General features: G+C 29.5%; 6 protein-coding genes, 1 long non-coding RNA gene and 1 pseudogene across 9 annotated transcripts; 6 read left to right on the forward strand and 2 right to left on the reverse strand.

Annotated features, from left to right (window-relative positions):
* The first annotated feature begins 10,121 nt into the window (after nucleotides 1-10,121).
* LOC122859579 lies at nucleotides 10,122-12,408 on the forward strand. 2 transcript variants are annotated; one of them, XR_006374366.1, is made up of 6 exons: nucleotides 10,141-10,542; nucleotides 10,832-11,136; nucleotides 11,210-11,350; nucleotides 11,427-11,534; nucleotides 11,616-11,720; nucleotides 11,808-12,396. It is a non-coding gene; the product is annotated as an uncharacterized LOC122859579 (long non-coding RNA). The 2 variants fall into 2 exon arrangements; XR_006374367.1 differs by having other exon boundaries at nucleotides 10,122-11,113; nucleotides 11,808-12,408.
* A 1,706-nt stretch (nucleotides 12,409-14,114) lies between these two features.
* LOC122859580 lies at nucleotides 14,115-20,373 on the forward strand. Its single transcript, XM_044163252.1, has one exon. The coding sequence runs from the start codon at nucleotides 18,061-18,063 to the stop codon at nucleotides 19,039-19,041; it is 981 nt and encodes a 326-aa protein (XP_044019187.1). The 5' UTR covers nucleotides 14,115-18,060; the 3' UTR covers nucleotides 19,042-20,373.
* A 39,285-nt stretch (nucleotides 20,374-59,658) lies between these two features.
* On the forward strand, nucleotides 59,659-64,589 carry LOC122859581. The gene is made up of 5 exons (XM_044163253.1): nucleotides 59,659-59,891; nucleotides 59,951-60,061; nucleotides 60,367-62,528; nucleotides 62,603-62,717; nucleotides 62,801-64,589. Exons 1-5 carry the CDS (start codon nucleotides 59,805-59,807, stop codon nucleotides 63,050-63,052), a joined length of 2,727 nt encoding a protein of 908 aa, XP_044019188.1. The 5' UTR covers nucleotides 59,659-59,804; the 3' UTR covers nucleotides 63,053-64,589.
* A 21,377-nt stretch (nucleotides 64,590-85,966) lies between these two features.
* On the reverse strand, nucleotides 85,967-87,945 carry LOC122859892. The gene is made up of 6 exons (XM_044163574.1): nucleotides 87,758-87,945; nucleotides 87,480-87,711; nucleotides 87,014-87,296; nucleotides 86,424-86,638; nucleotides 86,231-86,393; nucleotides 85,967-86,136 (listed from the first exon to the last, which is right to left on the reverse strand). The coding sequence occupies exons 1-6, from the start codon at nucleotides 87,943-87,945 to the stop codon at nucleotides 85,985-85,987; spliced, it is 1,233 nt and encodes a 410-aa protein (XP_044019509.1). The 3' UTR covers nucleotides 85,967-85,984.
* A 9,558-nt stretch (nucleotides 87,946-97,503) lies between these two features.
* Nucleotides 97,504-176,044, reverse strand: LOC122859582 (ubiquitin-like protein 3). 2 transcript variants are annotated; one of them, XM_044163255.1, is made up of 5 exons: nucleotides 175,566-176,044; nucleotides 175,068-175,255; nucleotides 165,575-165,683; nucleotides 128,775-128,939; nucleotides 97,504-98,807 (listed from the first exon to the last, which is right to left on the reverse strand). In XM_044163255.1, the coding sequence occupies exons 2-5, from the start codon at nucleotides 175,095-175,097 to the stop codon at nucleotides 98,743-98,745; spliced, it is 369 nt and encodes a 122-aa protein (XP_044019190.1). In that variant the 5' UTR covers nucleotides 175,098-175,255; nucleotides 175,566-176,044; the 3' UTR covers nucleotides 97,504-98,742. The 2 variants fall into 2 exon arrangements, with proteins under 2 accessions (XP_044019190.1, XP_044019189.1); XM_044163254.1 differs by having other exon boundaries at nucleotides 175,068-176,044.
* A 14,575-nt stretch (nucleotides 176,045-190,619) lies between these two features.
* On the forward strand, nucleotides 190,620-193,195 carry LOC122859583 (annotated as a pseudogene).
* A 3,661-nt stretch (nucleotides 193,196-196,856) lies between these two features.
* Nucleotides 196,857-197,147, forward strand: LOC122859893 (secreted acidic protein 1A-like). Its single transcript, XM_044163575.1, has one exon. It carries the CDS (start codon nucleotides 196,857-196,859, stop codon nucleotides 197,145-197,147), a length of 291 nt encoding a protein of 96 aa, XP_044019510.1.
* A 16,192-nt stretch (nucleotides 197,148-213,339) lies between these two features.
* Nucleotides 213,340-214,916, forward strand: LOC122859584. Its single transcript, XM_044163256.1, has 4 exons — nucleotides 213,340-213,537; nucleotides 213,999-214,080; nucleotides 214,152-214,323; nucleotides 214,674-214,916. Exons 1-4 carry the CDS (start codon nucleotides 213,514-213,516, stop codon nucleotides 214,864-214,866), a joined length of 471 nt encoding a protein of 156 aa, XP_044019191.1. The 5' UTR covers nucleotides 213,340-213,513; the 3' UTR covers nucleotides 214,867-214,916.
* Nucleotides 214,917-246,635: the final 31,719 nt, after the last annotated feature.

Genomic DNA, 246,635 nt, shown 5'->3' on the forward strand with positions numbered 1-246,635 from the left:
GTATGTAACTCACAGCATGTTTTTGGAGCATTACAAATTTTGAAGAAAATAGATTAAATTTCTTTGACGGTGAAAATGCTTTATATTTCTTCCGAGAAAATTATAACAGGAAATTTTTTTTTTTTTTTGGATTTGAAAAGAAAATCAAGAAAAAATTATTTATTTATCAATTTATTTATTTATGTAATTTATTTTATATTTATATTATATTTTACATATTACAATTTTCATTCGAACTTGATTCTTTACATTTTACACAATCTTTTACTGGTACTTGTAAAAAAAGACCAATTTCATCTTCATAATCATTTTGTAAAGTATGCTGCTTACATTTTCTTAGTTCTAAAATTGTTTTATTCATTTGTTGTTTCTCTGATAATTTATCCCAGATTTGATCTATTTGATTTGCCCCAAATTTTATTATTGCCATGATTGGAAGCGAACCAATTTCTGTTTTAGCCAAATCATTTATATTTTCAACAGCACAATAATGGATAATCGATTTATTTAAACTTGGCCTGGTTGAAAAGGTTTTAATATACCATGATCGAAAACGTTAAACATTTTCAACTGAACATTTGTAAGTTGAACAATTGATGTGAATCTTTGAGTGTCTTATAGCTGAATGTTGTTCTTCCAGAGTTTTTATGTCTGGACAATTTAAATCATCCAAATTGAAAATTGTTGTTTGAATTTCACGTAAAACAAATTTTAACCATTTCTTTTTCTTTTCTTCTTTTACAAAGAAATATTCGAATTTTCCATTTATTGATTGATTCAAAATTAGTGAAATGTCGTTATATTCCTCACAACCTTGTTCCCATGACATATCATGATGATTCATTTCACATTTTTGTACCGCTTCTTGATAAGATTCACTCAAATGCGATCTATCACAAGGTGGTTTAAATATTTTAGATATTAGAGTCAATCTTAAACTTCATGGTTAAATAGCTAGTTCTTTCAGCACAAATAACCCTTGCTCTTCTTGAAATCCTTGGAAGTCGATGAATGCAGACATTTTATTTTATTTTATTTTATTTTATTTTTCAACTCAAATTTATTGTATACCTTGTTCGCTGAAGCCTTTGGAGCTAACTGAAGATATTTTTCAAGGCTTAATTTTGAACAAATTTCTTCCCCTCTTTAACTTACTACTCCCACTTCATTTTTTCTTATTTTACAGCAAAAACTAGAAACAAAATTATATATTCTTTTTAGCAGTCTCAATGGCAGATTGTAAAACATCTAATTCCTCTTTTATTTTAACATTTTCCGCCATTAAAATTCCAATTATATCGCCCAATTTTTCATAATTCAATTCAACACTTTTTTTTATTTCATTGAATAATTTTAAAGTTACAACATCCTTCTCATCTTGAGGTGCTGCAACATTGCATATTCGCCGGTTGCCAATATCGAAATTATTATGTTCATCTGAATTAAAGCCAATACCAGGAGGCCCTGATCTAGATCTATCAGCAGCCCCAACCAAATAACGACCAAACAAATCAACGCTCATTTTATAACTGGCTTAGAACTTAAAAATCGGTTGGTTATATAATAAAAAAGAAAAAAATTTGATAAATAATTAAAAAACAATTATTATAAATGAATTTTTCCATTTACAACAAATTTTCGAATTTTCTAATATCACTCACCTAGTACTTCCAACATCCAATAAGATTGAGCCGTGGTCTTGGGGATAGCGCGCTCGATTTTAAATTCGAAGTCCGTGAGTTCAAATCTCCTTCGAAATACTTTTTTCTTTCACAAATTTAAAAAAAAAATAAAAATAAAAATGGCCGCTCCGAAATTCCAAAAGACTCCCCACTTATATTCCCCACTCATATTCCTTCTGTTATTCCCCTCTCTTATTCCCCTCTCTCATTCTCTTCTCTTTCTTTCTACCCCAAATTTATTTAAATACCACCCACTCATCCTACTCACAATCTCGCGGTTTTCCGTGGTCCAGAACTCTTATAACCCTCCTACTGGTAATGGTCATCATTATTTTCAAACTTTATTAAATATAATTAAAAATGATACTCATGGAAATGAGCAAAATGTTAAACGGGTGTCTTATTTACATAGTACAATCCCAAATGATAGTTACAGGGTTTTTTCGCCGGGCATTTATAACATGGGTGGAGATATAACTGAATTGACTAGTAAATTGTTCGAAGGTTTATTTTCAAGCGTCTTGACGTATCATTGTCCTAATTGTGACTTTTTATGCAATTTCGTTAAATCAATCCAACAGGTGATTATTTTTACAAGATTTTCATCTGATAATCTCAATAATTTACCAGAGACAATTACCAAATCTCTTCTACAAAATCATAATAATTGTTTAACTTGCAAATGACTATACACGAGAAAACTAACATATAATGATTTGATTGTATTGAATACTGCAAGAGAGGGGAGTAATATCTATCACAATCCATTTGGACATTTATCTCTTGAAAATATTTCTCATAGCTTTGAACTTGATAACAGCATATACACTTTTAAATCTTTAGTCCATTTCAGTCCACCAATGACAAGTACTGGAACAGGTCATTATACATGTTACTATGCTGATAATAAGAAATTTATTTCAATTGATGACACCAATCCATCATATAATAAGGCCCAGTTTGTTAAATCGTCAACATATGTGAATCCCTGTTTGATACTCTATGGGAAAACTAGAAACACTAATGAAAATTATTTTTCAGTACCTTAACTTTCATAACTTAATGTATTTTTATGAGTCCCTCATGGATAATATTTTTTAACATTTTTTTTAACATTTCAATAGGAATAAAAAAAAAATGCACCCACGTAGCATTTTAAAACATGCCAGCAATATTTTTTTTTGTATATTTAAAACTAGGTTATTGCTGCCAGTCCTAAGACTGGGTAAAACGTGACGGAAAATGCTAAGAGATTAGGGGATTTTATTTCAATAAAAAAGAAATTTTTAATTGCAACTATTGCTTGCTCGATATTGTATAATAGCTTTTTTTTTCAATTATTATCATATTAGTGTGTCAAAAAAAAATATATACAAGAGATGACGCTGAAGCTGGCAGCCACTCTGGCAGCCAAACGCTGGATACTCAGGGACGTATAGGGGCCCCGTGCTTACAATAATGAAAAACGCTTCGTTCTCATGTTTCACTACTTCATCTATTATCGAAATGATAAACAAAGTAAATAGAACCTAGAAATACATTATTTAACCTCAGCATAGCGTTTAAAGGGGTAAAAAAGGGGTAAAAACGCGTATACCAGTAAATTAATTTTTTAACTACTTTAAAACGAAAATTGGACTAAGCGGTTACTTTGTAAATTAGTATTAAAACAATACAAAGCTAGAAAAAAAAAATCAACCCTTAACATAGCGTTTTAGGGGGTGAGAGGGGGGTGAAAACGCGAAATTTTTTGAAAATAATTTTTTTAACTACTTTAAAACGAAAATTGGACTGAGTGGTTCTTTGTAAATTAATATTAGAACAATAGAAAGCTAGGAAAAAAATATCAACCCTTAACATAGCGTTTAAGGGGGTGGTAGGGGGGTGAAAACTTTAATTATTTTTTTTACTAACTTTAAAATGAAAATTCGAGCATGAAAATATTTTCTAAATTAAAAGTGTACTAATTAAGAGCAATAAAAAAAATTACGACCCTTAACATAGCGTTTTAGGGAGTGAAAAAGGGTGAAAACGCGGATTCTAGACAATTTAACTCTTTTGCTAATTTAAAATCGAAATTGGGGCATAAAAATATTTTGTAAATTAATAATCGACTGATTAAAAGCAATAAAAAAAATTTCAACCCGCAACATAGCGTTTTAAGGGGTGGTAGGGGAGATTAAAACATTAATTATTTTTTTTACTAACTTTAAAATGAAAATTGGGGCATGAAAATATTTTCTAAATTAAAAGTGTACTAATTAAAAGCAATAAAAAAAATTTCAACCCGCAACATAGCGTTTTAAGGGGTGGTAGGGGGGAAACGCGGATTCTAGACAATTTAATTTTTTTTTCTATCTTAAAATCAAAATTGGGGCATAAAAATATTTTGTAAATTAATAATTGACTAATTAAAAGCAATAAAAAAAATTCCAACCCCCAATTTTCATTTTAAAGTTAGTAAAAAAAATAATTAAAGTTTCCGTCCCCCCTGGCCCCCCCTAAAACGCTATGTTGGGGGTTGATATTTTTTTTATTGCTTTTAATTAGTCAATTATTAATTTACAAAATATTTTTATGCCCCAATTTCGATTTTAAAATAGAAAAAAAAATTAAATTGTCTAGAATCCGCGTTTTTACCCTTTTTCACACCCTAAAACGCTATTTTACCGCCGTAATTTTTTTTTTACGTTTTTATTAGTTGACTCTTAATTTACAAAATATTTTCATGCCCCAATTTTCATTTTAAAGTCAGTAAAAAAAATAATTAAAGTTTTAATCCCCCCTACCACCCCTTAAAACGCTATGTTGGGGGTTGAAATTTTTTTTATTGCTTTTAATTAGTCGATTATTAATTTACAAAATATTTTTATGCCCCAATTTCGATTTTAAATTAGCAAAAAAAATTAAATTGTCTAGAATCCGCGTTTTCACCCCTTTTCACCCCCTAAAACGCTATGTTAAGGGTTGATTTTTATTTTATTGCTTTTAATTAGTACACTTTTAATTTAGAAAATATTTTCATGCTCCAATTTTCATTTTAAAGTTAGTAAAAAAAATAATTAAAGTTTTATTCCCCCCTACCACCCCCTAAAACGCTATGTTGGGGGTTGAAATTTTTTTCATTGCTTTTAATTAGTACACTTTTAATTTAGAGAATATTTTCATGCCCCAATTTTCATTTTAAAGTTAGTAAAAAAAATAATTAAAGTTTTAATCCCTCCTACCACCCCTTAAAACGCTATGTTGGGGGTTGATATTTTTTTTTTAGCTTTTAATTAGTCGACTTTTAATTCAGATAATATTAAACAGGCCCAATTTCGTTAAATAACAAAAGAAAAAAAAAATAAGCCCGGGGCACCCGACACACCATATGTTTTCAGGTCCAATTTACGTTTGGCTGCCAGCTTCAGCGTCATTACAAGAGCTGAAAACAAAAAAAAAACAAAAATTCAACAAAAATTCAAAATTATTATAGAGTCAATTAGAACTTTGTTCAATTAGGAATAATTCTATTTACGACTATTATTTTCATTGCCTGATAATGCAGATATGGATAAAGGATACGCTGATCTTTGACAATTATTTTTCTTATTGGCGATAGGTGTTGGTGTTTGAGTTAAACTTTAATCCCATCTTAACAAATTCAAAGCTGTGCTACACTCAACCTCAAGGCCAGAAGTAGTTTTTTATTACGTTACTTCGGTACATGTACTATATTTCGTTTAACAAATATTTCACCAGAACAGAAACCTAACAAGCCTTCGCCGGAGTTTTGAATATTTTCAATTTTCAACAAGGAATGCGTGCGTTACTGAATTTTTTGTTATTAATTTAAATTCTTCCAAATTTTCACAATAACTACGACTTATACTTTTATCATTATCCTCTAATTTATTCGGCAGTGTACTTATTGAGCTGGCCATGAATTTATAAGAGTCTATAAATAGTATATTATATAACTAGTACGTGAAGTAGGTGATTCTTGCACGATTTTGAAGGTGTCAATACGAGTCACCAGGAGTTGAGAACGAGCCGAAGGCGAGTCGAAAACGACCTGGTGACGAGTATGACACTTTCGAAGTCGTGGAGGATCACCTTCTTCACGTACGAGTTATATACAATACTTTTTGACACGAAGTTTGTAATAGAGACGCCATTTTGCGCCAATATAGTGCGTAAGGAGATACTTTTACGCACGATTTCTTGTTAAAAAATCGGCTTCTTGATCAACGTATCACCACACTAACCAGTCAACTCCCATTATCAATGCCTCGCGTTGAAAATTTGTTTCTTGGACCTTCAGGTGGTGGATCTAATCCATCCCTGGCTAAAGGATCCACCAAAAGCACCAAAATTACAAAAGAAAAACCACCAGTAAATATTTTGCCGCGTTTAGATGATCTATTGCGAGACCATGAATGTCCAGTCCTTCGTAGTAGGGTCAACTCACTCATACTCTCGCGTGGTGATCTATCAAGTCGTCAGGTTGATCCTGATGATGATCCAGATCGTCATGAACCACCGCGTCAGCAAAAGACCAAAACACCGTTGGATAACCAACAGGTTATAGGCGCCAACTCTAATCTTCTCCCGGAGGCGACACTAAATGTTCCAAGACGTCAGGTTGATCCTAAAGACGACTTGGAATACATGAAACCTGCTCGTCATCAAAAGAACAGAATTTTGTTGGATAATCAACGAGATTCTGGAGCGTTTTCACGTGGTCTCCCAAAGGCACAATCATATGTTCCAAGATGTCAGGAATATCATGAATACGAATTGGAATATGTGGAGCCACCGCGTAATCAAAGAACCAGAAGTATTACAATAATTGTAATAATAATAATAATAATAATAATAATAATAATGATATTCTTTTGAATCTAAAAAAAATAATTGTAAAAATATATTTAAACGTGTGTTTTTTTCTTTTTCCTTTTCTTTTTAAAATTTATTTTATTTTTTCCATTTTTCTTTTTTTTTTTTTTTTTTTTCGTTTATGTCACATAATCGTTTTCTGTTTTTTATTTTGTTACGTACCAAGTTGAAAAATTAAAATTAAACTATGAAATAACAAAAAAAGAAAGAATATGTAAAACCAAAATTAAATGGGCAAATAATCATACAATAATTAAAACAAATTAACTTGGTATTTCACGTTAATATTAAAAAATCCTGTTATTTTGTTATTCCCTACAGGGTAACGGGTTAGGAGGGAATGTGTATGATTGTAGATGTACCTTGATGTAAGAATTAATCCGAAACAAATGTTGAGAGCGTGTCAATCTGGATGGTCGCCTGTTGATGTTGGTATTCTCGAATAATCCAAACGGTAAAATAAACTCGAAGCACAGAAAACAACACCCCGGAGAAATGTCACAGTCAATAGTTTTATAATATTAGGAACAGTCAATTTATAAACGGAAAAATAATAATTTAAACACAAAATTTATTTAATTTAAATTCACTTTAACAATTTTATTTATTATAAACGTAAAAGTTCAATTGATTTTATTATTTATTTAATTATATTTGATTTCATAAAATTGATCTAAATTTAATTTAGATATTGTCCAAACAAAAGTTGTCGTAAGAGTGAAGCTCCTCAAATTATAAAATAATAATTCCCATGAAAATTAAATTAAAACGTAGGGATGATTAAAAGTGGCAACATCTTGACCAATTATATTTTACCTGTCCCACGATAGTCAGCGTTTGATATTTTACTTAGAGAATTATTTATAACGTCAACGGATGTAAAATATCGAGTAGCTAAGGTGACTTTGAACTACGGTTTGCAAAAATGATTTTAAAATAAAAAATATAATATTGTGAGAAAAAAAGTAAAATGTTGATTTTGCTAAAATAATATAAAAAAAATTTTAAAAATAAAAAAGAAAAAATTTAATTGCTTACTCGGTATTTCATATGCCCTTGAAAGCAATTTTTATCACAAAAAAAGGAAAAAATTGTTTTATTCATGAATAAAAAAAAAAAAAAAAAAAATGTTAAAAACCTACAAAAAATTTTTTTACCTCACTCACTTTCTTCCAATTTTTCCAAAAATTTTATATCTTCACGTATTGAAGAATTTTTTTGATTATACTGAAAATAAATAGATAATTTAATATTCACATAAAACTATTATTATTATTATTAATTATTGATTATTAAAAAAGTTGTATAAAAATAAAAGTGCCATCGGAGTATATTATTAAATAACATTAACCAGATGCAACAATTAAATCAATGTCAAGTTTCATTGTTATTGTGTCGTCGTATTCGGTGTTAACATGTTGTTCCAACTATTAATACATCAACAACAGCATATAAAACATTAAAATGGTCAAAACTTAATTGAAAATATTATTAAATCAAACTCATTTGATAAATAATTTAGTGAACTTAAAGCAACGTTTAGTAGATCAGTAATGCCACACTGTAACAGTTGATAAAAAATTAAGATAGGTTATAATTTGTCAAAGAACTGTCACTCATTAAGAATTAATATTAATGAAATTGATATAAAATATTTGCACTGAATATCGGAATATTCCTCATATTTCTTTTTGTTTATTCATTTATATATATATAGATATATATGTACACTTAAATGAAAAAGGCCATTGTTACAATAACAAACTCAAAGTATATAAATGCATATCTAATTATTATATGTATATAAAAAAACATACGAAAAAAAGTAACTATTCCCAAACATATGACATCGACATTCAATTTACATGAAAACGACCGCGCAAGAGGGCGCTCAGTCTCGTATTTTAAAATAAAATGAAATTTTATAATATTATAAAATTAAATATTGCAATTGGGCTTTAAATTGTTTATAAAAAAAGATCTGGTAACGTTTGTTGGGGCGTGTGGCCCGCGTTACCGTTGAAAATTGAAATTTTTTAATACTCCGGCTAGGGCCGTGTTAAATTTTATCTGTTGAATGATTTTTGAAAGTAACAATACAATAATAGTACATTTTTTTTTAATTTTCTCAAAATCAATTTTTTTTTTTTTTTTTCTCTCGAATTACGTAAGGCAAGCTATAACTTTTGTTAGAATCAACGGAATGACTTCAAATTAGGCTCAAAAGACGTGGTTTTCAAAACTCTATCGCCCCTTTAGGAGTTTATCCTGATTCCAATAGTCTATTTTTTACTATTTTTGAAAAAAAAATTACGAAAATATTTCAAAAATTCTATTTTTTACAATTTTATAAAAACTATAATTTTTTTTGAAAAAAGTTTCAAGTAAAAGTTGTAGGATTTTACCACACATGCTTTTTAAGTCTTATACAAAGCGTTTTTCAGAAATTACTCGAAAACTAGGAAAGCAATAACTTTTGATAAAATTGTAGTAAAGACTTCGTATTAGGCTCAAACAACGCGTCTTCTGGAACTTCATCGCCCCTCATGAGAGAGAGCATTTAAATTGAGAGATTAAAAAAAAAAAAAAATCGATTTTTTAAAATTTTTTATGAAAAATGTGATTCATAGATCAAGATTTTCTCGGAGAGGGTATAGATTTTTCGAGTATGCATGTTTTAAGCCTAATATGAAGTCTCTATCACCATTTCATCACGAGTTATTGCTTGCCTAAAAAATGAAAACGGCACAAACTATAACTCAAAATGGAGAAGTCGCAGAGGTTCCATATTAGACTTAAAATAATCGTTTTTCAAAATTCTATAACTTTTTTAAATAAATTTTTCCCGTACGAATAGTATTTTTCGTAAGAAAAAAAAAAAAAAAAACACAATTTTTTTTTTTTTCATTTTTTGGAAAAAAAAATGGCCAAATAGGTAATGTTTTTTTTTATAAAAGGTGATAAAATTTCCAAATCCGCGTCTTTTAAGCCAAATCCGAAGTCTTTACGACAATTAGTTTGAAAGTTATACACGTTTTTTTTTTTTTTGGGGATAAATCCAATACTGCGGCTGAGCCTTTCGCTCCTAGCCTCCGTAAATTTTGTTTATAACAATATCGTTAATTCAAACAATTTTGCTAGAAAATTCAGAAAAAAAGAAAAAGTTTCATGTAAAAAAAAAAAAAATTTTTTTTTTTGTTAAATTATTAAATAAACAATTGAAATTTATAAATAAATAATTTAACAGAAAAATCAATTTTTTTTTTGTTTTACATGGAACTTATTTTTTCGAAATTTTTTATGAGAATTTTCAAAATATACGATTTTGTTATAAACAAAATTGATTATAAACAATTTGAAGACTAATTGCACTATTCAATTTATGAATATTAATATATATCGTTTCTAAAATAAATGCAAAGAAAATTGTTGAATAAAAAATTTTAAGTTTCTTATGATTTTACCAGACGAGATCTTAGAACGATTTTACCGAGCGACTTTCTCCGGCTGAGAAATTTTTTACGAAGGCTAGGGAACCACTGAACTTAGAGAGTTCGTTAATAAAACAAAAAATGAAACGCCGACTTGAAACTAACGAAGTTGACTTTAGTTGTAAAAAAAAAAAAGTAGAAGATAGCAAAGAAAAAAAATGGGTACATGCAATATATAAAAAATCTGAACTGTTAAGTGAACTAAAAAATTTGAAGTGCACTGTAATTACCCGCCGCAATTGGGTCTCGGGATTTTTCAAAGATTTTCCCGAAAAAGATAGGGAGCTGGGTGATTTTATTCGTGATAAATTACTCGGCAATCCGACAGATATACGAGACATAAAAAAATATCCGGAATTAGAAATACAGTATGAAAATATCAAACAAAGAGTTCAAGATAAATACATTCAAACAAGTGACTTCTACACAGTGTGAAGATGTCGTCAAGGATTTTGAAAAACCTGACAATGATGATATCATGTTTTGAGGTAAATAAATTTTCAATGATACTTTTTTCTTAACTAATAAATAAAATAAATTTTTAATACTTTTCTGACAAATAAATTGTCAATAAAAAAATTTTTTTAATACTTTTTTTCTTTCAACAAATAAATTTTCCATAAATAAATTTTTAATACTTTTTTTTGACAGATAAATTTTTGATTTTTTTTTTTTTTTTCTAACAAATAAATTTTCAATATTTTTCTTGACAAATAAATTTTCAATAAATAAATTTTTAGCAAATAAATAAAATAAATTTTCTCTTGTTTTTTAAAGACATTGAAATACCGGCTGACGATGTTATGATAAACAATGAAATTCCCGTTAATGAAAGGGTACAGGAAAATGATAAGAAAACACCTGTAGATGGTCCAGTGACCGAAAATGAAATACCGGCTGACGAAGTTGTGGTAAATAATCAAATTCCAGTTGATGGCCCAGTGGCCGAAAATGAAATACCCGTAGATGTTGAAAAAAATGACAGGGCTAACACAGTCCAAGAACATGAAACAGCGGCGGAAATGTTTGCAAATGCAAAATTCAGCGAAGACGTTATAGGTATTGATGAGGAGTTGGCTGAGGTGAAATATTTTTTCAATGTTTATAATAATAATAATAATAATAATAATAATAATAATAATTTTTATGTTACAGACCTAGAAAAAGAGGGTCTTGGAGAAAGAATATATTCAGAAAATGAAAAACCAAGCATCAGATCTGAAGAAATATAGCGTGATAGACGATATTCCATAATTACTGGAAAAAAGAAATTATCGAAATCGCACAATCAAAAAAGTAAATATTTTATAAAATAAATAGAAAAAAAATTTTTTATAATAATAATAATAATAAAATATTTCTTTTATTACAGAACGCAGTAAAGATGACAATACTAAAAAACAGGGGGTAGTATTGCCCACTCAAGCCATAAAACACGGGCGAAAAATAATATCATTAGATGATGACAATGGAGAAAAAGGTAAATATTTTATAAAATAAATTAATAAAAAATTTTATAAAAATAGAAATAATAATAATAAAATATTATTTTTTATTACAGAACACAGTAAAGATATCAATACTGAAAGACAGGTGCCAGTATTACCCTCTACAATGCATATATTTGGGAAATACGGTAAAAAAATAATTGCGGTAGATGAAGAAGGTAAATATTTTATAAAATAAATTAATAAAAAATTTTTAAAATATAATAATGATAATAGTATTAATCATATATTTTTTTGTATGGTAGATGACGTGGTTATATTGAGCCAATCGTCAACGTCTTCGTCATCATCGTCATCGGCTTCGTCCTCAGACCCTCCCACCATTATGAATGAGAATAATGTTGCTGAAGAATATGACGAAGAACATCAATATCGACCTGAAGCAGGGCCTTCAAAGCCCCGTGTCGAGAAACAAAAAAATGAGCCTGTAGATATTACAGATTTCTGCGTTGACTGCGCGGGATATCAATGTCCGAAAAAAGCAGCCACACCACACCACCAGTTCTGTAAAGCCTGCCATGAAAAATGGCAGATGGTTGAGCAACCGCAGTACCCACAACCCTTGCCTACAGAAATACCAAACTCAATTATCGAAAAACGTCAGCAATTAATAAATGAAAGATTAACTTGTTTACAAGACGAAATACGTGAGCTCAAAGAAACATTGAGTAACGTAAAATGCGATCTCTGCGCTGGAGAACCAATTGTGAATGAATTGGGTCATTGTGAACGCTGTGCACAATTACTAGATTAAATAATAAAGTTATTTGTAAATAAATAAAATTGTTTTTATGTCTTTTTTACAGGTATTATTGTATAGAAAAAAAAAATAAATGAATAAATAAATTGTTTTTATGTCTTTTTTTACAGGTATTATTGTATTGAAAAGAAATAAAAATAAATAAATGAATAAATAAATTGTTTTTATGTCTTTTTTTACAGGTATTATTGTATTGAAAAAATATATAAAAAAAATAAATAAATAAATAAATAAATAAATAAAAATTTTGTATACCTTTTTCCTGTTGTCTTCTTTTTATAGATATATTTGTTATTGTTAAAAATTTTTTAGGTTACACCATATTTTTTGTTTTCTTTTTACCGGTATCAAATATAATTTTGTTTAGAAGAAAAAAAAATCGTTATTTCTCTTGTTATATTTTTTCATACCAGAGGGTCAGAAAAATTTTCAATTTTGTCGGGTAAAATATTTTACGAAACAGGTGAATTTAGAAAAAAAAATCAGTTTTGCTGTGACCACTGCAGTGTGAAGATCTTTTTTTCAAGTTGTTGCTACAAAAATGGAGCGTGTTTTAGATGATGTTGAAGTTGGCATTGATGACAGTGCGGAGTGTGAATTTTTTATTGATAGTCTACTCGACGGTAGTTTAACGAACAATATTATAGATCAACGGTTACACCAAGAGCATTTGGATCAACATTCACGTGTACCTCACGAATCTGAAGTTCCACAACAACCTCTTTTAGATGATGTTGAAGTTGACGATAATTTTATCGATAGTGGTATAATAAATCGAATCATGCAATCACCATTACAACAACATCATTTAAGTGAAATTTTACAAACAGGTGGTGGTAGTGATAATAATTTTCAGCGTATAGATATTGTTGATGAAACACAGACATTTGTACCAAAATATAATTTGAATAAACATTTGATAAATTTTAAAGTGAAAGAAATACCCCAAAATACTGTAGTTAAAACATGGATTGAAGAAGCATTTGCAGAGGTATACAAGCTGATCAAAAATTACTCAAATAATGCGCTCGATCGAGTTATTCTCAGTTTCAAAACCCTTCTATGAACTCTGAGGCACATACTCACTTGACACCTGCCAATAATTTTACATTTGAACGTTTATGGGAGATTGTAAGTAGCATTTGTCAAAGTAATGATCCTGTACATGCTAACGATCTATTTACTATTGACTTGGTTGTATTGAAATCAACGATTGGTGGTAGTGTCCCACACCACATGGCAAAAAAGGCTCGCGGTGCTCTGGAACTGAACCAGATATTTATGTTTACCACGCTCTATGTAACATGTTTATCAATTCAATAAAAAAAAAGAAAAGAACTATAGTTGCTAGTAAAAAGCAGGGTCTTGAACTCTGTCAAAAAGCTAACATTTGTGTACCACCTGGCGGGTGCCGGCTTAATGAAATAATTTTATTTCAAAATTATTTAGTTACTGAATCTGCCGCATTGGTTATCTGGAATTTCGATACTATTTCGATGGTCATACATTTTTTTTTGATGGGAAAAAAACTTTATTTAATCGCAGAGTGTCGCGTGGAAATATGAAAATTTTAAATATTGTGTATTATCCTGATGACCAACATTTTGTGCCTATAAAATATATGCATGTATTTATGGCTACAAATATAAAATTCTGGTGTGATTGGTGTTGTATCGGTTTTACAAAAAACGAATATCATAAACAATGTTGTACAAAATGTGACAAATGCTTAAATTTCCCGACATGTAAAATGAATAACAGTAATGATGATGATTGTAAAAAATGTTTGATATGTAATCGAGTATTTTATAGTGAACAGTGTTATGGAAAACATTTACAATCAGACTCGTATTCAAAAAATTTTTCAGTTTGTAATCGAATTTAAAAATGTAATATTTGTCGTAAAGTCTACGTCCGTGACAGTGAACATTAGTGTGGTTATTATTATTGTGCGCCCTGTCAAGACCATAAACAACCAAACCATCTGTGTTATATGAAGCCTCGGCCGATAAAGCAAGGGGCTCGTAAAGATAAAAAAGTTAACGGATTTTTATTTCTCTATTTTGAAACACGGTCTGAGCTGAGATCATATAAAAATAATAAACAATTAAAAATGCATATCGTCAATTATTTTTGTGTGCAAATAGTGTGTGAAATTTGTTCGGAGACAGACGGTACAGAAAATTATCATTGTAGTGAGACGCGCGAATTTACACATCAGGGCGATGACGCCATGGAAAAATTTGTTGATTTAGATTTAAAGTCAAAATCAAGATACTTAAAATTAATTTGTATAGCTCATACTGGTGGCGGATATGATGCCCATTTGTTTTACGCGAAATAATCAAAAGAGTACCAATAACAAATATTCAAACAATTGTTAAAGGAACTAGGGTTACATTAATATCTTTCGATAATGTCAAATTTATAGACTCGCTGAATTATTTTTTTATGCCATTAAGTGCGTTACCAAAAGCTTTTGGAATTAAAGAATTGACTAAGGGTTTTTTTCTTTTCTTTTTCAATAAACCAGAAAATCAAAATTACATTGGTCCTTTACCGCCTAAAGAAGATTTTGGGGTACGTGCGCTGACTATTGAAAAACAACAAGAATTTGTTAAATGGTACAATGAACGATTTCAGGGTCCGCCATTTGATTTTAAACGAGAAATGGCGATTTATTGTAAATCTGATGTAGAATTACTTAAGAAGGCGTGTATTACATATAGAAAATTAATGATGCGAGTAGGTAATGTATGTCCATTCACTGAAGCTTTAACTGCTGCATCGACTAGTTTATTAATTTATCGTAGAAATTATTTAAAAGAGAATGAGATAGCACTGATCCCCAAGAATGGATATATGTTAGGAGATATGCAATCTACCATAGCTATACAATGGCTACTATGGCTTGAACATTCTCAAGGGATCAAAATAATTCATGCTGATAGAGGGCGTGAGCGTAGAGTAGGTCCCTATCTGGTCGATGGCATTTCAGAAGATGGAAAAACCATATACTCTTTTTTAGGTCGTCACTATCATTGTTGTGATTGTTTTGAATTGATTAAAGATGTGGATGCGGATTTAGGGGATAATACAACACTTAGAACGAGCCGTGAGAATACAGAGTACATAAATGCATATTTTAAAAAAGAAGGTTATGAATTGATTATTATTTGGGAATGTGATTTTAAAAGAATGTGTCAAAACAACGTAGATTTAAAGAATTTCTTGAAAACAATTGATAATAATTTTTATAAAGAAGCAATATTGCCTCGTGATGCTTAATTTGGTGGGCGAACTGAAAATTATTGTGTCGCACATACTGTTACTGGTTCTCAAAAGATATACTACGTGGACGTCACGTCACTATATCCTAGTACATTGAAAAAAAATATTTACCCTCTAGGCCACCCTAAAGTTTTTGTTCTGGATGATATACGTGAGCTTTGTCCAGATAATAACATAAGTAATGTGATAGGATTAATTAAATGTCGAGTTTTGCCCCTGACCAATTTATATATACCAGTATTGCCAATGAGGTGTCATAAAAAATTATTTTTTCCACTTTGTAACGCATGTACATTAACTTTAAATCAAGAAAATTGTACTCATAATGAATCAGAACGAGCACTTATTGGTACTTGGGTATCTGAGGAGTTGAAAGTAGCGGTTGAGAAAGGGTATAAAATTTTACAAATAAAAGAAATATGGCATTGGGATAAAACAACTCAATATGACCCGAAAATTAGAACTGGGGGTCTAGTGGTGGATGGCCTGTAGAGTGCGTTGATGACGCATCAAAACAAGCATACATAGATAACTATAATAAAGTAGAGGGAATTGCTTTAGATCCTACGAAAATTGAAGAAAATCCTGGTTCACGTCAAGTTAGTAAAAATAACTTAAATTCACTTTGGGGTAGGCTAGCTATGGATAATATTTCGGATATGTACAGTATTATTCAAAATATTCAAGATTTTAATAAAATTATTGAAAATGCCAATATTAAAGTTTCTTGCATAACTATTATCGATGATGATACACTATTTGTCAATTGGAAATATGTTGAAAGCTGTGATGGCACTGATAGCTCAACTAATCGAGTTCTAGGTGCATTTACAACTGCGCATGCGCGCTTAGAATTATACAAATATCTTGATAAAGTTCAGTTGATACTGACTCTATAGTTTTTATTTCTGAGAATGAAAATGATAAACTTCCATTAGGTAATTATTTAGGTGATCTCACTGATGAGCTTGATGGTGGTTACATAAAAACTTTTATTTCTGAAGGACCTAAATTTTAGAGTTATATTGCTGAAAAACCTGATGGTACAATAAGTAAAGTATGTAAATTAAAAGGTGTACGACTTGACGTTAATGCTAAAAAATTAGTCAATTATGATAGTATTAAGACTTTAACTGATGGTAAAAAGGACAAAATTATTGTAACTTGTGACTCAATACGTCGAACTAAAGAACATGATGTACATACAATACTAGAATCGAAAATTGTACGCGTTACCGGACCGAAACGGAAATTTACAGCTAACATGAATAATACATTACCGTATGGTTATATTACTATGTATAATAGCAGTAAAAAAAGACATGGAGGCTTAACTACTGAGTATAATACTAGCCCGTATAATACCAGTAAAGAAAGACCTAGGGACTTAACGACTGAGTATAATAATACTGTAATAATACTGTAAATAAACGTGCTAAATATGTTACACACCCTACCAAATTTTTTTCAGTTATCATCATGGCTTGGCAAATGACACATCCATTTAAAATTATTATTTCAGGTCCGTCCGGGGCTGGTAAAAGTGTTTGGACTAAACGTTTTTTAAAAGAATTATCGAGATTATGTGATACTGAATTTGACCGTATTATTCTATATTACGCCGAATAGCAACCCGTGTATACTGAATATAAAAATGTTGAATTTCAAGAAGGCTTACCAGACACGAAAGATTTGAATGATATTAAAAAAAAAAAGTTAATCATAATGGATGATTTAATGCGTGAAAGTAGTAGTGGGTCATCGGTATTAGATATATTTACCTAGGGTTCACTCCACTGCAATTTAAGTGTATTATTATTATCACAAAATTTATTTCATGGGGGAAAATTTTATAGAGAAATTTCTTTGAATACAAATTATATTGTTGTTTTTAAAAATGCTCGTGACAAAGCTCAAATTTCTCATCTTGCTAGACAAATATCACCGTTGAATACAAAATTTATTCAAGAAGCTTATTTACATGCTACATCAGCGCCACATGGTTACTTATTAAATGATTTGAATCAGTCAACACCTGAAAACATTCGGTCAACTCATGCATAGATTTTTGAGTAAAAATCACGTTACAAATAAAACCATAAACTCAAGTTTCTCTTTGGTACTATTATAATATATTTTTTAAAACATTATTTGTCAAGAATTAGAGAAAATCTCACATCTGTCAAACAACTGCACTAACGTATTTTCGATACACTGAATGACCGTAAAATCGACAATAAAAAAGTAAATTTATAACTTTTTAAAATAAACTAAATTCATGAAAACGTCTTGGACTTTCCGGTCGTAAAATCTATATTTTTTGTTTACACATGGTATTTTTTATGTCACCCTTTGGACCACACAAGGCCCAATTTTATGTCTAAAAATCCCACTACCTACACCTAGTTTTTTACGCTCTCTTGAACTAATTTTTGACTCTATTCACAATGGTTGAAACAAGTGACAAAGAATTACAAGAAAAAAGTAAAAATCTCCACAGACAACGTGGTGGTATAAAAAAGACACTAACTGATTTTACGAAAAAATTAAAAACTTACAAATCAAATCTAGTTTCATGTAATGTTGGTGAGCTAGAAGTAGTACTTGAAACGGTCAGAAATCGTTTTGCTTCCTTTGCATATATTCAAGATCAATTGGAAGAAATTGATCCAACAACTGAAAGCCCAGAAAGAGAACCAATTGAACAAAATTATTTTGCAGCTGTCTCAGAGGCACGTAAAATAATAAACAAAAATAAAACAAATACAAAAAATACAAACTCAAACGATTCGAATGATAACAATGAAAATACAAGTGGTCATTCATTTAACAATATGAATATACCAGTACCAACAATACAAATACCAAAGTTTGACGGTACACCAGAAAAATGGGCATCATTTTACAGTGTATTTAAAACAACAATTGACAACAACAATTCAATGCCAAAGGCTTTGAAACTTTATCATTTATTAAGTGTTGTTACTGACAAAGCCTGGTCACTCATCGGCCATTTAGAAATTGACGATGCTAATTACAATAGTGCATTATCTATATTAATTGATAAATACGAAAATACTCGTCGCTTAGCTCGTCGACATTGGACAATATTACGAGACTATCCTCATTTAAAAAAGGATACACCAGTTGGACTTGGTGAACTAGTTGATACATTTAGACAACATACTAAAGCATTACAAAATCTCAAGGTTCCCGTACATGCATGGGACATTCCATTGACTGATTTAATTTTATCAAAAATTAATCAAAATACAATTTGGCAATGGGAAGTAACAATTAATTCCCGTGAAATACCAAAATACACTGACTCATTAAATTTTTTAGAACAACGTGCTAATTGTGCAGATTTTAGTGTACATGAAGAAAAACAAAGTGAAGTGACAAAGAGTGAAAACGAAGTCACCTGACATCAGACACACAATTTAATTTACCTAAACCCGGGGAAATTAAAGACAAATTACAAACAAGTCATCTCACCGTAGATGAACAAGCATGTGAAGAATACTTTCTACAACATGTTACAAACAAAAAAGAAGGTCGATCTGTCGTCACCTTACCATTTAAACAAACTGTCGATCAATTTGAAGAGACACGAATTACAGCAATTACAAGGCTTAATTCGATGAAAAGAAAGTTACAAAACAATGCAGAACTAAAAATGCAATACAATACAGTACTTCAAGACTGCTCATACCTAAGTCACAGGTCTGAAGTACTGAAAGAACAACTACAAGAAGATGGTTTTTATTTACCACATCATGGGGTAATAAAAAAAGAAAGCCAAACAACAAAAGTACGAGTCGTGTACGACGGCTCAACCACAAGTTCCAAGGGGCACTCACTCAATGAATCACTACATGTTGGCCCAACAATACAAATTAATATTTTCTCATTATCACTTCGATTTAGACTACACCAGTACATACATACAGGTGACATTGAGAAATTATTCAGACAATTTTAAGTACACTTACAAGAAAGAAAATATCACCATATTTTACAGAAAAATGCGTTTGATATTATCAAGACAAATGAATTAACTCCTTCATTACAACAAGGTATGTTAAACATACACCAATGGACATCCAATGAGCCTAGACTCTTAGAAAGCCTTTCAGAGGCTAAAAAGTATGCACAATCACAATTAAATGTCTCCAGTGCAATAAAAACACTCAACATGTATTAGAAATTTATTACAAACACAATGGTTTACACAATTAGAACAATTACATTTGACGAAATGACAAAACTTGCTTCGCTTTACACACCGACAATTAAAGCAATACACACAACAATAGATGACACATATTTTTGGTCAAACTACAATTGTCATACACTGGCTAAAAAAGAAGCTAAGTGTTATGAAAACATTCAAGGCAAACAGAATTGCCAAAATACAAGAAAAAACAAATTCTACACAATGGTGTCATGTACATACACTTGACAAAACAGCTGACCTAATTTCAAGAGGTCTACTACTAGAAATACACATCAAAACAACAACATGGCAACATGGGCCGTCTTGGCTGTGTGAAGATCCAGATGGCTGGCCGAATTTCAAGATGACTGAGGGTTGCAATCTACCTGAGCTCAAGGTCAACACATGTCTCAACAAAACTACAACAATTTCATCACAAATACAAGTAACTATTAACATTAAAAACAATTACAACATTTTTACTATTTATTTATCTTGGAATAAATTACAAAATGTCATTGCATATGGTTTACAAATGAAAACAAACAACAATAATGATTATGTGAAAAACAATGAAATCAAATATACTACAAATTCAATAATTGAACTACATGAATTGAAAATTCTAAAAAATCAAAAACAATTTAAGCAAACAAGAAAATGGATTAAACTCACGCCATTTATTGACAAAATTGGACATGCTCCTACAACAACAAAGAATTCTGAATACAACAACATGACTATGAACAGGTTGTCTAGATGGCAACTGATTAAACATACAAAACAAGAACTTTGGCAACGTTGGCACAACGAACATCTCAACGAGATTATCAACCATCGCATCCTGGGACAGATGGTATTGTCCGTACGGTCACCTACAAACACAACATCAAGCAAATAGCACTCCTGGTTCCTTTTGACCCAGAATGACATTAGAATAAATTAAATTTACATTTACTAACACTTTTATTCTGTTCTAGATATTCAAGTCGATCGGCCGACCTCTCAACGGGGGGAGAATGTTCCGGGTCGAACCACATGTCTGTCAGTCCTAGACTGACCAGATTTTTATTCTTTTTATTTTTTAAACAAAATACAATAAGTTGATAAGTTTCAAACATTACTCTGTTTTTTATGGCTAGATCACGAGATCATACAATTTCAAATAACATATGACTAACAATTTTGGTTTATATTTTTTCTAAAATATTTTAAACAACGATTTATCACAGAATTAGTAAAAGACTTGAGCCGCAATTTCGGGATGGTGAGAAACCAACCACTAGTGGTGAACCTAAAGTATCATGGCAAAGACAAAGTCCCGAAAAGAAAAAGTCAAAAAAGACCTCATAAATACTAATAAGAAAAATATAAAAAATAATACACCCATTGCAAATATTTATTATAATTTATCAAATCCTATTGCTTATACTGGTGCACGTAATATTGTAGCAAAATATCCAGATTTAAGTGATAAAATAAAAGAGTATTTAAATTCACAAGACGCGTATACATTACACAAACCGGTCAAACGTAAATTTCCGCGTTTACATTATAATGTATCAGGCATCGATTCTGTTTGGGAAGCTGATTTAGCAGATTTACAAAGTATAAAATCAGAAAATAATGGTATAACTATTCTACTTGTTGTTATTGATGTATTTAGTAAATTCTTATGGATTGAACCATTAAAAAATAAAACCGGTCCAGAAGTATGTTCAGGATTTGAACGTATATTTAAAAAGAGCAATGGCCGTATGCCTGTTTTTTTACAGACCGATTCTGGAAGTGAGTTTAAAAACAAAATTATCCATAAGATGTTAAGCGATGCAAATATTTATTTTCGAGTGGCAAGAAATTCTGACATAAAAGCATCGATTATAGAACTCGTAATACGTACAATAAAAGAACGTATTTGGCGTTATTTTACACATAAAAGAACACATAAATGTATAGATATATTACAACAAATTGTCGATGGGTACAATAATTCTATTCATACATCGATTAAAATGACACCAGCTGCAGTGACGATAAATAATTTAGAAATCATTAGAAAAAATATAGAAAGTCGTTATGATGATGAAAAAATAGTTGATCGATTTAAATATAAAGTATATGACTGTGTGCGCATCAGTACTGCGAAAGGTGAATTCCAGAAAGGGTATACCGCTTCATGGTCTCAGGAAATATTTAAAATAACGAAAGCTACATCACGTCAAGGCAAACCGATTTATGAGTTAGCCGATTTAGCTGGTGAAGTTATTGATGGTATGTTTTATGAGGTTGAATTGTCTCCAGTTAACAAAAACATTAAAAAAAGTGTATTTAAAATCGAAAAAATTCTAAAAACACGTGGTAAAGGCAAGCGAAAAGAATACTTTGTACACTGGCTGGATTGGCCGTCGAAATTTGATAGCTGGATTCCTGCAAGTAATCTACAATGAATAATGACAGAAATTTTTACCTCACACTTGTTAGTAACAAAAGTACTGAATTTTATCCTAATAATAATGCATCAGAATTTAGTATACAACTACCAGGTGAAATCAATTTGGAGGGCAAGTGGGTTGTCGGTCTCTGTGATATAAATATACCTATCGGTTTTTTACATGTCTACCCTCAAGAAGGTTGTATAGGTGTTGATGTAACACAGTCTGGGGGTATTAAGATATTTTTACCTCATGGCGTTTATCAAAATATTGAGGCAATAATTAATGCCTTGAATGGAGATAAAATACTGAATCAACATTTTGAATTCAAATTTAATTCCCAAACACGCTTTACCAGTATAAAAAAAATTTGTGGTGAAACCTGTGCTTCACATTCAATAACACTAACAAAAAAATTGTCAGATATTCTAGGCTTTAATTACATAGAGTGTGGATTATTATTTTCCAAAAAAATTGTTATACGTCTTAGTGAAAAACTAGCCAGTTTGTTGAGAGCATTGCCAAACTTATTGTACGTTTATTGTGATATTTGTTCACCATATATTATAAGTGATAAAAATAAACAAGTTTTAAGAATTGTACCTTTTGATAGTAATGAATTGCGAAAAATGAAGGCTTAGTTGCCAGATGTGTTCATACAAATGCCGAAAAACAATTTGAGATGGTAATAGGGTCCATAATCCATTCTACTTCAAACACTTTAATATAAATTTTCTATGTCTCTACGTCGATGGTAAACAAATACCTGGAAAACCGTTGCAGCCTACATTTTCTAATAATATATTTGATGTGAGGCATACCACACACTTTTTTCTGGTACCGGTATTCATTTTGGAGACCATGGCATGCAAATAGATAGAGATAGCTATAGAAAAGGTTATACGTTATTTGCTTTTGACTTAACACTAGATCTTTCCGCACATAGTGCTGGTCATTGAAACTTAATTAAAATTGGTAGCCTACGTATTGAAGTACGCTTCAGTGAAGATTTGACGCAAGTCGTTAATTGTCTTGTTTATGCCGAATATGATAATATTATTGAAATAGACTCCAGCCGTCAAGTTATAATGGATTATAGTAATTAAATATAAAGAAGAGTGAAAATAAAAATATATATTAGTCTCAACAGCGCAAGATAGCGTGATTCATCTCATAGATACTCAACAGCTAGCTAGAGCTTTACCGTACACAGACATCTCTGTTGGTGAAATTTATCCTGTAGACAAAAGTAGTATATATAGGAGAGTTCTGGGACACCCCCGCTGCGCCCCTTTCCCCCCCGCGAAACCCGCGACCCCCGCTGTGATTCGCGGTTGATTTCCCGGAATCCGCGAGGCGTCACCCCAGGGGGTCAGCGAATTATTTAATTAGGTCAAATCGCCGCAGGGGGTCCTTGAATCAATTAATTAGATCGATTTATTAATTAATTAGGTCAAATCGCCACATGGGGTCCTCCAATTGATTAATTAGGTCAAATCGCCATGAGGGGCCCGATTTTTTGTAAGACGCCATATTGGTTTTTCTATAAGACGCCATATTGGTTTTTTTGAAATTTTGAAATTCCCGGGGTCCCTTTTTTCATAAGACACCATATTGGATATTTTTTTTAAATGTCATCTTTGGTTTTTAAAAGACGCCATCTTGTGTTATTATTATTAATGAAAAAAAAATATTTTCCCTAACCGGGATTTGAACTCGGACCTTTGGCATGAGAGTTTGGCACGCTATCCTATGAAACAAACAAGAGATTATGCTATTCCCTGTCGGTAAAAGAATATTCCTTCAAATATTATTTAATGAAAAACTAAATTGCCTTCGATAGCTTAGTTGGTAGAAGCGTTGGTTGAAGAATTAGTTGGAAAGTTCAATTATTTATTTGTCAAAGGTGAAGATAGAAAAAAATGGTTAACATTTATTTTACGTTTTAATCCAATGACAATTTTAATTTGGGATGTCCAGATATAAAAATATTAGAGATGGAACATCCAGCAATACGACATGTGAATTCACATCCTTTATGCAGTTCTTACAAATGTGCATATGAAAATGCACAGAGATACAAATACTGGTATATTAAAAAATTTTCAACAAGAGCCAACATGAAAAAATCCATTTTACATTTTTGTGCAGTTGAAAATATAACTGACTGACTGACTTGACACAAAAAGATATTGCTGCACTTCCAGTGATGGCTATTATAAAATTTGCATCACATCAAATTGATGAAATTTGGGAAAAATTATCAGTAGAACAACGTTCAAATCCAACAATTTCAAAATTAAAACAATGTAAAAAACATCGAATACAAAATGATTGTGAAGATGAAGTTGGAATATCTTATTATGTACTAGAAAAAGATTGTTTAAAATGTAAAGAAGGAACTGACAATGGAGAATTGAATTTTATTAATGAATAAATGATGCAAAACCAAATTTTTAAAAGTTGTTAATTTTTTTAGAATTATCCTTCCTTCCTTTAAATATAAGATATAAAAAAAAATAAAAATTTAGTTTGTATAATAAAATAATAGAAACAAGTTTCAACAAGTTTTAACATGTTTGAACAGGAAAAAAAAAATACTGTCTAGATTTCATTGTTATAAAAATTGATGAATCATCTGACAACAATGGATTAAATTTTAGAAAATATACTGAAACATGTTCAAACAGGAATTATTAGCTTTTCTCAAAAGACTATTGTTATAAATTCCAGAAAAAAGATTAAAGGATTAAAAGATTAAGAGATTAGAATAATAGAAAGTAAAAACTATTTTCTAAGAAGAAAAAAATTTTAGTCGGGATAAGCATCACCTGATTTTCCTTCCCCCACAAAATATCAACCAATCACATCGTTCCCCCACTCTTAAAAAATTTATAGTAGGGATAAGCATAACCTGTTTTTCCTTCTCCCACAAAATATTAACCAATCACAACGTTCCCCCACTCTTAGTGAAAAGAGGAAAGGGCACTTTTTCGTTGGTGGGGGACCTGAGATTTAGTATATATTCTCGTGCACAGAGACTAAGCATCACTCATCGTTCAGTTCAGCCAGTAAGGTAGAAACCAACAAGTAAGTTTTATCATATATTTATAAATTTTTATTAACTTATTAATATTATCAATGTATTTCAATTATTCTTAACTAAAAAATAACTTTTCCATTTACAGATATTAAAAATGGGTTTTGCAAAAGCAAAAAAACTTCAAAAAGCTAACGAACGCAAATCATTGAAAGATTTTGAGAGAAAAGTAGTTTATAAAATTACTAAAGTAGCGAGATTTCCAACATCAAAGTATGGTCCAGCGCTAACAGTTGAAATCAACAATGAAAATTATGCATATCTACCAAAAAGATTTGCTACACATTTCAATCAAGATGATCAAGAATTTAAGAAGCTAGAAAATGCTGTCAAGAAAGGAACACTAACCATGGTTCTTGATGTTGAAAATAACCAAGATGTAATATTAGATGATAGTACATATGATCTACGTGATTTCGATGATGATAATGAGGAAATGTGAATAAATAAATAAATAAATACACTAAATCATAAAATTATTTTCGTTTGTTTTTAATTTAATTAAAACCATTAGTTACAATTAATTTATGATAATTTATGTACTATTCCACTTATTGGTCTATATTCAATTATTTTATCATGTAAAATTAAGCAATATGCTGTCGTTCCTTGAGGAAAATTTTCTTTTGATTCAAATTCCAAGCGTACATCTACAGCACCAGTCTTCAAAAACTCATTTCGTTTACTACAATCAATAACAATTAATGGAGATTTTTTAATAAAATTATCTTTTGTTACTCAATCTATTTTTGAGCCATAGTAAGACTCTGCAAAATTAGCATACATATCGTATAATAAAGCAAATTGATTTTTTTCAATATCAAGATTTAAATTCCCATATGGAAAAATATGAGAATTAAGATAAAGTTTAACATTTGTTATTTTACAATGATCAAAATGTGTTACATCTTTTTGCCAATCATTTTTTCTATTTGATTGAAAACCAAGAATAACATAACGTGGCTTTTCCAGTTGAGTTGCAGTTTTCACTGTCCATATATGATGAGTTGTTTGTGGCAGCAATGGATACTCATATAAATCCCAAGATCTAAATCCAATAGAAATGACAGGATCTTTTTGTATATATTTCATGATGTCAATTTTATTTTTGATTGATAACATTATATACGGTACAAGCCATTCAATTTTTGTAAGTTTTAAATCAAATTCTGGCATATCAAGAACTGTCTCATTATCTCGTACGATCGCATTCAAATTTGAACGTGATCGTATCATAATGAGTTCATGTTTCGCATTGACAATTATTTTTTGATAATCTTCAGCAAAGCCAAAAATTATATTTAATGGAACGCATATATCAAAATATCCATCATCATTTATTAATTTCATACCATTTTGATTTATCCACCCTGCATTTTCATAATTCATTCTTGAACTTAATGACAAATAATTTTTCATTGTAGATGTTATACCAACGTTCTTTGATTTATCAATTAAAACTCTATTCAATTCATAACGCATTTCATCAAACAAAAAACACATAGCATTATTTACTAACGTTAAAGAAAAAATATGGGTAAGTGGATCTTCTGCATTTGCAGCAGCATGTTGTTGCGTTAATTTTCCACTCATACGTATATAGCTTTTTGATGGTAGAACCAACAAATCTTGATTCTGTATTGATATTCTTATTTCATCACTATTATCGAAACTAGTTGATCCAAATGACTGATGAGCATGTAGCTCATAGTTGGATATTTCATTGTTAAATTTAACTGGCGCGTTTATATCGAAAATATTTTCATCACTCATTTTGACGTGTAAAACGATTAAGACAAGTTATATTTATCCAATTAAAGTTCTAAAATTTTTTTTTACTGTTAGACCTAGACTCTGCAGGTAATTTATATTCTGAGGTGTCAACTTCTTGACTGCTCGATTCAGACTGACTGGAGGTGTCCATGATGTGCTGCTTTTATACGATGCCCCACGTTTTATTGCGCGTGAATTGAAGCAAATTCCCATTCCTATGATTTTACGTGTAACGTAATGGTTATTGTTTCACCACGGAAATTTACTAATTTTCCGTTTTGATCAACAATTTTTAATTGTAAATGATCAATGGTTTTAACAGTAATTGGCAAATAAATTGGATTAGCTGGTACTTCAATTATTTTATAACCAGGTGGTACAGCAGGAAAAAAGTTATATATTGTATGAACTTTTTGTTGATTCACGTAAGCTCCTGTTGTAATGTTGCACTCGATTCTCAATGTATTCACTCTTAAAATATTAATCGGGTAGTTTGATTCATATGTTGTATTAGCCTTCAATAGTCTCGGTGTAAATCCAAGTAAACGTGCTAGTGATTTTGGTTTTAAAAAATCAATATCTTTTGCACTTGTCATATATGAATGTAAAGTATTTTTATTATATGTAATTTTGATTCGATATTTTTCTAAATAAGCAGCTAGATCATCTATTTCATAACTTCCAGTTGGTATTTCAATTTTATCATAAATGTCAAAATATGAAATTATATTATTTTCATGATCGATATTTGGTAATGAATTAAATGATAAAAATGAAATAAGTGCTAACGAATAATTTTTTTTACTTGATAATTGTATAGGTGGAAAGTAATCAGTTTCTAAGACTGAAGATTTACCGGTGAGAGTTAAAGTGAACGTATCGTTCATTGTCAAGGTTGATAAATAACTGATTGGAAATTTTCTTTTCTTCTGCTTTTAAAGTTTTCCTGTGAGAAATGCGAGACATAAATGTCCACAATTATACGTATTCCAATCTTGATAACGTTTATGATTATAATTGATGCTACCAACATTAAGATAACTGACAAGATCATTCGGTGGTTGTAAGTTGCCAAAACTATCAAAGTATATTTCTGAATTTTTATTGAGTTTTTTATATGCTACCCAATGTGTTCCAGGATTCCTTTTATCATCTAAATTAATGAATCCACACTCTAGTTTCCAAGGTCCATCTTTTGGCATATCATTTCGCATAAAAACTCCACGAAAATTAGCAATTTTTGATTGTTTAGCAAATTTTAATAAATCACCGTCAGTTAAAGCTCTTAGTGGTAGCAACAGTTGAAGTATACCGCTTTTATGTGGTGTTAAATAAAGTCCTTTTCCGATGGCAATCGATTCCATCATTTTATTATGTCGCTTATTTTAATTTAACTGTTCTTTACTCGTCTTTACTGCATTGATAGCTTTGACAATACCAGATGCTCCACCAACTAACCCTCCTAATGCTGATATAGCTGAGAAAATCGGGATTAAAAGTGGTAGTGCACCGCCGATATGTTTAGCAACTGGTAAAACTCTAGGTACTGTAATAGCTTTCTTGCCACCATTTTTTTCAATAGCTGCTCTCGCACCGTTTATTGCTGATTTAATTGCAACTGATGAATTATTTGATCCTTTCATTGCTTGTTTTGCTGCTTGTACGATTTTTGAAAATGATATTTTCTTTTTGTTATTTTCTTTTTTTTTTTAACTGCACGTTTTTTTTTATTTTTTGTTAATTTTCCTCCAGTCGTTTTTTTTTTTTTCTTTATTTTTCAACGAAGATAATGGTTTTTTTTTCGTACATTTCTTTTTCTTTTTCTCAGTAACACAACCCATACCATATTTCGATTTCATTTTCATTGCTCCAGTAACGAATGTAGCTGCTGCTCTCTCACTTAAACTGGCGTTTTTAGAAAAAATACGTTTAGCAGCTTCACAAGCTAAAATATCATCAGCTGCGTTTCTTGCCTTAATGTCGTTGCGATTTTTCGAATATGCAATATCGTGATTTTTACAGGCTGCGTCCAAAGGATTAATTCCCAAATCTCCTCTTGCTGAACGTTTTTCTAACTTGGTACCTGGTCCACAATATGAATAACCAGGCAGATGGAGTTCAAATGGTAACTTGTTGATTATTTTATTGAGTATTTTTTTTCCACAACGTTTTTTGTTCTTTTTTTTTTTGATGTATGCTCAATCATAGCTTATAACAGACTGATTTGCTTTGGTGTAAAATGGTTGAATTTATATGATTTGAGCTCAGTGCTCATCACGATGGAATACCAGAAACAAGCTCTAAAATTACCAGTTATAAACTTTGATATAATTACATCGAAAAGTGGTAATGGTTTAAAAGAAAAACGACATGGTGATTTACTACCAAATACAATAAGATGTGCGATAATTGGAGGAAGTAATTGTGGTAAAACGAACGCTTTAATGAGTTTAATTGTTGATCCAAATGGTTTACGATTTGCAAATATTTATATTTATAGTAAATCATTATACCAACCAAAATATCAATATTTAGAAAAGTTACTAGAACCACTTGAAGAAATAAATTATTATAAATTTTCTGACAACGATCAAGTCGTACCAGTTGACGAAACAAAACCAAATTTTTTGTTTATATTTGACGACGTTGCAACTAAAAAGCAGGATCATATAAAGCATTTTTTTGTATGGGAAGACATAAAGCTGTTGATTCATTTTATTTATGTCAATCATATGCGCGAATACCTAAACACTTGATACGTGATTATATTAATTTTCTGATTATCTTTCCACAAGGTGATACGAATTTAAAGCATATACATCACGATCATGTTAACATTGATATGGAGTATAGTAAATTCCGTCAGATGTGTGTGGATTGTTCGAAAGAAAAATATTGCTTTCTGTGTATCGATAAAGATAGAGATATAGATAAAGGAAGATATAGAAAAAATTTTGACTGCTTCATAACTATAAATAACAAAACGATTTGTTAAATTTTATTAGTTAATTGTAAAATCGCAAAGGATCAACATGCCTCTTTGTGAGCAAGAACTAGTACAAGACGTTATTCGTAAAAAATATCAACTGATAAAATTAGGGAAAGAAAATTCATCAGAAGTTGCGAATGAATATCTTAAACCTGTTGTCACACCGCTCAACAAATTAGCTGCACAACTGCCAACAACAACAACGATCAACAAAAAATCATTAATTGATGATAAATCATTTCCGGATGAAAAAAATACGAATGATAAAAAAAATAATTCAACACATGAGGATAATTATAGTACTTCTGATATTGAAGAATCAGTTTATGAACAAGAAGGTGAATATGATACTGCTGATGAAGGTGAGGAAACATTTGTGGAAGAATCAAATAAAGATATAATAGATGATTACTTAGGAAAAATCAATAGTATACAGTGGGATAAAGATTATGGTGTAAAAAAAGTAAAATCCGACTACAAAATTGGAAATGCGAAAATTTTCTTTAACGATAATGAATTAAATATTTTTGATACACCATACAAAATAACACCTGGATTAATGGAATTATTATTTATGAAATCACCAGACAGAAGAACTATCACTGATATTGATGAAAAAAATTATAATGAAATTATTAATAATACAAATGCACATCATCAATATCATAGATCTAATATGCCAATAAAAAATACAGCATCTCGAAAATACATTGATTTTATTGCACCTCATAAGAATAATAATAATAATGAGCATTATGGTACTGGATTATTACCAACGGTTATGACTCTTAGAAAAAATAATCCAACTAGAGTCAATTATATCTACTGGGATAATCCGAATGAACTTGTTGATCGATTACGATTATTAGTAGCATCAAGAGCAGCTGGTAATCCGAATCGTGATAATGAGATCATGTCAATTATTGAAGAGTTGAGAGAAAGTGGATTAATATATTAATATAAAAAAATCAGTCTGTATACATCCGTCAGTGAACTATGACTGATTATAAAAGAGACGTTGTGCGTGAGTTACATGCTCCAGCAAGAAAAAATTTTGTACGACGTAAAGTTGACATTCGTGATAAGGATGAAACATAGCAAGCTGATCTTGTAGAAATGATTGAACATTCAAAAGTTAATTCTGGTTACAATTATATTTTAACAGTCATTGATATTTTTTTCAAAATTCAGCTGGGTACTCAAAAATAAAACTGGAAAAGAGGTATCAGCAGCAATGGAATCAATATTTAAAAAAGGTCGAATATGCAAAAATCTTCATGTGGATCAAGGAACAGAATTTTATAATTCAACATTTAAAACAATGTTAAAAAAATATAATGTTCATATGTATTCAACATTTACTCATTTAAAAGTCAATAGTTGAACGATTCAATAGAACACTAAAAAACAAAATGTTTTTTGAATTCAGCATGCAAGGAAATTATAAATAGTTAAAATTGCTGCCAGAATTAATTAAAAAATATAATAATACCAAACATCACACAATTAAAATGAAACCAGTTGAAGTTGTTGGTAAAAATTTAGAAATATTAAAACAAACTGTATTCAAAAGTTTAAGTCATTGTCATGTTAAAATCAAATTTAAATTAAATCAACATGTAAGAATAAGTAAATATAAGCATGTCTTTGATAAAGGATATAAACCAAATTGGACAAACGAAATATTCACAATTACTAAAATTAATAAAACATCACCTGTAACGTATAAGCTTGAAGACTATCAAGGAAATCCAATACAAGGAAGCTTTTATACTGAAGAGCTACAAAAAGTTCGACATTCTGGCATTTATTTGATTGAAAAAGTTTTGAAAAGACGAAGAAATAAAATGTATGTAAAATATCTTGGATTTGACAATAGTCATAATCAATGGATAGATAATCAATGAACCAATAAATAAAAAAAGAAACGTGTATTTATTTTCTAACATTAATTTTTATTATATACATTTATACAACTGTTATTTACATCATTCATATTTTCTTTTATATATACTTTTACTCAAACACATTCGTTCAACAGGTATATATCCCCAAGGCAGAGTGTCAGTTTTACCATTAGTTAACTGTCGTTTATCATCTTGCCAACTGAGAGCTATTTTTTCAACTGTTCTTGTTGTTACTTTATGTTTATGTGATCTTATAATATTTTGTTGCTTTTTTAAAATCACATGATTAATTAAACAATTTTTATAATCATCAAAAGTTATTTGCCTTACAGTTGATCTTCTGACACCCTTTGCTCTCATATGAACACGTTTTTTCATTGAATTATTTTCATCCGCTATAACATGAGAGTATAATTTACTTCGTAAACCAATGAATTCTTTCATTATTTTTCCGTTATTCTCATCTTTCATAATACTAATAACTTTTTTATTTTTTAATTGAATTCCATATTGATTATTTTCAGGATAATCAGATGTCTCAAATTTATCAGGATTATTACGTATCAAATCATATGGATTATGACTAAATATGTGGTAGACAGCAGAATCAGTATCACCATATAAATACTTAACTTCATATTTTGGTTTTATGAAATTATAATGGAAATCATACATATATGTTTTTGACATTTCCAAAATAGAAAATCCAAGATAAATTGGTTTATTGAAAAGTATACTTGTTGGTTTCATCTCAATTATTACAAGATCATCAATGATTAAATGACTGTGAAAGTTTGGCTTTGAGATATAATATCTTGCTCCACCTCTACCACCATATTTTTCTACAAGTTTTATTGATTTACGAGTTCTTACAGACTCTAGAGTTTTACCATAAATTGCATTGATGAATAATTTTCTAAGATCTTTTTCAAATGCGCTACGGGCTTTCTTTCGTAACTCTGTATTAAGATCAATATAAGATTGAAGCCATGCACTTTGTTCGAATTTTAAAACACGATGAACTTTTGTAATAATCATCCCCAAAGAACAATATTGTTTTAAATTCCGGTAATGGATAACATAATTTTTTTTATTATCTAGAGTTGCCAATAATTTCGGAGTTTTACTGGTTTCTAGAGGTGGTTTTTCACGTACTGGTGCTAACGGAAAATCTTTATGATGATGATGCAAACTTGCAGGATAATCTTAATCAACTTCAAGAATGTATCCATATTTCGAGTTATAAGCAGTTGAATTTAATATTAAAATATCAAAGTTATCAATCCATTCAAATTTACAAGTTGGAAGATATTCTCTCATTGCTGCTCCATACATATTATTTAAATCAAAGTACATTAAAAATGACTCTTCTTCCTCAGGATTATATTCACTGCCCATATATCGATTATTTGCTTTTCCATATCGATTTCAGACTTGTGATAAACCACCTCTTATACCTTGCTCAATAAACAACATCATTTCAGGATCTGTCAACAATTCTAGTTCAATCTGAGTATATCTCAACATTGCACTAAAACTAAGTCCAGGTAGTGTATAATAATGTGCTGGATCTAACTTATATGTATTTAAACAATCAGCTCATCAGTTTGTAAATATAAATCAAAATATTCCCCAAGTGTTTTTATATTGAACTTTTGCCAAACATTCAGAGCATGTGCATATGCTTCATCTGGAATATTTTCTTCATTCAATTTTGAAGAAAATTGATCTTTCGATGGAAGTGTTGTATCATCAAATTTTTTCCATTTATCAAGATAATCATATGGAAATACTCCCTTTTTTGTAATTAAATTGAATTCATCATTTTTACAGAGACTTTTCGTTATTGATTTTTTATTATCATCTAGATTATTTGATAATGAATCTATGGAACTAGCCATAAATCTATATGAGTCGATGAATCTGAATTTTATGCGGGTACCTTTGACAGATTTTGTGAATGAAATATACCTTTCTTTGTTGATTCCAAGTATATCAATTTTACCTCGGAATTGGTTTTTCAGTTTTTTGATGATGAAATGTGCATCATAGCCTGTGAGATTGTGAAATACTACAGGAATGATACATGATTCTTGATAATTTATCCTGCATATTTGATGGGCAGCGCCTCGGTATTCTAAAGTCCAATGCGAATGATCTCTTACTCTTACGTCATTTTTCGTGAAATTTTTATCACAAATATGACATTTTTTATCATTCAAAAATTGTAATTCTATTATTTTATTGACTTGATGAGCAATTTGTTCAAGCTCTGTAATAAACCATTCAATTGAATTTTTACCTCTATGAAGATTAAACTTAGAAAGTGAGTCATCATAACTACACTTTAAATAATATGCTGCACTACTTGGAACATGTTTTTGATAAATTTGATTTTTTTCAAGTTCTTCACTCTGCACTTTTTTCAATAAACATTCTAAATCACCATAAATTATAAACGGTACCGTTAATTGATGTTTATAACTTTCAAATTGTAAAATATTATTTTTTGCAGTCGGTAATCTCATTGCACTTTTACATTTTTCACTGCAAAGTTTTTCATGATCATCCCGTGATTTTTGAGATTGAAAATGACATAAGCAACGATCACAAATTATTTTCTTCCCATTATGTTTAGAAATTTGTGAGCTCACTAATCTTGATAAGATTTTAATCCATGCAAAATGATATTGTGCCAAATTTTTTCGTGAATTGAAATTATTAACAACAACAATATCATCATCATAATCGTCTTCCACTTCTACTTCTCTCTCAACCATTAAAAGATGAATCGTTTCCTTATCTGATTCATTTTTGTTTATATAATATGGTACAACCCTTTCTTTTCTATGTTTTTTATTTTTTTTCTCATCATAATTATTATCATCATCACTTTCGTCGTCATCATCATCATCATTATCATCTATACCATAAATATTAATTTTTAGCTTATTTTGTTTTTCGAAAACTTTGATTTTTTCCCATGTTATCGGGAAAGTTATTCCATCGCAATTTAGTTCATCAACATGTTTTGTATAATGACTCACACGCTCACTATGGTAAGATGCTTTGTATAAACATGCTAAAACTGACCATAGGAAACAAAAATTATCAGAATTTTTGACGTTTACAACTGAGTGAGTTTTCAGTATCCATGATGGTATTTCAATGAAAGATGAATTACCACCTTGCAGTGGTATGTAATCATTTATTTGGATTTCAAGATGGAGGATTTCTCGCAGTTTCCAACCAGATCCATTTAATTCAGCTTCCTCAACATCTTCTATAAAATGTTTAAAATTTTCTTTGAATAGTTGGCTTAGATTTGATGATTGTAAAACCTCAAAACTGCCCTCACTGAAATATTTTGTTTCAACTTCTACACTATTATTCGAAGGTTTTTCGATTTCATAGTTTAAAGCTAATACAGTATTGACTTTGAGTCCATTTTTATCTTGTAAAATAAGAGCTAACTGACTAATTAACATTTCTTTAGCATCAGAAAGAAAGTCTTTTACATCTTTATGTTTTAAATTAATTATAATGCTTGTCTTCATCCTGTTTCTGAATACATTTTCTAAGTCTTGCCATTCAATGTATTTTTCAGTAAAAGCGTTTGATACATCAACTGTTACCTCGTACTTGCAAACTTTGTAATCTTAATAAATAAGTTGTCAGTATTGCCACTGTTGCTTGAGTGCATTTTTAATGAGCACCTGACAGACTTGCACATGATTTGTTATAATTTGCAATATCTCTGCGTAAAGAAATAATTGTAGAATTGATTTGATTGTGATCTGGAACCTCGTGTAAACGTTCAACTATTATTCGATATTCTTCTCGACGTAGTCTGCATTGTGCGTTTAAATCCATTTTATTCAAATTTTTTTATTTTAATATTTGTTTGGTTAACCTAAAAATCAAAAAATATTAATGTAGAATCATTGCAAGCGAAAATCTATGGATAATTGACTTAAAATTTTCAAAAAATATTCAAAAATTGTAAAGATAATGATGGATTACCAAAAAAAAAAAAATTATTTTGAGGTTATTTTTTTTTTTTTTAAATATTAACCAGATGCAATAAATATTTATGTAGATTGATAGCTAGTGAAAATCTGAGAATACTTAACTTAAAACTTTCGAATATTAATCAAAAATTGATAAGATAATGATGGATTACCAAAAAACAAAAAATGTTTTTTTAGGTTATTTTTTCATAAAAAATATTAACCTAGTGGAAGTAATATTTATGTAGATTGATAGCTAGTGAAAATCTGAGAATGATTAACTTAAAACTTTCGAGTATTAATCAAAAATTGACAAGATAATGATGGATTACCAAAAAACAAAAAATGTTTTTTGAGGTTATTTTTTTTATAAAAAAATATTAACCTAGTGCAAAAATATTCATGTAGATTGATAGCTAGTGAAAATCTAAAGATAGTTTATTGAGAAATTTTATAAAATATCTCAGGATTATAAAAATACTTATTGGTTATTAAATTGAGTTTAAGACTCACCTGATATATTTTATATGACGTCATCATCATCATCATCATATTCCTGCTCACGAGTATCCCTGGTTACTGTTAAAGAAAAAAACAACAATGAAAAATCTTTTACTAAAAAATTATTGAAAAAAAAAATCATCAAAAAAAAAAAAAAAAAAAAATACTTACAATGTATTGGTTCATCATCATCATCATCATCATCATCATCATCATCACTAACCAAGTTGATGACAGCTAAAAAAAAATATACTCACAATACAATGGCTAATCCATTTCATTATCCATCACAGCAATCTGTAAAAATGATAAAATAAAATTACAAGATCAATTTAATTTAATCTACCGAAAAAAAACCAAGTCAAATTTACCTAAAAAAAAAAGGAAAATCTACCGAAAAAAAAAAAGGAAAATCTGCCGAAAAAAAAAAAAAAAAGAAATACAAGTCAAATTTACCTAAAAATAAAATAATAATATAATAATTATTCGAAGAACTACAATAAATTAGAATGAAATACAATAAAATTAATAATAAAAAGAAAAAAAGATTGATGAGAACACGTGCTTGCGTGATGCAATTATTCAAGCATGCATTCTGACCAACCTTTTTTTGTTTTTCTTATCAATTTTATTATATTTTCTTTTTATTTATTTTATTCTATTAATTTTATTTTGTTTATTTTTCATTTATTTAATAAATGAACAGTTTTTTTATATATATTCCTCTTTGCAAAACACATGCGTAAAAGAGATTGCACACGTGTTCTGCGTGAAGAAAAAATATAATGAAAAAACTGTTCATTTATTAAATAAATAAAAATAAACAAAATAAAATTAATAGAATAAAATAAATAAAAAGAAAATACATTAAAATTGACAAGAAAAACGAAAAGGTTAGAAAACGTGCTTGCGTGATGCAACTTTTCAAGCATGGGTTCTAACCATTCTATTTTGTTTTTTTATATTAATTTATGTTTATTGTATTTTCTTTTATTTATTTTTATTTAATAAATTAGTGGTGTAGCTTTTTTTATTATTATAAATATTATATATTTTATTCTTTGCAAAACACGTAGGTAAATCTTTTTGAAAGAAAAAAATACATAATAAAAAAGCCATACAACTAATTCATTAAATAAAAATAAATAAAATAAAAAGAATAAAAATAAAATTAATTAATTGTATAATAAAATGAATGACTTACCTTTCTATTAACTCTTCCACAGCTCATTTTGTATTGTCCTTTGAAAGTATTATCAAACAACCTCATTCCGTGACGAACTAAACTTTAAGAAAATCGTGGGAAATTTGGAAAACATAGAGCGCTGACAAAACGAAACTGCAGCGCCCTACTGATGATATCATATGATAAAAACGGGAAATACATTACCTACTTTTTGTTGGAATTTCGAAAATATTATGAAAATATTATAAACGTTATTAAATTATCATTCTTATTGTTATTGATGAAAAATAATAATATATTATAATATAATAATAATAATAAAAAAACATTATTTAAAAGTTAGTTAAATTTATTAACAATAAAATAAATGAAAAATAATAATCACCTTCACAAAATGTAATATGACGTCTTGCGAAAAAACCAATATGGTGTTGAAAAAAAAAAAATTCAATATGGCGACTTACGGAAAAAACAATATGGCGTCGTATGAAAAATGGGACCCCGGGAATTTCAAAAATTTCAAAAATTAAAAATGGCGTCTTACGAAAAAACCAATATGGCGCCTTATAGAAAAACCAATATGGCATCTTACAAAAAATCGGACCCCCCATGGCGATATGACCTAATTAATCAATTGGGGGACCCCCTGCAGCGATTTGACCTAATTAATTAATTCGCGGACCCACTGGGGTGAAGCTTTGCGGATTCCGGGAAATCACCCGCGAATCACAGCGGGGGGGGGTCCCAGAACTCTCCTATATATACTACTGACAAACTACCTTTTGTCTGGCCAAAGCCGTGTGCAATAATTGCAAATACAGACAATCATAATCAACCAGGATCTCATTGGGTCGCATTATTTATCGATCATTTTGGCTATGGAATATACTTCGATAGTTTTGGACAAAGACCTACCGATCCTCGCTTCAGCTATGTCCTTAGAAGAAACACTGTCTGTTACGAGTATAATAATAAAAGGCTTCAAGATTTTTCGTCTAATGTGTGTGGTTGCTATTGCATTGTTGCTCTACATTGGTTTTCCAATGGCGGAAATCTTTCGAGTTTCCAACGGCTGTTTGGCGACGATACTAAACTCAACGACAATACTATAATAACAATGTATAAAAAACTGATTCAAAAAAAAAAATATATTTAAAAATAAGCGTTCCCATTTTCTCCGAGGTAGTGGTGCAACTGTACAACATTCTTATTGTAAATTTCGTTGAATAAAGAAATAAATAAAATAAAATAAATAAAATTGTTTTTTGTTTGAATTATTCCCTCTCCTTAATTTTTAAAAAAATATATATATAAAGAAAATTTTAAAATAGATGTTTAATTTAAAAAAATGGCTTCATCAGCAAGCATGGTGATGGCCGAACACATCGAAAAACGTACTTGGTTTGAACGTGGTGAAAGATTGTTGTATCGTGTAGAATCCCATCGCCGTGAAAGTTTTGAAACATGGCCGTTAGCTCATCTTTTAGATATTTTTGAATTGGCTTCTGCTGGATTCTATTGTACCGGAGTTGGTAACTTTGTATGTTGTTTTGAATGTGGAGTTAAAATTAACGATTGGACTTTGGGTGATAATCCTTGGCTTGACCATCATCGAAACAAACCAAGCTGTAGATTTGTACGGCGAATACCATGTGGAAATGTCCCTGTGGGCATCCACCCCGACACCGTGGCTGTACCTACTTACTACCCTTATCGGAAAAATATTTCTCCTTTAATTTCACCGTCATTCCGTTATTTATATTATTCAGCTGCTGTATCAAGACTTGAACATCGAGAATTTTTAAGTCTTTTTGATTATGTACCACCACCGTACCCTGATCCACAGCCTGAGATTGATGTTAAAACTGCCAAGGTTCGACAATACTTGACTTATGACTTACGCCTGAAATCATATGGATATTGGCCTAGGCACATGAGCCAGACAAAAGAAAAGCTAGCTGAGGGCGGATTTTTCTACACTGGTATTGATGACTACGTTCAGTGTTATCACTGTGGTAATGGTATAAAAGATTGGCTCCCAAATGAAGATCCATGGGAAGAACATGCACGTTATTTTAAAGAATGTTATTTTGTACGTATTATCAAAGGCCAAGAATTTATTGATCATTTTAAAATACCTCAAACCTATGATCAACCATCAGACGATGAGGAAGAAGCAGAAAGTTTAACAATCGAATCGAACTCAATAGTCATTATGAGAAATATACCCATGGATTACCACACTATAGATGAAGATATTGAATTCAAATGTAAAATTTGTTTTGAAAAAAATTTAGGTATATTATTTTTACCTGTAGACATTTTGTTTCTTGTGGAAATTGTTTAACTGATTTAAAAAAATGTGTTATATGTAGAGCAGATATTGAAAAAGTTGTAAATTATTTTACCTATTCATATACCCATGTTGTAAATTAATCGACTTAGTCAATCACAAGCCGTGATTCAGTCAATACCATGGCGTTTACAGCATTTTTGATTTTTTCTGTAGTTGTGAAGATAATTGAATCGAGAATACAAACACCGGGTTTGTATTATGATGATATCGAAAACGTGCGTCCAACGAGTAATAGTCTACAACTTACAACGTATATGGATGTTGACGATCTTCTCAATTTTTTACCGAATATTTTACCTTTGCGTTACTTTGATGCTGATTTGAGTGGGGGTGGTAATTATACTAAAGAAGACCCAGAATCGGCTGGTCTACATAAAATATGTCAAAAGTATGAAGCAGATAAAATTGTAGAAAATAATTGTGACTTTGTATCACGACGACTTTCTTTTTTGGAACAACAACGAAAAAAAATCGCAATGTATACAGAACAAATTAATTCATTATTTCATGAAGACCTTATAAAAACAAAACGTAATGAACCCATCTACCGTATCGTGGGTGCAATATCAAGCTCATTATTTGGGATTCTGAATAAAGACGATGCCAAGATGATTAACGAAGAAATCAATAAATTAAAACGTGATAATAAAAAAACAATTTCTGTTTTAAATAATACAACTCATCTATTACAAACAGAGCTACATACATTGCAGACTCGATTAAAAAACAATGACGGACTTATCAATTATTTTCGTGCACAGATGGAAGAATTTAGTGTTGGATGGAAAAGCAAGGATACACTTTTATGGAAAGTTCACTTTGAAACTATGGTAAACCTCGGACGTACGTGGCTTCAGAATATAGAGCTGAGTTATGATGAATATATTAATTCCTTAGAACTCGTCATTCAAATCGACTATTTTGCTAGACTCGGATTAATCCACCCTCGAATAATGTCTAGTAAGAAAATTGAAGATTCTTTGCGTCTTTTTTTACAAAATAATAATAATCAGTATGTACTACCATTATCAATAAATGAAGCGGGTATTGATGGTCTACGGAAAATTGCAAAAATATCTATTGCCTACCATGAGAGATGAATTTTAACTGAGTATTATGATACCTCTACTATCACCAAAAATTTATTCAATATATAAAATCCATCCAGCACCGATAAAACGACATACTTTCCAATCACATATTGCGGCATACATTAAACCTAAAAGTTCTTTGATTCTTATAGCCCAAGATAAAAGTGAATACAGTACCGACGTTAATATCCTGGCATGTCAATTTTCCCCAGTCGTACTAACATCTTTTTGTACTCACTCTTTTTCTTTACAAGATACAAGAAATATAAATTCATGTGAAATTAATTTATTAATGACAAACAAACAAGATAATATGTTAGATTGTGATATTCAATTTTATGAAAATCCTCAACTAAATTTTATTCAATTATATAATAAAAAATGGTTATATAGCATGGTTGAAAATACTGAGTTACGAGTTATTTGTGGTGATGACGTGAAAACCCGCAAACTAAATTATACAGGTATAATAACTGTCAATAGTGGATGTAGAGCCCGTATCGACTATGTGACATTAGTCGGTGTTCCTGGCATATCCCAAAATATCGATAAAGTCCTCCATCCCTATATTGGTGGATATGATTTTTTAAATTTAGTTGAAGGTATAAATGAAACTAATAAAACAGCGATTGAAAAAATGATTGTCAACTCAAGTCCTCTAAGTCTTAAAGAAATTGTAAAGACATTAAATGCTGTGAAATTTACTGTAACTGAAAAAGAAAAAATTCACGCTACACACCTAAAAATTTTACTGGGTCAAATATTATTAGGACTTGTTCTTTTGTACCATATTTTAAAAAAACCAACATTGAATTGTTTTTACACAATAAGAAATAAAATTAAAAAATTCAACGACATAAAGGTTGAAAATGATGTTGGATCCCCAGACAGACCAACCAACACCGACATCTACTAAAATCTGTAAGCTCTCCCACTCTTATTTTTTAAAAAGTATAAAAGCTTTCGAAAAAAAGTTTATTTCATCAGTTATTCAACATAGCTCAGTACGACAGGGTTCTCGTTTTACCATATACAACTGCTCTTAATAAATCTAATACAAAATCATTGTGTGTGGGTCTTGAGTGAACAAGTGGCGAGTATTTCAAATCTACAATACAAATTATAGCCAGTGATACCGAAAGAAGTATTTTTTTGGATAACGAAACGCAATGGATACCGTTGACGAAAATGTGTAGATCATTTTCATATTATTATGATGCCGACGATTCGAGACCGGACTTCAAACTCAATTACACTCAACCAGTACATCTTGGAGATTTAACTATAAGTTTTCCAGCCACAGACCATAAACGTGAACGAGGTATTCTTTTTGAACAAGGGAATGTCCGTTTATTATTTATGAAAAAAACTTTGAGGACATTATCCTCTCTCGGAACATGGGTAGCAGCTTGTCAAAAAATATTGACTCATTATCCTGCAGATATTTACTCGGATGGCATTATAGAATATCTACGAAAAAACTTTGGGGGTGTACGTATTCATAAAGAAACTCTGCAGCATTATTTACAGATGACTGTTGGGAACCATTTATTTGAGGAAATACAGAAATCCACTGAAACAATACAAAACTTGAACCGGGTTTTATGGATCCATGTTTGCCTTTATTGTATAATGATATTTTAGTCAAGAATTTTGATCAGTTATACGACTTTATTTATCCTGCCACTGCACCAAACAGTTTAAATCCTGTGGAGTATCGTGGACCAACACCTTCTCATTATGTAGACCATATGGCCAACGACACTAAGTAAAAAATAATTTTAAATAATAGATGAATGATTTGTATTTAAAAAAAAATAAATAAAAATAATAATAATGATAAATGACTTGTATTCTAAAAAAAAAAAATAAATAAACATGATAATAATAATAATAAATAAATAAAAAAAATAATAATAAATAATAATAATAATGAATGATTGTATTTGAAATATAAATAAATAAATAAAAATAATAATAATTAATTCCTTGTATTTGAAAATAATTTGACTTGTATATTTTTTTCCCCTACCTCTATAATAATAATAATAATAAGAATTATGGATTTATCTGTGTTTTCGAAAAACTACTTCAGTCTTTATTTGACCGTCATGGATATCGCTATTGTTGTTCTTGGTTTTGTAGAAAAAGATTTTTTTTTTTCACCAAAAGAAATTGCTCTGTTTGGTATAAATGAAAAAATAGCTGGTCATTGGCTTTTAACGCCACCTTGCGACTTTACAACACTCTCAGTGTATGGCTGTTATGAAAACCTGAAGCGTACCCGTAGACTAAAAATAAATTGGTTCGATGGTGAGTCTGAGGAAGCACAAGTCATTAAAGTTTTAAGGACCCTCGCATCAAAAAGCAGGCTTATTTTGAGTTCTGGCAATGAATCCTGTGAATATCTCGAGAAAGTACTATGCACGGCAATTAGAGATGTTGATAAAGAGAAATTTTGGCCGGAATTTATCAAACAATTACCACCGTCAACAACCTGTATTCACCATGGGTTACAGAAAGAAACAGGATGCGCCCTCTAAGTTGCGCGTCAAATAAAAAAGTGGATGAAGAATAGATATGAATTTGTTGAGGGATTTGGACGATTTTTTTCGGAATATGAGGAAGAATTGAAATTTATACAGTAGATTTTTGAAATACTAATACATTTTATGTGATTTTTTGGCAATTGTTTGGAAGCTCGTTTTTTTTTCATTAATTTTTAAAGTTGACAACTTTTAACATTGGCTCTTATGGAGAATGCGATTTTTGTCAAAAAAAAATCCATTAAAATACCAATATCTCCAATCGACAATATGACATCATGAAAAAAAAACTATCGGGTTATAAAATGAGACAAAAGAAAACGTATAGAAAAAAAATAAAAGAGGTTTGGAGCATAGTTTTTTTACAATCAATAATTAAAGTATGAAAAAATGGATTTTTATGAGAAATTATTGAAAAATCACTAGAGACCTCTTGCGGATGACTTCTAGAAACACAATATTTCTAACAGTGCGAAAAAGACAAAAAACAGAGAAAAAATTTGTCTCTCTCTTCGTTTTAAAAAATCGTCCAAATCCCTTAAACAAAGAAATTATGAGGAGGTTGTTGCTATACCAGAACATTTACGTACACCTCGTGAGCCTGAAATAGATTATCCTGAAAGTATACACGGTGTGGAAGAAACTGATGTTTGAAATAAAAATTGTAAAAAATAAAAATTTGAGAAAATAAAAATTTAATTTATATTTAAAAAAAAAAAAAAAAGTCTTGAAATTTATTTCCATAGGTTAAGAATAATATTATATATTTTTATTTTATATTTAAGTTTTTTTTTCAGCCAAAAAAAATTAAAAAAAAGATTTTAAGAAAAGTTCTATACATCATGTCTGAAACTGACCCCAACTATGTCAAGTATAAAACCCTCTCACTCCCACGCATTGCGTTTCCTATCGTTTTTCTATCCGAGTCCTTATGTTATTCCTTACTCCACTCCCAGACGTCACCCATGCATTTTTATTTTACTACGCGCCTTACTACTATGACCCTTTTTTTAAGCCTAATACGAAGTCTCCACGTTGAAAATAACTCCAAATATGGCGGTCCGAAAAAATAAAAAAAATAGTGCTCTATTTTATCTTGTGACAAAATTAAGAATAGTTATCTCTTGATTTGGAATTGAAAGTTATCGACCAATAGCTGAAAAAAATATGTGACTGACCTGTTAATTTCTTTGGCTACATTAATTGCTCAGAAATTAACAGGTAAAACACACCGATTCCTTAGCCATTCGCCAGCAGTAATGACTTTCAATTGAGCCTATAATACACTGAAAGAAATTTGAACTAAGACTTACAAACATAAAAGAAAAAATTACAAAACAAATAGTAAAAACTGCGCTCCTCCCGCCATTTGTAAGAATTATTCGTATATTGATAGATAATTTTTACAATAAAGTTATAAAAAAAATCTGGCCATTGACTATATACACTAATAAGCCATAAAATTTACATAATTTTATTGTAATTTCTCTTTGAGAAAATAACTAAATTCACGACACTCACAAGTAAATTCTAGCAGGGTGAGAATTTACCCATTACTGGTTTTAGAATTTACTAAATTTTATTATAAATTTTATTTAAAAGTTGGACATTTTTTGTGCTAAGTTCGGCAGTTTGTGCTAGATTCACGGAGAATGGCAATCAATTTCCGGCAACATTTTTTCTTTTTTGTTTACACGCTCAAAACTCGAAAACTAATTGATAGATAGAAAAAATTCATTCTTGATAAATTGTTTAAAAATAAATTACCAATAATAAACCTCGCTTAACCCCATACCTAGCTTCAACAGATAAGGCTGTAGAAATGCTTGAAATCACATGACAATTCAATCATTTGTTCAATCAGTCGGCCATGTTTGAGTTATTTCGCCCCACAACCAGAATTTTTACAAAGCGATATAGTAAAAAATATTTAAGTATATGCTAACTTTTATATGTGTACATGAAAAATTTTATCATTTTTTATTCGAATATTTATTGAATTGTGCAGTATTTTTTATTCGAACTTATAATATTTTTTATTGTTTCCACAAAACATGTATGTTCTTTATTTTAATTAACTCATAACTCATTATCTAAAAGATTAATCAAAAAAAGTAATTCTTTATAAATTGTTTAGAATTGAATTATGAATTCACTCAACCCCATGTCTATCTGCAATAGATAACGATGTACAGAGACTTGAAGTAACATAACAATTTTTTGACATTGTGTGACATTTTACATAATTTTATTGTAGAATATTATCTCTCGCGGCCAGTCCTAGAAATAAAACAAAAATTACAAAGCAGTATAGTAATTTTTATTCAACCATGGTTTTAATTTTTAGTTCAAATTTCTCTCAGTGTACAATGTTTCTATCTTCAGTATCCTGAAAGTTATAGCATTTTTAATCAATTTTTTAACAATTTTGAAAAATTAGGCAATAAATAACTCAACGTAGAATTGGATTAAAAACTTCGTAATCGGCTCTCATCTTGCGTCTCAAAAAACTCTATCGCCCGCATTGTCGGTTCTTTCTGCTATCTCCAATATTTTTTGAGAAAAAAAAAAAATAAACATAAAAATTTATTTTTGAATAATTTTATTATCAATAAACCATAAAATTATTTAAAAACCATAATTTTATTATATCTGAAAAATTAAGATAACCATGGCCCTAGCCGGAGTATTGAAAATTTTTAATTTTCAACGGGTAACGCGGGCAACACGCCTCAACAAACGTTACCAGGCGCAACGGTTCTGGGGGGAAAGGGGTGGCTCTAATCGCGAAAAACATAAAGAAAAATTTTTCAAAGTAAAATCGTGAATAATATTTTCAAAAATCAATTGAAAAAAAAAATAAAAAAACCGAAATTATGTAGAGATTGGGAGCCTACTTTTTGTCCTCGAAGTGAAATCGTGAATAATATTTTTGAAAATCAATTGAAAAAAAAAATAAAAAAACCGAAATTATGTAGAGATCGGGAGCCATCTTTTTGTCCTTCGTGTTTTTCGCGATTAGAGCCACCCCTTTTTCCCCAGAACCGTTGCGCGCCGCGAAAATATAAAAAAAAAAATTTCTCAGTCGGAGAAAGTCGCTCAGTAAAGTCGTTCTAAAATCTCGTCCGGTAAAATCATAAATAACTTAAAATTTTTTATTCAACAATTTTCTTTGCATGTACTTTAGAAACAATATATATTAATATTTATAAATTAAAAATTGCAATTAGTCTTCAAATTGTTTGTAATCAATTTTGTTTTTAACAATATCGTATATTTTAAAAATTCTCATAAAAAATTTAGAAAAAATAAGTTCCATGTAAAAAAAAAAAAAAATTGTATATTTATTTATAAATTTCAATTGTTTATTTAATAATTGAACAAAAATAAAATTGTGTTACGTTTGAAAAAAAATATTTTCTGTTATAATCTTATAGGAATATATCGCAATGAGAATTTTACGTAGGCGTAAGCCTACAAGTATTGTTTTTTGTACGACCAAATGAAAAAATAATCATATCTCCAAAAGTAAAGTAGATAGAAAGTTCGTACTAGCACTAAATTGAACCTTCGAAAAATTACTATAACCAATATATGATAGAAGTTTGCGTAATTTTTTATTAATTTATTATTAACAAAAGAAGATTGTTGATAAATTTTTAAGACGAATTATTGAGAAAACTAAAAACAAATCATGGATGCGATTTTTTGCCAGAATACTTGAAATTAAAAAATCTATTCAATTGAAAAATAACAATTATTTTACTATTGTTAGAAATTTGTTAATTAACGAAAAAACTAGTTTAACGTTTTTTTAGATTTCGTACAACTCTTAAAAAATTGAACTTAAAAACTTAACTAAGCTATTAACAATTGTTTATAACAATAAGTACTATGCACTATCTTATAATGAAAAAATAACCATGAAGGATTGATTTTAACAGTTTGTTTGTAAATAGTGTGGCTCTCAGAAATTTAATAATGAATTTTTAGAGCTTTATAAAATTTTTCTACGTTGATTTGTTCAAAAGTTATTCAATGCCTAAACAATTATTGTCAATTTGGTTTTTCATATTTTTTAGAACGACTCGCGTTTATGCTGCAAACCTTCTTTACCTTGCTCGCTCGATCGGTAAAATCGGTATTTATGTTGATACATAATTTAAAAAAAAAAATATTGAGGGTTGACACTTTAAGGTTGAATGTAAATAGAATTTCTAACTATACGATTTTCGAATTTTTGGTCCCATATAAAAGCAAGAATAATTATCTATTTTGTTGAATTTTTTCAGAATTTTACACAACGTTTTTTTTTAGTTAATTAATGTCAAAGTTGACAACTTTAACACGTAGGTATAGGGACTAAACACATATTTTCTTATCTAGCTCAAAAAGTTTCTTATTCAAACTTATACGTTCTCAAAGTTTTGGTACTTATAAGATCTCAACAGTCAGTAGTTCCCATACATTCTCATCGATTTCCAAAACGCGTTTCGTCGACAGGTTCCGATAAAAACAAGGAAACTTTTTTACCGCCTGATAGAATGACATAAATATTCAACTCACTGTAACGTGAAAACTATATGATTCTAGAATAGCTATCAGATACGGCTAGATATTTCGAGGTGGGCTGTTAATTTCTTTGGCTGAATTAATTCTTTAAAAATCAACAAGTAAGCTTTATCCATTCCTTAGCCATTTGTCAATAGCTATCAATTTATTCGAACAAATTAAAAACTATTGACAGATGGCTAAGGAATGGATGTAGCTCATACCTGTTAATTTCTTCAGCTAAATTAATTCTTTAAAAGTCAACAAGTAAGCTACATCCATTTCTCAGCCATTTTTAATAACTTTTAATGTGTTTAAATAAATCAAAAGCTATTGATAAATGGCTAAGAAAAAAATGTGACTTACCTGTTAATTTTTCTGACTAAATTGATTATTTCAAAAATAACAGGTTCTTTTTCATTCAAAAATATTTCAGCGAATTATAAATATTTAAAATCTTTCTGGTTAATCTTAGTCCATATCTAATTAGGTGGGGTTGATGGAATCAGAATAAACTATTATATGGAAAGTAACAGAATACAACTTGCATTTATTATTATCAAAAAACTCTTTGAAAAACATTTGCATAACTTTTGCAAACGTTATGAAATATGTTAAATAAATAAGACAGTAACCTAAAAAAAATTATGAAGTAGAATGGCTGGTCTGAACTTGCAATTCATAAATATGATTCCCGAAGTAAATCAAATCTACAACAAAAATGTAAGCCGCTTAGAATCAATGTTATAAGTATATTATGGTGGTTCTTATTTGGATGATGGCAAAATTTTCATCGTGCCGCCCCCTAATATCGTTGTAAAAAAATTAAAAAAATTTTTGGGCTATATAAGAAATTTTTATTTTCATCCCAGCCACCTCCTGTAAGAGGATGAAGTTTCCCGTTTAAAATACATGGGGTTTTCTTACCTAAACGTAAAAATCGATCTAAAAGCGTCAATTATGCATAGAAAAAATCTTTTATTATATTAAATCATCGAGAATGAAGTCTGCTTTAAGATAAAAAAAAATAATTTAAATGGGTCATTCCATAATTTTTTTATTACGCTAAAGTTTTTGATGTGTAAACATCTTTAGGCGCGGGTTGGGTATGGAGTGAAAGGAAAAAAATTGAGTTTAGGCGTCAGATCCGGTAACGGATCTGGGCAGGAATCCATTTTTTGTCAGTCTACATTGCGCCATGCAGCGCCATGGTAATCGGTCGGTAACCGTTACCATCAGGCGTTCTGTAGTATAGATCAATTTAAATGCGAGTATTTATATATTTATTTATTTATTGTTATATATATGCCGTTGTTTATATTAATATACAAGTATTTTATTTGTATTTATTGGTTATGCTAGCATTTGTTAGGTGAAGTAAAGTTCATATTGTACATATATATATGTATACATGCATATATGCAAGTATTTTTTATTTACATTAATTTACCAGATTAATATTGTAAGATTAGTATAATCATATACTATTGTTTATATAAAATAATATTTCCTAAACTTTAAACAAAATATTGAATTATTAAACAATAATAATTTATTTATAATATTGACTAATTTCATGTTTTAAAAAAAGAGAAATAGACATTGATGTGTTCGTTTGAAAAAGCAAATTATTATTGTAATTGTACAATAATTTTACAATATAACTTATACTTTTTCAATCAAAGTAAAGAAAAAATGGTATACTTGATAAATATATATATATTTATAATTATTAAGTTTATTATAGTGAATTAAAAAAAGGTACTTTTTAGTTAAAAAAATAATTTTTCATTTAAACTAAAAAGTACCTTTTATTTAATAAGTATAATATATTACGTATAAAAAAACACAGTGATAATTAAAGTTTCAATATCGATATTATGAGGATCTAACTATGTATTATATTTCATCTGTCGATATTTATTGATTTCCAATTATTCAAGTTCGTTTAACATACTAAATGCGAAAAAGTGTTCGTAAAATATAATTTGGGAACTAAACTATCGAGGTGCTGTAATGTATAGGTACACGGCGCATAAAATTAAAGACGTATTAATTAAAGACAATATGTTTATTTATTCAGTTTTTTCAAAAAATTTTCTCACGATTACGGGAAAAATACGGAAAAAATTCCTACACATGCGCAAAGACGTTAAAAATGGAGTTGAAGTAAGTAAAAAACGGCTATTTATCGGTTATATATCGTATAGTTATTAAAATAACGATTAATTATAAAATTTATTAATATCAATCAATAAAGCTCGTCAAGGAGAAAAAAATGTTTCGATAAAAATTTAGATAATAATTTATAAATTTTAATATATATATATATTGTGACGAGACTCGCTCGTCTACCTTAAATTAGAATTATATTTATTTTTCTTGAATATTTTTTCTTAATTATTATTATTGTACGGTTGACCAGTGACGCTTTTATTATTTTTATTTTTGTGAGTAAAGAGGGGAACAACCGGTTTGTACACTAATAATATCCCCTCTAGTACTGCCGTTCCCACCGTGAGCCCTACTATGATTTTGACTGGTCAATTTGAGTAACTCCATTGAGATTGGTCCATATCAGTCATAGTGGGAATAAAATTGGAAAGGGTAGAATCACAGCTATTTAAGCTGTGGCACAGCTCACACAACACTCATTCCCTTGCCTACAGCCGCAGTGAGTCCAGGTTCTCTGGTGAGCCATCCCAGAACCTCGGACAACCCCTCCCTTGCCCCCTTGGAATTGGAGTCATCCATACCATAGTCTTAGGAAGCGGAGCCATCCCTTCCACCAAGGTCTAGGAGCAGGAGTCATCCATCCTAAGATTCCCCTTTATCTTGGTCATTGTCAGTATTGTGTAGTTCTTTTGTCTCCCTTTGTTAGTAAGCGTACTTGGTCAATCATTTATTGTGTTGTATTTGGATATTTGATAAACTTTCGTATTTAATTATTAAATAAACTTGGTTAATTTTGAGTACATTGGTATTTGGTATTTGGTTATTTGGTTAGTTCTAAGGTCGTTTTGTTGTTTTAGCGGCGTAGATTAAAGCAACTGCCATATTTTAATTGTCGTTTTTTGGTGATTTTAGCGACGTAGAATAAAATCTCTGTGTAGTTTTAGTGACGTTTTTGGTTTGTTTTTGCGTTGTAGAGTAAAATTTACCGTCCCCCCTTTGTCTGAAAAATAAGTTGATCCGAGCCTGTAGGTAAGTCTGAGAATTGAGTGAGAAGGTAACATGTCACGTTACAATATATATTTTTTGCAAATATAATAATAGCAGTCGATAAAACTCTTCGAGTAAAAAAGAAAGTCAAAATAAAAATTTCGATATATTAATTTTTTTTTTTTTTTTAAACCGCTAGATTTAACTGAGCCAAATATATTTTTATCAGCTTAATTTTCCCCTCAGCTACATCTTTTCCTTAGCTGAATTTTTTCTTGAGCTAGATTTTTTTCTTAGCTACATTTTTTACTCAGCCGTTTGATCTTTTACTTAGTCTTAACTATAGCCGAACACACAATATCTTTATAATTTTACCGGCTCAGTTTTTCCCTCAGCTACATCTTCTCCTTAGCTAGATTTTTTCCTTAGCTAGATTTTTTACTTAGCTACATTTTTTACTTAGCCACTTAATCTTTATTTTAGTTTCAATTATAACTAAACACACAATATCTACATAATTTTACCAGCTTAGTTATTCCCTCAGCTACATTTTTTCCATAGCTAAATTTTTCCTTAGCTATATTTTTCATTTAGTCTCAATTATAGCCAAACAAACAATACCTACATATTTTTACCAGCCGTTTGGAATATATTAAAAAATTTTATTTGAACTTCTTTTTCTACTTCATGTGTTTTATCAATCGTTATTATAAAATTAGGAACAAAAAATCGATATATAGAAGTTCTAAAATCATTGATTATTGAAAATTACTGAACAACAATAATTGTATGAAAATGGAAAAAAATGAAATAAAAACAAACAATATTTTTATAAATGAATGAAAAAAATTTGTTTAAATGTGTACTTATTATTATTTTGTTCAATTACAACAACACGCCGAAGATGTTTACACATAATAAACCCGCGAGTCTAGATGGCTCAAAAATTTTTTTTTATTTTGTTCGATTTCGCTAGTTTTCAACGTTTTCAATATAATATGAGTTTTATGACATTATACTTTATATATTTGATAGGAAAAAAATTTAAAATAAAAAAATCTATGGGCCATTACACGTCAATTTATGAAATGGGTCATTTTTTTACACACGTTTCATGTTTTACAAATTATAAGTTATAAAAGACTACAAATATTGAATTTTCAAATTCGATTGCATGATGTGTATAAACCATAGAGTTGAATAAGAAGTGTAAGCTTTGCCTTTTTACTGTGTTGAAGCATAGGCTGTCGCTGAAGCCTAAAATTTCGGAGTAAGTCAGTTCGAAAACTACCAACTGCAGCGCTGACATCAGCCCTGCACCAAAAAAAAGACAGAACGAAATATTCTTATTCACTCTAGCCTGTACATCTATATTTGAATACCTCCTTGGACTATTCAGGTGCAGTTTAATTATTAATATGGATTAATTGATCAAAATATCCAATAACATCTTATTTTTTCTTATTTTTCAATAAAATTAAAGGTCATCTTATAACTTAAATTTTTCAAGGGATGTCATTTCTTGCAAATCATTTTATAATTTTTTTAAGTTGAAACAAAAATTTTAATTTTTAGAGATTTTGTCGATTTTTCTCCGAATATGAGAATGCTTTGAAATTTATACAGTAGATTATTGAAATACTAATACATTCTATGTAATTATTTGGTAGTTGTTTGGATGCTTGTTATTTTTCTATTAATTTTCAAAGTTGGCAACTTTTACCATAGGCTATTATGGAGAATGCGATTTTTGTCAAAAAAAGTCCATTAAAATAGCAATATCTCTAATCGACAATATGACAATGTAAGAAAAAAATTATCGGGTTATAAAATGAGACAAGACAAAACGTATGGACATAAAATAAAAGAGGTTTGGAGCTTAGTTTTTTTACAATTAATAATTCAAATGAAAAAAAATTGGTTTTGATCAGGAATTATCGAGAAATCACTAGAGACCTCTTGTGGATGACTTTTAGAAACACAGTATTTCTATGAGTGCGAAAAAGACAAAAAACAGAAGAAAACTGTTGTCTTACTCTTCGATTTGAAAAATCGGAGGACCCCTCAACGTGCTTTCAATTACACTCTTTCCAAGAATTAAATAGATAAATAAATCAATTAAATATTATACAAAAGTTCCTTTTGAATACATCAATTTCTAGTCTGAATTAATTCCACAGCAAAATATTCTATAATCGATTGAAATATTTAAGACTAATGGCTGAAGAAATAATTTAAACTACGAATTATTTTATTTAGTCACATCCACTCCTTAGATACATTTGCCGATAGTTTTTTTTACAAATTATCAATGGAAAATGTTGCTAAGAAAAGAATGTAATCGAATAAATTAATGCGTAGTCTGGATTCATTTCTCGGCCATTTCCCACAATAATTTCAATTTATTATAGAAAATATTGCTACGAAATTAATCTAGACTGTTAATTAATTTATTTGCGGTTTTTTTTTTCCTTAGATACATTTGCCATAATTAATTAATTAAAAAAATATTTGCAAACGTTGCTGAGAAAAAGATGTAACCAAATAAGTTAATTTATAATCTAAATTAACTCTACAGCCATTTGACACAATAATTTTATTTAATATAGAAAACATCGCTGTGAAATTAATCTAGACTACGATGTAATTTATTTGGTTACATCCTCTCCTCAGAAACATTTGCTGATAGTTTTTTCATTAATTAATCATAGCAAAAATAGCTAAGGAAAGGGTGTAACAAAATAAATTAATCCAAAGCCTAGATTAACTTTACAGAAATTTTTCATATATTAAATTAAAATTTTTGTATCAAACGGCTATGGAGTTAATTTAGATTATAAATCAATTTATTTTTTCTTCGTTTTCATATTGATGAAAGATTTTTAGAAGTTGATCCATCTCTATAGTCATAGTGATATCAATTACAAAAGAGGTTTGAAAACAGTGACGGAGTTGAGAGCCATCAATGCTGCTGCTAAACGAGCTGTTAGCCTGTTTGATGAATACAAGCCAATAATAACACAAAATGAAGATCAAAAGCGATTTGTCATACAGATTGTGTCAGAATACTGTTTCCTAATGCAAAAAAAAAAAAACAACGGTCATGTAGAAATTGAAAAAAAATAAATAATTCAAAATGTATAAATAAATGTTTTTTGTTTTTTTTATTTCAAGACAATATTTAATATTTAATAATATTAGAAATAGTTTAGAGTTGAACGAAATTTCGTGTAATGACCCATAGATTTTTTTATTTTAAATTTTTTTCCTATCAAATATATAAAGTATAATGTCATAACACTCATATTATATTAAAAAAGTTGAAAACTAGCGAAATCGAACAAAAAAAAAAAAACTTCAGCGTAATAAAAAAATTATGGAATAACCCATATAAATTTTTTTCTTTTCATCTTAAAGCAGACTTCATTCTCGATGATTTAATAAGGCGGCACGATGAAAATTTTGATACAACCCAAATAAGAACCACCCTAAAGTATATGTATTAAGTAAAATTCGATTCCAGTCTTTTTTATATAGTTGCCTTTTTATGATGGCGTAATTAATTGATTCAGGGAATCATATAATTTGTGGCTTAAATGCTTCAATTATTATTAAGTCAAAATAATGGCGGATCAAGCGGTATAGGCAGATAATAACATTTATATTTGATCATAGTTAAGCTGAGACAAACGTTATGAGTAATTAATTTTTATTCAAATAAGTTATGCTGAGAGACATATTATATAATCATCCAAAAACAGCCTGCGAGTACAAACAAAATCATTAAAAATTAAAATGTAATCATTATATTGAAATATGATTTGAATTAAAATATTTTCAATATATTGTCAAATATAAATGCGTAGGCTTTGAAAATTTTATCGTTAATTGATAGTTGCCCACTCAATTAATAAAATGCATTCATAGAATAAATAGTGCAGTAATAAATATACCTCAGGTAGTCTAAAAAAAATTTTAATATCTCTAAAAAAAAAATCGGTCGAGAATTATTTAATATAATAGTATTTTGAATACTACCCTGGTGGAAATTTTTCTCCACCTTTTCTCCAACCTTTCTCTACCCTTTCTCCAATTTTTCTCCACCATTTGTCCAACTTTTTTTCAACTATTTCAATTTTCAATTTTTCCAAAAAAAAATGTCGAATTATTAATTGTTTCATAACGAAAAGCATGGGGATGTTTATTTTTTCCGAAAAAAATAAAAATTCGAAGACACTTTTTTTCAAAAAAGTTGATATACCTGAAGTACTTGGTCTACAAAACGCCCGTGATCGTTCATGATGGAAATAGATTCGTATAGATTTTAGGTAGAAAAAAAGATAGTCAAGTTCCCTAAAGTGCACTCTAAGTGTTCCGTAGGATTTTTCATTTTTTTTCTTGCTGTTTACAAAAATATTGTAAAAAAACAGTTTGTGACACTACATATCGTTGAATAAAAAAAAAAAATTTTGTGAGCCATCTAGACTCGCGGGTTTATTATGTGTAGACATCTTCGGCGTGTTTCTACGAAAAATTCCTACGAATGCGCAAAGTGGTTAAAAATGAAGTTGAAATATGAAAAAAAAACGGCTATTTATCGGTTATATGTCGTATAGTTATTGAAATAACGAATTATTCTCAAATTTAATAATGGCAATCAATAGAGATCGTCGGGGAGAAGAAAATGTTTTTAAAAAAATTTCAATATCTCGAATAGTTTTCAAGTTATAATATTTTTTAAAATTTCGATATATCGATTTTTTTTTATTTATTCATTTAATAATGGAAGTCGATTAAACTCATCAAGGAGAAAAAAAAATCGAATACAATTTTTTGATCGCGCGAATAGTTTTCGAATTATCGATATCTTTATAATGTTAATGATAATTTTTTTCATAATTGATAATATAATAGAGCTAAGTAAAAAAATAAAGCTAAGTAAAAAATATAGCTAAGTAAAAAATATAGCTAAGTAAAAAATATAGCTAAGTAAAAAATATAGCTAAGTAAAAAATATAGCTAAGTAAAAAATATAGCTGGTAAAATTATGTAGATATTGTGTGTTTGGCTATAAATATAGCTAAGTTAAAAATATAGCTAAGTAAAAAATATAGATGGTAAAAAATATAGCTAAGTAAAAAATATAGCTAAGTAAATAATATAGCCAAGTAAAAAATATAGCTAAGGAAAAAAATATAGATGGTGAAATTATGTAGATATTGTGTGTTTGGCTATGAATATAGCTAAGTAAAAAATATAGCTAAGTAAAAAAATATAGCTAAGTAAAAAATATAGCTAAGTAAAAAACCTAGCGACCAAGTAAAAAAAACTTGGATGAAAAAAAAATATATATTCGTGCTTAACAATACGCGACAATCAATAATTAGCAGTTTTTTTGAAAAAAAAAACAAAAATTTCGACTTTTTTTTTTGAGAAAAAAAAATTGTATACATTTTAAAAAAAATATCGATAATTTGATAACTATTCGAGATATAAAAATTTTTATTGGGCTTTTTTTTTAGCTTGGCGAGTTTTATCGATTGCCTTTATTAATATTAAACAAAAAAACTTAATATATCGAAATATATAAGTTATTATAACTCGAAAACTATTCGCGATATCGAATTTTTTTATGTTGACTTTTTTTTTTACTTGACGAGATTCATTGATGGCCATTATTAAATTCGAGAATTAATCGTTATTTCAATAACTACACGATTTATAACCGATAAATAGCCGTTTTTTCCATATTTCAACTCCATTTTTAACCACTGCGCATTCGTAGGAATTTTTTCCGTATTTTTCCCGTAATCGTGAGAAAATTTTCTATAAAAACCGAATAAAAAAACATGTTGTCTCGGTTATGATAATATCTTCTGAAATTCTTCTGTACAATTACAATAATAATTTTCTCTTTCAAACTAACACATCAGTCATCAATGTCTATTTCTCTTTTTTTAAAACATAAAATTAGTCAATATTATAAATAAATTATTATTGTATAATAATTCAATATTATCTTTTGTATTTAGGAAATATTATTTTATATAAACAATAATGATAGGTATATTAATCTTGTAAATGAAAAATACTTGCATATGCATGTATATATATGTACAATATGAACTTTACTTCGCCTAACAAATGCAAGTATAACTAATAAATACAAATAAAATACTTGTATATTAATATATACAACGGCGCATATATATATATAATAATAAATAAATTAAATATATAAATACGCGCATTTAAATTCATCTATACTACAGAACGGCTGATGGTAACGGTTACTGACCGATTACCATGGCGCTGCAAGGTGCAATGTAGACTGAGGGTGCGAACTCACGACACGCAAAAGTTTGCGTTTTTACATGGCTGCCATAATTCTAAACATGGCGCCTCCGTGATTTAATCCACCCGCTCGACAATGTTTAATTCACACGCGCGTTTAAATCACTCGAAATTACTATTACTATATATTGCCAAAATATCACTGAAAAATGTAGTTGTGTGTAATGTGTGTGTAGTGTATCTAGTGTTCAAAGCTTGGATCATGGAGGCGCCATGTTTAAAATTACGGCAGCCATGTTTAGAATTATGGCAGCCATGTTTAGAATTATGGCAGCCATGTAAATACGCAAACAGAAAATGGATTCCTGCCCAGATCCGTTACCGGATCTGACGTCTAAACTCTATGTTTTTTCCTTTTACTCTAACCCAACCCGCGCCTAAAGATGTTTACACATCAAAAATAAACGACCGAAAAATTTGAAAAAAATATCGTAGTACAGATGAAGCGTCGTCGATTAAAACATTGCTGGAATTGATCGGTCAATATTTGAAATTGGGCCATGTCCAAAAATGGGCATATTAAAACTAATAAGGCCCCAAAATTGGAAATAAATATGATGATTGCCTTTGGCTAAAGAAAATGAGCATCTCACAAGCCAATTCGATTCAGGACTTCACGTTTTATCTCGAAATAACAAAAAGTCAGAGAAAAGCGAAAACATAAGTGTCCTACGGAACACTAAAAAGTCGGTGAAAAGTCGGAATAAATCTTAGGTGGAGAAAGGTTGAAGAAAAGGTGGAGAAATGTTGGAGAAAAGTTGAAAAAATTTTAGGTGCAGAAAGATTGTAGAAAAGGTGGAGGAAAGTTGGAGAAAGGTTGAAAAAAAAGTCAGAATAAATTCTAGGTGGGAAAAGGTTAGAGAAATGGTGGAGAAAGGTTGGAGAGAATTCAGAACAAATTTTCGGTGGAGGAAGAATGGAGAAAGGTTGGAGAAATCGTCTGCCATTTCTCCAACCATAGGTCATTTTTGGAGAAAGGTGGAAAAGAGTGAAGAAAAGGTGAAGGAATGACGTAGAAATGGCGGACAATATATATATTATAGATTTCACATACAAAAGCTTCACAAGCGCTGCCAGTGGAGAAAAAAAGCCCTCAATTGTAATGCCCTGTGAATTGGACTGCTGCACCCGCATTCCAATTCACAGGGCATTAAACAGGCACCCTACTGGCGGCACTATAAAATCTATATAAAAAAAATTTTACAAGCGCCATCAGCGGCAAAAAATAGCCCTAAATTGTAAAAAATTTGCCCTGTGAATTGGACTGCCGTATTCACGAGGCAAAAATTGTTCTCATTAGGGCTGTATTTTCCGCTGATGGCGCTTGACAAAATTTTTTTTATATAGATTTCGCATAGAAAAGCTTCACAAACGCCACCATCGGAAAAAAAACGCCTTAATGAGAACATCCTCTGAATACGGGTGCAGGTCACTGAAATATAATAAAACTGGAAGCCGAACTTCGTGTCGCCGAGAGAGAAACTCAATGGTTGGCCTGTTGTCCTTGTCGGTACAGTCACGTCAACTATAATTGGTTGAGACTACTGGAATATAATGTAACTTTTATACCGTGTAGTACTAGTTTGTTTTGAAGTTGACTATACAAGATTTAATGTGCGCATGCGTGAGTGAGAGGGAATGCCAACCAATATATTGCTATCTCTGGCGACACTCCGTGCATTGGCTAAGCATAGGAGTTCACCTTCCAGTTTTATTATATTTCAGTGGTGCAGGTGCAGCCTGTATAAATACTTGTGCATTTGTTATTAAAAAAAAATACTTCAAGTAAGGAACCTAGCTGTGTAAATTACTGTTATTTACACGGTATATTACACGTGTAACTTACACTGTATTTTACAATCCCATCACTGCTGGCAACAATCACTCTAGAGAATCGCATAGAGAATTGAAAATTTTACAGAGCGCCGAAAAAGTTGTTTAATAAACGAATGCTTTTCTAGAATTTCCGATCACCGACCACGGTGCTTTTCGGCCGATTCCAAAAACTGAAGCTATGCAAAATAGTGGATTTGTTTTATCTGAGTATAAAGAAATAAATTCGTTACTTATCAAACCTATAATTGCCACTCAACGAATAAAAGTGAGCCATTACAATTCTTTTTATTCGACCGTTTTTATCTTATTCGTTTTCTTTTTCAGTACACATGTTTCAATGTATCAACAAACCATATTGTTCTTGGCTCTTCAAGCGGAAGCCTTTATTTATTTAAAAAAGAGTCATGTGTTTTTCAACAGCTTTTTCCTATATCGGTAAGCAGATATTAATGATTGCTTTAACTCAGTTCTTTGTTCATACCAATGAACTAGCTGAGTGACTCTATTTTTGCGTGAGTTTCAGAAAGTTTAGAACCATTAAAGTCGCGTAAAAACTTGACAGTTGAGTGTGATTGCACAATATTTTAAAATAATTTTATATTTAATATAACTATAAAAAAATCAAAAGATCTTCACCCATGATTATTTAAACTGAAAACTTTACTATATATGATATGCAAATCGGAGCATTCAGCAAATAATATCGTCAGTGAAAATAAAAAACGAAATAAAAATTGCAGGAAGGGACTGTCACTCAAGTATTGATATCACCAGATGAAAAAGCAATTGCCCTTTCAACAAAACGTGGAAGTGTCTGTATCATTAGTTTGAAGCCATCAGTTAAATTGTTATTAGTTTCAAATGAACATATTGGAAAAATAGTCACCTGTCTATGTTGGAATGACAAAAGTACAGAGGTCTATGTTGGCGATGATCATGGGAAAATATCAACAATTTTTTTGTCTATATTTGCTGTAAATGGTATATTTCAAACACCATCATGTGCTTTGATGCACCTTGACTCAAGTATTATACAGACAGATTATATATCACACTACTTATTGGTCTCAACGCTAACACGTTGTTATATTTGTGATACAACTTATGAACAATTTAAACAAATCGGAAACAAAGCTCGTGATGGTAATTATGGAGCATGTTTTTTCAATCGAACTTATCACATTGGGAATAAAAGAACAATCCAAAGTCAAGCAAAACGTGTTAAAAAATGTAATAATGCGAATTCTATTATCGAAAAAGATGACAATATTTTAGATCAAAATATAGTTATTATTTGTGCAAGGCCTGGCTGCAGGCTTTGGGAAGTAACTATTGGTGGAATTGTCGTCAAAACCCATGAATTTAAAAATGCACTCGCACTTCCTTCAACAAATATTTTTCAATCTTCTAATGTCCACTTTTTAAATGAAAGTCAACAAAATGAAGAAATAGTCGGTAGACAAATACTCAATTTTTCACGTTTATACGTGTTTAAGCAAAAGTACTTGATAACTTTTACTTCAAAAGGCTTATATGTAATTGATATTGAGAATGCTGCAATCATATTATGGACAGACCAATTGAAAAATATATCAGCTGCTCAAACATTTGATGATAAAATATATCTTATGAAAAAATCTGGAACGTTTCACTGTCTTGTTTTAAATACTGTCGATAATTTGATTATGAAATTATATGAAGGTAAAATGTATAACGACTGTTTACGAGCATGCATGACATTCCGTTCAGATTTAATGAATTTTTCTCAAAGTAATATCAAAAACACCGATAACATAACATCAATAAATAATATAGCATTGATCCTTAAGCCCGTTTTATCAATTATACAATCAAATTCCAGTAATTCACCGAAGATATTAAGTTCCGGAATTGTAGTAGTAAATATCAGAAATTCTAAATTGACATCGCTCACGGAGCATCGAAACGATGATAATAAAAAATGTAATTTATCTCAAAACTGCAAATTTGAAGATAACAATTTCAAAGACCCTATTTGCAAAAAATTCGTAACAGTAAAAAAAAACTCTCTAAAACTGAATACGATAGACAACAAAAAAAAAAATTCAAGTGAAACTTCACTAAATACATATTCAGTCCATAATCATCATTTAAAAACATTTTCATTGATCGCATTAAGAGCTGCAAATTTTCAAACTGACTTTTATCCAATCGATTTACTAAAAGCCTCTATGACAAAAAATGATCTTGAACAAGTGATATTAAGAGTATCTGAGAGTTTTACCAACGTAAATGCAAAATACATGAATATAAAAAGCTTTCATAAACACTCACATGAAATCAGTAAATCGTTACAAAAGCATTATGATATACTTTTAACGAATATTTCGTGTGACATATTGAAAAGAAGCTCAAAGCATTGCATACGAGATGAACTTTTGAAAGCCTATGTATATCTTAAACTGTCAGAATCTATTGCTTGTTTTTGTGGATATGAAAAAAATAATAAAACGGCGGACGAGCCAATTTTGTCAGATTTCGGTAGAGCTTCATTCTTCCAATTATCACATAAAGATAGCTGTATCGGATTATATAGACACACGCCATATATGTCGCAATATTATTTACTCAGTCATTCAAGTAAAAATGATGATCTTGATACGAAAGATGATATTGCTATTACTATTTTACTTTCACTTATGAACTTAAAACAATGGAAAATACATTGTACACACTTTGTACATTGTATAAAAGAATTGAAAAAAGATCATTTTACTAAGTCTGACAATGATAAAAATCAAAATGATATGGTTGATTGGAGTAAAATCGTATTTTCAATTATGAAACAACAAGGGACTGATAAAGCTATGTTGAATCTTCGGCTTCTCGAGTCATATGTGCCAAAAACGAAAATAAAAAAAAGGTAATGAAAAATCGACATCACCCGTTCAAGAGTTGATCAACTCTTTTTAACTTGATTTTTAAATCTCTTTCCAGCATATTTGGATCACTCATATTTAACAAATTATTGAATTATCATGGATTCAAACAAAAAACCATCTTTGATCAAAAGATATTTTTCAATAAGTACAGCTCAGTTTGTTTTGCAAAGGTAATACATGACAAGTATAATTTGTTAAAATTCAAATGATATATCATGAATAATAGAAATGAACATAATATATACCATCGTAGATAAAGAAGCTTCTCGTTGACACTTTGGAGAAAGATCTCAGGAAAAATGTAAGTGGTAATAATTTTGGAAGTGGTGCTCATCATTGGGGCTTTTTATATGAAGGAAGAACAGCGACATGCCCATGCTGTACTCTTGCGTTACGCACTCCAATTCTTTTGGACAATGGTCTTTCGATTTTTCCTTGTGGTCATGCTTATCATGTAAACTGTCTCTTACAAAAAAAATTAACTCGTTGTTTTCTACACTATTGACATATAATTATTAAATGTTGTAAGAAGACAAGATTGATTAAGGTCCCTGGTGAAAATAATTTAGCGGATTATGTCATAATATGCAATAAAATGACAGGAAAATTATGGCATAATATGACATAATCTGACATCTACTGTCATTATTACTTCCCAGAATTTGTCGGAAAATGCCGAAATTTCTAAGGTTATTCGGACTTCCGACAAATTCTGACAAGATTTTTTTTTGAAGATTATGCCATATTATGACATATTACGACATAATCCGCCATTTTTTAACGTCAATTTATAGCATTTTATGTCATAACCTGCCAATTTTTTACGGCATATTATGGCATCTGGCAAATTTCTGATATTTATTAAACATAATTATTTACGTATTTTTCATTTTCACTTCTTTCAAACAATTACGGGAAAAATTGATTGTTTAAATTTTTTTAATATTATATCGTAATATTTTTGAATATGAATATGATAGATCCGTATTGTATATATATAAGAACTAGTTGTAAGATGACCACATGCGAGAAACTTCAAATAACAATGTACAAGAAATGTAAAAAAAATGGTATCACTTAAAAAATTTCTTGCGTAATAATTCAATGACAAAATCACATAATTAAAACAACGACGTGATCGAGAGGAAAACATTATTTCCTAGAAAAATTATTATCAAAGTGATTTTGCTAACATCCAAAAAATATGACAAAATATGTTATTTTCTGGAAAATGAATTTTTAGATGATACCAAGTTGCTTATCCAAGCATATAAAACTTATCATCTCTGGTAGAAATATTTCTCCACCTTTTGTCCAACTTTGTCCACTTTTTTACGAAAATGTCCCATGGTTGAAGGAATGATGGAGAAATTTCTCTGCCATTTCTCCAACCACAAATTTTCCAACTCTTCTCCATCATTTCTCCAACTTTTTCCGAAATTTTTCCCAACTTTTCTCCAACTTTTTTCTAATTTTTAATTTAGAATTTTTACAAAAAAAAATTACTTATTATCAATTGTTACATAACGCAAAGCATGATGATGTTTATTTCTTTTAAAAAAAATAAAAATTCAATGACACTTTTTTTCCAAAAAGTTGATATACCTAAGGTACTTGATTTACAAAACTCCCGTGAGCTGTAAAAGATGGTGGCAGATGGTAATTTACGAATAAAATTATCAACAACAATAATAATAGTTTACTCCAACAATTTACTTATCAAATTTAGACATCAAATATGCGCAGGATAATTCTATCTCGCTTCAACTTACAGTATGATTCCCTAAAATCGTAACTTGGCTTGTCATTTGGAAATGAAATTCCATAATATGGACAGCTGGATCACGATAAGTAGCATTCGATATTTTTGTTGATCCACCAATTATCTCGATTATGTTATTTATTTTTATTTTTGGTTTTTTATTCTGCGATATGAATTTTCTTGCAATTCTTAATAAGATTCTTTCCTTTTCATGAAATTCATCGTTGAAATTTCAGTCGACTGGATAATATCTGTCGATTCTACTTCAATCTAAATGTCTCACAAACCACCATTTTACGGATTTTATTTCTTCAGTTATTGGCAGTTATGGCGACATTCTGTAAGAATAGAAAATGCACAGAAATATGCAGAAATAGTGTATTATGCAGAAATATGTAAGAAATAGTCTCGTTTTTAAGAATCTTTACGATTATCTGTAATCTATTAGACATAACAACAGTTTTTTTCGAAGAAAGTTGTTCGTCAAATAATTATAAATGTCCTCGAAAGCACCAAGACATACAATTTTTATAATTGTAGAATGGTTGTTTTGAGAACATATGCTAAAATTTGAATAATAAATAAAAATTATAATTTTTACGAGTTCTACTCAAAATTTCTTGGTGTCCTCAAAACCTGCAGGTTTAAAAATTTTATAAAACCTTTCTGATAATTTCAAACAATACTTAAATCAAAACGGAATTAACGACTTAATCTTAAAACGTCCTCAAAACCACCATAGTACGAAATTTTTTTATTCGTAGAACGGTGGTTTTGAGGACTTGCAGCCTATGCTAGAAATTATAATCTAGTAGTATTAAAAATTCTTGGATACCTTCGCAAAAACCGAAACTGAATTCGTTTCGATAGCAATAACTAAAACTATTTGTATGACAGCAGGTCTTTAGAGAAAGACGATTTTCTTTAATCAAAAGTTCTCCTCAAACTTTCTTGGTGTCCACGAAACGTGCAAGTTCAGAAATTTCAGAGTTCTCTTCGATAATCTTCCCTCACGGGAATATTTTATAAAATTTTTATAAAAAATGGGCAAATTTGTTAAGGCTGAATGTAAGTCCCAAGGTAGGACAATTCTTGTTGGTCTCTTGGTAGCACAATCCCCCTCCAGTTAATTGCTTTTTTTGAAAAATTAATTTAAATTTTTAATGAAATCGAAAAAAAAGTAATATTTCGTCGGGAATCGAACCCGGGTCTTTCTGGTCGTGAGGAAAGTACTTTACCTCGAAGCCAGAAATCTTATGATAGATATTTTTTAAAATATACATAAGAATATGACTATTCGAAATTCTTCTACTTTGCTGTTTAATCACAATTCTATACTAGACTTTCATTCAAATATAAAAAATTTTAATTTTATTAACTCTTTGTTCATAATTGTATGAGAAAGAAAGATAAAATCGGGAATAAATTAGCAAAGTGAAAGAATTTATTATAGTCATATTCTTATGTATATTTTAATCAATATCTATCATAAGATTTCTGGCTTCGAGGTAAACTTGCCTCACAACCAGAAAGACCCGGGTTCAGTTCCCGATGAAACATTTTTTTTTACGGAGGCTAGGAGCCGAAAGGCTCAGCCGCAGTATTGGATTTATCGCCCAAAAAAAAAAAAAACATTCATAACTTCTAAACTAATTGTCGTAAAGACTTCGGATTTGGCTCAAAAGAAGCGGCTCTAGAAATTCTATCGCCTTTGATAGAGAAAAGCGATATCTATTCGGCCTTTTTTTTTTTTTTTCCCAAAAAACAAAAAAAAAAAAAAATTGTTTTTTTTTTTTTTTTGTTTGCACGAAAAATACTATTCGTACGATAAAAATTCATTTGAAAAAGTTATAGAATTTTAAAAAACGATTATTTTAAGCCTAATATGATACCTCTGCGACTACTCCATTTTGAGTTATAGCTTGTGCCGTTTTTATTTTTTAAGCAAACAATAACTCGTGATGAAATGGTGTTAGAGACTTCATGTTAGGCTTAAAACATACGTATTCGAAAATTCTATCGCCTCTCTGAAAAAATTTTGACCTATGGATCACAATTTTCATAAAAATTAAAAAAAAACAATTTTTTTTTTTTTTAACTTTAGTTTTTAGAAAAAAAAAAAAAAGTGACTGAACAGATAATGTTCTTTCTCATAAGGGGCGATGGAGTTTCTAAAGACGCGTTGTTTAAGCCTAATACGAAGTCTTTACTACAATTTTATCAAAAGTTATTGCTTTCCTAGTTTTCGAGTAATTTTTGAAAAACGCTCTAACTTTTGAGAAAATCGTCTTAGATACTTTGTATAAGAATTAAAAAAGCATGTGTGGTAAAATCCTACAACTTTTAGTCAAAGCTTTTTTCAAAAAAAATTATAGTTTTCATAAAATAGTAAAAATTAGAATTTTTGAAATATTTTTGTCTCTTTTGTTTCAAAAATAGAAAAAAATTGACTATTGGAATCAGGATAAACTCCTTGAGAGGCGATAGAGTTTTAAAAACCACGTTTTTTGAGCTTAATATGAAGTCATTCCCTTGATTCTAACAGAAGTTATAGCTTGCCTTAACTTGAACGAAAAAAAAAAAAAAAATCGATTTTCAGAAAAATAAAAAAAAATGTACTATTATTGTATTGTTACTTTTAAAAACCATTTAAGATTAAGAGATAAAATTTAACACCGCCCTAGCCGGAGTATTGAAAATTTTCAATTTTCAACGGTAACACGGGCCACACGCCCCAACAAACGTTACCAGATCTTTTTCAAAAAAATCAATTCACGCGGGGACAATTCTGTCGTGAACCAGGACATCGGTACTCGCAGTGCACCAAGACACCAGCACCTAAGGGGTTCTGTAGAAGATGTGGGCGCCGAGGACACACTGTTGCTACGTGTCCAAAGTGCTCAGCACGTTGGTTGGCTGCTGGTCCATACGTTCCAGCTTATGGATGCAACGTACCACGAGGAGTACGTTTGCCATCAGCACCACCAAGCGAGACTGATCTCGATTTTGCTCAGTCTAGAAGGTTCCCTCATCAAGATGTCAGAGCACTAAGTCCACCACGCAGAGGACGAGGTCGACGTGGCTCGAGTCACCAGCCATAAAGATGGCCGACAGATGGATCGCGTATTTGTTTTCTAAATAATTTTAAGTGTTGGTAATTTTATAAATAAATGGTAAAAATGAAATTACTTGTTCTCTGGTTATCTTATTTCCCTTTCCTCCTTTCAGGTTAGAGGTTAAGTAATAGTTCACTCGCTGTTTTCTCGATTTTGGTTCTCGTTTGATATCTCGATTATATGTTCCGTTCGATTGTTGGCTCTCGTTCGATATTTCGATTGTTTCTATTCTAGTTCTCGTCATATAGTTTGATGGGTCTCTGGTGATGGATCTCTAATAGTTTTGGTTCTCGCCGCAAGTAAGACTTGGCGCAGAAGTCTTGTGCGCTACTTGGCTCAGAGTAGGAGTTACCCTCTCTACTCTTGAAACGGGTATATAAGCCCAGTCGCGAGCTCAAGTAAGTCACAATCTTGGCTCTCTTTGACTAGTAAGGATCTCTTAAAGAATGACTACGTCTGAAGAAAGGTTCCCTGAAGAAACCTCTGATTCGAAACCTCTAGAAGGCGACGAACAGGAAGCTCTGGTTCTTGTGGTGATATCTTTAATACCTTGTTTAAGGCTCTCGTTCATACCGTAAATGATCTCGCTGAAAGTCTTAAGACTATGGAGACTCGCCTAGCACTTCCTGAACCTCGTTCACGAGGAAGACCAAAGAAGAATGGCACTCGTGCTTCATCAGTAAGCAGAGCTGCTCCAAGCCTTCGGGTTATTGAGTCAACTCTGCCACCTGGAGACGACGAGCTTTCAGAGGATCTCGATCCACGATTGGATGATTTGCTCAACCATCGTGATGATGCTCGCAGAAGATCTCGCAACGATAACGAAGTTCGTACAATGCCACCAGCAAAGGTATTCGAACTATTGAATCGTTGGAAAGTTGAGTTCTCGGGTCAACGTAAAGAAGACGTTGAAGAATTCTTGGCACACATAGACGACGCTCTCGCTAGTTTTCCTATCAGGGAAGAAGATCTCTTGGGTATCTTACGTGGGTGTCTTAAGGACACAGCTCTCTTGTGGTATCGAGGAAAAGACTTTACTTGCTGGGATACAGCCCACAAAGCTTTTCGATCTCGATTTGCTGATCTCGATTTCCAACCATCATTAGAGACAGAAATATTCACACGTACACAAGGTCGGTACGAAAGTATTAGTGAAGTTCTGTCCAAGATGGAGGCTCTTTTTTCAAAAACGATCCCGCCATGGCCTCAGTCGAGACGGTTACAAGTAGTATTACCGTAACTTACTGCCAAAATTCCGAATTGGATTAAGATTCGATGAGTGTCTCACTCTAACCGAATTAGAAGGCATGTTAAGACGACAAGAGAAGAACATGGAATGTTCACGAAGTTGGCAACCACTACGTAGGCCAGAAGAATCAGTATGTCCAAGCTTGGCATACAAAGAGCCTGCTTGACCAGCTCGAGATTCTAAACCAAACATGGTCAACGCTCTCGATGGTGACGAGTAGCAGGAGAGTTCTCGGAAGAAGATCCCGAAATGTTGGATGCTTTGGGTCGCCCCAAGCCTCACGGCAAGTTCAATCGTGAGAACCGCTGTTTCAATTGCAAACAGACTGGTCATCAATTTCGCGATTGTAAAGAGCCACCTACATTGTTTTGTTACCGTTGTGGTAAGGTAGGGGTCACGACTATCGATTGTTCTCGATGCAACCCGGGAACCACAAGTCCGGTCGTATAAACCCTGTGACTACGATCTTGGACGATGCTAACCGACAGGGTCTTGCATATGATTGGGCCACTCCTGAATCCAATCCTATGTTGGAGAAATTGCAACGATCACTTGGTCCCGGTAAAAAGATAACTTTCTTTTTGAACATCTCTATCGGTGGACGTTCTCTTAATGCTTTGATGGATTCCGGTGCGACACGCACGTTTGCTGGGTTAGAAGGTATTCGATTGCTTGAGTCTTCGAATATTATACCATCGAAAGTTCCCGGTAAAAAGGTTCTCGTAGCTAACGGACTAGTGGAAATCATCCGACAAACGTCGATGACTCCAATTTCACTTGGTGACCGTACGATCTCGATAGAAAGCTTATGGATGCCATCTCTGTCAGAGTCATTCATTATAGGTATCAACTTCTTGCGTATTGCTGGAATAGTCGTGGATTTCTTTGGACAGACGTGGTTCTATCGCGATCAGCCAAATAAATCGTTCTCGTTTGATCCTGTGGAATCCCTACATTGCATTATTGCGTGTAATGGATTTCAGATCCTGAAAGAAGACGAACAGCGTCGTCTGAAAGACCTGTTGGATGCACACATTGCTCCAACTCCAGAAGGTCTACCGCTCTCTAAGCTCCCGGCTCATATAATAAACGTGGGCGATCACGAACTGATCCAGCAAAGGGTCCGTACGATGTCTCACCATAAGAAACTCGCTATATGGTCAGAGACAGACGTCATGCTCTCGAATGGGGTTATCGAACCATCAGAAAGCGATTTTTTTTTTTTTTTTTTCAAAAAATGAATTGACGCATAGAAGGACGTAGGAGTTAATTTGATGAAACTTAGAAAAAGTAAGGAGCCCTGTGGTCTAGTGGTCAAGACGTTTGCCCGGAAAGCAAAAGACCCGGGTTCGATTCCCGGCGGGGGAACTTCGTTAATTAATGGACCGTGGACTCGTATAACGGCCGACATCATGGGTCCGTACATAGAAAGTAAGGCAGGTAATTGCTATGTTCTCGTTGTCCAAGACACGCTCACGAAATGGGTAGAAATTATCCCCATGAAAAGGGCTACCGCTCGGCTATCTGTAAAATGTTAAAGGATCACGTAATGACTCGCTGGGGGATATCGAAAGAAATGCACCGAATTCCAGAACAAGGACAGTCGAGCTCTGGCTAGCCAGAATCATATGAAATGAAAAAAACTGAGCGTGTGAATCGTTGTGTGAAAATGATGATACGTGCATTTCTGGAAGACGACCATAGAGATTGGGATGCATGTCTGAGCGATATACCATTCGCTTATAATACATCCTATCATGGCTCACTACAAGCAACTCCGGCATTTGCTAACTTAGGCCGAGAGTTGGAACAGAAAGGATAACTAAGAAGGGAATTAGAAACGGATCACGAAAGTATTGAGATAGGTTCTCGGGATTGGCTTGAACATATGGGACGCTATAATGCTTTAAGTTTAGCCTTCAAATTCGCTTTGAATGAAGCTAGTAAACGTCAGGCCGAACAATATAACAAGCATCGTAGGGATCTCGAATACGAAGTTGGACAACTCGTGCTCGTTAGAAATCGAGAATTGTCCAAAGCACAGGCATACCGAACAGCATCACTAAACAAACCATTGATGGGTCCCTGGATTATTGTGGAAAAATTACCATGTACCAACGGTAGTAGTCGGTCCGCCAGGTCAGGAGGGTGGTTGGTTCTCGAATGAGTTTCTGGCGCTTGCGTTGTTAATAACTAATAGGAGTTAGTTATAAACAATTCCGATCACGGGGTCAGAAGCTATGTACAGGGTCAAGACTATTATATCGACATTAATGGGGCGCCTGTTCGATGTTTATAAGATGTCTTGATACGCCAAACCTTATCGTGGTGATTTTCCCACTTCTCCATCGACTTGAATATTATTTTTTTTTTCCGTCCATTATTAAAAAAGTTAAACAACGAAATTAAAGTACTACAAATAAAGAAAATTTTCCCGTTTTTATTTTATTTTTCCGTCGATTATTGAGAAAGTTATTCGGTATTTCTCTGATCAAAATATTTTTTTTTCTATTTTTTTCGCGACGCGTAATTACTTTTGGTGAAAAAGGGGTCGTTATTTCGCGAAAATGCTATATATCAAAATTGATGTACTACAATTAAAGAAAATTTTCCCGTTTTTATTTTATTTAGTAAGTAATAAATAAATAATATTTGCATAAACAAATAAAATTCTTAATATGGTCGAATTTTTTTCTTTTATTTGTTTTGGTAAATATCTATTGTAGAACAAGGATGCATCCTGACATGAATATAATAGGCGATACGTTCTTCTTCCCGACAAAGAGATTGTATAGAAAAAAAAAAAAAGTGAATAGGTCTAGTAGTTTTGAAGAAAAATGGTTACCAGTATCTCGCCACTTCATTTTATTAATAAGATTTAATTATATTTGATTTATAAAATTTTAAATTTATTAATTAATTTAGATATTGTCCAAACAAAAGTTGTCGCAAGAGTGAAGCTCCTTAAATTATTAAATAATAATTCCCATAAAAATTAAATTAAAAAGAAGGGATGATTTAAAGTGGGAACATCTTGACCAATTATAATTTACCTGTCCCCCGATATTCAGCGTTTGATATTTTACTTAGAGAATTATTTGTAACGACAACGGATGTAAAATATCGAGTAGCTAAGGTGACTTTGAACTACGGTTCGCAAAAATAATTAAAAATAAAAAATATAATATTGTGAGAAAAAAGGTAAAATGTTGATTTTGCTAAAATAATATAAAAATAATTTAAGGTTGTTTTCAAATGAAATTCCCGTAATTTAATTTTCGATATTTTTTTTTTAATGTTTAAATGAAATAATTATCTATTTGGTGGAATTTTTCCGTAATTTTCCTCTGCGTCAAAATCCAGATAATTAGTGTCAAAGTTGACAACTTTAACACGCTAGCATAGGGAGTATAGGTACGTTTGCGCTTGTACTTTTAAAACTCTTAATTTAAATTTTGATTTTTTTCTACAGATCTGTACACTTTACAAATACGGAATCAATGAAAAAAAAATTATCCATTTCCTCAGTGCCGTTTAAAAGATATTGGCTAATTACTTTTTAAATTTACGGGTTTCAGCCGGCTGAATTACATTGAAAATTTGGGGTACGTTCCAATACCGCCGTTCGGTTTTATTCTTCTAGCTCTATCCTTCTCTCTATCTCTTCTGGCTCAATCTTCCATCTCTTCTTCTATCCTTCTCTTACAAGAAATGTACGGTTTTGGAACTTCCCCCTGAATGTTTATTGCTAGAGTAGTATTAGTGTCTGTAAATATAAGCCGGCAACACTCACACTACTTATGACGGATCAGTAAAGTGAAAAGATTTTAGGCATGAGGGGGCGCTATAATTTTTTTATTTAACATACGTTTGTAAGTACCCCTGTGAACCCAAAACGACGCCTGGTCATGCGATTTAAAAACAACCTTAAAAAATAAAATGGAAAAAATTTAATTGCTTACTTGGTATTTTACATGCCCTTGAATTCACTAAATATTTAATTTATTTAATTTATTTATTAATAATATTGATACCAAGACGTAACAGTTATTTTTTTTTTTTTTCAATTGAATGACATTTAAAACAATTTTTTGCAGCTTGATGTGTTATAACAGCCATATATGGCCCGACAATTTCAGAAGAATTCATTTTGTAAACGCCACTTTTAATTAATTTCCAGATATGTCGTGAAGCTGGTGGATAACTAGCATGAAGAACGTGATAAATTTTATAGCATAAATCTATAGCTTCTAATCCAGCTTTAACAATACTTTTTTCATCATCCAAAATCTCAAAAAATTTTTTGGCTTGATCACAAGTTTTTCCACCAACTGTGATTATATAAGGTTGAATTACTGATATACTAGCTCCACTAATCCGTTCTTCTATAATTTCATTGGCATCTTCATCAGTCTGTTAACAAAAAGTAAAAATACAAAATAAATAAATGATTAAATATATTAAAGCCCAAAAAAGTATTCAAATGATTTTTTGTAATTTATTATATTTGAGTATTAATAATAAATCTTATCATTTGTACTTACAGCTACCCAAATAACAAGACTTTTTTCAGTGGTTGTGACACTTACTCCTTTATTATTATTGTCTCCAGTATCATTTATTTATGATGAGGATCTTCCTGATGATGTTGATGGAATGTCATTCATATTTTTTTTTTTGCATTTTTCTTTTATTTATTGGTTTTGTTCGTATATTTCCCAATGCCGGAAAAAGATAAGCTAAGTGAATATGTTACAATATCGTTTGAGCGTTTTCATTAATTTCTCCAGCTTGAATTAATTCTTTAAAATATTTACATCTTAAATGTCTTCCGTTACATTTTGTTGTTTTATCAATAAATGTAATAAATGCTTCATAATTTATTATAGATCCAATATTTTTTTGTGAGTTTATACTTCTAAAATCATCAAGAATTGAATTAGTATCATGTAGTCCTCGAAGTACATCCCATTCTTTGAATACTGTTTTAATTATGATATAAGGATTTATTTCAAAAAAATTATGTCTATATGTGAATGTTACTCTCCAATGTTTTATCATATCATCTGAGAAACATTTAGGACTGGCTCCAACTTCTTCAGCTAAAAATTAATTTTTATTAAAAAAAATGATGAAACAGTTGCTGAAGCAACTGTGCCTGCCCTGCGGGGTGAATTTTAATTTCTTTATTGAAATTCGTGATTACAAATTTATTTTATTTTCTATTGTTACAATGATTACTGTTACAACTAAAAATTATTCATCCATTTTGTTTTTTCCTTCCATATTTTCTTTGGTAAATTTAGTATCTTTACTCGGTTTATTAAATTTTTTTTATTCAAATTTTATTTTACTTCATAATCACTGTCGTCTGCCCGTTATTGTTCTTTTTTTCAATGAACTTTCTGTCATTGCATATATAAATTCTACTTCATTTATTGCTATTATGACTGCGGTGGTATCAATGTTACATTATCAGTATTGAAAAGTTTTCTTTTTTTTTTTTTTTTTGCTCAAATAATTTTACCTGCAGATGAATTATTATTATGACAAACTCATGACGTGAGAACGTATTTACATGCGTCTTTGAAAAATCATTATTAATTTTATTTCTTGTTATTTTGTACCTAATCATCAAAGCTTAATTTTTCAGTGAACCCTCACTTAAACATTATTTGAAGACAATGTTTCAGAATCCATGCTATTTTTACATCATGGATTAGTCACAATTCGAAATTGATGGATAAGTTCTGTCCTGAAAATAATGCATATGACACTAGTAGATGTAAAAAAAAATTAAAATAACTTGCTGTTTGGATTTCTATTGTAAAAGTCATTTTATTGTATTAAATTAATATTAAGTTACGAATGAGTACTAAGTATATATTTAAAAATATACAAAATCAGTAGTTCAAGGACAGTCCCTAAATTCGCTGTTATATTAATGGACTAGTTCTCGAACTATAAAATACACAAATTCATATACTCATACGTATAATATATAAATTTGTGCAATTCGTAGTTTAAGGACTACCCTGGAGGAAATATTACTCCGGCATTTCCCCGTTTTTGGCCAATTTCCGGAAAAATTAATCCAGCGCGAGGTTGGTGGTGGAAAAATTACTCAGGCATGAAATTGATGGCGGAGAAGTTAATCCGGCATGGAATTGTTGGTGGAGAAATTATTCCGGGATGAGATCACCGAAGAAGAAATCTTTTCGGCATGGAATCGATTGCGGAGAAATTATTTCAGCATAGGATTAGTGCCGGAGAAATTATTTCGACATGAGATCAGTGAAGGAGAAATTATTCTGGCATGGGGCTGATGGCCGAGAAATTATTCCGGCATGAAAGGAGTGCCGGAGAAATTATTCTGGCATAGAAAGAGTGCCGGAGAATTTATTCCGGCACGGGATTAGTGGAGGAGAAAAAACTCATAAAACTAGTGGTGGATTAATTTTTCCGACATCAATCTCATGGCGGAGAAATTACTCCAGCACGAGAATAATGTCGGAAAAATTTGTCGGGCACTCTTTTCATGCTGGAATAATTTCTCCGGCACTCTTTTTATGCCGGAACAATTTCTCCGGCACTAATCCCATGCCGTAAAAATTTCTCCGCCATGAGATTAATGTCGGTATAATTCCTCCACCATGAAATTAATGTCAAAAAAAGTAATCCGCCATTAGTCAGATGCCGAACCATTGTCTCCAGCATTCAACTTATGTCAGAATTATTACTCTGGCATGACATTTATGCCGGAGTAATTATTTTGGCGTGAGATTACTGAAAAATGATGTAGAAAAATTATATGTACATTAACTTTATCAAATATATTCATTCAAACTAATCATTACATTTAATGACTGAGAAAAACTAAAATTATATTTTTGGAATGTAACTTCCACGGCATGACGAATTGAAATGATGAAATTTCTCCACCATGAGATGATGGTGGAGTAATTACTCCAGCATGAGATTAATGTTGGAAAAACTAATCCGCCACTAGTTTGATGCCGGAGTTTTTTCTCCTCCACTGATCCCATGACGAAATAATTTCTCCGGCACTCCTTTCATGCCGGATTTTTTCTCCTTCACTGATCTCATGCCAGAGTAATTTTCCTACTGTCAATCTCATCCCGGAATAATTCCTCCACCATCAATTTCATGTCGGAGTAATTTCTTCAGAAATGGGCGAAAAACGGTGCAATACCTGAGTAATGCCGGAGAAGGCCAGAGTAATGCCGAAGAAATATTTCTACCAGGGTAGTCCATTGATATAACAGTGAATTCAGGGACTGTTCTCAAACTACTGATTTTGTATATATTTAGATATACACTTAGTACTAATTTGCGATATTAATTAATTTAATATAGGAAAATTATTTTTACAATGAAAATCCAAGCAGCAAGTTATAAATTCTATTTTACATCACTTACTCGTATCATATTCATTATTTTTATGATAGAGCTCATCCATCACTAATTCTGCCAGAATGATGTTGAAATAGTATGGATACTGGAAAAATGTCTTCAAACAAAGTTTAAGTGTAAATCCACTAAAAAATGAAGTGTTGATGATTAAGTACGCAATAATAAAAAAAAGGATAAACAACAATTTCTCAAAGATGCATGTACAAACTTCTGACGTGAAACCGTCATGTATTGTATGTACATTGTACATACAATACATGACGGTTTCACGTCAGAAGTTAGTCATTATTTCACACTGATTAAATTGTTGTTGGGTACATATTGTTACAAAATAAAACTCAAGAATCAACCCATTTATGATATAAAATACAATTTATAATGACTTGCTGCTTGGATTTTCATTGTAAAAATCAATTTATTCTATTAAATTAATTAGATGCGTATTAGTACTAAGTGTATATCTAAAAATATACAAAATCAGTAGTACGAGGACAGTCTCTGAATTCGCTGTTATGTCAATGGACTAGTCCTCAAACTGCAATATGCACAAATTCATCAGTTCATACGTATAATATATAAATTTGTGCATATCTTGGTTTGAGGACTAGTCCATTAATATAACAGCGAATTCAGGGACTGTCCTCAAAATACTGATCTCGTACATTTTCAGATATACACTCACTACGAATTCGCAATTTAATTAATTTAATAAAATATAATGATTATTACAATGAAAATCTAAGCAGCAAGTTCTCATAAATTGCAATCAATACCATAAACAGGTTAAACATTGCCCTAGCAGAAGATTCATTAATGAAATGGGCGCTTACTCAATAGCAGATTAATAGCAAGTCAATAGCAAAAAGAATTATGAATTACAAAGGCTCTGCATTATACTAAACATATTAAATTGATCTACATAAATTAAGGAAAAAATTAACAATGTTTCTATCACATTATTATAGCGTGATTCGATGTCATTTCTTAATAATCATAGCGAAGAATGATGTTAAATTTTTTTAGGTTATGTCCGAGCTGTCATTCGTTGTTATCTGAGTTTTGGTAATTTATGGATACTTACCGCGAGAATAAAATGACATGAGACATCCACTCAATAGCTAGTCAATAGCTAGTTAATAGCAAAAAAAAAAGTCCAAAATACGTTATTTATCAGTGTTATTGTGTATTGTTGTTGTTTAATGGTTTATTATATTGTTTTTTAAAAAGTTTTCAACAACAATACATAAAATTAAAAAAAAGAAAAATTTTTTTCGTATAAATTCGTCCAACATATAGTCAATAGCAAGTCAACAGCAGATCAATAGCAAATTCGTAGCAACTCAATAGCTAATCAATAGCTAGTCAATAGCAAAAAAAAAAAAGTCAAAAATACGGTATTTATCATTGTTATTGTGTATTGTTGTTGTTTAATTGTTTATTACATTGTTTTTTTAAAAGTTATTGACAACTATAAATAAAATTGAAAAAAAAATTTTATGTATTGTTGTTGAAAACTTTTAAAAAAACAATATAATAAACAATTAAACAACAACAATAAACAATAACAAAGTTAAATACCGTATTTTAGTTTTTTTTTTTTTTTGCTATTAACTAGCTATTGACTAGCTATTGAGTTGCTAAGAATTTGCTATTGATCTGCTGTTGACTGAATGAACGAAATTTACGAAAAAAATTTTAATTTTATGTATTGTTGTCAAAAACTTTTAGAAAAACAATATAATAAACAATTAAACAACAACAATACACAATAACAATAATAAATGACGTATTTTTGACTTTTTTTTTTGCTATTAACTAGCTATTGACTAGCTATTGAGTTGCTCCGAATTTGCTATTGAATTGCTGTTGACTTGCTATTGACTAGATGTAGGACGAATCTATACGAAAAAAAAAATTTTTTCTTTTTTGTAATTTATGTAATATCGTTAAAAAATTTGAAAAAAACGATATAATAAACAATTAAACAACAACAATAAACAATAACAATGTTAAATACCGTATTTTAGTTTTTTTTTTTGTTTTTGCTATTAACTAGCTATTGAGTTGCTAAGAATTTGCTATTGATCTGCTGTTGACTTGCTATTGACCAGATGTTGGACGAATTTATACGAAAAAAAACTTATTTTTTCTCAAATTTTATGTATTGTTGTTAAAAACCTTCAAAAAAACAATATAATAAACAATTAAACAACAACAATAAACAATAACAATTGACTAGCTATTGAGTGAATGTTTCATGTCATTTTATTTTCACGGTAACTTTCCATAAATTACCAAAACTCAGATAACAACGAATGACAGCTCGGACATAACCTAAAAAAATTTAACATCATTCTTCGCCATGATTATTGAGAAATGACATCGAATCACGCTGTAATAATGTGATAGAAACATTGTTAATTTTTTCCTTAATTTATGTAGATCAATTTAATATGTTTAGTATAATGCAGAGCCTCTATAATCCATAATTCTTTTCGCTATTGACTTGCTAATAATCTGCTATTGAGTAAGCGCCCATGTCATTAACAAGTCGCTATCAAATTGTTGTTGAGTATTCCGCTAGGGTGAGTTTTTCCTTGTAACAATATGCATCCAACAACAATTTAGTCAGTATATGACATAATTACAAACTCATGCCGTGACTGTGCTGCATGTACAATGTACATGCATCTTCGAGAAATTATTATTCAATATTTCTTTTATTATTTCGTACTTAGTCATCTCAAAGGAAATTATTTTTTGGCAACTTCCATTCCTTAGAATATTTTTCCCATAGCTTTTTAATTTTTTAAAATGACAAAAAGCTATGGGAAAAATGTCTTATGGAATAGAAGCTTCTCAATTTTTTAAAATAACAAAAAGCTATGGGAAAAATGTCCTATGGAATAGAAGTTGTCAAATGTTAATTTTTAAAAAATTAATTTCTCAAAGAAAATTATTATTTGGCAACTTCCATTCCTTAGAACATTTTTCCCATAGCTTTTTAATTTTTTAAAATGACAAAAAGCTATGAGAAAAGTGTTCTATGGAATGGAAGTTGTCAAATGTTAATTTAAAAAAAATTATTTTCTCAAAGGGAATTATTATTTAAGTGTCAAAACAAAATATTTGCAGCTGTCGGTAAAGTCACTCACTGGACAATACCAATTTAGTGACTTTTTTTTTTTTTCGTAAAATTAGGGTTCATTTTCATGAAATATTATGTTAAAAATGTTTTGATCTGTCAATTTAGGTTTAAAATAATAAAATAAAAGTAAATATAAGTCATAATTCCATTTTCATCAATTGTTGAGATTAAATAAATTATAAAGAAACTCAGAGTTATTGTGTTTGACTATAAAAATTCTCTGCATTCATATAATACTCATTTTTTGGTTTTTTACAATCTCGATTTTAACTCGGGAAGCGGACCGCCCCGACCTCGGGCCGGGTTTTGTACCCGAGGTTTCTCCGAGCTTTAAAGTCGTGTGTTACCTCGGATCAAGGTCGGGCCGACCGTATTTTTCGGCTTGACACGGGGGACAAATCTTGTTCGTCCGAGTGGTGGAAACTTGCGAAATCAAAAATCCCTAAAAATATTAATGTTCTAATTTAATAGTAACTAGAGAGGCTTTAAACTGCGCGAAATATTTGAACGAATAGTAATTTTTCCGGAAACTGAGACACCATTTAAATAGACCTATTTAATGTTTACAGGTATCAATTAATTGCAGCGGCTGATGGAAATTATAACAACATCAACTAATTTCGTATGATGTATAAAACGATAAGATTTTAATTAAATTATGATTTTTTATTACCTATATTTATAAATAAAGAAATTGATAACAAAGCATTTTGATTGTAATAATGATTGCATTGAATCTCAATCGTTGAACAGTTTGGTGTGAAAAATTGTTTGAAATACATATAATATGATTAGAGTAAATTTTAATGCTAACAACAATCAGTATGGTATAAATGGTATACTTTACTCAAAATATATATTATTAGTACAAAGAAATAGGAAGTGCATTATCTTAAACTATTAAATTTAATTGTTTGATGATTTCTTGTAAAATATTTTCGTGAAAATAATATTTTGGGTGTATTATAATGCTTGATCGTGGTTATTACCAGTCAAATATCTAACACATCTAAACCTGTATTTGTCGTGATACGTTTCATTATTTTCATTATTTTGAAGATTTATTATAATCTATTATTCAACCGTCATCATAAACTATTGCATTATTGCATATAATAAACTATTTTACTTGTAAGTGCGAAATTAAAAGTTACAAATTCGGTGGTTTGTCCAGCAAGAAAGGTCGGTAAAGAAGATTTTTGTAATTTGGATACAAGAGGTCTCTTGTGTGATCCTTCAACACAATAATAACAAATATTATTATTATTATTATTATTAACAAAATTTTTAATTTTTAAAAACATATCAATTATATATTATGTAAATTTTTATTATTTTTTATTTTTGCCTTTAATTTTTTTTATTAAAGTATATAAAAGTACGACATAAATCTACATAAATATATGTGTATAATTTTCCATAATGATGTACGATAAAAAAAAGACATTTTTAAGTTTATACTGAAGAACAATTAATAAAAAAAAAAAAATCAACGAAATAATTTCTTTTTTTATTGAATTTTGTTATTTTAATAATTCTGTATTTATCCAACACACATTCATTTCTTTTTCTCGATTTTTAAGTACTGGAAAAAATAAAAAAAAAAAAGGTATGCAAAATTTTTTTCCAATTGAGGGTCCGGATGCAATAACGACCTGCACGCTTAAAAAACAGTAAAAGTATTGTCCAACGGATCGGACAATTCTTAATTTTAAAAGTCGTCAAAAAAAAAAAAAAAAAATATAGGCATGTAGAGGACGTTAAAAAAAAATTATTTTACTTTTATAGTTTTTTTTTTTTTTTAATTATTTTAATTGTAAAAAATAAATTAAAAAAACTAATCCATCTCCAATTTTATTTTTTTTTTAATAATAATATGAATATATCTTTTTTGTTTATCTATAGAAAACCTTGAAATTTTACCTACACATATATTTATTGACATAGAATATTGTAAGAAAGAAAAATTTTATAAATAATGATATTATTTATTTATATTATTTATTTGATTTGTGTCAATAGAAAATTAAGACTTCCCAACTTTGACTCTACCGTTTAGCGAAAAAATTTTTGAATTTTAATAACTTCCAGCGTAAAAAATGTTTATTTATATGTTTAAAATTCATTTCTAAAATTTCATAAATTTAAATTAACAATTAAAAAAGTTATCGAGTTAACAACAATAGAGCGCGGTCCCGTTGAATACGCGCATATAGAAGTTTCCAATATACAAGTGATGGTAAGTCACTGTTTTGTTGCGCGCGTAATAATAATTATTATTTATCATAGTTTTTTCAATATATTATTTAAGAAAATAAGTTTATTAATTATAAACAAATAAATTTTTCAAAAAATTGAAAAAATAAAAATTTTAAATACATACAACGTAACCATTCAGGATTGTATTTATAGATATTAAATTCAAAAGAAAAAAAATTATTTACTCTCTTTTTTTCTGTCTAATTTTTTAATATTGTTTAATATTAAATTAATAATATTTGTATACATTAAATAAAAAAAACAAAAAGTCAAAATAGGCAAATGAAGGAGGAAAAAAATATATACATATATTTATAAAACCATGCTTTCAAATTTTTTTTTTTTCTTTTCTAATCAAACATTTGTACAACAATTTTTAATTTAAATAAAATATTTGAAAACTATCAATAGTTTGCACGAAAATACCATACATTTTTTTTTTTTCAATATATTTACGTAGATTAAATATTCTTTGAGTTTTTATTATTTTATTAAATATGTAAAATAAAAATATTTATATTATCAAATCAAAAAAATTATTCAATTTACTTTGTTTCCTTTGGTGCTTTTGTTATTACATTTGAAAATAATTCATTATAAAATTGTTGTCCTTCAGGAGATAAATAACGCAGTAAAGTTTTAACATCTTTTATTTTTTCTTTTGATATTCCAATTGGCTGTGCAAGCTCTGTTTTTAATAAATCATCAAAATTTATATCAGCTCGAAAAACAAATCGTCTAGGTGACTCATTAGAGTAATTATCAAAAATTTCAACTTCACCGTTAGGAAAAAATACCATTTTCTGAGCTTTCCTGATATGTACATCTTTAGGAATATTCATCTTTTCAGGGATGAGTATTTCAAAATCATTCATAACAATATCTTTATCTAGAATAATATTAAATGGTGGATCTCGGGCACTCTTAATTATTTCAACATAATCTGCAATAGTTTCAATTACCTCAATATTTTTTTTTTTTTTTCCATACATCCCGAAATTGCGATCACATGAGCAGTAAGAATGACCACGAACCGGAAACAAGTGTACAATTTCTATTTGTAATTTTTGAGAAAGTAAAGACAAAAAAGAAAAAACCAAATAATTTTTATTTTGCCCTCCACAGCCATCAGAAAAAAGATAAATTTTATCATAATAATCCAAATCTAATTCTCGCTTAATTGAATCAAATAAAAAGTTACATACTGTACTGCTACCTTTTTTAAATTTTCCCTCTATAGATAAATACATATAGCTTCTTTTATGTGTACCAAAAACATGTACATTAAAAATATGTAACCAAATGAGCCTACGATAAAATTGCTCACTTACTGGTAATTTAGGTAGTGGTAAGTTTTGACCAAAGTCAAACTCTAAACACAAAACATTCTCCTCTTTTATCATTTTTTCTTTTAAATCTTTGTGATAAACTACGCTTTCTTTATGTTTTTCCCATTCTAAATTTTCACAAGTATTGTTTTTATTTTCAAAACAAAAATTACAAACATCAGTGCGTGGTTTTGAAAACGTAAAATTGAGATGATGATTAAAATATTTGTCGTACGTTGACTCAGATAAGGGAGGTGTTGATTTACCAGTTTTTTCGTAATAATATTTAATAAATAAATTATATAAAATGACTAGTGTCAAGTTAGGGTGGTCAAAAATTAGTAAATTACATTTTTCTCTACTATAATGTGATTCTGAATGTGGGATGGATAAACAATGTTCATGAATAATTTTTTTAATTTCTGGTGATAAGCACAAGACGTGGTTATCATGTTTTCCCCTATTATCTTCTAATGACTCATTATTTTTTAATTTATTTTGAATTGATTTAAATCTCGAGTGACTTATTTGAAAAAAAGTACATAAAAATTTTTGACAGACAGGTATTGTATTAAAAGTTGTACGAAAAAAATAATTCCATGTCACGATCTTGTTTGGAGTTTGTGCTTGCTGATTTGGTGCCTTTCTCAACATTAAACTACTCAAAAAAATGATTTGAGACTTATATTCACCAAGTTTCCAAAACGAATTGAAACATTTTTCTTGTTCAGATATTTCAATTTTTTTATAACACTTTTCCGTACAACAAGACTCGACAGGTACGAGGTATTTAGCTTGAATGATTTTCTTTGATACATTGACATACTGCTTCCCCTACAATAAATTAGTATTAAAAAGATTTTTTAATCTTGACATATAAATAACGTAAGTTATAGTCAAACATTTATAAATTTACAACAAAAAATTAACTGATGATTTGTTAATCAAAAATCACTATTGAACTAGTCATTACCTCGTTTTTATCTTTTTTTTTTTTATTTCTATCCCAACTTTGCTCATTTCTGATTCTTTTTCTACTTGACGTTGTATCACACATAATTAAAAAATAATCACTTTAGTATTATTATGTTTTAATTAATTTGATATTGAATAAAACAGTAGTTTTAATTTTACTTAAAAAAAATTACTAAAACACGACTGTTCTTTTTGAAGACTAAAAAATTGTGATAATATATTGTAAATGTAAACAAAATCAAAGAAAACAAGTAAGCATCGAGTATCTTTTGTTTTTTTCTCGAGTTTATTTCATCAAATATTATTCTTATTATTTTATAAAAAAAAATATTCTCGAATTTTTATTTTCTTTTATATTTTGTCTTTTTCAGATTCATGTATGTATACCTGAATGGTTACGTTGTATGTATTTAAAATTTTTATTTTTTCAATTTTTTGAAAAATTTATTTGTTTATAATTAATAAACTTATTTTCTTAAATAATATATTGAAAAAACTATGATAAATAATAATTATTATTACGCGCGCAACAAAACAGTGACTTACCATCACTTGTATATTGGAAACTTCTATATGCGCGTATTCAACGGGACCGCGCTCTATTGTTGTTAACTTGATAACTTTTTTAATTGTTAATTTAAATTTATGAAATTTTAGAAATGAATTTTAAACATATAAATAAACATTTTTTACGCTGGAAGTTATTAAAATTCAAAAATTTTTTCGCTAAACGGTAGAGTCAAAGTTGGGAAGTCTTAATTTTCTATTGACACAAATCAAATAAATAATATAAATAAATAATATCATTATTTATAAAATTTTTCTTTCTTACAATATTCTATGTCAATAAATATATGTGTAGGTAAAATTTCAAGGTTTTCTATAGATAAACAAAAAAGATATATTCATATTATTATTAAAAAAAAAATAAAATTGGAGATGGATTAGTTTTTTTAATTTATTTTTTACAATTAAAATAATTAAAAAAAAAAAAAAACTATAAAAGTAAAATAATTTTTTTTTAACGTCCTCTACATGCCTATATTTTTTTTTTTTTTTTTTGACGACTTTGAAAATTAAGAATTGTCCGATCCGTTGGACAATACTTTTACTGTTTTTCAAGCGTGCAGGTCGTTATTGCATCCGGACCCTCAATTGTTACATAAAAAAAAAAAAAAAAAAAACAACATATGGTAAAATATAATAGTTATAAAAAATATATAATGTTATTTAAAGTTAATATTTTTTTTGTTTTTAATTAAACTGTCATGCATTTTATTTCATGATAGCATTTTACATCTCTTTTTTTTAAATTACATTTTTCATTAATAATTAAAGGCTATCAAATTTTTTTTAATATACTTCATATATATTTAAAAAATAAGAAATGAACAGTATAATTCTAATGGAATAGAGAACACTACCACCATCACCATTATCATCATTAGTATCATCAGTTTTTTAATTTTTTATTGGTGATTTTGATGTTATTTTATGTACATTTGAACAATGTTTATATAATGAATTCATTGTTGGTATTAATTTTTTACAAATACCACATGTTACTGCTTTTTAGATGTGTTTAGTGTACCAATACTACTACCAGATGGTTTACCTAAATTACATTCTTTTCTAATAATATCAAAATCAAGTTTTGGTTTTTTTGGACATATTTCGGAGTCATCACTTTTTGTTGATGATTTTTTTGGTGACGGTGTTGCTACTGATAATGGTGATGTTGCTAATGTTGCTGATGATGCAATTGTTCTTTCAATAATGTGCACCAGCTTTGGTTTTTTCATTGAATTTTCATCATTAAATACTTTTTTACATATTGAACATGGAAATGATGCTGTTATTAGTGGTATTTTAACTGATGTAAATTTTATATTTGCTGGATTTGTTTTATGTAATTTTTTATGCTTTGTTAATGATTTAATTGATGAATAATATTTACCACAAATATCACACATAGCATCTGGTGGCTCTCTTACAACATCACTTATTGATAAATCTTCTTTATGCCATTTAATATGTTCATCATTAAATACATTTGTACATAAATTACATTGCAATTCATTAATAAATGAATATATTAAGTACCAATATTTATTTTTAATGAGATCTGGATTGTCTTAAAAACAAAGCACTCGTTATTACAAACGTTCAAAATATCTGTGCACGAGGAGGGCCAAATGCTTCCAAGGCCAGAGCAGTTGTACATGTTGTGCAAGCAAACCAATGACGACATGGCAAAGAAACAACATTTAGTATTGAATGATTGCAGCGTGGGCACAAAGAAAGTGCAATATTTCCAACTGAATAAAAATATTTTACGTGTTGAACAAATTAATTTATGCATAACTAAAAAATTGATTTTAAATAATAAAATGCTCAATAAGGCCAACTTACGAATATAAATTTGAAGATTTTCTTCTCTATTAATATCTCTTCGGAATATTGGAATGGGTAATTGATCATCCAGCTCAGGGATGATAACGACTTGATCATCAATATTTTGTGGTTGAATAGCTTGAAAAAAAATATATGTTTTTATCATTATTAGTGTATGTGCAATTGATTTTTAAAGAAAATAAAATATTTAAAAATTTTTAATATCTCTATTATGCACAGCAAGAGTTAAAAACAAGTTAACTTGGTCAGGATCATTGAATAATATATCGTTTCCAAATGATGCTGACACATGATTGGTGCATGAGAAAAAACGTGCCATGTTAAGGGATCCATTTCCACATAATTCCCACATTCGCTGAATTACTTGAACACGATTAATATATTCTTGACGAACAGTACGTCTTACTTAAATCCCTCGATTTAATGATGATATTTCGACTCGAATCATTGCTTGAAGACTTTTTAATTTTGCTAAAAAAAAAAAAGTTTTCTTTTCAAATAAAATAACTAATAAATAAAAAAAAAAAAAATGAATAATTATGTAATATTGATTTTTAAAAAATCGAGATATGTTTATTTTTTTTTTTACACCTCAATAATTAATATTTTAATAAATAAATAAAGTTGTTATTAAATAATTAGTATTATGGATATTGAAAAATTTAAAATTTATTATTATTAACAACATAAAAGTTAATCAAATACCAAGTTTTAGCGTTGAAATCCGGAAAATTTTTTTTCCATCAAGGTAATAAATAAACAAATAAATGAAATAATTACCAGTAAATGCCCATAAACCAGGATGAATACCAAAGCGAATGCTTAAAACTCGATGATAAGCTTCGATGAAATTACTTGTACGATATATTTGATTATGAACCAAAAATCTGTCTACTCGATTTAACCAATAATTACGATAGTAATCGAAAAAATCATTTCCAAAAAAAGCAAGTGTATCTGGTGCAGTATTACGAATTATCCAATTGAATGATTGTTCAATATCATTTGCTGGAAAAGATCCAACCCAAGTAATTTTCTGTAAAAGGCTAGATGTATGTTTGATCTACTTAAATTCCTCATCCAACGTTTACCTTTAGCTTTTAAACGTTTTATAATTGCCTGTATGAATAGAAAAAATAATTAAGTATTAGCTCCAGTTATTAATTTTTAAATAAATTGAAATATAAAACTATTTCAGAGGCAAAACAAAAATTCTTCAATAAAAAAATTATGTTTAAAATTTAGCCAGTAATTGTATGTCACCAAAAATTGTGACTGATCTTGTTTCATCCACAACAATTGTATGCACATGTATCTCACCATTGTTATATACTCGGTATCTTTGCCACTGTTCCATATTTATTAACTCATCATAATGCAATAGTGAATTTGGATTTTGTGAATGGTTTTGTCGATGCCATCGACTCATTTGCCTTTCAATTGATGCAAAACGCAAGATTATAGCAGCTTCAAGGTTCCTAAATTAAAACGAACGAATAATAATAATAATAAATAATAATTTACAGTAAAGCAACATGATCCCATATGATCCTTAATGAATCTTCTATTGTCACAGTCTCCAACCATAAATCATCTTTAAACTTTTCACACTGCTGGTACTCAACATTTTCAGGTTCAACTCCATGGTTATGATTTTTTTTAAAATCTATTCTACCATTAATTAAATTTCCTCTGGCTTTACAAGCCAACATTGTGTTATTACATACATATGTGCTGTGAAAAAATAGTTAATTATAAACATATTATAGACATCAATGAATAGACAAGGTGAGTAATAATAAACACTAAATAATAAGATAAATAATATACTTACTCTATGCCATTATAAGTTGATTTTTTTTATAATTGTAACCATCTTGATAAAGCGTTTTTATTAATGATTTGACACTACAAAATTTATCATTCTATAATAAAAAAAATTTAATGACCAATCAGCCAATGATGAGTGCCAGAAAATTATCAAATTTAATTGATCCAGATGCAAATCAGAATTGTTCATTTTGGGATTTTTACTGTAAATAATTTTTATAATTTTTTTAAAATTATTTGCTTCATGTACATTTTTTAATAATAATATTTTTTGCATTATTTTTCCAGATCATGGAATAAAAGTAATTAGCTCATCATCCAAAGACTTGAATAAATTATTAACAAATAATCCAGTAGCAATTACAAATATTACAATGTCTCCAACTGTTTCCTCATTGTTTGCTAAAAATATGGGCAACATCAGAAAACTTCAAATGAATTTGTTGAATGGAAAAATAAGAAATTCACGATTTTTAACTGTTGCACCATCTTTAATCAATTCTGCTGTAATATTATGATATTTCAAAAAGAATATCAACGAAATATTCTAACAGCTTTAAATCCAATCATACATGACGATGGTGATGAGGTAGTTGTGATAAATCATCAAATGAATCAACAAGAACTGTTAGCTGAACACAATTTTTATGAAATGGTACAATTAAATGTAGAAGAACAAGCAGAAGCACGTGCACAAGCACGTGATCCTGGTAATGAAGCTGCAGAGCCACTTTTGATCAATGTTGATCATCTCTTTTTAAATAATAGAGAAAATCAAAATGGTGAAGAACAAGAAGATGAAGAAGAAGAAGAAGAAGGAAGGATTGAAGGTAATCCATGGGACTTTAAATGTATTTCTTGTCACGATCGAAATGTCAACATGCTTTGCAGACATGTTTTGTGTCTGCATGTGCCAAGAATGTTCAATAAACTTAAGAGATCGTGTTCGCTCACATATACTACCAAATTTACAATGTCCATCTTGTAACACTCGGGCAACCAACTTTGTAAAAGTTTATTTACCAACTGGTAATGTTGATGGTAATGGATGGGATTGGCAATGTCAAATATGCCGAGAAAACTCAATTTCTCATTTGAATGAAAATTGTCATCATTTACAAATATGTGAAACATGTGTTCAACAAGAACAACAAGTAAATGGTCAAAATCCACGTTGTCCATTCTGTCGTACACCAGGGGAAATGACCAGAGTTCGATTTATGCAAAACAACCAAGTCTAATGTATTTTCTTTTTTTAATTCAACGACTTCAACAAATATCTTAAAATAAGTCTGTAAATTCATATGTTTTTGTTTTCCTCAATTAAAAATTGAGCACAATTTGGTTTACAACTAATTACTCAGTTTAGTTATTCATAAACAAAAAAAAAGCTTTGTATTTTTATTTTAATCAATTGTTTAAATTCATTGATTAAATTTGCTATTTTTTTATTGAATTAAATAATATTAGAAATATAAATTTCTATAAGAAGATTAATTGAAATGAAAATTACTGATTTTAGTGTGTAACATGACATTTCTGCCAGTTATCTTCTCAGACCGCTTGTTACCGCCATTTTACCTGTAAATTATCCATGAGAAATAAACAAAGCTAAAAACCAATAAATCCAACATAATAATAATAATAATTTGTATCCAAAAACGTAATAATTAAAATCAGGGGTTTTCAAATCACCTTAAAACCCGAAAAAGGCATAACATACTCTCGCGCTCAAAACACATTCATACCTGGACAAAATACAATCAAACAAATGAATAAAACAACCAAAACAAGCAATATAGAGGAAAGCCGCAGGGTCGCTCAGTGTGTGGGTTTTGGTAGAAGGGCCGGATAAAGCTGTTACAATTATTTTACCTGAAAATAATAATTAATAAAGACGCCAAAATAATAACAAAAGAAACACAATTAATTCATTTACTTTATATTTATTTATCAAACAAACTCAATTATCAACGTAACTCATTTAGCCAACGTAACTCAAATACAAAATAAACTAATCCATATTTATCTCAAAAATCCTATTCTAAAGTGGACCACGTCCAACAAAATATTAATTATTAATTAATAAACAAACTAATTCTAATTATCAAAAGTATCGAAAAGTATCATAATCAACTCGAGGATCCGCCTTGAGTTGACCACCAAAATCAAAGCTGAACAAAAGGTAACACATGGTGGTTGATCCACCATGTTCAACATACAAAAATAACCTCAAACTCACCGTCGCCAGACGACTGGTTAAAACAGAGGTCCAGTCAGTCTGACGTCTCAAAGACAAGAGAGCGAGTTTTCACTCACTAATTATTTTACTCAATTTTACAAATCAAAAAGAGGGGGGGGGATTTGCCCTATTCTAATGTGACTTGATGTTGATGATGTCGCTAGTTGAAGAGTCGAACCGTTGTCTATGTGGCTTAGCCTTTAAGGCAACGAGAATCGTTACAAGTGTCAGTGAGAAGATTGACAAACGAGCTTTCTCATGTTCGATAACACATACCAACAATGAATAAGTTATCTCTAATAATTTATAACATGACTCAGTAAGTTAATTTAATAACAAAATCATTTTAATTTCCATTTGAGAATTTGTTGAAGCAGGAAAACTAAAAAACTTTAACGACTATGTTCTTTTTTTTTTATTGTTTAATTTTTTATTATTAAAAGTTTTTAAATAGACTTAATAATTATCTATTCTTAAAAAAAAAATTCTAAAAGTAACTTGAAATGAAAAAATAGATATTTTCTTCTGTTGCATATTAAGCAAAAAACAAAAAAAAAAAAAAAAAAGAAGCAAAACATTTTCATTTTTTCTTTATCAATTATTAATTGTTTTTTTGATTTTTCATAATTAGTGATGTATAAAAATCATTATTTAATTTGATAAAACATGTCTCCAAATTTTCAACTTGTCATTAAAGAGACATTAATTATTATTTAAATAATAATAAAAGAATAAACTAAAACAATAAAATACTAAAATAATTGTTCATCATACTATTAAAAATAAAACATGTCATTTCAACTTGTCATTAAAGAGACATTAATTATTATTTAAATAATGATAAAAAAATAAACTAAAACAGTAATAATAAATGAATCAATATCTTACTGTTTTTTTATACTATAGTTATAAATTTTCTTAATAATGAATTATCATCATAAGTGCTTCAATAATAACAGTATCACCATCAGTTAAATGAAATTGTTGGCCAATCAGGTTCATCTCTAACATAATTATCTGGATATGCACCACCACAACCACCACCATATGGTCCACTACCATTTCTACCACTACCACGACGATCATGCCATGGTCCAGAACCACCTCTACCACTAAAACCTCTTGGTACATAGCCACTAAATTCTGGTGGTTCAGTTGGATATGGTTCATATTCAGCAGTTGGTCTTGGACGAAATTCAGCTGGTGAATTTTCTTCTGAAAATGGACGTGGTTTAAAACCAAAACCAGGTGTAACATCAGCAAAATCAACTCTTAATCAACGCTCAGCACCACCAAGTGGAAAACCACGCATTTCTTTAACAGCAGCTTGTGCAGCATTAATTGAATCATATAATATATAACCATTACTATCACCTTTGATATAATCAATTTTTTTAATTTCACCGAAACGATCAAATTCACGTTCAAGTTGTAGTACAGATGCCCAAGGACCTAAACCACTAACCCATATTCTTGTTGTTGGTGTTGCTTTACCATAACCAATTTTACATTGAAATTTACCAATATATTGTCCTGATAATTCAACTTTACATCTATGTGCCATATCAAGGATTTGAAATATAACAAATGCATATGCATTACCAATACCTTGGTGACCACCACATGGGTCGTTTACTTTAAAATCGTCACTATAGAGTAGCAAAGGTAACACTTTTTCTCCACAAAATTTTTCTTCAATACTTTTCCATACTGAACTTGGATATACAGACATTATTTTTTTTTCTTCTTTACACTTTTTTATATATTTCATGATCGCCATAAAAATTTGTGGACGTGACAAATAAATTTTTAAAACTTTTGCCATTGACAGTTTTTGAATTTTGATTTCCGACTCAGCAGTAGTCACAGATTTGCTGCACGGGTCATTCAATGAAGACCTAAATGTCAGAGTGATAGTGGCAAATGGAATATAAAAATGCTCTTCAGATGATATTCTTGAAAAAAATTAATGATCTAGACCCAAATTTTTATTGCATGATTCAACAATTTGTGACACACTGGAAACGACATTATATGCTTTATTAGCCGAATCAATATATTTTAATGTAAGCACATAAATTGATGGCAGAATTAAACGAAGCTTCTCGAATTATTTCGCCAATTTTCTCACCATTAAATATATATGAAGATGATTGGTTTGACGATTGTTTTATTCATTTTGTCGGGCTCGATTGACTTGAATAATTTTCGAAATTAGAATGTATTCCACTATGGTGTTTACGCTTTACATAACCTGAGAAAACATTTTATCATTTTCAATCTCACCTACAATTAATTCTGGTAAAACGTTTAAATTCATGTCACTTAATACTGTTAAATGTTTAATTTTTAGGTGACTTAAAAACCTATCAATCGAGGATAACTTTTAGAACAAAGTTTACAAGAGTAGGCACCAATTGGCGGATGGATTTTGAATAACCGGATTTGTGAAAACTAAAACTTTTGTCGTTCAAATAATCGAACAATTATACATATATTGCATCAAAATTTTATGTTACATCAGAATATTTGTATTTATCACCACCGGAATTGGGTGATTGTCAGTTGAAAAATATTATGAGACAATTTCGCTATAATTCTGAGAGATAACTAAATATTTCTACGACTCTGACAGTTATCATAATTTTTGTTATTCGCAGTTCCCATGCCCAATTTTTTTTTAAAACATATCTGCATTTCAGTATATACTATAGTTAAATATTGAAATTTTTTAGAGCATATTCATGTAACAAATAATAATTACATTGAAAGTTTTACTTAAAATATACATTTTTATATACAACTAGTTAACTCTGACTAACAATGAGCTGTAAAAAGATGTCTGACATCATGTCTGAAATTCTGATTATTAAAGACAAATTCTATATTCCAGAAAAAGTTGCTCGTATGTTGTTAAAGTTTCAGATATCTGTCAGTGGCATTCCCTGACTTATGTTTTCTAAAAAAAAATTTTTAGAAAATAATGATATTATTTATTTATATTATTTATTTGATTTGTGTCAATAGAAAATTGAATCTTCTTATCTTTGACTCAACCGTTTAGCGAAGAAATTTGAAAATTTTAATAACTTCCAGCGTAAAAAATGTTTATTTATATATGTAGAATATATTTCTAAAATTTCAAAAATTTAAATTAATAATTAAAAAAGTTATTGAGTTAATAACAATGGAGCGCGGTCGCATTAATTATTACGCGCGCAACAAAACAGCGACTTGCCATCACCCATATTAGAACCTTCGATATGCGTGTCAAACGTGAGCGCGCTCTATTGTTGTTAACTCAATAACTTTTTTAATTATTAATTTAAATTTTTAAAATTTTAGAAATATATTCTACATATATAAATAAACATTTTTTACGCTGGAAGTTATTAAAATTTTCAAATTTCTTCGCTAAACGGTTGAGTCAAAGATAAGAAGATTCAATTTTCTATTGACACAAATCAAATAAATAATATAAATAAATAATATCATTATTTTCTAAAAATTTTTTTTTTTTATTATTCTTTGTTAATAAATATATATATATGTAAAATTTCAAGAGTTTTTATTGATAAACAAAAGAGATATACTCGTATTATTATTGAAAAATGAAAAAAATCAGAGATGGAATAATTTTCTTAATTAATTTTTTTCAATTAAAATAATTAAAAAAAAAAAAAACCATAAAAGCAATATATTTTTCTTTTAACTTTTCCTACATGCCTATATTTTTTAATTTTTTTTTTGACGACTTTGAAAATTAAGAATTGTCCAAGCCATTGGACAATACTTCTACCGTTTTTCGAGCGTGCAGGTCGTTATTGCATCCGGACCCTCAATTATGACTGTTTAGATATCAGAATTAACCTATATTTTTCCCTACCCGAGTAAAAAATTAGTTCAGGATATGATCAAAACTTGATCAGACAACTTGATCAAGAATTGATCAAAACGTAACGCAAAAATGGATCAAGACTTGATCAAGGTACCTGGTCAAGACTTGATCAAGCTACCTGTTCAAGAATTGATCAAAACGTAACGCAAAAATGGATCAAGGCTTGATCAAGATTTTTGATCAAAAAGTGATCAAGAAACATTATCAAAAAATTATTGAAAAAAATTATTTAACAAATCACTTTTTTTTCTTTTTTTTTTTTTTTGAATCAGCTAATTACTTATTAAGTAATTTTTTTTTTCAGTGTATGTACACTAGAATTTTTACGTGATATTTTTAACGGAATTTCCGGGGTGGCGGCATAAAAACGGAATAGATAAACAACAACGCATTTTTTCTGTGTAAACACTAGAAGATTTCCGGGGTACACTTAAATAATTCCGAGGTTCATTTAATTAAATGATAAAATTTGAATTGTAGCGTAATGAGGGGGCTGACTGGTATGGAGATGATAGAGTGGCACGAGAATAATAGAGTGGTGGGGAGTTTGGCAGTCAGCTTGGAGTTTATATTAGAAAACGAAAACTATTGAGAAAAGAAAGATAAAAAACTCCCCACCACTCTATTATTTTGGCGCCGCTCTGTAATCCCCATACCGCTCAGCCCCCACATTACTCTACAATTCAATTTAATTTTTAAAAATTTTTTTAACCACTTTAACAATTATTTTTTTGGTAGCCATTTGTTTTTTATATTTAAAATACATTGAAAAAAATTCGTGTTTTTTTTAATTTTCAAAAATTAATATCTCGGTCGGGTGACAATTAATTAAGCGGCCATTTTAAAATTAAATGAATATAATAAAATTAAAAGTATTTGATAAAAAATTATGTGTGAAAGAGTTGTTTAAATTATCAATTTTTTACCTGGTTTACCTGTGGACGGGAGACAATTAAAACGGTAGCCAATAGGTGCAACGTGTTCTGCGGTCCAATTCACAAGGCAAAATAAATTTTACACTTTAGGGCCTTTTTTTCCGATGGCGGCGCTTGGAAAACTTCTTGTCAAACCTCTATGTTAAATGTAATTCATGACTAGAGAGCTCATTTTTTCTGTGTTACGTTGGAGTTCACATCGATCATATACACCATATACGACCATTTATAAACAACAAAGGTGTGCGTAAACTGTCATTGTACTTGGTTTATCATGTGTTTGCTATTGTTGGAGCCCACTTGAATAATGTAGAAGAACAAGAAGAAGAAGATAAACATAGAATATTACGTATTTATAATATGAGAAGAAATAATATGATTAGTAAAGTATCCAATCCATTTGATACGTTAGATGACAGAACTTTATTTAAATTATTTTAGGGAACTTACATATTTCAAAATAATGCAATGAAACAAATTATAAATTGTCTTTCTACAAAAGAAAAAAAATTAATAAATATATTCATAATGATAGGTTACCAAAACAAGTTTTTTTTTCGAAGTTCATATTAATATTGCTTTCTCTTATACTCTTTTATTATTTCTTCCAAATTTTATTTTCGAGCTTGAGTCAGTATGGCTCTAATCGCTCCAATTATTCACAATAGACATACATAAGTCATAACTCATAATCATATACATATGATCGATGTGAACTCCAACGTAACACAGAAAAAATGAGCTCTCTAGTCATGAATTACATTCAGCATAGAGGTTTGACAAGAAGTTTTTCAAGCGCCGCCATCGGAAAAAAAGCCCTAAAGTGTAAAATTTATTTTCCCCTCTGAATTGGAATGCTGGGTCTCAAGGACTACCATTGAACGTATATTTGTTCCTTATGGTTCTGTTCAGTTTTTCGCCATCTACCCACCGTCTATAACTATCACAGCCAATCAATCCCAAAGCATCAGAAGCTAATGGCTTCATCTTGTATATCATCTTGTAAGGTGACTTAAACTAGGTAATATATTTTCTTTCATCAATTATTGTTGTAATCCTAATTTATAATCATCTTTCTTTTAATTGTCTTTTGAGTCAATTTAAATTATGCCACAGCCACAAAATCAATAAATTTATTCTCAATATATCTTAACATGGTGCTGCTGATTTCTCTGATGTTATACAACACCACTATTAAGATAAATAACATTTTTATTTGATTAATAATAATTGTTTTTAATTTGCAAACTAATCTCATTTTTAATTTTCTATTTTTTGGATCAACATTTACATACTTAACAGTTATAGATAAATTTTCAAAAACCACCAGTCTATTATATGTATATCAAAGTAGTGATTCCCAAGTAATTTGAAAATAATAAAACGGCCTTGTGTATGCACAGTTAGAATGTACCATAAATGCTAAAGATCTCTTATACCGTGTACGCAAAAAAATATGATTTTTTTTAAGTCTAAACTTTGTTCTTTGGCTTTCTAATAATCGAAAAAAAAACTCTATCGAAAAACATGAAAAATATTGTTATAAATTTTTAAATAATCAACAATTCAAAATGGCAACATAATATCTGATGAACAATAATTTAAATTTTCATCGAAAACATTTTTAATTATTTTTAAAAAATTGTAGAAAGTGATATAGTTTGTGTGGACAATGCTATTGAGTTTGCGAAAATATGTGAGTACATATATGTATATATTACTCATACAACACGTTGTTGCCAAGTCATGTTAACTAGTTGTTCGCAAAATATGAGCTTAAAATAAAGCCTCTATTCCGATTCTACGTTGAGTTATTCATTGTCTAATTTTTCGAAATTGTTGAGAAATTAATTGAAAACGCTATAACTTCAAGGATAATGAAGATAAAAACATTTTATTAGGCTCAATTAAAAGTTCTTGAAAAGCTCTGTTATGGGAAATGTGGTTATTTTTTCGGCCTTGGATAGGTTTTGAGAAAAACAAATAAATATTTGATTTTTTTTTTCTATTTTAAAGTTTTTTTTTTTTTCTCAAAAACTATTGAAGATAGCGGAAAAAGCCCACAAAGTTTTTCAAGACGCAAAATATTCGCTATTGGAGTTTTTTCACTTTTAAACTGTTATTGTAGAATGATAAGGTCTCAAAGCCATATTAATTTTTATATCAAAAATTTCCTTATTTTTCTTTTATATATATATATATATATATAAATCTCTAGTTTTTGGTAAATGTGTTAATATTTTTCTTGAAATGGTTAACCAGGTAATGGAAAACTAAATTTGGCTCTCTATAAAACCCTATGCTTGACCTCTAAAAAAGTAGTCAACTTTAACAATTAATTAAAAAATATCTAGTTACAACAAAATTAAGAAAAAATTCAAGATTGTGTATTGTTATTTCAAGAAGTTACTACAAAAATTTCATCAATAGTTCATCATTTTCTACAAGCACTGGTAACGCTTTAAGTAATTTATTTTTCTTGAGCAGCTAACGGATAAAACATAAAGACTAGGTTTAAGACAATATAAAGTAGTTGACAAGATGTATTTCTCATTTTTTATTGAATTATAATATCATAAAAGTTAGCTTATGTTAATGCTCATTCGATTTTCTGTCGTAGCCACTTTTCCGTTCTTTTTTATGTGATTATTTAATTTAAAATTGTATTTCCTGCTTTTAATTTAATGTAATACTATTTTTTTCGTTTTAGTGTTAGATTGTTATATATTCATTTATATTTATAATTTAAATATTCTGCATAATTATCATAATTATCTACTAATTGCATATCACAACATAAATTTTTCATATATCATACTCATTTGCATGAACATTGCTAATTTACACTATTTTCTCGTTCTGTCGTCATATATGATGTATTTCTTCCGCTTCGTTACATAAAATTTATTTCGTTTCAGAAACTTTCATTCCTCCACTTTTGCATCAGTTTTACCATAATTATGATAGCAGTGTAATAGGTAAATCATGATTCAGACTATAAGCACTGCAGTAAATATCTTACATCACATACCCACCATCAAATTGATAATTTTTTTCTGTTACAAAAAATAGGCTTTGATAATTGGCGCATTTTAAGTGTACATATGTTGTCTTTACTTGATTGTTTATTTTATTACGAATTATTTTAAAAATTCACAAATATGAAGAAGTCATTGCACAAAACAAGTTTTATTATTATAAAAAAACTTCAATCAACTGTTTAAATTTTTTTAACGTTTTTTAAAATTTGTAAAACAAACAAAAATAGACGAGTATTTTGGCTTTTTCGTAATATTATTACATAATATTGGATTCATATTTTGAATTTAGTTTTTTTTAAGTTATGTTGAACATTAAATTTATTATAGTCGTAAGTAAGAATTTCTTGATCAGTTTAAAACAGAATTTTTCAAAAGCCTATGGTGATTCTGATTACAAATCAATTTCGAGTGTTTTAAGACATGGAAAGAAAAAAAATTGACGAAAAACATCAAATTTATCGAATCCACTTGCTACACTGCTAATAAGCTTTCAAAAACTAACAATTATTCATCAGCTCTGAATTTTTTAGAAGCCCTGTTCCAGCTTGAATATTTTAGTCTGCTTAAAGTATGCAGCATGACGCTGAACAACAACTGCTGCTTCCACCTTTACTTTTTTGTCTTTGATCTGAAACAAGTATTGTTGAGATTAGAAAAAGAGTTTTAAATATAAATGAGATGTTCTCTTCCACAAATGCTTCCCGAAACAATTGATTTCAAATTGACATTCTGAATTATAATCATGCAACTACGTCTGGTTACTTTGTTGTGATCCAATCTCTATGTTTCTTTGCGGAAGGGCTATTCGGTCGTATTTTGGGTGGACAAACGATTTCCCAGTGAAACCTTTTGCATCATAATTTCTATGATTTAATGAAAAAGAGGAATCTTTCAAGATTTCAACGATTCCACAAATTGGTAAGATTTCTCGAAAAATTTTTAATCTTTTTAGAAATCATAAAAACTATCTGCTTTTTGTATTAAGGCTGATTAAAGAGCCCGTATATCAATAACGTTATTTTCTATTCCCGTGTCCCAGAATTTTTTGTGGTGCTACTGATGAAAAAACCAAGTTCTTTATCCGAGTGGAAATTAAAATCAAGTTTTGATCAAAACTTAATTGACAAATTAAAAAAAAAATTTTTACTAATTATTATTTCTTTTCTTTGTTGTACAATTATTTGTGTTGTCATCTTGATAAAAACTTGATCAGGCTTCCTGAGTTACGGCAATATTGATCGAGTATTATGATAAAGACTTAAAGCGAGGGGCTATTCACGGCCAGATTTAGTGACAGCATGACACTACACCTGCTACACCTTATAATAACTACAATAACTACACCTTGACTACACCATTTACTACAATTTACTGCACTTTTAAAGTTTTTATTATCATTATTACGGAGGCTAGGAGCCGAAAGGCTCAGCCGCAGTATTGGATTTATCCCCCCAAAAAAAAAAACGTTTATAACTTTTGAACTAATTGTCGTAAAGACTTTGGATTTGGCTTAAAAGAAGCGGCTTTGGAAATTCGATCGCCCCTAATGAAAAAAAACATTATCTATTCGGCCATTCAAATTTCGGCTGCTTCAAAAACTATTGTTCGGAGCAGAAAAAGTCCATGATGCGGGCGATAGAGTTTTCAAAAACGCATTTTTTAAGCCTAACACGAAGTCTCTAGCTTGATTTTTTTACTAGTTATTGTTGGCGCTATCTTGTGATTGTTTTCGGACCGCCGTATTTGGAGTTATTATCCACATGAAGACTTTGTATTCGGCTCAAAAGAAGCTTCTCTGAAAGATCTAGTCGATCTTTTCGAAAAATTTTTGCTCTATGATGCATACATTTTGAGAAAAAAAAAAAAATGTCTTTTTTTTATTTTTTAATTTCAAGGTTTTTTTTTTTTTTGGTTCGAAAACTATTGCTTATGGCGGAAAAAGTCCATAATGCGGGCTCTAGAGTTTTTGTAGACGCATTTTTTGAGCCTAAAACGAAGTCTCTACCTTGATTTTTTTTACGAGTTATTGCTGGCGCCGTTTTTTGCAACAATTAAAAATTTTTGTATAAACGTCTGTCTTTTTTTCACATGGTTGCTAATCCATTTCAAAGAAATAGAATATGATAGAGAATTTTCGAAGGTCATAGCAACCCTCGTAACTTATACTCTCAGATTCATAGTTTAGATGGTATTAAATTTGGAAAAAAAACAAACATTTTCTGAAAATCGATATTTTATTTTTTTTTTTTTTAAATATTATTCACAGGAGAAAAGTTTATAATGGTTTTTGAAGAATTTATAGAGGCGCTTCTTTTAAGCTACGAACGAACTCTCTAAGTTCAGTGGTTCCCTAGCCTTCGTAAAAAATTTCTCAGCCGGAGAAAGTCGCTCGGTAAAATCGTTCTAAGATCTCGTCTGGTAAAATCATAAGAAACTTAAAATTTTTTATTCAACAATTTTCTTTGCATTTATTTTAGAAACGATATATATTAATATTTATAAATTGAATAGTGCAATTAGTCTTTCTAAGTTCAGTGGTTCCCTAGCCTTCGTAAAAAATTTCTCAGCCGGAGAAAGTCGCTCGGTAAAATCGTTCTAAGATCTCGTCTGGTAAAATCATAAGAAACTTAAAATTTTTTATTCAACAATTTTCTTTGCATTTATTTTAGAAACGATATATATTAATATTTATAAATTGAATAGTGCAATTAGTCTTCAAAACAAAAAAAAAATTGATTTTTCTGTTAAATTATTTATTTATAAATTTCAATTGTTTATTTAATAATTTAACAAAAAAAAAAATTTTTTTTTTTTTTTACATGAAACTTTTTCTTTATTTCTGAATTTTCTAGCAAAATTGTTTGAATAGGCTCAGCCGCAGTATTGGATTTATCCCCCAAAAAAAAAAAAAACGTGTATAACTTTTAAACTAATTGTCGTAAAGACTTCGGATTTGGCTTAAAAGACGCGGATTTAGAAATTTTATCACCCCTTATAAAAAAAAACATTACCTATTTGGCCATTTTTTTTTCCAAAAAATAAAAAAAAAAAAAATTGTGTTTTTTTTTTTTTTTTTTTTTACGAAAAATACTATTTGTACGGGAAAAATTTATTCGAAAAAGTTATAGAATTTTGAAAAACGATTATTTTAAGCCTAATATGAAACCTCTGCGACTACTCCATTTTGAGTTATGGCTTGTGCCGTTTTCATTTTTTAGGCAAACAATAACTCGTGATGAAATGGTGTTAGAGACCTCATATTAGGCTTACAACATGCGTACTCGAAAAATCTATCGCCTCTCCGAGAAAATTTTGATCTATGAATCACAATCTTCATAAAAAATTTAAAAAAATCGATTTTTTTTTTTTCTAAATTTAGTTTTTTTTAAAAAAAAAAAAAAAAGTGACTGAACACATAATGCTCTTTCTCATAAAGGGCGATGGAGTTTCAAAAGATGCGTTGTTTGAGCCTAATACGAAGTCTCTACTACAATTTTATCAAAAGTTATTGCTTTCCTAGTTTTTGAGTAATTTCTGAAAAACGCTCTAACTTTCGACAAAATTGTCCTAGATACTTTGTATAAGACTTAAAAAGCATGTGTGGTAAAATCCTACAACTTTTACTCAAAACTTTTTTCGAAAAAAATTATAGTTTTTATAAAATTGTAAAAAATAGAAATTTTGAAATATTTTTGTAATTTTTTTTTCAAAAATAGAAAAAAATTGACCATTGAAATCAGAATAAACCCTTTGAGAGGCGATAGAGTTTTGAAAACCACGTTTTTTGAGTCTAATTTGAAGTCATTACGTTGATTCTAACAAAAGTTATAGCTTGCCTTAACTCGAACGAAAAAAAAAAATTGATTTTGAGAAAAATAAAAAAAAATGTACTATTATTGTATTGTTACTTTCAAAAATCATTTAACAGATAAAATTTAACACGGCCCTAGCCGGAGTATTGGAAATTTTTAATTTTCAACGGTAACGCGGGCCACACACGCACCTCAACAAACGTTACCAGATCTTTTTATTATTATTATTATTATTATTATTATTGAAATATTAATTAATATTATTAATACTATTATTCTTGAATAAGAATAATAATTATCATTATTATATGATGGGATTATTTATGAGGGGTTATAATGATAGAATTAAATTTATTGGAATGTATTTATTTTCTTATTCTATATACATTTAATAAACCTTTAATAATACCAAATAATATTTTATATAGATATCATTTTATATATTTATATAAATATATGTCAAATATATACTATATAGTGTTCATCAAGAAAATGTATGTATATATTTTTTTTTCTTTTGATTGTATATTTTAATACTTTTCATTAAAAATATTTGTACTTCTTTTTTTTAATGTCATTTAAAAAATATTGTTTTATTTTTTGAACTGTGATCTCATTTTTCTTTTTATTTTTCTTTTATTTTTCCTTTATTATTGCGAATGACTTCATAATACTACGAAATACTCTACCATACTACATAAAACTACGAATAACTATACGTGAAATAACTACAAAAGTTGTAGTCAAAAAATTACAAGTACTACATAACTAGATCTTTACTACACCATGACTACATTTAGAGTGACACCATGACTACACCAATGAATAGTCCCTCGACTTAAAGTCAAATCAGGCTAGTCTGAACAGATTTCCAGTCGAGTAGTAGTATGTGTGTGCGCGGATATACAATAGCAAGCGAAGTTTACATCGTACACTAAATCATACTTGTGTTCATGTCTGTGTGCTGTGTTTCCCGCGAAATTTTTATATCTTCAAATCATTTATTTATTTAACGCACCACACCAAAAAATAAGAAATTATTCCAGTCATTTTCAGCACTACAAACTGACAGAAATTCAACGTTTCTTGGTGCCTCTTGAAAAAGTCATCAACAAAAATATAAGGTAACGCCTATAGCCTGTGTGTTAAAGTTGTCAACTTTGACAGTTAATATTTCAGAAAAACGACACAATGAAAATAAGACGATCAATTTGATATATAAGTCTGTCATCCAAGGTAGAAATTGAGCATCCGTTCAACGTCGATTCGGAGTCGGAATTCGAGCTCAGAACTCGATCCGACGTCCGTAAGTATGTCGGTCCGACGTCGAAATGTTACGCTAAAGGAGCTCAAGTGGACGTCGGAAATCAAGCTTGAATCGAGGTCGAAACACGCTCGATTCGACGTCGATCCAGAGAGAGCCCTGACATAATTCTGTGGGTAAAATGAAGAGACAAGGGGTTCTCATTGAGCGAAATTTCACAGTTTAAAAGAAGTAATAATATGTCTCGCACCACGTATCCAAAAATACCACGATAATTTCACAAGGACTGTGAGGCCTTATGTTTGATACAGGGCTATCAAAGGATGTGGAGGATAGTTTGTAAATTAAAATAATAGAAATAACACTTTAAATAAATCTAAACACTGTGGCTTAAATTCTAATACACTGTAAAAAAAAAAAAATTAGTTTCAGTATGTTACTATAGTACCGAGGGACGTTTTCGGAAATATGGTTTAACATATTACTCTGTTAAAAATATTTAGGTAGATTTTACCAAAAAGATATGGAAGCTATTTTCCGGAAGCATGTTGGAAAAATTACAAAACGACGTTGTAAATGTCTTATTGTAATTTTCCAAACTGGAATTAGAAAATTACAATACCATATTGTAAAAGCAAACGTAGTAACTTTACAAAGAAAAATTGGAAGTTTACAAAATCGTGTTGTAACATTGAATGTTGTAAATTTCAAAAGCAAAATTGGAAATTTACAATAACATATTGTAAAAGCAAACGCAATTAATTTGTTTGATACAAACGATTTTTTTTTTTCTAATCAAACTAATGATATGTATGAAATTAATTCTGATACATAAAGAACTTTGGAATTGACGGAAATATCAAATTTTTTTTTCGAATAATAACTTGTTACTATTTAATTAATTGATTGATCAACTAATTGATTATTGTATTTAATTATTATTTGCGCAATAAAGGCCCGAGGGCTTGGAGATCCATGAAACGCGACGTTGTTCGCGTTAAATTTAGGAAAATTTCAAAATGATTTGAAGAAAGAAAAAAAAATACCTTCATGTAAAGAATCAAAAATGACATATTTTCTTTCAAACAAATTATATTCAATTACAATTGTGAAGTATTTGCTTATATGATCACGATTGTTCACATTATCTAAACTTCACCGGATGTAACCCGATATTTTATATTCATTTTATTATTAATTTATTCAGCATTTTGTCAAATTGTAAAATACCATAATCTTTTTCTTTTTCTTTTAATAAAAATACAATATTCTACATCCGTTGAAGCGAAGCTAAAATAAGTCAGCAATAATTAATTGCTGAGTATCATGAGAAGTGTTTGTAATGATTGGTCAAGAGGTGTTCCTACCATAAAACATTCTTGTTACCAGTCTTATAAAAACCTATGTATTTTCAGAAACAATTGCTCTCGTAAATAAATAATTATCAAGGTAACATCTACCTTGTTTTCGGCATATTTTTAAATCATGTAATCTACAAATAAACCGTTTAATGTCTAAAATATAATTTACTTTGATTTGTGTGAATTAATATTTACGCCATTTTTATCACCAAGTGATTATCATCAAGATATTTTACATCTACAAGGTCGACCATCCAGATTGACAACGCCTTAAAAACCTTTTTGATTTTCACGTTTAACATCATTAAAAATAAAACTACGCACATTTACCTCTAATCCTGTTACCCGGTTGGGAATAACAAAATAGAGGACTTTAAAAAGATTGTTTACCGATTAGTTTATTTGTTGTTTTTAAATAATTTAATAGTTATTTTCTTTTAAGTTCAATTAAATTATTTTATAAAAACTAAAATAAACCTGTCTCGTAACATAATTATTTATTGAATTGAAAAATAAAGTTTAATATTTTTTTTTTCAAAAAAACATTATTTTTCCAGTTCTAACTCGTCGAAACTTTGTTAATAATTAATGAATCGACTTGAAACTTGGCATATAGGTTTGTTATAGTCTCACAATAATAAAAATAACATCTAAAATATTATTTACTTGTATTGTTTTTTTTCAATTATTTTATTGAGCAATGCCGGTCAGAATAGTATATTTCGTTACAAGTGCCCACTCAGAGAGTGTGCTCTCAACGAATTTGGAGGGGCAAGCACGAGCCTTGGCGAGCGGGCTCTCTGTTTGGGCACATGTAACGAACTATATTTTTTCGAACTTTAAAATAAAAAAGTGTCGAGAAAATTTTAGAAATGAAAAACGTGTCAGTAGCAACATTGTTCATCTATATATCAAGAATTTTTTCTCAAATTTTCAAATTTTTTTAGCAATAATTAACCAAGTTATTAATTAATTAACAAATCGTGAGCTGCCGCTGCCACCATTTATATGTTTTCATGCGCAAGAAATTAGTATTCACAGTAATTTGAGAGCGCGCATACGTTGGCTACGGACCTACGTTCGTAGTGTGAGCTTTAAGTTTTACTATAGTAAAATAGTAAAAACTACTCTGCTGAGGTAAAACCGGTTTTTATCATGGTTTTAGTAGACTTTACTTATTCAATAGATAGTCTTCACTATACCAATGATACGAACAACCATAGACTTGTTACTTTTTACTATGTTGTGTGTTTAAATTAACCATGACCGTGAGGGTACATTTGGAAAAATGGACCGTACTATGGAAACCTTTAAAATGTTCTATGTAATTCGTAGTTTTTACTAGATACAAAATGGTAAAAGTTATTAGGTCTGTAGTTAGTTTCACTATGTTAGCATGATGAAGAAGGGAATAAAAGGGAATAAATATATATAGACATTTTCGATTCTTCTACTGTTTTATACCTGAATGGCTATTTCGATAAACCATCGGAGTTCAAATCCAGAAACCTGGGTTCGAATCCCGAGTTCGGTCAAAAAATAGCCAAGTTGAAAAACATGCATAAACATAATAGTAATTATTATAAATAATTTGAAGTTATTTTTGAAATAAACAAATCATTCCGTTTTTTTTTTTTTATCGAAAATACAGATAGAATATAATGAAATGTACTATTGAACATTGTAAATCTCACCATGCACACTGAGAGAAATCCGCACCAAATATTACTGTAGTGGTATCGTAAAAATCATAGCTGACGTCATTAAAGCGACTAATTCCCACTTATTATAATGATTATTATTATATTTCATCTAAATTTTTTACTGTTATGTAGTCTACCGGAATTTTTGGAAGTCTCGAGTTAATGGTATACTTTATGCCAGAAATTACTGTAGTGTACAGCAGGTTTTCCCGCCAGATGACACGAATGTTTATTGGAAATCAAGTGTGTTCCTAACCTCTTCTAAAAAAGTTTATTGTTTTTATTTTATTCATGAATTTAAATAAAAATACGGTGAAACACATGAAAATTATAAAATGGTTTATTTTTTTAAAATTAATCAACACATTACATTTTTATTCTGATGTTTAAATAATAAGGTTTTATTTAATTTTTTGTGACGTTTTTTTGTTTTGTTTTGACTAAAATTACTGTAGTGTAGTAGGAAATTCTAGTCGATCCTGGTGGCCTCCCCACGCAACTTCTCAATTTCCAGTAGACTACAGTAAAATTTGTTTGATACTCTACAGCATTATTTACTGCGGATTTCTCTCCGTGCAACATAGTAGATTTAACGTACGCTAGACTTGACTATGCAACATAGTACTTCTTAACAAGATACATCGTATCTTTTCCAATTGAAACATTGTAAACTATACTAGGATAAAAAAAATTTACTATGCGCATAGTACATGTTATTATTTTTTCGAAAACGTCCCCGAGTACCAGAAAAAATAGTGAAAATAATTGTTTTTTTTTACAGTGTAACACTTTATTATTTCACTAAAAATATAATTAATTGTATTGTTTATTGTCTATTGAGTTGACTCTAAAAAGTGTTGCCATGGACAGACATTACTATTTTATACTGTAAGTATAAAGAAATCCCGTTGTACGCGAATCAATATTAATTAGAGATGTAACGTAAACGAGTGTTGAAGGGCAACTGATTTCTCAGTTTATTGAAAATTGTCAAGTCCAAAAACATGGGTGTGTACTTAGTTAAAAATTAGTTTTAATTGGTCAAGAGAGGGTAAAAAACTATGTGTAGGTGGAGGTATTTTTTGACGTAAAATTGGACCTTGCGTGGTCCAAAAAGTGGCATAAAAGTACCATGTATAAACAAAAAAAATATAGATTTTACGACCGGAAAGTCCAAAGTACGTTTTCATGAATTTTTTTTATGTTAAATAGTTATAAATTTACTTTTTTATTGTCGATTTTACAATCATTCTCTGTATCAAAAATGCGTTAGTGCAGTTGTTTGACAGATGTGAGATTTTCTCTAATTCTTGACGAATAATGTTTTAAAAAATATGTTGTAATATTACCAAAGAGAAACTTGAGTTTATAGTTTTATTCGTTACGTGATTTTTGCTTGAAAAGTCTATGCATTTGTTGACCATGTGTAGAAATATTCGAGATAGTCAAAAAAAAACTATCAAAAAGAGTACATGAATTAAAGTATTGTAATTTAAAGTATTTTTAATAAAATAAAAAAAAACAAATTGTTAGTCACATGTTGTTTTAAATTTTGTCGTTTCACGAAGTAGCCATAAAAAACAGAGTAATAGTAAAAAATCATAAATTTGTTGTATTTTATTTAAAAAATAAAAGAATTGAAATCTGGTCAGTCTGGGACCGACAGACAGCTGTAATTCGACCCGGAATATAATATTATTGATGGTAGGTATAATTTATTATTAATACTGTTAGATAATATTATAAAATATTATTACTATAATATTGTTACGAATATGAAGTTAATCACTCCCTCTTCCCATACGATAGACAGAGACAGACAATAAAATGAGATAATAACAGATGATGACCATAGCAACAGATATAAGCATTAGAATTATTAGTCTTAAGATGAACGTGAGATAATATGGATCTAATATAAAAACAATAACATTAATTTTTACTTTTTATGCCCATTCGTAACATTGGTGTCAAAAGTGAAAATAATGAAAATAATTATAAACGGAACTATAATTATTTTGTGTTGATAAATTTTCTTAATTTAAAAATAAAAAAAAAAAAAGATCATTGAATCACTAAAAATAATGAAGAACAAAAAGTGTCAGCATAAAAAAAAAAAAAAAAAATATGTCAAAATCAGATTTAGAAGCTCTAGGAAAAAGTTCGACGAAGAAATATTAGTGTTTAGAGAATCTTAAGGAGAAAATTAGTAGAGTGTAGCGATTCTTGCTGCCTTATAGGCTGATGAAGACCAACCAAACGCAAATCCAAGTTTTAACTATGATAAAATAACGGATCGAAAAAGTACATTTTGCTGTTTAAAAAATGAAACTTAAAAAAGACTTGTGACCGAAATTTGGGTTTTTTTTTTTCAAATTTCTATGTTAAAAGAGTTAATTTGACAGAAAAGAATAGTACCATATTTTTAAGTAGATACATAGAGAGCCTAGACAAGTTTGAATTTTGACAAAGTGATGGATCAAAATGGTACATTTTGATATTTGGCAGATCAAACTTAAAAAATACTTGTAAATCAAGTTTTCTATAACTGTGAGATGAACACTGGTTTATTCAATTATAAAAATCAAAAGCAACTCAATTCATAATCAACATTTCAATTGTTGGATTAACACAGTTTTTTGTTAATTACTAAATTAAACGTGCATGACAATTACATTCTCCAATCGGTACTTGGTTTTACCGATTGAAGTATAAGTTTTTAGTCGTATGACGAAAAATCTATAGATGGAGCGCACGGCAGCCCGACATTAGAGTGGGTATAAGCAGAGTGAAGCCATAAATGATTTTTACCTCGGAAGTGACGGAAATCTCTTATACCCACTCCATACGGCGAGCACAAAATGTCGGACTAATAAGACCTTGGTAGCTTTACTCTGCTTATACCCACTCTACCCGACATATATCAAAATTGAGTATCATGTCCCCCAAGCGTGAGATAATGAAGATCTCATATAAAAAAAATAACATTATCTTCATCTTTTATGCCCATTCGTAACAATATATTATTATTACTATATATTATTATATATTATTATATATCTGTCTAGTGGCTACTTTGGTGACGATTTTAGGAGTCAAGTGGCTACTTTGGTGACTCTTGGCTAGATTGGTGACCGTCACCAATCTAACATCGTACGATTTGTCTACTTTGGTGACTGTCACGAAAAGAGCCACTTTATCAGAAATAGTGAGAAACCTTAATAATTGTGTAGTTAATGAACTACAAACATTCAAGATGACTTTTATAGTTTATTTAACCGATAACGATTATAATTAAAGAAGTTAGAAATATTAAAAATGAATATAAAGACAAAATAATGGTAAAAAAGCTAAAAGATTTAGTAATTTCAATTAAAAGATTTTAAATCACATTGGAACAATATAACGTCATTTAAATCGATCGGAAACATTATCAAGAAGTATTGTATATCGGAAAATACTATGTAGACATCATATCTATGAATTATTCACTGTTAACAAGGTAAGTCACGAAACTGTACACTTCGTGACCAATTGTACTAATTGGTGACAGTTACGAAACTAGCCAGTATATACCGTCCGGCTAGTTTGGTAACATTTAATTACTGATGTGTGTATTAAATGGTAACAATGATTTTCGTGATGAGAGAAACATTATGACAGTCCCGGTAATCACCAAAAAAACGAAGAATACACGATTTTTGTTGCCTAATACTCAAGATTTTCTGTCAAATTTAACCAGCTTTATCGGAATACAACTTTTCTAGAAGCTTTCTGTTTTTTGATTATTATCGGTGAGTTTTTTTTTTCAGTTTGTCTAACCGAAATTCGAAAATCCCATGAGTTGTATAGATTGGTGACAGTAAAAAAACAGAAATCACGTGAATCGGCTTTGAAACTGCGAAGATTTGTTCTTGGTCACTGGTTTTAAGATTTGACACTAACCCGAGCAATAATTAAAAAAAAAGTCAAAAACTATGAAAATCTGAAGTTTCGGATATTCGTACGTTACTATGAAAAACTTACAACAAAAACTGAGAATAAACGACGTTCGTTAACTAGAACTAGATGTTTTCTTTCATATATCATACGACAGATCCGAATATAATTTGCCTGGAAGCATTAAGTTTCTTAGACCGTTAGTTATTAGGGAGTTTCTGTTTCACAGTTTGACTGGACGAAACTTAAAAACCATGTCAAGTGGCTAGATTGGTGACAGTGAAAAAACAAGAATCACGTCAATCAGCTTAAAAACTGCTGAGATTCTTTCCAAGTCACTGGTCTTGACATTTCTTGACCCTGACCTGACCAATAATTGAGAAAAAAATTCAGAAACTATGGAAAATTGACGTTACGGAAATTCGTACGTTACTATAGAAAACATACGACGAGAACAAAGAATACAAGACGTTCATTGACTAAAATTAGTTATTTTATGTCTGATTCCATAGGCCTGATCCGAATACAACTTGTCTAGAAGCTTCACGGTACGTGGACAGTTAGTAATCAGGTGGTTTCTGTTTTTTAGTTCGACTGGACGAAACTTAAAAATCCAGTCAAGTGGCTGGATTGGTGACAGTGAAAAAACAGGAATCGCGTCAATCAGCTGAAAAACTGCTGAGATTTTTTCTAATTCACTGATCTTGACATTTCTTGACCCTGACCTGAGCAATAATTGAGAAAAAAAAACGCGAAACTATGGAAAATTAACGTTTCGGAAATTCGTACGTTACTATGGTAAACATACGACGAGAACAAAGAATACAAGACGTTCATTGACTAGAATTAGTTATTTTATGTCTAATTCCATACGCCTGATCCGAATACAACTTGTCTAGAAGCTTTATGTTACGTGGACAGTTAGTAATCAAGTGGTTTCTGTTTTTTAGTTCGACTGGACGAAACTTAAAAATCCTGTCAAGTGGCTGGATTGGTGACAGTGAAAAAACAGAAATCGCGTCAATCAGCTTAAAAACTGCTAAGATTCTTTCTAAGTCACTGGTCTCAACATTTCTTGACCCTGACCTGACCAATAATTGAGAAAAAAATTCAGAAACTATGGAAAATTGACGTTTCGGAAATTCGTACGTTACTATGGAAAACATACGACGAGAACAAAGAATACAAGACGTTCATTGACTAGAATTAGTTATTTTATGTCTGATTCCATACGCCTGATCCGAAAACAACTTGTCTAGAAGCTTTACGTTACTTGGACAGTTAGTAATCGGGTGGTTTCTGTTTTTTAGTCCGACTGGACGAAACTTAAAAATCTTGTCAAGTGGCTGGATTGGTGACAATGAAAAAACAGGAATCGCGTCAATCAGCTGAAAAACTGCTGAGATTCTTTCTAATTCACTGATCTTGACATTTCTTGACCCTGACCTGAGCAATAATTGAGAAAAAAAAATGCGAAAGTATGGAAAATTAACGTTTCGGAAATTCGTACGTTACTATGGAAAACATACGACGAAAACAAAGAATACAAGACGTTCATTGACTAGAATTAGATATTTTATGTCTGATTCCATACGCCTGATCCGAATACAACTTGTCTAGAAGCTTTACATTACGTGGACAGTTAGTAATCAGGTGGCTTCTGTTTTTTAGTTTGACTGGACCAAAGTTAAAAATCCTGTCAAGTGGCTGGATTGGTGACAGTGAAAAAACAGGAATCGCGTCAATCAGCTGAAAAACTGCTGAGATTCTTTCTCATTCACTGGTCTTAACATTTCTTGACCCTGACCCGAGCAATAATTGAGAAAATAAACGCGAAACTATGGAAAATTAACGTTTCGAAAATCCGTACGTTACTATGGAAAACATACGACGAAAACAAAAAATACACGACGTTCGTTGACTAGAACTAGATGTTTTCTTTCATATTTCATACGACAGATCCGTATATAACTTACTTGGAAGCATTAAGTTTTTGAGACCGTTAGTTATTCGGAAGCTTCTGTTTTACAGATTGACTTGACGAAACTTAAAAATCCTGTCAAGTGGCTAGATTGGTGACAGTGAAAAAACAGGAATCACGTCAATCAGCTCAAAAAGTGCTTAGATTTTTTTTAAGTCACTGGTCTCAACATTTCTTGACCGTGACCTGCGCAATAATTGAGAAAAAAAATCAGAAACTATGGAAAAATAACGTTTCAGAAATTCGTACGTTACTATAAAAAACTTACGACAAAAATGAAGACTACACGACAGTTATTGACTCGAATTAGATATTCTCTGTCATATTCCATACGATTCGAATGTAACCTGTCTGGAATCTTCAAGTCTCTTGGACAGTTAGTTATGAGAAAGTTTCTATTTTTCAGTTTGACGAGACGAAACTAAAAATTCCTGTCAAGTGGATAGATTGGTGACAGTAGAAAAACTGAAATCACATGAATAAGCTTCAAAACTGATGAGATTCGTTCCGAGACACTGGTTTTAACATTATCTGACCCTGACCCATGCAATAATTGAGAAAAAAAGTAAAAAACCATAGAAAATAGATGTTCGGAAACTCGTACGTTACTACGGAAAACATACGACAAATACAAGACAAAATTTGAAGATAATACGTATTTTTCGTTAAACACTAGTTTTAACGTTTTTCAAATCAATACTAGTAAAATTCATCCACCTAACGTTAATTATATAAATCTGAACATAATTTCGTGGACTTTGATGTTTTGTATAAAAAAAGTCACGAATCTAGACAATTAATATATTTATTCATATAAACTCATTATTATATAACATGTGGCTTCTTTCGTGACATCAGTATGTATATGTAATAGGAGAATTGGCTTGATTGGTGACATAGAAAATGTTACCAAAGTAGCCACACCACTTACTGACTAGTGTCACCAAAGTACACACATTATGCTTTATTGCCCGTATCTCTAGAAAAAATGAGTATATTTAATTTTTTTCGAAAAGACACTATTCATTGTGATGTCCTTCATTGATTTCAGAACAAAAAAAAAGATGTCACCAAAGTAGCCATTCAACAAATATATATATGTATATTATTATTATCATTATTATTATTATTATTGAAATTACTATTATTATAAATAAATTTAAATAGAAATACCGAGGACAAGCAGTAGCTAAGAAAAAGAAGGCTAAGGAATTGATGTTTCTTCCCACATAATTTCTTTGGCGACATTAATTGCTTCATCTTTTTCTTAGCTACTGCTTTTCCTTGGTATTTTGATTTATCAAAGTTGATTTTATTGATTTTATTTGTCAAATAAATGAATAAAAATACCATGGAAAAGCAGTAGCTAAAAATTAAGCAGTAGGAATTAATGTATAGCTAAAAAAATTATGTGATAGGAAACATTATATCCCTATTTTCATCTTTTTTTTTAGCCATTGCTTTTCTGTGGTATTTTAATTTATTAAAATATATTGTATTTATTTTATTTGTCAAAAAAATAAAGAAAATTCCAAGGAAAAACAGAAGGTAAGGAAAGAGATGAAGCTAAAGAATTGATGTAGCCAAACAATTATGTGGTGAGCAACATTAAATACTTAGCTACATCTTTTCTTTAGCTACTGCTTGTCATTTGTATTTTTATGTATTAAATAAATGAAATACATGTAATCTATTTTACGGAGGCTAGGAGCCGAAAGGCTCAGCCGCAGTATTGGATTTATCCCCCAAAAAAAAAAAACGTTCATAACTTCTAAACTAATTGTCGTAAAGACTTCGGATTTGGCTCAAAAGAAGCGGCTCTGGAAATTCTATCGCCCCTAATAAAAAAAACATTATCTATTCGGCCATTTATTTTTTTTTGCACGAAAAATACTATTCGTACGATAAAAATTTATTTAAAAAAGTTATAGAATTTTGAAAAACGATTATTTTAAGCCTAATATGAAACCTCTGCGACTACTCTATTTTGAGTTATGGCTTGTGCCGTTTTCATTTTTTAGGCAAACGATAACTCATGATGAAATGGTGTTAGAGACTTCATATTAGGCTTAAAACATGCGTATTCGAAAATTCTATCGCCTCTCCGAAAAAATTTTGATCTATGAATCATATTTTTCATAAAAATTAAAAAAAAACCGTTTTTTTTTTTTTTTTAAATTTAGTTTTTTTTTTAAAAAAAAAAAAAGTGACTGAACAGATAATGCTCTTTCTCATGAAGGGCGATGGAGTTTCAGAAGACGCGTTGTTTAAGCCTAATACGAAGTCTCTACTACACTTTTATCAAAAGTTATTGCATTCCTAGTTTTCGAGTAATTTCTGAAAAACGCTCTAACTTTCGACAAAATCGTCCTAGATACTTTGTATAAGACTTAAAAAGCATGTGTGGTGAAATCCTACAACTTTTAGTCGAAACTTTTTTCAAAAAAAATTATAGTTTTCATAAAATAGTAAAAAATAGAATTTTTGAAATATTTTTGTCTCTTTTGTTTCAAAAATAGAAAAAAATTGACTATTGGAATGAAGATAAACTCCTTAAGGGGCGATAGAGTTTTAAAAACCACGTTTTTTGAGCTTAATATGAAGTCATTCCGTTGATTCTAACAGAAGTTATAGCTTGCCTTAACTTGAACAAAAAAAAAAAAAAAAAAAAAATTCGATTTTCAGAAAAATAAAAAAAAATGTACTATTATTGTATTGTTACTTTTAAAAACCATTTGAGAGATAAAATTTAACACGGCCCTAGCCGGAGTATTGAAAATTTTTAATTTTCAACGGTAACGCGGGCCACACGCCCCAACAAACGTTACCAGATCTTTTTTAAAATATAAATATGTCCAAGGCAAAGCAGTAGCCAGGAAAAAGTTGAAGCTAAGGAATTAATGTAGCCAAAAAAATAATGCGTGTTGCGAGTACGTGCGGGGGAAGTTAAACTTCTTTTGGAGTGTTTGCGATGATAAAACTATAAACTTCTTTTATTGATTTTTCTGTTAGTATTGACTATTCATATTACGGTCGGTATTCATAATATTGTTCATTTTATATTAACTAGTAAAATTTATATATTAAAATAATGCGGTAATTATCTCAAGAATTCAAGATACTCTTTGTGATATGTAGTTTTTTTATATTATTTTAAATTATACAATAATGAAAAATAAGTATAAAATTTTGTATTTTTATATATTTTTTTGTTATAAATTATCGTTGTCTAGAACGATATTGCTATGAACGTTCAGTACTTGAAACAGGTGAAGATTTTGAAGCTGATAGAAATTTAATTTATTAAGAAAAATACCCCCATCCACATCGATTTCAGTTTATAAAGATGACGGTTCTGACATAGTAGGAATCAGTGTGTCGATCAAGAAATACACACGTTCTTTGAGACTAATAAACAGTGTGTGAATTTCCAAAATAATGTGTAAGTCTTAAATAATCGATAATACAGGGCCCTAAATCTAGTGCTATCGGAGTGCCCTGAAGCTAGCGACCTTACAAATACAACCTTAAAAATAAATTACATAAATTTTATTGATTAAATAAATAAAAAAGTCAAAGGACAAGCAGTAGCTAAAAAAAAAGATGTAGCTAGAAAAATTATGTGGTAAGCAACATTAATTTCTTAGCTACATTTTTTCCTCAGCTTCTGTTTTTCCTCGGACATTCTTTGTTTTGAAAAAAATAAACAACATGTATTTCATTTATTGAATAATTTGAAATTATAAAGAAAAGCAGTAGCTAAGAAAAAGATAAAGCTAGGGAATTACTGTTGCTTACCAGATAAGTTTTTTGGCTACATTAATTCCTCAGCTTCACCTTTTTTTAGCTACTCCTTTTCCTTGGACATTTTTACTTTTTTAAAATAAATTACAAGAATTTCATTCATTCAATAAATGAAAATTTCCAAGGACAAGCAGTAGCTAAAGAATTAATGTAGCCGAAAAAAATTATGTGGTAAGCAACATTAATTCCTTAGCTACATCTTTTCTTAGCTTCTGCTTTTTTTTGGTATTTTAGTCATTCATTTGAAGAATAAAATGAATACAATTCATTTCAATAACTTAAAATACCAAAGAAAAGCAGTAGCTAAAAAAAATATGAAGCTAAGGATTCAATGCTGCTTATCAGATCATTTTTTTGTCTACATTAATTCCTCAGCTTCATCTTTTTCTTAGCTACTGCTTCGCCTTGCACATTTTTATTTTTTAAAAATGAATTTCATGTTTTTTATTTATTCAATAAAAAAAAATACAAAGGACAAGCAGTAGCTAAAGAAAAGATGTAGCGAAGTTATTGACGTTGCTTACGACATAATTTTTGCGGCTACATTATTTCCTCAGCTTCATCTTTTCTTTAGCTACTGCTTCTCTTCGGTATTTTTATTCTATTATTTAACAAATAAAATCGATAAAATCAGTTTTGATAAATTAAAATACCAAGGAAAAACAGTAGCTAAGGAAAAGATGAAGCTAGGGAACTACTGAAGCCAAAGAAATTATGTGGTAAGCAACATCAATTCCTTAGCTTAATATTTTCTTAGCTACTGCTTGGTTTTTTATTCAAATTTATTCATAATAAAAATAATAATAATATATAATATCATATAATAATATATAGTAATCATAACATGTAATAATAATGATAATAATATTTTATAATATTATCTAATAGAAATAATAATAAATAACACCTATAATCAGTAATATTATAATTTCTTTTAAACTATGAAATTTCACTCAATGAACCCTTTGTCTCCTAATCTTCAGGGCTCTCTCTGGATCGACGTCGAATCGAACGATTTCGGGGTAACGTTTTGACGTCGATCCCAGCTCTTTTTTTGACGTCTGGTGTACGTTGGCTGTCGAAAATCTACTCAGTTTTCTACCTGGGATATAGCTGCTTCTTTGGGTTTTTATTCATTTCCTCTGAATCAGAGGAATGGAAAGTGAATATATATGTATATTCATATATACTTATATTTTTAATTGTTCACTCATTCACACACAAAGTAAAATGACACATACCTATATATCATTACATTTTGTCTCTATATAAGTGATTTTTTTTTTTTATATTAATTGTTTATACTTTTAGTTAATTTAAAACTATATTAAATTTGAAAAAAAATAAAAACAAAACATAAATTTACAATTAATGTTGCCAAAAAGCCTCAATTTTTAAATACCTGTCTATTCATCATACCTTTAATAATCAAAAGACGTAAAATATCCAAAAGAATGTCAAAATTTTGAAGTATAAAGTTGAATAATTTGCTGGATAAAAAAAAATTTAAAAAAAAATTAGGCGCTGCAGTTTTTATTATTATATTATTATTATACCATGTATCAAAATAGCGCCTAATTTTTTTTTATTTTTTTTTATCCAGCAAATTATTCAACTTTATACTTCAAAATTTTGACATTCTTTTGGATATTTTACGTCTTTTGCTTATTGTAGGTATGATGAATAGACAGGTATTTAAAAATTGAGGCTTTTTGGCTACATTAATTGTAAATTTATGTTTTATTTTTATTTCACTTATTTTGTTTAAATTAATAATATATTATATTTGTAATTCGTCTACTTTAAATTGACCGTGAATACCATAATAAATAATAAATAATAATCGAATACTAATTTTTTGGAATATAAAAATTTAAACGTGTATATACTATAGATACTATATACTAGCTGATTAACCCGGCTTTGCTCGGGATTATTTTGACAATTTTTAAATGTTATCATTTGTTTGAAAAAAATTGGAGCTAGCTAGCTTGAAATAATATTTCCAACTTACGGTTGGGAGTTGTATATATTCCCCGTTATTCAATTTTTCGATTTTTTGGTTGCAAATGAAAGCCGGAAAAATCATCTATTCCGATGAATTTTCCAGAATTTTCGTGCTCATTTTTTTTTTAGATAATTGATATCAAAACTGGAAACTTCAACACCTAAGAATAGGTATAGAACACATATTAACGCTTGTATAGTTGAAAGAATTTTTATCAATTATTGCTGAGTCAACTATCAATTATTGCTGAGTCAACTATCAATTTGTTCTACTTAACAATACGGATTATTAAAGCAGTTATAGATCCTTTTTCTCCTAGGGATTCAGTGGACATATAATTTTGAATGATGCTGTTCCTTGTTTCTCTGCTGTAGTAGTATGTGTGTGTCTATCCAGATAGATTACAGACACATATACTCCTAAGAACCTGCTAGTATAGTGGTTATACTTTAGACAGGGGGGCATTGAAAATATTTTCTATAACTATATGTAGAATACCCCTCTCGGACCCAAACTTTGTTAGACAATGGAATTTACTTTCAACCTTAATTATTTCAATGAAATTAACTTTTTTTAAATGAAATAATACGGTATAATGATAATTATTAAATAATTTCGCACTGCCATTTTTATTATCATTAAAGACAGAATTAATGGAAAATCTAAATCAAGGTTATCCATTAAATAAATTAGTACGTACTCACTGACTGAATTTTATTATTCTTAACGTTAAAAATATTTTTATTTTCATACACCGTTGATTTTATATTAACATAACACATTTCCTTTGAACCGAATATTTACCAAAGTTTTTAAGCTTGCCCTGGTAGAAATATTTTTCCAACTTTTTCCAACTTTCTCCGCCTTTTTTCTAACTTTCTCCACCTTTTGTCCAACTTTCTCTACCTTTTTACGAAAATGACCCATGGTTCGAAAAAAGTTGGAAAGAAGTTGGAAAAAAATTGGAGTAAATTTTTGGTTGGAAGAAAAATGGAGTAAATTTCAGCTTGGAGAAATGCCGGAAAAAAGTTAGAAAAAAGTTGGAGTAAATTTTTGGTTGGAGAAATTTGTCCGCCATTTCTCCAACCATGGGTCATTTTCGTAGCGGAGAAAAGTTGGAAAAAAGTTGGAAGAAAGTTGGAGAAATATTTCTACCAGGGTGCATCTTTATTTTGACCTACACTTCTATTAATCTATCGGCTTGATGATTTCTAAGCTAGTTGGTTTAAAAATATTATTGTTAATTTTTTTTCAATTTTTTGATTATGTTAAAACGCAAATAGATAAATCATTTGGGACTATAGGGCGTCATCTCTCTTTTTTCAACTCTGTGATTGTATCTATAAGTGCATAGCAGCCACTACCGAAGCGCCGCCTGTCGACTTGAGTGCGTAACGGGCTATAATTAATAACTCGGTTATTTATTAAGATAGGAAATTGAATAAACACCTATAATGATCTGCGAGATAAGCTCTTTGATTTAAAAAAAAATCACGATGATCGGTTGGGTAGTTGCTGAGATTATTTTTAATTTGGCTTTGCTTGGGATTATTTTTACAATTTCAGAGATGTTATCATTTGTTTAAAAGAATTAAAGACTTGCTAGCTCTCAATAATATTCACCTCTATAAAGCTAGCTCACCAACATGGGCACAAATAAAAAAGGCTATAATGGGAATTTTGGGCTTTTTTTGGGCTTTTTTTGGGTGGTAATATCGATTTTTGGGCTTTTGTAGTTTTTTTTATATGCAGTGTTGTGCTAGCTTAAACTTAAGCTAGCACTTTGTCAATAATTGTTTGAATTAAAAAAAGGTGGGCTCATTTTTATGGGCTTTTTTTGGGTTTTCATTCTATCATAGTAGAATTTTTTTTTTAATATTATTTTTTTTTTTAAGTCTATTGTTGTGCTACCTTAAGCCTAAGCGAGCACAACTTTGTCAATAATTGTTTGAATTGAAAAAAGGTGGGCTCATTTTTATGGGCTTTTTTTGGGTTTTCATTCTATCATAGTGAAATATTTTTTTTAATATCATATTATTTCCCCCTATTATTTTCATAAAACGAAAGTTTCTTTTCACTGTTCCAATAACTATGAACGAGGGTGAGTATCCTTTGCTATTATTCTATATAAAAAAAATTAAGTGTTTAATTCGACAATCATTAAGGTAAGTGGATTTAAGTACATTACCTTCTAAAATAGTTATGAAATAATTTCAATGGATTTAAAATTCTTAATGAATACTTACCAGCAAAAATATTTATTATTTCATTGTAACATTCATTTGTTATTATTTTTTTTTTTTTTTAAATGTTGTATATTTTTTTTAATTAAAATATCTTAAGAAAAGAAAAACTTTTGCATCAATTCCGGCAAAATCTAACTATTTTATAATATTGTTGTTTATTTTTTTTATATCGTTTTATAAGAATAATAGAGGGAAATAATATAATATTAAAAAAAAAATTTTACTATGATAGAATGAAAACCCAAAAAAAGCCCATAAAAATGAGCCTACCTTTTTTTAATTTAAACAATTATTGACAAAGTTGTGCTAGCTTAAGTTCAAGCTAGCACAACACTGCATATAAAAAAAACTACAAAAGCCCAAAAATCGATATTACCACCCAAAAAAAGCCCAAAATTCCCATTATAGCCTTTTTTATTTGTGCCCATGTTGGTGAGCTAGCTTTATAGAGGTGCTGAGAACATTAGCAACGAAGTTTTTCATTTTCACATTTATATCTATATATATATCTATTTGTTGGTTATGTGAGGGTAGATCATAAATAATAACAAGTACAATTTAATATTATTGGTTACGTTTATTTAATTAGCAGTCAGACAATATATAATGCGAGGCAAGAGTGTAAAGTGCACGGCGGCCGGAACTGGAATGAATATATTATATAGGGGTGCATATAGTGTGTGTGTAGTGTATAGTTGTGTATGTTTGTTTAGTGTCAGCCTGTAAGTTTAAGATTTGTGTCCGGTAGTGTAGCAGTTGTAAATATATTTAGTCAGGGACGTGTCATCAGACTTTGTATCTCCAACACCTCCTCTCAAAGATGATGGCGTAGGACCTGTTGTTTACGTTATTTGTAGACCAAGTCCTTGGCTGCAACTTGTCAGTTTAGTGGATGTTAACCTTTTAGTTAACATGTCTGCTGGCATCTTATCAGTTGATAGGTATGATGGTGTTACTCGCCCTTGTTCATAGACGTCTCTGATGAAATGATGTCTAATGTCAATATGTTTAGTGCGAGAATGATATGCTTGGCTAAATATAAGTTTTTGAGAACTTTGATTGTCATTGTAAATAGTTGTATGTTCTATTAACATACCAATCTGACGAAATAGCTCTTGCAAGTATAACGCTTCTCTGGTTGACTCTGATAAAGCCATATATTCAGCTTCAGTGCTAGATAAGGCGATAGTTCTTTGCTTTCTTGATTCCCATGATATACTGGCACCAGCCAATATGAAAGCATATCCAGTATATGATTTTCTATCATTTCTGTCACCTGCCCAATCAGCATCAGCAACACCATACAATTGTTTACCAGTTCTTTTATATACAAGCTTGGTATCTATACTGCCTTTTAAATATCTGAGAACTCTTTTTGCTGCTTTCCAATGTTCAGATGAGTAACATGAGTTAAATTGACTAAGATAGCTTACTGCATATGAGATGTCTGGCCTGGTAGAAATGGCTAAATACATCAGAGCTCCAATGAGTTGCCTGTATGGAAGTCTTTGGAGTTTATCATTATTTATATTCTTTGGTTTCTCTAAGTTGCAGTTAGCCTCGATAGGAGTCAAGACTGGCTTGCAGTTTGACATATCAAATCTTTCAAGAATATCCTCTATGTATTTCTTCTGATTTAATTGTACTACATCATTTACTTTAGGCCTGCTAAATTCTATACCTAAGCATCGTTTTACTTCACCAAGATTTTTCATTTCAAAAACTTTGGAGAGTGACGATTTGATTTCATTTATCCATGTAATATTAGCAGATGCAATGAGCATGTCATCCACATATATTAATATTATCATGATGTCGTGTTTGTCTCTGGCGACAAACATGCATGGATCCTGAGTAAGCTGTTGTAGACCTAATTTCTTCAATTCAGTTACCAGTTTCCTGTTCCATTGAACTCCAGCCTGTTCAAGTCCGTATAATGCTTTTCTTAATAAACAGACTTTGTTGTTTTCATTATGGAGTTCATTTTTCCAATTTTCTGCTGTTTCTAAAATGCGTGTGTCTGACATGACCTGCCTACTCGATCCGACAGGTTTGCCTGACAACATTTTAGTCAGCATATCTTCAAGCCCTTCAGGGACTTTCATGTAGACTTTCTCATTCAAGTCACCATTCAGGTAGGCTGTTACGACATCCATTTGATGTATCATGAGTCCAAATTGCTTGCAGTCATTGAAGTGAGTCTTGCAACTGGTGAGAATGTTTCAAAATAATCTTCACCTGATTTTTGAGAGCATCCTTTAGCTACTAATCTGACTTTCTTTTTGCCAGAAATTGAGCCAGGAATTTCTTTTGTCTTTTGGTTTTGGTACAATATCCCATGTTTTGTTTTTAATTTGAGATAGTAATTCATTTTCGATTGCTTGTTGCCATTCTTCGGCATCATCAGAATTTTTGGCATCTTGAATTGTAATTGGGTCTTCAGTTAGGTTTGCAATTTCATCAGCTGCTAGTTCATTTGGTAGCTCATCTTCAGAGTCATCTACAATTTCTATTGTATTGTTTCTTATTTGTTGATATATTTTTCTAGGTCTACCTTTACCACCTGTTCTCAATATAGTTGGTCTACCACGACCTCTTATTGATGTATTATTTGGTCTATCTGGTAGATTTTCTCTAATAGGTGTTTCTGGAGCTAGTTGGAAATCATCAATGGATTCATTGTCTGAAACATATTCATTATTAATTGATGGTTCATTATTAATTATTTTGAGGGAATTCGATGGTGTATTTTGGTTCACCATGTCCCCACCTTCACCTAGAATTTCTTCATACATATTATTATAATACTTATCATTCATGAATTTTGCACTGCGGCATATTATTATTTTTCGAGTTTCTGGATTCCAGACTCTGTATGCTTGTGATGTATCTGAATATCCAACAAATACACATTTGTTTGCTCGTGAATCAAATTTGCCTTTGTTTATTTTGTTATCTAAGGCATATACTGTTGTCCCAAAAATTTGAAAATGGTCAACGTTTGGAATTTTATTTGTCCACAGCTCGTGAGGCGTTTTGCCATTTAAAGGTTTTGTTGGACATCTGTTACGAATATAATTGGCTGTATTGATTGCTTCAGCCCAAAATATACCTGGTATTTCAGCATGTCGCATCATGCACCTTGCCATTTCATCCAGGGTTCTATTTTTTCTTTCAGCTACGCCATTTTGTTGTGGTGTATATGGTACAGTTAACCTCCTCTTAATTCCATTTTCTTGTAGGAATTTTTCAAAGTTTGAATTGCAGTATTCTCGACCATTATCTGTCTGTAACATTTTAATTTTCTTGCCAGTAAAATTTTCAACCATAGATTTATATATTTTAAATTTTTCTAACGCTTCATTTTTATGTTTTAAAAAGTATACTTCACCCCATCTTGAATAGTCATCTATGAAGGTGATGAAGAACCTGTGTCCACTGTGAGAAGGGCGTCGAACTGGACCGCTTACGTCATTGTGGACTATTTCTAGTCAATCTGTTGTCCTCCCGTCATTGGATTTTGGAAATGGTTGATTGACAGCTTTTTCTTGAGCGCACACTTCACAGTTTTCAATTTCTTGAAGTGATTTTGGTGTATTTAATATTCCTTGTTTACACATGAGCTTTATGTCTTTTTCGTTGACATGGCCTAGACGATGATACCATTTTTCAAAGTCATTTTTGGAATTAAATTCGGCAAGATTTGCAGCGTTTTGGCTCTCTTGAATATAATATAGATTGCCAATTCGCTTTGCTGTTATCAGTACATTATCATTTATGTCAGATATTGTCGCTTTATCTTTTTCAAAGAGGATTTTATAATTTTTATCTGTCATTTTTGACACTGACAGTAAATTAGTTCTTAAATCATTTACATATAAAACACGATCTAATTTCACTGTCTTTTGTTTATTACCATCATTAATATTTATTTTAATTTCACCAACACCACTTATTTTTGTTGAATCATTATTGGCAAGGCTTAATTTTAAATTTGCTTTTTCAATTTGTTTAAATAGCTTATTGTTTGCAGTGATATGTGATGTACTGCCACTATCTAAGCACCATAAATTTTTATTGTTTGATTTGTTAGCATTGTTTACATAATTCATTAATGCGATTTCTTCATTTGTTTGAGCACTTGCAGCGAGTTCAATATTTTCTTCGTATCCATCTTCTTCTTCTTCTTCTTCCGCATAATTTGCATGTTTATAAATATTTTTTGAATAGCAATCTTTTGCATGGTGATTGTAACCATTGCACCTTGCACAGCGTATTGTATTGCTTGACTTTCTGTCAAAACCTTTGTTATTGTTGTTGTGCGGGGTCCATCTTCTCTGTCCATTCGTTCCCCCACCTCTGTTGTTATTGTTATACCGGTCGTCTGTTTCTGTGTGTGACGGCGGTTTATGTGCAGGTCGTTTTCCACCTCGAGAAAACGAGTTTCGATTGCTCGGGCCTTTTCGGCCAAACGAAGATTTTGCGTACATGGCTCTCTGACCTTGACTGTTTCCACTATTTTCTGTAATAGATTTTCTTGCATCTGACTCTTCTAGAAGTTTCGAGCGCAGATCTTGCAATGATGGAAAAGTCTCTCTAGTCATAATTATCATTCTAAAATTTTCAAATTCTTCAGGCAAACTATTTAATAAAAACATGGCCAAAATTTCATCTGTTACTTCCAATTTTATTTGTTTGGATTTATTCACAAGATCAAAGTATTCATTAATATTATCTCGGATGCTTTTTGCGCTATCCATTTTAAAACGAGTAAGCATGGCAAGTAAAGTCACTCTATTTATTGGTGCACTTGACTGATGCTCATTTTTAATTTTGTCCCATAATTCTTTGGACGTATTTGTAGAATGAATACTTTGTAATTCACTAGCTGAAACGGCTAGGATTATTTTACATCTGGCCAGTTTATCTTTTTGATTCCAATCATCACATTCTGTTGAAGGTTTTGTTTTAACGCCTGATACGATATCCCAGAGATCCAATTTATATAAATATGATTCCATCCGGACTTTCCATATTTCATAATTATCATGTTTTAATGGATCAATTGAGATAACGTGAGATTTCGCCATTGTCACTAATTTTTATATATATATGCACTCACTGTTCACACGCGGTTTCTGATGCAATAGACGCTACACGTTTTCACTAGACGCGTTGTACGTTAAACGAGAAAATTTATTTAAATGCTTGTTATTTAATTTTAGGCTAAATGCCTGGGCCCATAACCTGTTGGTTATGTGAGGGTAGATCATAAATAATAACAAGTACAATTTAATATTATTGGTTACGTTTATTTAATTAGCAGTCAGACAATATATAATGCGAGGCAAGAGTGTAAAGTGCACGGCGGCCGGAACTGGAATGAATATATTATATAGGGGTGCATATAGTGTGTGTGTAGTGTATGGTTGTGTATGTTTGTTTAGTGTCAGCCTGTAAGTTTAAGATTTGTGTCCGGTAGTGTAGCAGTTGTAAATATATTTAGTCAGGGACGTGTCATCAGACTTTGTATCTCCAACACTATTATCTATATATTGATGCGAGACTTTACCAAGTCTCTTGATAATATTTCGTGAATCCAAGAGAAAATACAACATTTTTCCAAAAAGTGGTTACTCAGTAAAATTTACAGTTGGCAGTCAGTATATTTTAGGTCTACTAAAATATGCCACATAAGGTATACTAAATATCCGTTCCGTATATTGGGAAAAATTAGAGATATGTATTAGTAAATTTTACAACGTAATATATTATATTATTAATGGTGGAATTCTTACTGAAAACTTCTTGAGGTGTAGAGGGAGAAAAATTAGTTATACATATAATATATATATATGACCAAGAAATGCCGTTATCAATAAATTTTACAATAAATTCAACTACGGAAAGATTTTTTTACTTTTCTGCGAGGGTTTCTCAACGCATGCGCATGGTGAATATAATGTAATAAAAAATCACAATGCACCCCGGGAAAGGGGCATCCCACAGGACAGCAAAGGTATCTTTTCGTGGTTGAACCATAGTACGGTCGGCCATCTCGACTATTGGTGGCAGGTTTGATTAATTCGCATGTAGACGAAACATGCGAATTAATATGCACTTAATTACACTTATCTTACACTTTGTAACTTAAAAAAAATGTATTCATTTGCTAAAGTCAAAAAGCACAGATACTCTCAGAGTAACATCAGAGATACTTAAGAAATTGAAGGAAGTTGGAAAGACAATTCGTCTCTGTTTTAGTCTTTCAAAGACCATGATAACTTTCATTTGAAAAAAAATTTGTCAAAGTCTACACAGGTTACTTAAGGTTGCTTCCCAGTCGCATCACCGAACCAATATTTATGCCACGAAGGGCCCGTATATTAATGACGCTATTTTTTATTCCCGTGTCCTGAAATTTTTGTGGCGCCACTGATGAAAAAACCAAGTTCTTTAGTAGTATGTGTGTGCGCGGCAACACACTAGCAAACAAAGTTTACGTAGTACGCCAAAACCATGCTTGTGTTCATGTCAGTGTGCCGCGCATCTAGCAAAGTTTTAATATTTCAAAGTTATTTATTTTTTAAAATCCACGTCAGAAAAAATTCAAAATTTTTTATCGTATGTATCTTTGTAATCACTAAAATTCTGTAGTAAATGAAAGGTTTTTTAATAGACAACGAATAAGCTAAAAATCAAAATGTGAGGTTCCCCCCTATCCTCATGTATAAAAGTTATCAACTTTGAGACTAATTATCTCAAAAGATCCACGTCAGAAAAAATTGAAAAAAATTTACCAGATAGATAATTATTTCATTTACAAAATAAGCCAAAAAAAAAAAAAAATTCAATAGAAACTCAATCTCTGGGAAGCAACCTTAAAGAATTTTATCTCGAGTAGGCCAGTATCACAGCAGGATATATTGTGCTACAGTGCACGGAATGTAGGAAATAGTGAGTTTTACTATGTTACAGTGGAATCTTAATAAGGTCTAGAAAGTTAGCACAACCTTTATGACACAATCACTTGTTACTATAATAGGAATTTTTTGCAAATTATGTGCAAATTATTGATTTTTGTGCACTTATATATTTTCTTGAATCAATTTTTTTTGTTTATTAACATAGAGAAAGGCTGTTGAGGCTATAATTTTGTGCAAATTATGTGCAATTTTGTGTGTAAATTTCAACTCAATCGGAAAATAATTATTTCTTAAATTAATTACTTTTTTTTTTTCTACTGGTTGTGCTACAATTAATTTAAAAAATAATTATGATCCGATTGAGTTGAAATTTACACACTAAATTGCACATAATTTGCACAAAATTATGGCCCTAACAGCCTTCCTCTATGTTAATAAACAAGAAAGTTGTGCTATCTTGGCTTTAAGGTAGCACAACCAGTAGAAAAAAAAAAAAAAATAATTAATTTAAGAAATAATTATGATCCGATTGAGTTGAAATTTACACACAAAATTGCACATAATTTGCATAAAATTATGGCCCTAACAGCCCTCCCCTATGTTGATAAACAAAAAAGTTGTGCTATCTTGGCTTCAAAGTAGCACAACCAGTAGAAAAAAAAAATAAATAATTAATTTGGGAAATAATTGTTATCCGATTGAGTTGAAATTTACACACCAAATTGCACATAATTTGCACAAAATTATGGCCCTAACAGCCTTTTTCTATGTAAATAAAAAAAAAAGTTAAAATATATAAGTGCACAAAAATTAATAATTTCGTACATAATTTGCACAAAATTCCTATTATTGTAACAAGTGATTGTGCTATAAAGGTTGTGCTAACTTTCTAGACCTCCTCTAATATCATATCTTATTTTTTTTTTTCATTATCTACACGACATATTCTACTGAAGACAGAAGAAAGAATATCATTTTTGATTTCATTATTTAGTTTTCAATAAATTTTAAGTTTTTATCATATCTGAGATACAAATAACTAGGTGAATATTGATTCTTACTATGTTTTCACAAAGTTGTATTGACGTTAAATGCTTGTGGAAATAATCATTTGCTAAACTGACTATAAATTGAACCAAGATATTAATCCATTATCTACATATTGAGAAGGTCTTAAATAAAACACTTCACGGAACCATCGATAGAGCAGCAAATGTGAACTTGGTATTGGTATGGCTTTTTGAAGAAACTAGCCGCTTATTACTACGGAGAGGAGTAGGTAGAAATTAAGAATCATTGTGGATCGCAGTCGATAAAGAGATGTAATAATAATAATAATTGTTTAATAATCCTAATTAATAATCCTAACAAAACCCACAATTCAAAAAATTTTAGACAGTGCGATAACGTTGCTTTGCCGTGACTGAGGTCTTCGTGACAATTAAACATCACTTACACACATTAAAATGCAGACAGTCAGTTCAAGTTATATTATTTAATATTATTATTATTAATCAAATGAAAGGAAAAGTGTACACTCGATAAATTCACCTTGAGAATTAGGCTCGGGCAAATTTTCCCGTGGTACCAGATGCATAACTGTTGTTTTTCCAAAAGGGAGACCAAGTGCACCGAGCGTAACATTGCTATGTAGAAAACGCCCTTGATAAATTAGTCGCAATATCTCAGCTTTTGCAACCGCTTCTTCTGTCCAATCTGAAAACATATTCACATATAATATATAATAAATCCTTGAAAACTATCATCTAATGTTTCCGATAATTCTCAAACTTCAAATTATCAAAAATAGAAAATTACACACCAAGTAATCACTCATTAGTTTTGGAAGGAAATTTATTTATATAAATTTTTTTCCGAATGAACAATTAAAATAATCAAACAATTGAGTCGGAAATTTTTTTTTTTTAAGGTGAAAAAAGTTAGAATTTGTTTAGAGTGAATTGGTTCTATTCCGGATCAATCAAAAAAAAAAAATCGGCATAGAGCAAAGTTTCTATAAGCCAAGGAAGACAAAGTTTAATTAAAATTGTTGAAAAATGAAAAGTATATATTTCAATTTTTTCAGTATATTCAAGCTAAAACGTTGTATTCACTCAATGAATGGTGTTTTACGAGGGGTCATTCATGAAAGATTTTGGTGACGCCATGATTTAATTTTGAATTAAATTGTTCATGATTTCAGTAATTAAAATCTGATTTAAAACATTGATTTTCGTGATTTATTTGATTTTTTATAATTTTAAATCAATGAAGGTTTTATTTCAAATCATTTAAAACAAGGTTTTTTGTTGCGCTGTGTTAAATAAATATTAATTGTTTAGTATTGTTTGATAACGCTTTCTAACGACATTTTTGAATATCATTTGTATAATCAAGATATTTTTTACCATATACGATATATACTATATGTATATATGTATACATATATTTATTATATTTCATTCGGTTATTCAATCTCATCTAGGCAAGATGATGATATCCGGAACACCCCATTTTTTTGTTGGTTTCTTATAGGAAATTTTCTCAGGATTACGGGAAAAATACGGAAAAAATTCCTACGAATAGGCAAAGTGGTTAAATATGGAGTTTAATATGAAAAATACGGCTATTTGTCGATTCTGTAAATATACTTAGTGAAATAATGATTATTTCTAAAATCTAATAACAGCATTCGGTAAAACTCGTCGAGTTCAAAGAAAAAGTTGGTATGGAAATTTCAATACCTCGAATAGTTTTCGAGGTGCGATAATTTAAAAATTTATATATATATTTTTTTTTTTTTTTTTCAATTTTAATAATAGAAATCGAAAAACCCCTATAAAAACTTCGATATTTCGAATAGTTTTCAGATTATTGACTAAGTAGAATATTTTGGCTTGTAAAATTATGTAGATATTGTTTGTTTGGCTATATAATTAAGACTAAGAAATAGATGTAGCTAAGTAGAAAATCTAGCTAAGTAAAATTGTATAGATATTGTGTGTTTGGCTATAATTGTGACTAAGTAAAAAATATAGCTAAGTAAAATATTTAGCTAAGTAAAATATTTAGCTAAGTAAAAAATCTAGCTCAGTAAAATATTTAGCTAAGTAAAATATCTAGCTAAGGAAAAGATGTAGCTCACTAAAAAAATCTAGCTAAGTAAAAAATCTAGCGGCTAAGTAAAAAAAATCCTATAGATGTTTACAAAAATATAGATGACTCGAAAACTATTCGAGATATCTAAATTTTCTATAGGGGCTTTTTTTCTCCTTGACGAATTTCATCGAATTCCATTATTGAAATTGAAAAAAAAAGAAAAAAAAATAGATTAAAATTTTTAAATTATCGCGCTTCGAAAACTATTCGAGATATTGAAAAATTTTTTTCGACTTTTTTCTTTAACTCGACAAGCTTTATCGAATGCCGTTATTAGATTTTAGAAATAATTATTATTTTAGAAAGTATATTTACATAATCGATTTTTCATATTAAACTCTATTTTTAACCACTTGCGCATTCGTAGGAATTTTTTCCGTATTTTTTCCGTAATCCTGAGAAAATTTCCTATAAGAAACCAACAAAAAAATTGGGTGTCTCGGATATCGTAATATCCTCCTCATTTATTGGAGTATACATATTTTGTTGTTTTTAGCTGCCTTATAAATGAATTTTTCTTGCTATACGGGATTTCGAACATGCTACTTGATAAACGTCCTAATGTTTGAAACCTATATGCTTTAACGCGCGAGACCAATTTCAGAAGTTACAAAATAAAACAATTACTTTCACTTTTGTTAATTTTATAAAGACAGAGTTATCTCTTATTTTTTACAGAAGATTTCCGTCAAGACTCAAGATTTGTGGATTCTTCCGTAAATTTAAAAATAACACTGAGTTGTTATTCTTTTTTCATTTAATTTTGAAGTGCATTGTAAAACCTATTGAGACAATTCAGGGAATACCTTAAAGAATGTCGTTCGAATGGCGTTGCTGGACGTTAATATTCCGGAAGCTTTCTCAATTTATTTGATATTAATCACGTCTTTTAGGAAAACTCATCAATTGATTAATGTGATCATTGATCAACATTAATGTGCCAGTACCACGGAACAACCTATCAATATTCTCTTAAAAAAAAATAAAATAATGTATATAATTTTTTTTTAATATTTCATCGTTTGTATCAAACATTATGTTGTAATAAATTGGTAGATAAAGTAGGTTCAAGGTTACGATAATAACTTACAAGATTCACTTGTTTTTATTTTTAAGTTTTACTTTTTCCCTGCACACGGAGAGAAAAATATATGAAATTTTCATATAAAGTATATGAAAGTTGCACCAAATCTGCCGGTATATGAGAATTTCATATATTGTATATGGAAATTTCATATACTACACAGTAAAAAAAAGTTGGTAATTCGTTTGTAATTTGTAGACTTTAGTCATTTGTCAAATTTTTGTTTGTTAATTTACCAAAAAGAATTTGTAAAATCTTTTGACAAATTTTATTTGTTAATTTTACAAAAAAAAAATTTGTAAAATGTTTTTACCAACTCTGTTTGTTAATTTTACAAACAAAAAATTTGTAAAATATTTTTACAAACTCCGTTTGTTAATTTTACAGACAAAAAATTTGTAAAATGTTTATACAAACTCCGTTTGTTAATTTTACAAATTTTTTTGTGTTAAATCAACTCGTAACATATAAATGAAGATTTAATGTAAAAATAAGAAGAATATTTGATAAAATCTCCCGCCTGTAACTATTGCGTAGAATACGCATGCGCAAAATTATGAACACGAGTGCACACGAATACAGCCATCTTGCATACGGTCGGATTTAGTCGGACGATGTGTGTTTTTAGAAGCAGCTGACCTTAGACAACACGTGAAGCAGTTTTTTTCTTCAACAACAAATGAATAATTATTAAATGATAATCCTTATATAAAAAGAAGAATGAAGCCTCTCTTCGAGCTATTTGATTGGCTGTTTATAAAAATTCATTTATTTTTGTTTAATTAATTAATTTTTTATTTTGTTTATCCGTTGCTATGTGTTTCCGTTGTTATTTTATTTTTGCTTATATGTGATGTTTTGTCAATGATGTAAGAAGGTAAATAGTAAGAAGTATAATGTATGTAATAAATAAATTAACAATTTTCATTCATTCTTCAGCAATATTTGCCATAATAAATTGATATAATTATGGAAAATATTGCTGAAAAAATAATTGAGATTACGAATTAATTTATTTGGCTGTCAACGTTTTCCATATTTTATTAGTTAAATAACTATTGGCAAATGTTGCTAAAGAAACAAGGTAACCAAAAAAATTATTTTATAATCTAGATTAATTTCACAGCAATATTTTTTATATTAAATTAGATGTATTGTGTCAAATAATTATGGCAAATGTTGCTAAGGAAAGAATGTGACCAAAAAAATATTGCTGAGGAATTTACTGAGATTACTGATCGATTTATTGCATTAATAAATCAAAATTAATAAAATCAATAAATATAAAAAAATGTGCATTATAAATTAATGAATAAATATTGTAAAAATTATGTATTAATTTTGAATATTTAGTAAAAGTGTTGTATACGTTCACCTTATATTAATAATTTTTTTAAGTTAGATAAAGGACCAATTATGTAAAAATATTTACGAGAGGTAGTTGAGAGATGAATGAAGATAATGTTGGATTTTTTTAAGAATTATTTACGCGATCGGTAAGGGGTAGATTGGGATAGGTTTTGATATAAACTCATTGTTACTGTAAATTTTTAAGAAATAATTTTTTTTAAGTTAGATAAAGGAGCGATTATGTAGCAATATTCACAGGACGTGGTTGAGGGATTGATGAAGATAATGTACAATTTTTTTTATAATTTTTTACGCGATCGGTAAGGGGTATTTTGGTGTGGGTTTAAATATAAACTCATTTTCACTGTGAATTTTTAGAGAATAATTTTTTTTAAGTGAGATAAAGGAGCGATTATGTAAAAATACTTACGGGAGGTGGTTGAGGGATGAATGAAGATGATGTACAATTTTTTTTATAATTTTTTACGCGATCGGTAAGGGGTATTTTGGTGTGGGTTTAAATATAAACTCATTTTCACTGTGAATTTTTAGAGAATAATTTTTTTTAAGTGAGATAAAGGAGCGATTATGTAAAAATACTTACGGGAGGTGGTTGAGGGATGAATGAAGATGATGTACAATTTCTTTTATAATTTTTTACGTGATCGGTAAGGGGTAGATTGGGGTAGGTTTAGACATAAACTCATTTTCACTGTCAATTTTTAGAGAATAATTTTTTTTAAGTCAGATAAAGGAGCGATTATGTAAAAATATTTACGGGAGTTGGTTGAGGGATGAATGAAGATGATGTACAATTTTTTTTATAATTTTTTACGCGATCGGTAAGGGGTAGATTGGGGTAGGTTTAAATATAAACTCGTTTTTCTGGGAATTTTTGGGAAATAATTTTTTTTAAATTAGATAAAGGAGCGATTATGTAGAAATATTCACAGGACGTGGTTGAGGGGTTGATGAAGATAATGTACAATTTTTTTCATAATTTTTTACGTGATCGGTAAGGGGTAGATTGGGGTATGTTTAGATATAAACTCATTTTCACTGTGAATTTTTAGAGAATAATTTTTTTTAAGTCAGATAAAGGAGCGATTATGTAAAAATATTTACGGGAGGTGGTTGAAGGATGAATGAAGATGATGTACAATTTTTTTCATAATTTTTTACGCGATCGGTAAGTGGTATTTTGGCGTAGGTTTGAATATAAACTCGTTTTTCTGGGAATTTTTAGGAAATAATTTTTTTTTAATCAGATAAAGGACCGATTATGTAAAAATATTTACGGGAGGTGGTTGAGGGATGAATGAAGATGATGTACAATCTTTTTCATAATTTTTTACGCGATCGGTAAGGGGTATTTTGGTGTAGGTTTAAATATAAACTCGTTTTTCTGGGAATTTTCAGGAAATAATTTTTTTTAAATTAGATAAAAGACCGATTATGTAAAAATATTCACAGGAGGTGGTTGAAGGATGAAAGCAGATAATGTACAATTTTTTTTATAATTTTCTACGCGATCGGCAAGGGGTAGATTGGTGTAGGTTTGGATATTAACTCGTTTTCACTGAATTTTTAGGAAATAATTTTTTTTTAATTAGATAACGGACCGATTATGTAAAAATATTTACGGGAAGTGGTTAAGGGATGAATGAAGATAATGTTGGATTTTTTTTATAATTTTCTACGCGATCGGTAAGGGGTAGATTGGGGTAGGTTTGGACATAAACTCGTTTTTCTGGGAATTTTTAGGAAATAATTTTTTTTAAGTTAGATAAAGGACCTATTATGTAGAAATATTTACGGGAGGTAGTTAAGCGATAAATAAAGTCAATGTTGAATTTTTTTTCATAATTTTTTACGTGATCAGTAGAGGGTAGGTTGGGGTAGGTTTGGATATAAACTTGATTTTACTGTGAGTTTTTCGAGAATTAATTTTCTTACATCATTGACAAAGCATAACATATAATTGCGCGCTATTCGGTCTAGTTATAATAAATCAATAATTGGTGTTTTCAATAACTTCATCAAGTAAGTGAATTTAAAGTGATTTATAAATCCCTTCAAGATTATTTATAAATAATATATGCTTGTTTACAATATTCTCGAAGCTACTTGATAATTAATTAATTGTTGAATATCAGGTAATATTGTATGAAAATGAATGAATTAGAAGGATTTCCTGATCAATATCAATTCTCGAATGAGCAAGTGTCATCTCCATTGGTTTTTATTATTGTTCAGTATGAAAATGAAAAAGAATGGGTACAGCTATCAGAGCATTTTATATATGCTGATATAATTCACAAAGGTTTATTACTTATTTACTTTGTTTAATTCACTTAAGAATTTTTTTCATTATTATATATTTTTTTTAATTTCAAAGTATATGAAATATATGCATTACCTGACGAGCAAGAAATTGAGATTACTGATCTAAATGATGTTTCAATTGATAAAGATATATTGTGTAATTTTATACGTTCAAGTGGTCATAGCTTGACAATTAAACTTAGACAGAAAATAGTCAATTTGTTAGATATATGTAAGATTTTTTTGCTTTTTTATTTTATTGAAATTATTAACTAAAAAATTCATTATTTGTTGACATTATAATACTATGTGATGTTTTTTCAGCTAAAAATATAGTTGCTAATGTTACACAAACTCATGGATTAAAGCATGCTGATGGTAGCACAAGTGCTGATGTTATACCAGTACCATCAGATGAACCAATTGATGTCAATGATGACAAAGAGCCTTTACCAAAAAAGCCAAAATTAATAAAAAAAATAACTGGTGACGTAGTTTCAGCTAAAGTAAGTTGTTGAGAAATAATTTGAATTGTATTTTTTTTTTTTTTTTCGTTTTACTGAATATCTAATTTTTTTATTTTATCAAGCAACTGAAAGAACTTCTTATTAATCACTCATATGGAGATGAAATGTTTGAATCATACAATGATTTAGGGTATTTAACAAAAAAATGTAGAAAAGTTGTTGTCAATATTGTGGCAAGTGAACTTTAAAAACATAAAAAAATAACCCAGAGAAATCTTTGGAATGAAGAAAAAGTTCAGTGTGCCAAAGCAATTATTGAAGTATTCCCAAAGCTTGGTTTATTAAATTTTGATTATGTGAGTTCAATGAAAAAATTTTTTAAACTTATTAATAAATTAATTTTAACTTTAATTTTATGAATATTTATTTTACAAATTTAACAGAAACAATTTGATAATCCTGAAACAAGATGTGGTTTTATTTCTGATGCCTTGGGAAGTACAAGTAGACGGTTCCGAAAAAGAAAAACAGCAATACCTCAACATGGAATAAATAATAATATCGTACAAGAACGAGTAGATGAAAGTGAAATTGTTAATGATGCAATCGAATTCATGCAAACAGCAACAAAAAATCAAAAAGAATTAATTATTGAAAAAATTAAATCAACATTTAAACTTCGACGACATAAATACTTGGACGAGCGTTTTCTTGAGGTTTTCTAAAAATCTTAGTTATTCCTGACCTGGTGATTATTTTTATTATTTATCATTCATCTGAGATTTTTTTTTTATTTTATGATTTTATCTAGGGGTGTGCGAATATTCGAAAATTCGAATAATTCGTATCGAATACGAATCGAATTATTCGAATTTTCGAATAGTCGAATAGCTACGAATAATTCGACTATTCGCCATTATACGAATATTCGAAAATTCGAATAATTCGAATAATGACGAATAGTCGAATAGTAACGAATAATTCGACTATTCAACTATTCGACTCTATGTTTTTAATTATTCGAATAAAAATGATTTAATGCATTTAAAAATTGTTCCAAATGGAAGATAATAATTATTGTTAGAATATTGAACCCAAACATGAGATAATTTTTTTATTTATATTATTTTAATGAATTTATTAGGTATGTAAAATTAGCACATACATTGTAGCACAATCAAACTGGACTATATCAAAAATTACGTGCGAATAAATCATTAGAAAAAAATTTTTATTTTCATTTTTTATAACAAATTCAATTTTGTTATTATTGAAAAGACCTAGGTTTAACTTTTTTAATAATATCCTTATTTTCATGAAATTAAATTTTGTGTTATGTTCAAATAAGTAAACTTATAAATATCTAAGAAATAACACCGAAATAAAAAATAAATGAAAAAAATTCTTCTTTGTGCACATAGTATCAATAAGATATTTAATATTATTTTAAAACTGTAATACTTCATGTTAAATTATTGTAAGAGTACATAAGAAAAATTATATTTTGAAAACAATTTATAACACTAGAAAATAAATATATATGAGTTTATCATAAAAATGACTGAATTTCTTAAATAATTTGTTGCATGTCGTTTACTCGTTTTAGCTCTTATTGAGGTTTCAGTTACAAAAAATTGGACTTGCACTAGATAATTGTAAAGAATTATTTATAAGTTTACTTATTTGAAGATAACACGAAATTTAATTTCATCGAGATCGGATTATTATTAAAAAAGTTGTTATAAACAATTAAAAAAAAATGTTTCTAATTATTTATTCGCACATAAATAACACATAATTGGCACGTAATTTTGGGCCTACTTACATCAAGATCTAATCATTATATAAAAAGTTCTGCTAGCTTTCATTTGTCAATTATTAAAAATGTTATTAAAAATTAAAAAAAAATTTTTTTTTAAATTTATTTATTCGCACATAAATCCCACATAATTCGCACATAATTTTAAGCCTAACTTCATCAAGATCAGATCATTAATAAAAAAGTTTTGCTATAGCTTACAGTGAAAGCTAGCACAACTTTTTAAAAAAGGAAAAAAAAAAAAAAAAACGCACAAAAATTGCGGATTCCGCACAAAAAACGCACATAATCCGCACGTAATTTTTGATATAGTCCAGTTTGATTGTGCTACAATGTATGTGCTAATTTTACATACCTAATAAATTCATTAAAATAATATAAATAAAAAAATTATCTCATGTTTGGGTTCAATATTCTAACAATAATTATTATCTTCCATTTGGAACAATTTTTAAATGCATTAAATCATTTTTATTCGAAAAATTAAAAACATAGAGTCGAATAGTCGAATAGTCGAATTATTCGTTACTATTCGACTATTCGTCATTATTCGAATTATTCGAATTTTCGAATATTCGTATAATGGCGAATAGTCGAATTATTCGTAGCTATTCGACTATTCGAAAATTCGAATAATTCGATTCGATTTTCGAATCGAATAGTACTATTCGATTCGATTCGATTCGAAGACTATTCGCACACCCCTAATTTTATCCATACAGATCAACGTAGAATTCAACTTATTGAATCCAAGCATTGAGCAAGATATATTTTTGAGCTTATATCCTGAGTATATAAATGCAATTTTACATGTTTTTGCTAATGAAAAAATTAACTCAATTTTGCTAGGTACGTATTGTAAAGTTTATTATATACTAAATTAAAATAATTCTTTCAGCAGTTATTATTTAATTGATAAGAATATTTTTTTAGATTGGGATCGAGTTTCTAATTCCCTCATTGCACTTGTTGCACTTATACCACCAATTGTACACGGTAAAAAATTAGCATCTAGAGATAAGCTGGTAAACATAGTTACAAAGTTGATATTTTTCCAGAAGGTATACCAGATCTATATTAAATATCAAAAATAAGATGAAGAAAAAGATTTGTTTTTCATCAACTCATAGATCAATGTATAATTTTTTATTTCTTTAATTTTTTTTTTTTTTTTGTTGATAGTCAGGAACTCCATTGCAATCGCCTTTAAATCAAGGTCGTTCTCAGCTAAAATTAATTGCCATTGGCCCAAGTAAACGAGCTATTCATCAATATTATATTGAAATTGATAGCAAATTTATCTTGCTTCAAACAATTAATGTTGTCGAAGCAATCAGCTATCTTTTTAAAGCACATTATGTATTTCATGTAGATTTTCATAGTGACTTGAAAAACTTTTGGACATTTCTTCAAAATTATTTTTTCAAAATAAAAAGTAATTGCACAACCAGTGCCAAGGAAGTTTACACAAAAATTAATATTTCAAAAACAAATTTGGAATCAAATAATAATTAATAATAATAATCTTTGAGTAATCAACAGTAATTAGATTTCAGCAATAGCTTTTTGCTTTTCAATTGAACTCTAGAATTATTTTGATGTATTAATAATTTATAAATTAGTAAATAATTTTTATAGTAGATTAAAATTTTATTTTATATCTTTGGAAAGTGATGATACTGTTTGGAACTTTTTAAGAAATTTTAATATAAACTTGATTATCACAAAAAAGATATTACGATAATATAATATTTCCAAAAACTTGATTTAATATATTCATCATTTGATACACTGATTATAATAAGCCATTGAATAATTGTTAATTTTGAATACTAAAAATAGTATAAAATTAGTTAAACAAAATTATTAAATTATAATCAATTAAATACACTAAATATAAAAAAAAAAAAAACAAATAATTGCAAGTGCAAAATTAATCTTTAGAAATTCAATAAGATTATTTTGTAAAATATTACAATGCACAGATTTTAAATCACATGAAAAAAAAAATTATATCTTTCTATTGAACAAATAGAAATGCGTTTTTATTAGAAAAAAATAAAAAATTAGAATATTAAAAAGAAACTGTACTTTTTGGTATAAAAAATAACTTGTAAAACTTAAATGAGTGAGATACAGTTTGAGTCAATATTATTATAAGATATTAAAAACTTCAATTGTTAAAATTTTATAATTATAATTTGAAAATATTATTTAAGGTTTCTTGTGATAAAAAAATGGCGTATCAGTGCTATAAGTGTACATTTAACACTCATACTATAACTAATTTTTTTTCTCATTTGCGATTTCAACATCATTTACTTGAGGGGCCAAAATTAACATTGAGTTGTTGTTTTGGATGTACAAACATCTATCACACTTACAGTGGATTCAGAAAGCATATTGAAAAATGTAAATTAAAACAAAATAATTCATTGTTAAAGACATTTAATGAAACTAAAAGAAATGATAATATTTTGGAAAATGATTTTGATAGTAATAGTGGTAAAGAATCAAGTAGTAGTAAACACAATAAAAGAGATATCACAGACATTAAAATACAAACTAAAAATGATAAATTTCTTGATTTCGTTCAAAGTATGTATGTATTAGGGTTAGCTGATACTTCTATCAATTTAATTTTATCAAAAATGTCTGAAATTTTAGTACCCTTGTTAGATGATTTAGTATCAGCATCAGATTCTAATGAACGCTCAAAATTATCAAATAAATTTAAATTTGCTTTAGGAAATATAATGACTAGTTACAATCGAAATAAAATATTTCAAAGACATATTGTTGAACCAGTTAAAAAAACTCATGGCATAAGAATGGATAAGAAATTCGATAAAGATACCAATACTTACGTGGAAGTACTGGTTACAAGTACTTTTTCATATGTTCCTTTATTAGATACACTTCAGTTTTTATTTCAAGATAAATTTCATCAACAATGTTTGACTAAAAAATTTGCTGATAATAATTCTCAAATACAAAACGTATACAGAAGTTACAAAGATGGTAGTGTATTTAAAAATAATACATTTTTTCAAATAAATAAAATTTCGATTCATCTACAAATTTATTATGACGAGTTTGAGGTTTGCAACCCTTTGAGTCAAAAGCAGTTATACACAAAATTGGTGCTTTTTATTTTTCCATTTTAAATTTTCCTTCACATATGCTTTCAAAATTAGAAAATATTCATTTACTTGCCCTCTGTTATGATTTTGATATTAAAAGTTTTGGTATAAATCCAGTTTTAAAAGTAATAGTTAATGATTTAAAAATTTTAGAAAAAGATGGTATATTTATGAAAGGACTTAATTTATTTGTGAAAGGTAGTTTGATATCTATAAGTTTTGATAATTTAGGAGGAGCGAAAATACTAAGTATGAATGAATCTTTCGTAGCCACGTATTCTTGTAGAATTTGTAAAATAACTATAAAAGAAGCTAGAAAAAGTGTTACATTAAATGAAAGTCTGTTGCGAACTAAATCAGAATTTATCTCATTATATAATCAGTTAGAATATTGTAATAATGATACATTTAATTTTTATGGTATAAAAAACAAAAATCTTTGGGTAGAGTTGAAATTTTATGATTTTGTTGATAGTTCAATTGTTGATATATTCCATGACTTTTTAGAGGGTATTTGTCACCGGGATATAAAATATGTACTTAAGTATTTGATCGAGATAGGTATTGTCGATCTGTCAAATTTAAATAATAAAATATCAACTTTTGATTATGGCTTACATAATAGATCTAACCATCCATGCCCAATAGATTTAAATAAAAACGCAAATTTAGTAGGTCAGCGTGGTGCTCAAATGTTTTGTTTGATAACTTATTTACCACTTCTTTTAACTGATAAAATAACGAAATTGAATCATGAGGCTACAAAAAAATGGAGAGTTATTTTATTGTTAATAGAAATTATGAAAATTGTTTTTGCTCCAACAATAAGCTATGATATGTTAGATAGACTAACAGTTTTAATTAAAGATCATCATAGTCTTATTATTAATGAATCTAATTCATCATTGATAATGAAAGATCATTTGATAACACATCTTCCAATGATTATAAATAAAATAGGACCACCAAGAATTCATTGGACCATGAGATACGAAAGCAAAAATGGATTTTTGAAAAGTTTCGTATACAAATTGAAAAATTTCAAAGACATAGCACATACACTGGCTAATCGTCATCAAAAATGTAAGCTACAATCATGAAATAATAGAAAACTATATTCTGAAGACGAACCACAAATTAACAACACAAAAATAATAAGTTTAAAGTCAAGTGAATTTTGTGATATTATTAACAAAACGTTAAATATAAATTTAAATAATTATATTTCTATAGGTAATAGTGTTGATATTCGAGGTGAACATTTGATAATACAAAAATTTCGTCGTATGATATAATAATCGTCGTATGATATATACAATAAAAATTGGATTTGCTTTTTATTGAATTTCATTTCAATTCCACAAAGAACCTTGTACAAAATTAGAAATAATATTTTCATTAATAATATTCAGTTAATTTAAATGTTTTAATGCTTTTGTAAAAAGTCCTGGTATTTTAAAAAATCTTTGAAGCGTTTCACTTATTGAAATAACTTCTGCAGTAACTGGTACATTCTTGTAAATGATTATATCATTCTCTTCGTCAAATTTATATCTCTCACCCAGGTAGAGAGGTAGATTCCAGTACAATTGAAGTATTAAGATTTTCAAAATATTTAAAACCCAGGTAGGAATTCTCGGGCTTGACGACCGTGTCAGGCTTGTGCAAGGGCTGTTTATCAAGCCTTGGTAGCCAAGGCTTGTTTCAGGCCTGGGCCCGTTGATTTTACCCGGCTTTACACGAGCCTTGGTAACTCAGTCTTGTGTCAAGCCTGTATTTTTTGTTTTTACCCGGTCTCACACGGGCCTTGGTAACTCAGTCTTGTGTCAAGCCTGTATTTTTTGCTTTTACCCGGCCTCACACGAGCCTTGGTAACTCAGTCTTGTGTCAAGCCTGTATTTTTTTGCTTTTACCCGGCCTCACACGAGCCTTGTTAACTCAGTCTTGTGTCAAGCCTGTATTTTTTGCTTTTACCCGGCCTCACACGAGCCTTGGTCACTCAGTCTTGTGTCAAGCCTGTATTTTTTGCTTTTAACCGGCCTCACACGAGCCTTGGTAACTCAGTCTTGTGTCAAGCCTGTATTTTTTGCTTTTACCCGGTCTCACACGGGCCTTGGTAACTCTAAGTTTTAATCTATTACTCAAATAAAAAATATTAAATTGAAAATTAAAATAAAATCTTGAATATATATAAATAATAAATAATATAAATAATAATAAATATATATATATTTTTGCCGACGATTTCTTTCAAACTATCACATGTGTATGTGTTATTTATCCGTGTATGTATCCGACAGTTTACGTGTAAACATGAGTAGGTATGGATGAATGTTATACACAAATATACATGTACTTACTTATTTTAGATAAACTTTTTAAGTAAATAAATAATTGATAATTCAAGTTGATAAAAAAATATTTTTTTGTTGGAAATGAACATGTATTCTTCAAGTTAATAATATTCGAAAAAACTGTATGTAAATTCAAGTGACACATGCAATATATATTTGTTGAATAACTTTATAACCTCTAGATGTCAAAACAATACTATATTATTTTATAATGTCTTATTCTAGTTCAGTTAGAACCAAAAAATTTCGGTATTTTAAAAGTAAAAAACAAAAACTATTAACAAATGTCGATTCTAAATTAAATGCTGAACATACTGAACTTGCCAACAATGCAAAAATAGATGCTGCATGTGATGATTCTTTTGATTCACAAAATTCAACTGATAGTTCAGCACCAGTATATGGTGTTGGTAATAAGACTGGTGTTGTTGGTGGTGCAAGTGTTGTTGGTGATACAAGTGGTGATGGTGATACAAGTGATGATAGTGCTGGTGATTTATCAATATCTTTAGACAATTCTTTAGATTTTTCTGGTGGTACAGATGACATTGATGATGAAAATTACATGACAGTCACTGGCAACCTGTCAACAAAGTCGTTAACACTAGAAGATAAAATTAAAAAATGGGCAATTGAAAACGTCGATAATTTATATTTGTGAACTGTCAATGAATTGCTTGATATTTTAAAAAGTGAAGGTCACACTGAGCTACCCTCAAGTGCTCATAAATTACTTGGATATAAACATTCTGTTAAATGTAAAGATCTTATTTCTAAACGTCAAAGTGTTGGAAAATATTTTTATTTTGGTATTAAAAATGGCTTGACAAATCAATTATCACCAGTATATAAAGAGAATATAATCAAAGTTTTAGTTCATATTGATGGTGCAGCAGTTTATAAAAATATAAGAGGACAATTGTGGCCAGTTGTGTTGAAAATTTTTAACAAAAAATATGATTGTCCTCCTTTTGTTGCATCCATTTATTATGGTGATTCAAAACCAAATGATGTAAAAGAATTTTTACTTGATTTTGTTCAAGAATGCAAAGAACTAGTTAGCAATGGTTTTAATATTGGAAACAAACATTATACATTTAAAATACTAGCAATTGTTGGTGATGGTCCTGCTCGTGCATTTATAAAATGCACCATTGGGCCAACGGGTTATTTTGCTTGTGAAAGATGTGAAGTTCAAGGTAAAACAGTTGAAAAAAAACGTGTTTATCCTGAACTTAATTGTGTAAAAAGAACCAAAATTTCATTTAAAACAAGAACTCAACTAGGTCATCATAAGGAAACAGATACTCCGTTTCTTGATATTCCTGATTTAGATCCAGTTAATGACTTACCCCAAGAAGTAATGCATTTGTTATATGTAAACGTTATGAAAACATATATAGAAAAATTAATATCACCATCCAGCAACTATCGATTACCAGTAACTTCTAGAAAACACCTCCAAGAACTATTAGTCAATGTTACACCATATGTTCCAACGGATTTTCAACGAAATATTTTTGATATACAAGATGTAGCACGTTGGAAAGCTAACCAATTTTCTTTTTTACTGTTATATATTGGAGCTATTATTTTCAAGAAAGTCTTGCCAAAAATGCAGTATCGTCATTTTCTTCGACTTTATGTTGGCTGTCGAGTCCTATGTAGCTCGGAATTAGCTTTGACTTATGTTGATTACGCAGAGATCGAATTAAAAACATTTTTTGAGTTAATGCCAAATTATCTTGGTCCTGCTTCTCAAACTATGAATTTCCATGGTCTTATTCATTTAGCTGACGATGTTAGACATTTTAAAACACCATTGATTGATTTATCAGCATTTTTTGGTGAAAATTTTATTGGAAAATTAAAACATTTAGTCACCAGTACAGCTAGGCCTCTTCCTCAAATTATAAATCGTCTTGATGTCATTCAAAAATCATCAAAAGTTCAATTACGTCCAGTAATAAAAGAATGCATCATGGATAAAAAAAAAATTATTGTTCAACGTGAACCAGGCCAGATGATATCTATAAAATCTCTAATATTAGATGAACTAGTTCTTCGAGACGAAGCTCCTGATAATGTGGTTCAATTGAATGATGGCAGATTGTTTCGTATCACAAAATTGTTGGTGAAAGCTGAATATACAACTGGTATTCAAGACAAAAAGAATTTGTATGTAGAAGGTTACAGAGAAACTAAAAAAAAAAAATGTTTTTGTAACACCATGTCCATCTGAAGAAGTTGGAGTTTGGGAAGTTGAGAAGTTTTCATCTGTTCTTCAGTTGCTAAATGCTGTACACATTAAAACTAAATGTGTTTTTATTGAAGTTGAAAAACATAACTATGCAATATCACTTTTACATGTTTAAAATGGTTTTATTTAATTATAGTGATGATTTAATTTTGTTGTTTTTATATTTGTTTTAATCTGAAAAATCCATAAATATAAAACGTAATGTCTAGTGTGTGCCAAATCAAAACCAATATTTAACTACCTATTTTCAAATAAAATAGTTGATGTAAGTTATGTAAAACGTTAATAAAAATTAATAATTATTAAACAATTATTGACTGCAAAAAAATTTAAAAAAAAAGCATTAATATAATAAGGTGGTACAGCTAGATGACGTTAAAAAAAAAAAACATTTGCCTGTCATTATATACAAAAGTGCTTGTGTGTATATCAGTGTATATTGTCTAACATCGTCACCTGGTGCATAGTGAAGCTAAAAATAACTAATATTTTATTTGAAGTGATTTAAAATATGAATAAAAAAACAATTATTCAATAAAAAAAAATTAATATAAAAAGGTGGTAAAACTAGGTGAGATAAAAAAAAATATATTCGCCCAATGCCCAGCATTATATGCAAATGTGCTTGTGTGTATATCAGTGTATATAGTCTCATCATTGTTAGCTGATAAAACAGCCACGATTTTACTGAAAAAAAAAAAGATGAATATAAAGACCTGGTGGATAGTGTGAGCAAAAAAACACGAATATTTCTATGAAGTGATTTAAATTATTAATAAAAAATAATAATTATGTAACTATTATTTACAGTCGTCCTACTGAATGACTTCCACCAAGTTCTCTCCACCCAAGCCTCAGGCTTCCCTTTCCATAACCAGTATCACAATTTCAATCATGCGCAGTTTATTTATTCTGTAACTCACACATTGAAAATATTCGGTGTGTCCATGAGAAAACCAAGATGTCTGACTATTTCCAAAATTTTGACCCAACCCAACCCATATCATCAACGTGCTTTTATTATTATTACTTTTTTTATTGACATTTGTTGACATTCATAATTAATTGTTTATATAAAAATAAAATTAATGATGTAAATGTTCAATTGAATAATTTTTTATTTATTGTTAGTAATTTTCATATACCTAAATCTTATTATTATTTTTGACAAATTCGTTAGTGATAAAAAAATACTTGACTAGTGAATTAAAAGTGATATTAAAAACATACAGGTATGTGTCAAAATAACTTCTTGAATAATATTATTATTAATAAACAAATTTTTCGTTTAGTAACACTCGGAAAAATATCTACAAAGTCTCAATAGACATCAGCAAGCATGACATTATGGATTTAAATCAAAATTCTTGTAGGTATATTGTTTGTTTTTTTATAATTTATCTTCTGTCTAGCAATTCACAAATTGATAACAAAATCAAAATATTATTAAAAATATAATACTTTTTTTATTTTTAATTAAAAAATCATAAATGTTGTAATGTCGACAAAAAAAAAAACAAACACTGACACGTGAAGATACAGGTTAAGCTAGGTAAATAAAAAACAAAAAAAATCAATATTACAGTTGCTGAAGCAACTGTGCCTTCCCTTCGGGGGGAATTTTAATTTCAATTTTTAGTCTATTGAAAATTGAGGTAATGAATAAAAATGATTCGTGAATAGAAATATTTATTTTTTATTGTTATAATGCGTAAAGTTTATTTAATTTTCGTTCATTTTGCTTGTTCCTTCTAATGGGTCATCTTCATTTCCGGAATCGCTTTTTTCTACCTTTTTAAATTCTTTGTTTTTATTTATTTTGTTGTACCATGATTTTACTCTGTGAATGTTTAGAATATATTCATAAATTTCCATATTATATTTTATTTCTTTTACTTTACTTTTTTCCCTCTGTTGAATTAGAATTTAGTGTTTTTGTCGTTGTCAAAGTCGTTGTTAAGTTTTTAATCTTTTTATATTCATTTATTTTCAATTCTTTCAGCGTATCACGTCACCCTTTTTTCCCTCAGAACTTTTTGCCTCTTCATTCCACATATTTAATTCAATCTGAAATATATATTTTTTATTTTGGTCATCTTTTATTCTTTTTATTTTTTAAATAAATATTTTCAGGGAAGGGAGGGTGAAGGGGTAGGAGGAGAGTGGGGAGGGAAAGGGGGGGGGGATAATTTATATGTTTCCATATTTATCGTGTTTTTCTTTATGTTCAGTGATTTTTCCTTTTAAAATTTCTCATATTTATCGTATTTTTCTTTATATTTAGTGATCTTCCTATGAAATTTTCGTATATTTTCTTTTATATTTACTGATATTTATGTGATATTTTCTAATATTTATCGTATTTCTATGTATTTTCCTTTATATTTACTGGTATTTACTAGATATTTTCCCATTTTTATCGTATTTTTCTTTATATTCAATGATTTTTTCTTTAAAATTTCTCATAAATAATTTATATGTTCCCATATTTATCGTGTTTTTCTTTATATTCAGTGATTTTTCCTTTAAATTTTTCATATATATCGTATTTTACTTTATATTTAGTAATCTTCCTATGAAATTTCCGTATATTTTCCTTCATATTTACGTGATATTTTCCCATATTTATCGTGTTTTTCTTTATATTCAGTGATTTTCCTTTTAAAATTTCTTATATTTATCGTATTTTTCTTTATATTCGGTGGTTTTTCTCGATATTTTCATATATTTTTCTGTATTTTCCTTTATATTTACTGATATTTTCCCATTTTTATGGTATTTTCTTTTATATTCAGTGATTTTTCTTTATATTTACCAAGTTTATCGTATTTAGATTAATTAAGGGACTTAGAATATTTTCGGGGGGGGGGGTCTACCATGGTTGGGGGGGGGGGGGGTCCAGCTGAAAAGCGAAAACAATAGGAAATTAAAATTCCCTAAAAATATAAATAATATTCAGCCGTCTTGGTGTTTTCACACTGATCACACGGACACTCGATGAGAACATTATTTTCAATGTGTGAGTTACAGAATAAATAAACTGCGCATGATTGAAATTGTGATACTGGTTATGGATGGGGAAGCCTGAAGCTTGGGTGGAGAGAACTTGGTGGAAGTCATTCAGTAGGACGACTGTACTGAAAAAAATTGAAGAAAAAAAACATTCATAAAAAAGGTGGTAAAGCGAGGTTAAGTGAAAAAAAAAAAAAAAACAGTTTCCCTCATTTTCTACATATGTGTTGGTGTGTATATCAGTGTATTCTCTCAAGTCTCAGTACATATCGTTAGCTGACAAAAGCTATCCTGAAAAAAACACGAATATAAAGACCTGGTGCATATTTTATATGAAGTGATTTAAATTGTTAATAACATAATTATTATTAAACAATTATTTACTGCAAAAATATTTAAAAAAAAAAAACATTTATATAGTAGGGTGGTACAGCTAGATAACGTAAAAAAAAAAAAAAACATTTGCCCGCCATTATACACACATGTGCTTGTTCGTTTATTATCTAAGAACTGTAAATAAAAATTTATAATATAAAATATTAATTATTAACTGAAGAAAAACATTAATATAAAAAGGTGGTAAATCTAGGTAAAATAGAAAAAAAAAAAATATATATTTGCCCGCCATTATATGCAAAGGTGCTAGTGTGTGTATCAGTGTATTGTCAGCCACTGACAAAAAAACCGCCAAAATTTTACTGAAAATATAACGAATATAAAAACCTGGTGCATATTTTATATGAAGTGATTTAAACTGTTTATAAAAAATTATAATTATTAAACAATTATTTATTGCAGAAAAATTAAAAAAAAAAACATAAATATAAAAAGGTGGTACAACTAGATGACGTAAAAAAAAAAAACATTTGCCTGTTATATGCCACTATATACAAAGTTGCTTGTGTGTACGTCAGTGTATATCAGTGTATATTGTCTCAGCATTGTTAGCTGATGAAATCACCACGACTATACTAAAAAAAAAACACGAATATTAAGACCTGGTACATAGTGTGTGCCAAAAAAACTAATATTTTATATGAAGTGATTTAAATTGTTAATAAAAAAATATTGATTATCAAACAATCACTCAATAAGAAAACATTTAAAAACGTGGTAAAGTGTTAGATAAAAAAAAATACAATTACCAAAACAAAGGTACGTATTCAATTTTTTTTTCATCGTCATATCATTTTTATTTATTTGATTTTTTCTTTATTATATTTATTCAAAATTATTTTTTATCAGTAATTAAATAGGTCATAATCAATTTTTATGTTAATATTAAATGGCCAGGTTTTTTTTTTATTTTTTCTAACCAAGTCAAGGTTATTTACTGCTTAATTATTAAATTTTTCATTGACTATTTCGACAAATTGAGATTTTTATTTATTTAAAAATTGTTCATATTTTCTAGATGACAACTCATCCATACACAATTGTCAAATTTATGGGAGAGTTTGATTTGGATGGAAAACCAATCATTGATTTAGTTCCAAGTATTTGGATAAGAAAATTAATTGATTCTTCTGATGGATATGAATGTTGGTTTCCAAATACAACCAACAAATATGATATATCTGATTCTGTTCGTGATCAAAATGAGCCTGATGATTCTTCTATATATTATGAAATAGAAATTATAACTACATGTACAAATTATGAGCAAGGATTAAGACGTCTTGAACGTGCTTGTTTTTAACTGAATGGTAATTTGTCATCATCAGAATCAAACTTTGATGAGGAAGTACCTCGTTATGATTATAAATCAGCATCAAAAGTACTAAATAAGACAGTATCCATGAAAAAAAATTCACGTCAACCAAGAATCATAGAACCAATTCATGAAGAAGATGAAGATACAATAATTACTGGTAATAAAACAAGCCAAGCACCTGTTACGTTCATCAAGAAATTAACCAAAGTAGAAGAATATCGTCTACGTTTAGATAAGGTCAAAACTTCATTATTACAATATGATGAAAATGATCCAGTCATGGATTTTCTAGCAAATTATATGCAAGAAGCATTGACAGATCTTTTCGACTGCTTTATCAGTGAAATATCTAACATGAAAAGAAGTATACAGTATGATTTGAAAACTAAAACAGATGATATTAAAACATTACGTTTTATACCTAATCCAATACAAGGACCATCAATACAAGGAATTTTAGCAACAAAATTACCAGTTGAAATACTTGAAGAATTTCAGAAATTTGACAACTCACTTGATGTACTTTTAACAGCTAGATCAGATCATGATCAACAACTTTGTAAAGAAAAGAAAAATTCACTGGTGAGAATTTCTTAAAAATATTTTCAATCAAATTATGTTCTTTATAAAATAATAAAGTAATATATATATTAATATATTTTTTTTACATTTGTAGATATCTTATTTTACTCGAATATGCAGCTCATCTGAGGACCACAAAAAAAATATTCAAGTTATGGTTCCTGCTGTTATGAAAAGATCTGTTCAACTCGTTTACAGTGGGGCTGGCAGATCAATTAATGGTACAAGTAAACTAAGTTTTAATAGTACTCAAACGTTCAATTGCATGACAGGTAATTGATTTATTTTTTTCTTTTGTCAATATGTTGATAATTTTTGTTAACATGAATTTAAAATTTATTTCAGAGTTTTTACATGCCAAGTATCCTGGTGTTGCAATGAAAATTCTTTCTATTACAAGTGATTATCTTTCTGGAGCCAAAGATCGTGAAGAGGGCTATAAACAACGTAAAAAAGTAACAGCTTAAAGGTATCCGTGTATATGTATATATACAAAGTTGACTGATAAAAAATTAAATAAAAAAAGTAAGCTAAAAAATTATATTCAGGTATTATTTACTAATTTATATGAGACATTTATATTTAAAAAAGTCTAAATAAACACAAGTTAAAAATATTGTGCAGTTTATAACCATTGTGATACTTAGTAAACTGACAAGAAAAAAAAAACGAAAGTAAATATCTATTCATAGATATAAATATATATTTTTTATTATTCATAAATTCATATTAATTAATCAATTAAAAAAATATTTCTAAATAAAAAAAAAGCATTGTTGAAGTTCATTCATATAATTTAGTATTATTGTCATATTTATATTATAAAATTTAAAAAATAAGTACACAAAAAAAAACCTGAAGATATAAAATGAATAATTGATTTTCATTGACTAATTTAAATACAATATAAAACGATTTTTAAGTTACAGTAACAAGAATTTAAATGAAAAAAAAAAAAAGAACTGAGTAAAAACCTCTGTAAAAACGTTAAGGTAGCTTGACGTTTCATTTAATATTTCTAATGTTATTAATATTATATTTTTTTTCAATGAAAATTTATTTAACAATAATTTTTAAAAAAAACAGCATATATAGAAAGAAATGAATCTATATATAGTGGTTTAATATTATAATGAAAATATGCATGCAAAATATAATATGGTGGCTTCGTATTTTGTTGACTATCCGTGACTTATCAACAATATATTATAATATGAACATGTGCAAAGTTAATAAATAAATTGAGAGACAATAAAAGTTCTTAAATAAATATAATTTTTATTATTCATTACTCCTTTTGGTATCCAGGAACCGAGCTCGTGCCAAGATAAAAATTGAGTCTTGGCACAGTCTTAAAAATGAGGCTTGATACAAGCTTAGAAATGAGGCTGGGTACAAGCCTGGGAAACAAGCCTGGAATACAAGCCTGACACCGACAAAAACTTAGTGAACATTCCGGGGCTCACCCAGGCTTGACACAAGCCGGGTAGTGAAGCTTGACACGAGCCTCAAAGCACGACAAACAGGCCTGTCCCAGGCTTGTCCCCGTCGTCACTTCCTACCTGGGAAGCTTGCTGCTCAGTTTTGAATTTGCTCAAAACATAATCATAATTTGTAAAAATATCATCATGCGATTAATAATCAAGAGGCACGGTAGTGCCTCGAGTCAAGTATGAGAAAGAAATATATATGTGTTGATGTGAATATGTGTGAGATGAGATTAACTACTACTACCGTGCCTTATTATACATCAAATATTTTGTCCCCTTCCGTCTCAAATCTTTTAGAAATTTAATTAAAATATGATAGAGTTGAATGAGGATGTTGAGGTTTTGTAATGATCCCATAAATCGATGTCAAGCTTTTTTTTTTAAAAAAAATCAGATTTTTTCATTGCGGTAATATATATTTAAAGCATAATTGATATTTACGGTCTTTGCGTTTTTATCAAATCGACCAGATTTCTTCCGTTCAGTTGGTAAATTTTTACAATTACTTCTCTTCTTTTTTTTTAGTGTTTATATTTTGGCTGCACTGCAGTATGTTATTATTTGTTTGTATTCATGACATAACCTCTAAACTAATTTGACACCATAAATAAATTGTTTACTCTACAAAAAGATGTGATATCTCAACAAAAAAAAAAAACAAGTTTTTTTTACAAAAAAAAGTGTCAAGTATTCGTAATTGTCACTAATTGTGTGTATATTAATTAAGATGTGATACCAGAAAGACAAGAAAGAAATATATTTTTGACGTTGTAATTAAGTCTGAACTATATTGAAAAAAAAAAAATTTTAAACTTGACCCCACCTGATGTAAAATATATGTCTATTAAATACTGAAATTTTATTTGGGAAAAACCAGGTGGGGTCAAGTTTAAAATTTTTTTTTTTCAATAGTTCAGACTTAATTACAACGTCAAAAACTTTTATCCTCATCTTTCAATATACACACAATTACTGACAATTTCGAATACTTGACACTTTTCGAAAAAAAAAAAACTGAACCGATTATTTTAAATTTGAGTTAAATAACAAATTGACACGTTGTTTTTTATCCTTATGTGCTGGCTTATTTTGATACCTGATTTCCTGGTTCGAAAAAGAAAATTTAATACAATTGAAGAAATAATTGAAAATGAGTCAGTTTACGTAGTAAAAATGACTGACAGATCATAAGTAATAACACTCCTCACATGCAATACAATAAATTTTTTAAAACTTAAAAACTCGTTTATGATCACACTGGAAAAGATTGATTTTTAATAATATTCGAGTTCCATCAGCTCAATACTAGGTGAATACATACGCAATTACTGAAACTAATTCACATCAGTGTTTCAATTATTATCATGTAGAAATTCATTTTAATTTATTTTATTGTTACTGCCAATAAATGAATAATATACACATATCTATTTTGTGAAATTTTATAAACTCATTCACCTTAAAGACTTCGATAATGTCGTCAAAGATAGTACTATAATATTCCTTATTATTAATTATTTATAATTAACAATTTGATGATTATTAATTATTATTGAAAGCAATTTACTGTACTTTGACGAGTCATTTTACAATATTTAGGGTTTTAAACATAAAAAAACAATTAAAGGAAAGCACTATAAATTTTAGTTTCAATTGTAATTAGCCAGTTAATGCAAAAAAGCTTGGGTACTTCTTAAAAGAAGCATATTTGAAAACACTACTCGGTGACATATCCCGTATAGATTGAGAAAAAAGTTTTGTAAAGATAAATTTTATATTTTTTCTTCTATTTTGCTATTCTAGTCAATACTTGAGCTTATTTCTGAAAAAATATAGAATTATATCTTGTCATAATGTGTTGATAACTTTTAGACTTAGTTTAGCTGTTACATGAGTTGTGATTTAATTGAAATATTTGTAATAAAATTATAATTTAATAGTTATTGAACAAATAATAAAAAATGGTAGACAAATGAAAAAAAATTTAATAAATTTAGACCATCCCATATAATTTAAATTTAAAAACTTAATTGTTTTTTAATATATATTGTACTAATAGAATTTTTCATATGCAGTATACGAAAAATTCGTATACTGTATATGAAATTCTCGTATACTGTATGTGAAATTTTCATATACAGTATATGAATTTTTCATATACTAGCTTTGAGCTGAAAAATTCAAAGTATATGATTTTTTCATATGCTAGTATATGAAATTTCCATATACAGTATATGAAATTCTCATATACCTGCAGATTTGGTGCAACTTTCATATACTGTATATGAACGTTTTTGTAATGCAGTAAATGTAACACGTCTAATACCACGTGATATTAGCTCATCTTTATTTTGTGAACACTTTCTTTCATAAAGTGTCATTAATGTACGTATTTTTTTTCAACTGATATTGGTGCACGGAGAGAAAGAAATATTAGGTTTTACTAAAAAAAAACACTTGATTTTACTATGTTTTATAGTACCGGTGGATGTTTTGGGGAATTTAGCAACATTTATCATGTAAACAGTGAGTTTTACTATGTTTGAGAATTTTAATCAGACGTAGTAAATGTTATAATACTCAATCGTAAAAATGTCCTTGTTTAAAATAAAAAGTACTATGTTGCAGAGTTGAAAATATATTTGATCAAAAAATTAAATTATTTTTTTTTTTTCTGTTTTATTATTACGCAGAAGCTTTTGTTTCGGTTTTTTATTTTTTTTCTATCACACCCTGACCGGAGATCGAACCAACGAAGTATACGTTGACGTGGTATCGGGCACGTTTTAGACCTCTTAGCTACGGGACTAAACTAAAATTAATGTAAAATTGACTCTTTTGTTTTGTATTTCGTCTTTCCGCATACTTTGCCATGTGAACATAGTAAAATTCACTTAAAATATCGTAATTAATATATAACACACAATAAAAATTAAATCGGGAATCGTATTTTTTAAAGTTGATAAGTAGTACAAATAACATTATTCGAATTTAGGTACTGAATGATTATTTTAACGAGCGTCAATTGTTAATTCTACTATGCTAACATAATAAACATTGATTTACACATAACACTTTGTATCTGAAGTTTATTTAAAAAAAAGATTACATTAGTACTTTCGACTATTTGTTCAGTAAAAAAAATCTTGTTTCATAGTTTGATTACATATAATTAAATTTTCTATGTGCCTTCATTAAATTATATAGTATAAATAATAAAAATATAAAAAATATGTTACAGTTGCTGAAGCAACTGTGCTTTTCCTTCGGGGGGAATTTTAATTTCGATTTTTAGTTCATTGAAAATTGAGGGAATGAATAAAAATGAATCGTGAATAGAAATATTTATTTTTCATTGTTACAATGCGTAAAGTTTATTCAATTTTTATACATTTTGCTTGTTCCTTCTAATGGGTCATCTTCATTTCCGGAATCGCTTCCTTCTACCTTTTTAAATTCTTTGTTTTTATTTATCTTGCTGTACCATGATTTTACTCTGTGATTGTTTAATATTTATTTATAAAATTGCCGTAATATATTTTATTTCTTTTACTGTACTTTTTTCCCTCCGTTGAATTAGGATTGAGTGTTTTAGTCGTTGTTGAAGTCGTTGTTAAATTTTTAATTTTTTTATATTCATTTATTTTCAATTCCTTCAGTGCTATCACGTCACCCTTTTTTCCCTCAAAACTTTCTGCCTCTTCATTCCACATATTTAATTCAATCTAAAATATATATTTTTTAGTTAATTTAGTATCTTTAGTTAGTTTCAGTACTTTTTTTTTCATCTAAATTTGATTTTACTTCGTAATCACTGTCGTCTGCTATCGATATTGTTCTTTTTCTTAATAACCGTCCTGTCATTGAATATATAAATTCCACTTCCTTTATTGCTGTTATGATTGCGATTATATCTATAAAAAATTAGTACCAGTATTAATAATATTGTTTTTTTTTTATTTAAAAATAATTTAACCTGTAAATGAATTATTAGGTAAATGTACGATTTCTTGTATTTTTCTAAATTCAAAATTAATTTTTCATTTTCGTCTTCATCTTCCAAGTTTATATTAGACTCTACGGGTATCATCATTTCTTTATTACTTATCGATAAATAAGAGGGTGCATCTTTCAACCATATCAACATATGTACGTGTGGTGATCCTCGGTGTTGAAATTCGATTCTATAATAATAATGATCACTTTTATATTTACCGAACGGTCCTTCATCATAATCAAAAGTTTTGAAAATACAATGTATTTTATGTTCACAATAACTGGCACAAATTACAGGATCATTCTGTAGCAATTTTTTTTTTTGCATGTATGTCATATTCATAAATTCATCATTAGTTAATTCTTTTCCATATGTAGCTTTATGTAGTATTTTTATCAATTCATTCCAATGTATTTCGGCAGCGGACATAGTTAAAAATATTGTTGGTTTTCCAAATTGTCTAATCATTGCATTTACTTTTCTTTTTTCATTTTGCCAATAAACTGGTCCCTGAGGTAAGTGTTTCAAATAAGCTAAACCTTTATTGATATAATCTTCAATAGTTTTAGGATTCAATGTATCCTGAGCTGATAAATTTGTTGATTTTTTCAAATGAAACAGAATATTAATTGATATCAACATTTTTTCACGTTGGACTTTTGCCCAAACATATAAGAGGCGATCATTTGATGCACCACGTCTATCAAATCGACGAATTTCAGAATTCGCTATTTTATATGTACTTGGTTGTTTTTTAGTACTAGATACACGTTTTTGTCCATAATATATTTGTGGAAAGCTTAATTCGTCAGCATCGTTATCAAATATTAAACTTTTCGGCGTACGATTTTCTTCAGGAGCGATTGCATATGAACAATCAGGATTAAATATAACAGTTGAGGATTCATCTATCGGTATATCAGTTGTTTCCTCAAAATCATTATCATTCACATCGACATTCATGACATTTTCAATTTTCCATTCGCGTGATATTTCAATTTTGTGATGAATGAATAAATTTTGAGTTTGTTAGCCAGGCTTTTAATTTACCAGTATTCACGTAATCGCTCAAATACGATGACTTAAACGCTAGCCTTTTTTGTAAATGTATATTGATTGTGCAATCATTATCCATATTTCCCGGTAAACTATAAAACTGTTTGATCGACATCAATGGGTACATTGATGATATTTCCTTTCAATCCGAATTGGCCATCTGCTCCTAGTTTACGAATTTGTAAGAATGGTAATCGTGGAGAAATTAATCGTTCCTCTACTTTATTTAAAAGTGGTAAATCAGGTTCAATCGGATAATAAAAACCATTGATTCTCGCTAATTCAGGAATTTTACCTCGCAGTAAACTCTTATTACAAGTGTAACATACTTTTTTGTAAATTTCATCATTATTTAAACGGTCACTTTTACGGAGATCTTTCTTTTGTTTTTGTAGTTTTCGATAATTTTCATGTTCAGTGATTTTTCCTTTAAATTTCTCATATTTATCGTATTTTTCTTTATATTTAATGATCTTTCTATGAAATTTTCGTATATTTTCCTTTATATTTACTGATATTTATGTGATATTTCCCATCTTTATCGTATTTTTATGTATTTTCCTTTATATTTACTCCTATTTACTCGATATTATTCTATTTTTATCGTATTTATCTTTATATTCAATGATTTTTTCATTAAAATTTCTCATAAATAATTTATATGTTCCCATATTTATCGTGTTTTTCTTTATATTCAGTGATTTTTCCTTTGAAATTTCTCATATTTATTGTATTTTTCTTTATACTTAGCCATTTTTTCCGCGATATTTATATGATATTTTTGCTAGTTATCGTATTTTTCTTTATATTCAATGTTTTTTTCTCGATATTTTCATATATTTTTCTGTATTTTCTTTTATATTTACCAAATTTATCGTATTTAGATTAATTAAGAAACTTGGAATATTTTCGGGGGGGGGGGGGGGCAGATGAAAAGCGAAAACAATAGGAAATTAAAATTCCCTAAAAAAAAAGATGTGTGTTATTGTACGCACAGGGAAGTGAAACTTCTTTAGTAATTCTAATAAATAGTAATTGAAAGATCTCTCGTTGCATTAATATATTTTTGACTAGTTGTCTTTTTCGCTCTCATTCCGAGTGAACTATTATGTTCATACAGTCATTAAAAATTATGATAGAAATTTTTAAATTTATTGATTAGTTATAATATAAAGGTTCTATGTAAATGAACTTCTAATTTAAAAACTTAACACAGAATATAATTTTATATAAATATTTGTTCATTGAACAGTCAGCCAAACACTTCTATTACTATTTTATGTATACTTTTTATTTTATGTATATATATTCATGAAATACTGAGTTTTTTCAGTTGTTTTTTTATCTTCAGGATTTTTGTCGGGATGATATCTTTTAATATTTTCCCGATATATCAACTTTAGATGACTCAAGCTTTCAATATTATTGAATATTGAGCCAATTTCAGCCTCGTAATCTGACATGTTACAGCCTGAAAAATATAAATAAAATTAATACAAATTATAATGGAAATAAATTTGATTTTAATTTAGTAGCTATCTCTTCAATATTTTAATAAAAAAAAAAAGACCTGGTAACATTTGTTGGGGCATGTGGCCAGCGTTACCCGTTGAAAATTAAAAATTTTCAATACTCCGGCTAGGGCCATTGATATTTTTATTGTTTAGACATATTTTAACCGTTAATTAACGAAAACATTATTCATACTTGAAAGAAAGGCAATAGAGTTTTTCAAAGCTTTTTTTAGAGCCTTATAAACATTTTATTTCAACTCTATGATGACATTTTTTGGTCCGTTTTTTTTATTTTTTTTTCGGCGAGCCATAACTTTTGTTATAATCAAGATATCCCTAGGGAGTTCGTATTAGGCTCAAATTATGCGCCTAAAAAAAATCTAGTGACGGCATTACGGATTTTTTTTTCTCTCAATAACAGTTTTCGAGCAAAAAAATTAAATATCCGAATTTTTTTTCAAATTTTGAAGGTTTTTTTTTTTTCTCAAAAACTATTATAGATAGGGGAAAAAACCCATCATGCGGGCGATAGAGTTTTTTGAGACGCATAATGTAAGCCTTATACGAAGTCTCTCTTTTGATTTCGCGTTGAGTTATTTATTGCGCCGTTTTTATAACTTGTAAAATTTTCACATGAACTATGTACTATTTTACTATTTTAAGTTACATAAAGAATAATTTAAGAATGATGAAATATAAAACAGAAAAGATTCACGAACAAAAAACCTGTGGAGATAAATACTCTTTGATGGAAAGTTTAGACACCACAAATTTTTAAGCAAGAAAAAAATTTTTTTCAAAATTTACATTTTAGTTTTTCGATTAAAAATTATTATCAATAGAGCAAAAAAACCTATTACGCGGGCGATAGAGTTTTTTAATGCGCTTCTTTTGAGCCTGGTCTGAAGTCTCTCGGTTACTTTGTTCGTAAGTTATGAGCGTTTTTTTTTTTTCGCCGATGAATTCAAGACTGCGGCTGAGCCTATGGCTCCTAGCCTCCGTAAAAAAAAAAAAAAAAAACAAAACAAACTATTTGATGTTAAAAAAATTTGATGTCAAATATTGATCGATTTTTTCAACATTTTTTTTATGAGCGAATTAACTACAAACACATGATGGTGCATCATCGCCGCCACTACCACCACCATGTATTTGTTCTATTATGATTGCTGCTGTTTATATATGATCAATAATGTTGTTGTTATTTTGATTTCCACTCGGTACATCATTTATTAAATTATTATTTACTCCTGTTGTTGTTGTTTCATGGAATGATTCAATATTTAATCATCTGTTCCATTTCTTGGTCCTCAACAAATTCATTCAAGATCTTGAATTTATTTCGATCATGGCAAGCACGATCATAACAAGCACAAGCACTTGAATAACCACTATCTTGTGTATTATTTTATTATTGGACAGATTTATTTCAAATACTCATTATTTGATTTAAAATATTATTAAAACTACCAGTACAAGTCTCATGAAAATTACCAGACATTGTATAGGATCTAGTCATATTTTAAATTTTACTGATTTAGGATTACCAGTACATTTATCAGATGTTTTTGATAATATTTCAGTGTCATTAATTGTCTCTTGAAATCTTATACAATCTAAAATACGATCTTTACTATCTTTACGTTCATGTAGTACCAAATTTTATCCACACATTATTTATTGTTGTTTGGTATTGTGATTATGATGTTGCTGTCGTATTATGTCAAGCACTTAAATAACCACTATCTTGGGTTTTATTTGTTTATTTGACAAATTCATTTTCAATACTCATTATTTGATTGAAAATATTATTACAACCACCAGTACAAGTCTCATGAAAATTACCAGACATTGGTATAAGATCTAGTCGTATTTTAAATTTTACTGATTTAGAATTACCAGTACATTTATCACATGTTTCTAATAATATTTCAATGTCATTAATTGTCTCTTGAAATCCTATACAATCTAAAATACGATCTTCACTATCTTTACGTTCACGTAGTACCAAATTTTATCCACATATTATTTATTGTTGTTTGGTATTGTGATTATGATGTTGCTGTCGTATTATGTCAAGCACTTGAATAACCACTATCTTGTGTATTAATTGTTTATTTAACAGATTTATTTTAGATACTCATTATTTGTTTAAAAATATTATTATAACCACCATTACAAGTCTCATCAAAATTATCAGACATTGGTATAGCACCTCGTCGTATTTTAATTATCAGTACATTTGTCACATTTTTCTGCTAATATTTCAATATCATTAATTGTTTCTTGAAATCCTATACAATCTAAAATACCATCTTTACTATCTTTACGTTCACGTGGTACCACATTTCATCCACATATTATTTATTGTTGTTTGGTATTGTAATTATGATGTTGCTGTCGTATTATGTCAAGCACTTGAATAACTATTATCTTGTGTATTATTTGTTTATTTAACAGATTAATTTTAAATACGCATTATTTGATCAAGAATAACATAATAAATTATATATTAGTATATAATCAAAGTTTTAATCTTAATATTCACCTTCGTCTCTCAAATCTTTCGTGGAACTAAAATTTTGAAACAAATTTTTAACAAATTTTTTCGTATCGTTGTCAAGGGAATAAATAAATAAAACAAGATAAAAAATAATTTAAAATTACTTACCTTCATACCGTTACTTTCGTTGCATCCATCTTTTGTTTTTTTTTTACTACCCATTCTAAAGAAGTTTCACTTCAAAAATATTATATCTTACTAAAAATCCAAAAACATCTACCGGTACTACAGAAGCATAGTAAAACCTGATATTTGCTTCTCTCTGTGCACAATTAAGGTTGCTTATAAATAATTAAATCGTCACTCAATTTTTTTTTTTTGGCTCATTTTTTAAATGAAATAAATATCTATACTCTCATATTTTTTCTATTTTTTCTGACGTCGTTTTTTTGAGATAATTAATGTCAAAGTTGACAACTTTTATACGCGAGGATAGGACTATAAGTTGATATACCGTACATTTTTATTTTTAATGAGTTCGTTTTTCACTAAAAAATTCGCAAATTACTATCAAATTGTAGTGCTCTACAAGACGAATACGATAAAAAAATTTGAATTTTTTCTGATGTTGATTTTTAAAGATATTTAATGTTAAATTTTGAAATTTTCGTCTTTCTCGCAACGAGAGGACATGAGAGAATTGCGATCCGGCAACACTGCTCTCTTCTCCTTGTTTACTTTTCACTTGCCGAGCGGGATGTTATACACCAACGTGACATACACAATGATGCACTGTAGTAGTGGTAGTATATAAAAAAATACAGTGTCTCACGATTTCTATTTTGCTTGCTGAAATAGTGTTGGTGCCTATCTGTTTACACACACACTACGATTTTTAAGGCAAAAGCGTAACAAAATTTTTAAAGAGGGGCCACAAAATAAACGTAGTGGTATACGAGTCCTCCAAGCCTAAATAATAGTACGACTATGTCCCTTGTAAGCAACCTTAAGTAAAACCAAGCGTAATTAAAACCAAGGGATAATTTGAAATGACAGGAATAATAAATAGTGATTGGGATTGGTTTTTAAATAAACACTGAGACTCACCATTGATATTAATTTGCAACCCAGGTAGAAAAATACGCGAAAATCGACATAAGCTATCTCGATAATAAGTCGGGTATGGTATACGGTCGATGCGACGTCGATATCGCCGTAATATCGACATTGTGAAATACCAAAAATATGAATATATTCGCATTTACGAGAAAATTATAAGTGTAAAAAAGGGAATCGGTAAATTCAGATTTTTGGCACCCAGCAGTGAGGGTCATGCCCTATCTTGGATTATGCCATTCTACTGCTCTTCGGTAGATTCAGTTTTAGCTCTCTCGGTTTGGCTAGTTTTGCCAAGTCAAATAAAAGTAAATTAAGGGACTTAGAATAATTTTTACTTTTTAATTAATAATAATAGCTAGATTTTTTCCTTAGCTAGATTTTTTACTTAGCTTCAATTATAGCCAAACACACAATATCTACATAATTTTACCAGCTTAATTTTTGCCTCAGCTACATCTTTTCCTTAGCTAGATTCTTTACTTAGCTAGATTTTTTACTTAGCTTTAATTACAGCCAAACACACAATATCTACAAAATTTTACCAGCTTAATTTTTTCTTTAGCTACATCTTTTTCTTAGCTAGATTTTTTACTTAGCTACATCTTTTACTTAGCTTTAATTAGAGCCAAACTCACAATATCTACATAATTTTACTAGCTCAATTTTTCCTTCAGTTGCATCTTTTTCTTAGCTAGATTTTTTACTTAGCTACATCTTTTACCTAGCTTTAATCATAGCCAAACACACAATATCTACATAATTTCACCAGCTTAATTTTTCCTTCAGCTACATCTTTTTCTCAGCTAGATTTTTTACTTAGCTAGATTTTTTACTTAGCTACATCTTTTACTTAGCTTTAATTAGAGCCAAACCCACAATATCTACATAATTTTACCAGCTTAATTCTCTACTTAGCTAGATTTTTTACTTATAGCTGTAATTGTAGCCAAACAATCAATTTCTAGCTCATTTTACTATCCAAATTCTTGGGTAAATTGTGAATAAGAAAAATATCTAAAATTAATTATAAGAAAATATAAGAATCAAACTTAAAGAAAAATTAGAAAAAAAATTTAAAAAAATTTCTAAGTCCCTTATTTTACTTTTATTTGACTCGGCGAAACTAGCCAAAACGAGAGAGCTGAAACTGAATCTACCGAAGAGCCGTAGAATGGCATAAACCGTGACCCTCGCCACGGGGGGGTCCCCAGGAGGTTCAATCTGAATTTACCTACGTCCGTAAAAAATTATAAATAATTATATTACAATACAATTGAGGGTCCGGATGCAATAACCAGACGAGCGCTCGAAGACAAGAAAACGCTATGTTTCGGTGGGTAAAAAATAAAAAAAATTAAAATTGATAAATCAGAAAAATAAAAAATACAGTCGTTAATAGAATTGAAAAATACATATTTTTCGTCAAATAAATTTTTTTAAATAATAATTAGTTAACGTGATAAAAAATAAAAACAATTTTTTTTTTTCAATATTTTGACATACCGCCTTAACGTATCAAGACGCGTTATGGAACATCGAATAGGCGCCCCATTGACGTCCCGTATAACGGACTTGACCCTCTACAGAGCTTTAGCTGTGATCCTTTGAATTATTATCAACTAACTCCCATTAGTTATTAACAATTCAAGCGACAACAAATAAATAATCAGAGCTCATAGATTCATAACAAGCTCTTTGTTTGAATTATTCATTCCGAGAACCGACGAAATAATAAATTCCGTTACAATTTAAATTATATATCAGGAGACTCGGTAGAGTCTCGACTCATTTTTTCCCAGCGCGAGAGATGTTACCGGGTAATTATATAAATAGATTGCGTGTGTATGACGTCACAATTCTTTATTTATTTAATAACTCCTTAAATATCAATTTTAAATTTGAAGTAATAATAGTTTCCTTATCAATATTGATGTTTCCCTATCCAATAAGCCTATCCTCGAATTTTTCCGATGAATAATAAAATTGATACAGTACCCCGTAAATGCCGGGTCACAGTTTTGACTAAAAAATATTCTTCAAACTTAAAAATGCTTCATTTCGTCGCGTTCTCTTTCCCTCTTTAATATTGCCGGTCTGATCTCTTCGTTTATCTCTCCGTCCTCTTTTATACATGCATCGGTGCTATGTCCATTTCACTTCACATCAATACGTACGCATACTTACATAAGGATACGCACATCTGATTGGTTCACAGTATACACTTGGCGCGTTAGATTCTTTTTTTTTTTTTCAACAAATAAAAAACAATTGTTCGAAATTGTGGACCGGAATTTTAATAAATACATCTTTTTTCTACGTATTCTAAACTTTAGCCGAATAATTTTCATGTTCAAAAAAAATTTTTCAAATTATTGTTAAAAAATTGAAAACAGGATTTTTCCCAGAATAGCGTCTAATTAAACAAAAGAAGTGAAATACCATCAAAATAAAAATTCTTAATTTTTACATACAAAAGTGACTCATTTTTTCCTTATTTAATAAACAAAAGAGGTGAAATAAAAAAAAAATATGAATAAAAAAAATAAGGCGGTTTTCTTACGATAGTTTATAAATTTGATTTTGTAATTTTGAAAAACCTGCCTAATTTTTTTTATTCATATTTTTTTTTTATTTCACCTCTTTTGTTTATTAAAAAAGGGAAAAATGAGTCACTTTTGTATATAAAAATTAAGAATTTTTATTTTGATGGTATTTACTTAACTTATATATTGAATTAAATTCAATAAAAAATTATGGCCTTTTTAAACTGTTCAAAACTCTTTCTTCTCCCTACTATATACAAAAAGCAGAAAATGGCGGACCAATCAATAACTGGACCACTCTTGGCACCACTCTGCTTATACCCACTCTACGAAAGCTTTAATGAAATGAAAAAATTTATGTGGGTGAATATCGTATACGTTGTTACCGTAGGATATAACAATGTCATTTTGAATATGTAGTTGGTTTTCTTATCATAAACCATTAACCGTTTGTTTTAAGAAGCTAGTGGCATAATTTTAGAAGTTTATTTTTTAAAAGAAATTGCTCTATCGTTTAAATCAAGAAGCCAATTTATTAGAACAATTGTTGTTTAAAACAAGACACTATCGGTACAAAACAAACAGAATATTGTAAAATTCAAAAAAATTTTCTTATTACACAACAATTATTGTTTTTAATTAACTATTTATTTCTTCTCTCAAACATTATATTGCCAAGATGTATTTGAATTCTAGAAGAAAGTTTTTCAGTGTATAGAGCTTGTGTAGCAAAAAACTATAGCTAGAAAAAACCTTGATATATCTATAGAAGTACAGACTTTATGAAATGAATTTAGAGTGAAAATATTTTCGGTTTAAAAAATTCAATTTTATTAACGAAAAATAAACATATTATTTACCTGCGGGCCAGTTTTCAAATACATGATGAGCTATATCTCCTGCTGAATCACTCGGACAGAACAGAAATTCTTTTGTTTTCCCACTTACTAGAATAAGGCGCAGATTAATCTGCAATGAAATGAAACAAAAATTAATAAGCAATGAGTTTAATTGAATAAGTATTAGTTACAGATATATTCTATGAATTGTAAACACAAAAATTTTAGAATTATTAAATATGATTTTCATATATTCTGACGTATATCCATGAAGCAGTACGCATCAAATTGACGATGTTAAACCTTTTTACCCCTTCACGTTCATTCAAAAAACTTTTTTGGGTTTCGAGTGACTCTTTCCAAGTGTAAAATCAAGTCAGGTTTAGATCTGAATCGGATCAGAATTGGGTTGGACGATGGTCAGAAAAATATCGGAAGCACCGATAATATATCGATCTATCCCGAATATTATCACCGATATTTACAGAAAATATATACAAAGATCATATTTTTCTACTGAAATATCGATGCTTTTAGACACTGATATCACCAAAACGATACTATTGGGACTGATACTATTGGACCGATATTTGTGAAAAAATAAATGAAAATAGGGGTTATAGTTGGAAACACATGGAATTTGGCAACAATAAATGAAGAGATTTCAAGAACAATTTAACAATAGATGACAAGATAAGTGCGGCGTGGAAACTAGATGAGTACAGTAAGAACAAAAAATTATTAATTGTTGTTATTATAAATGATGTTTTTTTTAACCAAACCTGAGACATTTATTTATTTTTTATTCATTTATTTATATAGATACTACATACGTTCTTGAAAAATTATATGTACTTTGTTTAATTTTTCAAAAATAATATTTTCTTGATTACACATCCACTGTATCGTCACGAAAAAAAATTTGAATAATTCTAGTGTGGGCTTTTGAATGAATAGATGCTTCAAATTACTCCTCCATCCTAGCTTGCACAGGGAAACGGTGGGCAATATCCAAATTCAGCCCCGTGGCACTCCCACGGTGAGGGACGTGACTTATCGTCCATTCTGGCTTCCATGACCATCTGGAGTCATTTTTATTTTTTGACTTGTTTCGTCTAGTTTGGCCAAGTTCAAAATAATGAACTTAGAAAAAAAAAAAAATTTTACAAAAAAAAACCAAGTGTTTTTTTTTATATCTACATTTTTTTACTTAGCTGTAATTGTAGCGAAACAATCAATATCTACATTATTTCACTAGCAAAATTTTTTACTTAGCTAGATGTTTTACTAAGCTGTAATTGTAACAAAACAATCAATATCTACATTATTTCACTAGCAAAATTTTTTACTTAGCTAGATTTTGAACTTAGCTGTAATTGTAACAAAACAATCCATATCTACATTATTTTACCAGCAATATTTTTTTCTTAGCTAGATATTTTACTTAACCAGATTTTGTACTTAGCTGTAATTTTAGCTCAACAATCAAAATCTACATTATTTTACTTAGCTTCATATTTTCTTTAGCTAGATTTTTTACTTAGCTACATTTTTTCTTTAGCAACATCTTTTCCTTAGCTAGATTTTGTACTTAGCTGTAATTGTAGCCGAAAAATAAAAATCTACATTATTTTACTTAGCTACATCTTTTCCTTAGCTACATCTTTTCCTTAGCTAGATTTTTTACTTAGCTAGATTTTTTACTTAGCTGTAATTGTAGCCAAACAATCAATATCTACATTATTTTACCAGTAAAGTATTTACTTAGCTAGACTTTCTACTTGGCTGGATTTATTACTTAGCTGCAATTGTAGCAAGAAAAAAACTTAGAAAAAAAATATTGAAAAAAAACTTTTTACGAGAAAAAAACTAAGTCCCGTATTTTGAAACTTGGCAAAACCAGCCAAACAAGGGCAACGTCCGAACTCAGGCCCAAGCGCTCCAGGGAGGCGGAACGTGACTTATCGTTCATTCTGGCTTCCATGTCCGTCCGTTGTTATTTTTATTTATTGACTAGTTTTGTCTAGTTTTGCCAAGCTAAAAATAATGGACTTTGGAAAAAAAATTAAATTTAAAAAAAAAAAAACTTAGATATCTACATTATTTTACCAGCAAAATTTTTTACTTAGCTGGATTTTTTACTTAGCTGTAATTGTAGCCAAACAATCAATATCTATATTATTTTAATTAGCTAGATTTTTACTTAGCTAGATTTTTTACTTAGCTAAATTTTGTACTTAGCTTAAGTTTTTACTTAGCTAGATTTTTCACTTAGCTGTAATTGTAGCCACACAATCATTATTTGCATTATTTTACTTAGCAATATTTTTTACTTAGCTGTAATTGTAGCCACACAACCAATATCTATAAAATAATGATTTTACTTAGCTAGATTTTTTACTTAGCTGTAATTGTAGCCACGCAATCAATATCTACATTATTTTACTTAGCTAGATTTTTCACTTAGCTTTAATCATAGCCAAACAATCAATATCTACATCATTTTACTCAGCTAGATATTTTACTTAGCTAGATTTTTTACTTAGCTGTAATTGTAGCCACACAACCAATATCTACATTATTTTACTTAGCTATATTTTTCATTTAGCTAGATTTTTTACTTAGCTTTAATTATAGCCAAACAATCAATATCTACATTATTTCCCTTAGCTAGATTTTTTACTTCAAAAAACTTGGAAAAAAAAAATTTTACGAAAAAAAACTAAGTCCCTTATTTTGATTTTGGCAAAACTAGACGAAACGAGTCAAAGAAAAATAAAAATACGGATGGTCATAATGGCCATAATCTGCAATAAACCGCGACGGGGGGCACCATGGGGTGCTCGGGCCTGAGTTCGGTATCAGCCCTCTAGTTTTGACTAGTTTTGCCAACTCGAATAAAAGTAAAAAAAGAGACTTGGAATAATTTTTTTGGCCTAGCGGGCGGGAATTGCCCGTTTGTCGCCCTAAATTTGTGGCGCGAAGCATATCTTTGTTGCTCTACACATTGCGGGCGACAAACGGGTGTTTCCCGCCCGCTCGGCCAAAAAATAGTATGAGTTACGCGGGCGCAATGTGAGTGATCGTCTCTTGCACTCAGCACACACATTGCGCCTTTGATACATAATATACTATTACTTTGTAATTGATTTTAATTAATAATGAGCTACATCTTTCCCTTATCTGGATTTTTACTTAGCTTTAATTATATTTAAATTTGATTATAAAAAAATATAAGAATTAAACTTTAAAAAAGTACAAAAAAAATTTAAAAAGAAAAAATTAAAGAAAAAGCTTGGAAAAAAAAAAAAAATTACGAAAAAAAAACTAAGTCCCTCATTTTGAACTTGGGAAAGATAAAATATAAAGAGAGAAGTACGAATAGTAAGAAGATCACACTGTTAAAATTTTTTGTTGAAATTAAGATAAAAAATTCTGTTAAATAGAAATTTTTTTCTATGAGATAAGAATATTTAAAAGAAGTAAAAAACAGTTTGGTTGGAAAAAAAAAATAAATCTCAATTCGAGTATTCGAGGTTAGAACCATCAAATAAAAGGTCTGTAAAGTCAGCACATACATTATAGCACAATCAAACCGGACTACGTCAGGAATTACGTGCGGATGATGTCCCAGGTAGGAGTTCTCGGGCTTGAACAACTGTGCCAGGCTTGTGCGAGGGTCGTGTATCGAGCCTGGGGAGCACAGGCTTGACACAAGCTTGTGCCCATTGTTTTCTCCGGCCTTACACGAGCCTCGTTAACACAGGCTTGACACAAGACTGTCCACGTTGTCTTTAACCGGCCTCACACAGGCCTCAATAATTCAAGCCGGTGTCAAGCCTGTGTTTTTTGTTTTCCCTGGCCTCACACGAGCCTCGTTAACACAGGCTTGACACAAGACTGTCCCCGTTGTCTTTAACCGGCCTCACACAGGCCTCAATAATTCAAGCCGGTGTCAAGCCTGTGTTTTTTGTTTTCCCCGGCCTCACACGAGCCTTGTTAACACAGGCTTGACACAAGCCTGTCACCGTTATTCTCAACCGCCCACACACAGGCCTCAATAATTCAAGCCGGGGTCAAGCCTGTGTCCTTTGTTTTCCCTGGCCCCACCCGAGCCTCGTTAACACAGGCTTGACACAAGACTGTCCCCGTTGTTTTCAACCGGCCTCACACAGGCTTCAATAGTCCAAGCCGGTGTCAAGCCTGTTTTTTTTGTTTTCCCCGGCCTCACACGAGCCTTGTGTCAAGCCCGTTTTACCAAGCCTCACACGGGACTTGACTTGTGCATATATTCGATTAAAAAAAACAATTAATTAATTAGATCTATAAATTGTAAATAGACATTTTAAATAAAAATTATTAGGTTTTGACTATCGTGCCAGGCTTTTACAAGGACTGTGTATTGACTCTCGAATAAATTCATCCATATAAAAAATTTTGACTGACTCTTTCATGAATCCCCCGTGGTCGACTTGATAGAGCATTGGAGTTCCACGTGAGAGACCTAGGATCGATCCCCCGTTACGCCGTTTATTTTCGTTCATATAATCATCGTTAATTCAAATTGTATCGCGTAAAAAATAATAATGTCAAATTAATAAATTAATAATAATTGTTTATTTATATTTTTTTATAATTTTTTTTGCAAGCCAGTGTCAAGCCTGGGAACACAAGACTGTGTCAAGCCTGGGAACACAAGACTGTGTCAAGCCTGGGAACACAAGCCTGTGCCAAGCCTGATACACTAGTCCGACACCAGTAAATACATCGTGAACATTCCAGACTTGACACAGGCTTGTGTCACAGGCCTGACACAGGCCCGAGAGCCGGGTAATCAGGCTTGTCCCAGGCTTGTGCCCGTCGTCACTTCCTACCTGGGGTGCGTTTTTTGTGCGGTATTCGTAATTTTTGTACGTTTTTTTTTTTGTTTTTTTTTTAAATTGTGCTAGCTTACACTAAAAGCTAGCAAAACTTTTTTAATACCATCTGGTCTTAATGTTAATAGGCTCAAAATTACGTGCAAATTATGTGTGATTTATGTGCCAATAAATTAATTAAAAAAAATAATTTTCTTTTATTTTTTATAACATTTTTGAATATTAACAAATTAAAGCTAGCAAAAATTTTGTACTAATGATTCGATCTTGATGAAATTAGGCTTAAAATTGAGTGTAAATTATGTGTGATTTATGTGCGAATAAATAAATTTAAAAAAAAATTTTTGTTTTTATGTTTTATAACATTTTGAATATTAACAAATTAAAGCTAGCACAACTTTTTAAATAATGATAGGTTTTTGATGTCAGTAGGCCCAACATTGCGTGCTAATTACGTGTTAATTATGTGCGAATAAATAAATTTAAAAAAAAAATTTATTTTTATATTTTATAACATTTTTGAATATTAACAAATTAAAGGTACCAAAACTTTTTTGATAATGATGCGATCTTGATAAAATTAGGCTGAAAATTAAGTGCAAATTATGTGTGATTTATGTGTGAATAAATTAATTTGGAAAAAAAAATTTTTTTAATTGTTTATAACATTTTTAAAAAATGACAAATGAAAGCTGGTACAACTCTTTAAATACTAATCAGATCTTAATGAAATTAGGCCCAAAATTACGTGCTAATTATGTGATAATTATGTGTGAATAAATAAATTTAAAAAAAAAAATTCATTTTTATATTTTATAACATTTTTGAATATTAACAAATTGAAGCTAGCAAAACTTTTTTAATAATGATTCGATCTTGATAAATTTAGGCTCGAAATTACGTGCGAATAATGTGTGATTTATGTGCAAATAAATAAATTTGGAAATAGTATATTTCGTTACAAGTGCCCACTCAGAGAGTGTGCTCTCAACGAATTTGGAGGGGCAAGCACGAGCCTTGGCGAGTGTTTCCCCTCCAAATGAGTTGTGAGCGGGCTCTCTGATTGGGCACATGTAACGAACCATATTTTATGTTACTAGGGACAGTGGTAATAATGTGTGAATTTCTAAAAAGCGCACTACCCCTCTTGCGCTTTGGAAATTCACACATTATTCCCACTGCCCTTGTAACATAAAAAAATTTTTTTACTTGTTTATATCATTTTTAAGTTTTAACAAATTGAAGCTAGCACAACTTTTCAAATACTCAATAGATCTTAATGTAAGTAGGCCTAAAATGTTATAAAAAATAAAAGAAAATTATTTTTTTGAATTTATTTATTCGCACATAAATCACACATAATGTGCACGTAATTTTGGGCCTACTTACATTAAGATCTGATCAGTATTTAAAAAGTTGTGCTAGCTTTAATTTGTTAGTTTTTAAAAATGTTATAAAAAATGAAAAAAAAATTTTTTTTTTAATTTATTTTTCCACACATAAATCAGACATAATTTGCACGTAATTTTGAGCCTAATAACATCAAGACCAGATGATTATTAAAAAAGTTTTGCTAGCTTTCAGTGTAAGCTAGCACAATTTTAACAAAAAAAAAAAAAAAGACGCACAAAAATTACGAATACCGCACAAAAAACGCACATGATCCGCACGTAATGTAGCTAAGAAAAAGATGTAACTCACTAAAAAAATCTAGCTAAGTAAAAATCTAGTGGCTAAGTAAAAAAAATCCTATACATGTTTACAAAAATATAGATGACTCGAAAACTATTCAAGATATCTAAATTTTCTATAGGGGCTTTTTTTCTCCTTGACGAATTTCATCGAATTCCATTATTGAAATTGAAAAAAAAAGAAAAAAAAATAGATTAAAATTTTTAAATTATCGCGCTTCGAAAACTATTCGAGATATTGAAAATTTTTTTTCGATTTTTTTCTTTAACTCGACAAGCTTTATCGAATGCCGTTATTAGATTTTAGAAATAATTATTATTTTACAAAGTATATTTACATAATCGATAAATAGCCATATTTTTCATATTAAATTCCATTTTTAACCACTTTGCGCATTCGTAAGAATTTTTTCCATATTTTTTCCATAATCCTGAGAAAATTTTCTATAAGAAACCAACAAAAAAATGGCAATTGCCGAGTTCGCTCCCAGGCCCACGAAATAAGCGGATTAAATTTTTCGGGCAAACCGGTTCATCCGAGTTCGCTCCCGTTTCAAAAAAATGAAGAATCCGAGTTCGCTCCATACCCTTCCCCTATTGTTCCCCCTCCACTTTTCTAGCTCGTTATTTCCTATTTTTATACTCAAGATCTAGCTTCAGTTATAGCCAAACGATCAATATCTACATTATTTTTTCTTAGCTAGATTTTTTTCTTAGCTGTAATTGTAGCCAAACAATCAATGTCTACATTATTTTACTCAGCTAGATTTTTTTCTTAGCTGTAATTGTAGCCAAACAATCATTATCTACATTATTCCACTTAGCTAGATTTTTTACTTAGCTAAACTTTTTACTTAGCTAGATTTTTTTCTTAGCTGTAATTGTAGCCGAACAATCAATATCTACATTATTTTACTTAGCTAGATTTTTTACTTAGCTGTAATTGTAGCCAAACAATCAATATCTACATTATTTTTCTTAGCTAGATTTTCTTACTTATCTGTAATTGTAGCCAAACAATCATTATCTACATTATTCCACTTAGCTAGATTTTTTACTTAGCTAAACTTTTTACTTAGCTAGATTTTTTTCTTAGCTGTAATTGTAGCCGAACAATCAATATCTACATTATTTTACTTAGCTAGATTTTTTACTTAGCTGTAATTGTAGCCAAACAATCAATATCTACATTATTTTTCTTAGCTAGATTTTCTTACTTATCTGTAATTGTAGCCAAACAATCAATGTCTACATTATTTTACTCAGCTAGATTTTTTTCTTAGCTGTAATTGTAGCCAAACAATCATTATCTACATTATTCCACTTAGCTAGATTTTTTACTTATCTAAACTTTTTACTTAGCTAGATTTTTTTCTTAGCTGTAATTGTAGCCGAACAATCAATATCTACATTATTTTACTTAGCTAGATTTTTTACTTAGCTGTAATTGTAGCCAAACAATCAATATCTACATTATTTTTCTTAGCTAGATTTTTTTACTTATCTGTAATTGTAGCCAAACAATCAATGTCTACATTATTTTACTCAGCTAGATTTTTTACTTAACCTTAATGTGAAGAGAAATTTAAAAGGAGGGGGTACCTAAAACGAAAGTAGGGGAATATTAGAAAAAGAGAGATGGGAGCAAACTCGGAAGCCAAAATTTCGCATTTCGGAGCGAACTCGGATTTTTTGGAGGTGTTTCGGATATCGTTATATCCCCAAGACGCATAATATGAGCCTAATACAAAATCTCTATCTTGATTATCACATAAGTTATGGCTTGCCGAAAGAAAATCTAAAAAACGGCCCCATGAATGTCACTATAGAATTAAAATAAAATGTTTATAAGGCTAAAAAAAAAAAGCCACGATTCGAATAAAGTCATTGTTGATAAACCATTAAATCATATTTGAGCAACAATTCAAAATAATCATGGCCCTAGCCAGAGTATTGAAAATTTTTATTTTCAACGGGTAGCGCGGGCCACATGCCCCAACAAACGTTACCAGGTCTTTTTCCATTATTAAAATCACAATTTATTGTGTAATTTTAAAAAAAAAAAAAACATTAATATGGTTTTAGAATTTATGTTTCGAGCATAACAAATTTTGTTAAACAGCACGGTAATTTTTACTCTACCCGATCAACTAAAACTCTATTACCGGCAGAACAAATATTGTTGAGTTTCAACTTTTCCTGTACTTTGCTGTGCAGAACTGCAATTTTTCTTCTGTTTTATCAACATTTTCCATTTTTTTTCTTCTCCTTGCACAAGCTTGGGCTATCGAAGCTTCTGTTAACCCCGAGAAAATCAGTGGGAACAAGCTTGTGCTACCCAGTTTTTATGAAAAATTCTTCTCTACAACATTCCATATATTAGCTTTCTTCAACCAGCTGATTTATTATTCCTCTAGCAGAATAATTTTAAAATGGTTCAGATGACTTACAGATAATAAATTTGCTAAACTGATTGACGATAAAATTTTTTTTTCTAAGTCTGGAGTGAAAACTGGGTCATGAAACTGGCTAGGATAACTATGAAAAAAGGCAGAGATAGAAGTTTTCGGTTTATAGAATATGTATTGGAGATTCAAAAACCGAAGAGAACTCCGAAAATAATAGTATAAAGTACATTGTATATTTAAAAAAAACAAGCTTCCGCAAGCTCCTAACGAATGTTTGAACAACTCTACACGTAAGGGAGAGGATTTTTTTTGTTGCATTACACACTTCAAAAACATCTAAAAATAAAAAAAATATATATATCAATATGTTTCAATCCTGAATCTTTTTAATCAACCAATATACACGACTGTAAACTATCGTTCGGATGCTTATCAGTTATTATATTGAAGAATTATGTTTCAGCTGTGTTATATGTATTGATTAATAAAATGTAAAAACTATACAACTTAAAAATGGAAAGGCACAAAATTGGCTTACCTTGTCAGAAGGGATATTTCTAGAATTCATTGCAAACTTTTTCAGAATAGTAATTCAATCTGAAAACCTTGTTTATATATCTTTATTATTTCTATTCAGTACTTTTGAAACTATTTTTTATTTTTTTTTCAATTTTTCCAATGACAATAAAATAGACAACACATATAAACACCATGGGCGCTCACACACTTGAACATACATATATATTTATATTGATATGCACATATATACAACGGCAGATAATGTGAAAACCAAGGTGGTATGATAGATTACAGGCAAAACAATTTAAATTGCCAAAATTAACCAAACAAGAAATATCATTTAATAAATAGTATTATAAGTGGAAGTTGTGATTAATATGCAAATTATGTGAATTTATGTATCTATATATATATATATACATATGTATATTTATATACACATATATATATATAAATATACATATATATACATATATATATGTATATGCATATGGATAATTATCAAACCAAACTACACATTTCTTTTTCTGTATTCCAGTTTCAGCCACAAAAATCACTAAAAATCACGAATTGAAAATAATAATATCAGTGACTTTTACAGTCAGCCGAAATCCAACGAAATATATTATTTAGACATCGGCATGTCGAAATTATTCATTAGCAATCTGATTTTTATTCGTTTATTTGTCTTCGTTAGCCAAATGTGATCTCAATAGTTTCCAGGCCCCAGGGTATCAAACAGAAATTGTCAGCCCGACGTTACTTGCACATGTCGGGCACGAAATATTTAAGATACATATTCATTCAATAAAAGACGCCCGATAATGTTAATAACAACTATCACTACACTTCACAAGTTAAAGTTATGCACATAAAATGGCGTAAAACCGCATAGTATTCGGGGATTTACAAGGAATTGCAAGGAATATGATTTATTATGACATATATACAGTGTTGGGCTATTCCGTATTATACGTGTATTATACGGCTCTTATTTTTGGCGTCGATCGTATTATACGTTCAAGAAGACTAGAAATCATGGAGGTCTACAAGGAGCGTAATCTCCTATGTTAAGTACCTTTTTTTGCTAGTGATGGCGCTTGTGCTCCGTCGGTCTTAGAGTGGGTATAAGCACTTATATCCACTAGCTTATACCCACTCTAGTCGGTCTCATGTCCAGTGTTGGGTAAATGGTCGATTTTTGGGTTTAATACTTTCATACCGGTATGAAAGTATTAAACCGGTATAATACCGGTATGAAAGTATGAAAGTATGAAACTCAGGAACGCCCCCTATGGCATCAAAATTGTCTACCATACCAGCATAAAACTCTCGAATGTCAAATTTTTTGTTGATATATTAATAGATGTATTACAGAATAAACAAATAATATGAACAATATTTGATTATAAAAACAACAACAGTAATGTATTTTAATTTATTTGAACAGATAATAAGCTATTGACAAATGGCTAAGAAACGGATGTAGCTTCCCTGTTAATTTCTAAAGAATTAATTCAGCCAAAGTAATTAACATCCTTTCCTTAGCTACCATTTTTCCCATAGCTTTTTATTATAATTTAAATAAATAAATGGTCATAGGAAAAATGGTAGCTAAGGAAAGGAAGTTGTCACATGTTAATTTATACGAAATTGATTTTGCCAAAGAAATAAACATGCAGGCAACATCCTTTCCTTTGATAATATTTTTTCCATAGCCAAAGATTTATTTTAATATATAAATAGTCATAGGAAAAATGGTAGCTAAGGAAAGGATGTTGCCTGCATGTTAATTCCTCTGGCAAAATTAATTTCGTATAAATTAACATGTGACAACATCCTTTCCTTAGCTATCACTTTTCCTATGACCATTTATTTATTTAAAAAAATAAAAAGCTATGGGAAAAATATTAGCTAAGGAAAGGATGTTGCCTGCATGTTAATTTCTCTGGCAAAATTCATTTCGTATAAATTAACATGTGACAACTCACTATTTTCATACTTTTATTTATTCAAGTTAATAAAAAGCTATGGGAAAAGTATGAGCTAAGGAAAGGATGTTGCCTACGTATTAATTTCTTTGGCTAAAGTAATATTTTATGAATTAACATGTAAACAACATTCTGTCCATAGACATTTTTCCAATAGGTTTTTACATAAATAAATAAATGAAAAACTATGGAAAAAATAACTAAAGAAGGGTGTTGCCACATGTTGATTTATAAAGAATTAATTGAGCCAAAGAAATTAACAGGTAAGCCACATCCTGTCCTTAGACATTTGTCAATAGCTTTTAATATATTCAATAAATTTATTACTACTGACAAAAGTCTGAGAAAAGGATGAAGATTATTACTATTATGCTATAATTAAAGGAATGATTCTCTTAAATTTAAATTATGAGCAATTAAAAATGGTGTGTGACGTAATATACGAAAATTCCTACAGATGGCGTTACTAAAGTGGTATGAAAGTATGAAAGTATGAAACCTCCGCGGTATAATACCGGTATTATACCGAGGTTTACGACCGGTATGATACCGCGGTATTATACAAACCCAACACTGCTCATGTCACATGCATGGAGGTGTATAAGGAGGGTAATCTCTCGAATTTCACTGAAGCTCACAGAATGAAGCAAGTCAGTACGTTTTTCTGCCGGTGATGACGCTAGTGGGCCGAGTGCCCAAAGTCACATGTTGTTTTTGTTTACATTTTTTTTTTTTTTTTGTGTAGCTCAGTTAGAGTATTCCTTCATTCTGTAAAAAAATAATACAACGACATAATACATTATTTAATTAACAAATAAAATTAAAGCAATTTATTTTAATAAAATAAACACCAAGGAAAAGCAAAGTCTAAGAAAAAGATAAAGCTAAGGAATTAATGTTGCTTACCATATAATTTCTTTATAGTCACATCAATTCTTTAGCTTCATCTTTTTCTTAGCTACTGTTTTCCTTTGGTATTTTTTTTATGATAATGAATTACTTTAATGTTAAATGAACAATTTTCTATTAAAAAGATTATTCCAAATAAATTCTATTTCAATTACATGTGATGCAAATGTTGACATAAAAAATAATAATATAGTCCAATTGAAGTATTGAAAAAAAAAACAAAAATGTTTATGATGACATTAATAGATATGAACAAGAAAAACCAAGTTTTTTAGAGAAATTAGTTGGTAAAGAAAAAAGATAAAAAAACCACCAAAGGGTTTGTATTGAATATATCGAAATTTTTATTTTGACTTTCTTTTTTACTTGAAGAGTTTTATCGACTGCGATTATTATATTTGCAAAAAAAATATATATATTGAAATTTATAAATTATTATCTAAATTTTTATCGAAACATTTTTTTCTCCTTGACGAGCTTCATTGATTTATATTAATAAATTTTAGAATTAATCATTATTCTAATAACTATACGATATATAACCGATAAATAGCCGTTTTTTCCATACTTTCACTCCATTTTTAACCACTTTGCTGATGTGTAGGAATTTTTTCCGTATTTTTCCCGTAATCGTGAGAAAATTTCCTATAAAAACTGAATAAAAAAACATGTTGTCTAGGATATAATAATATCCTCTGAAAGTGTTGATGTAATAGATTTGTGTTTGTTTTATTAATAGTATATTTCGTTACAAGTGCCCACTCAGAGAGTGTGCTCTCAACGAATTTGGAGGGGCAAGCACGAGCCTTGGCGATTAAGCAATTTAAATTTTAACTCCATTTTTAACCACTTTGCTGATGTGTAGGAATTTTTTCCGTATTTTTCCCGTAATCGTGAGAAAATTTCCTATAAAAACTGAATAAAAAAACATGTTGTCTAGGATATAATAATATCCTCTGAAAGTGTTGATGTAATAGATTTGTGTTTGTTTTATTAATATTCTTTTATTCTTATTTGGATTAATACGTCTTTACTTTTATACGCCGTGTAACATACATTACAGCACCTCGATAGTTCAATTCCCAAACTATATTTTACAAACGCTATTTCGCATTTAGTATGTTAAACAAACTTGAATAATTTAAAATCAATAAATATCGACAGATGAAATATAATATATATAGTTGAATCCTAATAATATCGATATTGAAACTTTGAATATCACTGTGTTTTTTCATACGTAATACATTATACTTATTAAAAAAGGTACTTTTTAGTTTAAATCGAAAATTTTTCTTTAAACTAAAAAGTACCTTTTTTAATACACTATAATAAACATAATAATTATGAATATGAATATTTATCAAGTTTACCATTTTTCTTTTACTTCCCGAGGAACGAAATTTATATATATTTTTATATACCTTTATATATTCACATATAACTTTATAAAATTTTATATAATTTTATATAATTTTATATAATTATATAAAAATTTAAAGAATTTTTAAACTCTCTATATATAATTATATACAACTTTATAAAATTTTATACAATTATATGAACTTATATATAAATTTCGTTCCTCGGGTTTAATTGAAAAAGTATAAATAAATTATATTGTAAAAGTATCGTACAATTGCAATAATATTTTTTTCTTCCAAACTAATACATCAATGCCCGTGATGGAGAAGACAACATGGCCAAGCATCGGGCCGAGCCTGGCAAAATGTTGCCAAGTCTTGGCTACCACTCTTGGTCAGTGCTTGTACCAGGCGTGGGGATTGACACCAATTTAAGCTTGGCTACCAATACTGGGCCAAGCATTGCATGCCAATACTCGGCCAAGACTTCCAAAAATTTAATAATTTTATAAAAAAAAAAAAAATTTTAATTGTTTAAAATATTTAATTTTTTTATTTATACAAGACAACTTAGGCCATGCGGTCAGAATTTATTACAAGTTAAATCCCGATGATTTTAATCAGTTTAAATTCATAATTTACGTAACCAAATATTACGTAAATATATTTAAAAATATTTAAGCAAAATAAATCAATAAAAATATCGAATAAATATAACTTACAGTTTTTCGGCTGGTGACTCTTAAAATTATTCTAAGACTTTTCAAAGCACGTATTAGAGCAGTCGGAGCAGTTAGAGCTGGTAGTCACAGGATCAGGGATCCCAGTGAACTGATCGATATATTGGGTCAGGCTATTTAAAATGAAAAGATAAATTTTACTTGTATTGCGGGGCATCGTCAACTCATTGGAGTGTTTATTTACTTGAAAAACAATTAAAATTAACCATTTTGTTTCAATATGTCTGAACTATTTTTATCTGGTTTTTAATAAAATTTAAAAATGGTAGCCACGAAAAGTTTTTTTCCACTACAGTCAAAACTAAACGGAAATCGATAAAATCATGAAATCCACAGTTTTAACATTACTCTCAACCTTTAAGACCATTTGAACTATCTACAAAACTTAATCTAAAAAAAAATTTTTAGGAACAAATTCGTTCTATTGAAAATTGAAAATTTTCAAAACTCCGGCGAAAGCCCGTGTGGTTTATCTCGATTATTCCAAATTCATTACAGTTTAATTTTTTTTACCATTTTAAATTATATGATTGAATTTTTTTATTTTTTTCCTGACGTGCGCTGTCAAATTATGTACACAATACAGATAAAACAAATTTGAGGTTATACTTCATGTAGGTATTGATATCAATGATTCTATTAGATTTGTTCAAGAAATAAATCAATACAAATATTAAAAAAATAAATCGTTCATTTTACTTTTTTTTCAACTAAACAAATTTTTTTTTTCAAATCATTTTGTTTAATACTTTTATTTATAAAAATTTTTCCGTAGCAATTTTTTTTTTTTTTTAATAACGTGATAATTTAAATAACTATTCTATCGAACAAGCAAATTATAACCACAGCAAAAAAAACTTTTACGCATGCGCGCATCCCTTTTTTTTGAAAAAACAGTGTTAAAATTTAAATTATTAGTTGTTTATACCTTCAATAACTTTTGAACAAATAAACATAAAAAAATTTTGTAAAGCCCAAAAAATTCCTGATTAAATTTCTGAGAGCCACACTCGGTTCTAAAAAATCGTTAAAAGCAATCCTTCATGGCTATTTTTTTATTAGAACATACCAGACACTACTTATTATTATAAACAACTGTTGATAACTAATTAACGCAGGTTCGGAGCGTTTTTTATCAAGATAGTGTGGCTCTCGGTATTGAAAAGGCCAACAATTTGAGACCAAATGGAAGTATATAAGTTAATTTTTTAAAAAGTTATGTGAGGTATAAAAAAACGCAAATTTTGTTTTTTTGTTAATTAACAAATTTCTAACAATAGCAAAAAAAAAACTACCTCTTAATTATATAGATTTTGCAATTTTAAATGTTTAGGCAAAAAATCGCATCCACGATTTGTTTTTAGTTTTCTTAATATTTTGATTTTAAAAGTTTTGCAAAAACATTTTTTGTTGATAACTAATTTATTAACAATGAGAATATTTTTTTTTTCTGTTCTCGGTTGTAGTATTTCTTCTAGGCTTCAATTTGGTTCTAATACGAGCATCATATCTATATTATTTCAGAAGATATGAACATTTTTCTAAATTCATATAGTGAAAACAATAGTAGTACGCTTCCGCCTACGTAAAAAATATATAAAATATTATCCTATCACGTTAAAAAAATGTAAATATCAAAAGACTCGGTAGAGTCTCAAGTCATTTTTTTCCAGCGTGAGACTCAGAGAGTAATAGTATAAATAGGTTGCATGGGTACGACGTCACGAATTTTTGATTGCTCAATAACTTAATTATTATTAACCCAGGTAGAAAACTTCCGTCGGCCCGACTGTCGGCCGACTGAGTGTACCGACTTATTAAGTCGGAGAAAAGTCGGGATTTCGGTCGGGCCGACGTCGGATCTTCTGTTAAATTCCCTTAAAGTAAAAAATTTAGAAAATCGATTGCATTTTCCGAAAGAAACTAAATTGTTGATAGATAGACTATTTATGTTTGTAATTTGTTTCTAATTATTCTAATCATGAATATTTTTCAATAGATTAAGCATAGTTTTTTGTTTTACTCAAATTAGCATTAAAATGACAGCAGCTGTGTTCGATGGTCGTCTCGGCTCAGTTCCGTCTCACTTACGGCTCACTTATGGCGCTAGCGACGTACAGCTGTTCGAAGAACTACAAAGGCACAAAATCTCAATACAGGTGCTTATCTATATCATCACTGTATCAATGCTTCAATAAATATTGTTTATTTACTTTATGCAAACAGAGTCATCATAATAATCTATTACAATGAGTTGATAAATATATAATCAAAGTGAATATAGAAAATATAATTCAGGTGAGAGCAAATAGTGAATGAAAGAAATAAAAATGAAAATACAAATTTTGGAGATGGAATTATTATCTGTGCCATTGAACAATAATTTTTTATCTTTTATACATAGGAAATAGATGAAAACAATCAAAATAATATTATAAACTCATTTTGTTATTACGAAATTAAAGTTTTAATAAATAACAATAAATTTTAAAACGACAACGAACAACAACCACAATCGTCATTTCGTCAATCAACAATATTTATTGGAGCATTGATACAGTGATGATATAGATAGGCACCTGTATTGAGATTTTGTGCCTTTGTAGTTCTTCAAACAACCGTACGTCGCTAGCGCCATAAGTGAGCCGTAAGTGAGACGGAACTGAGCCGAGACGACCATCGAACACAGCTAGCTTGAGGTTATAATCGAGATTTTAGACGACATTTATAAGAAAACGGTTCTCATCCAATTACTGTATATCGAAAATACTAAGCCTGCTCTTTTACCGGCAGGCTAGCGACGAGTAATTTTAAATATGCAACTTTAACAATCATGTTCATGTTTGGATCGGTTTGGATTAAAAACAACAAGTTTCATAAATAAAAAAATCGTCTTGAATATCGTATTAGAATATAATTACCGATTGTTTTAACATCTGTATATTGTATTGTTGACTCAGGTATATTACTATTATAATTATTATCATTATCATGTAGGAAATAAGGTAGCTAACCATACTGCTTTTTCTTGAACATTTTTATTCATTTAATAAATAAAGTACATGTAAATTTATTTAACAAAAATAAAAATGTCCAAGGAAAAGAAAACATTAATAGAAAAAGATAGCTAAGGAATTGAGGTCGCCAAAAATTGTTTTTAAAGGAAATAATGTTGCTTAAAATATAATTTTTGGCAACTTCTGGCTTATCCTACTACTTTCCTTGGACATTTTTTATTCATTTTATAAATAAAATATATGTAAATTTTTTTTTAAAAAATACAAATGTCCAAGGAAAAGCAGTAGCTAAGGAATTAATGTGGCTAAGGAATGAATGTTGCCAAAAAAATATGTTTCAAGGGAATAATTCCTTAGTCACATTAATTCCTTAGCTACATTTTTTCCTTAGCTACTGCTTTTCCGGGACATTTTTTATGTAATTTATAAATAAAGTACATGTAAATTTATTTTTTAAAAATACAAGTGTCCAAGAAAAAGCAGTACACGGAGAGAAATCCGCAGCAAATATTACTGTAGTGGTATCGTAAAAATCATAGCTGACGTCATTAAAGTGACTGATTCCCACTTATTATAATGATTATTATTATATTTCATCTAAATTTTTTACTGTAGTCTACCGGAATTTTTGGAAGTCTCGAGTTAATGGTATACTTTATGCCAGAAATTACTGTAGTGTACAGCAGGTTTTCCCGCCAGATGACACGAATATTTATAGGAAATCAAGTGTGTTCCTAACCTCTTGTAAAAAAGTTTATTGTTTTTATTTTATTCATGAATTTAAATTAAAATACGGTGAAACACATGGAAATTATAAAATGGTTTATTCTTTTAAAATTTATAAACACATTACATTTTTATTCTGATGTTTAAATAATAAGGTTTTATTTAATTTTTTGTGACGTTTTTTTGTTTTGTTTTGATTAAAATTACTGTAGTGTAGTAGGAAATTCTAGTCGATCCTGGTGGCCTCCCCACGCAACTTCTCAATTTCCAGTAGACTACAGTAAAATTTGTTTGATACTCTACAGCATTATTTGCTGCGGATTTCTCTTCGTCTAGCTAAGGAAAAGATGTAGCTAAGGAATTGAGGTTGCCAAAAAAATATGTTTCACGGAAATAATTCCCGAGTCACATTAATTCCTTAGCTACATCTTTTCCTTAGCTACTGCTTTTTCTTTTACATTTGTATTTTTAAAAAATAAATTTACATGTATTTTATTTATAAATGAATAAAAAATGTCTAAGGAAAAGCAGTAGCTAAGGAATAAATGTGACTCTGGAATTATTTCCTTGAAACATAATTTTTCGGCAACATTAATTCCTTAGCCACATTAATTCCTTAGCTACTGCTTTTCCTTGGACATTTTTTATTCATTTTATGAATAAAATATATGTAAATTTTTTTTTTAAAAATACGAATGTCCAAGGAAAAGCAGTAGCTAAGGAATTAATGTGGCTAAGGAATGAATGTTGCCAAAAAATTATGTTTCAAGGTAATAATTCCTTAGTCACATTAATTCCTTAGCTACATTTTTTCCTGAGCTACTGCTTTTCCGGGACATTTTTTATTTATTTTATAAATAAAGTACATGTAAATTTATTTTTTAAAAATACAAGTGTCCAAGAAAAAGCAGTAGCTAAGGAAACGATGAAGCTAAGGAATTGAGGTCGCCAAAAAATTATGTTTCACAGAAATAATTCCCGAGTCACATTAATTCCTTAGCTACATCTTTTCCTTAGCTACTGCTTTTTCTTGGACATTTTTTATTTATTTTATAAATAAAATACATGTAAATTTATTTTTTAAAAATACAAATGTCCAAGAAAAAGCAGTAGCTAAGGAAAAGATGCAGCTAAGTAATTGAGGTTGCCAAAAAATTATGTTTCAAAGAAATAATTCCTGAGTCACATTAATTCCTTAGCTACATTTTTTCCTTAGCTACTGCTTTTCCTTGGACATTTTTTATTTATTTTATAAATAAAATACATGTAAATTTATTTTTTAAAAATACAAATGTCCAAGAAAAAGCAGTAGCTAAGGAAAAGATGTAGCTAAGGAATTGAGGTTGCCAAAAAATTATATTTTAAGCAACATTATTTCCATGAAACATAATTCTTCGGCAATCTTAATTTCTTAGCTACTGCTTTTCCTTGGACATTTTTATTTATTTCAGAAATAAAATACATGTAAATTTAATTTTTAAGAATACAATAGTCTAACAAAAAACAGTAGCTAAGAAAAGAATGTAGCTCAGGAAATGAGGTTGCCAAAAAATTATATTTTAAGCAACATTATTTCCTTAAAAAACATTTTTTTGGCAAACTCAATTCCTTAGCTACATCTTTTCCTTAGCAACTGCTTTTCCTTGGACATTTTTATTTTTGTTAAATAGAATTTATGTATTTTATTTATAAAATGAATAAAAAATGTCCAAGGAAAAGCAGTAGCTAAGGAAAAGATGTAGCTCAGGAAATGAGGTTGCCAAAAAATTATATTTTAAGCAACATTATTTCCTTAAAAAACAATTTTTTGGCAACCTCAATTCCTTAGCTACATCTTTTCCTCAGCTACTGCTTTTCCTTGGACATTTTTATTTTTGTTAAATAAATTTACATGTACTTTATTTATTAAATGAATAAAAATGTTCAAGAAAAAGCAGTATGGTTAGCTACCTTATTTCCTACATGATAATGATAATAATTATAATAGTAATATACCTGAGTCAACAATACAATATACAGATGTTAAAACAATCGGTAATTATATTCTAATACGATATTCAAGACGATTTTTTTATTTATGAAACTTGTTGTTTTTAATCCAAACCGATCCAAACATGAACATTATTGTTAAAGTTGCATATTTAAAATTACTCGTCGCTAGCCTGCCGGTAAAAGAGCAGGCTTAGTATTTTCGATATACAGTAATTGGATGAGAACCGTTTTCTTATAAATGTCGTCTAAAATCTCGACTGTAACCTCAAGCTGTCATTTTAATGTTAATTCGAGTGAAACAAAAAGTTATGCTTAATCTATTTAAAAATATTCATGATTAGAATAATTAGAAACAAATTACAACCCTGACGGAATGGTGCAACCATTTTTCTTGGTTTATTAATGGTTATTTGTTGGTTTGGTTCATTTCAGGTTATTTAATGGTTCAATAGCCGTTAGTAAACTGTTAAATAACTCTATAAACGGTTGCATGTTGCGCGTTTGCAACCATTATAGAACGGTTTTTTAACAAATTTCTAACGGTTATTTTAGGGTTCTATAACCGTTCAAACTGATAATTTATTCGGTGGTTAAGTAATGGTCATCTTCAGGTTGTTTAACGGTTACTATGAACTTATAAGTTATTATAGAGCGGTTTATGATTATTTTGGGAAAAAATGATGTAGATACTTAATGTAAACATTAATAATTTTTATTAATTATAACGATATCATGAATTCGTTTCAATTTGTTATTTACCAAACACTGGTGTATTTATTGATTCGTTACGATATTGTTCATTTGTTTTACATGAAAAAATAAGTTTTGTTAAATAATAAGCAGCGTTGAAAAAATACCTTCTCTTCTATTCAGTCCGTCTGACATATTCAAATAATTTCCCAACAATTACTCAACTTCAAAGCTCTAAAACCAAAAATCATATAAATAGCGATTGCTGAAACTAATGGCTAAGTCGACTTCACAAAACATTTTTTTTTAACATCGACAACATCATATATGAAGTCAGTCTGAAAAGCTTTTTTTGACTTTTCTAATAAATTTATTATTTATCCGCTAACCCATTGAACCCTGTCGACTTTGAACTCTACAATACTTTTAATTTTTCCAAAACCAATTCTTTCGCAATATACTACGCAGTTGGAAAATTCAGTGTTTCCATCAGCATTGGAAGAACGATACTCTATTTTATTGGATAATACTTTGGGTCTTGAGATAACTAATTAAGTGACGTGGTACCCATTATTTGCTATCTAGCTTGCTCGCACTCGGAAGGAGATCGAATACTTTTCGTACTAACCCTGGTAGAATTATTTCTCTGCCATTACTCCGGCTTTCTCCGGCATTACTCCGTTTTTGGCCTATTTTCGGAGAAATCACTCCGGCAGGAGATTGAAGACGGAGAAATTACTCTGGCATAAGGTTGGTGGCGGAGAAATTACTCCGGCATGAGGTTGATGGTGGGGAAATTACTTCGGCATGAGATTGATGGTTGAGAAATTTTTCTGGCATGGGATGGATGGCGGAGAAAATATTGAAATTGTTATTAATAAATTATCCGTTTGACTATTTTTGAGCAGACAAACTAAAAGTATTTTTCATCGGTTGAACATTTTCATGATATGACAATCTATTCTTTTGTGTTCTTTTGGTTTATGGAGAACCACATGCAACCTTGCACATACACAATCTTTATTGAATTACAATTACACATGCTTTATTGAAAAAAAAAAATAAAAAACATGTGTGTGTTAGCAGTACGCGCGAGGGAAGTGAAACTTCTTTCGCAGTCTGTCAAGATATTTGTAACGACTTTAATAATATGAACAATCAATTAATTAGTGATGATATTATTAATATTGATAAAGTTCATAGTATAAATGATATCAATATGATATTTATAATAATAATATCAATCATATCGTTAATATTCAAAATATAAATATTGATAATATTATCAATATTATATCGTTATTGATATTGTTATTATTATTAATACCATTGGTATTATAAATTTTTGATATTAAAATTATTATCAATATTATTATTATTTATACAATGAATATATATAAATAATAATAATAATAATAACAATAATTTAAATAATATCATAAATTATTAACAATATTATTGATATTAATAACAATATCTATAATAATAATATCCGAAATATAAATATTAATAATTACTAATATTTATATTTGAATATTAATCACAGTACTATTATTATTCTTATTATTATTATTATTAATATTATATCGATATTAATAATATTAATATCAATGATTTTATTATTATCGATGATATTATTAAAATTATTATTGTTATTATTATGGATACTATGAATGAATATATATATTAATAGTATTATTAATAACAATCACTTCAATAATATTATCCAGAATAATAATGACAATAATAATTTTGATAACATTATAAATTAGAAATAATATCAATATATATTAGTCATAACATGAATGATATTAATAATAACATTTATAATTATTAATATTTATACTTGAATATTAATGTCAGTATTGATCTTATCATTATCAATATTATATCGATATTATTATTATTATCATTAATATGATTCAAACCATTGATATTATTACTAATATTATATTGATATTATTATTATCGATGATATTATTGAAATTATTGTTGTTATTTTCATTTATACTATGGTTATAGATATTAATAATATTATTATAAATAATAATAATTTCAATAATATTATCAAGAATAATAATAATATCAATTTAATATTAGTAATAATATGAATTAGGGTTATCATGCGTCCTGATTTTGATTGGCTTGTCCTGATACGGTCCTGATTTGTCAAATGTCCTGATTTTTGAGACTTGTTCACAATTTTTAAAATTTTTTTTTTATTATAATTTTTTTTTTTAATAAATATAATATAGAATTTATCATTTACGCTAACTATGATAGACTCTTGAATACCTCTAATTATTGAAATTAAAATGGCGTGCAGAATATGTACCTCGTCCTATCGAGTATAGAGGGCCCGATGCAAAATTTCTATAGCGTAGGCAACCCTCCTTTTATTTTTGTAAATTTTGTGGCTTGCCACTTAATTTCTTTAGCTAGATTAATTTTTTAAAAATGAATAAGTAAGCCACATCCTTCCCTTAGCCATTTTTCCTACAGCTTATAATTTGTTTAAATAAATAAAAAGCTATTAACAAATGGCTAAAGAAAGGATGTGGCTTATAATTAATTTTAGCTAAATTGATTCTTCAAAAATTAATTGGTAAGCAACATCCTTTCCTTAGCCATTTTTTCTATAGCTTTCAATTTCCCTGGTAGAAATAATTTATCCGGATTTTTTCCGGATTTCTCTGAATTTTCTACGCAATTCACAATTGAGACTACCGGAGATATTAATCCGGAATTTATTCGGATTTTCTCCGGATTTTCTTGGAAGAAAATTCGGTTTTTATATTTCGTATGTAAACTCTTATTTCTGGTTCTTTTGTTGATTTTTCTATTTTTTTTTGTTGGTTTTTTTTAAGCGAAAATTCCGGAAAAAATCCGGAGATATTATGAAAATAGTCTGGAGATTACTCTGTAAATATCTCTGGAAGTCTCAATTACGTTGAAATCCGGAGAGATTTTTTCCACCAGGGTTGTTTAAATAGATAAAAGGCTATTGACAATTTATTGGTAAGCAACATCTATTTCTTAGCCATTTTTCCTATAGCTTTCAATTTGTTTAAATAAATAAAAAGCTATATTGTCAAGTTGCTAAGAAAAGGATGTAGCTCGCTAATTATTTTCTTCAGCCAAATTAATTCTTCAAAAATTAATTGGTAAGCAACTTCCTTCCTTAGCCATTTTTCTCATAGCTTTCAGTTTGTTTAAATAATTATTAATTTAACAATTTAAAAGCTATAACAAAAAAGCCTAACGAAAGGATTTCGCTTACCAATTAATTTTTGATGAATTAATTTAGACAAAGAAATTAACTACTGTAAAAAATTTTTCTATCGTTTGTGTAATTTTGATGAATAATTATTGAATAATTAAAAGAAAACAAATGAATAAATAACATATAATCAAAATAAATGAATTGTTATGATTATCTACTTGAAACATAAATTTATAGGTGGAGGGGGTAAAATTTTGGAGTGGGAGGAAAATGTCCTGATTTGGCTTTTTCGAGATATGGTAACCCTAATATCAATGGTATTCATCATATTCATAATAATTATATCGATATTAAGAATAAAATAATAATTATAATAATTATATTAATAATATTAATATACTAATAATAATTTTCAATTGAGTATATTCATTTATAATTTTTTGATTCATCATTTTTATAAACGCTGCAAACAAAACCGATCAGCTACTCTATTGGCAACGCACACACACACACACATTTATTCAAAACATATCTTCTTTCTCGCTCGTAGCCACTTACTCACTCACTATTAGTTATATGTGTCAACGCTTGCTCGGTCTGAGCGTTCGCTTGTTCTGAGCGTTCGCTTGCTCCGAGCGTTCGCTCGCTCCGAGCGTTACATGGCCGACAAACTATTTTTTTTTTCACTACCCTGCGTAAAGAAGTTTCACTTCAAAAAATTGTCAAGTTCACTTTTATTATCCAATGCATTTTCGATCAACGCTTGTTACATAGTTATATTAGGGGTTTTCTTTCACGGCGGACGGCTGCCAGAAATACGGCCTCCATTGCTCGCCGTCACTACTCTTATATATGTGTGAGTGTTACAGTGGCGCATAGTGACGTGAGCGAAAGTGGTATTTCTGGCGGTCGTCCGCCGCGAAAGAAACTAAGAAAGCCTCTAAAAATAATAATCCGTAGCAAGAAGCCAGCCACGTAGATTGTTTTCATACTTCATCTTGTTTAAAAAAGAAAGATGTAGTGTTGTGCCCTAGTGTATAAGGCAATAGAAAATCATATAAATAAATCAATAAAATAATAAAAAAAGCAATATTGTGCACAGAGCTTATATTAAAACACTAAGAATAAATAAATTCCGCTTGGATAAATTTGTGGTTGAGCAAAATGGAAGCAGCCGACTCATCAACGGACGACAGTCTTTATCCAATTGAGTTTTGATTGATAAATTATAAAATGAAAATTTACAAGTAAGTACAATCATTATTATTTTTCAAATATTACCAAAGTTTTTTTTAGTTTAAAGTTTAAAAAAAAATAACAACTCGATCTTAGTCAGCAAGTGTTTGTAACAATGAGGTTACAACTGCGGCGGTTTTTTTTAATTATAATTTCATCATCAGTTGACCGACTATTTGTTTTGAATGTAAATATGATAGCCAATTTATTTTATTTCAATTAATGAATATATTTTTATTTTATAGCTGCGATTGAATTCAATCAAAAAACTTCCAACGATTGCCTTGGCACTTAGTGCTGAACATACTCGTAGTGAGTTGATGCATTTTGTTCCATTGGTACAACGTTTGGCATCTGGTGATTGGTTTACGTCAAGAACATCGACATGTGGTTAATTAAGTGTATGTTATCCACGTGTAAGTACAGCAACAAAAGCTGAATTAAGAAATCATTTTTGTAATTTATGTCAACATGATACACCAATGGGGCGACGTTCAGCATCATCGAAGTTGGGAGAATTTGCAAAAGTTGTTGAAATTGAATATTTAAAATCTGATTTAATTCCAATGTTTGTTATACTTGCCCAAGATGAACAAGATTCTGTTTGTTTATAAGCTGTTGATGCATGTGTATTGCAACATTATTACAACAAGAAGATGTTGAACATTTTGTTATGCCAAAATTACGTCAATGTGATACTGATTTATCATGGCATGTACGTTATATGGTTGATGATAAATTTACAGATTTTCAAAAAGCAGTTGGTCCTGAAATAACTAAAACTGATCTTGTACCAGAATTTCAAGTTTTATTAAAAGATGATAAAGCTAAAGTTAGAGCAGCAGCAACTTATGAAGACAATAAGTTTTCAACAAGATAGCGAAGTGGTTCTACGACCATGCCACGAATACAATCAAAGCCTAGAACAGCAAACAAAATTGAAGGTCTAATTACTCCTAAAATACGCTTTCCAATATCGTGAGCATTTTCACTATTTTTCTATTAAATACTTTGTTTATGTTTTCATTTTCTGCTATGTATGTGTAGGCTCTTATGCCATAACTCAAAGATATGTTTCTATGTAAGAAAGAATAAAAGAAATACGTTATTTTACGTAATTTAGTGAGTTTGTTTTCAGTTCAATTATGGCTTTTGATTGCTCTGTTAAGTAACCGGAAATAAACCCATTTTGGTGAGTTCAATTATGGTTTTGGTTCATTTCTCTTAAATCGAAACTCTACTTGAACTGTAATTGAATGGTTCTTTTATGGTTGCAAAATTTTTTGCCGATAACCGAAAATGAACCTTTTTTAGTGGGTTCAATAACGGTTCATTCATGGTTTTGGTTCATTTATCTTAAATTCAAACTCTATTTGAAGGGTTATTAAACGGTTCTTTTATGGTTGCAAAATTTCTTGCCGATAACCGAAAACGAACCTTTTTTAGTGGGTTCAATAACGGTTCATTTATGGTTTTTGGTTTCATTTGCGCAACTTGCAACTCTCAACGAACCGTTATTTAACGGTTATTACATGGTTGCACTGTTCCGTTAGGGAAAGATAAATAGTCTATCTATCAACAATTTAGTTTCTTTTGGAAAATGCAATCGATATTCTAAATTCTTTACTTTAAGGGAATTTAACAGAACATCCGACGTCGGCCCGACTGGAATCCCGACTTTTCTCCGACTTAATAAGTCGGGACACTCAGTCGGCCGACAGTCGGGCCGACGGAAGTTTTCTACCTGGGTATATATATCAATATATATCGATGTACATATTGTAACGAAATTTATTATTTCGTGGGTTCTCGAAATAAATAATCATCAGAATAGACATGGATTATTTATTTGTTAACGTTTACGTATTAATAACCAATGGGAGTTGGTTATTAATAAATAAAGGATCACTAGTGCGAGGCACTGTGTAGGGTCAAGACTATTATACATGACATCAATGGGGCGCCTATTCGATGTTTATAAGATGTCTTGACACGTAAACCTTATCGCGGCGATGGCTCCACTCCTCCGTCGAAGAGACGAACTCACCGAAGGCTGCGTACGAAGCCCGATCGTAAACCTATCGAACTGCGGGCTAGGAAAGCGTGCTGCGCATGTCCGGGGGCGATAGGTAGGAGAGTGCTACTGAGTGGGGTTAAAGCTCACAGCAGCTAAGCACTGAACGTCGTCGTTAGACGACACAACTTGTCTGGCTCTCGAACTGATCACTTCTCTTCTCTTGACTGGCTCTCTTGGTTCACTACTGGTTCTCTCGACATCGTTTGGATCTCTCGTAAAGGTTCCCTAGGTATCAGACGTTAAGTCCTGGTGAAACTCTGTCCGAATTTCCAATGACGGACTAATACTAATGATCACGCTATATGGTTCTCTTATTATAATAATAATTATTATTATATTCATCGCACATAAATGTGTATGTGTGAGTTCACGAATGGATCGCTGTAAATAATAACAATAATAATAATATTGAGATATATTATTATTGCAATGGCAACGTATGTGTAAGACCTGGTCACGGATGGATCGCTGTATGGTTCCCTATACAAAATACATATCTCACATGTAGACTATTTGCTCCCACACTTACGATACTTGTGACGTAGGTATTTTACTATAGTATAGTCGCAATGTAATATAGGCGTATGTAATACACTATACTTGGTTCACGATAGTTCCCCCAGGTTTGGTTACGTATTTCATAATCCAATCAGGTGGACCGCGCCCCTCTACCATTTCTAAGACTGAGTTAGGCTCCCGAATTAGTTCTCGTGACTCCCACGGTTGTTGGCTTCCGAGATAACCCCCCGGTGATTTTGAGGAGGATGGTGAGAAATCCTCGTTGCTAACCTTGGCCGATAGTTCTCGCCGCGCAGGTCAGAAAATCGGTTACAATATATATCCAGCAGATATATTTTAAATATATTTTGTGGATTGTACATAATTATGTATGTTAACAAACATAATAACATATAAATAATGCTTTAAAACATATCAAAAAATTGAAAAAATAATAATAATCATTTTATTGTCGAATATATTTTACAAATACATACGAAATATCTAGGTTTATAACTGGTTGCAACCACTTATGAACATTCTTTAAATTTATTCGCCTCGCAGTTTATTTTTATCATTGAATACGCGTATATATAGCCGATTTACAAAACATCAAATAATAAAAATTAATTTTTTTTTATAATTACTTCATCCGTTTCAGATCAGGAATTCTGTTCGATTCCTGATCAGGTATCCTGGTCAGGTTTCCTGATCCGATTCTGATCAGAATCCTAAAAAAAAGCGTTACATTCTGATCCGTTCCTGAACAGGATTCCTGGTTATATTCTAGTCAGGAATCCTGATCCATTCCTGTTCAGGTATCCTAACTCTAACCCTACAATCTGGCCAGGTTTCCTGATCCGGTTCTGATCAGAAATCTAAGAAAGAGCGTTACATTCTGATCCGTTCCTGAACAGGATTCCTGATCCGGTTCTGATCAGAACCTTAATTAAATTTCCACTCGGAATTAGGCTCAATTTATGTGTCTCAAAAAACTCTATCGCCCGCTTTGCAAAATTCTTTTCCATTTATAATAGTTTTTGAGAAAAAAAGAAAAAAACTATAAAATTAAAAAAAAAAATTCGGATATTTAATTTTTTTGCTCGAAAACTGTTATTGAGAGAAAAAAAAATCCGTAATGCCGTCACTAGATTTTTTTTAGGCGCATAATTTGAGCCTAATACGAACTCCCTAGGGATATCTTGATTATAACAAAAGTTATGGCTCGCCGAAAAAAAAATAAAAAAAACGGACCAAAAAATGTCATCATAGAGTTGAAATAAAATGTTTATAAGGCTCTAAAAAAAGCTTTGAAAAACTCTATTGCCTTTCTTTCAAGTATGAATAATGTTTTCGTTAATTAACGGTTAAAATATGTCTAAACAATAAAAATAACAATGGCCCTAGCCGGAGTATTGAAAATTTTTAATTTTCAACGGGTAACGCTGGCCACATGCCCCAACAAATGTTACCAGGTCTTTTTTTTTTATTCAAATATTGAAGAGATAGCTACTAAATTAAAATCAAATTTATTTCCATTATAATTTGTATTAATTTTATTTATATTTTTCTGGCTGTAACATGTCAGATTACGAGGCTGTAATTAGTTGAATATTCAATAATATTGAAAGCTTAAGTCATCTAAGGTTGATATATCGGGAAAATATTAGAAGATATCATCCCGACAAAAATCCTAAAGATAAAAGAACAACTGAAAAAACTCAGTATTTCATGAATATATAATAAAAAGTATACATAGAATAGTAATAGAAGTGTTTGGCTGACTAATTGTTCAATAAATAAATATTTATATAAAATTATATTCTGTGTTGAGTTTTTAAATTAGAATTTCATTTACATAGAACCTTAATATTATAACTAATGAATAAATTTAAAAATTTCTATCATAATTTTTAATGACTGAATGAACATAATAGTTCACTCAGAATGAGAGCGGAAAAGACAACTAGTCAAAAATATATTAATGCAACGAGAGATCTTTCAATTACTATTTATTAGAATTACTAAAGAAGTTTCACTTCCCTGTGCGTACAATAACACACATCTTTTTTTTTTATTTAAAATCATTTTTGCAAACCGTAGTTCAAAAGCACCTTGCAACTTGATATTTTGTATCCGTTGAGTTTGGTAAATTGTTAATAATAAAATGTTTAAACAAATGTTTAAACAAATGATAAATGCTGACTACCATGGGAACTCTCAAACATGATTGGTCAAGATGTTCCCACTTTTAATCATCCCTACTTTGTAATTTAATTTTTATGGGAATTATTATTTTAATAAATTAAGAAGCTTCACTCTTGCGACAACTTTCGTTCCATTCAAATCATAAATTAAATCAAATAAATTTTAATAAATCAAACTAAACGAAATAATAAAATCAAATTAAAAATTGTTTTTTTTTATAAGATATAAAATCAATTAAATATTTTAATAATTAATAAAATAAATTAATACCAGTGGAGTTAAAACTCAAAACATCTGCTATCGACAAATTATTATTTCCTAAATTATTTAACCTTTTCTACTCCTATACAAAAATTATAAAATCCTAGTCGAAATTATCAACTTCATCAGGCGACCATCCGGATTGACACGCTCTCTACAATTTAATTTTGGATAAACTGCAGCAACAGGGTAGAATCTACATAATTAGACATTCCCTCTTAACTCGTTATCCAGTAGGGAATAACAAAACAAGAGGATTTTATTAAAATACGTTAAATATCAGGCTCATTAGTTTGTATAATTGTCAAATTATTATATTATTAATTTTCTTGTTGAACGTTCTTTCTTTTTTTTGATATTTCATAGTTAATTCAAATTAATTAGCCTGGTACGTAACAGTATTCAACTATTAGGGAAGGGGGGGGAGGTTAATGGACAAAATGAATTGTCCTGATTTGGCGTTCGGTGCATATGGTAACCCTACACGTAGCAAAAAGTTTTATAAACATTTCTATAAAACGTTTTTATGAAAATTTTTATACAAATTTTTATACAAATTCTTATATAGACCCAGGTAGAAATCGTTTGTCAATTTGACGTCAATTTGAAGTCATTTTTTGACTTTAGACGTCAATTTGAGGTCAAAATTTAATGGTTTTTAATAAAAAATTGACTTTCTGTTAGATGGCGTGACTATCGACGCAATGAAGGAAAGTGGTTCTCAATTTCGTTAAATAGTTAATACTAGTATATTTATATTGTTTATAAATATAATAATATTATTATTTATCAAGAAGTTGAGGTTAAAATAAAATATTTATACGATTTCATTAAATTCATTTCTTCTCGCGAAATTTAAATAAAAATTAAATAAAAATGTATAAGACTAGAATCGATGACAATGATGATTCTGATGGTGACAGTAGAGATTCAAGTGATGACAGTGGAGATTCAAGTGATGTTAATGATTCTGGCGATGACAATGTTGATAGACATGGTGACAATGATGATTCAGGTAACGTTAATGATTCTGGTGATGACAATGTTGATAGACATAGTGACAGTGATGATTCAAGTTATGATAATGTTGATGGACATGGTGACAATGATGATTCAGGTGATGTTAATGATTCTGGTGATGACAATGTTGAAATAAAATACATGTAAATTAATTTTTTAAAAATAAAAATGTCCAAGAAAAAGCAGTATCTAAGGAAAAGATGTAGCTAAGGAATTGAGGTTGCCAAAGAATTATGTCTCAAGGAAATAATTCCTTAGTCACATTAATTCCTTAGCTACTGCTTTTTCTTGGACATTTTTTATTTATTTTATAAATAAAATACACGTAAATTAATTTTTTGAAAATACAAATGTCCAAGAAAAAGCAGTAGCTAAGGAAAAGATGTAGCTAAGGAATTAATGTGACTAAGGAATTATTTCCTTGAAACATAACTCTTTGGCAACCTCAATTCCTTAGCTACATCTTTTCCTTAGCTACTGCTTTTTCTTGGACATTTGTATTTTTAAAAAATTAATTTTTATGTATTTTATTTATAAAATAAATAAAAAATGTCCAAGGAAAAGCAGTAGCTAAGGAAAAGATGTAGCTAAGGAATTGAGGTTGCCAAAGAATTATGTTTCAAGGAAATAATTCCTTAGTCACATTAATTCCTTAGCTACTGCTTTTTCTTGGACATTTTTTATTCATTTTATAAATAAAATACATGTGAATTAATTTTTTAAAAATACAAATGTCCAAGGAAAAGCAGTAGCTAAGGAAAAGATGTAGCTAAGGAATTAATGTGACTAAAAAATTATTTCCTTGAAACATAATTTTTTGGCAACATTAATTCCTTAGCCACATTAATTCCTTAGCTACTGCTTTTCCTTGGACATTTTTTATTTATTTTATAAATAAAATACATGTAAATTTATTTTTCAAAAATACAAATGTCCAAGGAAAAGCAGTAGCTAAGGAAAAGATGTAGCTAAGGAATTAATGTGACTAAGGAATTATTTCCTTGAAACATAATTCTTTGGCAACCTCAATTCCTTAGCTACATTAATTCCTTAGCTACTGCTTTTCCTTGGACATTTTTTATTAATTTTATAAATGAAAAACATGTAAATTTATTTTTCGAAAATACAAATGTCCAAGGAAAAGCAGTAGCTAAGGAAAAGATGTAGCTAAGGAATTGAGGCTGCCAAAGAATTATGTTTCAAGGAAATAATTCTTTAAATACATTACCTTCAGGCTGCTGCTTTCCCTTGACATTTTTATTTTCCTTTGGTAAATAGTAATACATGTAAATTATTTATTTTTCAAAATACAAATGTCCAAGGAAAAGCAGTAGCTAAGGAAAAGTTGTAGCTAAGGAATTGAGGCTACCAAAGAATTATATTTCAATGAAATAATTCCTTAGTCACATTAATTCCTTAGCTACATCTTTTCCTTAGCTACTGCTTTTCCTTGGACATTTGTATTTTTGAAAAATAAATTTACATGTATTTTATTTATAAAATAAATAAAAAATGTCTAAGGAAAAGATGTAGCTAAGGAATTAATGTGACTAAGGAATTATTTCCTTAAAACATAATACTTTGGCAGCCTGAATTCCTTAGCTACATCTTTTCCTTAGCTACTGCTTTTCCTTGGACATTTGTATTTTTAATAAATAAATTTGCATGTATTTTATTTATAAAATAAATAGCTAAGGAAAAGATGTAGCTAAGGAATTAATGTGACTAAGGAATTATTTCCTTGAAACGAAATTCTTTGGCAACCTCAATTCCTTAGCTACATTAATTCCTTAGCTACTGCTTTTCCTTGGACATTTTTTATTTATTTTATAAATAAAATACATGTAAATTTATTTTTTAAAAATACAAATGTCCAAGGAAAAGCAGTAGCTAAGGAAAAGATGTAGCTAAGGAATTAATGTGACTAAGGAATTATTTCCTTGAAACATAATTTCTTGGCTACATCAATTCCTTAGCTATTGCTTTTCCTTGGACATTTTTTATTTATTTTATAAATAAAATACATGTAAATTTATTTTTTAAAAATTCAAATGTCCAAGGAAAAGCAGTAACTAAGGAAAAGATGTAGCTAAGGAATTAATGTGACTAAGAAATTATTTCCTTGAAACATAATTTCTTGGCAACATTAAATTCCTTAGCCACATTAATTCCTTAGCTACTGCTTTTCGTTGGACATTTTCTATTTATTTTATAAATAAAATACATGTAAACTTATTTTTTAAAAATACAAATGTCCAAGGAAAAGCAGTAGCTAAGGAAAAGATGTAGCTAAGGAATTAATGTGACTAAGAAATTATTTCCTTGAAACATAATTTCTTGGCAACATTAATTCTTTTGCCACTGCTTTTCCTTGGACATTTTTTATTTATTTTATAAATAAAATACGTGTAAATTTATTTTTTAAAAATACAAATGTCCAAGAAAAAGCAGTAGCTAAGGAAAAGATGTAGCTAAGGAATTGAGGTTGCCGAAGAATTATGTTTCAAGGAAATAATTCCATAGTCAAATTAATTTCTCAGCTGCTAACTTTTTGACATTTTTATTATTTATAAATAATATATAATTTATTTTAAAATACAAATAACTAAAGTAGTTATAGGAGTTGTAGCTAAGTAATTGAGGCTACCAAAGAATTATGTTTCACAGAAACAATTCCTTAGTCACATTAATTCCTTAGCTACATCTTTTCCTTAGCTACTGCTTTTCCTTGGACATTTGTATTTTTATAAAATAAATTTACATGTATTTTATTTATAAAATAAATAAAAAATGTCCAAGGAAAAGATGTAGCTAAGAAATTTATGTGACTAAGGAATTATTTCCTTGAAACATAATACTTTGGCAGCCTGAATTCCTTTAGTTTATCTTTCTTAGGCTGCTTTTCCTTGGACATTTGTATTTTTAATAAATAAATTTGCATGTATTTTATTTATAAAATAAATAGCTAAGGAAAAGATGTAGCTAAGGAATTAATGTGACTAAGGAATTATTTCCTTGAAACATAATTCTTTGGCAACCTCAATTCCTTAGCTACATTAATTTCTGAGCTACTGCTTTTCATTGGACATTTTTTATTTATTTTATAAATAAAAAACATGTAAATTTTATTTTTAAAAATACAAATGTCCAAGGAAAAGCAGTATCTAAGGAAGTAATGTGGCTAAGGAATTAATGTGACTAAGGAATTATTTCCTTGAAACATAATTTCTTGGCTACATCAATTCCTTAGCTACTGCTTTTCCTTGGACATTTTTTATTTAATTTAAAAGTAAAATACATGTAAATTTATTTTTTAAAAATACGAATGTCAAAGGAAAAGCAGTAGCTAAGGAAAAGATGTAGCTAAGGAATTAATGTGACTAAAAAATTATTTCCTTGAAACATAATTTTTTGGCAACATTAATTCCTTAGCCACATTAATTCCTTAGCTACTGCTTTTCCTTGGACATTTTTTATTTATTTTGTAAATAAAATACATGTAAATTTATTTTTCGAAAATACAAATGTCCAAGGAAAAGCAGTAGCTAAGGAAAAGATGTAGCTAAGGAATTGAGGCTGCCAAAGAATTATGTTTCAAGGAAATAATTCCTTAGTCACATTAATTCCTCAGCTGCTGCTTTCCCTTGGACATTTTTTATTCATTTTATAAATAAAATACATGTAAATTTATTTTTCAAAAATACAAATGTCCAAGGAAAAGCAGTAGCTAAGGAAAAGTTGTAGCTAAGGAATTGAGGCTGCCAAAGAATTATGTTTCAAGGAAATAATTCCTTAGTCACATTAATTCCTTAGCTACATCTTTTCCTTAGCTACTGCTTTTCCTTGGACATTTGTATTTTTGAAAAATAAATTTACATGTATTTTATTTATAAAATGGATAAAAAATGTCCAAGGGAAAGCAGCAGCTAAGAAATTAATGTGACTAAGGGATTATTTCCGTGAAACATAATTCTTTGGCAGCCTCTATCCTTAGCTACATCCTTAGCTAAGGAATTAACGTTGCCAAGAAATTATTTTTTAAGCAATTAATGTTGCCTAAAACATAATTTTTTGGCAACCTTAATTTTTTAGCTACATCTTTTCATTAGCTACTGCTTGTTCTTGCGATTTTTATTTTTGTAATGACTAAAAAATATAATATTTCATTTTTCGAAAATAAAAATCCCAAGGAAAAGATATAGCTAAGAAATTAATGTGGCCAGAAAAATTATGTTTAAAGCAACTTCAATTCCTTAGCTACATCTTTTCCTTAGACATATTTATCCTTCAAAAATTTAATTACATGTACTTTATTTATTAAATAAATGAATTTATATATAGGACAAGCAGTAGCTAAGGGAAAAATGTAGCTCCGGAATCAATGTGGCTAGAAAAATTATGTTTTAAGCAACAATAATTCCTCAGCTACATCTTCTTCTTGGACAATTTTCATTTAAAAAAAATAAATTTTTTTAGCTGCCTTTATACTTTAGCTGTATGCCGTAAAATATTAATTCAATCAATAATATTATTACAAGCAAGCGTGATATTACGTGCTATACTGGTAGTTGAACAAGTAAATTTTTACCGGGAATTTACTGGTAGATTACTGGTAGTATCTACCAGTGGAATTCCAGTATTCTGGTTGGAAATTACTGGTAGGAGCTACCAGTTATCTACCAGCACCCGTATTCACGTATTACTATTAAGTTTCCGCTGATGGCGCTTGACAAAATTTTTTTTATATAGATTTCATATAGAAAAGCTTCACAAACGCCACCATCGGAAAAAAAACGCCCTAATGAGAACATCCCCTGAATACGGGTGCTGTAGTAGTTACTGGTGAGCTACCAGTAGATTACCGGTAGCATATAATCCTACCAGTTGTGGTTATCTGGGACCATGTGACAGCTTGATATTTAATTGACGATCGGTAAAAAAAAGACTTTCAAGATGTCATCATATGTAAATTACATAGACTACATAAATTACAGTAAATTACATGTAATGTATTAAACTCAAAAATTGACCAACCCAGATAACCACAACTGGTAGGATTATATGCTACCGGTAATCTACTGGTAGCTTACCAGTAACTACTACTGGTAGCTTACCAGTAACTACTACTGGTAGATAACTGGTAGCTCCTACCAGTAATTTCCAACCAGTATATTACTGGAATTCTACTGGTAGATACTACCAGTAGGAACTACCAGTGATCTACCAGTAAAATTCCAGTAACAAATTACTGGTAGGAACTACCAGTAATCTACCAGTAGAATTCCAGTAAAAAATTACTGGTATGAACTACCAGTAATCTACCAGTAAATTTCCGGTAAAAAATGACTGGTATCAACTACCAGTAGTCTACTGGTAGATTACTGGTAAATCATTTTGATAAACCCGAAAGCCTCAGCATCAGAGTATTTGCCGTAATAAATATCACGCTTGCTTGTAATAATATTATAGAATAAATTAATATTTTACGGCATACAGCTAAAGTATAAATGCAGCTAAAAAAATTTATTTTTTTTAAAAGAAAATGTCCCAAAAGAAGATGTAGCTGAGGAATTAATGTTGCTTAAAACATAATTTTTCTAGCCACATTGATTCCTGAGCTACATTTTTCCCTTAGCTACTGCTTTTCCCATATATAAATTCATTTATTTAATAAATAAAGTACATGTAATTTAATTTTTGAAGGATAAATATGTCTAAGGATAAGATGTAGCTAAGGAAAAAATGTAGCTAAGGAATTGAAGTTGCTTTAAACATAATTTTTCTGGCCACATTAATTTCTTAGCTATATCTTTTCCTTAGCTACTACTTTTCCTTGGGGTTTTTATTTTCGAAAATGAAATATTATATTTTTTAGTCATTACAAAAATAAAAATCGCAAGAACAAGCAGTAGCTAATGAAAAGATGTAGCTAAAAAATTAAGGTTGCCAAAAAATTATGTTTTAGGCAACATTAATTGCTTAAAAAATAATTTCTTGGCAACCTTAATTCCTTAGCTACATCTTTTCCTTAGCTACTGCTTCTCCTTGGCATTTTTATTTATTTTAAATATAACCCTGGTAGAAATATTTTTCCGGCATTACTCCGTTTTGGCCTATTTCGGGAGAAATTACTCCGGCACAAGGGTGGTGGCGGAGAAATTACTCCGGCATGAGATTAATGTCGAAAAAATTAATCTGCCACTACTTTTATGCCGGAATGTTTTCTCCACCATCAATCTCATGCCGGAATAATTTCTCCGCCATCAACCTCATGCCGGAGTAATTTCTCCGGAAATGGGCCAAAAACGGAGAAATGCCGGAGTCATATTTGCACCAGGGAAAATACATAAGAAATTTAGTTTTTAAAAATACAAATGTCCTCGGAAAAGCAGTAGCTAAGGAAAAGATGTAGCAAAGGAATTAAGGTTGCCGAAAACTTTTTGAAAATAATAATGTTGCTTGAAATATAATTCTTTGGCAATCTCAATTCCTTTGCTACATCTTTTCCTTAGATACTGCTTTTCCTTAGACACTTTTATTTCTTTTATAAATAAAATACATGAAAATTTATTTTTTAGAAATACAAATGTCCAAGTAAAAGCAGTAGCTAAGGAAAAGATAAGACTAAAGAAAAGCAGTAACTAAGAAAAAGATGTGATTAAGGAAAAGATGTAGCTAAGGAATTAAGGCTGCCAAAGAATTATAATTTAGGAAAATGATGTTGCTTAAAATATAATTCTTTGGCAACCTCAATTTCTTAGCTACATCTTTTCCTCAGCTACTGCTTTTCCTTGGACATTTGATTTTTAAAAAATAAATTTTCTTGTATTTTATGTATAAAAGAAATAAAAAGGAATTAAGGTTGCCAAAGAATTATATTTTTAGCAACATTGTTTCCTTAAAACATAATTCTTTGGCACCTCAAGTCCTTAGCTACATCTTTTCCTTAGCTACTGCTCGTCCTTGGTATTTTTTCATTCATTTAATAAATAAACCACATGTAATATTTTTTTTTATAACAAAAATTTCCAAGGAAAAGCAGTAGCTAAGGAATTAATGTGGCCAGAAAAGATATGTTTTAAGCAACATTAATTTTTTTAGGTACATCTTCTCCTTAGTAATCCATTTATCTGTAAATAAAACACATGGAATTTATTATTAATAAATAAAACACATGGAATTTAATAAATAATAAAATTAATAAATAATAAAATTCTATGTGTTTTATTTATTAATAATAAACTCCATGTGTTTTATTTACAGATAAATGGATTTTCAAGGAGAAGATGTAGCTAAGAAATTAATGTTGCTTAAAACATAATTTTCCTGGCCAAATTAATTCTTTAGCTACTGCTTTTCCTTGGATGTTTTTGTTATAAAAAAAAATATCACATATGTATTAATAATAAATAAAATAATATTTGAGCACCCTTCTTCGGTTTTTCAGAAGCTGTTTCACGTATTTTTAGACAACGTCAGCCAATAGATGAAGAGTTCAACAAATTTATGCAATGTGCATTCAAAAGTACCAAAAATCGTAGGGCTGAAAAAACTAAAACAGCCGGAGCAGCATAGATCAACATTTAAAAAAAAAAAAAACATTACAAAAAATAATTAATTTTTCTGTTCTATTAATTATATTATATTTAATCCATGTTATAAATTTTTCATCAAAATATACAATATATTTATTCATGTAGATTTTATTCAAAAAATTTATTTATAAAATTATATATTCATCACAAAACTATATATGTTTCTACATTTATTTCCTATTCAAATATTCAATCATCATGCTTTGAATTTATTTTGTGTCACCGAGCATATATTGATACAATTAATAGCGAAATTTTTAGTTTTCAAACTGCGAATTAATTGACTGGCAGAAACTACCAGTAATCTACTGGGAGATAACTGGTAGGAACTACCGGTAATTCCTACGAGTAACCTACCAGTAGATTACTGGTAGGACCTACTGGTAGATCTTACCAGTAATCTACCGGAAAATTACTGGTAGGAGATTCCGGAAAGACTTACCAGTAATCTACCAGTAGGTCCTACCAGTAATCTACTGGTAGGTTACTCGTAGGAATTACCGGTAGTTTTTACCAGAAAGACCTACCAGTAGATTACTGGTAGGTCTTTCTGGTAGATTTCCAATGAAATTTACCGGTAGCTACCAGTAGATTACTGGTATGTGGTTATCTGGGAAATGATTGGTAATTCGACGATTTTCGGGGTATCATACAATCATACGTATGATACTACATAAAGTGTATGATAGTTGTAATCGCCCTCTTTTTTCATAAAATGAACTGATATGAACTAAATGATTTATTAAACTCAAAAAGACTAGAAAGATTTCTTTCTAGTCTTCTTGATTTTAAACTCTCACTCGCACCACTGTACACAGCTGTTTTTTTTTTATTACACGATGAATAATAAATAAATTCATCAACGCCTTAGCGGATGCGTCGACACCTATTCGATCGGGATTTGACTCTCAAATGTAGCACTCATTTGACAGCGATTTGACAGCCATTCGACAGCATATATAAAACGTAATTCACGAGCACCGGATACTCAAAATGAGTTGGAAAAATATGAAATAAATATAAAATTATAATGAGAATAACTTAAACTGACTGAAACCTTGACTAGTACATGTATTTAATATTAAATAAGAGACTGAATTATACATGGTAGAGAGGTTAGATTGCGTGATTCGCATTTTTACTGGAGTCAGAAAGCTGTCGAAAGGCGGTCGAAATGCTGTCGAAACGCGATCGAAACGGTGTCGAGACTGAGTCAACTGGCATATAGTGATATAAAATTGAAAAAAAATTATTTTGGCGATTTTTTATACTTTAAATGCTTAATTATACTGTTTTATTATGTTTTTTACATGCGATTGTTATTAACAATTAATTTAAAAATTATAAACAAAAAAAAAATTTTTTTTTTTTAATTTTTACAAGTTTTTTTATATTTTTTATCAATTTTTTTATAAAAAAAATAAAAATTCATCATTAATAAAGTCCATTATACTGTTTGAACAATTTAAAACAATGAAAAATGAATAAATTAGACAGCTCTCAATTCGGTGTCGAAAGCTTGTCGATTTAGCGACAAAATATCTCGGTAATAATGACCGAGTCAAATACCGATGAATGGTCTGCACCCGTATTCACGAGGCAAAATTGTTCTCATTAGGGCTTTTTTTTCCGCTGATGGCGCTTGACAAAATTTTTTTTATATAGATTTCACATAGAAAAGCTCCACAAACGCCACCATCGGAAAAAAAACGCCCTAATGAGAACATCCTCTGAATACGGGTGCAGAGGCTCGACAGCTTTCTGACTCCAGTAGAAATGCGAATCATGTCAATCTAACCTCTCTACCGTGTATAATTTAATCTCTTATTTAATATTAAATACATGTACTAGTCAAGGTTTCAGTCAGTTTAAGTTATTCTCATTATAATTTTATATTTATTTCATATTTTTCCAACTCATTTTGAGTATCCGGTGCTCGTGAATTACGTTTTATATATGCTGTCGAATGGCTGTCAAATCGCTGTCGACTGAGTGCTACATTGGAGAGTCGAGCCATCCGCTAGGGCGTGTATAAAAAATTTTATTAGAATTAAAACATTCAGCAAGCTAATGAAACTATCTTTTTTTCTTGGCATTTCATGATATTCCTCAGAACCTGTCAAAACCCTCCTTGCCCACATATCATGTCTATTATCTCAATTTTTTATTGTAATTTTCAAGATTATTCAAATAAAATACACACCATCATTTTTCGTTCGTTGATTATTAATGAATATTAATAAATTCTTGAGATTACATATTAGGTGTTCAGCACACCGAGCACGCATGGAGGCAGAAGCGCTAGAGTCGTGTGGTCATTTAATGAATCTTTAGCAACTAAAATTTACCGACGCATTCGTTATTTTCAATCATTGTGTTTATTTTGTTAATTTAATAATTTTTTCTAAGACGCAAGAACAAATTACCAATTATTGATGAATAAAGAGAACGAAAGAGCTAGAAAAAACAAATAACAATAAATAAATAGTAAATTTTAGTTACTAAAGTTTCTTCAAATGACCGCACGACTCTAGCGCTTCCTTGCATACGCTCCGTGCGTACGCTCGATGTGAATAGTGAACGAACACACCTATTAGTTGCTTTCAGAAAATCTTCTATGGAGCATTCGTTGGATCAGAAAGCGTCATCTGTCAGCGCAATGTAATTTTCAAAATAGAAAATGGCTGAGCATTGGCGTCAACTCTGTTATTTATTTGTTATTGTTGTCGATCGACCAGATAACCGGGATAACAGAGTTGACGCCGATGCTCAGCCATTTTTTATTTTGAAAATTACATTTGTACATTTGCTCACAGATGACGCTTTCTGATCCAACAGATGGCGTTTATCTGGAGCTCCAGTAGAAGATTTTTGTGAAAGAAAGCAACTATTGATATGCGCTGATGTTGCCTGAAATAGTTCGTTTCACTTACGGTAGCAGTGACGTACGGTTGTTTGAAATACCAGCACAAAATCTCAATACAGGTGCCTATTAATACAGTGATGATATAGATAAGCCTGTATTGAGATTTTGTGCCTTTGTAGTTCTTCAAACAACCGTACGTCGCTAGCGCCATAAGTGAGCCGTAAGTGAGACGGAACTGAGCCGAGACGACCATCGAACACAGCTAATATGTTGGATGTTGACATATTGTTTTTGGGCGCCAAATATGTGTATACAATGGCGGATAGGCAAAACTGGGCAAAACAGCGTCAGTAAAATAGTTTAAAAAGTGAAATATAGAGGCGCTCTTAATGTATGATAATGGAGATGTATCATACCTACCCAAACTGCCAAAGGCCCATCCAAGAAGACTGCAGTCCAATTCACAGGGCAAATTTTTTACAATTGAGGGCTTTTTTTTGCCAGTAATGGCGCTTGTCAAATTTTTTTTATATAGATTTCACATACAAAAGCTCTACAAGCGCCACCAGTAGAGGAAAAAAGCCCTAAATTGTATTGCCCTGTGAATTGGACTGCTGAATTAGATATTCAATTTCAAAGTTAGAAAAATTGATATTTTGTTATGATGGCTCCCCTGCAAAACCGAGCCTCCGGCTGCCAAATACCGTCGGCTCAATCCCATTGAGTGTCACCCCCCTGAAGATGACTAAAAATACAGGAGGACGAACTTGCCTCAAAAAACCGTATCGCTATGAGGTCGCCGCATAATTGAGGGGCGCTAGTAGTACCCCCGGTAACGTGCGCGACTTGTATCGCTTTTTTTTACAATGCGCACAATACAAACATACTCAGACAAACACTAAATAGAGCATTATACAGCTTTCAGGATTTTTACATTTAAAAAATTAATTATAAATTATTTGATCTGACAACTGAGCAAAATGACTAGGCTATATAATATTTAAACAATTTTTTCCAACTTCATAAATGGAAGATTTAAATTACTAAAATTTAAAAAAACAAAAAAAAATATAGTCCATATTTTTTCGACTGATAAATTAAACTTGAACAATTACTTTAATTTATAAATAAACCAAAAAATTCATATAATATTAATTTGTTCTTTTACATATAAAACTTAACAAATTTATACGATCGAAATTTATTAAAAATCTAATCCAGCCTTATTATTATAATTTTATAAATAAAAAAAAATTGTAAGCAAGTAAATGTAAGCATTGTAAATAAGAGAAAAGAATGTAAGCAAATAAATTAATTTGCACTTTAAATTAATTTCTCAGCAGTATAATTCCTATATTAACCTAAAACTCTTGTGCCAAATCGTTGTGGAATTAATATAGATTATAAAATATTTTATTTGGCTACATCCTTTCCCTAGCAATTCATGGCCCATAATTAATAAATTAAAAAGCTATTGGCATTAAGTTATTCTTCATTAATTAAGAATTAATGAGGACTACTTATCAATTTATTTAGCTACCTCCTTCTCTTAGATACATTTGCCAATAGTTGCTTTCTTTCAGCAGTCCAATTCACGGGGCAAATTTTTTACAATTTAGGGCTTTTTTTTGCCGCTGATGGCGCTTGTAAAAATTTTTTTTATATAGATTTTACATACAAAAGCTTCACAAGCACTGTGAGTGGTGAAAAAAAGCCCTAAATTGTAATGCCCTGTGAATTGGACTGCAGAAAAATCTTCTACTGGAGCTCCAGATAAACGCCATCTGTTGGATCAGAAAGCGTCATCTGTGAGTTCTATTTATTTCAGTTTGATATAAACATTGAACAGTTATCCATCTAATAATTGGAAGCCAAAAAAAATAATGTCATGTGCCAGCACCCGTATTCAGAGGATGTTCTCATTAGGGCGTTTTTTTTCCGATGGTGGCGTTTGTGAAGCTTTTCTATATGAAATCTATATAAAAAAAATTTTGTCAAGCGCCATCAGCGGAAAAAAAAAGCCCTAATGAGAACAATTTTGCCTAGGGTTGTTAATTTACCGGTGTTTTATTTTTTTAGCATTTTTAACCGGATTTTTTACTGGTAAAAAATCATTTTTAACCAAAAAAGGCGGAGCTTACCAGAGCCAATCACCGTTTGCGCGGGTAATTTCAAATAGTTTATTTTATCTTTAATGAGAATATATTAATATTAATAAATAATAATCAAATTATTAATTTATGATCAAATTCATTGATTAATTAATTTATTATTATTTATTGTTTAATAAATAATTGATTATTAATTTATTTTTCAATAAATTATATTTTTATTATTAATTTTATTATTATTAAACTAATTAATAAATGGTTATTCTTCGTATTATAATAATTAATGAGTCCATTCAATTGAATTATTATTGCAAAAGAATTTTATTATTTATAATAATGAAAATTTACCTCTTGAGTAAATTTTTTTTATATATGTGAATACATAAATAGTGTTTATTTATTAAATATATAATATCATGTATTATCAGTCATCACATAGTTTTTTAAATTTACACTTTCATATTATTATTACTATTATTATCATGTAAATATTAATACATAAAAGGTAATTGAAATAGTTGACTGTTTTCTTAAATAATATTAATTTTTTTGGTACTCATTGCATAAATATCAAAAATATTAATATCATGTTTGCTTAATACAAGTTAATTATTTCTTTTGCTGCTGCCAATACATCTCTTTTAGGTTGATCAACATCATTTATTATGATTTTTACATTTAAAATATCTTTCACAAGTAAATTTAATCCATGGCCTAAACAACCATATGTTATTAAATGAGGGAATTCATTACGAAGAAGTGACCAAGCTAATTTCATGTTAGCTGCATTGTCAGTGACAACACCTTTGACTTTGTTAAATCCAACAGCACGTATTGCTGAACTTAAAATATTACAAATGTATTTTGCAGTATGTGCTTCTTCTTTAGATTCAATTGCTTGGTAAAATATAGGCTCTGGTGTTGTAATAACAATATTTGTAAAACCATCACCATTAACATCAGTCCAACCATCTGACATGATTGTCAATGTATCTGCATTATTTATTTTATCTTCAACTGCTTTGTTCACTTTTTCATATTCTGCATTTAACAATCTGTGTGAAATAACATATCTAGATGGTTTTTTAAAAGCTGGTCGTAGTGATGTAAAGAAAGATTTCCAGTAATAATTATCAAATACTGACAATGGTAAATTGGTGGCAATCAATGCTCTGGCAAAAGCAGCTTCAAGGTCTTTTTGTTCTTGAGGAGTCACTTTGTCAAAAAAATGATCTATTTTTTTCTCTTTGTCAACGCCTTTAAAAACATACATTTGTGTTGATATCTTTGGTGTCAAATCATCAATGACATTGGTGTTTGTGTTTGTATTAGAAGTGTCATTTTGACTGATTGGTTCACTATTCAAAAAATTCTTTACACTTTCTGGACATTCATTGCACTTAAAAATCAAGTGATTAAGCATCCTTTGGGCATCCTTGAAAAAAACCAGAAACTTAGAAAAAATAACGAAGTTCCCCCGCCGGGAATCGAACCCGGGTCTTTTGCTTTCCGGGCAAACGCCTTGACCACTAGACCACAGGGCTTCTTATTTTTTCTAAGTTTCATCAAGTCAACTCCGACGTCCTTCTATGCGTCAATTCATTTTTTTGAAAAAAACCAGAAACTTAGAAAAAATAACGAAGTTCCCCCGCCGGGAATCGAACCCGGGTCTCTTGCTTTCCGGGCAAACGCCTTGACCACTAGACCACAGGGCTTCTTATTTTTTTCTAAGTTTCATCAAGTCAACTCCGACGTCCTTCTATGCGTCAATTCATTTTTTGAAAAAAACCAGAAACTTAGAAAAAATAACGAAGTTCCCCCGCCGGGAATCGAACCCGGGTCTCTTGCTTTCTTGGCTACAAAACTTGCATCGTCCTTTTTTGTATTTACTAGCATTTGCATTATTTACTTGGTCAAAGTATCTCCAAACCACTGACTCAGACCTTCCCATGATGTTCTTTTAGCCTTGAATTTTTAAAAACAAATTAACTTTACTATTTATTCAATAATTCGTATTATTATCAAATAACAATTAAAAATAATTCATTGTTTTTTTCTTACCTTGACGATAATAATGTATAACCTCTAAACTTAAAATCCAGAATTGTTTTTCATTATCAAATGTTGATGAAAATAATAATAATAAATAATATTTAATCAACACTAAATTAATATATATTGTATACAACCCGTATCTTATTAATTTTTATTAATTATTCCCATAATAAATTAATAAATTTGTTGTAAAATTAATAAATAATTGTAAATAATAGAAAGTGAAAAAAAAAATTTAACGGATATAATATGCGCAGTATAAATCGGCGCAAGTATGTGGCTCCGCCTTTTAGTGGTTAAAAAAAATTTTTTTTTTTTACCGGTAAAAAATCCGGTTAAAAATCCGGTTAATAATCGGTAAAAAATCCGGACTCACAACCCTAATTTTGCCCCGTGAATACGGGTGCAGTACTGCCACTACAAGAAACAGCTTTTTCCTATAAAATCTTTTCCTTAGCTACTGCTTTTCCTTGGACATTTGTATTTTTAAAAAATAAATTTACATGTATTTTATTTATAAAATAAATAAAAAATGTCCAAGGAAAAGCAGTAGCTAAGGAAAAGATGTAGCTAAGGAATTAATGTGGCTAAGGAATTGAGGTTGCCAAGGGTGCGTTCCGTAGAGGACCGCGGTCTACCAAAAATAGGCGTGGTTTACCATAGTGAATTGAATTTCGTTGTAGTGTCAGCACTACTATGTATTACAAAACGTAAACAAACATAAACAAACGTAAACCCGAAAAATATAATTAACATATTACAAAGAAAAAAATAATTTGGCATCAAAACAAATTGTCAATTAAAATAGTGGGTGTATATTGTTGTTATCTGAATTATTTAGCCTGTAAATTGTATTTTTTTTCAAAGTTAATGCTTCAAAACACATCAAAACATATCATAACTCAACCACATCCACAACAATAACAATACATACATAGAAAGGTGTAAAAAAGAGTATACATGAGACTGGTTCTTTTTTAGGGATTCCTAGGAAGATTTTTAATTTTTATGGATCCACTCTGATTATGGCCAAAAAGGACCGCGGTCCCCCTACGGAACGCACCCCAAAGAATTATGTTTCAAGAAAATAATTCTTTAGTCACCATAGCTGTGTTCGATGGTCGTCTCGGCTCAGTTCCGTCTCACTTACGGCTCACTTATGGCGCTAGCGACGTACGGTTGTTTGAAGAACTACAAAGGCACAAAATCTCAATTGATCTCAATACAGGTGCCTATCTATATCATCACTGTATCAATGCCCCAATAAATATTGTTGATTGACGAAATGACGATTGTTGTTGTTGTTCGTTGTCGTTTCAAAATTTATTGTTATTTATTAAAACTTTAATTTTGTAATAACAAAATGAGTTCATAATGTTATTTTGATTGTTTTCATCTATTTCCTATGTATAAAAGATAAAAAATTATTGTTCAATAGCACAGATAATAATTCCATCTCCAAAATTTGTATTTTCATTTTTATTTCTTTCATTCACTATTTGCTCTCACCTGAATTATATTTTCTATATTCATTTTGATTATATATTTATCAACTCATTGTAATAGATTATTATGATGACACTGTTTGCATAAAGTAAATAAACAATATTTATTGAAGCATTGATACAGTGATGATATAGATAAGCACCTGTATTGAGATTTTGTGCCTTTGTAGTTCTTCAAACAACCGTACGTCGCTAGCGCCATAAGTGAGCCGTAAGTGAGACGGAACTGAGCCGAGACGACCATCGAACACAGCTATTAATTCCTTAGCTACATCTTGATGATACCGCGGTATTATACAAACCCAACACTGCTGCTGCTGCTGAGCACTGACTACTGAGTTGAGAGTTCATGAAAGAAAGCAGCCAGAATAATCTGAAATAATGTACGATGTTTGTCATCCAAGCGTAAGAAAAAAATTTACTCTTTTTTACCTAGGAAATGATTATTTATTCATTTTCAGAAAATCAGTTATATTACATTATAAACATTGTAATGTTCAACAAATATTTCGTGTAATTCACATAATCGTTACCGGATGATCCCAAAAAAGTTCCAATGAAGCTACTCGCATCTGTTTCTGTTTTGCGTGGTTTTTGACAGTTATAGCGTGACTGAGATGCTGTCGACAAGATTTCACCAGCATAGCATAATAAAAGCAACCCCCGGTTTTTTTTTAAAAAATGTATCAAAAGTACCCATCATAATAAGAATTTTCTAATAGTACCCTTAAGTCACTCTAAAACCACGGCAAAACACGGAAATAGTGCAAATAGCATCGTTAAAAAAATTTACACAAATAGTTAGGAAAGAGATAATGGTGATCAGTATAATACTGTAAGGATATATTATTTTTTGTTGATTTTAGTTTTACAAAATTGGCGAGCTTGGTTGTCAAGATGTCCTGCAAATTTCAACAGCCTTTAATGCTTATATCGAGCTGTGTGAAGGTAAAAATCATGATCTATCTCAATTTCAGAACATACTCATATTTATTGTATTCTTTTTTTTACAATCATAGTTAGAAAACTTTGGAATGTTGAGTATAAATATGAACCGGTGATAAATACAATTTATCTCACGGCAAAACTGAGCAACGTTGCAGAAACTCAGATCTACGTGCCTTGGCCGGTGAAAAAAACCATCAAACTCCACGATATTGAGCGACTTCAAAAGCAGCTGAATTGTAACAGGTGAGGTACATTAACTTTGAACCATTGGTACCGTGCAGGCAATCTGAAACTCAAAACTGAAATACTTACTATCCTCTCATGAGATTGATTTTTCTGAGGGGACACTATTCTTTCTTTTTTGTTTACTTCGTGCTTCGCAAGTTTTAGAATTATTTTTTTTTTTTTTGTGATACTTTTGATTTATATTTATTCATTTAAGTTGAATGCCATGATCACTTATTGAATTTGAAATTAAAACGAGAAAAAAAAAACTATTCATTTTAAGTTAAAAATTTTGATAGCCTCTGCCGGATATATTTTATTAATTTTTATGACGGAATATCGTAAATAATTCAAAAACATTTTTTCAGGTTTACTTTGGTATTGAAAAGTGGTGAAAGCTCCAGTATTTTTTATGACATACGCCAAGGTCTAATAAAGCCTGATGCCACATTACGAAATACGGAAAAAATGCATTCGATAAGCCAGAAAAAAAATGAATTGAATAAAACTCTCAAACGTAATAGCCATAATCTGTATCGTTTAGTTAAAATTCAGAAATAAATATCATAACAAAAAAAAAAACCGAGTTTTTTCTACAAAAAGAAGAGTCAAGTATTCGAAATCTTTTAGCTGTTTATTTTTTTTGTACAAAAAGATGTACCAAAAAAGTCAAGAATTAAATATATTTTAAATGCATATAATTCATTCTTGACTATTGATAAAATTTTAAACTTGACCCCACCTGGTTCACCATATACCTATATAAATATGATATTTAAATTGTGAAAAAAAGGTGGGGTCAAGTTCTAAATTTTGTCAATAGTCAAGACTGAATTATATGCATTTGGGGGATATTCCGATATCCGAGACAACATATTTTTTTATCGGTTTCTTATAGGAAATTTTCTCAGGATTACGGGAAAAATACGGAAAAAATTCCTACGAATGCGCAAAGTGGTTAAAAATTGAGTTTACTATGAAAAATACGGCTATTTATCGGTTATGTAAATATACTTAGTAAAATAATAGATATTTCCAGAATATAGTAATGGCATTTGATAAAACTCGTCGAGTCGAAGAAAAAAGTCTAAATAAAAATTTCGATATCTCCAAAAGTTTTCGAGCCGCGATAATTTGAAAATTTCGATATATCGATTTTTTTGATTTTTTTTAAATTTCAATAATTGAATTCGATAGAACTCGTCGAGGAGAAAAAAAAAGTCTACATAAAAACTTCGATATCTCGAATAGTTTTCGAGCTATAATAATTTATATATTTCGATATATTAAATTTTTTTTTTTTTTTAATTTTAATAAAGGCAATCGATAAAGCTCGCCAAGCTTAAAAAAAAAGCCCAAATAAAAATTTTTATATCTTGAATAGTTATCAAATTATCGATATTTTTCTTAAAATGTATACATTTTTTTTTTTCAAAAAAAAAAGTCAAAATTTTTATTTTTTTTTTTAAAAAAACTGTTAATTATCGATTGTCGCGTATTGTTAAGCACGAATATATATTTTTTTTTCGAAAATAATGAAAATTTGACGACACTTTTTTTTCAAAAAGTTGATATACCCAAGATACTTAGTCGCTTGAATTCCCGGCAAAGTTACGATAATTCGGAAAAAGTAAAGTAACGAGACTGGTAATACATTGGATTCATAAAAATATATATTTGACATGGCTATGCACCCTTTTTACTTAGCTATATTTTTTAATTAGCTATATTTTTTTACTTAGCTACATCTTTTCCTTAGCTACATCTTTTCCTTAGCTGTATTTTTTACTTAGCTATATTTATAGCCAAACACACAATATCTATATAATTTTACCAGCTATATTTTTTACTTAGCTGTATTTTTTACTTAGCTATACTTTTTACTTAGCTATATTTTTTACTTAGCTATATTTTTACTTGACTATATTTATAGCCAAACACACAATATCTATATAATTTTACCAGCTATATTTTTTACTTAGCTGTATTTTTTACTTAGCTATATTTATAGCCAAACACACAATATCTATATAATTTTACCAGCTATATTTTTTACTTAGCTGTATTTTTTACTTAGCTATATTTTTTACTCAGCTATATTTATAGCCAAACACACAATATCTATATAATTTTACCAGCTATATTTTTTACTTAGCTGTATTTTTCACTTAGCTACATCTTTTTCCTTAGCTCCATTATATTATCAATTATGAAAAAAATTATCATTAACATTAGAAAGATATCGAAAACTCAAAAACTATTCACGTGATAATAAAATTTTATTATTTTTTTTTTTTCTCTTTGATGAGTTTAATCAATTTCTATTATTAAATTAATAAAAAAATAAAAAAATCGATATATCGAAATTTTCAAATTATCGCGGCTCGAAAACTTTTTGAGATATCGAAATTTTTATTTAGACTTTTTTCTTCGACTCGACGAGTTTTATCAAATGCCATTACTATATTCTGGAAATATCTATTATTTTACTAAGCATATTTACATAACCGATAAATAGCCGTATTTTTCATAGTAAACTCAATTTTTAACCACTTTGCGCATTCGTAGGAATTTTTTCCGTATTTTTCCCGTAATCCTGAGAAAATTTCCTATAAGAAACCGATAAAAAAACATGTTGTCTCGGATATCGGAATCTTGCCTGCATTTGAAATATATTTAATTCTTGACTTTTTTGGTACCACATCTTTTTGTACAAAAAAAATAAACAGCTAAAAGATTTCGAATACTTGACGCTTCTTTTTGTAGAAAAAACTCGGTTTTTTTTTTGTTATGATATCACATCTTTTTCTAAAGTTTCAATTATAATAGATTTTTTTTTATACGTTGACGAATTAATTTATTATTTATTCTATAATAATAAAACATCGATTGAATTTTTCTTTTTAAATATCTCAGATTTTTCTTTTAAAACCATATGAAAATAATTGCAAGCGGAAACATAGCTTATAAAGCATCATGCCATCATTATTAAATATTATCCATATTAACCCAACAATATATGGCACGCGCACCATCGATGCTATATTGTATACTAATGTAAATAAAGGCTTTTTCACACCATCTATTGTTACTTTGCTGAATTCATGGAGGTGTATAAGGAGGGTAATCTCTCAAATTTCACTGAAGCTCACAGAATGGAGCAAGTCAGTACGTTTTTCTGCCGGTGATGACGCTAGTGGGACGAGTGCCCACTGCCCAAAGTCACATGTTGTTTTTGTTTATATTTTTTTTTTTTTTTTCGTGTGTCGCTCAGTTAGAGTATTACTTCATTATGTAAAAAAATAATTCAACTCAATAATACATTATTTATTCAACAAATAAAATTAAAGCAATTTATTTTAATAAACCAAACACCAAGGACAAGCAGTGTCTAAGAAAAAGACACTAAGGAATTAATGTTGCTTACCATATAATTTCTTTATAGTCACATCTATTCTTTAGCTTCATCTTTTTTTTAGCTACTGTTTTCATTTGGTATTTTTTTTATGATAATGAATTACTTTAATGTTAAATAAATAATTTTTTATTAAAAAGATCATTCCAAATAAATTCTATTTCAATTACATGTGATGCAAATGTTGACATAAAAAATAATAATAGTCCAATTGAAGTATTGAAAAAAAAAACAAAAATGTTTATGATGACATTAATGGATATGAACCAGAAATACCAAGTTTTTTAGAGGAATTATTTGGTAAAGAAAAAAGACAAAAAAACCACCAAAGGGTTAGTATTTGTATGGTGCTGTTGGTGATGGAAAAATCATGTTGATGGATCTCTTTTAGGATTGTTGTGAGATAATTTATATCACAATTATTTTAATAATAATATAAATAAATAATTAATAAATATCATTGTTTACAGATTGAAAAAAGAGAACGTGTACATTTTTATTTATTTATGCTAGATGTACATAGTAAAATTCATCAATAGTTAAAAAAACAATAAGGAATTAATGCAGCCAGAAAAATTATTGGATAAGCAGCATTAATTTCATAACTCCATTTTTTCCTTGGCCACTGCTTGTCTTTGGTATTTATTATTTAGTAAACAAATAAAATTATAGCAATATATCTTAATAAAAAAAATGTCACTAAAACTACACAGAGATTATATTCTACGCCGCTAAAATCACCAAAGACGACAATTAAAATATGCCAGTTGCTTTATTCTACGCCGCTAAAGCAACAAAACGACCTTAAAACTAACCAAATAAACCAAATAACCCAAATATCCAAATAACCAAATAGCACACAATAATCCAAAGATGTTGATCCGGACCTGAAATAGTAAATCTTAAAATCAAGTTGAGGGGTTTGCCTGGGTCGCTCAGTATGCTGGTTCATAGAGAGAGGGACGGGTAAAGAATATTAAAATTACGTCACTGAAATGATAAAACAATGGGAAAATAAATCACTCAACAAAACAATAATTAATGTAATCAAAATTAACCAAGTTTATTTAATACTTAAATACGACAATTTATTAAATATCCAAATACAACACAATAAATGATTGACCAAATACGCTTACTAACAAAGGGAGACAAAAGAACCACACATTACCAAGGTAAAGGGGAATCTTAGGATGGATGACTCCTGCTCCTAGACCTTGGTGGAAGGGATGGCTCCACTTCCTAAGGCTATGGAATGGATGACTCTAATTCCAAAGGGGCAAGGGAGGGGTTGTCCGAGGTTCTGGGATGGTTCGCCAGAGAACCTGGACCCACTGCGGCTGTAGCCTGTAGGCAAGGGAATGTGTGTTGTGTGTGCTGTGCCACAGCTTAAATAGCTGTGATTCTACCCTTTCCAATTTTATTCCCACTATGACTGATATGGACCAATCTCAATTGAGTTACCCAAATTGACCAGTCAAAAGCATAGTAGGGCACACGGTGGGAATGGTAGTACTAGAGGGGATATTATTAGGTGTACAAACCGGTTTTTCCCCTCGTTACTCACGCAAGTAAAACAAAATAATAAAAGCGTTACTGGTCAACCGTACAATAATAATAATAACAAATAAAAAATAGAAAAATTACAAACAAAGAAAAATGAATATAAATTTAATTTAAGGTGGACGAGCGAGACTCGTCACAATAAGCACGGTAGTTATTTTCGTTTCCCCACTTTTTTTTTCTCTTACTTAAAGCGAGGCACTACCGTACCTCTTGATCAACAGATGAGTTTACTACTAGCTCAATTATAGTATTGAAGGAAATTATAATTTTTTTTTTTTTATTAGCTTTTTAGATAGTTAAAATTACGATGAATCGTTTAAAACCAACTTCAAGTCACTTTGCTAGCTAGTTAAAAAGTTATAATGTTAAAAAAAAAAAAATTCAACATGGGCTCTTATGGAAACATGAAAATAATATCCCTCCAAGACGGTAGTTATTGCAAAAAAAAGCATACACCGGAATTATTTTGTATAGTTTTTTTTTGTGAATATAAGTAAATAGAATTATTTAGAATACATAGGTAATTTTTCTTTTATCAGTTACTAGCTATAGGGTTCTGACCTATTCACCATGGCATCTGGTGGCCGAATAGTAAACTATTTCCAAATGGTCGGAATCATAACAATAATATAATACATATTACATACAGGACATACCAACACATACAAATAGTGGAGTGGTGTGAGTCGTAGTCAATAGTGTCAAAATACGTATACAGATTTAATATTATAATAATGATTATAGATAACAATAAATAAATTGATAATTAAAAAATGAATGTCGGGGCTGGTATTTTTTCAGAGCGTATAAAAAAAACTAAATATACATGTTCAGTAGAGAATGTTGTATCAATCTTACTGGAAAAAAATTCTTATTGAATATTTCATATATTTTTAAAGCCCAATAAATGCCTAATCAAAAACAAAAACTTGGAAACAGTAGACCGTCTGTTATTGTAGAAAAAATTTATTAAAAATGATCCATAATAATATGATAAAAAATATAACACTCAAATAATACTGTATCTATTTTCCGAATAGAGCGCCAAAAACCATTTGGAATGCGCCATATTGGCACACGGACACGGTGAGTGTGTGTAGGTGCTACTAAACCCCGCCCATAGGTCAGATCCCTATTTCCCGGGAAATAATGTTGAAGATACCCAGAGATACGCAGAAAATATACACGCAGATACCCCATTTGATTATATCTTCAAAGACATGCGCAGATCCTCCAATGTCTCAGTATACCTTTGAAGATACCCAGCGGTATACATAAAATTCACGGTTACGATCGCTAGGCATCTTTAAATATCTTCGAACTTTTTGTTGAATTATTTATTTATAAATTTCAATTGTTTATTTATTAATTCAACAAAAAAAAAAAATTTTTTTTTTTTACATGAAACTTTTTTATTTTTTCTGAATTTTCTAGCAAAATTATTTAAATTGATGCTATTGTTATAAACAAAATTTTTTATAAACAATTCAAAGCCCAATTGCAATTTTTAATTTTAAAATATTATAATATTTTATTTTATTTTAAATTATTATTTTATTTTAAATTCTCGGATTTTGGGTCTGCGATGAGCTACGAATGAGAAGTGAAAGAGAATCCGCGTCCCCTTTTCCCGATCGACCAGAGATAATCAATCGCGATTTCTCGCTTAACCCTTCGAAATACGCGAAAAACCCCCGTTTTTTTTCACTCTTTATCCAGTTTTTCGAACTATTCTCCCTCATTTCTTCAATTTTTCTCCACTATTTGTGACTTTTTCCCAAGTTTTTCAATTTTCAATTTTTCCAAAAAAAACCTAATTATTAATCGAGAAGCACGGTAGTGCCTCGTGTCAAGTACTTATAAGAAAAAAAAATATATATTTAAAAAAAAAAGTGAAAGCGCAAAAACACTACCGAGCCTATTATACACCGAATAGAGATAACCTCTGTACTTACTAATCTTAGATCACTAATTTTAAAATATATAAAGTAACGAAATTGATATTTTATTCAGACTCATTTCATGACTATATATCAAGCTTTTTTTTTAAAAAAAATCAAATTTATTGAGCGTATTCCTAACAGGACGACCCAACCCGTTTCGTGGGTTAGAATCAGGTTATTTTGGGGTCAATTTTATTGTCAAATTCATTTTATGTGTCAAAACTCAAAACAAATTAGTAAATGTGTCAAAGTTACAAAACGATTATTTTGAGGCTGGATTTTTTAAATTCGATATGATCAAAAGACTTTACAAAAAGATGTGATATCTCAACAAAAAAAAATGTGTGTGTTATTGTACGCACAGGGAAGTGAAACTTCTTCAGAAATTTTAACAAAGAGTGATCGAAGGATTCCTAGTTGCATTATTATATTTTAAACTAGCGGTCTTTTTCGGTTCTGTTTCGAGTAAACTAATTCGTTCAGTTATTCATTATTGATTATAAATGTCAAAAAATATCTGGAAAAACTAGTTTGATTTTTGCATCGTAACCAGGGTAAATAAGAAAACAATCGACTAAAAAAATTTAGAATTTTTTTATTATTTTTAATCAAACTATTGATGTATAAACATCTCGAAAAATATCTGAAAAAAAAGTTGAATTAATACATTATAAATAAAACAGCATAATATTCTTTTATAAATATTTATATTAATAGAACATGATTATAGTAATAGAACAATTTTTTTTTTTTTCAATTGAACACAACTTGTTTTTTTATTAACAGAACTTGGAAATATAATATTAAATAGAAAATAACCATTAAAAACTAATAATTTTAATTAATTCTAATATTAAATTGTTATTGTTTTTATTGTTGTTGTTGATGATGATGAAATGAATCATAAAAAAGATCTGGTAACGTTTGTTGGGGCGTGTGGCCCGCGTTACCGTTGAAAATTAAAAATTTTCAATACTCCGGCTAGGGCCGTGTTAAATTATATCTCTTAAATGGTTTTTAAGAGTAACAATACAATAATAGTACATTTTTTTTTATTTTTCTGAAAATCGATTTTTTTTTTTTTTTTTTCGTTCAAGTTAAGGCAAGCTATAACTTCTGTTAGAATCAACGGCATGACTTCGTATTAAGCTCAAAAAACGTAGTTTTTAAAACTCTATCGCCCCTTTTTTTGGGAAAAAAAAAAATGGCCGAATAGATAATGTTTTTTTTTATTAGGGGCGATAGAATTTCCAGAGCCGCTTTTTTTGAGCCAAATCTGAAGTCTTTACGACAATTAGTTTAGAAGTTATGAACGTTTTTTTTTTAGGGGGATAAATCCAATACTGCGGCTGAGCCTTTCGGCTCCTAGCCTCCGTAATAATTTTGACATCAGACTCGAAAGGATCATACAAATCATGGTTTCGCTGTTGTTATTGTTGTTGTTGTTGTTGATAAAAAGTATCATAAATTATGTTAACATCAGAATCATCGTCAAATGGGTCATATAAATCATGATTCTGTCGTCGTCGTTGCCCTAGCGAAAATGCCGATAGTCGGATTGTGCACTGATCTCATACAAAAACGACACAAAACCGACACACGACTATAAGAATTTCTAAGTCACAAGAATAAATAGTAAGAAGCATTTAAAAAATAAAATATTATGTCTAAAAATTTCTAAATAATATTTTTATAATTTAAGACACATTAGAATTTTTTTAAAATAAAATTTTCAATTCTGTTTATGTATTAAAAGTGAGGTTGCTGTCAGAATCATCTGTACACGACTGTGAGATTTTACAATTCTCACACAATTCCGACACAATTCCGACACACGACTGTGAGAATTGTAAATCCGACACAATTCCGACACAAATCCGACAGACGTACGACAGTATATTTTTATTTTGTATTTAATATAAAAAAAGAGTATTTTATTAATAAAAATTTTTGTTCAATATTAAAGTTATAATATTTTAATAATTTTAGGCATATTAGATTTTTTTTTTTTGAATAAATTTTGATAAAAAGAATAATTGGAATCGTCTGTAAGAATTTGCGATTTGCAAAAATTTTTGTTTAATAATAAAATTATAATCTTTTAATAATTTTAGGCATATTAGATTTTTTTAAAATTATTCTATTAGAAAATTATCATTTTTTGGTTTTTTTATGAGGTTAAGAAAGGTTTTTTTTTAAATACTTTTTTTTCAAAACTAATACATTTAATCAGTTTCCCACGTATTTGGTATTTTTGTAACTCGAATGTAATTTGTAATAAAACCATGTATTTGGTTTTCCATGTTTCCAATTATTTTTTTTGTCAAAATTTATTCAAAGAAAAAAAAACTAATATGCCTACAATTATTAAAATATTATAACTTTAATATTAAACAAAAATTTTTATTAATAAAATGCTTTTTTTCATATTAAATACAAAATATAAAAATATACTGTCGCGTACGTCTGTCGGAATTGTGTCGGAATTGTGTGCGAATTGCAAATTCTCACAGACGATTCCAATTATTTTTTTTATCAAAATTTATTCAAAAAAAAAAAATTCTAATATGCCTAAAATTATTAAAATATTATAACTTTAATATTGAACAAAAAATTTTATTAATAAAATGCTCTTTTTTTATATTAAATACAAAATAAAAATATACTGTCGTACGTCTGTCGGATTTGTGTCGGAATTGTGTCGGATTTACAATTCTCACAGTCGTGTGTCGGAATTGTGTCGGAATTGTGTGAGAATTGTAAAATCTCACAGTCATGTCCAGATGATTCTGACAGCTAACCTTACTTTTAATACATAAACAGAATTGAGTTTTTTCAATAAAAGAATTATTTAAAAAAAATTCTAATGTGTCTTAAATTATAAGAATATTATTTAAAATTTTTTAGACATAATATTTTATTTTATAAATGCTTTTTACTATTTATTTTTGTGACTTAGAAATTCTTATAGTCGTGTGTCGGTTTTGTGTCGTTTTTGTATGAGATCGGTGCACAAACCGACTGTCGGATTGGTGTCGGATCGGTGTCGCCATTTGCGCTAGGGTGTTGTTGTTGTTGTTGTTGTTGTTGTTGTTGTTGTTGTTGTTGTTGTTGTTGTTGTTGTTGTTGTTGTTGTTGTTGTTGTTGTTGTTGTTGTTGTTGTTGTTGTTATTGTTATTGCTGTTTCTGTTTTTGTTCTTCAACTCATAATAAAAATCAATATAACATTTATATTATAAAATTTGTTATTAATTGTTATTAATTTGTTGTAATTAAAAAAAAAATAATAATTCCCATTTGAGAAATATTTCTCTAATCTTTGATAGATATTTAAAGAATATTGTGTCCTCTCAGTCACTTGGGGATCATCAAGATTTTTATCAGGATGAAAATGCTTGATATTTCCTCTATTTATCATTTTCAGATCCATCAAGCTTCCGACATTGTTGAACAATGCTCTTATATCGTTTCTAAAATCATAATGTGACATGTTGGAGCCTGAAAAAAAAAATAAATATTATACAAATTTCGATGGAGCACACTAATTTTTTTCCATTTGGTTTTTCAATGACCGCTAAAACAACTAAACAATAACAGGAGCAATACTAATTATATAATTGTAATATAAATCATGGTTCATAATAATTAGTACACGTACGTATACACCGGACAAATTTAATTGGTTTCAAACACTACTTCTGTACTAGATAAAACAGTTTTTTTAAACATACGTACACTCTAATTGTAACAACTTTGTGAATCATCAATACTTGTATCAATAACTTTATTTGGTAATTTTGAAAGTACTTTAAGTTCAAGCGCTAAACAACCAGCTTTAAAAAGTATATGTGCAGTTGTAAAATCTTCAAGTACTAATTGTTTATCTGGTTGTCCTTCTTTTCAGTACCATAACTAAAACCGGATTATACAACAGATGACATCGTTTTTTTTCTTTGTATACAATATATTGTCAGCAACTTGATGATACATTGGTGTTAATATATTTTCACGTGTTTTCTAATTCATCCATTGGTTTAAGTAATACACGTGCATCTTCATTATATAAATAATCAAAACTAGCTTGTCCAAGATATAAATGCATTTTTTGATTTGACGTTGGTAATACCTCTAGATCATATGCTTTCATAAGATTTAAGTTGAAATGCACAGCCTGGTTCTAAATGACGATATATTTTATCCTGAATAAAACCATTTCTTCGACGAAATGTAAAGAATTTTCGAAATTGACGTTTTTGTAATGCAGCAAATGTAACACGTCTAATACTACGTGATATTAGCTCATCTTTATTTTGTGAACACTTTCTTCCATAAAGTTTTAATAATTTACCTATTTTTTTTCAACTAATATTTGTATACTTGTATTATATATATATTGGTATTGTTGATATAACTTCTTGTAGCTCAAGAAGTGGTAAACTTAGATCACGGAATGAACCCATAAGTTTCTCAATCAATTCACATAATCTTGGCAATCAATATGGATTTGATAGACAATAACCAGCTGATGTATTTTTCTAATGCACGATATTTTTGATGTAAAGCATTTAGTTTTTCTGGTATTGCTAATGATATTGGTGATGGAAATTGTCCAGTATATTCTTGTGCTTGTATACATTGTTTTCTCATCATATTTAACTTATTGATTAATTTTTTTTTGATGGTTTCAATTTATCTTTCATTAATTGTGATTAATAATTATTTTTAACTGAATCTATAATGTTTTATTGAAAATAATTTACATTAAAAGAGTAGTATTGCTTAGTATTGTATATTTGCTGATGTTCAATAAGATAATTCAATCTATCGTAGTCAAGGAAATAAACAGTAAATAGGAAAAAACAAAAGATAAATATATAACTAAATTAATAAATTAATTATAATTGACTACCTTCATTGCGTTACTTTCGTTGCACCCATCTTTTGTTTTTTTTTATAACTACCCATTCTAAAGAAGTTTCACTTCAAAAAAAAAACAAAGTTTTCTTTTACAAAAAAAGCGTCAAGTATTCAAAGTTGTCGCTATAATTGTAAGTAAATTAATTATATATGAGTTAGTTAATATTAATTTAGATGTGACACTATAAAGTCAATAAAGGAATATACATTTTTCGCACATGTAACTAAGTCTGAACTATCAAAAATTAAAATTTTCTACTTGACTCCATCTAGTTCTTCCAAAACAAAATTTCGATATTAGGTATAGATATATATTTTCCATCAAGTAGGGTCAAGTAGGAAATTTTTATTTTTAATAGTTCAGACTTAATTACATGTGCCAAAAATATACAATATTTCTTTATTGACTTTATAGTGTCATATCTAAATTAATATACTTACAATTATAGTAACAATTTCGAATACTTGACCCTTTTTTTAAAAGAAAACTTTTTTTTTTTTTTTGTTGAGATTGTTGCATAACGCAAAGCATAATAATGTTTATTTCTTTCGAAAAAAAATAATTTTCCAAGACACTTTTTTTCAAAAAGTTAATATACTTGGTCTACAATACTTCCGTGATCTTATCATGGAAAAAGGTTTGTATAAATTTTAGGTCAAAAATAGTCAGAATAAATTTTAGGCGGAGGAAGCACAGTAATTGTTGAAAAATAAAGAAATAATTTTCGAGTGGAGAAATGGCGGAGAAGGTTGGAGAAAAGTCGGGGATATGGTGCAGAAAAGTTAGAGTAAATTTAAGGTTGGAGAAAGGTTGAAAAAATTTGTCCCCCATTTCTCTAACCTCGGGTCATTCTCGTAAAAAGATGGAAAAATGACGGAAAAAAGCCAGAGAAAAGTCGGAGAAATATTTCGACAGTAGTGTATCAAGGAGAGTTCTAGATCAGAAAGAGGTCGAAAAAAGGTAGACCGGCAAGGAGACTGCAACTTGGTCGGTAAAACAGAAATGGTAAAGAAATTTGAATATATATTTTGATGGTGTGAATTCCCAATTGCCATGTGTCGGTAATACAGACTTGATCGGGGAAAATTAAATTTTGTCATTTCAACGTGCAATTTTTCATGTCCCATGTCCTATGGCGTAGCTCAAGTCTCATCTCTCATGTCCTACATACATATATATTTTTAAATTGGATATTGCTGTAACTAGAAAAATTAAAATTAAAATAAAAAATTTTTACGATGTTGATATTGGCACGTTATACGGGTGACCGAAAGATAAAAAATACGGGGGTAATTTACGAAGTTATTATTTTGTACGGTTCTACCCGTAGTTTTTTAAATTTCCCCATATTAAATGTTTTCTTTCACTGTCATTGCATAATATCTTGCAAAATTAAAATACGGATTTTTAAATTTTAATACAAATATCAAAATAAATTATTTACATTTTTAAGAAATTTTTTTTATTTATCTACTTATTTACAAATTATTGTAAAAATATTAATTATATTATTTACTGATTTTTTAGTATTACTATAATTGATATATATTTAATAATTTTTTATATATTTTATATTTTTAGTTTACAATTAAAGCAAAACTATTCCATTGGAGCCTTTTTTAGTTTTGCACATAATAAATGGTACCACGTCAACCCCCGTCACATTCTAAACTTTGTTCTCCTACTGGGAATAAACAAGTCCAAGAGCCAATTGCACATTTTATTTAAATAATATTTTCAAGATATCCCTGTGTTATGATTTTTCTTGATAAACATGACCTTGTTATGTGTTTTAGCGAGTGGTAGGTGTGGAATAGGATTCTGTGTAGGAGTGAGAAAGAGCGACACGACACACTTGTTGTTTATAAGTTTAACGATAATGTTTATTGAACTAATTAACTATTAATGTATATGTATTATTTTGTATAATGATGATGATTATTGTAGGTCAATTATGGTGTATAATTGGCCTCTATTACTCAGTTTTTATTAATTTTCTGACAAAGCTTCTAGAAACCGCTGTATACGGCTCTTAATTATCTTAATTGCTTGTAGGCCGGCTAGACGCCGAACGTGAACGTAGTCGAAAACCATGTACGAACGAATAGAGCCCGATAGAGCCCGCAAAGCCCCGAGTCAGTTCCGTGAAAACCACACAAGGCTGCGCTTTCAACACCTAGCCCGTGAGGTGCTGCCTTTTGACAGCAAGTGGTGATTTATATAATGACTCGCCGAAACATTCTCCCCGCCTTGACGATGACGTCATTTCTCCGCTGATGATGATGAAATCTCAATAGGCAAAATGCAAAGCTTTGCTATTGGCCTCAAGTACTCTGATGATTGTGTCTTTAACGCAAATGGTCTGGCATAGTCCACTCCTGTATGGAGAAATGGTCTCATGTTTAGGACTCTTGATGGTGGTAACTGACCCATTAATTGTTGTGCTTGTTTAGCACGATGACGTACACAAGTTACACATTTTTTGATGGATGTTCTTACTGGTACTCGCCCTCCAACTATCCAGTAATTTATCTTAGAGTTGCCAACACCAGTTGGGCTCCTCCATGATATGTATCCACATGACAATCACGTAAATTAAGCTCTGTAAGTCTCGACTCTTTTGGTAGTATGATTGGTTTGACACCCTCAGCTTGTAGTGATGTATCCAATCTACTTCCAACTCTTAACAACCCATCTCTGTCGATGAATGGATTTAGGGTTACCATATGCGAAATTCAATCAGGACATGTCCTGATTTGAGAACAGATGTCCTGATCAATTGTGAAAATGTCCTTTATTAATAAAATGTCCTGATTTGACGTAAATGTCCTGATTGGGTAATTTTTTTTTTTCATTTTATTATTTTTTTGGGAATTCCCAACAATGCGAAAAAAATCAACTCAACGGAGCATGGTGGTGGTTAAAAAAGTTATTAGATTACTTTCACTCAACGTCTTTAGATGGTAGACTTAAACAAGTCTTATATTCTTTCTTTGTTTATATATTTTGTCTACGTTTATTGACTGAAAAAAAATTATTAACAAAAAAACTCTCGTCATTGCACGTGTTTATTATTGAATGTTATTATCTGTTCAGGTGCATTTGATAATTGAGAAATAACAAAAAAATAATAAAATATTGTTTAATAAAAAAATTATTATTTTCGATAATAAATGCACAGTCAATGAGTTGAGTGGAAGAAACGAAATTTCTTGTATAAAATATAAAACACTCAATAATTGCATTATATAGTTTTTAAAATTATTCATGTTCTGATTTTGAAAAAATTGATACAATATAATTTATTCAACTTTGATACAATAAAATCTATTGTTACGTACTGGTATCAATAATAAATAAATAAATTAATTAATTAACAATTTAGTAAATTCAAGGGTATATAAAGTACCGAGTAAGCAATTAAAATTTTTCCTTTTTATTTTTTTTAGATTATTTTTATTTATTTTAGCAAAATCAACATTTTACCTTTTCTCTCACAATATTATATTTTTTTATTTTTTTATTTAAAATCATTTTCGCAAACCGTAGTTCAAAGTCACCTTGCAACTTGATATTTTGTATCCGTTGAGTTTAGTAAATTGTTAATAATAAAATGTTTAAACAAATGATAAATGCTGACTACCATAGGAACCCTTAAACATGATTGGTCAAGATGTTCCCACTTTTAATCATCCCTACTTTGTAATTTAATTTTTATGGGAATTATTATTTTAATAAATTAAGGAGCTTTACTCTTGCGACAACTTTCGTTCTATTCAAATCATAAATTGAATCAAATAAATTTTAATAAATCAAATTAAACGAAATAGTAAAATCAAATTAAAAATTGTTTTTTTTATAAAATATAATGTTGGATATATTGCCCGTTAAGGGATTTATATCTGGTAATGAAGTATAGGATACGTAATTTAAATAATTAACACAATAATAATTTTTATATTTTTTATCGGTGCATATGGTAACCCTAATTGGATTAGGTTTAATCAATGTGCTTGATCTCGATATGGATTCACCTTTAGACAGAGTAGTTATTTCTTGATGAAATTGTTGTTGTGTGATAATACCGCTTGCTGATGATACCGCTTTGGTAAGTGTCGAGAATTTCGTCAAAAATTCCTCTCCACTCGCTCTAATTGTGAGAATTTTCATTTGTCTCTTTTCGGCCAACTCTGTGTCAATCTCTATTTCACCTAACACAGGCCATCTAATCTTTACAGATTCATTTTGGACCCTCCTACCATAACCTGTCTGATGGTAATTGTTCTGATGAAACTCCAAGTGATGTAATGTCGTCTGGATTCTCTTCCCCGGACACATGATGCCAGATGGTCAGTGACCTCTTTCTTGAACGGATATCTCACGATAAATCGGTCAATTGTATCTCGTTTATAACTTGACAAGAATTGCTGTATGCATACATCTTGTTCAAGTGATGATGCCTCCTCTGATGCAAAGTGACTCCTGATACCAAAATTATTTTACCAGTTGAAAGAGCTCATCGTCTTGATTAAACGTTACTCCTTGATGATAACTCTTATTTGTTTATAATAAATGATGATGATTTTTCTCAGCTCTGAAATTGCCAGATAATATCCAGCCTAACTCAGTGTTTTATACCAATGGCCGATTGATGTTACCTCTGATGACACTATCTTCTAGAATGCTGCTGTATACATATGCACCCAAAATTGCATCTATTGGAGCAGGTTTGTAAAATGCAGGATCTGCCAATACATGTTGTTTAAACTGCTGCCATTTGTTGATTTGTAACCCTTGCCAGATACTGATGGTAATAAACCTGTTAGCTTGGGTAAAATCAATGCAACTACATCACGTGTGTAATCCAATGATACTCTTGACTGTATTTTGAAAATGATGCAACCTCTAGTCGACTGAGTAGTACCTTGACCTATCCCTACGACTGCAAGACATGATGTCTTCCTCTCAAGCTCAAGTAGAGTGGCTATTTCCTCAGTGACCAAAGAAACCTCTGATCCTTGATCCGGCAATGCTCTGACAGGTGTTACCCTGCCCCAGCGATCAAGGATGTTCGCCAATGCTGTTGCCAGTAGCACTGTGTGATGTCTCAATGCCTCCTCGTCTCGTGTTAGTTGTTTAGCCACCTGTTTGAATGAAAAATATGCCTATGTAACCGCAATGGACAAACAAGTGGAATCTCTTTTATTTTAAAACAATTGAAATTTGATGATGATAGTATGTTGATAATTGTCTGGATCCAGTAAACTCCGCTCTCTATGAAGGCTGAATAACATCTCCTTTCTTTTCTTTACCGGTTATTTTTATTTGATGTTATAAACTGAAGATTGTTACAACCATCCTTGATTAAATTAACAGCTGACCCTGTTAATTTCTGATGATAATAGAATGATTAAATGAGACATTGATATGTGTTGAAAAAATTACTCATTCTCATGGCAAACTCTATGTTACGTTTTTTTTTTTTTCTCAAACTAATTTACTCTTGTTGATGATGGTGCACTTGGTGATGGATTTTGACAGTACTTAATGTGTTGGTACTGTGTTTCTCGGTGTTGCTAACACTAGTTTTTGTGTTACTTGATGATGATGCTTCTTCTAGCTCAAGGGCTCGTTGTTCTTGAACTAGAAAATCTCTGAAGTCAGCCCAAGGCCGCTTCTCTCGTTTCAAGGCAATTTTCTTTTTCCATTTGTTGCCAATCTTTGTACCAACAGCAATCTTTATACGATAGTTGATGGCACTATCCCAATACTCAACTGATTTACCCAGTTTATCCAAGGCTGCTCTGGCATGATCTACTCTTGACAATATGGTTGCCAAGGCTTTTGATGTTAGTTTTGCTGGTGGTACTGGATGTGAAAACAAGTTTGCTAGCTCAGCATCAATGAGACGACGTGGGTTATGGTACTTGTCTACCAACTGTGCCCACGCTTCTTGAAAATGATCCCCTGTGACTTGGATTCCGCTAATGATGTTAGTTGTCTCTTTGTCAAGTGCCTGAATAAGATATCTGAACTTGCATGTGTTAGACAACCCCTCTTTGTTGATGACAAGTTGTGTGAATAGTTCTTGAAACTCTAGCCACAATGTATAATCTCCATTGAACTTCGGTAAATCCAACATTAGCAGATCGTTGTTGGCTGCTTGATTCACGATGATCTGAACTGTTGGTATTGGCTCAGCAAGTTTCTTGAGTGCTCTCTTGAACTCAGTTGATGTATTTAAATAACCCTGATGGGTTGTCTCATATTTGTTATCACGGAATAGGATCTATTCTGCCTGATATCAAGTTGTTCTGCATTATTGAATCCTGCAAAATAACGTATCAGCATTGAGTGGCCACGCTGGTATTCACGCCAGGCATTGACCAACTCGTCGTTGATGGTTTGCAATTCACTTTGATCAAATTCTTTTTTTTCTTTGATCTGTTGCTGAAACCAATTATAATACATTGTGATGGTGTCAGCCGAATGAGCCTGAGTCAAATAACCCTCATTTAGTGACTGAAGCTTCATGTTCATAGCTACAGTCTCAGTTGTATTTGTTTTTCCTTTCCCTAGCGGATGCGTCGACACCTATTCGATCGGGATTTGACTCTCCAATGTAGCACTCAGACGACAGCGATTTGACAGCCATTCGACAGCATATATAAAACGTAATTCACGAGCACCGGATACTCAAAATGAGTTGAAAAAATATGAAATAAATATAAGATTATAATGACAACAACTTAAACTGACTGAAACCTTGACTAGTACATGTATTTAATATTAAATAAGAGATTAAATTATACACGGTAGAGAGGTTGGATTGACATGATTCGCATTTCTACTGGAGTCAGAAAGCTGTCGAGCCTCAGACCATTTATCGGTATTTGACTCGGTCATTATTACCGAGATATTTTGTCGCTAAATCGACAGGCTTTCGACACCGAATTGAGAGCTGTCTAATTTATTCATTTTTCATTATTTTAAATTGTTTAAACAGTATAATGGACTTTATTAATGATAGATTTGTATTTTTTTTATAAAAAAATTAATAGAAAATAAAAAAAACTTGTAATAATCAAAAGAAAAAAATTTTTTTTTTGTTTAAAATTTTTAAATTAATTGTTAATAATAATTGCATGTAAAAAACATGATAAAACAGTATAATTAAGCATTCAAAGTATCAACAATCGCCATAATAAATTCTTTTCAATTTTATATCACTATATGCCAGTTGACTCTGTCTCGACACCGTTTCGATCAGGTTTCGACAGCATTTTGACCGCCTTTCGACAGGCTTTCGACACCGAATTGAGAGCTGTCGAATTTATTTATTTTTCATTGTTTTAAATTGTTTAAACATTATAATAGATTTTATTAATGATAGATTAGTATTTTTCTATAAAAAAATTAATAAAAAATATAAAAAAACTTGTAAAAATTAAAAAAAAAAAAATATTATATATATAATATTATAATATTAAATACATGTACTAGTCAAGGTTTCAGTCAGTTTAAGTTATTGTCATTATAATCTTATATTTATATCATATTTTTCCAACTCATTTTGAGTATCCGGTGCTCGTGAATTACGTTTCATATATGCTGTCGAATGGCTGTCAAATCGCTGTCGACTGAGTGCTACATTGGAGAGTCGAGCCCTCCGCTAGGGTTCTCACTCATGATGTTTCGTTCTGATGATGATGATTTTTTTTATTTTCTCACAAGATGCCCTCGGGCCCGCCAAAAATGTTCTCAAAACGCTAAACTCACGCAGTGATGGGTAATTCGACGATTTTCGGGGTATCATACAATCATACGTATGATACGTATCATACGTATCATACTACATAAAGCGTATGATAGTTGAAAGTGCCCTCTTTTTTTATAAAATGAACTAAATGATTTATTAAACCCTCACTCACACTACTGTACAAAGCTGTCAAACTTTTTTTTTTATTACACGATAAATAATAAATAAATTCATCAACGTGTATAAAAAATTTTATTAGAATTAAAGCATTATACGAGAAAATAATTTAACAGTTAATATTATGACTTCTTTGAAAAATTGGCTCATGAGTTCGCCTGGAATATATTCAAGTATGCTATTATGATGAAAGAGGTCAACTTGGCAAATAGGTCTCCCAGATTCATATAATACGTTTCTCATGAAGAACAACAGGGAAAATATATTTGTGATATTGAGTGATGTTAAATTATCTGTGTGATTATAATCTCATAATTACTGTATTTATTATTTTTTTGTTGCAAGCTAATGAAACTATCTTTTTTCTTGGCATTTCATGATGTTCCTTAGAACTTGTCAAAACCCTCCTTGCCCACATATCATGTCTATTATCTCATTTTTTTATTGTAATTTTTGAGATTATTCAAATAAAATACACACAATCATTTTTCGTTAGTTGATTTATTAATGAATATTAATAAACTCTTGAGATTCCATCAAGAAGACTAGAAAGAGTCTTTCTAGTCTTCTTGGATTCCATATTATGTTGGATGTTGACATATTGTTTTTGGGCGCCAAATATGTGTATAATGGCGGATAGGCAAAATGGCGTCAGTAAAATAGTTTAAAAAGTGAAATGTAGAGGCGCTCTTAATGTATGATACATGACGTATGATAATGGAGATGTATCATACTGTATGATACAGTGTATGATACTGCTGTATGATACACCGGTATCATACCTACCCAACACTGAACTCACGTGACCTGCTTCGTGGCCACTCACTCGGTTTTTCTTTTTTACACACAACTTGATGAAATTTTATGAATCACTATATCCCCACAGGTTGCTGGACAATTAATTAATTGATGTAATTATATTAATTGGTGTTTTTCTCTCGAAAGACCAATGTTTTAGCGAGTGGTAGGTGTGGAATAGGATTCTGTGTAGGAGTGAGAGAGAGCGACACGACACACTTGTTGTTTATAAGTTTAACGATAATGTTAATTGAACTAATTAACTATTAATGTATATGTATCATTTTTTATAATGATGATGATTATTGTAGATCAATTATGGTGTATAATCAGCCTCAATTACTTAGTTTTTATTAATTCTCTGACAAAGCTTCTAGAAACCGCTGTATACGGGTGTAAATCTTATAATTGCTTGTGTGCCGGCTAGACGCCGAACGTGAACGTAGTCGAAAACCACGTACGAACGAACCCGATAGAGCCCGTAAAGCCCCGAGTCAGTTCCGTGAAAACCACACAAGGCTGCGCTTTCAACACCTAGCCCGTGAGGTGCTGCCTTTTGACAGCAAGTGGTGATTTATATAATCGCTCGCCGAAACATGTTTCAAGACTGGTCTAAATATATAAACTTCTTAAAACGATCGTGTGTATCGATCCGTGGCCGAGCGGGCCAACGGGTTCTCCTTAGTACGTACAATCTAAACTTCATCGATTCAAATCCCGGTAGGTGCGCTTGTTAGAAAAAAAAAAAAAATTATTTGTTATTATTGTCTCTTTTTTTTTTCGCTGGGTAATTGAAAAAAAAAATACAATAATTAAAAATAAAAATATAATTTTTGTTTTTTGATCAAGCACTGCAAAAACTGCGCCTTTGGATTCTAGGCACTGTTCCATTGGATTAATGGAGCACTGCTCCGTTAAAGTTGTTCCTTTGATTTCTTGGTCCTGTACCTATATATTTGTTGAGCAGATTTCGGCGTTTCGGAAGCATGCGCAAACACAACTACATTATATTTTTTCTCTCTCGCTATTTGTACTTTTATGTCTGTCATATAATGATATTTGCATCATAAATATTCATTTATAAATTATTATAAATATTCTATATATCTTTAGTTATTAAATTTATCGAATATTTAACATATATGCATTCATATATATGTTAATTGTTTAATAGTTACTGATATAGAGAGGTTATGTTATGTGTATGCGTGTCTCTTTCTTAATTCGAGTGACGGTCCAGGCTGCTCAACGAGTACAGTTGAACAGTACCTTTGAATTAACAGAGCAACTGGACTGATATCGGTGCTCCTTGAATATCATTGAGCAGCGCTCAATAAAATGTGCTCCATGAATCCAATGGAACAGTGCCTAGAATCCAAAAGCGCAGTTTTTGCAGTGAGTTTCGATCTAACATCCCTGATCAAATATTGATCGAGTAAACATGATCCAGTTTTGATCAAGCATCTTGATCAAGAATAGATTTGAAATCAATGTTGCTTGATCAAGATTTGAGCAAGACTTGATTACAATTTCCACTCTGGTTGAAAAGCATCTGGATTAAAAAATAGATGTAATTTTTTCAGTAAGTAGTCACTGACACCCCTGGCAGAACTGGCGTGATCGCTTCTGTCGCCAAAGCCAGAGCAAAACCAGAGCAAAGCCAGAGATAATAAATACAGAATATTAACGATATTTAACGTGAATTTGGGCTTTATATAGATATATTATTTAAATTAAATTATTATTTGACTTATTTTTAGTAATAATATTGATGTAGAGAGATGAATATAAGGAAAACAAGTAATGTAAAAGTTGACAGATTTTGACGTTTTGAGGTTGACTTGAATCGGCTAAACACAAAAATCCCTAGCGTGAAGCAATAGTAAATCCAGACCTTTTCCAGAGTAAAGCCAGACTTGTAAAAAAGACATTTATTTATAACAATAGCATTAACTATTTATAAACAATATTAAATTAATAAATTTTAATGACTTTTAGAGACTTTTAGAGACACTAAATTTTTTTTAACAGCTTTTTTTTTACTTTTTGAAATTAAATTTTTGTAAATTAAATAATTTATCATTCAAGTTTCAGTTACATTTACCATTTTTTTTCGTTTTTTCATTAGTGATTGTTCATCATCCTCTGTCGACTTTTTTCGACTAATAATATTTATCAAATGTATTTCATTATCTTCTGTAATTTTTTTTGTTGTGTCAACATCATCTTTTTGTGGCTTTTCTCCACTGATATTATCTATCAAATGTATTTCATCATCTTTTGTCGTATCAGCATCATCTTGTGGTGGCTTTTCTCCACTAATATTATCTATCAAAAATATTTCATTATCTTCTGTGTTTTTTATTGTTTTATTACCATTATTATCAATTATATCTTTTACTGGCTGACTACGATAAAACTCTAGATCGATTTTTATCTCATTTGCATTTATCATAGTTTTACCAATATCTAATCCATACAATTCATCACTTATGATTGTACATATAGTTTTACTTTCCAATGGAAAATGAAGATCATAAAAAAAGAAACTACAAAACAATGAATCTAGAGCTTTAAGTAATGTATCATGCTTATATTTCACAGTATCAATACAACTATAAAAATCGGTGATATTTTGCCAACTTTCACCAACGACTACAATTATTGGTTGAGGTGTTACATTATAATTTTTCAATTTATCCATTCTTCTGTTTATCACTTGATCTATCTCATCATTTGTCTATAAAACAAAAAAAATATTTTTATTTAAAGTTCAATAATTTCTAGACAACAAATAATTTGCTATAAATTATTATTACTCGTAATAATTATTTAATTTTTTCTTATGTAATTAAAAAGACTGAATTCAATTCCAAATTACAATTTAAAGATAAGTTAAAAAAAAATCATTTCTTCATAAAAATTTAATTTTAGCTGAATTCATGAATTTGAAGAAAATTTGAAGAAATTTTTAATGTTATGAAGACTTTTCAAAAAAAATGTTGAAGAATCTCAAAATAAAAAATTAAAACCTTACCGATGCAAGTAATATGAGACTATCTTCAGACTCAGTAACTGATGGCTTCCACTTGCGAGTTACTTTTGCCACTGGTGGTATTAAATATGATAACAATTTCAATTGATGAGCAGTAATAACATCTGAATTATTATTATTATTCCCTAGCGAAAATGCCGATAGTCGGTTTGTGCACTGATCTCATACAAAAACGACACAAAACCGACAAGCACGACTATAAGAATTTCTAAGTCACAAAAATAAATAGTAAGAAGCATTCAAAAAATAAAATATTATGTCTAAATATTTCTAAATAATATTTTTATAATTTGAGACACATTAGAATTTTTTTTAAATAATTTTTTTATTGAAAAAACTCAATTCTGTTTATGTATTAAAAGTGAGGTTAGCTTTCAGAATCATCTGTACACGACTATGAGATTTTACAATTCTCACACAATTCCGACACACGACTGTGAGAATTGTAAATCCGACACAATTCCGACACAAATCCGACAGACGTACGACAGTATATTTTTATTTTGTATTTAATATAAAAAAAGAGTATTTTATTTATAAAAATTTTTGTTCAATATTAAAGTTATAATATTTTAATAATTTTAGGCATATTAGATTTTTTTTTTTGAATAAATTTTGACAAAATAAATAATTGGAATCGTCTGTGAGAATTTGCAATTCTCACACAATTCCGACACACGACTGTGAGAATTGTAAATCCGACACAATTCCGACACAAATCCGACAGACGTACGACAGTATATTTTTATTTTGTATTTAATATAAAAAAAGAGCATTTTATTGATAAAAAATTTTTGTTCAATATTAAAGTTATAATATTTTAATAATTTTAGGCATATTAGATTTTTTTTTTTTTTTGAATAAATTTTGACAAAATAAATAATTGGAATCGTCTGTGAGAATTTGCAATTCTCACACAATTCCGACAGACGTACGACAGTATATTTTTTTATTTTGTATTTAATATGAAAAAAAGCATTTTATTAATAAAAATTTCTGTTCAATATTAAAGTTATAATATTTTAATAATTTTAGGCATATTAGTTTTTTTTTTTTTTTTGAATAAATTTTGACCAAAAAAATAATTGGAACCATGGGAAACCAAATACATGGTTTCATTACAAATTACATTCGAGTTACAAAAATACCAAATACGTGGGAAACTGATTAAATGTATTAGTTTTGAAAAAAAAACCAAAAAATGATAATTTTCTAATAAAAAAATCTAATATGCCTATAATTATTAAAAGATTATAATTTTATTATTAAACAAAAATTTTTGCAAATCGCAAATTCTCACAGACGATTCCAATTATTTTTTTTATCAAAATTTATTCAGAATAAAAAAATATTTAGACATAATATTTTATTTTTTGAATGCTTCTTACTATTTATTTTTGTGACTTAGAAATTCTTATAGTCGTGCTTGTCGGTTTTGTGTCGTTTTTGTATGAGATCAGTGCACAATCCGACTATCGGCATTTTCGCTAGGGTTGTTATTGTTAATTAAAATGTACAAATCTTGATTTTATTCTTCCAGGTTCGCGTGCCCTATTTAAAAATGAATCTTTCTTTTTTTTTGTGTTTGAATGTACGTAGTTTTTTTTATCAATTTTTCGTTATTTTTTTACTTATAACACATTAACTGTTCTTTTATTTATAACAATTCAATTAAATATTGGTAAATCGTTTGAAGGTTATGGGCTTTAATATTTTTTGACCTTCAAATGATATGTTGATCAGTTGATATGTTATTAGGTGTGTTCGTTCACTATTCACACCGAGCGTATGCACGGAGCGTATGCAAGGAAGCGCTAGAGTTTTGCGGTCATTTGAAGAAACTTTAGTAACTAAAATTTACTAAAACATTCGTTATTTTCAGTCATTGTGTTTATTTTGTTAATTTAATAATTTTTTCTCAGACGCAAGAACGAATTACCAATTAATAATGATGAAAGAGAGCGAAAGAACTGGAAAAAACGAATAGCAATAAATAAATAGTAAATTTTAGATACTACAGTTTCTTCAAATGACCGCAAAACGCTAGCGCTTTCCTGCATACGCTCCGTGCATACGCTCGGTGTGAAAAGTGAACGAACACACCTGTTATAATCACATATGTCAACACACACATGCATATGTATATTGTATACATGGTAGAAATATACAAGTAGGTCCATGCGCATACGTTTTTTTAAGCCAATAAGAAGTGCTGACCACCGGTTGCCATATTGGCTAAAGTCGCGCGACTTTATTTAAATCATAAATTAAAATACATATTAAAGATGATCTTAATAGAAGATTAAAATAATAAAAATACTTAAACAAATGATTGATTATATAAAAAATAAAATACATATTAAGCTTTGTTACATATTTTTTTTAACTTATTTTTCTTTTTTTTTTTTTTTTTTTATCTTCTATAATTTGCTCATTAAAAACTCTGAGTCAAATGTACGTACAAGTATGTACCAAACATCGTATTGCATCGAGTGCGATATTTATATTGTTCTTCTTATCCAAACTTCTAGTTTGTTAACTAAATATATAAAAATTTATTTTATTTTTTCAAATTGTTTTTTGTCAAAAAGTAAAAGTTCAATTTCTAATTGTTTTGCAACATCTATAAATACGTAGAATTATCAAATAATATTTTTATATTTATTTTAATAAAGTTTTTATTTATGATTAATGTAACTTTCAAGCATGCTATACATAAATAATTAACAGTACAATAATAATAATATGACGGACACACAGATTTACACACATGCAAACAAGATGGCCTCCAATGGTCTGCGCAGTAGATTTTTATTTTCGTCCGAGGCATGGACATACCTGTATATTTCTACCATGATTGTATATGCAATTAGCGCCTTCTATATCCATTTATACGACATGCACGTGACCTTCTAATACCCCAATCAGATTCCAGTAAGTTCAAAAATGAGGCGCTAAGTTTGAAAAATGAAGCGCCAAGTTCAAATTTGGATGCGCACGCAAAATGCGACGCCATGACACCAATGCTTTTTTTATTTAAGGATGTTTTTCCAACTCATTTTGAGTATCCGGTGCTCGTGAATTACGTTTTATATATGCTGTCGAATGGCTGTCAAATCGCTGTCGACTGAATGCTACATTGGAGAGTCAAATCCCGATCGAATAGGTGTCGACGCATCTGCTAGGGTGGATGCAATTTTTTGCCAGGATGGTTTTTTTAAAAGCTCTACAAGATTACGATTTTTTTTTCTTTTTATTGTTGCTAGAAATAGGTTAATTAACGGAATATCAGAATTTGTGTTTTTTTAGGCACTTCATAACTCATTTTAAAATTATTTTACAGAGTTCTATTTGGTCTTAATATTTTCCTCATCAAAATCTCTACAACCAAGGCTATATTTAAAAATATTGAAACCACCCATTTTCAATTGTGAAACGATTGTTTATAATGATAGGTGTCATCGCGAACTATGTAATGAATGAAGGGTCTCTAAAAAGTTGGACTTGGAATTTCTATCATATCCTTAAATTAATATAAATAAGATAAAAACTACATAATTTTTGTTGATTGGGCATTTTATAATTAATAATCATAGTTAAATGAGAGAGAAAATCAAACCATTTTCTTGAGAAAAAAATTAGGTAACTAGATATTAAGAAGTTGTTTTCATAACAAAAAAATTTTAAATTAAAAGAGTTCTCATCAAGTTTTTGATTTGTAATATGTTTTACCAAGTATTTTTCTTAGTGATAATTTGTAGAACCAGGAAAAAAAATAATACGTTTTGTTTATATGTTTTGTTCTATATTTGTAATACTCGACAATATATATGTCAATCAAAATTAATAAAAAAAACTTATCTGTAAACTTCTAGACTATTTTTTGTATAATCTTGTTAATTTATTTGATATAACTAAGTTATTTTTTTTTATAAAAAACGAAAAAAGAAGAAAAACATGAAGAATCGTCTAAAGTGTGGTTGGAAAAATACGAGTTCAAATGAATTCTTAAAAAATCGATCTTATTTGATCTTATAGAATTTTAAAATCATTTGTAATACTTTGTATCTTAAAAAAAGATTAAAACCCTAATCCTTCTCATTGATTTATACGACTTATAGAATCCCAATAAATACAACCGTTTTATAAAATGTGATAAAAATCAGAATCCTTATTTTGTTCCTTATAAAATTTCATAGAACACAGTGTCACGTACTGGTATTTTTATATTTAAAATAATTGATTAATAAATAATTTTTGATAAATTCAAGGGACATGTAGAATATCGAGTAACACATCAATTTTTTCTTTTTTATCTCTCATAATTATTTTCCATTTTTAGCAATATTTACATTTTTTAATATTTTTTATACTTTTTTTTATATTATTTTTTATTTTTATTTTTATTTTCTCAAGACGTAGTTCAAAGTCACCTTAGCAACTCGATATTTAACATCCGTTGACTTTAGCAATCGTTAATAAATAAATACTATTGTTGATTAGTTCATAAAACTTAGTACATAAACTAATCAACAATAGAATTTATTCATTAATTTTCATGATTTTTTTTTTGTTCTTGATTTGCTCTTGTTTTGCTTTTGATTTTAGTGGTAAGTTTTCATAAATTACCGCTATCGGTGGTCTTGTGTTATGTGTCTGTATGACAGCTCGCTCCCTAATCTCATAACCTTGTTTTTAAATCATTATTAAAGATGATTTACGTAAAAGTAATGTGTTTAAACTGTGAATAAATTATTTTACTATTTTATCATCTTTTTTAATAGTTCATATTATAATTAAGGGTTCTATAATATTAATAGCTCTGTAATAGCTATCGACTCGTTCTTGTAAACGCGCCCAAATCATTCTATAATAAATAGTTATTGAATCGCTCTTGTGTTCTGCCAGGGTGGTCAGGGCGAAGTGCTCGTAATCAGTGATGGGTAATTCGACGATTTTCGAGGTATCATACAATCATACGTATCATACTACATAAAGTGTATGATAGTTGAAAGTGCCCTCTTTTTTTATAAAATCAACTAAATGATTTATTAAACTCTCACTCACACCACTGTACACGGCTGTCAAACTCATATATTTAATACTACTATACTGCGCATGGGGCTCGGGGACGTTCCAAAAAGCATTAGGAAACCCGGAAGTTCAAGATTGTGATCATAGAAAATTTTTGATACTTTGTTGTGGTAGACATGATTGTTTGTTCATGTATTTTTATAGGCACAAATCAATAAATTATTATTGTTTAATTATTAATAATAATTATAAAAATACTTTTCACAACCGTATTAAGTAATAAAAGCAATTGGCATATGCAATATGGCTGTTTTTGTTATTTACAATATCTACAGTAACCTCTAGTTACTTTTAAGTTTATTTTATCACTATATTTTTTTATCTACTGCGCCGGTCCGGGTTTCCGAGTGATTTTTGGAACGTCCCCTAGATTTTGCTGGTTCTTCAAACAGTGCAGACAATCTCTCTGTCGCAGTCCTTGGAAAATTTAAGCAATGACAAGAGTGGGAATTCGACAGAACTCTGCACCCATATTCACGGGGCAAAATTGTTCTCATTAGGGCTTTTTTTTCCGCTGATGGCGCTTGACAAAATTTTTTTTATATAGATTTCACATAGAAAAGCTCCACAAACGCCACCATCGAAAAAAAACGCCCTAATGAGAACATCCTCTGAATACGGGTGCAGAATAGCACAACACATATACAGGTTTTCTCATACGTGAGATTAGCTGTGTATAAATAAACAATAGTCTGACCGAATTCATTTTTATTAATTACGTTTATTCATCAATATTTTAAAAGGATATTTTAAAAATAAGAAAACATGTTAATAGTAATATTATATGCATCATACATTTAAACACAGAAATAATACGCACACAAATTCATTGCGCATGCATGTAAGCCGAGTTCATGGAGTTTTATAAGGAGGGTAATCTGTGACGTCACACTGTGTATAAGCATAGGGAGCTGTTGAAGCTCACGGAATGGAGCAAGTCAGTACATTTTTTTGCCAGTGATGACGCTAGTAGCGAGAAGATCCAAAGTCACATGATGTTTTTGTTTACATTTTTTTTGTCAAGATCATGGAGTGATCACTCCATATGATAGGCAAAATAAATGAACTACTATACTGACAAAATTTAATTTTCAATAATAAATAGAAAAATAAATTACGACTAGAGTAACTAATAAATAAATTGTAATTTTTATCTTTGAATAATTTTTTATATTTAATATTATTTTATATATAATCAATACTCATCAACATCATGAGCACCTCAGACCTGGTACCTATGAGCTAAATGCTGACGGTTTGTTCATGTAACATTCGGAAAAATATATATTCTGATTACCTTTATTTTTTATTATTTTTTTTTAACATAAAAGACATGAATATAATACATATTAATCTACTTGACTACTTAAAATTGCATACTATAATTTTGCTATTTTCGTATACATTTGCACGTCACCTTTGGGACAGAAAAAATAGCAACATTGTTTTTCGTTTTTGCTTTAGAACAACCACAAGCAATGCATGTTTTCACCATATTTCCTGTTGAACAGAAATTGAGCTATATTTATTTAAAAAATTGCAAATTTTACAAACATTATATACAATATTACAATATTGCTTAACTCAGTTTATTTTAATATTTTCAAGATGACAGCTATGTCAATAGAAAGATGAATACTTATGTTTATTCAATACAAATAAATTAAAAATTTACTTACTAGTATAATTTATAGTTTATATGTATTCACCAATGAAAATAAAAAATTATATGTTAATATGTTATTGTTTTATTCAGTTGCAATATTTATTTTTTTACACAAAAAAAAATGTAAACAAAAACACCATGTGACTTTGGATCTTCTCGCTACTAGCGTCATCACCGGCAGAAAAACGTACTGACTTGCTCCATTCTGTGAGCTTCAGTGAAATTCGAGCATGGAGTTTAACACCTCCATGAATTCGAGAGATTACCCTCCTTATACACCTCCATGGCCGAGTTCTGCCGAATCCCCACTCTTGTCATTGCCTAAATCTTCCAAGGACTTCGACAGAGAGATTGTCTGCACCGTTTGAGGAACCAGCGTCAGTGTTGCCGCAGGAGGTACAGTTGTACTTTTCAAGGTACGTTTTCGAAACGCCAGTACAAAAGTACGCTTTTTTTTGGAGGTACGTTTTCGTTTTTTCTTAAAAATTTCTTGAGCTTATCAAATTGTATAGTATGCGCACGCGCGCGCTCAATGTAAACCCGGGAAAAAATTAGACGATCGCCAATGATCGTCAGCGGTCGTTGAAGATGTCATATTTGTCCACATCTTTGTCGATCGCCGTCGATCGCTGTCGATCGTTGTCGATCGCTATCGATGTACAACAATTTACAGAAAAATAGACAAACATGATTCTACGGCCTTAATTTAAATAAAAAAAAAAAAATATTCCTGAGTATATTATAATTATGATAAATTCTCCAGCATAAGCTAATAATTATTATAATTTGTCTATTTTTCTGTAAATTGTTGTAGATCGATAGCGTTCGACTTTGATCGACAGCGATCGACAAAGATGTGGACAAATATGACATCTTCAACGATCGTTGGCGATCGTCTAATTTTTTCCCGGGAACAGAGGTAAACCCTGTAAAATGTATATAAACAGTGTATAAGAGTCATAATTAATGCTACCGTATATGTTTTTTATTATTTTTTTTTATTTTTAGCACAAGAAATATAATGACTTATTCTTTTTAAAAATAATTCAATACTCAAGTATTACCAATGTTATTGTGGACGTTGAAAAAAATATTAGAAATTTTTCTAATAACGTTAAAAAAAAAAAATGAATGCTGTTTTTATTGTTTTTGTTTCAATAAAATTTCCTATAGACCAGCTCGGAGGTACGTTTTTCTATTTTTTGAGATACATTCACAAATTTGTCTGCAGCAACACTGACCAGCGTTCCACTTATGGGAAAGCATAGACGATGCGCAATATAGTAGTATAAAGTATATGGTCAAACTGTTTTTTTTATTACACGATAAATAATAAATAAATTCATAAACGTGTTCGGCAAGATTACGATATCCGTGGCGAAAAAATGTTATGACTGAAATTAGAAGGTCTTTTCGAGAGAAAAATAATGGCCGCAACAGAATTTCGATATCTCGTATACTTTTCAAGATATCGAGGGCCCAAGATATCGAAATTTTTTTTTTTGTCATTTTTTTTATAAATAAATGGTATATAAAAAAATTACTATCGAGATCGTTTTTGGTAGTATTTTTCACGAGAAATAATATGGAATAAACAACAATATCGTATCTTTAATATTTTTCGAGATATTAAGCTTTCAAAGTGAAAAATATCGAAACTTTTTACTAATTTTTTATTATTTTGCGATTTTTCACTATAAATGAATTTTCAAAAAAATAAATTTATTAAGTAGTAGTATTTTTTACGAGGAAAACAATGGTGATAATAGAAATTCATTATCTCTAATCGTTTTTGAAATATAAATTATTGAAAATTCAAAATATCGATAAACTAACAAGTTGTCACCAGAAAAAACTAGATTTCATAGTTATATTTGGACTTAAGTTAAATATATAGCTAAGTTGAATATATAGCTAAGGAAAAGATGTAGCTAAGTTA

The sequence above is a fragment of the Aphidius gifuensis genome, linkage group LG6, assembly GCF_014905175.1.
Source record: "Aphidius gifuensis isolate YNYX2018 linkage group LG6, ASM1490517v1, whole genome shotgun sequence".
NCBI lineage: Eukaryota > Metazoa > Arthropoda > Insecta > Hymenoptera > Braconidae > Aphidius > Aphidius gifuensis.

Coding starts and splice junctions, on each gene's coding strand:
- LOC122859582 (XM_044163255.1), bottom strand. CDS start 175,097: ATGAATTCTAGAAATATCCCTTCTGACAAG. Junction 165,684..175,067: donor GAAATATCCCTTCTGACAAG/GTAAGCCAATTT, acceptor ATTTCATTGCAG/ATTAATCTGCGCCTTATTCT. Junction 128,940..165,574: donor ATTTGAAAACTGGCCCGCAG/GTAAATAATATG, acceptor ATATGTTTTCAG/ATTGGACAGAAGAAGCGGTT.
- LOC122859892 (XM_044163574.1), bottom strand. CDS start 87,945: ATGTTGGCTTGTAAAGCCAGAGGAAATTTAATTAATGGTAGAATAGAT. Junction 87,297..87,479: donor TTGGTGACATACAATTACTG/GCTAAATTTTAA, acceptor GAATTTAAGTAG/ATCAAACATACATCTAGCCT. Junction 86,394..86,423: donor ATAGAGATATTAAAAATTTT/TAAATATTTTAT, acceptor TAAAAATCAATT/GCACATACACTAATAATGAT.
- LOC122859584 (XM_044163256.1), top strand. CDS start 213,514: ATGTACGATGTTTGTCATCCAAGC. Junction 213,538..213,998: donor ACGATGTTTGTCATCCAAGC/GTAAGAAAAAAA, acceptor TGTTGATTTTAG/TTTTACAAAATTGGCGAGCT. Junction 214,324..214,673: donor AAGCAGCTGAATTGTAACAG/GTGAGGTACATT, acceptor ACATTTTTTCAG/GTTTACTTTGGTATTGAAAA.
- LOC122859581 (XM_044163253.1), top strand. CDS start 59,805: ATGCAAAATAGTGGATTTGTTTTATCTGAGTATAAAGAAATAAATTCG. Junction 59,892..59,950: donor TTGCCACTCAACGAATAAAA/GTGAGCCATTAC, acceptor TTTCTTTTTCAG/TACACATGTTTCAATGTATC. Junction 62,718..62,800: donor GCTCAGTTTGTTTTGCAAAG/GTAATACATGAC, acceptor ATACCATCGTAG/ATAAAGAAGCTTCTCGTTGA.
- LOC122859580 (XM_044163252.1), top strand. CDS start 18,061: ATGGTTGAAACAAGTGACAAAGAATTACAAGAAAAAAGTAAAAATCTC.
- LOC122859893 (XM_044163575.1), top strand. CDS start 196,857: ATGTATAAGACTAGAATCGATGACAATGATGATTCTGATGGTGACAGT.